Source organism: Antedon mediterranea, chromosome 9 (genome assembly GCF_964355755.1).
Source record: "Antedon mediterranea chromosome 9, ecAntMedi1.1, whole genome shotgun sequence".
NCBI classification, from domain to species: Eukaryota; Metazoa; Echinodermata; class Crinoidea; order Comatulida; family Antedonidae; genus Antedon; species Antedon mediterranea.
The window spans coordinates 6,206,701-6,470,690 of NC_092678.1; the positions used below are offsets into that span (position 1 = coordinate 6,206,701).

At 33.1% G+C, this 263,990-nt stretch overlaps 8 protein-coding genes, 2 long non-coding RNA genes and 1 pseudogene across 12 annotated transcripts; 7 read left to right on the forward strand and 4 right to left on the reverse strand.

Annotated features, from left to right (window-relative positions):
• Window positions 1-362: 362 nt before the first annotated feature.
• On the reverse strand, window positions 363-41,142 carry LOC140058868 (leucine-rich repeat serine/threonine-protein kinase 2-like). Of its 2 annotated transcripts, XM_072104635.1 has the most exons (50): window positions 40,782-41,142; window positions 40,479-40,598; window positions 40,084-40,183; window positions 39,718-39,816; window positions 38,623-38,862; window positions 37,714-37,812; window positions 36,897-37,049; window positions 36,395-36,595; window positions 34,907-35,002; window positions 34,117-34,334; window positions 33,515-33,625; window positions 32,534-32,670; window positions 31,461-31,612; window positions 30,684-30,804; window positions 30,393-30,504; window positions 30,016-30,090; window positions 29,786-29,896; window positions 29,339-29,577; window positions 28,926-29,046; window positions 26,854-26,983; window positions 26,034-26,193; window positions 25,473-25,527; window positions 24,910-25,044; window positions 24,371-24,529; window positions 23,867-23,955; window positions 23,240-23,340; window positions 22,726-22,806; window positions 21,429-21,529; window positions 20,430-20,489; window positions 19,314-19,385; window positions 18,781-18,863; window positions 18,392-18,516; window positions 17,961-18,061; window positions 17,013-17,086; window positions 16,584-16,647; window positions 15,521-15,586; window positions 15,023-15,193; window positions 12,127-12,225; window positions 11,523-11,651; window positions 11,081-11,188; window positions 10,886-10,990; window positions 10,349-10,450; window positions 9,822-9,935; window positions 6,639-6,823; window positions 6,127-6,205; window positions 5,090-5,259; window positions 4,423-4,587; window positions 3,580-3,755; window positions 3,356-3,427; window positions 363-2,461 (listed from the first exon to the last, which is right to left on the reverse strand). In XM_072104635.1, exons 1-50 carry the CDS (start codon window positions 40,911-40,913, stop codon window positions 2,292-2,294), a joined length of 6,138 nt encoding a protein of 2,045 aa, XP_071960736.1. In that variant the 5' UTR covers window positions 40,914-41,142; the 3' UTR covers window positions 363-2,291. The 2 variants fall into 2 exon arrangements, with proteins under 2 accessions (XP_071960736.1, XP_071960738.1); XM_072104637.1 differs by lacking the exon at window positions 22,726-22,806.
• An 892-nt stretch (window positions 41,143-42,034) lies between these two features.
• LOC140058110 (leucine-rich repeat serine/threonine-protein kinase 2-like) lies at window positions 42,035-57,325 on the reverse strand. Its single transcript, XM_072103665.1, has 19 exons — window positions 57,239-57,325; window positions 56,392-56,561; window positions 54,586-54,677; window positions 54,352-54,431; window positions 51,544-51,632; window positions 49,567-49,698; window positions 49,162-49,293; window positions 48,740-48,865; window positions 47,683-47,808; window positions 47,126-47,235; window positions 46,819-46,898; window positions 46,444-46,550; window positions 45,742-45,871; window positions 45,205-45,341; window positions 44,754-44,882; window positions 44,561-44,641; window positions 43,004-43,143; window positions 42,580-42,633; window positions 42,035-42,269 (listed from the first exon to the last, which is right to left on the reverse strand). The coding sequence occupies exons 2-19, from the start codon at window positions 56,516-56,518 to the stop codon at window positions 42,129-42,131; spliced, it is 2,013 nt and encodes a 670-aa protein (XP_071959766.1). The 5' UTR covers window positions 56,519-56,561; window positions 57,239-57,325; the 3' UTR covers window positions 42,035-42,128.
• A 2,560-nt stretch (window positions 57,326-59,885) lies between these two features.
• LOC140058564 (uncharacterized) lies at window positions 59,886-102,737 on the forward strand. 2 transcript variants are annotated; one of them, XM_072104233.1, is made up of 27 exons: window positions 59,886-60,058; window positions 60,716-60,941; window positions 72,370-72,526; window positions 73,640-73,706; window positions 75,886-75,982; window positions 78,046-78,213; window positions 78,700-78,840; window positions 79,682-79,988; window positions 80,503-80,634; window positions 81,943-82,083; window positions 85,302-85,394; window positions 85,599-85,658; window positions 86,651-86,776; window positions 87,170-87,208; window positions 87,963-88,052; window positions 88,539-88,595; window positions 89,055-89,117; window positions 89,586-89,708; window positions 90,124-90,249; window positions 90,779-90,841; window positions 91,346-91,408; window positions 92,366-92,521; window positions 94,474-94,515; window positions 96,795-96,864; window positions 97,537-97,696; window positions 98,558-98,659; window positions 99,873-102,737. In XM_072104233.1, exons 2-27 carry the CDS (start codon window positions 60,753-60,755, stop codon window positions 99,966-99,968), a joined length of 2,928 nt encoding a protein of 975 aa, XP_071960334.1. In that variant the 5' UTR covers window positions 59,886-60,058; window positions 60,716-60,752; the 3' UTR covers window positions 99,969-102,737. The 2 variants fall into 2 exon arrangements, with proteins under 2 accessions (XP_071960334.1, XP_071960335.1); XM_072104234.1 differs by lacking the exon at window positions 94,474-94,515.
• A 231-nt stretch (window positions 102,738-102,968) lies between these two features.
• Window positions 102,969-113,928, forward strand: LOC140058677 (LHFPL tetraspan subfamily member 3 protein-like). Its single transcript, XM_072104375.1, has 3 exons — window positions 102,969-103,515; window positions 110,103-110,339; window positions 110,707-113,928. Exons 1-3 carry the CDS (start codon window positions 103,098-103,100, stop codon window positions 110,964-110,966), a joined length of 915 nt encoding a protein of 304 aa, XP_071960476.1. The 5' UTR covers window positions 102,969-103,097; the 3' UTR covers window positions 110,967-113,928.
• On the forward strand, window positions 107,078-107,195 carry LOC140059651 (5S ribosomal RNA; annotated as a pseudogene).
• A 3,969-nt stretch (window positions 113,929-117,897) lies between the features above and the next one.
• LOC140058884 (uncharacterized) lies at window positions 117,898-129,688 on the reverse strand. Its single transcript, XM_072104658.1, has 5 exons — window positions 129,676-129,688; window positions 122,873-123,093; window positions 121,686-121,865; window positions 121,021-121,264; window positions 117,898-119,789 (listed from the first exon to the last, which is right to left on the reverse strand). Exons 1-5 carry the CDS (start codon window positions 129,686-129,688, stop codon window positions 119,290-119,292), a joined length of 1,158 nt encoding a protein of 385 aa, XP_071960759.1. The 3' UTR covers window positions 117,898-119,289.
• Window positions 118,231-134,969, forward strand: LOC140058885 (uncharacterized). Its single transcript, XR_011847071.1, has 3 exons — window positions 118,231-118,248; window positions 118,408-118,519; window positions 134,889-134,969. It is a non-coding gene; the product is annotated as an uncharacterized lncRNA (long non-coding RNA).
• Window positions 132,362-133,619, forward strand: LOC140059401 (uncharacterized). The gene is made up of 2 exons (XM_072105300.1): window positions 132,362-132,457; window positions 132,731-133,619. Exons 1-2 carry the CDS (start codon window positions 132,396-132,398, stop codon window positions 133,380-133,382), a joined length of 714 nt encoding a protein of 237 aa, XP_071961401.1. The 5' UTR covers window positions 132,362-132,395; the 3' UTR covers window positions 133,383-133,619.
• Window positions 134,970-151,147: 16,178 nt separating the features above from the next.
• Window positions 151,148-202,694, forward strand: LOC140059482 (uncharacterized). Its single transcript, XR_011847201.1, has 3 exons — window positions 151,148-151,282; window positions 175,860-175,942; window positions 202,624-202,694. It is a non-coding gene; the product is annotated as an uncharacterized lncRNA (long non-coding RNA).
• A 7,309-nt stretch (window positions 202,695-210,003) lies between these two features.
• LOC140058372 (neuronal cell adhesion molecule-like) lies at window positions 210,004-239,367 on the forward strand. Its single transcript, XM_072103943.1, has 22 exons — window positions 210,004-210,102; window positions 215,297-215,441; window positions 216,016-216,212; window positions 216,582-216,866; window positions 217,176-217,287; window positions 217,429-217,601; window positions 218,145-218,270; window positions 219,086-219,220; window positions 219,623-219,750; window positions 223,140-223,296; window positions 223,511-223,765; window positions 224,115-224,485; window positions 224,830-225,061; window positions 225,635-225,747; window positions 225,939-226,116; window positions 226,424-226,543; window positions 227,436-227,609; window positions 229,083-229,208; window positions 229,769-229,936; window positions 230,937-231,065; window positions 232,867-232,957; window positions 234,632-239,367. The coding sequence occupies exons 1-22, from the start codon at window positions 210,033-210,035 to the stop codon at window positions 234,831-234,833; spliced, it is 3,687 nt and encodes a 1,228-aa protein (XP_071960044.1). The 5' UTR covers window positions 210,004-210,032; the 3' UTR covers window positions 234,834-239,367.
• A 2,183-nt stretch (window positions 239,368-241,550) lies between these two features.
• LOC140059481 (contactin-3-like) lies at window positions 241,551-256,846 on the reverse strand. The gene is made up of 20 exons (XM_072105411.1): window positions 256,730-256,846; window positions 256,185-256,244; window positions 252,225-252,524; window positions 251,561-251,659; window positions 250,930-251,142; window positions 250,612-250,714; window positions 250,154-250,341; window positions 249,605-249,877; window positions 249,135-249,428; window positions 248,104-248,300; window positions 247,650-247,773; window positions 247,015-247,179; window positions 246,501-246,653; window positions 245,329-245,399; window positions 244,599-244,830; window positions 244,137-244,252; window positions 243,781-243,967; window positions 243,309-243,427; window positions 242,665-242,845; window positions 241,551-242,455 (listed from the first exon to the last, which is right to left on the reverse strand). The coding sequence occupies exons 2-20, from the start codon at window positions 256,231-256,233 to the stop codon at window positions 242,352-242,354; spliced, it is 3,168 nt and encodes a 1,055-aa protein (XP_071961512.1). The 5' UTR covers window positions 256,234-256,244; window positions 256,730-256,846; the 3' UTR covers window positions 241,551-242,351.
• Window positions 256,847-263,990: the final 7,144 nt, after the last annotated feature.

Here is a 263,990-nt window from a genome sequence, read left to right on the forward strand (position 1 = left end):
GCCAGTTGTACGCCGCCAGTCTTACCTAGTACGTGTGAACAAGTTACTACATATTTATACTATATATACATACTTAATACAGTAAAACAAAATATAACTTTTCTAAGGCCTACCTTGTTATGCGTTTCTGTTATTCCAAACTGAACAAGAATACCGTACAGCAGCGCCCAGGTGTAAATCACAGGTGTAAGGATTTTGTATTCAAAATACTTTACTTGTTTACAGTAACTGATATTCTGCTATGATTTTGTTATTATTTATGCGATTTCCTACCAAAGTAGGCTAGTAGCCTGATATTTTTCATCGAAATATTTTAAATAAACAATTAACGTAATAATACATTTAGACGAGACAAACTTAGCTATGTTTTATATAGTCATTTTATTGTATTGCTTTTTGTTAGCCTTTCTGGATAACTTGATAATACTGAGTATTCTATGATTTAAGTTTACTGTGTATACGACACGATATATTTGTTATAACTTAACTTCTAATAATTGTACACTTTTTCTTGGTTGAGGCATGAAATAATTTATTAGGTCTATGGTTGGTCTATATGGGTCCATAGGCCTATAAATAGTATTTTAACATTGTCTTTTGCAATATGATGTATTTTTCTTGTTGTTGTATTGTCTTAGAAAAACGAATTTACATTTTAAAGTGGACCAATAAAATGTCTTTAATCTATAGGTAGGCCTATTGTCCGCGTAAGACATGCGCAGTTCGATATTAGGGTCATTTTATAAATGTAACATGCATCTATTAAATGGAAATATATAAAATATGCATATGTCTATATAAATTAAAAATGGATAAATATAACTTAAGGATACATGAATATAATAATGTATATTTAAACATTGTTATTATTATTTTTAATTTATGAGACATTTCGTCTTTTATTGATCAAAGATAATTCCAGAGGGCAGTAAATACTAATTTCGAAAAAATAAAATCGCTTAAAATAATATGTTCTTGATAAACCAATTATCAAAGCAGGCCTACTATACTATTCATAGGCAAGAAATAATTATTTAAAAAAATCATTTTTATATCTGAATAAAAAATATACCGTAAAGCATGGAGTAATTATATGTCAAACACTAGTTAAAACTATAGTTAATTGCACGAAAAATAATAGGCCTACACATAATACTAAAATGGCTGTATTGCCCCTACTACTGCATGTCATTGGATAAAACATAATCTGGTTTGGTTATTGCATTGTTTCTGCATATTGTATCTCTCAATTATTACTATTATAATTATATTATTTATAATTATAAAAATACATTATATTACATATTATTTCATGATTAATTTATTAAATATCAAAATATAGATAATTTTTACAATCTTCAATAAAAAGTTAATGTTGGAGGTCTATTATACAGTACGCGATTTTACCTTATTTAATCAAAATATTTCTTCACAAACTTCTTCGAAAACTTCATGTTTTATATAAATATTGTACTGTGTCTTACAATAACTTTATAAAAACTATAATATCATGTAACTTTAAAACAGAAATTCTCAAAAAATTGACTAAAAACGAGATTTTACCGAATATTTGGTAAGCCAAAATATTAATGTGTGTAGTTTTGGAAAGTGGCATTGGTAACATACAATTCATAAGGAATCATGTTAGTGTGTTGCTGCTGTAATGAATAAATAGTATTGCAGTTTTACTATAGTCAAATTGTTTTGACATGATCTTTAGAAATTATGGGTCAACTTGTTAATTGTTTACTGTATCATGCTTTTGTGTATTTGTTGTTATTTCTTTCCACTTGGTCGAGTGCCACTGTTGTAAAAAACCTTGATTCCCACTTGAGCGACTCAATGATGTTAGCGCAATGCAAGTGATTTGAACAATCAAAAGCGACATTTTGGATTGTCCATCGCATGTAAAGTGTACAATAATGTAATCATGCAATGATTACATATTGCAGCCACATCCATATTTGACCTTTGAACTGTGAAAGGACATATTTATACACACAATAAACCAACTCCTTTCTGTTCCAGGCCTTTTTGGTATAAACATCTCACATAATCAGTATCAGTGCAGGGTCCAGGATTGTAATTAGCTGTTGCTATCTTCTGGTCTTCTTGTCACTGTCATTTTTTAAAATTGTCATTGTCATTTTTGTACAATAAAATTTGTCACCATTTTTTGTACAAAAAAATTTGTCACCATTTTTTGTACAATAAAATTGTCCCTGTCATTGTAATTGTCACTTTTGTACAATAAATGTCATTGTCATTTGTACTTGAATAAAGTTACTATTTCAAGATTTATCAGTTTTGTTACTATACACAAGTTTCGTCGCCTGGCGTATTATCGCCCAGTTGCGCTGACCACTAGCTATCAACTTCCTACGTTGTTCCGTAGCGGTTGTTAGACTCCTCACATGATTTTTAAATTCCGAATCCCACACAAGTGCAAAGCTCAAACCATCTTAAAATAAATTCAAAATACATTTACTTTTGTTTGGAGTAGTTTATATATAGAGAATCTTATTTTAAAGGCTTTAGGCGTTTTTAGCCTTTTTCGACATATTTCAATGCCTGTTTTTTCTTCTGTGCACTGCCCCATAAGCTCCAGGCCACTAAGTTTAGCCAGTGAGTGCTCATAGCTTTTATGCCACTGGACACTGTAAGAAACTTCTAGGTAAAGTAGTCTCAAATTCTGCCTCTTTTGTCATGTATTATCCGATTTTCAGCCCCTGTTTTCCCCAACCCTTGTTTTTGATATTTCGTACTATGTGCCGTACTACTTTTACATTACTGAATGTAAAAGTAATAAATAAATATATTGTGAAAATATAACTCTTCATCTTTCATCTCATGAATTATTTGTACCATTGAATTCATAAACATTCATTATTTGCATACTATTCAATGGTTATATTGCACATTCAGCTTTTTATAAACATTTTGAGAATTTCATGGCGACTGCTGAAATGTTCCAAAAACAAACTCTATATAACTCTTCTACTTGATGGACAAAATCTGAGCGCTGCCATTTAAAAGTTTATTGACTCGCCTTTGACAATGATTCCAGATGGAATCAGAGGATTAATTGAATACGCTGTCCTTATTTGATGAAGTGAATCGACCAATCAATCTTTCAACTCATGAAATATTCTCTCACATTCAAAACATAAACATTCATAATTTATAGGATTTTTTTTATCCTACAGGCGTCTTGCTTGGTTTAGTTGGCCTATACCTGTCCATAGTTTTTATGCAGTTTAAAATGTCATCCAATCAAATGACAGGAATTTATTTAGGTGTTATATAAAATGATCTAACTTGATTACTATGAATATAAATGTAGAGTATGACTTACCATTGTGAATGTTGCTGAACGGCGATTTGTAACCCATGGCAGCAGATATCACACGATCTGATTTCCCATAACCTAAAAATAGTAAAACAATTGATAGAATATTCTAAAACCTCAGAAACACACACAGATATTTGAACCATACTGTGAAGGCTCAAGCGGGCTAATGGTAGGATGTCTACACAATAAGCAGAAGATTCTGGGTTCGAATCTTCGAATAGGTATACCTTGATCTTCTGTGAGTATCAAGGCCGTAACCGGACCAATATGTCTCTTGACCACTTGAATTAACTTCAATGAGACCGTATCAAAAAGACACATGTGTCCGCCACTCGTTCCGACCCACGCCACTTGTGAACAAATCACCATCGACTTTACTATTACATATTTCTTCTCAGTCGTTCTGAAATGAGTAATTATTGGTATGTTAAAGTACAAAACAGTAAAACTCCTATTAAGCTTGGTTCCTACTTGGATGTAGGTGCAAAGCAAGTGAGTTGACCAATCACAAGCGACAGTTGGGCTGATCTATCGCGTTGCGATTAGTCAATTATTACTTGCAGTGCACTTACGTCCTTGGGAACCAAGCTTTTAGGCAACAACTTCAGTACCCATCAAATTGTACCCTTAATAGGCGTTGGCTGTAGTTTCCCACTTTATTTGATAAGATGGTGTCCCCGTAATAGAGGATTATGTTTCTCTTGAATAGGGTTAAGTTGTAAACAATTGCCCTTCATTCACTTCTTGAAAATATGAACCTTATTTTGTTTCACCTGAATAGGGGTACTATAGTGACATGTTGGCTCTTATGTGTTTGCCTGTTATACACATTTTTTCTATGCATCCATATACATTTGATATAAAAATGACTGCAATTGTTTTAGGTTGGAGGATTGGTGGGCGACCCTGGGGTAGGGTAATTACACCTGTAATTAAAAATTCTTTCTTAGTAGAAACAGGTCAAAAAGCAATCTTAATAGTTATGAGATAAGTTTACACTAAGGGGTGTGGAAATATTCAAGCATGGAATGAAATCTAATATATTGTATGTAATTGAATGCAATACATACAATAGCAACTCCAGGTTTATTATTTGTTTTGAGCCAGAGAAACCATCTTGAGGTGTCGATGAACGTCGTTTGATGTCATGAACCTCGATGATGGCGCTTTGGCGTCGCGCAAGCCACAGCTTTTGTTCGATACACATACAGGTTATGAGAGACAAATGGTCTGACCTGGAGAAAAAAAAGTTAAAAACTAATCACATGTCTCAGGACATTAATTCAGTGTTTAAAACAGGAACATTCTAACAATAGACAGTACAACAGGGGTGTGAAATTCTTACAGAGCTTTTGTTTTAGAAGGTAGACGAAGGAGATGGTAATTAATATAAAATAATTACTTCCTTTAGATTCTTTTAGGCTTTGATTTGGTGTCTTTTAGTTCTTCATTCTGAACTTTGCTATTGTAAGGCCAGCCTAGCTAATGCAGAACCTACTCAAACACGCACATCAAACTTGCATGTGCATGGTCTATGTGCCTACAGTATGTCTAGGAGGCTGGCGGTTGTCGGTTGTATCTCTAAATCAAAATGCATTTAAAACAGGATGGAATTAGAAAATTCTACGAGATCTACAAATATTACGGTCTGTTAAATTATTCCTTGTCTCCTTCGTCTACCATCATAAAAAAAAAATAGTATCGCACAAACAAGTTTCAAATTTCTGGAAAACTCACTTTAATTCTGTGTTCGGCAAGTCATCATATGCTTCATCTTCCAAAGGTTGAAGTTCATATGACACAGGTTGACCTCCACACCCTAGCCACAATTTACTGGACGTCATGGTCATGCATTTGATTGGCTCACAACCAACCTTAATGCTTTTAACCGGTTGACACTCAGGGGTCTGAAAAACACACACAAATTGTTTAGACAATACCATTTATGATTATTGTTTAAACTTTAAAATAAAATTAAATGAAAAAAAAAAAGAATGAATGTTGACATTTCGGAACCATTATGAAATAAAATTATTCCTTAACAATGTGCAAACAAATATTGTGTTATGTTGACTATGCTAAATGACACATACAGCAGAACCTCTATAAAGGGACACCTTTAGGACCAAACAAAGTGTCACTTGTATACAGGTAAATATATGTTTTCTGTATAGTGATTTTCACACTGCTGCTCTAGCCCGCTACGTCACACGAGATGACTCATTCATTAGATGAAATCAAGCAGCAGTATAGTACTACACTTTGACATTTTTGTTAAAATGGAAACTCAACTATAATTTATAGGTACCACCTGTTGAATCCAAAAAACGGCTGGGAAAAGAGTCTAAAGACAAATCCCAAAGCATTTCTGGTATTTATGAGTCCCATGATATTACTATAATTCACTGTCAGATAATCATTGAATTATTATCAAAACAGTCCATTGAAGTTTTTGTTTGTAATAGGATACTTGAAGTATCTAGGCGTGATGAAGTGACCCCCAGACTTGACCTTAGTAATAACAATAAGCGAGCAGCGTTTTTTGTAAGAAATATTCTTGTTATATTTGTGTTTATGTTCAATTATTATGTATGAATTTCCTATTTTTGGACCAATAAAATTATGTATTCTGTATTCTCTATGACGTTAACTTATAAGGTTACAATAATAGTGAGGGGGGAGGGGGTCACAATAAAGGGGTCTACTGTATTCATTTTTCATGTTTGCATTTATCACAGAGCAACGTTGCGAAACCAATGTTTAACAATAATTACCTTTAAAAGTTTCTCTGCATTGAATATTAGAAATTGCCCATTAGCCAATCCAGCATAAACATGTCCAATATCACCATGGCTGGAAAAGTACATTTTTTAGATGTAAATAATTTCTATTATTATTATCTAAATATTCAAATATAATTTGTACAAAAACAGTGGTATTTATTTCTCAAAAACAACAACAACAATTTCTAATGTGTCGGAATTATACAAAAGTGAAATGGGTGCAAGCCCCCACTATCATATTGTTTTGTACATGATAGCTTAAAGTATTTTGTCAAACACAGTCTGTTGCTATTGGCTGGTTCGGAAGAAATCGCTGTGTTATATATTTTTAATTACGTTCTTTTATACATCATTTATCTCATGCATATTATTTATGTTTCTTCGGCTCTTTGACCAGACTGTGGTTTTGTGTATTTTTGCATGAATGCCTTAGGCAAGCTTGTAATAAAAGAGTATGCATCCCCTCCAAATCGTTTGTAATGTAAACTTTTCCAAGCCCCTACCTTGGTTTCCATACAAGGCTTAATACAGAGTCTGTTAGGCAGGCACTGGTATGTTTCATTTGTGGTACCTCCTGCTTAGCATCATACACACAGATATAATGGGCATGCATGCCCACCAATACTGCATCCTCTCCTGCACTCGCCATGCACAAGGCCCGGCCTAGGCTCGCACTACAGGCTGTTCCCTATTTCAGATAGAAAGCAATGGTACAATTTAACATGATTGTTATTAGTATATTACAAATTTATTTAAAAGAGAGCCACATATAAATGTATATTACATAGCCTATGTAAATACGCGAACGTGATTGGTTGAAACTGCATCACATGACTACCGCTGCGAGGATCGTAAATCGTATATATCCTCGAGAACGATGATATTGACTGTGTAATTTTCGCGTAATAATCGTGTCCCCTGTCATTAATCATATAAATTCTCGAGTACGATGATATTGACTGTGTAATTTTCGTGTGCAACACTCGAGTTTGCCGATAAATAAACAAAAGTCATCTACTCGATCTTGAACTCGGGTGGAATTGTCACTCCATCGCAAGACAACGTTTCATCCGCTGGGCCACGGAATTTGCTTGAAGAAATTAATTTTCTAAACTATTTAAGCTATGCACACATAGCGCCCTCATTTGTTATAAGTCCACCCTAAATGTGATGAAACACCGTTTGTGATTGGTCAATACTCACGGTAGTAACCTAGTAACTAGTACGCGCTGAACATCCGGTGATTCGGCTCCTCGAAGATCGAGAGAAGACGAATTGTTTATTCGGCCTACCTGATTATAATATTATTATTAATAGGCTTATTGATGGAAATTCTTCTGTTAATTTAAACGACCTAGGCCTAAGTGAATATTTTATTGCCAAGGAATCATTAATTAGTAATTATCTGTATATTATTCTTCGCAAGGTAAGGTGTCTAGGCAGGCTTGTTAATACAATACAAATACTATAGGAGGCCTAGCCTAGCTTCACCCAACCCAGCAGACTTGTTCTTGGCTATATAATATAACAGATATTGCCTTTTATATCGGTTAAATATAAGATTTGACATCCCCTCGGGAATGATATTAAGTTCTCGGGGAATATATATTTCCCTCAGCTGGCGCTTCGGGAAATATATATTCCCTCGAACTTAATATCATTCCCTCGGGGATGTCAAATCTTATATTTAACCTCTAAGCAGTCAATATCTGTATAATATAACATGGTAGAACAATTGAGGGGACCTTCGGAACCCATACCAAAAATTTCCCTAGAGGTGTCTTCTTTATAGGATGTCCTCTGTATAGTTGTTGGTCATTGCATGGTCATTTTTTTCATGGGAAAGTATTGTATCCCCTTAATAGGTGTCCCCTGTTAAGCTCTGTCTGTACTATCAAACTTTATGTGACAACAAAAATGTGATGTGAATATCACTACCATATTTAAGCATACAGTATCACTACCATATTTTGGCACTTTTTTTTGTCAAACTAGTTTGATAGTGTAGACAGAGCTTAAAAGGCCCAAATGTGTTTTACTTTATTTAATTATATACAAACAAAATAATAAATAAAGATGACATAATGTTAAAACTTTACTAAATATTTTGCACCTGTTGATTATAAAAACTCTCTAATAAAATTAATTCAATTTAAGTTAAAACAAATCATTTAATTTCAGTTTTAATCAAATCATTTAAATTGATCTAACAACTATTTTGCTTATATTAATGTAATAACTAATACGCTACTTATAGAATCTATTTTTACATCCAAACATGAATGCCAAACCATTGACCTGGATTAGTCTAGCCTCGGTACTCTAATGTGTATTTTATTTCACTTCTAAATTTTAAGAAAACTTTTAAACATTATCCTAACTAAACTTTTGATAATTATTGATTGATCATTATCTTGTACTGAATAGTATTTAAAACAATGTTATTTATATGCTTTTAATATTAAACTTTTGTGTATATATCAAAATTGTTTATTTTTATATTATTTTAATTGCTAAAGCAATGTATTACTTACAAATTAAATTTCTTTATATATTTTAAATTTTATATTATGTATAATTGTTTTTATTAGTAAATGTATTTTTGTACGCTATATAGTTTTGCTGGATGGGGCACCCTCATGAAACATGGTTCAATAAATAATAAAAATAAATAATTAATTTTGTTTGAATTTTAAATGAAATTTGATAAAAAATAAAATTATTTTGTATGGAAATAAAGTATTTGAGGTTATTTGGATTTATGTCGACACTTTTTTAGTTTTGTTTTATTGATATACCTTTAAAATCTAGAATCTTTAAAAAATGTAAAAACTACAAACTTATAGATAATTAATAAATTAATGATATGGCAAAATTGTTTCTAAATATGTATTATTTACAAATTGTCTGTAAAGAAGATTTCCTCATTTTTTTCCAAAGAAGAAACATTCACAATTATAATCATAATTTGTATAAATGTCATTGTCGAATGCTATTATTATCTAAGCCCTTTATAAGCACTTCCTTTAGACTTGTGAATATAATTGTTATTTTAATGCACTTTTATTCTTTATTTCCTCTTCTAATTTACAAAAATCATTTTACACACTTGAAAGTAACAATCACCTGTTATTTAAATACCTACAATTATATCCACCTGTTGTTAATTTAAAAAAAAAACAGATATTCATGGAGAAAAAAAAAATTTTCTCTGGTTTTTGTATGCATGTACAATTGTTTGTTTTATAACCGAAAGAAACTTAATGGAAAATCATCTTTATTTCTTGCAGGTCATCCATTATCAATCTTTCTGCATTCAGTTAAAATAGTTTTAAAAAGCGCTTAAGTGAAAAACTAAGACTTTATCTATCAAACCAGTTCTTTTGTGGAATGCACCTTATCATCTACAAGTTTTTGTTTTTTTTTCAAATATAGAAATATTTGCTTAAGCTATTTTGAAAACTGACTTAAGATAAAATAAATAAAATAGAAAAAATAACTAACAATAGTTAAATTGTAATATCTTGTTGCTTTATTTGAATATATATATATAGAATTTGTGTATTTTAAACTTCATTATTATTATTATTATTATATACTATACTTAGGTTAGGTATTACTATTTATATTTTTTCAAAATTAAATAAAATTTACAAATTTTAATAAAAAAATAATTTGAAAGATACCTGTACGATGATTTCATCTCCCTGGTCTAGGTTTACTTTACATATGACGCTCATATTAGAATCTCCACCCACAAACCACACTTCTACTACCTCCTCTTGATTAATGCTACACACCTGTATTTATGCAAATTAAGTTGTATACCATTAGTATATATGATTTGCTCAGGCAAATATTAAAAATTCTCTCTTCACTGTTGATGCTACAAATTGTGAGTAATTTATGCTAATTAAATTGTATAACAATAGCATATATGATTTGCTCATACAAATATTATAACATCTCTTTTCATTGTTGATGCTACACACCTGTATTAAATAATTTATGCAAATTGTATAACATTAGCATACAGTATATTATTATATGTTGTTCAGAATACTGATTCATGCCAATACTATAATGTAAAATATTTTCTCTTTCAGTACCTGTTTATTGCTACTCAAATTAAATTGTGTAAATTATACAAAATTAATATGTTACCAAACATTTTTTCTGTACAACAAATAGAGAAAACTTGTCAAAGACTTACCCGGCTAATTCCACATTCAACCGTTTTGTCTTTAAATAATGTGAATGTGTTCTGCAGACACAGCAACTCTGGTGTATTTAACCATCTATGTGTTTCTTTTGACTGAAACCAAAGGAAATATATAAAATAAAAACATTAATTAACTATCGTGTCAGTTAAGACAGAGGCAATGAAAGCCACAGCCATAATATCAGCATAGGTTGAAGTCTCTCATTGACCATAGTTTTGGCGCAAGTTTTCTTGAATAAGGACGTCGATCTTATATAGCGCTTTTAAAATGCTAAATATTCAAGCACTTTACATTATTACATTACAATATTTCATAATGTTGCAGTTTGTGACGTTACAAGGTACCTATTTGTATGCGTGTGGAGTAAAGTGTCTTTGTCTAAGGACACAAGCAATGTGATGATCAATGGACTCGAACTCCCGTTTTTGCAATCAGAAGTGAAACGCCCAACACACTGTGCCACACGCTCTTGCAAGACATAAAACTTGAGGTCCAGTATACACATTTTGACGCTCTTTTGTACCTACCGTTGGTCTATTCTCTGGTACACGTTCAAGACATAGATCAATGAGGTCTTGAAGCTCAGGCCAAGGGTCAACACCACTCTCGGTCAATGGCGGAAGTTTACGTCCCTAAAAAAGAGAAAGACAATTATTTTATGAAGTTGTTAAATTGTATATGCAATTTAACAACACTGAATATCGTTTGAAAATTATTATAACCTTAACAACGGCATCATCCAGTTCATTACGGAAATCAAGATCTTCAAAAGGCTTCTTTCCGCAGGTAACAATCTCGTACAAAAGAATACCGAACGAATATACATCCACCTGGAATGTAAATCAATACAATTCATTTATTTGTCGTCCAAAAACGTTTATTTTTAATTAGATGAGGATTGTAACCATCCTTTTTACAATGCCTCGGAAAATGTGTCACAGGTCCTAACTTTGAACATGAAATATTGAGAGACGCTATAACTTCAAACACACATAGGGGGTGTTATTTTTTTAAACAGCATCTACAGAATTCCTGCTAAATCCAGATAGACAGCTATTACAATCTTAAGAAAAGTGTTTCATGGAAGTCCCCAGATCTTTAAGTTTCGTTAATGCAAATAATAAAGGTTAAACAATTTAATCAACAAAATATTTGACCTCTGACCTCAGTGTTGTATGTAGCAGTGCCTTTAATGACCTCTGGTGCTCTGTAGCCTGGCGTTCCTTCATTAGATTTCAAGCCATAATATGTGATAAACTTGGAAATACCATAATCTGCAATCTTTGCATTTATCTTTGTAATAAAACACACAAATATTTTATAAATATTTAATTTCATATACAGTACATATATTTCATACAATTCATCAGTCGAAAATTACTTCAATTTATTGTCATTTGCATATAAAATATACATAGAAATGATGATAACCGATTGCCTGAACATGACATATAGTGAACATTGCTTTTAAATGCGTTTGTTTGGGCTCATGCAAAAAATATTCTGCTGCAGTTACTGCAGAAACTATATGTTTTCTTGCTATAATTTAATTCAGTTTGTTTCCATGTTTCATTAGTCAAAAGCTTAAAGTTAAATAATTGCATAAGGTTATGAAGTAAACAAAATGTTGTACTGTAGTAGAGAAATTTCGATAGAAAATGTCAAATTTTTCCCTCCAATTTTCATTTAAATAACACACTAAACTAAATTGTAAAATTAAACTACAGAAAATAAACACACATGGAAAAAGTATATAAAGATTGCATACCATCATCCCAAGGTTAAGAGAGAAGATAAGAATGTTGTCAGGCTTCAAATCACGATAGACGATTTTATTATCGTGAAGGAACGTCAACCCTTCAGCCACCTAAAATATGAAAAAATATAATTTGTTAAGGTACAGAGTGGAGTACAATGGCTATGCGAATTAGTGGCCGAGCGGTTAAGACAGTAGCACCATTGCAAGGGTTCTGGTGGTAGAACGAGTCTTCTCGGACAAGGACTATAAACCATACAGTAGGTCCAGTGTACACATCTTTAGCTCATGTGCACTTTAAAGAACATACATCTAACGAATACAGGTCAACCCGTACCCATGCCAACTCGTACCCACCAACTCGTACCCAAATTTTGGCTTACTCGTACCCAAAATTTTGGCTGACCCGTACCCATCATTGGCTGACCCGTACCCATCATTGGCTGGCCCGTACCCAAGTTTAATGCTATTTAAAGTATATTTATATTACATTTAAACCCAGTTTTATTAAATTTTTAGATACCAATCATATGTTCGATATTATAATGGCAAAAACTATTGACCTAAAATGTATAATAATATGTACAGACTCGTACGAAAAAAGCACAGCTTTCATCGTATTTGCGTACGTCGTATTTGGTAAAGTTAATACTTGAGGGCGCTGTTTTATATGGCTCTGTGGAAGATGTCAGTGGTCGGCTGTGCTGCATTCTATTTTTTTTTCATTTATGAGTTATTAATCTATTATTTTCTACGAATAGTAGTACATGGAAATTGAAATACCCACTAGTCTGTGGTAAACATGAATATCTTTTATACATAATTTGTATTTTCATTTTATTTTACAGATAATGAAGTAATGTGCTTTTTGAAAATCGTTTTAAAACGAATGGTTTTTGTTGTTTTGTTTTGCAAGTTTTGGAAAATAAAACTGTTTTAACATTTCGAAAATATTTAATACATTTTTAAATAGTCACTCGTATTTTAAAATCACGAAACTATTTAAGTGGATACCAGCCTCATTGCTGCTATGAGCATTTAGTAGTAGATTAGATTATTGCCGTTTATCTAGTATACAATGACGATGTGAGAGTAATAATAAAAGGTAACTACTGTACTAACCTCCAATAATTTAACATTTAATTACAAACGACGACATTTGCTGTTATTACGTTTTCATTTTATAATGATTATTACTGTATTATTATGACTAAAAACCGAAATAAATACTACTAAAACTTAAAAAAATCATCTTATCGCTGACAGATACGTAAGTACTCAGACACGTGTAGGTAGGCCTTCAGAACGTTTATATTATTTTAGTAAATAAGACGACATCCGTTGCCATGGAAAAACGATCGTAGTTCATTTCATTTGTCTTATTTGACACATTATAGAATGCGTATTTTTTTTTTTTAAAGGGAATCCCTCGTCAGCAAAAACACGTAGCTGTAAGTTATTGAGGAAACATCTACCAAAAATGTTTAATTACCGTAAACAAACAGATAATTTTACTGAATTATTTAAGAAAAAAAATAAATAGAAAACGATCATACGCCACATTGCCTATTTTTGGACACACTACAAATGGACCCGTACAAATGCGTTTTTTTTTTTTAATAATAAAGAGGAATCCCCATTCAGCAAAAACACGTAGCTGTTATAGAAGAAAATCTGCCAAAATGTTTAATTGCCTTAGGCTACAGTACGACAGTACGTGTATATGATCATTTCACTGAATTATTAATAAATAAAATATATGGAAAATGATAATACGTCATTACTAAGTCGTCTCTTTGACGCCGGCCCTATAAATGTGTGTTTTTTATAATAAAAGGTTAATCCCGGTCAGAAAAAACACGTAACACGAAATCTACGAGTAATTCGACCCCATAGCCCGGCAGGCTTTTTGCTTAAAACAGGGTGTTGTTAATTCAACCAATTTTAAATATACCAAATACAATAGAAATAATTACTTGATCGAATGTAATCAGGGAAGATAATTAGAATAAAATAAAAGAATAAAAATTGATAAGTATAAAATTATACGTTGTTGGTACTTTACCTGGGCTTAATTGAATTGTAATACTAACTATACAACAGTTAAAATATTTTTTTTATTAATTAATGTTCTCTTACGTAAATAAAAAAGACACATCAAACATACGTTTATAAAACTATAATACTAGATTTAAATAAATGTTAACAAATATATGCCTAATTAAACGAAGTCTACAATCAAATCAATGGTCATTTTTATTAGCACACATTTCACCGAGACCTGTAAAATAAAAAAACAATTTAAATATAAAAATATTCATACGGCAAAAGCATACCACTAGTTTTGCGCCGATCAAATCATTACAAGTAATTATTCAAATTGGGTACGAGTAGGCCAAATAATGGGTACGAGTAAGCCAAAAATGAGTACGGGTAAGCCAAAAAATCGGTACGAGTAAGCCAAATACTTGGGTACGAGTAAGCCAAATATTTAGGTACGAGTTGGCATGGGTACGGGTTGGTTTGGGTACGGGTTAGCCAAAGTGGGTACGAGTTGACCAATTATTTGGGTACGGGTTAGCCAAGTTGGGTACGAGTTGGCATGGGTACGGGTTGGTTTGGGTACGGGTTGACCAGCACCCCTTTTGGTGTACTAGTACATCACAGTCACTGATTGTAACTAGGCCATCTGGGAGACCAGTCTTTGACTGAAGAGGCCAACCAGTATAAATGAAATATTTCAATTCAATTTACACATCGGACGATCGGTAACAGTAAGCAGAAAATCTGTATCTATACTGAGTGGGGTTTTCACTCAATTGCCTGTCTAAAGTTTGATAGTGTATACAGAGCATAAGCACCCAAGCCTCGATCTAAATCCTTATAAACTACTGTAGATCATATTTACCTGTAATGCAATTCTATGCTGTTGACTCCTGTTCAACCTCCTGTAAGCTGACTTCCAGATGGATGAGAGGGAACCAGAAGTAGCGAACTCCATCACCAGCATCTGTGGGTTGATCCCTACAGCTTCTAATGAGATCAAGCTGGGATGGTGTAGATGTCGTAACACTGATATCTAAAAAACGAGAAATATTTTATTCAATTAATCCACTGTTTTAATTAATTAATTCATTCATTTAAAACTTTGTTGGTTTAAAGCTCTTTCTACACCATCAAACTAGTTGGACAAAAAAAGTGTGATGTGCCAAAATATGGTAGTGATATGCCATCATCATATGGGCATATCTTTTCACATCATCACATTTTTTTTGTCACATAAAGTTTGATCCTGTAGACAAGGCTTTATAAAAAAAATCATATTTATCTGATAATCGTTGACCGGTATCGTCCTAGTATAAATGGACCTTTAAGTTAATTTAATCAAAGGAACTTGTCCACGCACCTCTTGTCGCAGCATTCGGTGAGGATGAATATCGCCTTGCTTGTTAAACACCTTAACAGCTACTTGCTGAAAAAAATAATAACAAAAATTAAATCACGAAAAACTCTTACAGCCAGTAGAACCCCTGCTTTGGGACATCTGTATTTTCTTTTAAACAAACAAGGAGAAATATATATTTAAACACTACGTTCAACCCCAATTCAGGGGACACCCCTATAAACAGCATTATGGGAGTATGTTTCTATACATGTTTGATTCAAAACATCACCGGAAACGAAAGTGGAAAATTGAAGTAAAATCTCTCTATGAAAAAGGCACGAAATTACGTTTCTCGGCGGGAAAATGGCGCTCAGCAACTGGAGTTGTCTTTACATTCAAGTAACTGGTCCCAATCATGAAAGAAAGATATACTTTAACACTTAACTTTACGTTTGATTATTACTCTTAACTTAATTACTTTATGGAACTTAATTAAACTCTTGTTGTTTTTCATGTGTCCTAAACCGGAACCAGAAATTTTTTGTCACGGCGATACTAAACTAATTTTATTATTGTGTTTTAGCATTCCATTGCCTCCTCTCCAGAACTCAATTGCATTGCAATGGATAATAGCATAATACTGTTAACACTACGGCCATACTGCGTTGAAACACCGGTTCTCGTCAGATCACCGAAGTTAAGCAACGTGGGCCCGGTTTCGTTCTGGATGGGAGACCGTCTAGAAATCGTGGCGGGTGCTGTATATACTGGAGAGTGATGGTGTAATGGTAATATCGGACTAGCATGTGATAGGCATGGGTTCGAGGTTATCTGTACCATACTAATTGCATCCTTAGGCAAGATGCTTTACTCTCATTGCCTAATCTGGTAGGCGCTGCACTGCTGGCTGCCGTGGGTCCGTGGAGGGCCTAATCCGAATTTCCTCACTGAGGACAAATATTAATACAAAATACAAAAAAAAATACAAAAATACTGTATATTCCTATTTCCTTTAACTAACTTGTGCAAAAATATGTTCCTACTTAATTTTCTGCAAATTATCATATTATTATTAAGATATTACCTTGTTTTTGTAGACTGCTTTGTACACGGATCCAAAACCACCGTCACCTAGCAAAAACTCAGAACTGAAAAAAAAAACCAAGACATGCAAATAATTATTTTACCGCAGTTACTGCAGTAACTGCATTTCTTTTCTGCTATAGCATACGATTTTAGTTTGTTTAATATAGAAGTTTATGATAAATAATAAACAGTGTGTATATGACTACCCAGAAAAACCTAGGTTTAAATAAGTAAACATAATACAGCTACTGCAGTAACTGCAGTAAAATAATTTTGGCATGGTTCCTTAAATGTATGAAATTTTAAATAAAAATTGTAAAAAATGTGTACAATTTTAAATTAATAGGAGCCCAAAAATAATCATTCGATATAATATAAACTATTAAATGTGATATAATATTATAATTATTAAATAATTTGTAGTTACCTTGCTTTGAAGTGAAATTGAGTTCTATCCAAATAGAACCTTTCTTCAATATCAGTTAGCGTCAAATCAGGAGCCTGAAAAATGTTATCAGAATATAATAAATTGAATTTTTGCTTGACCCGAGTAGGTTTACCATTTTTGTCACATATATACAGATGTTTGACAGTTGGTTCAATCTATAGTATGTTGAAATTATTTTAGGTTTAGTAAAAGTAAAATTAATAATTGTAAATTTTAAAAACAGAAACAAATATAGAACTACTGTGACTGGGTTAAGCGTAATGTTGAAAGAGTTTTTAGAAATTTCTGAAGTGGCATTTCATGCTTGGTGGTTCTTAAGCTTGCCTACACATTTTAGAACCTTGGTTCAAATCTGATATTGGCCTTACTACCATATATACTACAATATATATATAAACAAATCAGGCAAAGAACAGTAATTCTAAACCGCCCGGTGATATACTGAAATTTAATTTGAAACGATAAAGATGAGGAAATCTGTGCGAAAATGAGAAAAAGTTGCCCCAACCGAGACTCGAACTCGGACCATCTGCTTGATATGCAGTTGTCCTAACCATTAGACCACTGGGGAAATACAATATATATATATATATATATATATATATACTTGCACTGATGAAGGGCTAGTGTTGCCCGAAAGCTCTGCTTACTTTTCTGGCTGTTTACTTTATCGTTTTGATTTAGCTTTTCGCTTTTTATTTTTGTATCTCCATTGAGATCCAGCCACTGATACCCACAGCATTGTCATTTTTTTCAGTAATTTGCCTTTGGATTTATATATATATATATATTGATGTTCAACCTGTACTAACTACTACTTCATACAATGACAAAAATGGTTTTTTTTATAACTAATTGGCTATTTTGACAAGGATAAACCTAAGGTAAACTCAATTTAATAACTGTTTAGAAGACTTCAATACACACCAGATCAGCTATGTTAGGCCTTGTAGCACAGGTCCTACACAAAACCTGGTCTTTTAGGCTCGCAAGCTGCTCCAATAAGTCATCCACAACAAACTCATTGCCTGGGGAAACAGAAGAAGAAAAGTGCTTAGATAAAACTGGCCTAACATCTTCAAGGTCTTAAAGAGTGCATGGCATAATGGGATATCAGGCTATAATGATGAGAGGAATGTGTTTGAGATCTGTCTGTGCCATATTGCTCATATCCTTTTACAAGACACTCTCATCGGTTCATCATTCGAATGGACAACAATCTGTTGCTCTTGTGTACATACCTATATAGCAAAAAAGGAATTAGTCTGGTAATCAACAAGAGTAGGGATAATTTCCTGGTGTGTTCATGGTCCTGTATAGTTGGCAGGGAACAGTGTTACTGTAAATTCACAGCTTACCTGTGCAGGAACAAGGAACTTTCTTCTGAAGTAACGGCCGGCCTAGAACTGGATCCATCTCCATTAAACCTGGAAACCACTCCTCGACAAGGTCATCAATAAGGTCACAGGTCAAACCGAGCACCCTGTAAATATATATTTATTGTGAGAATCAAAGAACTAAAGGTCAACTCAGTCTTTAAGATTAAGGTCTAAAATGTTTGGTCCTATATAAGTTGAATAAAACATGATAGTAGTATAGGAACAACAACGTTTTTTGGCTTCCCACTTCAGAGATGTTCCATAATGTAGCCTGATGTTGAGGGCTCGCAAGTGGATTCTCAGTGCGTAGAAGATGATGATGACATTAAACCGGAATTATAAGTGCAAAAGCATTAGCATATACTCACTTATGCCCAAACTTTGTATCTGGAACTGTTACAGATAACACATCTGGTGCCTTTTCTTTTGGCTCAACCAGAATGAAGACATTCTGCAAAATAAATTCAACAACATCAATAAAAACTAAACTAGACTCATAACAAGCTGAGCTAAACTTATAATATTATACTGATGAAATACAAAAAATCCATTAATAAATTTGCTTAGAATTTCTGGAATTCCAAACACAACTACACCATATAAAGAATTGGAAACATAGAAAATTAACATTTTTTGGGAGAAGTTTGAAGTTCAACTCTCCTAAAAAAAGGTAGACTTTATTTATATACTGTATATAGGCCTATGCCAACTTTCTTTCAAAACAAACATTATTTTTGTCCCAAATAAAAGATTTGTATTTAATAGACTAAAATAAAATTTGATGACTTAATCATTGGTTTTCTAGCCTAAAATAATGGAGAGAAGTAAACATTCTGAATATCGTGTGGGATAACATATTTTATAAGATCTAGATATGAGTATATAACATAGTATAACTTACATTTGCCCAGCAGATGTAGATGCCTTCTCTCCAGTACTCTTTCCTAATTTCACAGTTCTTCATTAACTTTTTCTAAAATAATAACAACATTTTTTTCATAACAATTACAGTTTACATATTATTAAAACAGTTAAGCCTACTAGGCTACCAGTAATCTATTCATGCAAATTCAATGTTTTCAACAAGAAAAAAATTCTAGCATTTATTATTTTCCACTAGAAGTGAGAATAGATGTGTTTTCATTTCGATCACATGTCTGCTGAGCTGTTCAATTGCTCATAAACTTGTGAGAAAGTGCAATATTCAAACTACTAATTTTGCTAATGCAAAAAACTTAAGGAACTAGAATTCATCACAAAAAGGAATTTAGAAAATATGAATAAATATGAATACACATATGCATAACTTGACACTTTCAATTTGTGCAAATGCACCAAAAAAACAGGTTTTACAAAACATGAAGAGAAAAATGTGTAGAACAAGTTATATATAAAATATGAAACAAATGAGAAATATATGGTTAATTTGATTTAATTTGATATGACAAAACACAAAAATTACCAATTTAAACACAATTTGTGATGTGCTGGGTACAATAAGTTTCTGAAATATGATTTTAAATATGTGGGTAGTTTGAGTTATGAGACTGTTTTCAAATTGTGGATGTGCGATGTACATTATGATTTGATTTCAAATTATGTTAATATATATTTGCTGGCGGTCATGAGCACTATTAGGAAGTTCACATTAATTGACAGTTGAACCCCTATTAAGGGGTCACCAATAGGTACCTGAAAGATGTCGCCTATTAGGGTGGCTGTAGTGTTAACATATATTTACCCTCGTTCATTTTAAAAGAAAGTTTCCCTTAAGCTCTGTCTACTCCATAAAACTAGTTTGACAAAAAAGGTGTGATGTGCCCAAACATGGTAACGATATGCTCAAATATGGTAGTGATATGACATCATCATGTCCATATATGGGCACATCACATTTTGTTGTGATGTGCAGTTTGATAGTGTAGACAGACAGAGCTTAGAGATGTCCCAAAGAAGGAGTTCTACAACATAAAATTTGACAGATGAGATTATAATTGAAAAGTGTTCATTTTCTTACCACATTAATGCTGTCATCTGGGTTCATCGATTGTACGACTAAAGAGCAAATCTGGTCTTTCTGATAATGGGAAAGCCCATGGATGAAATGCGGAAAAGCAATAGTTATAATAATGGAAAAAGCAATCATTATCATATAATGGCAAAAGCAATCATTATCATATAATGGCAAAAGCAATCATATCATATAATGGCAAAAGCAATCATTATCATATAATGGCAAAAGCAATCATATCATATAATGGCAAAAGCAATCATATCATATAATGGCAAAAGCAATCATATCATATAATGGCAAAAGCAATCATATCATATAATGGCAAAAGCAATAATATAAAAAATAATTTCAAACTTAAAAACATAATGAAATATACAATATCTCACAATATCAGACTTTTAAAACTAGAAACTCTCCCAAAAGCAAACTTTGAGGTCCAAATTCCTGATTACAATAAAAACATTCAGAATTTTACCAGACTGTTTAGAAAACCAACACAGCCCAAATGTCTGGTATTGGTAGAGGTGACTGTACTATTGCAAATTATGAATAATAAATATTGAAAAAATGCAATATTACATCATTTTAAAATATGAAATCTATATAATTTAAGAATTTTTGACAAGTATTTTATGGATAGTAACAACTTTGTAAAATGTTTGATTACAGGCACTGTTCTGCTATTGAGAAATACATCATAATCAACCTCAGACATCCTGATATCCTTTTCTTGCACATTCATTTCAACACACCCATCAAATAAATAAACAAACCGGATATCTTGTATAAGTGTCTCTTTTCTTAAGAATTGTTGTGAGGTGTTTTCCCAATGATCGTAAATCAAACAGTACTGGGTATGGTCAACTAGCGTTCTTGTCACCAACTAGCCACCTATTGAGCAAGGGTTCACCTGATGAAAAGTACAGTACCCATGATACTATACTATTATCTTTTTTTACAATTAAACATTGTTGTTTACCAAAATATAACATGCTTTCCTACCTGTAAAACTTTGTCTTGAGTAAAGAGCAGAAGTCTCAGGATCAATCTAGACCAGAGGCCAATGGGGATGTAGGGCATGTCATAGTACCGCTTCAACAGGCCTGACAAGAAATGACCAGAAAACTAAATTATTAGGGCGATTAATATCATGTTAGTTTAAAAAAAATATACTTAAATCATATAAAACTCAAATAAAATTACATTTTCAAAGAGTATGGTGTTTCACTATATAAAAAAATATAAATAAATCGTATTAAAATGAAGGTAAAAAATATAGTACTCGAATAAGAGAACGACAAAAAATATTTATTTATTAAGGCTCTTGGTAACGTGCAAGAATATTCAATAAAAAAAATACAAAAGTACATTAGTGCTCAAATAAGAGCATAATGTTTTATTATATAAAAATAAATCAACTTAAAGGTTAAGTACAAAATGGTCAAATAAGATGTTACTACTAAATATAACAGAAAAAAAAATCATGCAACACACATAGCTAAAATGATGCAGAATATCAGAACTATCCTATAGAAAATAAAAGTAGGTACTGAAATACCATATGAAACAAAATAATAAAAATACACCAATGGATGCACTATGCATGAAAAACATACTTGAACAAAAATCCCCAACTTAATTCAATTTTACGATCTTATCGAAATCCTAAAATTTAAAAACAAATCATATAAGAATCATTGAAACAAAAACAAACATGATATAAAAAAAATATAGTTAGTGTGATTTAAAAAAAAATACTAAAAAGATCTATCTACAAGAAAATCAAACAAATGAAAATTATTAACTAAAAACTATATCAAATGAAAGTCTCTATAGGCCTGTATGCTGGGGTGGTTTGGTTTGTATGAAAGCCTACAACACAGTACACATTTTTAGCCCCTTTTCAGGGAAGAAGATTTTCAAGTCAGCATACGGGCCTGGTGTTTGAGACCATAAAAACAGGAAAACTATCTAAAACAACTGAACAAATTCAGTACTAATAATATTACCTTATAACAATTCATCTGGTGAACAGTGGTAGGAGAAAAAAACAAAAATGAATATAGAAATATATGGTGTGCAGAATATTATATATATAACTTTAGCTCTAGATTTGTTAACCAGTTTGTACTTAATCCTATTATGAAGGTTTAATTACCAATTATGGTAAAAACAGTGTATACCTCAGGTCTGCCCTTAGATATTAGATATTGAATCATAATTCATAATTGTGCTAATTTTAAAGATTAGTTGATTTACTATAGACATGCATATACATGTTCGGGGCATGCATGTATACCTGATTTCTCAATGACATATGGAGGGCATTTTACATGCGTTCCATCCTGTTGTGCCGACATTAGCCTAAAACACTTAGAGACTATTTATTATAAACAAATTATTATTATTTTAGAAATAATAATGAAATAGTATAGAGTGTTAAATTCATAGGTCACAATTAACAATTAAAGTAACATAAAAAAGAAGTAATAATTACAAACATAATAAACGTAATTTCTTTCTTTCTTCTAAATTTTGGGATAGTCAATGTTGGGATAGTTCAATTTTGGTATAGTCCAATTTTGGGATAGTCCAATTTTGGTATAGTCCAATTTTGGGATAGTCAATGTTGGGATAGTTCAATTTTGGGATAGTCCAATTTTGGGATAGTTCAATTTTGGTATAGTCCAATTTTGGGATAGTTCATTCAATTTTGGGATAGTCCACGTTTGAAATGTTGACAGTAAAGAATATACATCATTTGTGTTTTAACGATAAATTTACAATTTAAAAATTGATGTCATATTTCTCACCTTTTCTGGAACCAACTGGTAAAGTGATGTTAGGTCGCTTCACAGGCATCTTGCACGGTAACAGAAGATCACTGTCGTTTATAGGTAACATGATGTCAAACCTTAAATAAAATTAGTGTGTTTGCTTATTGTTTAATTATTCCATCAAAGTTGCATTAATTAATTACGATTTATTTATTTGTCTTCCTGGTGTGTCCGAGGTGTCTACAAGGAAAACTGAACAGCAGTACAGAACAGAAGAACAAATGGCATACCATGGATGCGAAAGGAACAGAAGCCGACACAAGAGATAAGATGATATTTATGAATTGAATGAGAGAAAGAAAAACATACAAAACAGTATAGGACGGCCATGGAGATTTTTTCCATGGAACCAATGAAGAAAAAACAAATTGTTGACAGTAGAACTCTTCCCTGGGACAATCCTATAAGAAGGGGAAACTTCTCTGTGAAACAATCGAGAGAAAATATATATAACACTTATTCAGGATATCCCTATTGCAGGTGATATTTGCTAGGTTCTGAAGATGTCCCCTTAAAGGAGTTCTACTCTACCCTACAGTATCACAAATCACAAATGATACATACCTGACATAAATTAGAAAGTTGTTTATTATTGAAACTTACTTCTCAAAAAGTCTTAGATACTGCTTCATTGTTACCCCTGGCAACTCGTAGCCTGACAACAGAATTCTTAGTTTCTCCTTTCTTAGTATCTGAAAAAAAGATTGGTCATGTCTAAAGTCCCATTCACACTGGACTTTATCTTTACTACCACATCAAAGTGACTTTCAGTGAGTTCGCATTTGACCTTTTGGATAGGTGAAGCTTTCTCGATAGGTACAGTAGAGTACCCATCTCTGGGAAACCTCCATTTAGGGGACAACCCTAATAATGAGACACTTTCCTATGAAACAAACCTAGAAAAACATATGTTTTACACTACAGAAAACCCCTACTAGGGACAACCTTATTAATAAGCATGCTTCAAGCACTTATGCTTATTTTGTATCCCATTTCATTATTATTTTATTGTATTTGTATATGTTTTTATTTTGATTTTGGAATAAAAAAGGTCGATGACTGATTGATGTTGCTTAAGGAAGATTCTCCAGGAATAACACTACCTACCCCTTGCTGGTTGATGAATGGATTGATTTCATAGACGGTCACCACTCTGGACATGACCTTACACAGCCACTCTGGTTCTATGAAGTGGAGGTCACTCAAATGGTGGGCAGGGTCATCATAGTGCAAGAGCACTCCTATCTCATGTAGGAAACGCACAGCCTGATAACAAATAAAATCATAGTATACTTTAAAAAAACACCTAGTAAGTATTCAACACCATTCCATTTCCTTATCTAGTTATCAATATGTAACTTGAGATTTATAACACCGCCATTTGATTGGTTGATTACGTAACATGTGGTTGCCATGCATTATTTCGTTATGATGGATGGTACTTTGCATTTTCAAGTTTTTGTAAAAATTGTGTGACCAACCCAAAGCTGAAGTGTCTGTATAAAAAAGGACGCCAAATTCAGAGCGACAGTTTTGTTATGACCATAGGGCCTAGCATTCAAAGCAGAAGATGTGTTATAAACCAATAAATATCTCTTTTGAAACTCAAATTAAAACAATCAATAACCATTAATACTATATATTACTTGAGGTAATTCGTTCTCATCCAGGAGTATATGTTTGTCTTTTATCATCTGGTTGAGTTGGTGGGCGAGTAGAACTGGAGGCTTATTCTCTTCTCTCAGTAGCTGAGCTTTACGAGTAACAAGTTGTTGGAGTTTCTAATGAATATTAAAACCGATTAAATTAATAAACACAATTTTTTATTCATATGGTAGTGATGACATACTGTAATCATGTCCATGTATGGGCACATCACATTTTTTTTCGATCAAGTTTTAGCATCCTTTAAAAAAAACCGTTGTTTGGTTACAGTCTGTGATGGAAATGAGAGCATACTATAGTAGATTTTACTTGGTTGTCGCCACTCATATCTCACTGTACATATCATGGTCTCTAAATACTTGTAAAGCTTGGGCTATCAAACAAACTTGACAAAAAAAGTGTGATGTTCCCAAATATGGTATTGATATTCCCAAATATGGTAGGCATATGACTTCATCATGTCCATATATGGGCACATCACATAAAGTTTTATAGTGTAGACAGAGCTTTATGAATAAGAATAGAAAAAAATAATGGAACTTACTAAGTAGCTGTCTGGAATCATTTGACCAAGGATTGGTTTCCCTCGAATCTTCAAGCTTACAAATAAATAAGATTAAAAAACTAAAAACAAGTTAAAATAGGAACGGGTTTAATGTACTCATTGACAAGGACTTAACACATATGGCTTGTGTACACATTAAGAGCCTAGGGTTACCCTGATGCATTGGTCCATTTCAGCCCCTGTTGTATCACTATGTTGGGCTAACAACCCCACCAGTTGAATCACTTTGTTACAGAAACCAGCAAAAGTGCCCCTATGTCTCAGTGGGATAAAAAGCAACTAACAACTTAAGCTATGTCTACACTATCAAACTAGTTTGAAAAAAAAAAGTGTATATGGTATATTATGGTATTGATATTCCCAAATATGGTAGTGATGACATCATCATGTCCATATATGGGCACATCAAATTATTTTTTCACATAAAGTTTGATAGTGTAAACAGAGCTTTAGAAAGATATACTGTGTTTGGAAATACTATAGTAGACTTATAGGATTATTAGGTAAAAAAATTAGATACACGTTCATTTTTAATCTTACCTTTCGATAACCTTCACAATACGTCTACGTAGGTGTTCTATGGATTCATTCTCAGCAGTGTTTGATACTTCAACGTATTCATGGATTTGTGGGTATCCTCGTGTGGAGCAGACTTCTCTGATGTGCTTGTTAATGTTCGCTAGGATTTGTTGATGTTGATCTATTGGATGGTACAAACTCATTTATAGTTGGAAATTTATCAACGTCAAAGACAGAAAATAATGGAAGCAACTGGAGAGGTGCAGGTAATTTTGAAAGAATTGAGGGACAGGAGGTCATTTTAAAAGAATGGAGGGACAGGTCATTTTGAAAGAAAGGAGGGACAGGAGGTCATTTTAAAAGAATGGAGGGACAGGAGGTCATTTTGAAAGAATGGAGGGACAGGTCATTTTGAATGAAAAGAGGGACAGGAGGTCATTTTAAAAGAATGGAGGGACAGGTCATTTTGAAAGAAAGGAGGGTCAGGAGGTCATTTTGAAAGAATGGAGGGACAGGAGGTCATTTTGAAAGAATGGAGGGACAGGTCATTTTGAAAGAAAGGAGGGACAGGAGGTCATTTTGAAAGAATGGAGGGACAGGAGGTCATTTTGAAAGAATGGAGGGACAGGTTGACCAGATGAATGACCAACCAAGAAACAGCACAAGAAAAAGACAAAAACGTAGTTGGAGAGGACAAGGGCAAGAGCAGCAGAGAACAGATGAGATGATGATGATGATTGATGATGATCATGATGATTGATGATAATGATAATGAAAACAAAATACCATCAAAAACATAGCAATAAATGTTTAATGTTAAATAACAAAATAACATATTTACCCTTTGGAACTTTATCCTTATGAGTGCCAACTAGTATGACGGGGCATGACGGTGCCAGCGCTTGTATGGTTAGCAGCCAGGGCCGAATCGTGTTAATCTCACTAACCCCTTTGCTCAAATCAAATACAACCTGAAAAACAAGGTAAATAAAAAGGATTTAATATAGCATAAAGCTATGTCTACACTATCAAACTAGTTTGACAAAAAAGTGTGATGTGCCCAAATATGGTAGTGATATGCCTAAATATTTCAACTTTCAACTTTACTTTATTCACATCATCATACATAAATAGTACAATACAATAAAATGTATGTGTGTGTGAAAAGGAGCCAAAAAATAGCTTTCGCTAATCAAGGTTTGACTCCTGTCACAAAAAATAAATTAGTCATAATGCATACATTTTCATCTATCAACAATAATTCAATAAGAAAGAAACAGCAACTATATGAAAGAAATAACGTAAACAAGGGCTAACATTAATATTTTTGTAAAAGTAAACATTTAACTTCATTTATAAATTTAAATCTAGAAGAGGTACATTTTATAACTAAGGGTAAATTATTCCAAAGTTGAGCTCCATTAAAAGAAATTCTAAATTTACCAGCATCTGTGCGAGCTTTCGGAATTGCAAAATTATATCTATTACTAAATCTGGTACTAGCATTATGTGTAATTAAATAAAAGTATTCCATTGTTTGATGTGGTGTTTTGCCGTTAATTTGGTCATGAACAAACTTAACTATACTTAATTCGAACAACTTAAAAACGTCTAAAATACCCAGATCTTTAAATAATGGAGAAGATGGAGCCATAAAATCAGAGAAAGTTATACATCTAAGACACATTTTTTGGACAAGTAAAATAGGATAAAGATGGGACTTATACGTGCTACCCCAGACTTCTAAACCATAAGTAATATTTGATTGAATAAATGATTTATAAAGCATAAGTAAAATATTACGGGGTACAATATGGCGTAAACTAAACAGAATTCCAGATTTCTTTTTTATCCTATTTTTAATAAAGTTTATATGGCTCTTCCATGTGATGTGTTTATCTAATTTAACACCTAAAAACTGAATTTCATTGACTTCTTTAATCATAACATGTTTGTAATAAATATTGTTTGATTTATTAATAGTTTTATATCGGTTACAAAAAATAATATAATTAGTTTTAACTAAATTAACAGTTAATTTATTAGCGTCACACCAGTTTGATATTTTTTTTAAATGATGATTTACCATAGACAAATCAATATTACTGCCTGCAAAATTGTGATATAAGGTAGTGTCGTCAGCAAATAAACGATATTCAAAAAAACTGGAAGAATTTGGTAAATCATTAATATAGATTAGAAAAAGGGTGGGTCCAAGAACCGAGCCTTGTGGAACACCGCATTGAATTGATAACTGATCGGAGCTTTGACCGTTCGAAAAAACAAATTGGGATCTATTTTTTAAATAATCAGTAAACAAAAGTAACGGTTGCCCTCTAATACCATAATAATATAATTTGGATAACAAAATTTGGTGATTAATTGTATCGAAGGCTTTAGAAAAATCAATAAATATACCTAGTGAAGACTTATTATTATCAACTTGATAAAGAAAATTATTAATTAGATTAATTAGGGATAATTTTGTACTATATTTTTCACGAAAACCGTACTGGTGTTTAAAGAACAAATTATATTTTTCAAAGAAGATAATAAGTCTGTTATTGATAATTCTTTCAAAAATTTTACTAAATAAAGGCAAAATGGAAATTGGACGATAATTACCGGGGTTATATTACCTTTCTTAAATAGAGGTATTACTTTTGCTACTTTCAAAGCAGTGGGGAAACGACTATGTGTAAATGATAAATTAATAATGTAGGATAGCGGCATTGCAATGCAATATGGTAGTGATATGACATCATCCTGTCCATCACAATTAAATTTGATAATGTAGACAGAGCTTTAAGTTTAAAAGACAACATTTTGAGGAGGAGTTTGATTATACTTTGCTGTCTCGCAGTTGTCTCTTTAGTAGTTTAATAGTACAGTATCTCTATGGTAGTTACTCACTAAATAAAGAGCTCTACCCGTCAAGAAACAGGGGTGTGTACTGTAGAAGTCCTCCTGACCGGCAAAATCCCAAGTACTCAACAAAAAGTCAACAGGCTTACGATCGTGTTTAACCGTTATCCTAGAAAACAAAATGATTACATTCAATACAATAATATATCATTTGTTTTTAATGTATTACCACAATATGCAGTCAACTCTCCCAATACTGGAGACCTTTGGGCTGACCTAATATGTCTGGTTTTCTGGAAAGTCTGGTATTCAGAATGTGTTTTTAATGTTAAAAATGTGTTTGGGACCTTTCGAGAAAAGTCTTTTGGGAGAGGTTTCGTCTGGTATTGGAAGAGTTGACTGTAAGATGATGATGCTTTATGTATTTCAAGTTCCCATAGATAACTTTAAAATTAACTTACGTCCATTCCCTTACGTTAACACCAACTGTTGCTATGTTGGAATTCCGTGAGATTTTTTCTCTTTGAAGACGTCGTATCAACGTTGTCTTTCCACGACCTCCGTAGCCAACCAGCATTAATTTCATCCGGTTGTAGGGTACAGCTCTTTTCAATCTCTGATGCAAGAAGGTCACTATATCTTTCGTTCTACCCCTCAGAATGGCTGGAGGCAAGTCTAATCTTAAGCCATCAAGAGGTAACTGTAAAAACCATTTTAAAATATCCATAAATTATCATATTGTACTCTGTTGACTACTCATAAAAATTCATAATTTAAAGTTGATTCTAGTATAGTTTATAGTGCCAAGGCCAACTCAAGATTTCCTAGGCTGCTCCCACTACCACTAACCATTAGGAAAGAAATCCCTAGCCTAAATGAAACTTTTCGTCAAATAGATCAGTTCTTACCTCCCATAATCTATTCAGTTTCCCAAGTTCATCAGGCAATGTTGTCAACTCTTTGTTTCGGCTCAGGTCAAGGGTCGTTAACGATGTCAGTTGTCCCAATTCTTTAGGTACCTTCCAAGTATATTTAAAAAAAATAGTAAATGCTTAAAAAGTTTTTGAAAAAGTGCTTGGACAGGGGTGAAACTAAATATTTTAGGTGGAGGTAGACAAATTTCCATGAAAAAACCCACCTGTCTCAGTTCATTATTTCTTAAGCTCAATCGCTCCAACATTTGCCAACTTCTGATACTATCCCCAAGATTCAACTAACAAGTAAAAATAAACACAATCAACGCATATTTACATACTATGAGGCATATATTATATACAAATAATGGATGTTATTATAACACACCTACTTTTATTAAATTTATCCAAATCATTGAAAAATGCTAGGCCAGGAAGCTAGGCCATTACAATAGGCAGTAGTTCAACTTCAGACGCAGAGTGGAACAGTTATAGAGATGGCGAGCACAACAAGTTGATGTCCGAATACGATCATTCAACAATGTAGCGTGGCAAAAATTCTCAAAATGTTAGTTAGACAGAGCTTTACCACTGTACATACCTTTCGTATAGAATTATCTGCAAATAGTAGTTCTCTTAGTGACTGACTTTTCCAGCACGATGGTTCAGGTAAAACAGATAGATGGTTGGCACTTAAATCTACGCTTCTCACCCTAGAGATATGAATAATCATTAGAGGGTGTTCATTCATCACTATGACCCAATGTGTCCAATTTGAACAGTCAAAGGTCAACTTACAGTAAGTTAGAATTATGTCAACCTTTGGTATCTGAATGGTTCGGTATTGTGAGATGAAGGTATGTACAAACAAAGATCTACAAAAACAAATTACCATGGCAATTTAAGCAGGAATCTTGGAATGTAAGGATGCACGTTTGTGGCGAGATTGTTCCTTGCGAGCTTCACGGTCGTTAGTTGGTTCATGAAACTGCCAAGATCATCAGGAAGTGTTGCTGTGGAAAACAAAGTATTGATAACCTATACTCTCTCACTTTATTTATTTTTAATTCACATCTAGTATCATTCATACATATACAGTATATAATTGATGGCAATATGCCACTGCGTTGCATTGCTAGTGGGAACCACGCTTTAGGGACCATGTCAAAATAATTCTACATTTTCTTTACTCTTAAAACTGTTTATGTAATTTCATAGCAAGCTTTTTTCTGGGTAATCATACACACTGCCTTGAAAACTTCTACAGCAACTGCAGTAGAATCATTTTTAAATGATCCCTAATATTTGGTTTCCACTACGACATAACGAAAGAACGTAAAGAGATGGATTATCCAAACTGTTGCTTTTCAATGGTCAAATCTCTTGTGTTACATCCCAGTGGGAACCAATCTTAAGGATCTTGCACTTAATTTTTAGATTCTGTTTTTGCAAGAACCTTTATAGCTCTGTCTACACTATCAAACTTTATGTGACAAAAAAATGTGATATGCCTATATATGGACATGATGATGATGTCATATCATTACCATATTTGGGCATATCACTACCATATTTGGTTACATCCTACTTTTTTTGTCAAACTAGTTTGATAGTGTAGAAAAAGCTTTACAAAAACCACAAAATATGTTTCATTTAAATATTTACTTACTAAGTTGGTTATCAGAAACATGCAGTGTTTCCAGCATTTTTGTGTGTAGCAGAAACTTATTTGGCAGTTCAGTCAAAGAATTTCTACACAGTTTCAGTAGCCTAAGATGTGGCAGGTACAACGGTTGGTCTGGAAGATGTGCCAAGTTATTGCTGCAAAATGTAAATACGTATATCTTAATATAGTAACTACTTACTTTACAGAATCGTCGCAGAGAGGTGCATGTACTTCTCTGCCTAGGCTACCTTGGAAATACACATCACAAGATTTCTTCATTCGTTTCTATTCAGTGCAATTGCTTTATTTTTGCTAGATTCGTTGCCATTATGAGTTTCAAGTTAGAGGGGTTTTTGAGGAATTTTAAATCGTTTAAATGTTTCTGGGAAGGTCGTTCGCGGTCTTCCTTTCCCATATTTTAGATTCTATTGGGAAAGTTTATCTTCAATATTTTGCAGAACTGTTTTCTGTGGAAAGTCGTCTTTTCATGTGAAACCGTGTTATACCGTATAACCCCAGTATACTCATTTACACACAACACTGAGTCATCGCCTAAACAAGGGGTGATAGGCCTTTAATTGTAGTCGGTAATAGATCATTGATTTTTACAAATTTGGATAAACTATGCAAATTGTTCCACATTACACCAATATTTTATTAGCTTAAAAGTTATCTATTAAAATTTAGTCATCTTTATAGCACATGGTTTTAGATAAAAGAGTTTAAAACAATACCCTGTTGGACACACTAATAGTAACCAGGAATCCACAAAACTGTGTCTACACTACCAGACATTTTGTGAATGTGATGTGCCCATATATGGACACGATGACGTCATATCACTACCATATTTGGCCACATCACACTTTTTTGTTAAACCAGTTTAGAAAGAGCTTTAGTTTTCTCTCAAGTAGCCTTTCTTGCAAAATTATAAATACACAGAATTATGCTGACATACACCATGTATGTATTTCTCGTTGGTGTGCTGAATATGCTTTTAAAAACAAGTATAGTTTTAGTTAAGATGTTAAAGAAATGTAATTTTTTTTAATTTTGGAAAAGATTTAAATTCTTACCAGGCTAGATTTAGGACATGTAGAGCAGGTACAAAGTTGCAGAGCCAGGCAGGGAACAAGTCTATGCTGTTATTAGAAAGATTCAGCTCTCGTAAAGAAAAGCATGAATAGTCAGGTTGACTTCGTACATCTTTAATCTGAAAAAATACCGAAACTAAGATATTACAAAAATATCTATGTTTAATAGAAGACTGATCATTTCGAAACTAGAGGTAGGTACTCTTTGATTTGGGCAAGCTCAGCGTCCTGTTGTTAGATTGCTTTGGTAGTAGTAGGTTAGGCCTAGCCATTAAAAACATAGACCAAGGCAATCAAAAGCTATATTTTGTCAATTGGATATCCAAAATATTATTTGACTTTTTTGTATTTAGTAGATTAATTACATCTCGTTAGTGGAATTTCAATAATTCTGTACTTCTGCGCTTAATTTCCCGGACTTGATTTCAATATTGGGAGAACCACTGTAAAAATTGTTGAAAAATACAATAATTTATAAAGCTCTGTCTACACTATCAAACTTTATATGAAAAAAAATATGGCCATGATCATATCACTACCATATTTAAGCATATCACACTTTTTCGTCAAACTAGTTTGATAGTGTAGACAGAGCTTAGCTACCATTGTGAGAAGTGGCCGAGCGGTTAAGACAGTGGAACCGTAATCACGTAGCCATAACATCGGCAGGGGTTCGAGGCTCACTCACTCCATGGTTCTGGTGGTAGAACGAGTCTTCTCGGATAAGGACTATAAACCGTAGGTCCAGTGTACACAACTTGCTCGTGTGCACTTTAAAGAACCTAGTACATCTTTCGAGACGAGTAGGGGGTTACCCCGGTGTATTAGTACATCACAGCCACTGATCACCAACTGGGTCCTCTGGGAGATCAGTCTTTGACTGAAGAGGTCACCCAGTATAAAGATAAAACAAACAAACAAACAAACAAAGAAGCAACATATGGAGTCAATTACAATATATACCTTATTATGAGAGACATCTAATGTTTCTAGCTTACTGCAAGAAAACATGTGAGTTGGTAATTCCTTCAGCCGATTATTCCGCAGATCAAGATGTTTCAAATTTTTCAAAACCTATAAATAACAAATAAAATTGTTATTGTGTAGCACTTAAGTAAAATAATTAATAATAAATTAAATAAACAAATTACACAGTGTTTATTTTATTTTATAATTAATTTCTCCTTTAGTTTGAATTCCTATTTCTTATTTTTACAATGATTTGTCGTCTTTCTTAAGATTTGTTATGTACATTTAAGAAAGAAAGACAATAAATATTATTATATATATATATATATTAAGCTCTGTCTACACTATCAAACTAGTTTGACAATAAAAGAGTGAAAATATGGTAGTGATATGCTCAAATATGGTAGTGATATGACATCATCATGTCTTACTCTTTGTTATTGTTCTTTGGTGACTGAAAAAATAGTATTACAGTATTATGATGATTGTATTTATTGTTTGATATTTATTTGTTCCTGTTTATCATCAAAATAAATCTAACCAAATCATGATTATAAACCTGGTCAAAAACGTCAGATTAATTTTGAAAGACCTACCGATGATAATTGTAGAGGAAATACAACCAATGAATTATTGCTCAAATCCAATTTGTGCAGGCACAAAAAACATCTCAAAAGTTTTTGTTCCGCACGGATTAACGGTGTCAAACTGGGAATTCCATTTGACGAGAGATCAAGAAAATGGATCTTGCAGTCTAACGCAGCACGTTTTTCAGTGGCGGTCATGCAGGCGAGAGATCGTGAGCGAGGGCGTTCTAAAAATGTTGAGTGGGAATGATAGTTAAAATGTATACAAAAAAGAAAGCCATCTAGACAACAGCAAAATAATGCAAACAAAGTAGGAATATGCTATGATATCTATTTAAAAATTATTATTAGTATATAAATAAAATTAATAATAATATAACCATATAAATATGTAATCATTAAAAATACAGTACAGTTTAAAAAAATGAATAAATTAATGTCAATATGTTTTGATATTATAACCATATAATAAATCATTAAAGTACAAGTACAGTTTTAAATAATAAATTAATACGAAGATCGTTTAGAATATGCCTGTGTTGATACGCTCAATATATTGCTCAATGTATGCAGATGTAGTAGTTTGTGATTGCATAGTGAGTTCGGACTCAAACAAGAGTTTCTGATTGGCCATGCTATACAGCCATGATCAATAGACCTTCTCTCTATGATGGCTTGTATTTTGACCTGTGATTGTGTACGAGTTCATTCTCTACTTGTATTGTAATAACTCTATGGATGGAATAAAAAGTTGCAATGTGTTTTTATTGTATTTATTATTAGAATATCATAAACAAACCTGATTGTAGAGGTGTGCTAGTTGTAGGGGTAACAAATTCAACAATAATATCTGGCATTACTTCACAAACATCATCTGTTGGAGGCATCACCATTTCTATACACAAAATACAAAACTGACACATTAGAACCTCTATTAAGGGGACACCTTCAGGGACCTAACAAAGTATAGTCGTTATCTCGGTACCGTTCTATGCTCACCACCAGTAGGCTCACTTCATCAAGGCTTCTATGAATGGATGACGAGTTGGGAGAAGGAACGCTAGTAGACCAAACCCAGTACAATATTGAATATCAAAATGTGGCAGGCTATAGGCGCTTGACCTTTTACAAGATTGCCTAAAATTTATAATTTAAATCTACGATACTTAGTATTGTATATTATTACTCTTTGCTTTTCTTCCTTATATCTTATTCTTATTAACTCAAAATTATTTTTACTAACAAACATTACTATTTATATGCCTAGTGTGTAAACATTATTGATATAATTTCATTAAACATCCACATACAGTACAACTCTTCTTAACAATTTTTTCAATCTTCTATCAACTAAAAGTCGTAGTTAGTCATGTCTCGGGTCACATTCTATGGTCACCGTACAGATAGGCTACTACATCAGTACTTCTATGAATGGATGACTAGTTGGTGACAAGAACGCTAGTTGGTCATACCCAGTACCGTTTTGATTTTACGATCATTCGGGAAACCACCTCACGAAGTACCGTTTTGATTACGATCATGCGGGAAATTACCTCATGACCTTATATAAGGAGGGGTTCTATACAATCTGAATCTGAATTTACAATATGACATGTATTGTTAGTTTTGTGGTACACCATGTCTGTTTCCAAAAGGTATTTTTGAAGATTTCTTAACCTTTCAGTTCTACTGTATTCTGGAGAACAAGTTCAAGAGGAGAAATTATTCTTTTGCTTAAGTCAAGAGAGTTTATAAGTGCTTAAGTGAAAACTGAAGATTCATTTATTAAGTCAAGTTCTTTTTATCTTATGGAATGGATGGTCATGTCAAGATTTAAGAAAAGTATTTGCTTTGGTTAAATTTTGAAAATTGACTTAAGCAAACTCATTGACTTTTTCCAGAAGAAAGTTTGATAAAAAATTGACACTTATATCCTAGGTGAGCATGGTCTGAAACTGAAGTATCTGATTGGCCATGTTATGCAGCCATGTTCAATTAACTTCTCTATGATGGCCTGCTTTTAAAGCTGTGATTGTGTTAAAAACGTTGTCTACACTATCAAACTTTATATGACAAAAAAATGATATGTTCCCATATATGGACATGATGATGTCACTACCATATCACAAACTAGTTTGATAGTGTAGACAGAGCTCTAGAGTTGACTCTGTAGTTGCAATATACTAAGTCAATGTCCCCAATATTTCTTTTATTGAAATAAAAAGTGTTTTAGTGAAAACTAAACAACGCTTATAATCATTACCTTAACAATAAAGTGTGACAGTACCTTGTATAGAACATTCCAGAAGAGGCTCTTGCGAGCTCTTGGCAAAGAGTGACCTCTTCTCTGTTAATGACATTGATCGTCCAGTACTTCTTGGTGATATCGATGTAGATGATATCGAATTACGTCTGTACGGTGTCCTCCTAATGGAGTCACTTGATTCGTCGAGAGATGAAGAAGTTTGGGAGCATAGAATATCAGGAGCTTTAAAGTGCAAAATGGATTACTGCTAGTTTAATAATTCAATAACTGTAATAATAGTGTGTATAATTGTGTCTTTTTATTGGTTACATTTTGTATCATGTAATATTAGTGTTCAATATTCTCTGTCTACACTATCAAACTTTGTGTGACAAAAAAATGTGATATGCCCAAATATGGTATTGATATGCCCAAATACGGGTAGTGATATGATCATCATCATGTCCATATATGGTCACATCACATTTGTCACATAAAGTTTGATAGTGTAGACAGCTTGGTAATGTGATGTTGTATCACTTACATGTTTTACTAAGATGTAACCTAGGATCATCTGGATTCACTGGTAAGAAAGGGTTACTGTACGAACGATGAATACTTTGGAACGAAAAGTTAGATGATTGCGGAACCATCAACGAGTCTACCGATGGCTTACGACCAAGACTTCTTGTTGAAGCTGGAAGAAAAATTAACAATATTAAAATGTTAATTATCAACAACATTTATTCAACATTTAACAGCTTTATGGGTTAGATACACAGAAGCCAAAGTGGCTTGTCTTTGTAGTCTAAGCATAAAACATAGATGGACGCATTACATAACGAAAAAATGACATTTTGAGACAGAAAAAGAAAAAAACAAAGTGAGATTAAGCAAAATATTTACAACTCCATTGTGCAGTAGCAATAGTAGCTAGCAATATGTTTCAAATATCATCTTTTTAATATTGTACTTTAATATAGGGAGTGGTGTCCATTTTAAACAACTTAAATGGAATTCATTTTATTTTATATGACATAATATAAACTTTAACATTACTTAAAACAAACCAGCAAAAAATGCTGAATTGTCGTTTCAAGCTCCTTTGAGCTTTGTTCGACACGCTCTAAGCTTCAAAATGCTGGAGAAAAGAGCGGTTAAAATGGTCTCGAGTAACCTTCGACTTGATGCTGCTTCGGTTACTTTTAAGATATTGTAAAACTATTTTTTCTTCAACAAACTATGTTGACTGGGTCGCAAGAGACACCAACCAATTTATTACCGACTCAGCAAATCAAACAATGAATAAAAAACTGATAACCATTATTATAATTTTACGATATCCAAAAACTAAAACTCACATGTATTAAATGAATACTCCGTAGCTGATGACGCTCTTCTCATGCGCTTTTCAACTGAATTATTAGATCCCGGAAACCATATTTCATCGTTAAAAGATTCTAAACAGAAAAATTAAATAGTGTAGCATGAGTAATTATTTTCCATTTGATTAGCCAACATATATTAGGAATATCAAGAGCGAAAGTCGCTGTCCTCTAGAGAATTTGAAATCGATTTCACATGATAAACAAATATAATACAAAGTTTGAAAAAAGTAAAAAATCCGGACATTAAACTTGATTTGAATCCAGCCTAGAACCCAAAAGTTTTTTTCATTTCATAAAGACAGTTATTAACTTTTGTATTTGGTGGAAATTTCTTTACGGCCTTGTTTAAAAACACAATTGCAGTGTAAGTGTAACCGTACTCATTCATACGATTCTGTCATGTATGTATGTACTAGTACATCACAGCCACTGATCACCAACTGGGCCCTCTGGGAGACCAGTCTTTGACTGAAGAGGTTACCCAGTATAAATATATATTTCAATCAATCAATCTTGATGGCAATGATGTACGTAAAGTAGGCAAATAAAGTAATATTATTATTATTCTACATTTATATAAAAAAATGAGTGGAGTTGTGGATTGTTGTTATGATGCTTGGCTACCAATCTAAGGATCCTGGATTCAAGTTCTGTCATATGTTTATATGATTTTTCTAATGACAAATTAAAATCCAATCCTTGTAATAAAACTTTGTTTATGTTGAGCATATGTTTGTCTTGTGAACACCTTTAAAAATGATAGTGAATGAATTCACTTATGGTTATCCTTGGCAATTTGCCTAAATATATAAAAAAAAAACAAACAAACATAAAAACATAATTTTCTCAGAATGTGAGTTAATGTTAGCGAATGTATTTTACCGTCTCCTGAACTCAAATATCCAAATGATGATGATCTTCTTGACCCTCCATCGGTGCTGTCCTCCACAAACTTTGCACCCCGTAACTGTGTGCCCCTCGGAATGACCTTAGAACGCAAGTTGCCATCAGTTCTAGCTAGAAGTGTTTTGCGGATCTGTCGCTGTTCACGGTTTTTCTTTGTCGTAATAATACGCTGCGCCATTGCTGATCCTCCATCAACTTCAGTTGTATCTGAAAGCCCTACAAAAAACAAAAATAGTAAACTTCAATATTTTTGATTAGTTTAATTGGTTTAAGACAAGGACACTGCAAGTGAGAAGCCAAGCAGTGAAACCGTAATACCTTTCCATATTAACACTCACTCGTAGAACGAGTCTTCTCAGATAAGGACTATAAACCATAGGTCCAGTGTACACATCTGGCTCATGTGCACTTTAAAGAACCTAGTACATCTTTCGAGATGAGTAGGGGGTTACCCCAGTGAACTAGTACACACACAGCCACTGTCACATAGACTCCTCAAGAGGGCCCCTTGATTGTCAGCATGTGCTGTTTAGGGTCACCCTCTATAAATAATGTAAAATTTAAAAAAAAACATCCATGAAATCGACACATAGCAAAGGATTGAAAATCAGAGGTCCAGTGCACACATCTCTCTCTTGTGCTCTTTAAAGAAAATACAGTAGTAAGTAGCACAGACAGAGTAGGTGGTTACCCCGGTGAACTGTATCAATTTTAGCCACTGTTATTGTATCAGTCTAACAACCGTACCAGCTGAATCACTCTATCAAGGAAACCAAATGGGCCAATGTAGAGGAGGATGCAGTAGGTGACAGCAGGACCATGCACCCCGCTTTTGACAGCTAAACCTTTTTGATAGACTATTGATATTAATTGTTAATAGTCATTTAAGAAATACTTGATCTGCCCCTGCAATGTCCCAACATACAAATATATACATGTGTTTGTAGGCTGGGTAACGTATCAATTTGTTTTTTAGGCTTAAATACATTTGTAATTTTAATGATTTTAATTCTCACACTCACATGTGAAACAGATTACCAAATAGATATAATATAACAGACTATAACATACCAGAATCTTCTGCTAATTCAATGGCTGAATAGAACGTATCATAAAACCACTGAGTATAAAGCTCACCTAACTGCAGTCCGCTCCATGTCACAATACCAGCTAAAAAAATAAAAAACACTCATAAATTCATTCAAATTTTAAAATAATAACATTTACTGTATGTGACTGAGGTAACCCCATAAATATTGCGCTCCCGAGGGTGTTCCTAAAAGGGGGTTGTATAATACTGTATAGTGTTTATTACCCATTCAAGTGAGAATTTAACGTTTTGCAGAGAAAAGGCACTACCCTTCCCAATACCCTTTTGTTTCTTCTAGTGGAAAATCGGCTTTAGTAAGGTACTTTAAACATTTGAGTATAAACTACCTTTGATATCTAAGCCAATATGCATGAGCAGTAATCCAGTGATTTCATGGTCCTCCTCAGACAAACTTCTCTTCAAACAGCCTTGTAAATCATTTACTTGCTATAACATAGTGCAAAACATTTCACAAGTTTTAAGGAAATATACAAAGATAGTAATAAGTACATGAAATATGACATAAAGCAGATGAGGACATCTGTGAGAATGAGACAAATCTGCCCCAACTGAGATTCATAACTTGGAACCTTCTGCTTGATATGTGGTAACCACTGGGGCTTTCATGGTATTTTTCAAATTCAGTTGGATAGCATTTGCACCATCGGAACTATTTTCCTTGCATGTTTTATCATTACTAGTTGTTCATGGTAGAAATTTAACCAAATTCAAAGCTACTAACCTGCCTCAAAAGAAACCTAACCAGTTCAACATTGTGATTCTGAATCGCGTTGTTTATTGGCAGATTATTTTCTTCTCCGTGGTTAACATTTGCACCGAGTTGAACAAGTATCTCAACAGCCTTGAAAATTAAACATTTATATATTAAGCTCTGTTTACACTATCAACCAGTTTGTTTAAAAAAAAAGTGTGATGTGCCCAAATATGGTAGGGATATGCCCAAATATGGTAGTGATATGACATCAAAAATGTTAAAAGTTAAAATTTGGACAAAAATTATAATAGGTTCAATATACTGTAGTACCTTCAGTTGGTTTTCACTGCAAGCAAAGTTGAGAATTTCATTTTTAAAACAGCTTAATATTCCCAAACATTCACAGGCCACCTCTACTATTTCTGAAACGAAACAATAAAAAAATATACAATACAAATTCATTCTTAAGTCTACACTATCAAACTAGTTTGACAAAAACGTGTGATGTGCCCAAATATGGTAGTGTAGACTTGCTCCAAGTCTGTATTTATTGTTTTTTTTATGTCATTCCACACGTCGTCGTTTTGATTTTTGTCTGAAAATACAGACTTGTGAAACACGTATAGAAATCGATTTGCAGACCGCAAACATCCAATAAGAATGACGTAGGTTATCATACCGTATTTGGCTATATGGGGCGGGCGGTATGTAAATATGGATTTCGAACCAGCCAATGATCATTTTGTTTAAAAATCGAGTACGTACAGTGCTAAATGTACGATCGAGACTGCTGAACTGTTGAAATATAAAATCGTGTTGCCAAGTTGTTTTGTTTATTAATTGTCTAGGCCTCAACTCGTACGTAGGCCTATGACCTGCCATAAAACGTCAATAAGGTACATACCACCACCGGCACACAACAGAGCTAGTACATCACCACACAGACAGGACAGGCTAGGAGGACAGGGTCTGGGTGGGAATTAAATAATCTCCGCATAATAAATCCATTTAATGTTTGATTTGCGGAGAAGCTAGCCTATCATTATCAAGAAGAGTTTTCATGTTCTTGGAGAAAATCCCTTCAAATGTTTACCAGACTACTAGGCATATAAAATCATTTCTAGCCTTCAGAAACTTTCATCAATGTACAAAAGTACACACATGTGTATGTCTCCACACATTGTCTAAACGTAACATAGCGCATGTGCATCATCTTAGTTGTTGAGTCTTTGAAATTCCACATATGAATACTAAAACAGCGTACGAGTGAGTAGCCAATCGCATGCGGCTGAAACTAGTCAACTGGATAATCTACGCACCAAGAATTCTTGGTGTCAAACCACATGACTTTTGTGCGTGTTTCCCCAGACGGAGTATCAAAACTCAAGTAATACACGTATGAAACGCCATATGTGCAAAAATATTTATATTTTTACTAATATTAAGGCAAAACTCCGTCTGTAGCCCAGACTAATGGTAGTGGTATGATGTCATCATGTCCATATATGGACACATCACATTTTTAATTTAATGATGTTTTGTGTACGAGACCAAGTTTCTGCATCTTTATATTTCTTTTCCATTTGTAGTCGCGTGCAACACGACTCTACAGCTCACTATGTCGGTCGGTTGGTCGGTCGGTAAACACTAACTTGAGTATGTGACTGCCGCCATGTTTTAGAAAATGTGAAGTTTAATACCTTCTTCATCATCATATTTATCGATGATGTGAAACAGTCTGTCATGGATTTTTAAGTTTACCAACATTCTGGCAACATCCTCGGATATTTCCGCCAAGAACTGCAATACTACACAACCCTACAGGCATAAAGGAATTCATTCATTTAGTTTTAACCAAATATTTATTTATTTATTTATTTTTTATTTACATTTATTTACCCAGGGTGGCCCAAACAGTTAAAAACTGGTTTCCATTGGGGCCCTGCATTTTACGTACAAAAGCAATAGCACACAGTTAATAATGTATAACAATAAAAATATGAAAAAAAAAAAAAAAAAAAAATCAATAAAAATACAACAATAAATTCGGATACAATCAAATATATAATTTACTGAATATAAGGAAGCAATTTATGTTTTGTTAACAGTAATAACATTATTGGCATACCTCTTCTTGAAGTTTTCTTATTACTGTCAGCTTCTCAATACCTTGTATAAATCCCTAAAAATATGTAATATAACTCAATAAAAATACAGTGAAAGTAACCAATGTGATGTACACATGTATCAGCAATTCAACCATTGCTAAACCATAGAGGGTACTAACATTTATAAAAATTTCTCTAAACAATTTCGGCCATCAGCATCTTTAGTAAACAAAACAAAACAATACGTATGCCTGGCAGGAAATTTTCAAGCATGATAAAATATTCATTGTGTGACAAAAAAGTGTGATGTGTCCAAATATGGCAGTGGTATGTTCAAAGATGGTAGTGATATGACATCATCATGTCCATATATGGGCACATCACACTTTTTTTGTCACATAAAGTTTGATAGTGTAGACAAGGCTTTAAAAAGTGTTGCTATACCTCTTCAGATGGGTCAATGTCTGAGAATTGTTCCATAGCCTGAATGATGACCGATGCAGCTTTTTCAACTTGGCTCAATTCTCTTTCCTCATCTTTTGACAGCAATGCTTGTAGAAGAATACATCCCTTGAGTACAATATCTAACAATAACAAAATTGATAACTTTAATTTACAATTTAAGAGATACTAATCTTTTGTAAAACTAAGCAATGGAAGCACTCCACTATTCCTACAATTAGGCAGAGTGTGTACAGTGGACCTACAAGAAGACTTGTTCCACCACCAGAATTAAGGCTTGGTTCGCACTACTACGCAGCGCAACAACGTAAGCACAACGTAACTGACCAATGACAAGCAACAGTTCGATTACTCCATCGCTTATGATTTGTCAATTCTTTTGTGTAGCATCGTTTGTTTGTTTGTTTGTTTTTATTTTTTGCTCATATAAAAATCGACAGTGGTACAGAAAATATATATACATCAAAAGTCGCAGACTTAACAAACAACAAAATCAGAACAATGACAACAACAAAAAACGAGTAGGAGCAAATGATAACCCTCTAAACCCGGAGCTTTGTATCCTGAGGGGTCCCGAAAGAAAAAACAAAGGAAAAAAGAACAATTAATCAGACGGCAGGAAGTGAGAGAATACTAAATTAGTAAATTCGCTCTTTGAGGATTTTCTTTATATGAAGCTTGAAGGTGGACTTTAAATTAATTTCTTTGATATTATGAGGTAAACTATTCCAGAGAATTATGCTATTATAAAAAAACTGTAGAAGCAATGTAACTGGATTTTTTATAAATGTTAATAAAATCGTGTATGCTGCGCCCCTTGTATTATGGTGATGTCTTTCTGAAACTTTCAAAAAGTTTTCACGCATATACACAGGGGAGAAATTGTGCATTAAATTAGAAATATGATTTAGTTGCAGTTGATTTACTCTATTTATAATATTTAGATAGCCAGCAAGTTTAAAGTCGGAGGCAGAAAGGTGATATCGTGGTCCCTTACCTAGGACAAATCTAATGACCTTATTTTGGACACGTTGGAGTTTGGAGACCTACAATTTTGAAATACCACAGTACCAAGAGCAACAGCAATAGTCTATAGAGCCAAAGCAGATGCCAATAATCTCTTTGTTTTAAGATCAAGGCGACTAGCAGATCTATACGTCCTTGCATTGCATCGTAGTGGGAACCAAGCGGAGTCGGCCTCAAACCCATGCCGATACTGTTGGTTCCTAGGTAGGCAAACACTGCTTGGCTGTTTTCCCCACTTAACATATCTCTTTTTATGGTAATTCATTGTATTTGTGTGTTTCTGTACAATAAAGACAATAGAACATTGCGATACTACTATTCAGGGAACACGAAATAAACGGGGAAAGTCAACACTGGGGACACTTGGTTGGGTCCCAAAGGTGCCCTCTTAATAAGGGTGCTACTGTAATTCAAATTGCACACTGTATACTCCATCCAGATTATACAGTAATGAACCAATTTTATCTATATAAGATATTCAATTATTTTAAACTATTAAGCAAGTAAAAATACCTATGTTGTTGTAATGGTAGTCCATAACTTGCACAGCAATATCGTACGCATCACTTTCATTTAACATATCAACCATACCCTCTGTAACATAATCAAGTTATGCAATAATATACAAATAATGAATGAGTTGAATGTGAGAATATTCAGTTGAATAATTGACAGGAACAATATTGGATATTATCTCTAGATTTACCCGCAGTAGAGAGTACAGCCAAAGCTTCCATCATAACGCTTTGCATGTTGGCATCTGTCTGACTGTGCACCATTCGCTCTAGGATCACCTCGTGCACTCCTTCAGTGAGACACTGATTTCTAAACACATCTATAAAAATATAACATATTTTAAACAATAAATTTCTCTATTGATGCTTATTCCAATGAGGACAAATTTAATGTTTTATTTACATTTTCTTACAGAATAGAAGAGCTCAGTGCAAGCAAATTCATGCACAGAGCCTTCAGTTCAGAATTCAAAGCATTGAAGTTAAAAATTAACTGACGCCAACCCATCAATTCGATTTGATGGTAACACTGAAATTGTTGCTGCGTCAAAATTATGGTTTTATTTAAAACTTAACGTGTGTAGATTTGCGTGTGATTTGTTCCGTATAACAACAATACAGTAACATTCGTGATAAACTCACCAACTTCGGCTAAGCATGTGATAAGTTGAATTGCAACCACCACAAGCAATGGGTCACCAGAATGTTGGCGTAGCGCTTTAAAAACGTAGTCCACAATGTCCGACTGATCTTCAATCAGATAATCCTTGTAATGTGTGCTGAAAATAAGCATTTTAAATATTCAAGACAATTATATTATTATTTGATGTCTCTAGGCATATGTGGCCAAGGATTACCAATAGGAAATTAATCACTGTCCTATCAGACCTATCAGACACAGGGGCTAATTTGTGAATTAGTTCAGAGGGTTAACCCCCTACCTGTTTCAAAATGGTGAACTGGGTTCTTTAGCACACAAGCAAACTACGATTTATTATCCGAGAAGACTAGTCGACCAGAACTAGTCTTGAACCCATGCCAATATTGATGGCTCTTTAGGTATGGTAAACAGCTCCCCTCCTCAGCCATTTGACTTACTTAATATGCTTGATGGTTGACCACCATAGGGTTAGGGTTATGGGTGTATATGCAGAGAGCCTCAGAATAGCCTATACTTACTTCTTATTACACACGCCTAACAGTGCTTGGCATGCACCTGCTAGAACCCTTGTATCCTCCACATGGAACTTCATACACTTTTTAATTCCAATAAATACACCCTTTTTCATAAGCGTACTTTGCATAAGATCTAAATAAATTGGGATATATAAAACCATTACACAAAATATGCTTAATTAAATAATTTGAAACTGTTGTTAAAGTGATTTTTATATTACAAACAAATGTACTGTACCATAGTGTTAATACACAAATAATGAATGTTTATGCGTGCAATGGTACAAATAATTTCATGAGGTGAAAGGTGAAAATAGAACAAATTTTCATCTGTCACCAAATGAAATTATTTGGTCTATTCCACGAATATAAACAATCATTATTTGTTTATAAATGAACAAACAAAACCAACAGCAGTGCTTGAAATTGCACTCAAAGAGTTTAATAGAATATCTATTGAATATCATGTGACCAATAATCCCCATATCAAATTACAGGAATGTTCTATTATTAATTGTTCGTTTGACTAGTAACTAGACATCGTTCATTCATCCATCCTAAAAATTCTACAATTTATCAATCAATTAATCGATCAAGCATTTAATAAATCAATCAATTAAACAGCCAATTAAATTAATCTATAAATTCGTCAATCAATCGATCAATCAATTACCTAATAAATTGATCAATGAAACCTAGGCTCACCTGAACACATCATAACATGGTAAAGAGCTGTACAGGCAGATGCAGCTAAGTTACCATCTTTTTCATGTATCAGTAAACAGGCCAGAATGGGACTGTCTAGGCTTAAACTGAAATATATTATTTTAGTAGATGTTAAATGGGGAAATTTACTATGAAACATATTTAGCTAAATCAAAGCATGGAGTGAACGGGCAGTTGCCCTCACGATAGATACAGATTCTATGTATGCAGCTTACTGTTAACACTCGTCTGTGTAAATTGGACATTATTGTTTGAGTGTATTAGTATATGTTTGTAAACTAATCTTCAACTCCAAGAAGTATTTTTGTATACATGATTTTGTAGGTTAATTTATATTGAAAAAAAGACACCTACTTTAAGTCGTCATCCTCTGCCTTTGCAATGCATTCTGGTCTATGCATAAGTAATGTTGATAAAGATTTACAAACAGCATCCTAAAATAAAGATCACAAAAATGAAGTTATAATTGGTTTGATTTGATTTGTGAGACATGTCCTGCAAGATATTACAAAAGGAAATAATGCTGATGGTTCCATTATCTGATAGGGGTGTCCTCCCTTTGGAGAAAGAGGGCTATTGTTGGTTTATCCAGGTAAATACAATTATAAAAAAAAATTTTAGAGAATCTAAAAATAAAATATTGTATTATCATATCGCATACCAAAACGTCCGGCTCATTTTGAAAGGTCGTCAATGCTTTGTGCGCTTCTTCGATCCAGTCGACCTCCGTAGTAGATCCAGTCACTTTCGAGTTATTGTCAATGGCAGTACCTGTACAATGACACATTGGAAAATGAATAAAGTTTAACCTAAAAATGTGCACTCAGAGAAACATTCAAAAGAAACACACAAAAGGCAGAGAGCGGAAAAGGCATAGTGTTGAGTTAGTTAATTATATTCCAGCATGAACTTGATTTTTGTTTTTATTAAAGCCAACCCTAATTCAGGGGACACCCTATTAAGGGGCACATTCTGTTGGGTCCTGAAGGTGTCCCTTTAACAGAGGTTCAAAAGTAGTTATAAAGACAGTTAAGGTTAATTATATTCCAGCATGAACTTGATTTTGTTTTTATTAAAGCCAACCCTAAGTCAGGGGACACAGTTATTCAGGAGACACTTTGTTCTGGTCCTGAAGGTGTATCCTTATGTTCTACTGTAGTTCAGGTTAATTTTATTCCAGCAGGAACTTGCCTTTTTGACATTAATTATTTAGCTTACCTAAACTGTCAAGAACAGTAAATGCTAAAGTTTGAAGGTTACCGCTACCCCTACTTGAATGGTTCCTGATGGCCGCTAAGGTCAATCTTGATGCACCATTTACTTCTAAGAAATTCTGACTTTCATCTGAAAGAAAATGAGGAAACCGTTATGGGTGAAAAATATCGAAATACGCGGGTTCAATTCTCGTTAAGAAAGACTCCCTGTCCACTCAGCTGTAAATGAGCATCTGGTTGCAAAAATACTTGGAATAAAGTTGAAAGGCTTAGTACAATGAGCTCCTAAAGCTGTCTACACTATCAAACTTTATGTGAAAAAAAAATGTGATGTGCCCATATATGGACATGATGATGTCATATCACAACCATATTTGGGCACATCACACTATTTTTGTCAAACTAGTTTGATAGTGTAGACAGCTCATTCCCATACGTTTAGAATAAAATGTAACTCGCCTAATGTTATTTTAGTATTAAGAGTAAGCAAGTTTAATTTAACTGCCGTTTGAACTTTTGAACTCTGCTTGAACTTTACTTTTAAATTTCAACCCAGATCTAGCTAATGAGAGATTAAAACTATTAGTAAGTCTGTAGCTTGGTGGTTAATATGCTAGCTTTCTAATTCTAAGGTCCAAGGTTCAATCCTGACCTAAAATCATCAGGGTTGTAATTCTCTACAGTTTTTACTCTACTTCTTAAGCTTGATTTCCACTAGCAACAAAACACAAGGACGTAACGCAACGCAAGTGAGTTGACCAATCACAAGCGATGGATTATTCACACTGTCGCTTGTCATTGGTCAACATGCTTGAGTTGCGTCTATGTCCTTGCGTTGCGTTCTAATGGGAACCAAGCCTTAAGGCACAAATGAGTCTATGTTTGTTTATCCTGTTACTTGTATAGATGTGTATGAGATAAAACTTTAAAAACACACAAAAACAAACTTTATATCGTCAATACATTTAAACATAAATATTATTCCAATGAAAGACATACAATAACAGGCCTGTTAAAACTGTTCACCAGCTCTTGTAGGCCTAGATATGATTCTAACTTACCAGTTCTAGCAAAGGTTTCAATGAGGGAACAGCACGCCATCTGAACGCCAACATCCATAGGAAACCTCGCCATTGCTCTGAACAAATGTTTGTGTGATTTTGCCAACAAAACATCATATGTCTCATCTTCAACGAAAAAAAAAAACCAGTTTAAAAGGTATTAAGCTAATGGTTTTAAATTATATCATACTATAATGCACTGTTCTTAGAAACTATATGCCCTAAAGGCTTTTACACAGAACAATTGGAAAGGTAATTTACACTTTAAGTTGGTGTATACACTTTTCTACATGGTTTTTACTTAAAATCTGTATTTTTACTTTATACCTATGCCTGGATGGATGTATAATATGATATATATGTATATAATTATGTAAAGTATCATTTCAATGATATGTATGGTTTCAGAGCCTTTGATATACCTGGATGTGCCATGGTGTTTAACGCCCAAAAAGCCTCTCTCATGACACATGGGTTTTCTGTATGGTTCTTCATTGCGGTTAGTACATACTCATACTTCTCTTTGGCAAAAAATTCTTTTTGTTCTTCAATATCTAAGATAGATAAAATAAATGAATAATGTTGAAAATGTAATGAGGATGACTTGGTATCTAAATCATAATAAATAATAAATCATGTTAAACATACCACAAATTTAATGGTCAAATGGTAGGGCATGTGTGTATCATATAAAGCAGAAAAGTTTAGGTTCGAATCTCATTCATTTTAGAAGACCGATCACTCCTAATTTTTTTATTTTTCATCATTAATATATATATAGTTTTGGCACACAACTAAAAGTGTTGGGTCCTTTTTAACAAGCTTACCATGAGAAAGAAGGTAGTGTAAGGCCATGCAACATGCTGATTGGACGTCTGTATCCATCGAGTAATTTGTCATGGCCTCTAACGTCGCACACAATATCCATTCTTCATTCATCAGATTATCACACACAATTTCTATCAAAGAAAACAATGTTAATGTTAACTACTATCCAGGTAAAGTTAACTACTATCCAGTTAATGTTAACTGCTAGATCCAGTAAATGTTAACTACTATCCAGTTAATGTTAACTGCTAGATCCAGTAAATGTTAACTACTAACATGTAAAAGTTAACTACTATCCAGTTAATGTTAACTGCTAGATCCAGTACATGTTAACTACTATCCAGTTAATGTTAACTACTATCCAGTTAATGTTAACTGCTAGATCCAGTACATGTTAACTACTAACATGTAAATGTTAACTACTATCCAGTTAATGTTAACTGCTAGATCCAGTACATGTTAACTACTAACATCAAAGAACTTATAACACAAGAATCTCCTGTTCTTCAATTTGCATTCAAAACACAGTATCGGAAGTACAGGGTTAAAAGGTCAAACTGGGCGACGCCATTTCACAGCATGGAGCAGCGCCCCCTCCAAACTAGGAAGTCAATTACTCTACCCCCTAGAGCATTAGCAGATCCCCTCTATGATTTTGACTTTCTAATTTGATGCGGGCGCCCTACTCCATGGCTCACAATGGCGCCACCCATAGCTTTATTCTATCCCACAATGCCTTTCGAAATTGTTACGCGCTTCGGACGAACAGGAGATTCTTGTGTTATAAGTTCTTTGCTAACATGTAAATGTTAACTACTATCCAGTTAATGTTAAGTACTATCCAGTTAATGTTAACTACTATCCAGTTAATGTTAACTACTATCCAGTTAATGTTGAGTACTATCCAGTTAATGTTAACTACTAACATGTAAATGTTAACTGCTATCCAGTTAATGTTAAGTACTATCCAGTTAATGTTAACTGCTATCCAGTTAATGTTAACTACTATCCAGTTAATGCTAACTACTATCTAGTTAATGTTAACTACTATCCAGTTAATGTTAACTACTACCCAGTTAATGTTAACTACTATCCAGTTAATGTTAACTACTATTCAAATATATATTTATTTATAGATTTATTAAAGCTGGGCTTAAGTAGCCATGTGACCAGATTTCAACACAAGTAGGTTGAATGGAGAGAGTTGAACGATTGTCTAAATAGATGTAGTGGAGCTATAGCTTGGTGGTTAACATGCTTGCCTTTGAATCCAGAATTCAGGGTTCAATCCTGACCTATTTCTAATGTGAAACTTCGGGAGACACCGACAAGAGGCCTGTTCTTTTCTTCCGAGATGTCCCGAGTTTGTACTGTGCATGTGTGCCCTAGAATTTAACTGACCAATCACGAGTACAGTAATACTTAAATAGCGCCCCAACTATGCAATGACAATACATTCTCCCGAAATTTCTCAGGGTTCGCGTATGCATGTATGAAAGCGTGTAATAAATCGGGAGATCAAACTTGGTTACATCTTGTAACAAGTTACAATTTACGCAGATGTGAAAAGGGTATAAGCTTGGTTCAAGGTAGAACTCAACGGAAGGATGCAAGTGATTTGACCATGATGGATGGATTATCTGTCGCTTATCATGGACAATACGTTTGCAATTGCATCTATGTCCTTGCGTTGCGTCCTAGTGGGAACCAAGCTTTAATTCATTTTCTCACTGTTGGATGTGTATAAAACAATAATACAAAATAATGACATTGAATGAATATAAATCATTCATTATTCGTTACAAAACGGTATACCTCTTAATAATACCATGGGGTTATAATTGAACAAGCTCTTGCGATTTACCTGTTGTACTCAGTTATGCAATTCAATTCAACTACTTTGTTGCTGTTCTCAATGTAGGACTAGAACAATAAAATTAGCCTCATAATAAGTCGTTGAGATAACCCATACTTACTAGAGCTAGCCAAAAGACCAATAGTTCTTAGCCCAACTGCCTGAATGTCAGAATACTCTGGGAAATTCTCTAGTGCTTGAATTATTTGTCTACAAAACACAAACAATGAAATTAACTTGTGTTAAGCCTTGTCTACACCATCACATTTTGTGTGACGTCGTGCCTAAATATAGTAGTGGGATGCCCAAAGATGGTAGTGATATGACATCACATTTTTCTGTCACATAAAGTTTGATAGTGTAGACAAGGCTTTAGATATTAATTAAAAATATATAAAGTACTAACAATTAAACTTTACTTATTTACATAAATTTGAATAATACCTCTTTCACATAGTAAAACTGGAGTTTTACAAACCACACAGTTGACACCCAGTAGTTTTGATAGTCAATGTGAAAGGGGTACAAAAGAGAAACTAAATGGCCAAATTAAATACCCTATAAATTCCTCCATCTGCTGTAAATAATAATAATACTACTTTTTTCCTTTCCGTTTATCTTACTGCAGCATGTATTATAGTTTCTTGTGAAACAACATTTGCTTCTAGTGAGGGTGCCCCAGTAATACAAATAAAGAATATTTATATTAGTGCAATGGTACAAATAATTTCATAAGATAAAAGATGTTCTATATTCACAAGGTGAGTAAAAATAGAACATTTCATCTTGCACTCTCAACAGGCATATAACGAAAATGCACTCTTGATGACATTAGGGTTCATTGGAGTAGTTTATTAAATCATGTGACCCATAATCCTCCAATCAAATTACAAGAATCTACTCAGGTGTATAACTATAATAGGCATACACCACAAAGGTAATGTCTACACAGTTTGTGTCATATAACCAAATTACACTGTCTTAATTAACAATTAACTTTACTCCACCTCAAGTTAATCTAATAACAAATGTAAAATCCTTGATAACTTGCTTAGCAAATATCATATAGAAATCACTATTTTTTCATTCATTCTTTTTCACCAATACAGAAAAATTGAAGCAGACTAAATAGCTATTGCTAATCAAAGGTTTTCCCCGTAATAAACAAATACAGTACATTAAATACGAACAATAACATTGACATAACCATAGCAACACATAACAATGAGATTAACATATTAAAGGATATAAACAAAACAACAACAAACCATAAGAAATAGGCCACCATAAATCAGTGTCTAGATATAAAAGTTCTGTTATATTTTTAACAACATAATTTTAGACTTAATATTCTTTATATCTAAAGGCAGGTCAATATTAATCACCAAAGAATCCATTTATAGTTTATACATCAGGTTAACTTGCTTCTTAATCTTAGCATGAGGACATTGGTTAGTTTATACATGATCAGGTTAACTTGCTTCTTAATCTTAGCATGAGGACATTGGTTAGTTTATACATCAGGTTAACTTGCTTCTTAATCTTAGCATGAGGACATTGGTTAGTTTATACATCAGGTTAACTTGCTTCTTAATCTTAGCATGAAGACATTGGTTAGTTTATACATCAGGTTAACTTGCTTCTTAATCTTAGCATGAGGACATTGGTTAGTTTATACATCAGGTTAACTTGCTTCTTAATCTTAGCATGAGGGCATTGGTTAGTTTATACATCAGGTTAACTTGCTTCTTAATCTTAGCATGAGGACATTGGTTCGAATTATGATCAAATAAAACATTTATTCCCAATAATTCAATTTCATGCCAAAAATACTTTGAACTTTGATTGAATGTTACTGGATTATGAAACTAGGTTAGGTTATGAAAATGTAATCACAGATAGATCCAACTTGGATGCACGGGGTCAAACACAAAAATTGATTGAATGAAATCCAAAATTAATTCAAGAAAATACAAAAACTTAAATATAACAATGATATATATTTATTATCAGCTAAGTAAACAATAATTTAGGAACCGACATATATTAAATACAACGATTATTTGAACAGCAGCCTCTCAAAAATAGGCGCGAAGTACCGAAAGATCAAAGGTGAAGTTGAAAGAACTTTTACACAATATTCAGCTATAAAAATAGCAATTGTATAACAAGCACAAATAAGCACCAATACAAATGTAGATTCATATCTAGAAATGCAACGTAAAGCAAACATCTCATATGACGTAATTGCTTTGTTGGTATTTTTAAACTTACTTACTTTCAATGGAATAACATGATTATTGAATATTATCACTTTAAATGAGCAGCCACGAGTTATACCAGGCACATGACAATAACAATGTGTGTAGGTGACAATTACAAAGAATTGGTGTATTTATCTACCCACAAGAAGATTATTACACAATGTGTACCTAAATCATTACAATACCACTATACTATCAATATATATATATTATTCCTTAAGCTCTGTCTACACTATCAAACTTTATGTGACAAACAAATGTGATGTGCCCATATATGGACATGATGATGTCATATCACTACCATATATAGGTATATCACTACCATATATAGGTATATCACCATCATATTTGTCAAACACCTTTGATAGTGTAGAGAGAGCTTTAGAAGGGACACTTTCCTGTGAAGCAAACTAAGGGGAATGTATGTTATTAACACTGAAGTTAACCCCTATTCTGGGGACATCCTATTAAAGCTTGGTTAGAACGCAACACAAGGACGCAAGTAATTTGACCAATCACAACGTGATGGATGATGATTCATTATGTAGTGATTGGTTAAATTACTTACGTTGGGTCCAGTGTTCCCTTAAAAGGGGCTCTATTGTGCTATACTAACAATTCCTAAAAAATCAATTCTTAAAGCATAGCCTGTTACTAGCACATACCCATAAGCGGAACTTTCTTGTATCTTCTCCCGCAAAAGAACATTAGAATCCATCCAACAATAAAGAACACCACAACATGTCTGGTGGAAAAGAATTGTGAATTGTAAATATAATAATCATTCCAGGCCTTTAATTGATAGAATATATATGTATTAGGCGGTAAAAAATGGTGACACAAGACACAATCATAATATAGATAATATAAAATAGATTATAAATAAATTGACTTCTGACCCGCTGTGTCTGTCTGTCCTTGGGTTGGTTAGCCATTGTGTCCAAAACAGTCTGGTCACCATCGTATTTCATTATAACATTCTGACAGCTTTCTGTATTGAGACAATTTTTGTAAAAATTGATAAAACAAATAAATAGAACTGTAAAATAAAATGTAATGACAACAAACAAGAGATTTTTCAGAAACAGTAAAACCATGACTGAATAATTTAAATAAATAAGAAGAAACACCAAAGGAAATATATAAATATAGAATTGAATTGAATTGAAATTTATCTTTATACTGGGTAACCTCTTCAGTCAAAGACTGGTCTCCCAGAGGGCCCAGTTGGTGATCAGTGGCTGTGATGTACTAATACACCGGGGTAACCCCCTACTTGTCTCAATTCAATTCAATTCATCGACATTTTTATTCCATAATCAAAATATCGAAAGGTGTACTAGGTTCTTTAAGGTGCACACGAGCTAGATGTGTACACTGGACCTACGGTTTATAGTCCTAATCCGAGAAGACTCGTTCTACCACCAGAACCATAGAGTGAGTGAGCCTCGAACCCCTGCCGATGTTATGGCTACATAATTACGGTTCCACTGTCTTAACCGCTCGGCCACTCACTCACATGAGTCACTCACAAAGACTGAAAAGTCAATCCTCTTTGATTAATTATAAACATTTTGGATTGAATCATTTTGTTTGTCAAGTGATAGTTTCAGTTCTTCGATAAAAAACAATTTTAAAAACTATTTCAAGTAGTGAACTGAAGTGGCTGGTTTGACATAGTGGGTGGTTAGAAAACTGAGTTCGATAATCGATCGTTGTTTCTTTGTCTTTTCTACTACAAATGTAAACAATGTATACAATATCAAACTAGTTTGACAAAAAAGGTGTGATGTGATTATGGTAGTGGTGTTCCCAAATATGGTAGTGATATGATATCATCATGCCCATATATAGAGTATAACGGTGTGACGTCACAACGATAGAGGCCACTGCATGGTTTCTAGCCAACCAAAAAATGCGAAGAATAAATAGATTATTAAAAACAAATATTTAGTGATCTTTTGAAATTTTAGTTTGTTTTTATTGAAAATTATGAAGTTTTAAAATGACCAAACCATTGGTGATCTGAGAATCACTCAGGCAGGTTGAACCAAAGTTGAACGCATTTTTTTTGGTTGGCTAGCAACCACGCAGCGCCACCTTCCGTCGTTATGTCAGCACCGTGATACTCTATGGGCACATTTTTTTTTCACATACAGTTTGATAGTGTAGGGATTTTACTATAATTATTGCCTAGAGGGATATCTAATAATTTCTTGCAATTTGTATATTTATTTTATTTTTATTTATTTTATTTTATTCAATCAAAACCAACAGCGATAAATACCGCCACTAACAGGTTTGAAACATAAAACAATACAACATCAAAAACGGTTAACAATAAAATACAGATAAAATATATTTATATAAAACATAGATCGCCATGCCATAAACAATTTCAATTAATCAAACAGGTTATGCAGGCTGTTCAAGAAGCGAACACATAATCGTCCTCTTAAAATAACCAAGTCTATCATTAAAAATATCGATATGATTGCTATTTAGATTATTAAATGTATAAGGTAGTCTATGAAAAAGTATGCTCATGAGACCCATCACAGTGCGGCTGAAACCTGTTTTTGTTAACTCTTAAAAGTGTTTTTAAAAACCTGAAAATATGATGTATTCTAGATAGCCGACAGTCTATATGAAAATGTATGAAACCTGTATGTAACACTAAGTCTTCTAAGCTTGTCACTACTTACCAAATTGAGCCAACTCAATAAGTTCTTCACATATCTTTGGTAATTTGTTTATTTCAAAATCATTTTTAAGAAGCAGAAGCAAATCAAAAGTTCGATTTTTCTTCTCTTCATCTTCTATGTTATCCATAATTCTGATTCTGATCTTATTCCTTCTTCTGATTCAATGCGTTCTGCAAATAAAACACAACAAATAAATCGTATGGTATTTTTTGTAGAGCATGGAACATACACTTTGATCCCTTGAGTTTACTATGCAACATTATATAGGCCTAGTGACAGTTACTGTACTTAAAAATAAATCTAAATTGTATAATTATAATTTTTATATTAAGACGAAGTAAAATTAACTGAAATCGTAATTATTAAATAATTAAATAACATGTAGAAACGGCGAAAATGTTTCTATTACAAATTAGCGCAAACAACCAAAATGAAACGTAACCGATATGATAAGCAGCGTATCTAGTGGCGCTACATACAAAATAGAGTTGATTTTATCCCGACCAAAGTTATAATACGCCTCAGTCAGGCCTAACTTTAGAGCCTACCCTGCTGGCTTCCTGCCACTCATACACTGATGGGTGGGTTAATCCTACCGTACCTGCTGGCAAGAAGTTTTTTAGGGCTCTGCCTAGACGGGCGGAAACCTAGGCCTAGAGACTAGCTAGGGCCTAATTAATTAGGATAGGGCAAGAAGGCCTACCTAGTAGTAGGCTGGCCTAGTAGTACTAGGCCTAGGCCCTACCTAGCAGGCCTAGGCCTAGTTACTAATTTAGTCCTAGCTATCCGGCCAGCTACATATAGTGCATAATTAAACACTTGAGAAAGTAATATTAATCATACTTACTGAATTACAACTACCCATTATTGCCTTATCTATTATAAAACACAGCTCTTGTTTTGTTTTTTTTGACAGGTTGTCCATGCATGTGATTTTGACTTTTTAAACAAACTCTAAAACAACTTCGTACAAGAGGGCGTACTTTGCAATATTTGTATGGTAAGCCTTAATTGAATTTTAAAAAGAACTTTTCGCGCATTATTTATAAATTATTTATAAATAATGAAAACACACTAGTGTTGCCCGAAAGCTCTGCTACTTTTTTTGGCTGTTTTACTTTATTATTTTGGTAGTACTTGCGCACAGTGATAATAAATAGGATTTCGTTTACCATTGTGCGCTACTATAATGATAGTGATAATACTTAAGAATTATAAAATTTCAAATGTCAATATTAATTCATCGGATGCCTACATGACGGATACACGAGTCTCTCTACATCTCTCCCCTATGACAACAATTAACCAAGAAATTGTCATTACGTCTTCACAATTTACATCACGTTATTAGGTTAAATACAGATTGTCATCGCCTGACTTACTACTACATAATACGTTGTATCATGGATACTTACACTCAGTACAATAATATTGTTAGAAACACGGCCATGATCAAACCAAGTGGATGTTAAGCCGTTGGTCACTCAAATAAAGAAATTCATTTTGTTGTTTTGATTCCTGGGCATAGAGAAACAAATATTGGACCCAACGGAGTGATGACTTCATACCTGTAGGCCTAATATGACCATTCTGGCTGCGAATGGGATAATGAATAGGATACTAATGCAATCAGCAAGAAGTTTAGCACTGTACGCTATTAATGACGCCAGATTACGTAATTCCTGGTGCCTAAAATGCAAATTTCAAAAGTTCGTGCAGAGAGTAGTTTTTTTTAATATCTCAGGATTGCTTTTGTGTTGTAACTGAAATTTGAAGACGGAACCGATTTCTTTTAATAGGCCAATGGAATTTGCTAATTGTGATTTTGTTTTGGTTTTTGTACGCATCCAACAGCAACAATACAGGACGAAAAAATAGAATTTATGTCGCTTTTGAAGGAGTCGTTTGAGTTACAACCCTAACAGGCAGGTGTCAGGCAGTTGCGTAACGCGGAGGCTTAAAGCCCCTAATTTAGGAACCCTCCAACCCTCGTGCCTCGGGCTTTTTAAGCATTTTCAACATATTTAATGCCTGTCAGGATTGAACTCTGGATCTTGGATGGAGCAAGCATGTTAACCACCAAAGCTCCACTCCATTTAAAAAGACCTTTTGGCGAAGATAAAGTTTGTGTTTTAATCTTGAAGAACTTGACGAAAGATCAAATTTGTAATCAACAGAAAGATTTTTCTCTTATGTTAAAAATAGATATGATTATTAGCAGACATCAGAAAATATAATATTGTCGTGATTCAATATTATTGCAAATCATTTTGTAAAGCTCTGTCTACACTATCAAACTTTGTGATGATGTTGTGCCCATATATGGAAACAATGATGTCTTATCACCAACATATCTGGGGTTATCACTGCCATATTTGAGCAGATTCACCTATTCTTGTCAAAACCGCCCAGGAGATGTAAATAAAACGGTAAAGATGATGAAATCCGAGTTTGAGAAAGGACTTAACTGAGAGTTGAATCCAGTTTTCTGCCTGATATGCAGACATCTTATTAACATTACACTTAAACCATATTAAACTTTGTTCACATTATAGATTATGTATAATTTCAATTCTTTTTTTTTTTCAGGATTGAGAACAACGGATTGTATTTATTTCGAACGCAACTACGTCTCTTTGCATACATCGTGTTTAATATCTAATTTTATGTGACAAACAAATGTGATGTGCTCAAATATGGACATGATGGATGATTTCATAACACTACCGTATTTGGGCATATCACTACCATATTTGGGCACATCATCATCACACGACGCTATAAAATAGTGGTGCACTACGTACGTCGTGATTAATCAAGTGCGTTGCGCTTACGTTGCGCACAAGAGGTAACATAGCTATAATTTAATTAATTCATTCAATTTGTATCTTTATAGAGTTGGACACAACAGTATCTCCTTCAACAGTTACCAACATCGGACTAACTTCCAATCAACAAGCATCCACATTTGCACTTATTGCATTAGCCGGTAGAGCAAAAGACGACGCCATTTTACAGAGTCATTGGCTAAAAAGTAAAATGCAGTGTGCGTTTGTTTGTCAACAAACATCTGAATGTCAGTCTTTCAATTTTGGCAGTGACGTAACCACTCGTGGACGATGTAATCTGTTTGATGACGTATTTAGACCAGAAGAACTTATCCCAGATAATAAATTCCTTTATTATATAAAATCAGCATAATTGTTATTAAATAATTGTTGTTGGAATAAAGTTATAATAATATTAATCTACCAATACAAATAAACTAATATGAAATAAAGTGTTTTGTTAGAGCATCCTTAAATATTGAAATTATTGGTGAATATTTATTATATGATCCATTAAGATTTTTTTGGTAAAGATAGCAATATCATTATTTCATTCAACAATTACCAGTTTGTAAGAATTTGTGATGATAAGGAAAAATGTAACATCGCCCTCTATTGATGTGATTACAAGTTTAGCGAACTATTTTTTCTTTAGTCTTCAAAATGGCGACCACAACATAAGAAAAATTTGTAGAAAGGGAGTTGCACTAACTTGTCAGGAAGTATAATTTTGGTTTGAAATGTCATTTTGAATAAAGTGTCATGTTAAGATCTAATTTGAGAGGTCATTAATTAATTGCAAGAAGACAGAACTTTTCGTCAAAAGATGTATGAATAAGGTATTTCCGGTTTTCTCTACTGACTGAACTTGATTTTCCTCTCCACCACCTACCGCGAGCCGAGTGAGGTGTCAACTTTAAGTTGACCTATCTCTAGCCTAGGCCTATTTCAGTAATAGGGGCCTAGGCCCAGCCTAGATCTATATAAATAAAGAAGTAGTAGGCGTAGAATATTACAGTAGCATAGGCGTAGGCCTATGCCTCCTTCTGAACGTATCAATCATACTAGGATTCAAAATGTAAAACTATTTTATTATACACGAGCAAGTTGATTTGTTGTGTTTTCTTTTTGGTTATTCAGTACTTCACACCCTAGCCACACATTAGCCTAGGCCTATACGAAGAAAAGTTCAATGGCGCATACAAAGTTTTAATCATGTCAGCAATCACTGTTTCTATTCTAGAATTTGTTGATTTACTAGGGCCTAGTTTTGAAAGTGTTTTTTGTTCATAACAGGGAAAAATTTAATTTTAAAATTGTGTTTAGCAATTATTGCTTTAAATCAAACTGATTTTTTAGTCGAGAAACATAGTTTTGTATTGTCTTTTTTGCTACACAATTTTAGAAATGTGTAGCAATAAGTTTGTTTTGTATAGCTTTTTGCTATGCTACACTGGCGAAATTAATCCATGCATAATCTATTTTTTTCTTAACAGTATTTGTCCTAGACAGAACAGAATTTAAATCTTCAAAATGAGCGCTATTGCCGTCCTTACGTGTCGGCAAAACTCGCATCCATTTGAAGAACGTCGCATGCCACTTAATGAACCAATGAAAATAGGACGTTCGGTTGCTAAAGTACGTCCCACACCGGAGAATGGAATCTTCGACTGCAAGGTGCTATCCAGGAACCATGCATTGATTTACTATGAAGGTGGTATTGTAAGTATCAGTTTATTTTAATATCAAGGCTTTAATTATACAATGACCCTTTACTTACAGCGATGTACATTAAAGAGTTTTAATGTCCAGTCAATCCATACAGTAATGCTTGATTCCCATGATTTTGTACGCAACGCAAGTAATTTTAATGAATCACTGTAAGCAGAAATTCATCGGGTTCATCGTATATGTTACGTTATGTCCTTGCATCACGTCCTAGTGGCAACGAAACTATATGTTGTTAGTGTTACATATACTTTAAAACTTATATTGTGTCAAAATGTTTACCTCACATGACCTTTAAGCATAATAATCAAAGCGTTTTTTAAAATGTACTTCTCTATGATGTTGATAATGCAAACTCTTAAGCTGTGTCTGCACTATCAAAAAATAAGTAGCAAACATGTGCCTATGGACATGATGATGTCATACCACTACCATATTTGGGTATATCACTACCATATTTGGGTATATCACTACCATATTTGGGCACATCACACTTTTTTTGTCAAACTAACTTTGATTCATCATCCATAGTATTATTAGATATTAATAAGTTTGCGTGATACTTGCATGAATTTTTTTTTATTATACATCCAATCAGTAGATTTAATCGACAAATACAAATACATGCAAATTAACTGTAATTATTACTTTCTCTTATATTTAAACTTATCTTGTTACTGATTCATGAAGACTTCAATATCAAGACATTTTGTATAATTTATATAATAATTATCAAACATGAAACCAACCAAAATAATTGAAAATTAATTAATAATTTTATCAAATTTAGTTACACTTTTACAGTAGAATCTCTCCTTTGAGGAGCACCCCCTTTATTAGGGGCACACTCTTGTTAAGGGGACAATTTTCCGTGAAACAAATGAATAGAAATTATGTTTTTATTTAACACTACCGCAAACCTCTTTGCTGGAGACACCCCTATTATTAAGGAGACACTTTATTGGGTCCCAAATGTGCCCCCCTAATAGGGGTTCTATTGTTATGCATCATTGATTGTCATTTCATCCAGTATTAAATAATGTTTGCAACTTACTAAACTCATAGCTCACCAAACTGTCAGTATTGACTAATTAAATGCTTTTTTTCTGCGTGTATTATTTCTAGGCCCAAAGTGTAATCTTATCTCTTTAAGCCAAGTCTACTCATGTTAATTAGCTACCGTGGAGTGATGAATCACACTCGGCTCCTCATAGCTTCTGAGGGGACCTTCTCAAAATGTACTCATAGGAAATTTGACAATCCATCTTTTTATTGTCTAATTAATTCTTAATCTGTACTGTAATTTGCAAGGATTGTTTTGGTCAAGTAAACAACAGACCCACTAGTTAAAAAAAAAATTTTTTTTAATAAGCATCCAACAGCGAGTAACTCGCTAAATACAGGATGGATAAACTATTTAATAATTTATCGTGCTTATAACTAAGTCTTATTTAAGACTTAAGAAGTGAAATTGAAAGAGTCGTGAGTTACAACCCTGGCATTAGGTCGGGATTGAACCCTGGACCCTGGGATTGGAAGGCAAGCACGTTAACCACCAAGCTACAGCTCCACTAATTGGAAATAAACAGATCCACTATAGTTTATTAGATACAGTAAATGTTGAAACTAACAGCAGCCAGAGAAATATACCTCTGAAGTCAACTATCTAAGTTGCTGTGTTAGTTTAAACTCTGCTTTCTCAGTAAACTAAAACCTCTACAGTATATAGGGGACAACTTTGTGACCCAAACACTAACAGTGTCCTCTTAATATTCCCATACAGACTCATTCTCTTAGTGTTGAAACATATTCCCATTCATTTTATGGACAGTCACTCTGTTTATGTCACATGCAGGCTGCAAATTTCTTACTGGCTCTCTGTAAAACTAAATATAATATTTACAATTTTCTTTAGTGTAGTGTGATTTTGCCTATTGTACTTGACCTATTTATGTTACAGTATTGAAAATTAATTATCAAACAAACTTATTTCAAATACCATATGCTCTAACTAATGCTAATAAAATGATCTTATTTCACTTTCTGTTTACAGTGTTTAACTGTTATCAACAATTTTTTGTCCGGTAAAAATTACTATAATCACTTAATTGCACTAGGACAGCCAGGTACTAAAAGTTATTGAAAATCTTAAACAACTATTGTGAATATTCTGAACACTGCACCAGTTGCAGTGTGAATGGCCTCTGTGACTATTCTGAACACTGCGCCAGTTGCAGTGTGAATAACCTTCTCTGTGACTATTCTGAACACTGCGCCAGTTGCAGTGTGAATGGCCTTCTCTGTGACTATTCTGAACACTGCACCAGTTGCACTGTGAATGACCTTCTCTGTGACTATTCTGAACACTGTGCCAGTTGCAGTGTGAATAGCCTTCTCTGTGACTATTCTGAACACTGCAGCAATGTGAATAGCCTTCTCTGTGACTATAGAATCTAAACACTTGCACTTTTACATTCATGGTTCAGTGAACACAAAGCTAATAATATGCCAAGTGCATAAAGGCAATGTCTTGTAAATCTGGAATTAAATATCGAATTAACATACAGAATGTTGTATTTGCCGCTTCAAATTGTGAATATGGTATGAGAATTTTAAGTTACCCCTATTAAGGGGATACCTTGTACTGTAGACCCACCAAAGAGTCCCCTTAATAGGGTGAATAGTGTTAAGAAATAACATCTCCCTTGTGTGTTTTGCTGGAAATTGTCCCCTTAACAAAAGTGTCCCCTCATTCGTTTCATGGGAAAGTATCCCCTTAATAGAGGTTTCCCAAAGGGGGGATTTTTCTTGTTATAATAATTTTAACAATATTAAAAAAAAAAAAATCGACAGATTACATTAATTCTATTTGTTAAGGAATCCATTACATATTTTATTATGATTATTAGGTAATAGGTTCTGCTCGAATAACTTAATTCACAAGAAGATTCCAATTTAAGGAAACTGAAATGTAAATGTGTGACTTTTAGGGTTTTGCCGCTATTTTTTTATCACAAACTCTGAAAGCAAAGAAATAATAAACAAATGTTATGAAATAAAATGAATGTAACATAAAAATGTTTTTTTGCTTTGTTTCGAGTAAAAATTTGGTAGAAAAATGCATTTATTTTTAAAATAGTACTCAAATATAATTACTCAAAACTTAAGCTCTGTCTACACTATCAAAAAAATTGTATGTGCCCATATATGGACATGATGATGTCATTTCACTACCATGTTTGGGCATATCACTCCCATATTTGGCACAACATTGACTAATTGATGGCATTAATTGACTTCCAGCATAGGTAGTAGTAATGTAATTGATATTTCCCTTAGTAAGTCACAGATGTTAGAAAATAATGATAATTTATGTGGGTAGATACTGTAAAATAACCATGCGTTAGTTTGTGAATAAGTTAAAGATTAAAATACCTGTTATTAGTATTTAAAATTGATATAGAATGTACCATGTTTTATGATTAAATCTCGGAGTTGATAAAATCCTGTGAAATGTTTGAATATAGTCCCAGTGGGCCTAAACTAAAGGATGGTATAATACTTGAACATGGAACTATATTTTTATTCATATTTATTTATTGTGTCTTTATACTAAATGGACACTTTCAGTGCTAAAGCATTGATTTCCAAAAATGGTTCAAATTATATTTAATTATTAATTTAATATTTGAATCAGGTTATTGTTTAATAATAAAGGTTAGAAAAATATTTTGTAGCATACAAACGATGTAAGGTAGCATTTTATGTTAATAATATAATTGTCTTAAAAGCAAGTTTATTGTGCACAATGATATTAAGGTCATAGTTCAGTAGCTAAGGGTTAAAGTTCATTATGTACCTGGATGCTTAGACGCTTCGCCTTTCCATAATTAAACAGTGAGTCATCCGATATAATGTCACTGTGCATCAAATTAAATAACAATATCTTTGATCATTACACATTCATCTATAGCTTTGTCCGAGATATTCCATTTGAAACGACCGAAGCCTTTTAGCGTCAAGAACATGATTCTGAATCCAAGATGCGGTATCTTATGAAAATTAATCCGAAAATTTTTATTATACTTAGATGAATAAATTACCATGATTTCTTATGGTCAGATACCGTATGTAATATACATTGTACACTTGTGAGTTAAAGTATCAGTAAATTCGTAATGTTTTGAACTTGAAAGGGGTGTGGGTATAACCCCCTATTAATCGGATCAAATATGTAGTTCAGGTCTTGAATACTGTACTTTAAAGTCCCTATTGTCTGTCTTTTAAATGTCAGTCGTCTTCATTTTGAAGTCTATATGCTTACATGAATTAACCAAGCTAGGCCTAGGCCTCTAATAAACATTCCTTTTGAAAACCCCTATCAGACAATGGTACATTCCATAAACCCCCATTCTAATTTTTTCTCGTTTCATTAAAACTTTAAAACATAAATTAACCAATGTAGGCCTATTTATTTCCACCTACAGTTAACCGTACATTCCTTTTGAACACCCCTATCAGATAATGGTGAATTCCATGAACCCCATCCTAATTTATAACAGTTTCTCTCATTTCATTAGAATTTTAAAACATGGATTAACCAACATAAGCCTATTTCTTTCCACCTACCATACACCTCAATACATTCCTTTTGAACACCCCTATCAGACAATGGTACATTCTATGAACCCCCATCCTAATTTATAAGAATCTCTCGTTTTATTAAAATTTAAAAACTAGTACGGATAAAATTACCTATGCTTAGGTGAATGCAAGACATTTGTGATATAAAAATAAAGAGTACTGTACGCCACATGAGATGGTAAGAATCACTCAGCTATTAACTGTCATGGTCTATTAAACATTCTGAAATGACTGTACATTTCAATATACTCAAATGATTGTATAACTTGTATACTTTTGCTACAAAGCAGATTAAATCACATCAAGGTATTAGAATCACCAATTGAAATACAAAATTATAAGCTCTTTGTACATGCTTTTTCTCTGTCTAATATAGTCTACCTGCGGTTTATTAACTTGGTCTATTTTGTGCCTAGCTTACCTGGATAAACCAATATTGGCCAATGTTTGTATGAGAAGAGCGCTGCAATGTTCATGTTGTCTATTTTATGCTTTGCTTACCTGGATAAACCGACATTGGCCAATTTTTCTATGCGATGAGAGCGCTACAACTTTTTTGCTCTATTTTATGCCTAGCTTACCCGGATAAACCAATATTGGCCAATGTTTGTTGAGAAGAGCGCTACAATGCTTTGTGTTTGTCTATTTGGTGCCTAGCTTACACGGGTCATTCCATCTCAGATCACCCAATGAGTTAAACCCTACCTCTTCCAATTTTGATGAAATTTGGTATATGGGTGATTCATAGCAATTAAAGCGAAAATTTCAAATTTTAACTTTATCGTACCAACGGTTTTCGAGATATAGCAATTTAAATTTTCGGTTTTTACGCAAAAAAGGGCGCGTCCGCCACGTTTCAAAGAGCTGTATCTCGGGAACTATAGGTTCGATTTTAAAAACAAAGGTATTTTTGTAAAGGGGAGACAATAAGGAATCTAAATATACTAATTGTGTGTGTTTTATGTTAATTTTAAGTTGAATAAAACTTTGACATATATTTTGACCTTGAAATTGACCCCGTGGAACACGCCCGATTTGTTGATGACCATCACGAAAAATGTAGCCCTACGTGTCAACTACAACATATAAAAAAATTGGAGGGGTTTTTTTCTTTGTTTCCATGAAATTACAATTTGAAGTTGACATACCTCTTCCTTTTAGTGTATTTTTGGTGTCTGTCCATGCATTACTTCAATGTCAATTTGATGTATTCCAAAAATAATTTTATTTACAAACTAAATATCATTATAATGTTACAATTGTCTATGTCTGGCCTTTACTCCTTGTCATCTGGCCAATTCAAACAGTATTTAGAAATGTTGTGGCGATCATTTTGGGAAATACTGTAATTCCTAGTCGAAGAGGATTTTATAAACGGAGAGGCTATAATACAATGTACATTTGATTCAGGAATCCAACAACAGTCTTCTTTGGACAGCCAATAAAAGGTTTTCGCTGGCCCATGAGGATGCATAAATTTAATTTGATAATCCCCAAACTCTTCTGAGACATCCACAACCAAACCAATCCATGGGACACCATCATAACTACAGCACACAAAATTCTGAAGTCTAATAATGGTGGGTTGTGTATCAGCAACAATTTAATTTTCATCACTGAAAGATTCTTGAATCACAACCACATCCGGAGGGTTTATCTGGGTACTAAGTTTGTAGACCTGCATCTGTGCCAGAGAAACAGGAGCAAAGCGATGATATTGTAATGTACCCTTGATGGTCTGGGTGAGGTTGAATCTTGGCTTTATTTCTTTTTCCACAGTAGATACCTCATCTATTCCCACATGAAAAAAGTTGATGCCTGGAATGTCCATATGAGCGAGTCATATGGCCGAGCGGTTAAGGCAGGGGTGCCGTTTACCGTACCTAAAGAGCCAAGAACAACATCGGCAAGGGTTCGAGGCCGACTCGCTCCTAGTTCTGGTGGTGGAACAAGTCTTCTCGGATAAGGACTATAAACCGTAGGTCCAGTGTACACAGTTATAACCTGTGTGTACTTTAAAGAACCCAGTTCATTATTCGAAAAAGAGTAGGGGTTACCCCAGTGAACTGGTTCACACAATAGCCCCTGTATCAGGGGGATTACCACCTATCTGATAGGACACTGATTAGTTCACTATTGGTAATCCTTGGCCACATTGCCTAAAGACATAAAATAAAAATTAAAAATTACACAGTAGTCGAACATACTGAGAGATGTGAGAATATGACATTCAGTCAAACGCTGTAAGCTTCTCTTAGTGACAAGCCTCTTAACTGTTCCACCTATGCCATCACATGCACTCTTGCCATGTGATGTAGCGAAAAAATTCCACTCGGCGTCTAAACCAAAATCTTCCTGGTGGTGGCAAAGGTTAATAAAGTTATATTTGTTTTTGCATTGGCTGCCACATCCATCTGTGAAATAATGAACTTTTTTCATGGTTGGTAGTTTTGTTTTTAAATAGGGGATGACAACCTTTAAAAAGGCCTATACAGTTAACTGTTGTATGTTCTCTGCAATCACTTATTATGCATATGTTAATGTGCATAATAACATAGTAAGGACACTAAACTATGTGTCAAAATTGATTTGAAAAGTATGTGAGTTACCCAGTATTTCTCATATCAAAATATATCTACTGTTTAAGTGGGCCTGATGAGAAAGCGTAACAATAAGACACCTTAACAGTTAGTGTTCACACTGTGTATAAAGTATAACAACACCAAAAATACACTAAAAGGAAGAGGTATGTCAACTTCAAATTGTAATTTCATGGAAACAAACAAAAAAACCCCTCCAATTTTTTTATATGTTGTAGTTGACACGTAGGGCTACATTTTTCGTGATAGTCACCAACAAATCGGGCGTGTTCCACGGGGTCAATTTCAAGGTCAAAATATATGTCAAAGTTTTATTCAACTTAAAATTAACATAAAACACACACAATTAGTATATTTAGGTTCCTTATGGTCTCCCCTTTACAAAAATACCTTTGTTTTTAAAATCGAACCTATAGTTCCCGAGATACAGCTCTTTGAAACGTGGCGGCCGCGCCTTTTTTTGCGTAAAAAACGAAAATTTAAATTGCGATATCTCAAAAACCGTTGGTCCGATAAAGTTAAAATTTGAAATTTTGGCTTTAATTGCTATGAATCACCCATATACCAAATTTCATCAAAATTGGAAGAGGTAGGGTTTAAAATTCCATTTTTTTTGGGTGAACTGAGATGGAATGACCCATCTGGATAAACTGACATTGGCCAATTTTTCTTTGAGAAGAGCACTTACATATACAGTGCATATAAATTGTGGTCTAATGTTACATCAAATACCTCTAAAACCTATCAGAGAGGTACATTAGAGTTATAGATCAAACAGAGAGATCAGAGAGCTAAATTGATCACTTGAAATAAACAGAACACAGAAATATTCTAAATACTCCTAATAAGGTGACACCTTTGGAAACTAAGATACTGCCCCCTTAATATGGGTGTTTCCTTAAGGTGGTAAGGTGTCCCCTGAATAGAGGTGCGCCACCGTCTTTTATAGTAAGTCACTCACCTTACAGTCAGTCATACAATGTAGATAAAGCTATAGTATAAGGTCCTAATGGGTTTGCACTATAAAATACCATAGCTATAGGCTATATTGCGTTTACTTTTCACAACTAGAGCTTATTGAACAACCAAACTCTTACATACCTCAATGACCTAGTTTCTACAAATAACTGTGTCGCTGTTAGTGTTAATATTTTATTTATGTAATTTTTTATACTACTGCTATTATATTAGTGTTTGTAGGTATTTTGAATTAAAGATATTTGCATTTAATAAGGTAAAGGTAAAGTCGAAACCTAAGCTAATGCTAACGGCCGTGGTGCCCATCTCCATTTCTTTAGCGTTTGGGCCAGACTCCACTAAGTGTGTATGTTTGTGGGGGGTACGCCACTCCTCCCGCACAAACGAGTCTGATTTACCTTCCCATACCTTTTTACATACCGGTACCTATTTCTGTCACCTGGGTGGGGAGGAACAATTTGGATAAAGAATCTTGCTCAAGGATTCAACACTACAGTGACCGTGCCGGGGCTTGAACAACCTCTTGATTGCAAGTCCAATGCTCTAACCACTGCGCCACAGTTCTCCTACTTATACTTATATCAATTTGATTATCATATTCTTAATAGTTATGTCAGGCCTGCTTGTAATGTAAATTGTAAAAACGTTTCCTAACTTTATTCTTGCTGCGTATCTCTTTCATGGTTATATGCATCGTGCGAATAATCTTAGCATCTTGGCATTGTCCCAATCGGTATACCTGTTCATCCACGCACCTTGCACTTATTTTTGCCTATAGTTTACTGTTTTTTAAACCTCTCAACCCTTATAATATTTTAGGCTTTTTATAAATGCCTAACATGGTATATTGGTAAAATAGAAGGTTTAAAATCTGAGTTTTTTTAGGCTAGATGAAGTCAATCAAATCAGCTAGGCATAGTTGATGTAGGCCTGTCTTTGAGTGTAGAAAACCACCTATCAGCATTTGATTTGTGTTTATATCCAGTGTTAAAACAGAAATAAAATACCTTTTAAATTTTTAAGAGCTTTATTCATAGGTAAATAATACATTAAGGAAATGCAGTGAGTTGGCTTATTAGTGTTAATCTATAAAATGCACACTTCAACTCCCTACTTGCTCTCTGACATATATACCAATTCTAATTGCTATAGCAACACATTGCTATTAAAGGCATTTCAAATGGTTTAAGTGTATATAGGAACATTCTATATGCGAAAATCCAATATTGTAAAACATCATAATGCTGGCACCTCAATAATTAGATTTACATATTAAATATTTTGCAATTGCACTTATATAATAATAATTTTTAAACGTAAACATTTTACTATTCATTGGTTCTTATGTACAGTAGTACTAGTAGGTTGGGAATGGGGAATTTTGTTGTCTGGTTGGGCAGAGGCTTTTTTGGATCGGCGTTTATTCTAATATTAAAGGTGCGGAAAAATGAAGGCTAACTGTGGGCTAGCATTGGCCCAAAAAGGCACATATTACCTGTACAGTAGTACTCATTTTATTTGGGACACCTATTAAGAGGACACACCTATTCAGCAGACGACCACCTATTCAGGGAACATTTTCCTGTGAATCGAATGAGAAAAATTTGCAAAGTAAGAGATGATCCCTGCATAATATTTACGATAAACTGCTACTATTTTAATGATCCCTTAAGTTATTTTATTGAATTTATAGTAAACAAAGGTGTATTTCCAGCTAAGCTATCAGTGTAAAATGGATATTTATCTTGTAAATAATCTTGAAACAAGAGAAGAGAGGAATAAAACTGTCAATTTCCTTAAATGATATTAAAATATGATGGTATAGTATTTATTTTCCTGGCCGGAAGTTTTCAAATTTCTATTTCATGCATAGCTTACCTGGATAAAATAACCTAACTTAAACAAAAACTTTTAACACCCCTTCAATTTCAAGACAGTGATAGCTTCCATGTGCAAACTCCCAAATTAAAAAAATGGGTTTTTTTTTCAAAGATATTTAATATTTATTCTTCTTATTTTCAGCTATAAATGTCTGGATTTTTTATTCATTATTATTATTTATTTTATTGTTTTTACTGTAGTTGTATTATTTTATTATAATAAATAAAAAAAAAAAAAAATTACAATCTTATTTACTGCATTAAACAACCGACATTTACTGCAGTAAATATAAATCAAAGTTTGGATCACCATAATTAATACTTTACAAAACAGTCTATGCATGAAGAAAATTATATTTACTAATCTAATTTACTGCAGTAAATAAGGAAATACTGTTTTATTATCATGCTGATTCAAAGTGCGTTGAACCATGAAATATTCTGTCAAAATATTACACTAGTACTTCTGTGTTTTCATCGCCATAATTGACAGATCTTTTTTTATTTATAATTCCTTCATGAACAAAGTTTTGTTGAAGAAATTCATCTGTGCATAAAATATTAAACAAGCACGTTAGTCATTGCATTTTACAGTATATAGATTGCTAATAGAAAATAAAATGGTCACATATTTGGCAGTTATGTAACAAGCATTGCTTGTCTTGAAAACTCACACTTTGTGTCTCTCCTTTATCTGTAAAACCATGGAGCAAAATCTGTTTCACTACTCTTGGTAAAACTCAATAAAATGAAAATTGTAATAATATTATTTATAAAACTTTCAATTTAAAAAATTAATTAGCAGAAAGATTAGTTTAAAAATTGCATTTTTTCTTTTAACTATGAATACTGGAATTAAATTCTTTTTTACTATCAATATTTGTTTAGATTTTAAGAAATAATGTATACTTTACACCGTGGAGTAAACTTTAGTTATAACGTCATGGTAACAATAAACATTCAGGTCTAAAACATACACAATAAATTATACTGTAAATCAACAAAAATAATTTAATACAATCATTATTTTGTAATGTCTTTTTTGTGCCTACAGTAGCTTACCTGGATAAACTGACATAGGCCAAGAGGAGAACATTTAACTACAAAAAAACTTTGAACACCCTCATAAAAGGTTCCTTTATTAATGATGACTAAACAAATAATACTATTTTATAACAAAATGTCGAATATTTAAACATTTATAAATAGAAATAGAATCAATTATTATTATTATCAATTAAATATGATTTTAAATGTCACTATATTTTCGTCTTAATTTTAAAAATTGTTTTAAATTTTATTTATTTTGTCTTTTTGCAGTTTTATATGCAAGACACCAAGAGCAGTAATGGAACATTTGTCAACAACCAACGCCTCAGTAAGGGGTCAGAAGAGAGTTTGCCTAAAGAGATCAATTCGGGGGATATCATACAGTTCGGAGTTGATGTGATGGAAAATAAGGGCGCAAGAGGAGTCAGTACGTAAAATTTATGATTTTAAATTATTATTTAATGTTTTGCGTTGCAAAGGAGATGCATCTAGTGCATTTCACCACCTCCCCCCCCCCCCCCATACTGCAGTAATTACTTTGTATTTCATGTACAAGGCCATATCCAGACAAGCGAAAGCTTTTTATTCATTCTCTTTGTCAAATAAGTCGAGCAATGTAATAAATTATTATTATTTTACTTTTTGACAATAAAATTAAAATTAGCAATTTAGCCTTGCTACACCAACTCCCCTCCCCCCCCCCCTTTTTTTTAAAATTAAAAAATCCCTGGGTCTTATCTCTTGTACAGTAAAACAGCATTCATGTCTGTTCATTGCAAATTGCAGTGTATTTCCTTATATAATGTATACAGCGAGTACAGTAGATTTGTAAGATACATCCAACAAAGGCTGTAAGCCTATTGTAGATGATTGATTAACCATGTAAATTGCCCTATGCTGTCATAGTGCATGACTGCATGTAATATAGAACATTTCAATTATAATAAGATTACTGTATTATCTTAAGTCTTAAGAACCAATTAATTAAGGTATTTGGTTTGTTTTTAATATTTAAACCAAAATTGCGTTAATTGTTGCATAAAATTTCTGATTAACATACAGTGTAATTGTATTGTGATGATGTCTTTATTATGCTCTATTTAATTTTTACATAATTTAAATAATAATAATAATATTAATTATAAAAGCATTTATAATGCGCCATATATCCAATCAATGATTGCCAATACTGTACATACTGGACATGTGTAGAACCATTATAAGATTTAAAGCTCTGTCTACACTATCAAACTTTATGGGACAAAACATGTAATGTGCCCATATATGGACATGATGATGTCATATTACTGCCATATTAGGACACATTAAACTGTTTTTGTCAAACTAGTTTGATAGTGTAGGCAGAGCTTTAGATAGAAAGCAAGTTAAAAATACCATACTATATTGTCTACGACAATTAAAACTAGTGAATTAGGGAGATGTTAAAATGTATATACTTTGGGCACAATTTTTTTGCGAACTGTGCATTAGTGTGATTAATTATTCATTATTTTATTGAAATGTTTGATTATTTTAACAGTTACTCATGGCTGTATAATAGCTACACTGACTTTGTATCTCCCAGACGGCAGAGAAGCTATACGAAGGTAAGAGGGGCTCTCATCTCACTCATTAAGTAGCTTTTGCTTTGCACAGATAACCAAAACCTAGGTCAGGTCAATCATTGTGTCGTCGGTCGTTGCCTGGACCTAGAAAACATCAAACAGTGTCAAGGTGGCGGGAAAGGACACATCCCAATATTCGCGCATGCGCAGAATGAATGTACAGTTTAGAGTGACATAGTTTGGTCGTCGGTTGTTGCAAATCGAAAGCTTTCTATTAAAATGATAATAAACACATTCCCAAAAGTCTTTAAAATCTGAATCTTAAGTTGTTTGCTGATGAATAGGAAATACAATGGAACCTCTATTAAGGGGACAGTTTTGGGGCCTAATTAAGTATCCCTTAATAATAAAGTGTCCCCTAAATAGAGGTGTCCTCTAATTATAAGTGTCTCCTTAATAGAGGTGTCCCCTGAATAAAGGTGTCCTCTGAATAGAGGTGTCACCTGAATTGAGGTGTCCTCTAAATAGAGGTGTCCCCATAATAGAGGTGCCTCTTTAATAATAGAGGTGTTTCCTTAAATAGAGGTGTCCTCTGTATAGATTTGTCCCCTGAATAGAGGTGTCTTCTGAATAAAGGTGTCCCTCTTATAGATGTGTCCCTTTAATAGAGGTGTCCCCATAATAAAGATGTCCCTTTAATAGAGGTGTCCCCTGAATAAAGTGTCCCCTGAATAAAAGTGTCACCTGAATAAAAGTGTCACCTGAATAGAGGTTTTCCCTAATTAGAAGTGTCTCCTTAATAGAGGTGTCCCCTAACAGAAGTTTCCTCTGAATAGAGGTGTCCCCTGAATAAAAGTGTCCCCTGAATAGAGGTGTCCCCTGAATAGAGGTGTCCCCTGAATACAGGTGTCCCCTGAATAAAGGTGTCCCCTGAATAAAGGTGTCTCCTGGATAGTAGGTGTCCCCTAAATAGAGATGTCCTCTGAATAGTGAGGGGAAGGGTGCTACTGTATAGGTAAACTAGTGTGTGTGTTTATAACTACTATTTGTTGAGTGTATTTAATAATAATTATATGTGCCAGTGATATAGGAAATCGTACATGATGAAAATGTAATAAAAATATGTTAACATATAATTGGTTTCAAATGACTTCTACAAAACGTTGTTAAACAAACAACGTTCCATGCAATACTCGCATTTAACGTTTTTGTTTACACAGTGGTAATTACTGCGTGCCATACAATAATACAATAATAATGACAATAATTTATATAGAATCACATTACAAAATGATTCAACTTATGATTTATAATGTTTGGATAGTGACCAAAATATATTACTCATGTTAATTATATTTTGGCAGCAATTGCCTTTCATACTAATTAATAAGCATTAATATTAATAATAAAGGATATTCTTTCTATTGTTAGACATTCAAAAAATGTATTTTTAGACTTTGCCATAAGCCAATTAATTATTTATTTAATTTCATTAAAGACTGCATAATTTTAATATTGAGCAAAGCATCCAATTCAAAATATATTATATAATGTTACAGTAATGAAATAATTAATATTTTTGTAACAGAAAAAACTGGAAAATCAATGTCTATGAAGGCGTGAGCAGGAAATATTGAGATGCCAGTTAAATCCAATGCTTACTGTTGCAAAGAGATTACTGTTTTTACTGCAGTAGAATGTTTACTGCAATATAACATATTATTTTAATTATATTTAAATGTAGAAATTTATATGGCAGTTACTGCAATAAACAATGTGTATGATTACCCAGAAAAGCTTGCTAAATAATTGTATAAATTGGTAGGCCTAAAAGAACAAACTCTTCATTTTTCCTTCCATGTGTGCCTTGTAACGTTTAATATGAAATAAATAAGATGAAGTTACTCTATTTACTATAATATTATTATTATCTATCTACTACACAGGCTCAGTGACAAAATTAGTATTTTTTGTTTATTTTTACACTATCATACTAGTTTGGCAAATAAATGTGATGTGCCCAAATATGGTAGTGATATGCCCAAATATGGTAGTGATATGCCCAAATATGGTAGTGATATGCCCAAATATGGTAGTGATACTGTATGACATTATCATGTCCATATATGGGCACATCACATTTTTTTGTCACATACAGTTTGTGTAGACAAAGCTTAAGAGTTGTAACCTATATAACATTATTTATTCCTCCATTCTCTAGTGCAAACGTGATACCAGTGAATCCGTACAGTGAACTGACGCTTGCCAATAGTAATATAAAATCTCAGGACCTCTTTCAAATCGCAGAGTATCTCAAGGTAAATTTAAAAAAATCACATTTTAACTGGTACAGAATACATTATAAAGTTGTATCCCCATTAAAGGCCACCTTCAGGATCAAACAACTTGTCCGAGTGGACAAAAGGGCTCAAACAGATTGTCCAAAGGGACACTAACAAACTAAAATTGTCCATGCTTAAGTATCTCATCTCATCATGCAGAGTATCTCAAGATAATTTCATCAAAATCACATTTTAACTGGTACAGTATACTGTACACTAAAATGTTATATCACCATTAAGGGGCCACCTTCAGCACCAAGAAACTTGTCTAAGTGGACAACTTCTGGATCCAACAAATTGTAAATTGCTGGTAAACAGAAGCAGTGATGTGGGTTCGATTGGTCTTGTTTATTTTATTTTGGTTTTTGTCAAATGTATCAATTGTATTTAGGTCTTAAGGTTAATATGTTTCATGGTTTTTCACAAGCGCCTTGAGCACTTTAGTGGATATGTGCGCTGTATAAATCTTCTTATTATTATTGTCACGGGACAACTTCTGGATCAAACAAATTAACCTAGGGGACACCTTCGGGCCTAACAAATTGTCCTAGGGACACTAACAGACTAAAATAGCCCACCGTTAAATTTGCCATTTGTCACACTCAAAAGCATCCCTGTCCCTTTAATATAGTATATTAAGTTATAACTTGTATTTTTACGCATATTACACAAAAAAGTGTCCCTAAATTTGGGAGTTCTACTGTAAAGTTGTCCAGAAAATGTGATTTTCAAAATAGAATAGAGTATGGCTTCTTAACTGGATATTAATATTAATATCTCCTTAATTTCAAAAGTATATAATTGGTGTGCTACATTAAATATTATGTATTACGGGAAAACTGAAGTGAAAGTAAATTTAAAATAGCAATTAAACACTCTTGTTTATTATTAAGTATTAGTATGAATTATTGTTATTTTGAACTAATACATTTTCTTAATTACTTTCACAATTACTCATTTCTGTAGAAAGCTACCATATGTTAATCTTTATTTTCATGTTCAGAAAAAAAAATTGTGATTTGGAAAAACTTTTGGGCACAAATTTCTTTGAGAAATGCACAATATAGTATGAACAATTGTTTTATTTTTTGAAAATCAACCTGCAGTTGTTGTAGTAAATTGTTCTACCTTGCGTCCAAGTTTTGAGAGCTTCTTTCTAGAATATTCTAGGCCTTGGCCTAGCCTAGTAGGAGTGTTGTAAAACAAATAATAAATGTATTATATTTGTTCAATGGTAAAAATAATTTCATTCGGTGAAGGATGAAATGTTCTATTTTGTCACCTCATGAATGTATTTGTTTCATTGCACCCATAAATGTTCAAATTCTAGTTTATTGTCCCCTGTCCCCCTATCCTACATAAAAAATTTAGGCCTTGGTCTAGCCTAGTAGGTGGCCTCTAAAATAAATAATGGATCGATCCCAAATAATAAATGTATTATATTTGTGCAATGGTACAAATAATTTCATTCGTTGAAAGATGAAACGTTCTATTTTATCACCTCATGAATATATTTGTTTCATTGCACTCATAAATTTTCAAATTCTAGTTTTTTATAATTGTCCCTGTCCCCCTACCCTACATAAAAAATGTAGGCCTTGGTCTAGCCTAGTAGGTGGGCTCTAAAACAAATAATGGATCGATCCCAAATAATAAATGTATTATATTTGTGCAATTGTACAAATAATTTCATTCGTTGAAAGATGAAACGTTATATTTTTTCACATCATGAGTATATTTGTTTCATTGCACCAAAATTGGAGAGCTGCCTTGTAGAATATTTTAGGCCTTGGCCTAGCCTAGTAGGTGTATTATAAAACAAATAGTAAATGTATTATATTTGTGCAATGGTACAAATAATTTCATTCGTTAAAAGATAAAACGTTCTATTTTTTCACATTATGAATATATTTGTTTCATTGCACTCATAAATATTCATTGTTTGTAATATACAATTTCCTATTTTGAACATGGAATATGATAAAGATTATATATTTTAATTATCCTAATGGAATATTGATAATTGCGTCTATTTGTAGGAAGCCTTGCACCGGGAACAGATGCTGGAGCAGAAGTTAGCGATGCTACAGAGAGTTGTACGAAACACTCAAGATTCATCAGAAACTAGTTGGCAAGCTCTTATCGATGAAGAACGATTATTATCACGATTAGAGTTACTTGAAAATCAGCTGTTTGCCTACTCTAAGGTATTAAGGATTTAAGTTAAACCCTCATTTGAAAAATGCAATCAATTTTGATGGTATTAGTCAGTTTTCAACTGAACTTCAGAAATATTTAGCAAATTATTGGCAATAAGTTATTTGAATTCTTGCAGGTAACAGAATTCTTTAAAAAAAAAATTGTTAATCTTTAAAAAAAAAATTGAATTGGCTAGGAAGGTTTTTATCTGTCATGAAATAATCATTTGCTAGTTTAGAAAGGTTGTAATTGTGTTCGGCGCGACTAAGGTGGGCCGTGAACACTTTAAAGTTTTCCTCCCAGCCTAAAGCTCTGTCTATACTATCAACCTAATATGGTAGTGATATGCTCAAATATGGTAGTGATATGACATCATTATGTCCATTTTTTTTGTCACATAAAGTTTGATAGTGTAGAGAGAGCTTGACACATATGTTCAACAATCCATAACATTGTTGTTATTCTGTTGTTATTTCTTTTGACAATTGTTGTAGGCGAATACTGAGGATAAGTTGAGGAAGGAAGTCGTCGCACTACAGCAGGATAAATTTAATTATGAAAGCACGGCCAAGGATACCCTCAAGAGGGCGCTAGAAGAAAAACTTGAGGCTGTACAGAAACTAGCTAATGCAGATGTATGTATTTGATTGATTTTGGGTTATTTCAGTTTGATTGATTAATTGATTTATTGATCTGTAAAAAATCAATCACGGTTGATTGATTTTGGGTTATTTCCCTTACTGATTGATTAATTGATTCATTTATCTATTTGTAAAAATCAATCATGCGATTTATTGATCTGTTTTAAAAAATCAATCATGGTTGAGTGAGTAGTTGATTGATTTTGGGTTATTTCCTTATTGATTGATTAATTGATTTATTGATCTGCGTGTAAAAATAAATCATGCGATTTATTGATCGGTAAAAATCAATCACGGTTGAGTGAGTAGTTGATTGATTGGTTTGTCTGCATTAAATCTGGGAATTGATTTTGGTTTATTTTGTGAATCACTTTGACTGAAAGATCGATTTGTTGACGATTGATTGATTGAGTTTAAATGATTGATTATAATTCGTTACTTGACAAATCAATCAATTGATGGGTTGAATCTTTTTTATATACTGTACTGTCTGTATTTACATGATATAGTATTTGCATACAACAGGAAGTTGTAGCAAATAACTTGATTTCATTCTTTCTACTTGACATCACAAAACAAGCAAATGAGTCTGCCCAACAGTAACCAACCAAAATAATACAGATTGGTTTTATATTAGAACCCCTTTGTTTGGGACACTTCTATTCCCGGGACACCTCTATTAAACACACGTCTATCAATATTTAAAGATTTATTAAGAAAATATATGTATTTGTTTTTTGAAAAGCAAATCTATATACCGTAGTATAGTATATTATTTGTTGAAAACTAATAAACAACAAACAAACATATCATCTCTTTCTTTTGGATTCAACAGAAATTCTTAAGTAATTCTGAAGATGAATTATCAAATGCGAAGGAGAATTATGAAAAGTTGAAAGAGGAATTAGATGGCGTGTACGACAAACATGCAAACGTGCTGAAAACATTGCAAGAACTTAATGAAAAGAATCAGGAAACGGATAACCTACATAAAGAGGATTTACAAAAAGTGAACAGCGAAAAAATTGAACTAGAGAAAAGGATAAGAGAACTTATAAAGGAAGGAAACATGTTAGAGGTTAAGATTGAGGAGTTAGAGGCAGAGAATGACTTCACTCGTGAACAACTTGCCGCCTTACAGTGTAAGTTTAAATACCAATACCCCTTTTTCTAAGAAAAAAACGGAATTATCTGGAAAAAGCGGAAAGGTCCAAAGTTCCCTGAATTTTGTGGGATTTTAGTGCAGATCACCGCCTCCCCAAAAATTTATTATTTCCCTGCGAAAATCTTGACAATTTAGGCCTAGGCTAGGATAAGGTAATTTTCTTCGTGAGACCTACAATCAGTTACAGTATGCCTCGTAGCCCAGAATGTCATAAAAGTCGCTTTTTTACCAATACTTGTCCAATCCTGTAAATTGAAACCGTCAAGAAAAGAAGGTATTTGCCATCTAATCTTTTAATTTGTACCATTGGTTTTTTACATATTGTCCAATCTTGCTTCAAACACTTGCACAGATAAGTGAAGAGAAATATATCCTCCTCAATATTTCATTTACATATATTATATGAACCGCCATACTAATTTTTTTGCATCAGGTCTAGAATTTATAAGAACATTTTATCTCTTATGGATATTTTAATTCTATTTTTGTAGTGCGAGCAGTTGAAACATCAACGGTTGACAACAAATCTGAAATGACAGATGTAGCTGAAATGAAAACAAATGGTAACACAATGGTTATAGCAACAGTTAATGGCAACCCAGAGATTGTCAACGATACGACAGGTACATTGTAATTGATTTTATAAAATATATAATTTATTCAATTTTGTTGGGACATCTGCATTATAATTCTTGTTTACGGATATGAATATTGTCATTCACTCAGGTAGTATTAATTCATTCTTTTTAAAAATGCAGCGCCTTCTATGTTTTGCCCATACTTTTATAAAATCGCCGGATAATTAAGTTATTATGTTATGACCTCTGCATAAGCTTTATTCCCACTAAGTTGAGCACGTAAGCGCAATGCAAGCAATCAAGCAACAGTTCGCGTAATCCATCGCTAACAGTTCGCGTAATTTATCGCTAACAGTTCGCGTAATCCATCGCTAACAGTTCGCGTAATCCATCGCTAACAGTTCGCGTAATCCATCTCTAACAGTTCGCGTAATCCATCGCTAACAGTTCGCGTAATCCATCGCTAACAGTTCGCGTAATCCATCGCTAACAGTTCGCGTAATCCATCGCTAACAGTTCGCGTAATCCATCGCTAACAGTTCGCGTAATCCATCGCTAACAGTTCGCGTAATCCATCGCTAACAGTTCGCGTAATCTATCGCTAACAGTTCGCGTAATCCATCGCTAACAGTTCGCGTAATCCATCGCTAACAGTTTGCGTAATCCATCGCTAACAGTTCGCGTAATCTATCGCTAACAGTTCGCGTAATCCATCGCTAACAGTTCGCGTAATCCATCGCTAACAGTTCGCGTAATCCATCGCTAACAGTTCGCGTAATCCATCGCTAACAGTTCGCGTAATCCATCGCTAACAGTTCGCGTAATCCATCGCTAACAGTTCGCGTAATCCATCGCTAACAGTTCGCGTAATCCATCGCTAACAGTTCGCGTAATCCATCGCTAACAGTTCGCGTAATCCATCGCTAACAGTTCGCGTAATCCATCTCTAACAGTTCGCGTAATCCATCGCTAACAGTTCGCGTAATCCATCGCTTGTGAATGGTCAACTCACTTGCTTTGTGTCTACATTCTTACATCCTTGTAAGCTTTTCAATATATTTATCATTTATTCATTAAAAAACAATACATAGATAAGATAACAGATAAATAGTAGTTTTTATATACTGGCATCTTTCAATTCACAGTATCTGATTGGTTAATTGCCGGTCTATAGTTATGCCATGCCCTCAACTAGACCAGCTAAACTAAGCATGTCATCCAATCTGATCCACACAAGTGACGCAACGATTGCGTTGCTAGCCCTACCTTAGCCTACTAATTTATAACTCTAGGGTGATTTAAGATCAGCATAAAGCCATTCATTAATTAAAATACTTTTGTCTTGTCAAACAGAAATAGATCAGATCTTAGATGACTTTGACCTTCATTTAGACAACGAGGAGAAGAGGATGAACGATGACGATACAGAGACACCTAAAGATTCACCAGAGGACATGGAGGATGAAGATCTCATCACCATTGTTGACGACAGATGTAAGTAATGATACAATAACATCATCCCATCCTATGTGACATTTTATCAATAGAAATTGTTGTAGGGTTGGGCATTATAAATGTTGTATACTAATCGTTATATGCTTTCATATTGAACTTGAGGGCAGTGTTGTAGCAGATAGATTCCAATCATCTTTTCCTAGTTTATAGGTGTCGCCATATAAACATTTAAAAGCATAACTCTAAATAGGCCCACGGTATTTGTTATCTATTTTTGTGGTTTAATAATTTGTAGCATTTCACGCCTTGCTTACCTGAATAAACTTACACATGCCCCCCTGTGCCTTTTACCCCCACTCTAAAAGTAGTACCCTTCCATAACAGTGGTATCTTCCAAAAGATTTTTGAATGCTGTTCGAGACCGCTCCATTGAGGGGATTGCTCGCAAACACTTTGCGAGTTCTCGTGTCAAAGGAAAGGCCTAAATTGAAATTGTTTATTCAAGTAGTGGCAGTCATAAATCAACCACCTCTTCTAGTTTTTGTAACTTTTTAATTAGTACTTTAGTTATTCTTGAAATTAACTTTAATATGGGTTTTGGCTAATTTTTTCAAGTTGTAATATATAAAGCAAAGAAAGTAAGGTTAAAAGGTAAGCAATCGAACCACCAAGTTGGCTTTGATAAAGCATGAGAGTTGGTTCATCCTTGTAGGCGAGGCTCACTGATCAAATTCACAGCAGACAATGCAATACTTTTGGATATTTCAAATAATTCTAAAGCTCTGTCTACACTATCAAACTCGTTTGACAAGAAAAGTGTTATATGCCCAAATATGGTAGATATGACATCATGTCCATGGGCACATTACATTTTTTTTTGTCACATTAAGTTTGATAGTTTAGACAGAGCTTAAGTTCTGACACCAAAGCTTAAGCTATCAAATGCATAATAGACTAGTCTATCTGGCATGTGTAATGCTGTTCTTATGTTTGGTTCTGCCACACATGGAACTTCTAAATTGGTCCTTTTCGAACAACTTCTGATACCTATTCGCAGCTAAACATTGGCATGGCTGACTATTCCTGTATGTGTAATGCTGAACTCTTGTTTGGAATCCCTCTATTGGTCCTCCCTCCCACACATAGAACTTCTAAATTAGTCCTTTGGTCCAATGCCTATTCACAGCCAAACAATATAGCATGGCTTACTATTGACTGTATGTGCAATAGAACCGCTTTATATTGGATCCTCCACGCATTGGTTCTTTTAACGACGTTCCTTCCTAAACAAAGACACTATTTTTGCATGTGGGAAAAAAGTTGTGCAAAGCCAGTCACAATTTCTTTACTGGATATTCAGCCATTGCTGATCTTTAGTAATGTTTGCTATTTACTGATAAACCTTTAAAAGAAATGCATGAGGGTGTCCTATATTCTGTTTTCTTGGAGAGGTGGAGATTCAATTGTTATGGAAAGGGCAAACATATCTATGTTTCTCTGTTGTGTTTTATCTGGAAAACCATTGCATGGCCAATAAATATATGCATTCAACCAATGGTCTTGCACTCAGCCGCAGTATCTTCTGGAAATTAAAATAGGTTACATTACGTTATATGTTGTTGCTTTACAGTAGCTTGGTGGTGAGGGTGCTTGCTTGTTATATTAATTAAGAATTTCCACAGAGGTCCTCCATTTGTGGTTAGATTTCATGCTAGCGATATTGAGTTGTCTGAATTGGAGACTTTTAGATCCATTCACATGTTACATATTATTTTCATGTGTATTAAATGTAAATCGAGGAATAACCTGTGACTTGCAGCTTACTGAGCTGAATTTCGCACAGGTGTGGACGACACATAGCAAAACTTTTTACTCCCCTAAGGGTCCCTTCGTGTCGAACGCTGCCACCAAACGTCGCTCGTTCGTCTGTCCACAATGACAGTCTATGGATAGAATATAAATTATTTACTTGCAACTGCTGTATGAAAATATAAAAAAATTGAGATTCGAGAACTAGTTAACTGTGTAAAATAATGGCATTCATTTTTGTGCTTTTCTGTAAAATGCCACTTAAATTATCTAGAACTGTTAATTCAGAAAATCTTTAAATAAACATAGAACTTCAATGGTAAATCAATGAATTGAATAATTAAGAGCTAACAGAAGTCTGTAATTCTTTCACAGCGATTATCATGTATTAAGGGAATTTGTATATTGATAATAGTCTTTTTGGTTGAGCTAGAAAAGAGCAGAAAGTCTGTCATGGGATTTGATTGTAAATGTCAATTTCTTGAATATTCAAAAATGTCTTTAATTGGTTTATTTATTGAAATAATTAATCTGATGGGATTAGTAATGTTGTTTTTGCTCAATGGTTTAGTTTTACACGTGTCCCCTTGATAAGAGGATATCTTTGAAAGTGTCCCCTTAATAGAGGTTTTCCCTGAACAGAGGTGTTCCTAGGGATATCCCAAGAGTTCTATGATAGTTACATTACTGACAGATAGTGACCACTAAACTTTACCAAACTTCTGGACGCCTTGGTTTTTTAAGCTCTATCTAGACTAGCAAAATAGTTAAACAAAAAAAGTGTGATGTGCTTAATATGGTAGTAATATGATATCATCAACGGCTTTACCACGTTGAAACACCGGTTCTTGTCAGATCACCGAAGTTAAGCAACGTTGGGCCTGGTAAGAGCTATCAGGTGCTGTATATGGAGCTGGGGTCCCGTTAGGCATTTGAAATCAGCACCGCTGACTCTCCTCCATGCTCTATGGCAGCCCCTGCATCTAGTATCTGCCTAAGACGTATTGGCTTATCTAATGTTAGGACCGATCAAGGTGCTTTTAACAGTCCTGGCTTTATTAGTATCAAACCTGTTAGTGGCGGTAATTATCGCTGTTGGTTTCGATTGAATAAAATATTAAAAAAATAACATAAAAATCATGTCCATTTCTGGCACATTACATTTTTTTGTCACATAAAGTTTGATAGTGTAGACAGAGCTTTACACGATTGAAAAGCGTACGTTTGTTGTTTAGCATACAGCTCTTGCTTATTGAACCATGACAAACCGTACTACTCAGATGTTGTTCGCCATGACAACGTTTATTTGAAGGTTTTTTTTGTGGAAGATATTATTGTTAATTTCCTGGTTGAAATTTTGTTCTCTTTGTTTCTTATGTTTTGGGATGTTTACTATTCGAAATAAAAAAATAAATACTAATAATTATTGCTTTATTGTTTATTTGTAGATCGACAAGAATTTTTAGCAAATCAAAAGAACACAACACTAAGATCTGTGGACCAATCATCATCACCGCATCAGAACTCATATAGAGACCAAAGTAAGGGACCATCTCAAAAGATGTTATTGATTTACTATAATAATGTATTATTTAATTTTGTTTCAATGGAAAAGTTTTTGAGGCCATCACTGCAATAAATATGTATGATTACATAGCAAAAGCTTTCTAAATTATTGTAAAAATAAAAAAAATAAAATAAAAAAAATAAATTATTGTATTTTTTTGTGTATTTATTAATTTTAGATAATGAAGATATGAATCACATATCAGACACATCGCAACAGGAGATTGCCAAATACAAAGGTAAGAATCACAAATTACAATTATCTCTCCGAATACCAAACCCTCTGAAATCGTGAACTCTCCCAAAACCAGACTTTTCTTGAGGTCCAAAAAGGTTCTTTTTACCAATATATTAAAAACAAAAATGAAATGGGAGAAATATTTTTAAAAACAGGGTTGCCAGGATTAAGAAGGATAACGAATGAATGGCTATCCTCAACAATCTACCTACAATGAAGCTCTATCTACACTATCAGTATCAAAGTTTATGTGACAAAAAAGAGATATGACCATATATGGACATGATGATGTCATATCACTACCATATTTGGGCATATCACTGCCATATTTGGGCACATGCACTTTTTTGTCAAACTAGTTCGATAGAGTAGACAGAGCTTTAATAGAAAATAATAAAACAAAAATGTGTATTTTAATGGATTAATTGTATTGTCAATAAAAGTAAATAAAAATGTAACAGACAGTATTTATTTCCTGTCTGAATGAACAAGAAAATAAAAAGTTATTATTTGGACATCGCAAGATTTTAATGATTTGAGTGGACAAATAATTAAGTTGATTTTTAGGAGATTGGAAATCATTTTTGTTAGTTTGATAACAAAGGGATTAAAAGGAACAATATTTATTTGAGTTGAAATACATCTGATAAACCGAAGTGGACATGTTCTTAATTGTTTAAACTGAAAATTTGTAGACAAATAGTTAAATTATAAAAGAATTAAGCTAGACAACAACTATTAATAGCTAGACAGTCGGAAACTGAAATAAAATTTATTAAAATGTTATCGGACATAAAACAGTTTCCTGTTTGTAGGTAAACGAGGCAGAATTTTGTATAATCAAATTAAATATAATACAAAATTAAAAATACTTTTTTATTGATTTTTATATTTCATTTCAGTATTTTGATTAAAAGCGAATAAAATTTAGTAAAGGTATGTCAAAAAATAAATTAACATTGTCGTTGATTGATCCTAAATTTCTTTTTGTAGCTGAAATATTAGCCTCTGAGTCCAGACTGAATGAGAAGCAAAATAAAATAGATGAACTAACTGCAGCGCTACAGAAAGTTAAGGTGGAGTCTATTCAAAGTATAACAGAATGTAATGTATTGAAAGGTATGATATGACGTGGTGCTTTATATTGATATTAGTAAACTTTTTTAAACAAAGCAGATATAGAGAGGGGATAGAGAGGTAGCTTCTTTCAAAATGTTTTATAAGAACGCAATACGCCCTCCCTTGTTCAACATCCTCAGTCCGCCCCCGATTAGTATCCAGATATCGGTGTTTATTTTTGTAATGTTAAAGGGCCAACTGAGACAAGTTAACTTCTAGGTTTTTCCTCATTTTGATGCTGTGTATTATTTGTATGGCATTTAATGAAATAAATGATTGTTAAATTTCAATTTAATTTAATCAACATTTTCTCCGGTTTATATGTAAGCACTATATCCTAACTATTGTACTTTTACATACATTTTTCTATCATTATTTTGTTGTTATCTACAGAAAATGTCAAAGTATTAGAGAAGAGACTAAGTCTAGAAGGTAAGACATTTGATTTCTAAATTTATAACATAATTTAAATTAATTTCAAACATTATTTCAGCTGTATTGATAAAAAAAAAATAGCCACCTCAGCAGAAAATTCTCAGAAATTTAAAAAAAAATTGTTATAACGGGTAATTCATAACGAGATCATGTGGCACAGTGTGTTGGACTTTGGACTACTGATCATGAGTTCAAATCCAACGCTCATCAAATAGCTTATTCCTTAGGCAAGATACTTGCGTTTGCCTCTCTCCGCCCAGGTGTGCAAATGGGTACCTGGTAAGGCCAAAAAAACAATTTGCGCTGATTACTATCTTCATTAATGGGAGTATGTTTCCATACGTGTTTGATCCAAAAAATGACCATGGTAATAATGCTTGTAAAGCGCCTTTGAGCACGATTACTCAAGAAAAAGGACGCTATATAAATGTGGTATTTAGTATTATTACAAATGGGCCAAAAAACAATTTGCGCTCATTACTAGCTGAATTTATGGATGTATGTTTCCATACGTGTTTGTTCGAAAAATTACCTGGGTAATTATATATAAACATTGCTTAGTTTCAAAACATTATAAATCTATAAAAAAATCTATATAAAAATATATTAATTTTGTATCATGTATGTGTTGAAATGAAATTTAAAAAAAAAAAAAAACATTATAAATCCAAGATATTTTTATTAGTGCGAGTGGTGAAGAACAAATTATTTTATGATATATTGTTGATCAATTTATTTCATGTTAATGTAGACGATTCGCCTGATCAACCGCCGGCGGTAGACGTAGTAGAAGATAATCTATTAATGGCTTTACAGAATCACCTTGGAGAGAGCCCAGACGGTAATCATTTACATTACATTTACAGGAATGAAATCATAATAATATAATCAAACTTTATATATTTTTATTTATTTATTTGTTGACCATGCACCTTTGAATCGGTGACACTCAAAATACTGTATGTCGTGCATATTGAGAAAAACGACATGAATAACTAAATTATTAGTTTTATAATAATAATAATAATTCCGGTATATTTATTGTCCAAAAGCAGATGACCAATTATACAAATAGCCAGAGGGCTGAAACCATAAAATTTAACATTAAAAAGGTCAAAATCCATAGGAAAATATATGCAAATATGAAAAAATGTATCAAATGTAAGACAATTAAATATAAAAACCGTAAAATATATTAAAGCTAAAACTATTTTTAAGCAACAATTATACTAAATCAATTTATTTATTTATTCAATTATTGACAATGTATGTTAATTTGATTAAATGATAATAATGATTGTAAATAAATATTTTTTTTTACTTTTAGCCAAAAATACAAGGAAACAATTGGAAATCAGCAATAACGAAGTGAAAATCTTAAAAGGTATTCAGACATTTTTCCACTATTAAAAATATCACACAAAACAAGCAAATAATAGTAATAATAAAAGCATAAGCAATTATTTTGTGAATTTTTAAATGCGTCCGTCATCTCCTATTGCTCATATTATTTGTTTGAAGAAGCCGTGTTGTCTGCTATTTTATTTAATGATTAAACTATGTCGTCTGCTATTCAATAATTAAATTGTTTTATAAAAGACGAAATAATGTCGTCTGAATATTTTACTATCAAATTTTGTCAAGTTTAAACAATGTCGTCTGCTTTTTATGTCTGTTTTATAAATATTTCTTCTTCTTTCAATATTGTCTTTTACAATTTATGCAGGCATCAAGTGTCCAATAATAAATGACAATAACACTTGTTTGTCCAGAATACAGACCAATATATGTTATATTATTTGTTATGTTTTATTGTATAATAAACAATTTGATTTATTTATAGACAAGTTAGAGACGGCCGAAACACAAGTTAAATGTCTTCATGAAGAAATATCAAAATTGAAAGGTTTATTGAATTTTTTTATTATTAATGATATTGTTATTCTATTTTTGACATATTGTCAAGAATTTTTAACCACTGTCCTAATACTACTATTAGTAATATGTAATAATCTATTCACATGACAAACACAGAAAAATTGTTTCATTTTGTTTATATATTTGACCAGCATAATATCTACACCATAACATACAGCATATAGCAACAGCAGCTTAAGCAAACTAAATTTCTATAAAGCTGTCTACACTATTCAATTTTATGTGACAAAAAATGTGATGTGCCCATATATGGACATGATGATGTCATATCACTACCATATTTTAGCATATCACTACCATATTTAGGCACATCACAATCTTTTTTGTCAAACTAGATAACATAATTCACTATTAAATCACAGGTAGTAAAAAATGATTAAGGTGTGAAAAAATTTATAAATATATAAAAATACTAATATCGTTTTCTCACTTTCAGATGAGTTACCAAAAGATTCAAGGGGAAAGACAGAAACGAGGGACGTACAGACACGCAGTAAACAGTTGACATCTGCCCAAAAGCAGATTCGAGAATCTGACCTATTAGTGTCCAAGTTGAAAGGTGATAATTTATTTACAACACTTACACACAAGATTTAAGAAGTGGTGTTGTTATTTTTGTGTTACACGCCAAGGCTAGCCCACCAAGTCTATAGACTTTTTTCTGGTGGGGTGGTGCTCCTCTACTCTTTTTCAAAGAGTGTACTGCGTTCTTTAACGTGCACATGAGCCATGTTACACACAGGACCAACGGCTTAATGTCTCATCCGAAAGACGATGCGCTATATCCATGTTTTCCAGTAAAATATTTTGTAATAGTCTGATCCAGAATTGTGTCACAACCTTGTGTGCACATTTGTATGTCACCTCACTCCCTCGTTTGTCTACAGTCAGATTTGGCCCCAACATAAATGTTTTACAACCTATTAATGACAACGCTAATTTTTGTACTTTATTTTTGATGATTTTGTTACTAGATCAAATAAGTAAGCTAGAGTCTGATAAGAAAATATCGAAAAACAGGATAAGTGAACTAACAGATCAGTTATCAAAGGAGCAGAAGGCATCCAAGACCCACCATGCCCAGGCTGGCCAAATGATTGGTTTGTACCATTCCATATTTAACTATGGTTTCCTTCTTTAACTAATTCTTTGTATGTATAGAATAAGGTAAAATGTACATCCGATTTACAGTGCTGTATCTCAACATACTATCTATTTCCGAGGTATTTGGTAATATTATTTATATCACATGTGGTGCCTGTATCATGTAAGGTTAGGTTAAGGGTTAGGTTACTCTAGATACATGTGAAACACATGTGATGTTGTATTACCAAATATTCCTATGATACTGGAGAAATAAATACAGTACCGAGAATCGGCTGAGAGCTTACGATGTGACTGTGAATAGAGAAGGTAAATAAATAAGTTACCTTCGACATTTTAAATATCAAATGTAATGCTGAACTTATTACTTATACATGCATACACTGCCGTACAGATCTAGATTTTATAGAAAAAAGGGCTGTGGTTTCCAGGGGTAAACAAAAAAGAAACGCATGAAAAAATTGTATTTTTGTATTAATAAATCTCTTTAAATTATAATATATTTCTCAAAATTAATTATTACAGATAACTTGAATTCGGAAGTACAGCTATCCAAGAAAAAGGATATGCAGTTGGAAGATCTTAAAAGTAAATATTTCTTATTCTGTAAACAAATTCTTTGTAGTGAACAATTTTACCTTTATTTTTGTTGGATACATAAGAAATACGTAAGAAATACTTCTTTGGCAGAACCTTTTAAGCTCTGTCTACAAAATCAAACTAGTTTAACAAAAAAAGTGTGATGTGCCCAAATATGGCAGTGATATGCTTAAATATGGTAATGATGTGACATCATCATGTCCATATATGGGCATATAAAATGTTTTTTCACATAAAGTTTGATAGTGTAGGCTATAGACCACAAAGCCCAAACAAAAAATGCTGAAACACTTCCAAAAGCAGAATTGTCCTAAGGTTCCAATATTTTTAAAAAGGCTATCTGAAAAGGCGTATTCGACTGGTCACTTCAATGATAGCACTGCTCATATAGAAATATGAGGATCGAGTTTGGGGACTAGGTCTGCAGATTATCAACTCATAACATCCTAATTGAACACGTCTAATAAATTGGTTTTCTTGTCTTCTATTTAGAACAACTGATTGAATCACAGCGATTATCAAAAAGCAGTGCAAATGAAGTTGAAGATTTAAAAAGTAAGAATTTAAACCATTTACTATTTTAAATTGTATGCAGTATTATAGCATATTTTTCCTTGATACTAGCTACTATAAGCCAATCAGCAGCTTGCTATTAAGTCCTATATTAGAAGCCAATCAACAGCTTAGTATTTAGTCCTAGATGCAGCCTGCTATTTGGTCCTAAATATTTTAAGCAAATCAACAGCTTGCTATTTGATCTTAGATATTGGAAGCCAATCAACAACTTCCTACTGGGTCTTAGCTACTATAAGCCAATCAGCTTTGGCTTGCTTTCTTTATGCAACAAGGTCAAGTTCAATATTGAATATCGAAACGTGGCAGGCTATAGGCGCTTGACCTTTGAGAATATCGCCTAAAATGTATAATTTAAAACTACGATACTTGGTATTGTATATTCAGGAATAGCCGTTCCATAGTCTCTTTGCTTTTCTTCCTTATATCTTATTAACTAAATTTTTAAATTTTTATACTTACAAACATTACTATTAATATGCCTGTTGACATAATTTCATTAAACTTCGACACAGTACAACTCTTAACAAAATGTTTTCAATCTTCTATCAACTAAAAGTCGTAGTTAGTCATGTCTCGGGTCACATTCTATGGTCACCGTACAGATAGGCTAATACATCAGTACTTCTATGAATGGATGACTAGTTGGTGACAAGAACGCTAGTTGGTCATACCCAGTACCGTTTTGATTTTACGATCATTTGGGAAACCACCTCACGAAGGAAAAAAATATATTATAATGTGAAGCTTTTAAATTGTAATTAGTAATAATGGTATAATTGACAATGAATGGTGTTGCTTTTTATGGCTACCAGAATCATGTGTTCAAATCATAGCCTTGTCTCAACAAATCAACAACAAAAGTATAAATCATTTACTACATTATATGTAAAAAAATAATATTTTTATTATTGATTTAATATAATTTTTTTTTTTCAGAGCAAATACGCAAATTGAGCAGTGAACTGGAAAAGACAAAGTTAGAAAATAATAAATCTTTCGCAGAATTATCTCCCACCGGACCTCTTAGTCCTACGCAGGACGACTTGATGAAACTTAAAAAGCCCGATAAGGAGAGAAGGAAAAGTGTTAAAGGTTTGTATATCTTAAAATCACTTCTTCCGAGACTATGCAATTAACTAATTATTAAATAATTCTAAATACACTGGGAACACTTTTATAAAATGGTATTATTATTATTATTATTATTATTATTATTATTATTTTTAGTTCTCTACAAATACAGTTATGTTCAGACTTAAAGCTGACTTAAAGCTCTGTCCACACTATCAAAGAGTTGTAAAAAAATTAGATTATTGACCTGTTACCTTTATTTCCTAAGCTCTGTCCACACTATCAAACTGTATGTGACAAAAAATGTGATGTGCCCATATATGGACATGAAGATGTCATACCACTAATACATTATATATATATCACTACCATATTTGGGCACATCACTAGTTTTATCAAACTAGTTTGATAGTGTAGACAGAGCTTTAGGAGAAAATCAAAATTATCTAAAAAACTATTCCATTGTAAAGTTGTTATAAAAAAGCTTTTGTAGGCCTAGGAACAAAAATCATGTGTTCTGGTCATGACAAAAGTGATTTATCAAGATTGTTATTGGCCAATGTAAGGCAACCAGAATGTGGCATGTTTTTTGTACCGTCTGAACACAGCCTTAGATAGCCAGGTGTTGTATGATTGACACATTCACAATATATAATTTACAGGAATTTTCTCTCTGGGTTTATTTTTTTTAAAGATCATTTCAAAATTAATCTACTGCAGTTACTGCAGTAACTAATTAATGCAATTACATGTGATTTTAATTTATTTAACTGTATGACGTTTATAATGCAGTCACTGCAATAAAGAGTAATTACTGCAGTAACTGCAGTGCAATAAGTTGTTGTGGTCCCTTATTTTTGCACCAAAATTGTGTACAAATCAGTCTCATCTTATTAAATTTATTTTTTACATTAATTTTTTTTTCTTTTTCAATTTCATGTTTATTTAACTACCCCCTGTAATATTCATATGAAATTATTGTGTAGGGAAAAGTACATAGTATTATATAAGCTGAATGTTGTTCGTGCCAATAACTTATATCAATATTGCATTATTAATTAATTTGACCAATCACAAGCGTTAGAGTATTCAAACTATTGCCTGTCATTGGTCAACATGTTTGAATTGTGTCCCTATTGGGAACCAAGCATTATTATTGACTTCTTTGTCAATATTATTTATTATTGGCCCTTACCATTTTTATATTCCATTTTTCAACACAGAATTAAAATTTGTCTAAACAAATTGTAAATACTTGATTTATATCATGTAACACCAGAAATAGAGAGAACTCCAAATAAAGAACTAATCTGTTGATTTTCTTTTTTATAAAATATTATCCACCCATTAGTCAATTTGAAAACATACCAGCCACCCATTGGTCAATTCAAAAACATATCAGCCTCCCATTGGTCAATTCAAAAACATATCAGCCACCCATTGGTCAATTCAAAAGCATCAGCCACCCATTGGGCAATTTAAACTTATATTATCTCTTTATTTGGAGTTAAAAAATTGTTTTATTTTAATTTATCTTGCAACAATTTTCTCATTTTACATTTACTTTTTTATATACATTTTTTTACTTTTGGTTCAACATTATTTCCAACACCTTGGCACTTCATTAATGCTAACATTAAAACATGAAATTAAATTGTCAATACATCTTTTGGAATTTGTTCTTTTTATGTTTTTCTTTTGTTAGTAAAATACTTGCAATTGAATGCTTAGATAAGTTTTCATGTTATAATACCAAATCATTTGCTTTTTTTAGTTTGCATGAATTTTATTTTTTTCTTCCTTCTTTATCTTTCTGGAATCTAAATTAAACAAAATAAAAACATTTAATTCCCCATTAAAATATAGAAAATAAATTTAAATTTAACTCATGAATATTAATGAGTTTGGCTGTTAATTACCATAAATTATGAATTTCTATTATATTTTTCTCAACCTAACCTCCTCGCTTACAGATGATGATGATACCTCGCAAGATGTTGACCCTCAGAATTCAGGTATTCTAAAAACCTTGACCCCTGACCTTTGTGTCAGGGTTGTCTCACCTTTGACATGACCTTTCATCTAGATATGTGTACAATCTTATACTAGTGACAATGTATTAATTCATTGGTTGGTTTTGTATCTAATGCGAGTTTGGCCGCTCTTTCTCTTTTATCACTTGCTTTCTTTTTCTGTTATCATTTGCTGGCCTCGTTTTTTTTTTTGCCTGCTAACTTTTTATTAAAGCATCTTTTCTTTTAAATCATTTTTAATGTTGTATATAAAGCATTTATATCACCTATATATTATTTTCATTATGAATAACAATATTAGTAGATTTCATTTTTTTTTAAATGTTATGTTTAATTTTGTTCTAGCTCAATTTAATTTTAAATAACAGTCTTTTTTTTGCTTGTAATAGTAAAACAATCGCAAGCAATAGAAAAATATTTAATATTATATTAATATTTCTGAACCGTTTTTCTTTATTTACTTTTTTATGCCACTGTGCAAGTGGACTTCTTGTTATAATTAATAAGTTAATACAGTAACATTATTATTTATATAATATGTTATATAATATTATGTAATAATTGTATTATATAATATAATTATTATTGAAACAGTATACAATCTATAGCTTTGGATAAATATAATCGTAGGCCTACTGTACCTAGACTACCAAGTTTGCGCTGATGGCTAGGGTTGGATTAAATACTAAAGAAATAGCAGCCTTAACCCTAGCTATCAACTCTAGCTTGGTGGTCTAGAGGTATTTATGTCTAGCTAGTGATCTGGAGGTTGTGGGTTCGAGTCCCACCCAAGGATTACTTACAGAATATACTACTTAGCACTTTAGTAGTACAATTAGATTTGGCATGTCAATCAGATAGTTACAATGTTACATTGCATACCATATCATATCTTTTCATCTATCTATTAAATTTAAAATTCTTCTTATAAGTCATATAAGGTTGAAGTATAACTGACCCCTGGTGGTAAATGTCCCCTTCTATTAAGAATACTTGGAACACTAATTATACAATAATCCCCTAGAAATATCATTATACTAATATTTTGATAGTTAAATTAAAATCGGTTCTTCAGATTTAGATGATAGTACGGTAGATAAAAAAGATTTAATTTAACAGAACATGACGAGAGGAGTGTGCATTCTGTTCATGTTTCACAACCGTCGCTATCTGTTAAATTACCGTATCCTTCGTCTATTGTCTATCGCTTATTAAGCAATCAGTTATTTTACAATTTTTTTATTTTTACGATGTTAATTTTTTTAACTTATAAATTTTTATGCAATATCTATTTTAAACTTGGTTCCCATTTGGGCACAACATGACGTAAGCTCTTAGTAAGTAATTTGACCTATTACAAAGCAGTAGGTTATCTGAACTGTGATGGTCAACTTACTGGTGTTGTGCCTAAGTGGTCAACTTACTGGTGTTGTGCCTAAGTGGTCAACTTACTGGTGTTGTGCCTAAGTGGTCAACTTACTGGTGTTGTACCTAAGTGGTCAACTTACTGGTGTTTTGCCTAATTGGTCAACTTACTGGTGTTGTGCCTAATTGGTCAACTTACTGGTGTTGTGCCTAAGTGGTCAACTTACTGGTGTTGTGCCTAATTGGTCAACTTACTGGTGTTGTGCCTAAGTGTTCAACTTACTGGTGTTGTGCCTAAGTGGTCAACTTACTGGTGTTGTGCCTAATTGGTCAACTTACTGGTGTTGTGCCTAAGTGTTCAACTTACTGGTGTTGTGCCTAAGTGGTCAACTTACTGGTGTTGTGCCTAAGTGGTCAACTTACTGGTGTTGTGCCTAAGTGGTCAACTTACTGGTGTTGTGCCTAAGTGGTCAACTTACTGGTGTTGTGCCTAAGTTGTTGCATTGTGTCCAAATGCGAACCAACCTTTACTCTAAGCAATGTACTGTATGTTTAATAGGAGTGGTGAAATGTTGCAAAAATACAGCTTTTTAGTTTGGGTTTCTTTGAACTTAAAGCTCTGTCTACACTATCAAACTGTATGTGACAAAAAATGTCTTGTGCCCATATATGGACATGATGATGTCATAGCACTATCATATTTGGGCACACCACATTTGTTTGTCACATAAAGTTTGTGTAGACAGAGCCTAACCAATTGTTTCCTACAGCTTGCTTGTGTGGGTTTTTCTTGGCATTCTTTGGATGCACTGCTAAATGTTATAAACAACTTTTTCATTTCTAATTGTTACTAGGAATAGTTTATTAAAAATGCTAATTTTGTATCTCCTTTTTAGGCGATCCAACACGAGAGGAGAATGCCGGGCTAAAGCGAAGGCTGCAAACAGTAGAAGCTGAACTCAGGAAGTACGGAAATTATATAAAATCCTCTCCTCTCCCCCCGTATAAAATAGAAAATTTATTAATGTTATACCGTGTCTGTGTGGTGGGTGACCATATAAAAATTATTATTATTTTTTTTCTTTCATAAACAAATATCATTTTTTACAATATACAGAAAAACAATGAAGGAGGCACTGTTTTTAAAAAAGCCTCTCTTAATAGAACTCGCTCTTGATCAATGTAAACAGCTGCTCATAAGCAGCTCATGAGTAAACTAAGAGACCTTGCTTTAAATAAACCATCCAGGAACAAGCGTAATGACTTGTTGGATCAAAGTACTATACATGCACTAAATTTGGCCTTGAGATATATTTAATATTGGTGAATGTTTTAGTGTTCCCATAAAATGGTTTAAATACAAAATTTGGCAAAATTCTGCTATAAAAACCAGGAAGACTTTTTTCAGTAGTTAGGAAGTTTGATCTAATGTAATAACATGTCTGGTGACTCCCTAGAAGGTGAAAAAAGATGGTGGATATATGGTTGATAATTTTTGCTATAGCATGAAAATAAAACTCTGAAGCTGAATAAAAATACTAGAAATGTAAAATTCAAGTTATATTACCTATATTTAGTCATCTGATAACATTTTTTACCACACTGTTTTTTTTAAACACTAAACTTGTTTATTTTTAGAACACGAAAAGACAATGCGATTTTAAACCAGGATGTACGAAGACTACAGACATCACTAAAAGATTTAGATCAGCAGAAAAAAGACATTTCAGATAAAGAAGTTGTTGTTAAGTCTAAGATGCAACATGCTAAAGAAGAAGTTACCACTGCAAAATCTGAGGTTTTAATTATTTCATTTTTAAATTGATTATTAAATATTGTACTTTAATATGTTTTTAATATTAAAAAATTCATACACATCCAACATCCAAGAGCATAGATTAACATGCAGACTAAATCATTTGATACTTACTTGATACTTGATATTGGGGAAAGTTTAGGCCTTAAACATTTGAGTGTTATAAGTAGTGGAGTATTTTTACAGTCATGAGTTATAACCCTGGTACTAGGTCAGGATTGAACTCTGGTACTAGGCCGGGATTGAACAGTGGCACTAGGTCAGGATTGAACCCTGGTACTAGGCCAAAATTGAACCCTGGCACTAGGTCTAGATTGAACCCTGGCACTAGGTCAGGATTGAACCCTGGCACTAGGTCAGGATTGAACCCTGGCACTAGGTCAGGATTGAACCCTGGCACTAGGTCAGGATTGAACCCTGGCACTAGGTCAGGATTGAACCCTGGCACTAGGTCAGGATTGAACCCTGAACCTTAAGAATGAAAAGCAGCATGTTCTTGGTTGCTTAATACTGTTCACACTTTGCTGTGCATAGGCAATCCACAGCTGAACGCCAGTTCCCTCTGCCCTGAGCAAGACTCCCTATGCTGTTCTATGTTAATAAGTTTTAATTCCGTGATCTACTTTTCTTCTCCATGTTAAATACAGCTCCACTACTATATATATTATATACTAAGACATTTGACTAAGCATCATAAAACAATGACTGATTGTTGAAAATTATTTAATGTTTCACCTGTTGTCAAGATCTCCAGTGTGTCTGACAGACCTGGTCATTGGAACTCCCTTTTTATCTTCTTCTATGTAACAAAATTAACTAAAATATATTTTATTTGAATTTCAGGTTTCAACTATCCAACAAGAAATGACAGTGCATCGAGAAGAAAACAAGAAACTAAGGGCAGAACTTTCAAAACTTAAAACATTATCTGGAAATGGTGCAACAGTAAGTGTTTTTAACAATAATATTTCTTTTTAAAGCAATCAATCATTTATGCAAAATAAATTGCCAACACAGGCTTACTTATACTTGGTTCAGTCAATCATCCAAGAAAATGCAGTTAATTGTGTAACCCAGACATTTATATTGCAAGAGTTTGATGATGTAGTGGAGCTGTAACTCGGTGGTTAATGTGCTTGCCTTGCAATCCCAAAGTTCAGGGTTCAATCCTGACTTCATGCCAGGGTTGTAACTCACGAATATTTCAACTCCACTCCCTAAGCCTCAAATGAGACTTAAGCATGATAGATTATAAAATAGTTTATCAGTCCTGTAATTGGCGAGTTTGTGCTTGCTGTTGGATGCGTAAAAAAAAAAATACAAATAAAGATATTCATGTTGTTAGAATCTTTGTGTACACTTTGTTTTAGAGGCTTCACTCCTTGTAAGCTTGGACCATCACCATAGTAACTGCTGTTTTTTAAACCATGTATGTTGTGAGCAGCATCTGCATGGACTGTGGCACTGTTTATGAATATGCATTAGATAAGCTAATAAAGAATGAATATGCATTAGATTTTTAATAAGAATGAATATGCATCAGATTTTAAATAAGAATGAGTATGCATTGAATACCAATCAAGAATAAATATGCATTAGATAATCTTAATAAGGAATGAATATGCATTAGATTTCTAATAAGAATAAATATGCATTAAATTTCTAATAAATATGAATATGCATAGATTTCGAATAAATATGAATATGCATAAGATTTCTAATAAAAAGAATATGCATAGCTTTCTAATTTGAATGAATATGCATTAGATTTCGAATAAGAATGAATATTCATCAAATTTCTAATAAGAATGAATATGCATTAGATTTCTAATAAAAATAAAGATTCATTAGATTTCTGATAAGAATGAATATGCATTAGATTTCTAATAATAAAAATAAATATTTATTATAATATATTTAATAAAAATGAATATGCATTAGATTTTAATAAGACTGAATATGCATTTGGTACCTAATAAGAATGAATGTCAATTTTTTTTTGCATTTTTTCACCGTGCATGGAAAACTGTTAAAAATAGATCCTCCAATTTCAGACCCAGCCAATCAAAGCCTCCAATTACAACTTACCCCGAGACCATCCATTAGATGGCATGGTGTAGCACTTTGTTTTTCTAACATTTTTTTATTTTATTTATAGGGACCATTCATGACATATTTACCAGTTTTTGTCATCATCATCGCTATAGCAGCCGCAGTCTTTCAGTTGTTTTATGCTTTCAGTGGACGAGTATGACAGAGATGATAGAATTATACAAACACTGTGACAAAATGTACAAATTGTGTACAGCTTATAAGAAAATAGTATTATTTGTATAACGCAGTAATAATGGGTGATGTGTACAACATCACTTAGAGGTGGTTAAAGAGTGGGGACGTAATACAAGTGTTGTGTAACCAGAGAGCAAGCCAGAGAGATTTATATGGTTAGAGTATGTCTCTGAACAGATATAAGGAGATAAACTGTTGAAGGAAATACAGAAAGCAGGCCAAGAAATGAAAGTTGTATGAGCACACCAGAGAAGGATCAATTGAACTCAATAAAACAAAGTAGCATAAAGCTCTATCTGTACACTATCAAATTCATTTGACAAAAAATGTTTGCCCAAATATGGTAGTGATATACCCAAATATGGTAGTGATATGATGTCATCGTGTCCATATATGGGCACATTACATAAAGTTTTATAGTGTAGACAGAGCTCAATAGAGCACCCAATTCTCTGTACTGTATCTCAACAAATGGCTCGCATAATTTGTCCAGTATCATAGCAAATTCTGTAATACAGTGTCACGTATGTACAATATGTATAACATAGCATTAGTTTTGGATTATGACCTATTATACAGGCATCACATGTGACAAACATGTGACACTGTATTGCAGATTTTACCTATGATACTAGATAATGTATACATACATTAGAATCGCCTAATAAGATTATATAAAATCTACCAGTATTCATGAACCAGTTTACTACTAGTTAACTCAACCTGCAAACATTTAAACATTGTATTGCTATTGGTAGCCCTGTAGTTTAAAGCTCTGTCTACACTATCAAACAAAACAAGTGTGATGTGCCTAAATATGGAAGTGCTATGCCCAAATACGGTAGTGATATGACATCATCGTGTCCGTTATGGGCACATCATTTTGTTGTCACATAAAGTTTGATAGTGTAGACAGAGCTTAATATTATAAAATATTCATCATCATCAGTTTGATCATCTATCTATTGAATTATAATTTATTAAAATATAATGCAAGAAAGAATGAAGTACTTGAACAGACACCACCTATTAGCTTAAAGTATAAAACTTTTCTCTGTTTTGTTGGGACAGCCAACTGTTAAGTTTTTACCATTTTTTAAATCTAAACATAAAGTGTGCCTTCCAAACCTTTTTTTCTATTAAAGTAGATGTTTGTATTTCATTTTTTTTTCTACTAAAATCGAGGCATAAGAATTTATTTTTCATTAAGATACTATAGTGGGATATTTACTATACTTATTTATATCAATTTTAATACAAAATGAATTAATGTAATCATACATCCCGACCTCCCACAAACCCCACTCCTCATAAGAATGTGGCCCCTTGATAGGAGTGTCCCCTGAATAGAGGTGGCCCCTTGATAGGAGTGTCCCCTGAATAGAGGTGTCCCTTTGATAGGAGTGTCCTCTGAATAGAGGTGTCCCCTTGATAGGAGTGTCCTCTGAATAGAGGTGTCCCCTTGATAGGAGTCTCCTCTGAATAGAGGTGGCCCCTTGATAGGAGTGTCCCCTGAATAGAGGTGTCCCCTTGATAGGAGTGTCCTCTGAATAGAGGTGTCCCCTTGATAAGAGTGTCCCCTGAATAGAGGTGTCCCCTTGGTAGGAGTGTCCTCTGAATAGAGGTTTCTCCTTGATAGAAGTGTCCTCTCAATAGAGGTGGCCCCTGAATAAAGGTGTCCCAAAGGAAAGGTTTTAATATAGAGGTCTTTTGCACTATTTATGACAATGTACCTATTCTTTGGATATAAGCCCACCTAAAGCTCTGTCTACACTATCAAACTTTATGTGACAAAGACAAATGTGATGTGCCCATATATGGACACAATGATGTCATATCACTACCATATTTAAGCATATCACTACCATATTTGGGCACATAACACTTTTTTGTCAAACTAGTTTGATAGTGTAGACAGGGCTTTACTCAATTATTTAGCCAAATTTTGTTTAATTTGAGTTAAGAGTGAGCTAAGCCCTAGTATGATATGTACAACATGATTTAACCCCTCTTAAAGATATGGTTACGTAAATAGTCAATACAGTAGAGCACCTATTAAGAAGACATTTTCAGATTCCAGCAAAGTGTCTTCTTTAATAGGGGTGTCCCCTATGAATAAGGATTGGCCAAGGTAATGTTGAAACATATACAGTTCACAGTATAGTATCCCTTTAATATGGCTGGCCCCTGAATAGAGGTGTCCCAGTAGCGTGGTCCCACTGTAATAGTACTCAGTTACTTAATGGACACCATGATTATATTTATAATGACGATGGTGTCATAATATATCTAGAGTTTCATCTACTGCGTATATACCTCTGACACAACACAGTGCGTTTAGACAAAGTTTGGGGAAAGGAGATCAAAGATAATCTACATTGTCGGAGAATATACCGAGGGTTTATTTAATTGAAATAGATTAATTATTACATTATAACGAATTATAATTAATATAAAGTATGTGTCCTTGGCTTTGGGTATTAGAAAGGATTCATTTATTACATTCAAATAAAATGTATATAGCTGTTGTGTTTACAGCAATACTGTATATGCCTGTTTTTCACTTTTCTTCTTGTCTTGAAAGTTTGTTAATATTTACATTCATTTAGTGTGATGATTGTTTATGGTGCTGCTGAATTGGTTTTAGTAAGATCATTTTCGAATCATCTGAATGCAGCTTAAATGGCAAACAAATGAAGTAACATGTGATGTGAAAATAAACCTATAACTTTAATTTATTTTATTTTAATTCATTATTGCGTTATTTATGACGATACACTTTTATGATATGACACTATACTGATATATTGTGAGCCGAAAATATCACCTATTTGAATTAAACTATCAATTATTTTTTTGGATTGGTGGGCAAAATGTGGGCGAGTTCGTCAAATTCATAAACAAAATGCAGTGTAGGCGTTCCATACACAAACGTCACGCTTGAATGGTTGGACTTGGAACCGAACGAAACGCAAAAGCAGGGGAGATAGCGAGCGAGCAGTTAGGCCTAGGCTTAGTGTTGAAATCGATAAGGAAACGGACGGGAAAAGACGATACATTTCAACATTTTTAGCTGTACGGGTTGTTTGAAACCATGAAGGAGGTTAAGGATAACTCGTATAGTTACTACTACCATACAAATTACGTTCGAAACAGTCGCGCTATAGCGATTGCTTGGGCCATTTTTACCATTTGTTTTGCCATAATTTTGATAGTCGTATTCGTTCAGCCGTACTGGATCGGTGATGGCCGTGAAGCTCAAGGGGTTGGCTACGCTGGCCTATATCATGTCTGTGTAAGCTTTGGCCTAAGAGGAGAACCGGACTGTACGAGAGATATATTTGATTTCGGTCAAATTGATGGGAATTCGGCTTTAGTAGCTGCCACAGTTTTTGTTGGATTGGGCGTTATTTTTGTTTTGTTATCCGTTTGCGGAATGTGTTGTTTCATGTGTCGAAAGCCAACAACAGCCACCGTCTTCAGAATTTGTGGTGTTTTACAGCTATTGACAGGTACGTATGTACAGTTAATTGTTCCGGTCCGGCAAATCACATCTCTGTCTATGTTCTTTTTCACAACGCTCCATGCGGCTATTTGCCAATCTTGATTGATATCACATACAGTTGCCACACATAGCTTATTGTTAAAACAAAAAGCAATGTTCTGTACAAACAAGCAATCTGACACAAACCTATACTCTGAAGCCGGACCGGAACAGATGGGAAAGACCCTTTATTTGGATTAAATCCATGTATTCAATCAATGTGACATTATGATATGGAAGGAGGCTATTCGTATACAATTCGTTTGGCAATTTAGGCTAGTTGATTCTATTAAATGCTTTTGTAGTCCAGATGACATCACAAAATATTTTAAAGGCCGCTGCAAAATGACTTTGACATAGTTTGAATTAAACTCCTCCTGGACTTGCCAGAAATCGAAGCTCCATCAAATTAATTAGTTACTTCACTTTTTTGTGACTGTTGTCTGAAAGAGTTAATACAGTAAAGGTTTAGGTCAAAGCTATGATTTGTATTTTATCAAATATTCAGGAATGTACAGTAGGCCATGCTTATCCAACGTCCATACAGTACTCACTCAAGGCATACTTATCCACTTATTAATACAGGCTTACTGTCTACATTGACATTGTTAATTGCCTACCAACCACTGGAATACTGTACCTGCCATAAACATAAATACTGTATTTACTTTAATGTGATTAATCTATTTCAATTACATTGTAGCACTTCACTTTCATTAATTAATGACTAATCTATTTAATATGATCCATTTAAATGTTGTATTAATGATTTACATAAGTTTTGTTTCGGTATATGGCTACTCTACTGTAGTTTGCTGCTGTGTTCAATTATGTTGGTGTACTCACAACAGAAAGAAATCAATTATTAGCTAGGTACCAAATCCTACAAGTGGAATACAGTGTACTGTGTCTAAATACAAAATGACGTCAAATATAATGTACTAGTAGTACAGTACTGTACCAGTATCAATAATCTTATCATGGAATATGACAAAATATCCTCAAAATATAGGCCTAGCCTCCAGTTGCTTTGATGCTTTTATTGGCTATTACAGTAGGCCTAGCTTACCACAGTTTGTGTTTTACACTTATCTGTTTTCTCATTGAAATTTCAGAAAAAGAGAAAAAGAATAAGTTAGATGGCATTGGTGTATGAAACCACCCGTTTCTAATTTAACACTATTTTGCCATCTGTACAATATTATCCTATGACTGACAAACTAAAGACAAAATGTGTCATGTCCGGATAAAAAACCTGCCATTAATAATTTATGTTGCATGTTGGTTTTTACACCCTACTACCAGATGACTCGCCACATATTTTTGAATACTCCCCGACTTCTCTAATACAGTTCAGATGTAGCTTGATGCAAGTCGTCCGTTTCCACTAGGAAACAACAGAGCCACCTGGTTGGTCAGTGGTCAACCATTTTTGATAGGACAAACTTTATATAAACAGAAAATTTAAATTCACTTAACCTTACCCCCTGCAATGCCACATGGCTACGTACAGCATGCACATTAAAGTATGATGTACTTTGATTACGATTTAATCTACAAAATGCTCAAAACCTTTTTAAGAATAAGTATTGTATTTGTACATTTTTCAATATTATAGAAATTTGTTTCATGATGGGAAAACTGTACTGTACATTGTCTTTTGACCCACCTAAATTATAATCACTTTTAATTTCCACTAAAAACTATAGATTACTATACAATACAAAATCAAAAGAATTCCATATAGTATCGTTTCTCTCTTAAGAATGTGGTTTATAATCGTTGGCACTCCTAAATTGTTTTCAAGTTTAAGAGTACCAGATTTGCTTCTTTTGTATCAGTGTTGAGGTTATAAACCTCAATTATTTGATTAATTGTTCTCAATGAAGGACATGGAGTGTTTGCTGTTTCTGTCATAATAGGGTACTACGCTCAGTGTATCCATTTATCCACCCACTGTACACTAAGTCTATTATACAGCTTTGTATAGGAATACTGTGAACAGCTAGCAATGGATCTACTGAAATCACATTCAGTATATTTAATTATATTATGTACAATTGTACAGTATTCACGTATACCATTTTACATCCTGATACATTTATAGAGTAGTAAAGCTACTGTATATTACCTGTATAGTTACTCTTTATTCCAAACACCTATTTTCAATAACGTTAAAATAAAAGAACACATATTTGTTATAGGGACAACTCCACAGTATTATCGTTTCAAATTAATTAATTAAAATTTCAGTATATCACCGGGCGGTTTAGAACTAATATTCTTTGCCTGTCGTGTTTATATATTATATTAATGAAATGTATTATTTGTAACTCGTACTTACTTTTTTTAATACCTTATTCATTTGTTTTATTATTGAATGAAAGAAAGAAAATAAATGTTTACGTTGAGTTGAGTTGAGTATACTACATACTGTATGACACCTTTATGCAGTCAAAGCAAAGTAATAATTATAGAATTAATGTAGATATGAATTCATATACAAATTAAGCCCATATCTGATGTTGTAACGTTATCATATGGCCAGTTAAAGCAAAAAAGTAGTTTTTAAATTTCTTTAGTCAAAGTTATACAAATTTCAAAGAGCGCGCACAGCGCTTCTACGTGCCAAATTTTCTTCCAATTGTTATATTTTATTCATTCATTATCTTTCGATAATGTCATCATACCAAAAAGTTAGATCATGATGTGTGTCCGTAATTTCACCAATGCTACACTGTATATAGATATACAGTATATACTGTACATAATGTATATGGCATATAATAGGCACAACTCAGCACTATATACGTATAATAGGATGGCGTACATCAACATTTTCTGATCGTATGTTAACATACGTGCATGTTTACAAAATATTAAAAATGATCACCTATAATTCGTCATAGAATAGAATTATTCTACTGCAGTTTATTTAATATGCAATAATGTTTAATTTTTTTTTAGACATTCAGTTCACACTGTACAGTATAATAATTGAAAACAGGCTAAAGGGTAAATGGAATGTACAATAATTTTGACAAATTACCTTTGATAAAGACAATGGCTATATGACTCAAGTCATTATGTTCAAACCAATGTACTGTAATTACTGTACTGTACTCCTCCCTGTCCAACATACATTAAGGATTGTTTCGTTTCAGCACTCTCCAAAAAGAAAACGGGCCCTACAGTAAAGTAATTTGACCATTATGAAAGACAAGATAGTAGAAATTACAAGAAACTTTTTAAATTTAAATTCATTTATTTGTAATTAATGGTAAAGTTGAATTTTTGAATCAGAACTCAAATACTGTACCATACAGAATTAATTGAAAGCCATACAGCTAGAATTATGTACTGTGTTTATACTGTGTTTATACTGTGTTTATACTGTGTTTATACTGTGTTTATACTGTGTTTACACATTGATAATGTAAAATTGTTTTATCTACTTTGATACATTGGTTCAAAGTATATAAAGATAAAGTTTGGTATGTGTGAAACAATATGGTTTTACCACGTTGAAACAATATGGTTTTACCACGTTGAAACACCGGTTCTCGTCAGATCACCGAAGTTAAGCAATGTTCGGCCTGGTTAGAGCTTGGATGGGAGACCATCTGGGAATATCGGGTGCTGTATATGGAGCTGGGGTCCCATAGGCACTTGAAATCAGGACTGCTGACACTTATGGCAGCCTCTGCTAGTATCTGCCTCAGACGTATTGGCCCATGTCTTTCCTCTAGTCAAGGTGGCCACTGGACGAGAGAAGCCCTTGATCAATGTTAGGACCAATCAAGGTGCTTTAAATAGCCCTGGCTTTGTTTGTATCAAACCTGTTAGTGGCGGTAATTATCGCTGTTGGTTTTCGATAGAATAAAAAAAATAAATAAAAAATAAAACATGATTTATTATAACCTAGTGAGTGAGTGAGTGAGTGAGTGGCCGAGCGGTTAAGACAGTGGAACCGTAATTAAGTAGCCATAACATCGGCAAGGGTTCGAGGCTCACTCGCTCCATGGTTCTGGTGGTAGAACGAGTCTTCTCGGATAAGGACTATAAACCGTAGGTCCAGTGTACACATAGCTCATGCGCACTTTAAAGAACCTAGTACATCTTTCGAGACGAGTAGGGGGTTACCCCGGTGTACTAGTCCACACAAACACAGCCACTGTCACACACAGCCACTGTGCAAATTGGGACTGGGCCGTTTTAGAGGTGTTTACCACCTGTTGGTCCAGATCCTTCACTAACTGAGTTAGTGAGAAGTCGAATAAATAAAATAAACCTACAGTACATGTACTACTGTAGTTTGGTTCAAGAGTAAGATTGGGTGTGGTTGGGGTGTGAACTACTGTACTGTTTTGCGGTGTAATGTAGATACATTCAACCAAATATTACATTGCTTTGTTTTAGCACTAATGGTAAACAATTATACAGTAGTCTAATGGGTTGTCCAACACATGTCATTTGTAATTTATATTTATTTAATTTCAAAACTCAATTAAATATATTACTGTCTGTTACGACTACTTAATAGACCTTGCCATGCTGTGAATTGTCAAGGTAATCAAAACAATATTCTTTTATTTGTCAAATTAATTATTGAATGCAATTATAGTAGTAGCGTTATAGATCTGTTTATTTGTCAATAACACAGAGAATGCAAATGAACTGTGTTTCAAAGAATGCGACCAAGAATTTTAAATAAAATTGATTTTTCGATTTAGTGTGGAATAAAACTGAATTACAGTATCTTATACTCAGAAAATAATTCATTCTGGCATATCGTTTTATTATACATATTATTTATTAATAAAAAATATTCTGTAAATATCTATTAATGTTCAGTCAATTATGTTTACTCCTCAAATATTAATTTACCAAACATATCTAAATTTTAATATTTTTATTTTAATCATGAATATGAATAAATTTCTTGTCCAAATGAAGAAAAGAAATGTACTGTATCAAAGCATATCTCATATACTGTAAGCACTGTTCGTTTTTCCTCTCTATATTATCAAACTAGTTTGACAAAAAAAGTGTGCTGTCCCCAAATATGGTAGTAATATGCTTAAATTATGGTAGTGTGATATGCTTAAATATTGTAGTGATGCTTAAATATTGTAGTAATATGACATTATAATGTCCATATACGGTACATGGGCACATCACATTTTTTTGTCACATAAAGTTGATAGTTAATAGACAGAGTTTAATGTTCATATTTACAGTTGCCCTATGGTACATTTCCTTACTTAGAAATATCACAGCAGTGCATATAATTTCTCATAAAAACATATCAAAATTGACAGTGCCCATGACATAGTAACAACAATGGCTAATAGTGCCCGTGATGAATGCACCTCTATTCGCCCAGTCATTTAGTCAAACGTGTAAAAAGATTTTACTGTTTTAACCAATACAAACGAAGTTGATTCTATAAACATAATTTAAGTAATAAACCCTCTTACACCCTTTACTAACATAACAAAGGGTTACTTAAATACTGTTTGATAGATAATACTAAAATATACCTGGTTAAGTTCTGTCTAAAAACCGTGGGAATTTAATAGAAATATATCATACAAAAAGAATTCCATTGTGATGTTATTATATTCAACAGCATTGATATGTAAATTCAGGGCATAGAGAAGATGCTTATTTTTCTAGTAACAATATCATTCTACTGGTGGTACAGAGTTATACCTGAATTGTCAGTGGTGTCAGTTTTTTTTGTCAAACTAGTCTGATAGTGTAGACAGAGCTTTAGGGATATTTTTGTTTACTGTACTGTTTTTGTATGCCTACTAACTATATACTGTATAGGGTTATGTTTGAACTTTGTTTGAAAGAAATCTTCTCACTTCAAACTGTAGATCCAGTGTACATTATTAGGGAGGTTTCGCAACCTTACGAATACGGATACGTCACACATTTGTGAAACTTTTGAGCTGATCCCCATTTCATATTCGTAAAGCGTATTCGTGTTGATGAATATCACCAGTCATATGCGTAACTACAAAACGAGTATAGTTTTTGATCTATTTTGCATTTGAATCAGGAATGATTCATGATTATAATATAATTATAGATTTATTGAAAGTAATTTACTAAAATGCCATGCAAATGCCATGTCATGCAAATGCAAATGTCAATTTTGATAAATAGCAGTTTTTAAAGTCCTCACTCGCTTTGATGTTACGCTAGGCCTAGGACGCCAAGCACCAAGCTACACGTACCTGCGCTTCGCTCAAATTTACCGCAGTCATATTTTGGACGCGCCTCAATATTTCGTTGCCATGCGAAACAGATTTTTTTATGGCTGACGAAAACGAATACGTGTGCATGACTTATCCGTTTTCGTTATCGTATTCGTAAGATTGCGAAACCTCTCTATTATTAGACCATGTGCACTTAAAAATCCTGCCTAAGTACTGTTTCCACATGGCATAATTATACATGTCCAGTGTCATACTGGTTCTGTAGGCAAATCTGTATTACTTAGCTTAGCTAAAATTCCCATGTTATTCATCTATCTTATTTTAGGAGTATTTGTACTCATTGGTATCATCGTCTATCCAGCTGGTTGGGATCACAGCGTCATTCAGTCTCTCTGTGGCAGCGATTCCTATGATCTTGGTGGATGTCAGCTACGCTGGGTGTTTGTGTTGGCAATCGTGGCAGTCTTTGATGCCATCATTTTGGGTATCTTAGCTCTTTTGCTTGCCAGCAAGCATGACAAACTCCACCCTGAACACTTTTCTGAGTACTATGCGCCTAAAGGTAAGCCTATGATTTGTTTGATTGCCCACTGGACTAGTCAGATTGTACTTGCCCAGTTAGATAGTATACATTTTGAATTTCATACACTCTTACAGTAACTTGCCAATATACAGTATCATGGACTACAGTAAGTCTTATTTATTAGTAGTATATGTATTTGAGGTGCCCTGGAAGGGGAGTAAAATAGTCACAACCCTAGATTGAACCCTTGACCACCAAGCTACAGCCCATTCAATTTTAGCCAAATCAGACTGTGTTTTGCTAACTAAAACTGAACTGACAATACAAAGCTAGGAAATGGTAATGCAGAATTTGTTGTGGGAAAAAAAGAAAATGTTTAGATTGTGTTTTCTCTTTTCGTAACCAGCCGGAAAATACTCTGAAAAAGGCTCCGTTTCCCGAGCGTCCATAGTATCAAGAAACTTCAATGTAAATCCACTTCCAGTAGGAGAAGGCAACGATGACGACCGAAGCAACGCAGCATCATCTAGCCATCATGCAGCATCCCCCGTTACCAACCCAACTTACGCAACGATTCAGAAGAGAAATAAAATTCACCCAGATGGTAGTGATTCTAGAATAGATTCGGACCCAGGACATGATGATAGACAGGATCTTGTGAGGTAGATTGTACTCACCAACAAGCCGGACCTTGTTACGTACAGCGCCCTAAAAGTGTAAATTATCCTATTAGGCTTTATTTTTTATAACCTTTTATACAGTGGTTCGATGTTGAGAATTCAATAATATTTTAATTAATTGTGTCTGTCACAGTGTCATAAATTTAATTATTCATTATTTTATTGCTTTTGTTCAGATGTATTTGTTTATTTATTTATTTATTGAGATGCATGTATTGCATTTTTTTTATTGCATTACTGAGCTTAATTTTACCAGTGGAGTCTTTGACAATCTTCCACTATATCTCTGCATCCTTAATTATCCCTTAGGTTTCCACACTACCCCTGGATACTCCACTAAACCATGGCTGTTGTTCTCCCCAGTACCCACTATCTCAACTAGCCACTGGATATCTCCACTTATCCCTAGATCCTCCAATTAACCATGGATCTCTCCAATAAACCATGGATCTCCTCTCCAATAGCCACTGGATATCTCCACTAGCCACTGGATATCTCCACTAAACCATGGCTCTCTCCACTAAACCATGGCTCTCTCCACTAAACCATGGATCTCTCCACTAAACCATGGATCTGTCTACTAAACCACTGGATCTCTCCACTAAACCATGGATCTCTCTACTAAACCATGGATCTCTCTACTAAACCATGGATATCTCCACTAGCCCCTTGATCTCTCCACTAAACCACACATGGCTATCTTCATGTATATCTTCATTAAACTGTAGATATTTTCCAAATAAACTATGGCTCTCCACTCTCCATTGAATCTCTCCACTCTCCATTAAATCTCTCCACTAACATCTGAATCCCCTCACTTATCTCTGCAACCATGACACTGCCCTGATATCCTCCACTACCCCTGATCCTCCATTGCCTCCTGATCCTCCATTGACCCTTGATCCTCCATTGACCCTTGATCCTCCATTGACCCTTGATCCTCCATTGACCCTTGATCCTCCATTGACCCCTGATCCTCCAGTAACCCCTACTGTAGAGTGAACCCCATACATTATGGCCTTATACTGTTTATAGTTGCCATGTTAATGGTGTATTGTTTTGAATACTGTAAAAATGTAATGTAAAATGTTTGACGGTGTGAAATATTTAGCTTTTAAAAAATTATGTTAAGTATGAGATGATCTGGCATAATGTCGTTTCTGTAAGCATTTTCTTATATCTGGACTCCTTCTGTTAAGGAGTGGCCTTGATTAACTAAAACCTTGCGTTCTTTCAGAAATTTTAGCCTTTTAATTATAAATTTAAAGACATTTTCTTATATTATAAATGATACCTTGATTTTTTTTTATTGGGTGGATGTACATACTTATACTAGTTAACTAAAGTTCTTTCATAAAAATAAGAAATATTTTGAAAAACTAAAGCATTTTATGTAAATTTGTTACTGTATTTTGTTAGTACAGTAAATTTTGTTATTATCATGTGATGATACAAAATTAATATTAATATTTATAATCATAGATTACGATTTATAGATTTCCAAAATAACTATATGTATTTTTACATTTGATATTCCATTAGTCCATAATATCCTTCCAACTAAATAAATGGATGAAAAGGAAATAGTATTGAAATAAATAATTATGAAAGGTTGTTGAATAGTATGTATAGGACAAATGTGTTACCGTAGTAATGATAAAGCATCAATTTGTGGATGCAACCAGGGCATCTAGTGCCAATGCATCGTTAGCAACCAAATCGTTGCTAAGAAACTGCTTGGTTACAGTAAACCACTTTCATTCCTTCAAAATCAAGCTGGAATTTTGAATTAATAAATTACCTTTTTTTTGTATATTTTTTACAATGCAGTCTATGCTGTAGTAGTAAATATATCAATTATTTACATTTATTTTTAATTCTTATTCAAGTTTAGTTTGAATTTTTAATTAATTTGTTTCTTTAAATAAATATACCACCTTGGTTGGTTTAAATTTAATTGAATATATTATAATAAATATATGTATATAATATTAGGTGATGATGAATTAATACCTTGTAAATTTAATTTTATTAATTATGAAATTATTAATTTTTATTATTCAAATATATGGTTTACTGTACGTGTGTCTTGCTTTGTAAATAGGTTTCATTGTATATGCTTGTTGCCTAGGTAACCAAATTCATGATGTTAGTAACGATTACTGTAACATTTTCTATTTCTGGAGATCGAAATATTTTAATGTATTCCATTACTCAGTGTACATGTAGAGTATGGTTTACCTGATATTGTGCACAACCTAATATGCTGGGTCTGGTTCAATTCCCTGGACGAATACTATACTCATATTCGCCAATCACACTTAAGCCAGATATTTAAATCAATCAATCAAAATTAACATTTATTTCCAAAATGGTGGCGTCACAAAAAAGCAAAAGCTTGTGTCAGGGACGCCAAAACAAAACATTCAAAAGCAAAAAAAACATTTGAATGCTAAGTATTTCTTTTCACTTAAGTAAATATTTTTAAAGATTTCCCTTAAGTGGTATTTATGTAAGTGTTATCAATTAGTGTGATTGTTGACAGCCATTAAAATCTATTTTCAAATCCAGTGAAATATGGTTTACAAAAAGTAATGAACACAGAATCAGTAAAGCTCTGTTTACACTATCAAACTAGTGATATGACATCATCATCCATATATGGGCACATCACGATTTTGGCACGTAAAGTTTGATAGTGTAGACAGAGCTTATCAGACATATTTGGTTGTACTGTATATTTTGTTATTAAACAGAACTAGAATCATCATAAAATCTAGAATGTGAAAGAGGAACTTTATACTAAAACTGCAATATAATTGCAATTAATTATTTTGTTTTGATCTGAGCAAAGCGCAATGTGAACACACCTTTATACAAATGTGACATTTTAACCTGTTATTAAAGAACACTGGTATTCTACTAAACATTGAATTGTTTTTTGTTCTTTAGTCCCTAAATTGACACACCCCCTATTCAGGGGAGTTCCCTCTTAGGAGATCCTTTCCATGAAATGACTGAGGGGATATGTTTTAACAACAACACGGCCTATTACTGGCACACTTTGTTGGGCCTTGAAGCTCTCCTGTACTTAAAGCAGTGGTGTAATGCAGATACCTAAGGCCCCTGGTTTAGGAACCCTTAGGCGTGTTAGCCTTTTAAGTATATTTTAATGCCTGTATTTTCCTCTGGGCACTGCTCAGCTCATAAGCTCCGGGGTTTGTGGGTTTAGCCAGTGAGCACTCGTAGCCTTGACAAAATGATATATTTCAAATTACAACACATTTAATTCATTTTAATGGGGAAATCCAGACATTGTTATCAACTACAGCATATAGACACAACCAGTAGATTCGTCCATCCACAGCCCTTTAAACAAATAATATTTTCTCACATATCTCAAGATAGCAACGTAAAGATTAGGAAATATTGCTCAAACTTTGGAACTAACATTTTTATATATTTGCATATTGAATATTATCTTTAGATTATGTTTAATCGTTATCTAAAATGTCGGTTAATAATATTATATTTTGCTTCCTTAAAAAAAAAAAAAGGTTTACATTCTTTCATTCATTTATTCGTTGAATGAATGAACAAGTTACATACAGTAGGCCTACTGCTACCTTCTTTTTCATATGTTTCTTTTATACACGATCATGGGTTACAATATGGCCTCTGAGTACTTCCTAGGATAGATCATGGATAAAATAGTTAGCTAACTTTTTTATCCATGATAGGATATAAATCTATATTTTTTCTAAATTCATAATAACCAAACAAGAGAGGGGGCTATAACAGATATAAATAGATTAACCTATAGAGGGCGATATTTAAAAATATTGGAATAGTGTGATAATATAAATATTCAATAAATAAAATATAATGATACACTCCATTTAAATATAAGTTAAGTTAGCCTTCAAATACAATACATTACAATCATTAATTGATAAGTTTACCCCTCTATATAGCATTATTATCTGGTAGACAACTCTCCAAAAAATGTTAAATTGTTTGATGTATTTTGTCGCCGTTGGCGCATCATACGAACTCTGTTATTTTATTTCAAATAATTATGCACACTCAAAAGCTCCCTTTTGAAATACAGGAATGACGTCATCTTTGCCATTACAATGCCTATTGTCTGTGTAAATCGCTGCCGATTCTATTGTATGCATTTACGAATCAGTTATTAACTGATTTATATATGCATTGTCATATTTTTTATAGTGTAAAACGATACCCGTAATAATAATATACTAAAGGATATATATTAATAAGAAAATAGCTTACAGTATATGGATAACAGCATGATCAGAATTATACTGTACTATGATGAAATGTCTTCCCCCCCACAACAATGCAATATCTCGAATTACTAATGTAATGATTTTAAGTATGACATATAATATTATACGTATAAACATGAAATTGTTTTTTATAGAATAAAGCTTGGTTCCAACTAGGACGCAACGCAATGATGTAAGCGCAATGCAAGTGATTTGACCAATAACGAAACACGATAAATAGCAAACTGTCATTTGTCATTGGTCAACTCGCTTGCGTCGCGCAAAATCACTGCCGTGACTTTAAATTTCGTGGACAAAGAATTTGTTATAATATGCCTAATATTATATTAATAATAATCAACAATTGGAAAATGTCAGTCAGTTTAAGAGGCAGTTGAAGATATTTTCTTCAAGTAAAACACTGCTGATTGTATTAATGTACAAATGTGCGCTACTATTTCGATAAACCCTTCAAAGACTTAATCAAATAATTCCGTCGATTTTCATAGTATCCAGATCTAATGATATAATTAGTCATTGTGCAATTTAAAATCACCTGTGTGACCATGCAACTATAGCTCCATGGTGTGACCTATTTGAAACTTAATTACAAGTATACATTTACGGTCGGATCGATCGAATTCCGAGAGCTGCTGTTTGTTGCTTTATAAATCGCTTTATATTCAACAGTTCCCAGGCATGTTCAACCCTAAATTTCGGAAATGCAAACGATAGGATTATAGGCCAAGTTTATTTTTATCCTCCTCCCTCTCTTTTTTTCAACCGGGATTCATCATGTTCCGCTATTTTGATTAGTAGATGTACTTTTTTAAATGCTAGTTATATTTACAAAAAATCGCAAAAAAAACCCATTTCACACCAAAACTACACAGTGATCTCCGGAGACACACCGGGTTTGTGGTCATTCAACGTCGAGAAACTCCGGAGAGACCACGATCACATCAACGACGCAACCCAGGAACGCAAGAGCGCGCCGCGAATAATCTGACCAATCACGACTCGATGGATAATCCCAATCGCTTGTGATTGGTCAACTTGTTGTTGTACTTGTCCTTGCGTCCATGGGAACCAATTTTAAAATACAGTAATTTTGTTTGGTTACGCATTTTTTTTGTCGTGATAGCTTACTAATCCGCTTCCTGATCGATGCTAGTTGAATAGAACGTTTGATACGTATCGTTCTAATAGGCCTAATGATAGACAGGTAACACATTTATGCATCCATAGAGTGTGAAAGCAGGCGCTGTGTGGACACCGATATCTGTGTTAATATTGTTTACAATGGTGGCTATCAATATGGGGCGTTCCATAGTACCAAACGTTGGACACCAAATTGTGGTTTATGAGAATGTTTTGCTTTATTCACATGTACAGTTTTGAGCAATGCGCTTATACTATAATGCGCCGTTTAAAAACATCGTGTGTTTTTTTTATTTTTTTATTTTTTTTTTATTTATTAGGTATAACACTCAAAATGCAACAAAAGTTGAAAACCTTATGAGTTTACAAAAGGTACAACAAAAAAACCGAGATAAAGATATAAAACAATAGGCCTATACTAAAATTGACATAAAAACAAAACCAATTAAAACATCATACAAAAAAATAATATGCACAACTTTAAAATTAATGATTATTATTAGATCTAATTAATAGAAATTCAGAAATATATACAAGTTTAAAATTATTCATTATTCATTATTTATAAAGTCCACTTAAAATTTAAATTCAAAAATGTCATTAATTCCAAGGATCAATACAATTACTGTATTATTATTTATTTAAAATTCTTATTGCACTAGGAAGAGTTGAATTCCCATAACGGTTAGTTCTACATCTAGGTACACAGTACTTGTTGAAGGAACGTAAAGTCCTCTCGGGCTTGATGTTCTCGGGTATCCACGAAGTGAAACGCCCAGATGTCACCAGACTGCTTCCAAATTTGGCAAGTACACCTAACCGTCTGTCTTGTAAAGATGTTATATTCAAGATTTCTAAAGTGTCTTGGTACCCCGTGTAGTTGTTATATCCGATGATGATCTTAAAGGCTCTTTTTTGAACAAATTCCAACTGGGTGCATTGCTGTTTAGTGATTGCTGAATGCCATAGAGGACTAGCATACTCCAGTAAGGGCCTGATGTACTAAAGGCTTTAAAACCTCGCGATTGGCCAGTAACGACGTCGTAGGCCTACGCCAGTATGTTTTTGTCATGTGGTTCTTATTCGTTTGGTTACATTCTAAATCTGAAAATCGCATGTTTTTACTCTTAGACATAATACAGCCTCTGAGAGGAGGACTAGAGGGTGCTATTACTGGGGTAATAATGTTCAGCGCATTGAGAGCTTGCTTATATGCGCTATATAAGAATGAACTATTATTATTATTATTATTATTAGTGTTATTATTATTATTATTATTATTATTATTATTATTATTATTATTATTATTATTATTATTATTATTATTATTATTATTATGTAATTGTTTAAATAATAAAGAAACAACAAGGATATTAGGTTCTATAGTTTATTGCACGTAAACGTTGGAATGTTCAACGAAAATAAATTGCATAACATTATGCAGTATAATAAATAGAGCAAAACATAAAAACATACTAAATAATTTATTATTGAAGAATTATTTACATAAACCGCTAGGTTATAAATATGTAGGTTACTAAAGCATTAACAATGTGCTATTTGAGTAGAGCCAAATCCAATTTTTTCCTGTATCAGTGCTAACTTAGTCTAAATATATTCTTTGGTTAGTGAGTTATATAGTTTTTGTAACGAATTTGACGTCATCATAAACCATAGTGCGCATGCGTCATCGCACGTTTCGGTAATGAACTACTGACCAATCAGAAATAATCACCCATCATGCACCACAAAACATCAGACGACACCGCACGGCGCATCGACGAATAAAATACATGAAAAGACCATTGGAAAATTGTAAGTTTTAAACACTAATTTTAAATATATTTTTAGTTAATTTAGCTTTCATAGCAGTAGGATTACCCAAACGTAGTAGGCCTATTCGGCCTAGAGGCCTAGTAGAGATTATTAAATATACATTTCTATCCATTCATCTGTTATTAATATTATCTCTAGCAAGCCTAGCCTAGGCCTAGGCCTCCAGAGCAGAGGCTAGGTAGACCTCTACCTAGGCTACCCCGACAAGGTTTCCGACACGGCGAAATGATGGAAAGAAAATTGAGAAATTGTAAGTTAAATTAATCATACATTTATTTAGAGTTTAAATTAGCACCAGGGATATTTTTACTCGTTTAGGCCCCTAGTTAGTAGCTAGCCTTAAGGGCCAGAATATGCCTAAATTATTTAAGTACGTCTACCTACGTTGTAGGCTAATAATTTTCATCGCATGAGAATGGAGGCCTAGCCTAGGTCTACTAAACTAGGCTTATTGCGGGGGATGATCGTGACACTAGACCCAGTCAATGTGTAGGCCTAAACAGATCGCTAGTAGCATAATATATAGCAAACTGTCCATGCTTCTGAAATTCTTACAATTTTTAATTAGTAATCAATTATTGTCTTAAAAGACAATAATTGAATAAAAATGTACATCCGCCCATGTTGAATTTAAATTACATTTAATACACATATGAATTACATTTATTTATATTACTATATATAGCTTGATATTTTGCAGTTATTTTAACTAAAATTAAGAGAAAAAGCGACGAAATAAATAAAACGTTAGCGTACGTGTAGTGGGGTTTGGAAAGTTCAAAAACATTCATAAAATAAAGTTTTGTGGCACTATTGTCTATATAATAAGTAAATTAATAAGTGAAGTCTTATAATCCCTTCCGCTTACAAAAACATACTGTATTTAGTACGCGCGCGTACTTATAAACAACGTTTGATATCAGCTACTTAGTCATGTGAGTAGCCTAGTCCAAGTTTTCGGCAAAAAGTGTTATCTCACTCAATGAATATTTTCAGTGTTAATAAATACGACGATAACAATTACGACTTTTGTGGTGATTTTACAATTGCATTATTGATTGTTGACGTTTCTAGTTCACTTCTTGAATTCGATATAATTTGTAAATTGGGTGGAGTTGAATGATGAATCTTCGGTATTGCTAAACCAAGTGGAAAATGAGTCAGCAGTCTAGAGGGCGCTGAGCACGATTGTAAGTTTATCAGGCCAGAAGGCGAGAGGCAGAATGTTGGACCAGATGGCAACGCACTGGTGGTTCGTGTTTGAGACATTTGCCGGAATAGCCCAGCAGCTTGGAATGGATGATTCATCCCGATCATAAGCGGGAACAGAGAAGCAGGTGGTGGTGTAGACTGTCGAGATGACGCTGCGAAGTGAGGCGACATGAAGTGACTGATGCTGTGCCTACGATTGTTAGTAATTTCTCTTGACTCTGATGAAGTCGGTGTTGTAGACGTTGTTGATGGTAAGGTAGGATGCAGTACAGCGATGTTTGGTATCGATAAAAACGACGGCACCACCGCTGAAATGAGATTAAAATACACTAAATAATAAAAATCAATAAAAAATCTATATCTACTCCGTTCGTGCCTATTTTACCTGGATAAACGGGCATTAGCCCTTCTCTCCACCGAACAACTAAGAAGAATTTGTAACTGAACCACCCTCTCTGCAAATAGGACAGTCTTAAAAAGACTAAAATAGGACAGGATTGTACACTCACAGACCTACTTGACGCCGTCTCTTTAAATCTACAAGTTATTAAAGCTTAGTTCACTCTACAAGGACGCCGTAAGCGCATGCAAAGCAATTGTGTTCGGATGGTCCATCGCGTCGTGATTGGTCAAATTACTTGCAAAGCGATTACATCCTTGCGTTTCGTTATGTTTTACTGTAGTTAATTTTAAAACAGGTGAAATAAACGTATTAACATAGATTCATATATTTCAGAGTATAAAATAAACCCCTTTGTTAAGATTCTCCATGGAACATTAACTCCAATACACACATATGCCGATACAATAACCTACGTTATAATAGGACTCGGGCTTACGGTACATTGAATTATACGTATTTTAAAGACAATTTATCCGGGCATCAAGCGTATCAACCCACGTGTAAGCCATCATTAGTTTTGGCCTAGCAATTTTAATCGAATAGTATTGTACGAGATGGTTAGAGTTTTAAGAGTAATGATGCGAACCGACTCGGTGAATGTACGTCGATTACACTATATTAAACTTAATCGATCTTTAATTTAATTATCGCAATCAAGCATACAGAAATTAATTATTAAGGATATCTGCCCAATAGGAGACGATATAGAGATGACGAGATGTTACCGCGCAATAGTTGACCCAATCACAAGGGAGCAAGCACTAGTACTATCTTTGGTGAGAACGAGGCTCATATTACCGTTTCAAAAGAAGACGTTTTATGTCGTTTTTTAAATATATATTGTCTCCAAAAACATGAAAAATAAAATTATTATTAATAAACCAAACTTGTTTAGTTTTAATAAAGTTATTAAAATAAAAGCAAGAATAACGATTTCGCTTATAAAACAGAAATAAACAGTTAATTTAACCAAAAACTCGATCATTAACTTCCAAATGTACTTCCAGTTGTCTATTTTTCTCTTTAAATTACGGTTTTATCAGGTAAATAATTTGGATTATTTGACATGAAGATGGCCTATTCATAGTCATCTGTAATGGTGAAAAAAGTTATAAAGCAACTGCAGATAACAATACCTCTGAATTTTGATTTCGGACCATTCGATAAACTTCTTTCATCGTCGTCATCATCATTGTCGCCATTCGTTTTTAGTTTTCTTTTCACTCCATTCTTTTGAAACATCGGCGAATGAAGCGTGAGCGATGACGGTACGGGAGGCATGATGCGTGGGAACGCGTTTAGCGTCGTCTCACGCGTTGGCTTCTGTGGAGTCGGTGCTGCTAAAGTTGACCCAAACGAGATGTGACGGTGCAGAAACGCCTGTACATAAAATAAAGAAGATTTTATAGAATCAGCATTTTATTACAATAGAACTTTCCTTTAAAATTAAATACATGCAGAAACACCAGAACAGGACACCTCATATTAAGAAACACGTTGTTCGGTCGCGAATGTGTCTCGTTTTACATGGGCAGTTCTACCCACATTTTGAATGAATACCCCCCCCCCCCTTGTGACGTATGCGGCGCTTTGATCTGCGTCACCGTTTTTAAGGCGTTGCAAACTAAATGGTCCTGTATAAAAAAATCTTTGTTATTAGAAGAGAATAGTTAAAAAGAATAGGCCTGCGCTTATAATAATCATGCGTACGGTAGAGAGTTGCTCGCACTGTTTAGGCCTCCATGGTTGAAGATAACGAACAATCTAGGCCTCAATTCGTACAAGTTCGTAGGCTACTTACCTTATCTGATATTACGATGGAGCTATTGCGAAGAATTCTGTTAATTGAACTGACGCTCGGAATGGTGGTCTCATCGCAGACACGTTCTTGCAATAATTTATCCCGAATTTCCCACGCAAAAATAGACGGGTTTTCGTGTTTGTAGCTCATGATCTTCTTTACAACCAGCGGCGTAGCTACCTGTAAATAAGTCGAACTATTAATACCAGTAGGCCTAGACAATCAGTTTGAAAACGCCGTTTTTTCTCTTGATCTGTGTGACGCTAGATCAAATAGAGAAGCAAATGTGTTTATGGAATTATAATTCTTTTCTGGTTATTCTGGGTTCGAATCTCTTTGAGTAAATATAATGTTTTTCGAACTTGCATGCTTTAATTAATATAAAATCTATATATGTGTGGCTTCACTTAGTTCTGAGTTTGAGAAGTTTGGTTACCACTTTGACGCAATGTAATGACGTAAGCGCAACATTTTGATCAATCGCCTCATGATTGGTCAATTACTTGCGGTGCGCTTAACGCAAGTAAGGACGTAAGCTTGGTTCCCACTAGAGGACGCAACGCAAGGACATAGACGCAACGCAAGCGAGTTGACCAATCACACGCGACTGTTCGAGTAATCTATCGCTCGTGATTAGTCAAATTAATTTGCCTTGCGTTGCGTCATAGTGGCAAACAAGCTTTATTAAGACCTCAATGACAACATTAATAGTGTCAGACCTAATTACAATTAATATTCGATTATATAATTCTCTATGTTTCTTGTCATTGTTGATGACGAGAATTTTTTTTGGGTCATGCAACGTCATAAGATAACCACGTGACCTATAAATGAATATAAAATATAATGCATATAATCAAAACTTTTGATTATTTTTTGTACAAAGCTCATCACTTTAAAAGATCTGTGATATCAATATCGTTATTATCCGGACAGCGTAGAGCGTGTATGCGTAAGAGACTGTTTAAAATCAATAGAATATTTATTTTTTAATTCTGATGTCATTGTTTTCCGAAATTTTCGAGATCAACTCATGCGATGTCCTCGTAACGCATCTAATGTAGCTTTTTCCTGTTCTTTGTAATGTTTCATGATTGATGTGATTTTTAAAAGTTTAAATGGGCCATCGGCGGACAGGTGAAAACATTTAAACGTGTGCATTTATAATCAATAATGACGTCACCAACCTTTGGTTTGCTGCCACCTATACTGCCCGGCTTGATAGATCCAGTTTCGTAATAACGCGTTAGTATCTTGCTGACGCAACCATGAGAAACGAGTAGTTGACGTGATATGTCACACGGACGCACGCCTAGATGTGCAAGTTCGACGATTCGTGCGCGAATAAAATCTGGCAGTGGTCTACCATTGACAAAGACCCCGCCCAGTTGATTAACACCGGCCTGACCTAGAAGATAAAAAAGTTATTTTTAGAGATAGGCCTACCTCTAATAAAGAAAACTTGTTTAGATTTGTTTTTTATAAATTTCTTATAGATTTTTGAAAGAGCTCTCTATACTATATCCTATTATTCATGTTTAATAGAGTTATAGATGTGATATAGAAGTGTTATATAGATATAGATGTAGGCTTATATAGATTTTAATTCGTAGAACAGATAACATATTTCTAAAAAGTTATGGTATAAATTTCTTATGCTAAAATATTTTTCTAAAGAAGTGCTATTATTGTGTACTGTAGAGTTCTCATAGACTTATCGATAGAGTTGTTATACTTATATATTTCGTTATAGAGGTTTTTATAAAAATTGTAGGCTTGTGTAGAAATATATATATATTATAGGCCTAATGTTAAATATATAACATTTTATATAAATCTATAAAACCTCTATATCGATGTTTCTAAGGATATCTCTATACAATTTCTATCTACACGATATCTATAACAAATCTATCGAAAAATGCCATAGAGTAAATAGTTAGAATTTATATAAACATTTTTCTAGATTTAAAAAAAAAATTCTATATAGGCCTAATATATTTTCCTACGGGGCAAATCCATGCTTCCATTGTAGTAGGCTGATACGGAGTTAACTAATGGCCTAAACAGGTTATAATGTTGACGAATATAACATCGTTTTAACATTCAGCAGATATCGACATATCAATCAGTAATTATTACCCTCAATTGGTATAGGCTATAATTTGTATTATATCTCTATAGGTATTTAAAAAAGGTAACATCGGTACATGACTATGCATGCCGAATGTTAACAGGCCGCCTAACAATACAATAACCTGAAATTTAAATTACTTATTCGATTTGAGAAGGGGGAATTACAAAGCTTTTCTTAACATTGCGGCAGTGAGTCTCACTGTATCACCTGCATCTGTCGCGAACCCACATTTTATGTAACAACATCCATTTAGTTTCATACAATTGGGACAGGGATGGTTCAATACATAATCATGTAATTTAATTAATTATTAATTTGTTGTCGATTTGCAGAACCCAGTTCCGTTTGTTGTTGATATAGATAAATAGGTCGAAACTCACTACTTAACAATAGGACATGCCGAATAGGACTTTCCCGTTTTAGAGTAATCATAAATAGATAATATCGTATTTATATAAACAACTGTCTTGCGTAAGTTAATGTTCTTAGCGATTTACTTACAGTAGTTATAATGATAATTATGATGAGTAGGCCTATGACAAAAAAAAAATCACGATTGCGTAGTATTTCACCGATGCCCTTATAAAGGCATTACTCTCGCTTCTAAATACTGTGATATCTAAATTTATAGCTACAATTTCTCAAAGCTTATTCATTATTAAAAATATTATTATGTCATATAATACAAAAATACAATAATTGGTGTCACTGATTAAATTATAAAGAATAAATAAATACAGCATAAACAAGAAGTCACATACATTTTTTATTTACCCAATTCTATTTCATAAGAAAGTGCCATATAAGGTTTGGTTAGGCTTATTATGGCCTATGATACAGACGTCATGTGATACAAATGTGACACTGTATTGCAGAATTTGACTGGATATATTACAGATACAGTACCGCGGATTTAAAAAAAAAAAATTCAATTTCGGGCGTTACCATTTAACGTCATCTATAACACAAATGTATCTTTAATTTTAATGCATAAAGTATGGGGCGCCATAATCAGCAAAAGTATACCTTGATTTGTAATATATGGCGCCTTGTTGAGCTACCGTCACTAATTCGATGCTAAACACAAAAGTATCTTTAGTTTAATTACAGCATAAAGTATGAGGCGCCATAATCAGAAAAAGTATACATTGATGTGTTAGATAGGCTAATATGGCGCCGCGTTGAGCTACCGTAACTAATTCTTAAGTCAGTCAATACAATTACTTAAGGTAATTCAAGATATCTTGCCATATTCATTCACAGCTTATGTTGCTTCCTCCTTTACTCTTTTTCATCATTGCCAAGGTGACCACAGTACCAGAATTGAATAACAGTAGTATAATATGCATGAAATGTTTTGTGCCTATACCTGGATAAACCAACTTTAGCCCCTACCCTCCGTAGTGAGAGAACAAAACGAATCCCTCTACTTAAAAATGGGACAGTCCGCAACTTTGCCCTCTAGTGGAAACATCCATGCATGCTTAAAACGAAAGTGAGATCGAAACAGTTTTTGGTTTACTGTCAGCCTTTTCGATAGATATTATTGTAACATTTTTTCCAGCCATAATACTATAAGCTATAGTATGTTATAACTGTTTCCTAATGCTTTTCCGTTCTCTTGAATATAACTGCCTAAAAGCGCGGCGCGAAAAACACCATAAGCATGAATACATTTTGCTATTATAAATTGACCGGATTGATTAAGTTGATAGTAAGAAAGAAAGTATAACGAATGTGTGTAAATGGTCATGATGAATAACGTAGATTCTATATTTTTATTACCGTTACCGCTAGTCTGTGTGTAAACTGGCCTTTAATGAAAAGAACCTGTTACTCGGTGTAATAGACGTATATAAATATCTCATCTGTGCGTTCAATATTGAAATAATAAACGCGTGTTAGACCGTTCGTCTGAAACTCTTAATGTGTCATATTGTTGACGACTAAATTACATTTTATAATCGTTCTTTAAGTACAAATATGTCATTTCACATTCACTTACTCACATAAAGCAGTTGTCGAACAATTGAAACGAATACATAAAAGTGGTACAAATCGCGTTAAAACGTCATGATGACGTTGATATGACGAAGTTCTTATTATTTATTTTTTTTAAACCAGGGTAGGTACAGTGCACAGTAAATTGCTTAAATAAATATGTTAATTGATTTTAAAAAAAATTGAAATTTTATAAGGGGATTGAAGTCAAATCCAAATTGATTTGCCCTGATTTTCCGGGTTTACCAAAGCTCTGTCTACACTATCAAACTTTATGTGACAAATTAATTAATTGATTGACAACACCACATTCCTAATACAGAATATTGTCTAACATACAATCTAACAATCTAACAATCTAACAATCTAACTATACATAATAGTTGACGCACACTTTTAAAGATATATTGTCCCCCTAAAAAAATATTTTTTTTAAATTTTGTTGTTGAATATGTTATTTTAATGTCGCATGCCTAATAGTTATTCACTCTCACAAAAAATTGGGTCTGAAAAAAATTTATTTACCTGAGAAAAATGTAATTTAAAGCAAAAAATTGTCAAATTGTCTGGAAGACAATGAGTTTTTGGGTAATTTAACTGTTTATTTGTCTTTATATAGGTAAAATAATTTTTTCCCCCGTTTTTTTTCTTATGGAAGTGAACAACTTCATTAAAACTGCAAAATGGCCTATTCAAAGTCCGATTTTAAAAATCTTAATTTTTCATGATTTTGGGGGACAATACATCTTTAATGAGTAGGCTATAATTTATCATTATCTGTCTACACTATCTAATTTTATGTGACAAAACAAATGTGATGTACCCTTATAATGGACATAATGATGTCATATAACTACCATATTTGGTCATATTACTACCATATTTGGGCACATCACACTTTTTGTGTCAAACTAGTTTACAATTATGTAGAACCTTCCTTTGAAACATCCCTATTCAGGGACACCCCTAAGGAGACACGTTTCTCAGAAACGAAAGATGGGAAAATATCACAGGGTCATAGGGTCAACCTCTATTTACAGGCAACATCCTTCGTGGTTTTCTATGTATTTGTTAATTAGAGTATACTGAAGGTGTGCGAACAGACAAAGTCTACCGAATGTTGGCAATGTTTTTTTTTAACGAAACAACCGCATTATTTTTTTCCTATAGGCCTAAATAGAATAGGGGAAAAAATGATGCCGCCCGGCCATTATACCATTTTGTTGGTGGTGACATAAACACGATATAGGTCCCGTTTCTATTTTGTAAACATTTAAGGTATTTGTGGTATGAATATGATGGTATGGTGATGAAATCATGGGGGAATATATAATTTGTTCCCATAGATTTCTGGAAAATGGAAAAAAGATAATGCCGCCCGGCCATTATACCATTTCTGTTGGTGGTGGCATAGACACGATATAGGTCCCATTTATATATTTCGAAACATCTTCTAAACAATGATAGTTTGGTGGTGAAATCATGGATAAATAAAATTACAAAGTTAGCATAATTCTGTAATCCACCATAAAGGCAAATTTACACAAATTTATACAAATACCATAAAAATGTTGATTCTTATGACCATGTACACAAAACGCGGGGAGTGGACGGGCGGTCTCTGCTTATTTCAAATACTAAAAGGGGTGATCCATTTAATGCCATGGAGGAAGCTGACCCCCGAGGGGCTCCATTATCATTATTACATAATATAAAACAAGGTGCCGCATGCATCTGTAACAATTAAGGTTACATAAAAAAGAAGTTATATAAAATAATTAATAATTTTTATCAGGCCTATCAAATTTTCATTCGTTAGTTCTTATTTTCTCATTTAATGTATTTAACATTTAAAATGTGCCTAAAGTTATTTTCACAGGAATGAATATTACCTGTTTTGAATGTATGTATGCGTCGCAACAATACAAAATAGGCCTAAATTTTATAATAGGCGTATCTTTCTTTAAAGATATATTTTTCCCCTGAAATCATAATGTCATAATATAGTTTTCACTTTTGATTTTTCACTTGAATCGAAAAAAGATATATATTTACCTGAATAAAATGTAATTTAAAGCAAAAAATAATTGTCTCAGACAATGAGTTTTTGGTTAAAATTAACCGTTTATTTTATCTTTTTTATAAGTGAAATAATAATTATTTTTGGGGGTTTTTTATTCTACAGAAGTGAATAACTTAATTAAATGTGAAAAATGAACTTAATGTTTTCATGTTTTTTTTAATTATTTTGATAAAATGTCTTTGAATGCGCCGCAATGTACTGAATACTTAAACGGACTTAAATGAAAAATAGGCCTAACGTATATGTTTTCACATGAATGATGACTATTTTATTTATTATTTATTTTTATAAAATGTATTTGAATACTGGATTGTTATTTTACCGTTTGTTGTTTTACCGTTTGTTGCGTACATTGCGATGATGGTGAGCAATTAATTGTCTGTTGATCTTTTAAATGTTTTTTTTTATGGTATTCAATGTTATATTTTTGTACGTGAATAATAAAGAAAGCTTACAAAAATCATGGTGGAAGAATTATTTAGATAAACATTATATTATTATACAGTACTGTATATAATTCCTATGCTCATATATTTATTTATTTATTTACATTTATTTACTCAGGGTGGCCCAAACAGTTAAAAACTGGTTTCCATTGGGGCCCTGCATTTTACGTACAAAAGCAATAGCACACAGTTAATAATGTATAACAATAAAAATATGGAAAAATGATCATCTTTATGTATCTCCCTGAATTACTATGTTTTTATTGTCTGTGTTTTAGACTGCTTATTATAGACATGTTTTGATTTATTTACAGATTGTATTAGGCCTCTGTACAAATTAGCAAATCTGTTTTAGTTCCGTTTTAGTGCGAAAATAAAGCAATTCTCCTGGAGTGCTGAATACGTTATTGAAATTTTGGCCTACTACTAATAATAATGATTTCAAACGAAACAGTTTTTTTATGTTGTTAATGTGGTAGGCCTATTTTCTGGTAATAATTTAATTTACTGTGGCCTATGACATAGTCTTAAACAAATTAACTCGACTATATCAATTTATATGATTTGTTTATCATTGTTATTACTATTACAAAATGTTTTAATAATGATTTTTTCAAATTCTACAAACAAAATATTCTTTTTCATTTTGTTTATTTCAGTTTTTAATTTTTAATTTTAGTTTAGTTTCCCTTGAACATGGGTTTAGTATTCAAGTTAGTTTAATCACGTCCAAGTTTAATCACTTCCAAAATTAATTAATATTGGCCTATATAAACATTTTACTGTACACAATTATTTACGGCTTTTATCGAAGAAGAAGAATTACAATTACATTCGATAACTCCAAAAATAAAATTGCGTATAACGTAAATGTCAGGATACAACAAATAATATTACGATAACGCGCGCAGAAGATAAAAAAAACGCCAGGATATACCCCTCTCAGGTCAAAACTGCATTAACATTAATTTTGTAGCAAAAACAATATTACGATAACGCGCGCAGAAGATACGTAATTGCGTATATAATTCGTTACTCGATGGACTTACAGACCGACCAGAACAAATGGTACGAATTCAATTTATTAAAGCTTTATAAAAAATTATTAAAAACTCGTCAATTTGATTTAATGTCATTAACAATTCGTTACCCGATGGACTTACAGACCGACCAGAAAAAATGGTACATAATGCATGCATGTCGGTCACTGCTGCAGCAGGATAGACCGTTACTCAATTATTTTGATTTTTATCGTGAACTCATCAATTTGAGTTATTTTCATTAACAAAATATATATAATTATTTTTCTTTTTGATGTCTTACCTGTATGCGGCATTATTTGTTTTTCTTTATACGCGTTGTCACCTTCCAATCAAACAGAAGTTGTTGAAACTGTAGCCAAAACCCACACGACAACTTTCCTATTCGCACGCAGAGTCGTGAAAAGCCGGAGATTCACTGGCTTGTGTCTTGACGTCAAATGACATGAAATCCAGATTGATCGTTTTAGTTTTGTCCCCGATTTGCCTATTAAAAGCGATAACGATTCGCTGAGGTGTTGGACGCCACTTACACTGCAAACAGATCGAACGTCTGATCAACCGAGCGTGTAGCGAGTAACAGGCGTATTACCCGAATTTGTCATTCCCAATCCAAAATTGATACCGCCATAGAAACAAAACACCTGCGTATTCTTGGTTACCATAGCGATCAAAGCATTCTCCCCTTAGCGCGGAAATTGCGAGGAAGTTTACCGTAGCAGGCGTAGCGTGAAGCAACCATCAGAACGTGCATCGGAAGGCCGACAAATAAATTGTTTTTCATTACTATACGTCTCTTGTCGCTAAACTGTGTTCGCAGCGCATAGTGTGACGGCCTGGGCAGGTGTTTCTCTAGTCTCATGTACCTAGGCCATTGTCCTTCGATACAGGCCTAACAGTTTTAGATAATAGCATGTTAAAAAATCTTAACTACTTTGAATTAATATGGACGACTAAGAACATGAACAATTCATGCATGGTCATAATTATAGCAAAGCTAATCCGTCTGTGTCAGTTTTTCTACATTGATCATTTCACATTGAAGCTGACTTTAACTCTTTCAATAATACGAGAAGAAAAAAGATTTAACGTATTAGGCCGTTTAAATGTTTAAATAAAACGTAAGGTAATGAATAACAAAGTATGCTGCTTATGCACAAAAATAATAACCGATTATTTTTGTTTTTAAAGCTCTATCTACACTATCAAACTGGTGTCCAAATAGCCCAAATATGATAGTGATGACATCATCATGTCCATATAAGGGCACATCATATAAAGTTAGATAGTGTAGACAGAGCTTAAGTGAATGATAAATTATACTCATTAAAAGTGTGCATCAACTATTGTATGTTATATAATATTTAATAATTTTGTATTATGAATCTGGTGTTGTTAATAAATTAATTCATTCATAATTAATAATTTATTAATTAGACTCGTAAAATATTTATAATACGTCGATCTAGCGCTTAATGTACAAGCCTCTAAGCGCTTCACATGGAGAGTAAAGTTATATCCGCGCCGAACGCAACGTGCGCCACGTATGTTAAAATACGTGCGCAAATTTTATATGTTGACCTGAAGTATAATTGTTAACATTAGGTAATAGAGCATATGTATATTACAAGGTCAAACATCGAACGTTTGTTTTTAATTGCATCTTGATGTATTTCCAAATGAAATTTTGCTTTGTTATAGGCCTATACTTTGAAATTGATTGATTGAAATTTATATTTATACTGGGTAACCTCTTCAGTCAAAGACTGGTCTCCCAGAGGACCCAGTTGGTGATCACTGGCTGTGATGTACTAATACACCGGGGTAATCCCCTACTCGTCTCGAAAGATGTACTAGGTTCTTTAAAGGGCACACGAGCTAGATGTGTACACTGGACCTACAGTTTATAGTCCTTTATCCGAGAAGACTCGTTCTACCACCAGAACCATGGAGTGAGTGAGCTTAGAAACCCCTGCCGATGTTATGACTACGTAATTACGGTTCCACTGTCTTAACCGCTCGGCCACTCACTCACTTAGATTTGCATTATTAAGTACAGTAATTATGTTTAACACCAGAAATAACAACATAAATAAACACATTTTAGGTTTTGCATAGAACGCCATTAAAATAAACAATAGACCTATTCGTAGTGTAGGCCTACTGACAATCACCTATTATCTCAATCAATGACGTAATGAGTCGAAGAACACAACATGTGCATTAAGTGAAAACTTTTCAAAACGTAGAGGTCGCTACAAATGAAAAGCAACAAGAGCGTAATTGAAGTCGCTGCGCTTGAGACTATTCCATTTTGTTGCAGGGGTAGTTTTGCTTACGAAATGAATACAATTAACTAACGATAAAAGAAAATACATGTGTGTCATGGCAGGCACTTTTGCAGAGCTGGCGTACGTATAGGTATAAACAAATAAAAATATATAATATACATATAATCAATAAGTAATAATAATTTTTAATAATAATACTAATGTGTAGGCATAATAATATGGCTTTCTCAACACAAGTTTCAATCAATTTTAATTTTAAGTTTATGATTTAAGATAAATAACACTTTTGGTTTGGCCCTTCCATCTCTTATAATTTAATTATGCATGCGTGGTGAGTACAGATGTACGATTATATTTAAACAATACTGTACTTGAGTGGATTTAAATGTCCTTTTGAGATCATAAATAATTTATGGCAGTTTTGTAGGTACAGGGTACGGTAAAGTACAGTCCATTCGTCGCGCGCCTCGATTTTTTTCGTTACCATGTTGAAAATCGTGTTTGGCAACGCACATCGTATCATAGAAACGCATCCGCGTGCGCATATCAACTCGCGTACGAAATAGTAGATTCTGATTGAATAGCCGGCGGTTTTGTGTCATGGAAACTGTGTTTTGGCTAAATGAACAACTGCGTTTGTGAAAGACTTTATACCATAAAAATACTTCGAATTGTCAACACGTTCTGAATTTAGTACACAACAATAAGAAGAATGTTTACCACTATGTTATTAATTAACCGTTTTATGTCTGGAAAGCAAGTGAACAGGCTTGTGTAAGTAATAATATAAGAATAATTATGGCTTATTTTCGATTTTTTTTTTCGATAAAAATGTAGGCAATTGTATGCGTTGTGCTCTGCGCACTGTGGCTCTTTAAGATGGTTTCGCTTCGTTTATTTATTTATTCGATACAATAAGCCTATATTTCTAAAAAGCAACAAAGAGATAAAAAATGCTTGGCAGGGACAGCTTAAGAAAAATATATCGCTGTAACTCATATGAGTTACGTATACCATTGTGATCTGATATGTGTTTTGTTGAAATAGATCAATCGAACCACCAAAGACCAAGCCGGCAGAACCGATGGCTCCTTACACATTATACGTATTAAAGAAAAACCTTAAAAAGTGCCCAGCTGTGGAGACCAACAACTCCTTCTGTGTGTTCGCCAAAGCTCAATGGCCTTGGATGTCAGCTCTTTGCTATCATCCGAACGTCAGTTCCGTAGAAGGCACTAATGACGGGCTTGCAGCTCATGTAGATCTACTCAAAGACCAAAAAGACTACCTCGCCTCTAAGCCTAAAGAATTAGCAAACATGGCAAAGGAACACGAAGAGCATCTGGCTAAAAGAGATGTTCTTCAAGGACAGAATGCTGCTTTAGAAGCTGTGTTGAATCTGATGGACCATGCTATGGAGAAAAAGAAATCCGCCATCGAATGTGAAGAAAAACGGATTGCTAATATTGCCAAAGAGCTCATGCTAACAGCTGGTAAAAGAGACACTGCTAAATATGTATTGGACAACTTCAAGAAGCAGTTGGAGTCCTTCGAGAAATACTTCGAAGAAAAGAAGGAAGAATACCAGAAAGCGATGGCAGCACTTGATGAAAAGGTGGATGGTCTATTCGAGGAAGATAAGACACAACTCCACCGCAGTTACTCCTCAAACTCTTCTGATCTTCCGAACCTTCAATAATTAATTTAAAACATTCTGAGAATATTTTGACATAATTATAATACTTTGATAGAACATTACCGATGCATCATTAACTTTTAACAGTCTTTCTTTTTAAATAATAATTCTCATACGAAAATAATTTTAATTGAAAATGTGCAATAAATATTTTTTAAGTGGATTTATTTGTATGGTTTAGTTATTCTCTTCTCTCTAATCGTCTTTTAATCTGATGGCTTGGAGCATTTATCCTACTTCTTGTAGTCTCCCCCATCTTTATTTCTTTATAAAATAATCCTGATAATTACAGAAAAGGTAAGTACGCCCTCTTGGGATATTGGCGGATTGCTTAAAAACAGTGTAGAGAGTATAGAGTGAAACACGACGGGCACACGGCCGGCAGACAATTAATTTCTATAGGCCTCTCCTACTTCACGAACGAAAAGTTTAACTTTTGATTGTAAGTAAGTTTGTATGGCATAAATAACTGCGTAATACTTATTATTGTGGATTATTTAAAAAAAAAAAAGATAACGTTAAATGTATGCTTTTAAGGTCACCTCAGGTTTCCACCAAGGCCTATTCTTGTAATTAATTTATACCATTATTCTTACCGCAATTCTCCTAATAATAATCCTCTCTAGGAGGCCTGTAGGCTGTAGAGTAGGAGTAGTAGGCCGTAGAGTAGTAGGCTGTGCGCCTGGGGGCTGAGCCCTACTCGCCTAACCCCCAGCCAGTAGGTATGAAGGGGAAATTAGCCTTCCCTATCCCACCAATACTGGCCTTTTAGTAGAGTTGTAGGCAGGATGCCCTAACCTGCTCAGACAAATGCGCCTAAAGGCCTAATAGCCTAGGCTAGTACCCAAAAAATTGTTGTTTTTTTTCTGCTGTGGTTGGTATGGGAACTCAACACACACAGCATTGTTTTTTTCGGGTGGATTTACAACTCCCTGGATTTTTAGGACAAAATGGCAAGGATTTTTATTTTACTTTTTAGGGATGGGAGTTCGGCAGTTGAAAAAGGAGAGGTACAATACAGTCAAAATATTATTCAGTATTTATTAATTCATGGTCAAACACAGTAAAATATGTACATGGTTTTAAATTTTCAAAATTATTTTTAGGCCTTCCATCTATCTGTGGCTTTTTCTCTCGCATCCACATAAATGTTAAATACAAAATATTCATAAAACCATCATTTTTAATTATCTAACCTATAATTTTGAAGAAACATTACTTAGGCCAACATTTTATTAATTGATTGGAGCATAAATTTACTATGTTTATAATGTGGGCTATTTTTTATATAGCCGGTGACGTCTATATATTTGGTGGAAAACTAAATATTGAGGCCGCTTTATTTTGTATTATTACATAAAAGGTGCGCGCTATATTAAGTTATTAATACAAAGAGGACGCTACATTTAGCTACAAGTTATCACACACATTGGTCACTGAAAAAGTTGGCATATACTGTATAATAACTTAGTTATTAAATATTGTTTATCATCTTTGTGTTACTGTTAGGCATCATTGGAGCTCAGAATATACTGTATGAGACATACTTGTTACAGTTATGCTCCCGTAAAGGATCACTTATTAAGCACTAATGACGTCCCACTAGACTGCAACATTTCTTAAGGTAGGCTTGAATTAAGTAGTTTAACATTAAACAATAATATCTTTAAAAAAAAATACATTAGGGATCATGTCTAAATTATTAAATTATTCTTAAGGCCTGGTTCACACTAGGATGCAATGCAAGTTTGACCCATCATATGATCATCTGAACTGTTGCTTGTGATTGGTCAACTTGTGTTGCCCCTACATTGTTGCGTTACGTTGAAATGCAATTTAATCATTTGTCGTATTCGATTTAGACTTTCACCATTGAGTGCAGTTTTTCCGTTGAGTACTTCTTTAACAGAGTATTTTGAGCGTTGAGATTGTTCTTAACGAAAAAGCTTTCGTTGTCAACGTTTTCTATTCAAATGACTTTCTGTTGAGCACAAATTTACAATTCGAATACAAAAAGTACTCAACGAATCTTTACGTTGACAACGAAAGTTCCCAATCGAATACGACAAATATCATCATTATACACAATGGAAAAATCTATTATTATAGTTATTTATAGTCACGGTAATAACCAGTGTGTATGATTACCTTGAAAAAGCTTGCTTAATAGATGCATAAATTACTGCAGTAACTGCAGTAGAATAAGTTTGACATGCTCCCTTACTATAGTAGTATACAAACAATCTTTATATTTTCTTCCCATGAATGTGCCTGATTATGAGAAAAAGTACATGAAAATTAATCACGCCAAATCTTATCTTATAAAGAGGTAATCGCCAGCGGAAGTTCATTCTCTTGTAATCTTTTATTTCCTTGGAGCGTTAAATGAAGCCGATATATACATACACGGTTATACAGTAAAAATGGCCTTGGGAATTCTTCAATAATTACTAAGATCTTACTGAGCTTAAGTAATAGAATTCTTTAATTCCCCCATTGAAAAATTAAGCAACATTTCCCCTGTTCAATTGTCAGACTATTCATTCGTAATTTTGCTGATGTTTGACAGCGTTTAAAGTTTAAGTATCCTGGTACACATAAAGTACGTTAAAAACGTAAATCATGTTCACCTTGTACTCAAATAACTTTTTAAATTAAAGCCATGTGAGTGCAGTCATCAAACACACTTGCCACTGAAAGGTGTAAGGTTTGAATGTTTGTTCTAATGATGTTACCGCATGCCTCGTAAGGTTCAATTACAGCTACTGTACATGTTATTGTTAGATAACTAACAGCATTCCTTTTTATATAGTAAAAACAGTTGGCCAACTGTGTGTTTGTGTGACAGTGTTTTAAGTTTAAACCATAGTTACATCTAACTGTAAATGTAACAAATTGGCTCATACAAAGAAACTTTTTAAACTGTTGGGAACACATAGGGCCTGTTAGTAGGGGTTGAAAATACCAGCTTATTCCCGATTTCCGTTCGCGTGACCCAATTAACTTTTGCCTCAGGCTACAAAAAATTTGAGGCAAAATGTTCACCAAATTTGCAGGTTATTTCAGCGATAATCCAATTATACTCGGCCTTCGAGGATAATAAATCTCCGATAGAGGCATTGTGTCAAATTTTGACAAACGTTCGCTGCCTAGGCCCGTCATTTCTCCTACGAAGCTCTTCCATACACGCTTCGAGAGCGATCGTCGGCTGGTGCTGTCCTTGTTGGTGTAGACCGCTTAGTAGGCCTAGCTGGTCGGTGGTGTTTCGTCTAACATTGGGCTCAAATTCTTCGTCAATGAGTAAAATAATGGTCGTCAGGAGAAGGCATATTTCGGCAGGATTATCGGCGTTAAGAGGCATAAGGTTTGTCGCAAGGATAAGCAGTGTAAAAGGTAGCAAGTAATTGTTATTGTAAAGAAAGATCGCGAGTAAAAAATATACAACAAGAAACTAGCGCGCGAAAATTGGGTCGTAGGTTGTAAAGACAAATGACCTTAAAACGTAATTTCCGGTTTGTGATTTGTCGATTAAGCATTCAAGCGGTTAAATATTTCAAGTACGAACGACGCTCAATTTATAACCCGACGCATGGGTGAAATTAAGCGCTTATTTTAACCACCGTACGAACACGACCATAGACTAACAGTATTATATGATGACACCATTAGCTGCAATGTATTATATAATGTATGTTTGGTGTTTGGAGTTTTGTTATCTGCTATATTAAATGAACTCATCAAATGTCATCTTGTTGACAAATACCAGGAAGCCACCTCATTGGGAGGTGTTGCTAATGGAAGCAAATCAAAAGGACTACAGAATCATGTCTCAAAAAAGATATATTAATCCCCAGACCACTATAGCAAAACTCTACCCTATTCCCTGGATGCCTAAATTGATCCATGCCACCAGTCTAGCCTATCCCAAGGTGTCCAGTTCTTCAATCAGCAAATTTATCAATGTCTGTCCATTACTGTCAGGTGAATCTCAAATTCTATCCAAGGACTTTCTTAATTGTTAAGATAATGTTTTGGTGGTAGCCAATGTAGCATATTGGCCTACTGTACTTATTCTTGGTGTTATTTTCTCGTTAATTTTTCATACTCATTGCAGAAAAGTGGACTGTTTGTTGAGATATGTTTAGGTGAGAGCCACTTTAGCATGTTTGTTGGGTTAATGTTTCTTCAAGCTATTTATATACTGTAATTAACTATCTTTATAGAGAATGATATTAAGGTGTCCTCTGCAAATTGGCCTACTGATAAATGATGATGGTAGCAAACTACAGCCTAATTTTTAATAATTACCCTTCACTTATTACTAAACTTCACAATAGCCATTTTGAGGTTGCTATGTACAGTTCATCAGCCACAGTCACGTTTTTCTGCCAAAGCGGTTGCACATTCGTCTGCCAGAATTGATTTTTTCTGCCAAAGCAATTGCACATTCATCAGCCAGAGTCAACTTTTCCTGCCAATACTGTACGCGTCACCATATTAATTATTAGAGGTTAAATATAGAAGAAATCATATCTACAGTATTGGTACACAGGATAGCATTATCAGCTAATTCTGTAGTGTGAACAGGGCTTTAATATCTATCCCTGGTGTTATTGAATTAATTGAATTAAAACCAGTAGGAATAGGATACAAATTGATGGTGACAGATTAACTGCCTATACTACTTAATGGAAATACTCTTATCATAACACAACTCAAATTCACAGTCATCAACACCAAATGCTATTACACTGAGATGTAAACAAACTGCTTTCTTTAATTGAAGAGTTATTAGGTTTTAGTAATTGAGGTTTTCAGTGTGAGAGATGCACTGAGATAGGTCAGCATACTGGTCAAATAGATGGGCGTCAATATGACCATTTTAAATGCATCTTATCTTTATTATTTTGAATATTTCTCAAAAGGGTCAATGTACAATAGTCCTTTGGAACCCAATAAGTGGTTGTTGGATGTTGGGTTACAATTATTTGTTTCACAGGAAATGTCTCCTTAATAATATGGATGTCTTCCTATTGATGTGAGTGTCTTTTAAATAGGAGCGCCCAAAGAATATTTTCTACTGTAGTAGTAATTTTATGTTTTACATCCTATCTCTTTTTCTGCGGTTGTGCCCAAGGATACAACCAATACAAATAAAAAAAATTACATTATAATATGGCCATTGGCAGCTACTATTTAATTCATGGCATACTTTTTGGCAACCGTAAAAATCTAAAAAAGCAACTAGATTTAATTCGTCACTATGACGAATTATAGGTTATATGCATTGATTTAAATAAAGATAATTGATTGATTTAAGATATATTGATTGATTGATTTTCTCAGAATCATTAGTTATTTATAATATATGACAGGATCTTGCTAACGCAAATACAATAGCCGGTATCATAATCCGATCAAAGATCTTTCTGCGTATATAATGTCATAAACCACATTTGTGTTTTTATTTAGATTTCATTATAAATCATGTGTATAATCTATACACTAAGAAATATAATTGAACAACCAATACGGATAATAAAAAAAATCTTATTTCGTTTGGTTTCCCAAGGTGAGACTCGAACTCGGTACTTGACTGCTATAGACACGAGCAAAGACCACCGAGCCATACACAACTGACTAAAAGTTATGGAAAAATTCCTCCGTGTATTTACTATGCAGTAACCACTTTGGTGCAGATAGATTATTACATACCGCAATGAATTATATTGTTTTACTATGATGACATCTTTAAAAATTTAAAAAAATGATGCACTGTCAAACTATATACTTTTAACTTTAATATGAACTTCTTAAGGAAGAAAGTTAATGTTAAGTTTGTTATTTTGGCCTAAGAAAATGTTATAATTTGTTTGATTGTCGAAATTAATTTTGTTAAATTTAATATGCCATTAATGATGACTTAATCAACTTTTGTTCTTCTAATTTCATAATAAATCATACATATTATACATACACTTCAAGAAAATTAAATAAAAAATAGGTGTTCCCGAGCATTCTAACGATATATATTAATTTTAAAATTTAGCATATTTTCACCATTTTGTTAACTTACACGTGCGTAGCCTGTCACTTTTGACGTGCTCGTATAACGCTGTTTCGCGTTGAAAAGGGAATAAAATATGATGATATTATTAAAGAAAGGTTATACAACAGTAATCGGACAAAAACAGTAAGCATTAACGTTTGACGCGCAGTGCGCGTGCAATAATCTGCGCACTCATGGCAATTTTTTAAACGGTTAAAATTGCCTGAAACGTACTCTAATTTCATCGAAAATAAATTCTGACAATTTTCAACATTTTAAGCGCGCGTACGCATGCGTTATATGCGCTACGCACGTAATTGTATTGCCATATGATGAAATATGACCTGAAATTTATGAGTACCAAATTTTGTTTAATTGTGATTCATGCTTGTGAAGATATGATTACAAACGTGATTTCGTTAAATCGCGCGTAGACCGCATAATTTTTGATTGCGCATCGTGAAAACATAACCACATCGATTCCTGGCCATAAGGAATATACTCTGAAAAATTTACTTAGTTAGATGAAACTGATATCAAGATAATTGACGGACCAATAGTGCTAAGGAAAGAATAAATAAATAAATAAAGAAATAAATAAAGATTCTGACAGAATCAAGAGGTTATATGCATGAATGCATGCATATAACCTAATAAATATTTAACTTTGTTTACCAATGAGTGTTCAGATATCTGGTATTTTGAGGGCCAATAAATCTAAAGCTCTGTATACACTATCAAACTTTTTGTGACAGAAAAATGTGATGTGTCCATATATGGGCATGATGATGTCATATCACTACCACCATATTTGAGCCTATCACTACCATCTCTTTTTTTGTGAAACTAGTTTGATAGTGTAGACAGCAATAATAAGTATCCCATAATGATGTAACAAAAATCATAAAGCACACTATTTCTACCGTAATTATATCATCACCCAATAGAAAAGAATATGAAGCATAAATATTTACCAATGGTATTAGAGTCCCACGCTATTGTAGGTTTCACGGGATCATGTTAAAAACACCAGTTTGATAGTGTAGACAGAGCTTAATAAAATACTCCATCAAATAATGATGTGATTAAAGTCATAAAGCACACTATTTCTACCGTAATTATATCATCACCCAATAGAAAAGAATATGAAGCATAAATATTTGCCAATGGTATTAAAATCCGATGCTATTGTAGGTTTCACAGGATCATGATAAAAACACGGGTTAGAATTCAGCTTAAAATCAATAATAATAATCGTACTAATTCACAAACTTGTTTTTCTTTCACACATCTTTGTGTGAGTTCGTGCTTTACATTCCCTTGAGATACTGAGGATTTAAGTATATTATTTGAATACAGATTAACACAGTTCGCAAGTACAGGTGAAATACTAAATAAAACCCTTTCATGTCTGTCTATGATTTTGTATACATTCAGAGTAACAACAGCCTCATAGCCAAGTGGTATAATAACCATTAAGAAAATACCAATTGCTACAAAGCCTTGTACAAGTTCTTAGAACTATCAAAAATATTTGTAATTGTTTCCCAAAATTCAATTTGAGGTTGTGTAGGTTCATATTTTTAAATTTACCATCTTTTCAAATTAATTAGACTTATTATATAAATCAATTTATTTTTTGTGTGAAATTAATTTCCTTGTTGACTTGTTAACTTGTCGGCTTATATATTCCTTGGTGAGTCATAACTTTATTTTTATACCAAATCCAAATTGACCACAATGTAATGTTTTTCTGTAACCAACTTTGAAAAATGAGTTTTGGAGTTGACGATTTAGATTATATCCATTTGTATAGCGCCATTCCAATGATCTTTGCTGATGCCCAGTGTTATACTTTTACTACTGACACTGACATGCTTGTGCGAGCTATAGTGCACCTTAGGTAACCTTGTGTGCCCATCTCAAATAATGTACTAGGTTCTTTAAAGTGAATTTACACTGGACCTACTCTACCTAGGCCTAGTCCTTACCTGAGAAGACTTGTTCTACCACGAGAACTATGAGTCTTGAACCGCCCATGCTGATATTGTATGGATGGATTGCAGTACTAACCGCTAGGCCAATCACTCAATTAGTCTCCTAATTTCTTTTCATTTAATGCATAAATAATCACAAGTTTATCTAATGAATATCTATGTAATACAACTTTTTAAAATATTAAATATTCATGTTATGTGTACTTTATTGCTACCACGTAATTATAATTGATACCTTAAAAAGGTATCTTGTCATGAAAGCATTTTTACACCCAATTATGAGCAGAATAATATAACATTTGATTCTTTACAAACAAAAATGAAATTCATTTAATCTCATCTTTAATGCATTAAACCAATTTTTCAAAAGTACACTTCACTTAAGTTGTAAAGGAGAGCTTTATTTTGATGGGTCTGATAAATCACAACTGACGGCATCGTTGTGTCTTGTCGCTACCTCAATCTTTTGCTCTTTGTTTTAACATGAATTACCGCAGCCCAAATAAACGCATTTGTTTCCCGCAGCTTGTGGATCCGGCTGTAATCTGAAGATTAAAGCGCGTTCAGCAGTTTGTTCTCCTCGTTAGCGTAATTTCTGCATTTGGATTATTTCTAGTAATCCAGACCATTAACTTCTTACTCTATTTATCATAAGTACTGTACTGTACACTACATTGTAAGAAAGGACTTTGGTTTAAATAATGTACTGTAACTTATGATGCACCAACTTTAATAAGGAAAAATGAACTCAAGAAATTGGGAAAAAATTGTTTTAGTAGCAAGAAACATCAATTTGTTAAACAATGGCAAAAAAATTAAAAATGACAGTATTGTGCCAAAAATCCCGCCACTGATATAATACAGTACTGAGCCTCCACAGCATTTTTCAGTAGAACTCTTATTAAGGGTCACCTTTGAGACCTACTAAGTTACTAACAATATGGCTGTCCCTTAATTTAAATAGGGGTTGGTTCGTTTCATCGAAAAGTATCCCTTAGGGGTGTTCTGAATAGAGGAATCGTTGTCCTTTAAATCAAGGTGTCTCCTTAATAGGTGTCCTGTTAATAGACTGAGGCGACTCCTTTTTATAGGGTTGTCCTCTGAATAGAGGCGTCTCCTTAATAGGGTTGTCCTCTAAATACTCCTCTAATGTGTCTCCTTAATAGGGGTGTCCTGAATAGAGGCGTCTCCTTATTTATCCCGCAAGAAGGACTATACTGTGAAAAGTGTGAACATTTTATTTTTTATTCATATTTTAAATCAAATCTGTTTTCTATTTATAGATGAATAATTATCCTATTCTATTCATTGCCAGCCATTCTGTTTGTCCTAATTAGTAATTTAGCAAATCCATAGGTTTTCATCCCATTCCTATCTGTTTTCTGGGATTAATATCCATATAAAGTGACCACATAAATAGGTCATTGCCCAGTCAGTAACACTAAAAGGTTAAATAGGACATTATAGGTCTATGTAAATGATGTTTGACAATATAATGATCATTTTCAACACGTTTTTACACCTATATTATCAAAATTTATTGTTGAATATTATTAAATAAAGGGAAAGTGTTAAAGGTTAAGCCTTAAGGGAACAAGTAAGTGGAGTAAATGTGGAATAAATAAGATTTTGTGAAAAGAGAAATTAATCATCAATATTCCAAAAGCGAGTTATTTATGTTAAAAACCATTGACCATGTCAAAGGAATTTTATGTTGAAAATAAATTATGATTTTCTTGCTGTTAATTATGACAAACATTCTTATAATGAGGTCAGCTCCAGAACAGAATGCTTAGCACGTTGTATATTATCAACAAAGGTTTATTAAAATTTATGAGCAGTTTCTAGGATCTGGGTGCTTTACATTTAGGGCCTGTTCGTAGGGGTTGAAAATACCAGCTTATTCCCGATTTCCGTTCGCGTGATCCAATTAACTTTTGCCTCAGGCTACAAAAAATTCGAGGCAAAATGTTCACCAAATTTGCAGGTTATTTCAGCGATAATCCAATTATACTCGGCCTTCGAGGATAATAAATCTCCGATAGAGGCAAAACGTTCGCTGCCTAGGCCCGTCATTTCTCCTACGAAGCACTTCCATACACGCTTCGAGAGCGATCGTCAGCTGGTGCTGTCCTTGTTGGTGTAGACCGCTTAGGAATACACCCCGCTTAGTAGGCCTAGCTGGTCGGTGGTGTTTCCGTCGTGTAACATTGGGCTCAAATTCTTGGTCAATGAGTAAAATAATGGTCGTCAGGAGAAGGCATATTTCGGCAGGATTATTGGCGTTAAGAAGCATAAGGTTTGTCGCAAGGATAAGCAGTGTAAAAGGTCTAGCAAGTAATTGTTATTGTAAAGAAAGATCGCGAGTAAAAAATATACAACACGAAACTAGCGTGCGAAAATGGGGTCGTAGGTTGTAAAGACAACTGACCTTAAAACGTAATTTCCGGTTTGTTATTCGTCGATTAAGCATTTAAGCGGTTAAATATTTCAAGTACGAACAACGCTCAATTTATAACCCGAGGCATGGGTGAAATTAAGCGCTTATTTTAACCACCGTACGAACACGACCACAGTAAGCTGATTGGTAGAAACTTAATTACAGTTATAAATATAACATTACATAGCCTACTGTTTCGATAGATTTTGTAAAGGTTTCACCAAAAGGGCTGGGCATGGAAAAAGTGAAGGGAAAGCAACAATGAAAATATGTTATTTGTATTTTAAAAATTCTTTATTTCGTTTGTTAATGTTATTTTTTATATTTTGTACATAATTTAGTTTAAAGTTTCCTTGTAAATAGGCCTATTGTTAAATCATTTTTTTCTACTAATTTTTATTTTACTTACTCTGGACGCACCTTCATTCAAGAAGTGTTTCAAAAGTGTAGCTTCCAAATAAATTATTATATTATTAAAAAGGTGATTGATCACAATTACACATGACTATGCACTGTGTGTTTCAACAAATATTGACTGCATTTATTGTTTGTGTTATAACATTTAAGACCCCCAGAGGGAATTAAATTTTTCTTGAGGGATTATATTGACTGCATCATACAGTCAATATCTGTATACTGTGCAATATAAAATTTCAAGTTATTGTCAGCAAACAACAACAAACAACATATCAGCAGAAATGTGGCATTCTAACTATATTAAATTTATCACCGGTATTGCCTAAGATTTAATGTTAATAAATTTAACACCAGTGAGTTTTAATTTAGCAGGCTAAATTATCTATTATACTTCTTTCTCTCCCAGCATTCATAATTTTATAATTAAATAATTATTTTCATATAAATTCTACCCATTAAACCTGAATATTCCCAGCTGTCTTCTTGTCAACTATGCACTAATTTCTTGAAAAGCTTAATTGCAATTTCATCACATTATTTTTGGACATTACATTTTCTTGATGTCAGAGTCTAGACATATGATGATAGATTAAATAAAACATGATAATACATTGTGTTGTTTTAATCTATATTTTCTTGTAGCAAATACAATTTGAAAAGACATATTATAGTATACAGTTTGTGTACATTACCTAATTTGTTATGGTTTACTAAATTGTGGGACAAATGCACCTTAATTTTGATTGTTACAGTAGTAGCCTAGGTGATATGTGCGATATGAAAATTGTGAACACTGTAGATATAGGGAGGGGTTTGGGATTAAGAAAGTGGTAGTAAATAGGCTGGCCTAACTCATGACAATTTACCCAATTTCTATCTAGCCAGCAGGAAAATTCAATTTACTGGCTAGGCCTAAAACAATCCTTTCTTTGGACTGTTACTATCATTTTTAGTGCTTACTTACACTCATGTATGTCCCTTTTTTGCCCTGTAACTATAATAATAATATCCTGGATTTATAAAGTAATGTTATGGAAGCTTTTTATATTATTATCCTGGTCATCTTTTTTGATTAAACATAATGCAGTATCAGCGCAAAGTTGTGTCTTTACATTACCAATACCAGTACCCATTTGTACACCTGGGTGGAGAGATGCAAAAGTAAGAAAGTGTCTTGCCTAAGGATGATACAAGCAATGCGACAAGTGTTGGATTCAAACCCACTGGACCACATGCCCTTACTTACAGTAAGGCCTTCTATAACAAAACATAGCACATCACATAGGTTTTACCGGGGTTTTACACAGACACATAATGCGCCACATGCACTTACTTAAAGGCTGGTTTCCTGTCGACGTAAGAAGTCGAATTTTGTAACGATTCTTGCGTTTCATACGTTTCTTACGTCTCTTACGTCTCTTACGAAAGTTGAGAAAAAATTGACGTCGTTGACGTTAGTCAAGATCGTGTCGGGCCGCAGAAAAACATCTGTAGTTATGCTGCTCCCGAAAGTTGAAATTTTAGCTGTGAAACACACGTCGTATGCTTACGTCGATTTTAGTGTTGTTACGAAAGTTGAAATTGTTTTCTTACGTCGGTCAGATTTATGACGTATTTGAAACAACATCTCTGATTGGTGTTTCTTTTTAGAGCGGGTTTTATCATTTTTCGCGCGAAATGTTGAATGATGTTATTGTACCTGTAGCTACTCAGCATCAGTGTCAGTGCAACTCAGCATCAGTGTCAGTGCAGCACACCAACATATTATTTTTAGTAGATAGGCTAGGCCCTAGTATTAGTAATAATACTTAATTAATACTGTACTAATAGGAATTGATTTGACCAAAATCTAATCAAACTAGCCTATAAGGAGCCTAGGCTAGTAGGCCTATGTATTATTGTATGAATCAAAATATGAATGAATTATCCTGGCCCTTTAGGCCTAGCCTTAAATAGTTTTCAAAATTAAAAAAAGGAAAATCATTTCGGGATTCCTATTATTATTAGACCTACCTAGGCCCTAGGCTAGGCCTTGGCCTATGGGCCCAGGCATACTCTAATCGAGCATGAGATAGTACTACCGCAGTAAGATACCCATTATTTACAGGCCTATAATAAGAATAAATTTAACAAAACAATATAAATTATACAAAATCAAGCAAACAATTTTTTTTTAAAGTTACATAATAATATTATATTGCTTACAAAGGGGCTTTCTATATCTTATCTTGTTGCAAATGTTCATTTTCGTGACGTTTCTACCGATGCTGATTGTTTATTGCACGTCCATAAATAAGAGTATTAGATTTTAATATGAGTTGTAAACTCCCTGATTAGAACATTATTAGGCCTATATTGACACTACTGTGCATTTGTAAAGTATGTACAACATCGTAAAGTGGGCTAAAATTATAGTAGTAAATACATACAAATGTTATTGTCCGGCTTTATTTCACTATAAGGACATACACATTACGTCATAACTCTTGTCGCTCATTGGTTGCTTGTTACGATTGCGCTTACGTCTCTTGCGAAAGTTGACTTCAAGTCAACTTTCGTAAGAGACGTAAGAAACGTGACGCAAGGGCGTTCATTCAAGCGTAAGATAAAAAATCCCGGTTTCCTGTAAAATCGGAAGAAAACGTCGTAACGCAACAATTGTTAGGTCATCGGTTTCCTGTAAAATCGTTTGTCGTTACCATTTTTCTTACGTTGCGTCGATCATTGTAAATTTTCGATCGTAATCGGTTTCCTGTAAAATCCGCATTTCTTACGACAAATCGACGTAGTCGCAACAAAAGTGATGTTCTTACGTCGACAGGAAACCAGCCTTAAGGCCTTATATGATAGCATAACAGCACGTAGGCCTACAGTACTGTTGATAACACATGATAGGTCTAAAAAAAAGTTATTTTATTGTCCATATGTACTATGATGATTCATTTCAAACACAAACACTTTTTAATGATGTGGATTACTTTCAAAGCTTGTGACCAAAAGCTATCAACATTAACAAAAATCCCTGACCGATATAATAGTATCATCTAAAGGCATTTAAAATATAGTAAAGCAGGATTTTATTATTAAAGGGGACAACAATTGTTCAAGCAACTGACAATAATACATTATGAATTCAAAGTCTATCTTTAATTGGCTCCAATTATTGGATCAAAAACTAACTACACCCCTGACCGATATAGCATCAATTAAAGGTATTCAAAAAGAAAATTGTATTAGCCTACATAATATATAAACATAGTACGTACTATTGAATGCCATGTGACCCCACAACCATCCAATCAAATTTACAGGAATTTATTTAGGTGTAATTGCAATAAATATTTACATCACAAAATATAAACAGTAGTTAGCTATTGAAGTCTTGTCTTGAGCTGTTATTATCACTCTTTTTGCTTACCGTAAGTCAAGATATGAACTGCTTAAGTGAAAAACTGGTTTATTAATATCAAACTCGTTCTATCTCAGGAAATAGACTTTGTCATCTAATTTGTTTTGGGTGTTTTGAAAACAGACTTAAGCAAAATGATTAACTTAGTTCCTGCATGGTGAAATAACCTAACTTGAATACAGTGAATTAATAATGATAATATTATTAATACTGTTAGTTACTGTTATGTTTAGATGATGTAGAATTTTCCTTGGTTCGATGATCTATAGTCTGTCGGCTTCAGATTGTGTTTACTGGACATTGTGGCACCACTTATTTTTGTATAATTGACTAATTGATGGTGTTTTCCTTCTTTGTGAACGCATTGTAAATATAACATAACATATTGAAAATGTCATTTGTTAAGGATTACCTATTGTATATCAAATAACCCAGTTTTCTGACAATTAATGATTTTTGATTATACAGTAGGCTATTTGTAATGTTGTATCTGATGTGATATTTCGCATTTCAATTAATTTTTTCTAATTTCATCTATCTGTTTATCATTACTGCAGTAGAATAATTTGTTACTGAAGTAACTGCATTAATTTTTTACTGTATTGCAGAAAGGATTTTATCTAATTTCAATGTAGAAGTTTATAAGGCAGGTAGGCCTATGTAAAGATGAATTGGGAAAAGCTTGCTAATTATTGCATAAAGAGTAAACAAAATGCAGAATACTGCAGTAGAATAATCTGTTACTGAAGTAACTACTATACATTTATTTTTACTGCAGTGCAGTAATTTAGGATTTTATTCAAATTTCAATGTAGAAGTTTATGAGGCAGGTATAGTAATAGTATATGTATAATCTGTTAACTATTAAAAGTACTGTAACTACATTTAATTTTACTGCAGTGCAGTAAAGTAGGATTTTAATTTATTCTCTTCAATGTTAATGTTTATAGTTTATAAGGCAGGCATAATATATATATATTATACAATTAAACTATATGCGTGATGAATGAATTAAACAAGTAAACAAAATGAAGTTACTGCAGTAACTGCAGTAGAATAATGTTATGATTCCTTATTCTATACTACTTTAAGTGTTTAGGTATATAGAATGGTAAATCCCTTTATCTTCTTTTCTAGATTGACGTTAATTTATGAAGTAAGCCCTCCCAGCATGGAGAACTACATTAAAAAGGCAACAACTTTTATCCATTAATATTCAATAAGCTCTTTTCAAAGGCTCCATGCTGGGGTGTGTATTGTGTATTATGTTATGTACATGTACAACCTGTGTGAATTGTCAGCTGTTAGTTAATTAAGTCTATAAATCAAGTCAACAAATGTGTCTATGAACATAAACATTAATATTTAATGTTTTACTGTCACTGTGTATTTAGATAATTTGTAACAGGTCAGGTGGTACAATCATAGAATTAATTGGAGCAAAGAATTTACCTTGCTTTTTGAAGTTACAGAACTTTTTAAAATGTGGTTTTCAACTTCTCTATTCATTCGAAACAAGTAATTGAGGAAAAAATTGAATTCACCACGTCATAATATGTAATTTGTTTTGGGGGTGGGGGAAAGATGTAATGTAGTCAGTTAAGGCAGGGACGCTGCAAACCATACTATTACTAATACAATCATGGAGTGAAATCAACAAAGGTTTCTGGTAAAGGACTTAAAAACTGGAGGTTCAATGTGTATATCTGACCTGTGTGCAGTTTAAATAACCAAGTGCATCTTTTGGAAAAGTAGAGTCACCCTTCGGTACTGGTCTGTCTCAGCCTATTGTTTGTGGTAGGCACCGCACTGCGACTACCACAAACTTATTTTGAGGATGCATATTTTACAAATTCTAAGGCAGAGTTGCAAAAGTTGCAGAGGCAAGTTTCAGAGGAAGGGGTGTGTGGTTATTACCCTGAGCTCACTTGTGGAAAAAAGGCCTTTTACTACTTTCTGGGTGACATCTTGGTTGTCACTGTGAACATACTGTACAGTAATCTAAAATAATGTCTGCTTAACTGCAGAATGTCAATACCATTTTACTATGGAACTTCAACACATACGTACAAAAATAAAGATGCGCTGTACAATAATTGATGTTGAAACTTCTGTTAACCATGTCAATGTCAAGGTCAAGGTCATTGTCAATTTCTGTCACTTTCATTGATTAGGTATTTTTAATTGATTGGTATGGATATTTAGGTCAAGAACACAATTGACTCAGCCATTATGTAATGCATTAAGCTTTGTCTACACTATCAAACTTTATGTGACAACAAAATGGAATGAGCCCATATTATATATGGACATGAATAATGTCATATCACTACTACTATATTTGGGAATATCACTACTATATTTGGACACATCAAACTTTTTTGTCAAACTAGTTTGATAGTGTTATAAATGCCCCACCACAAGCATACTTACTATATACATACAATATTGTATTAAAACATATTGCACGTTGTAGTAGAATTCATTGATTGACATGATCTACAATTTACCAATCATTTTGATATAATTTTTACTGTATTTTATCACTTCTTCTTCTTGTTTTTTTTCATGCAGTATCTAGTGGATATTTATTTGATTATGTTGCCATATTACACCCAAAAAAATAAATGCCTCCCCGAATGAATGCCTCCATTTTATTTATTCAAATAAATATGGTAAATTTACTATTATACAAAATACAATGGGCTTTATTCTATGATTTATGTAAATTTATTATGGCTTTTAATATGTCAATATTTACTTATTAGGATGGCTGATAAATCCTGTTTATTTTCTATTAGTATTAGTAATAGTATTTAAACTACTGTATTAATACTGTCAATATTGTGAGTACAATACAATGACTGAATAAAGTTTGTGGTAGGAAATTGTAAATAGGTTTGTTAAGTTTATTTCTTACCCATATGCCAGCCTGCACTACAAAGTTGTATATAAAATAGTGTCTAGTATTGTTAAAGATTGTCCCACTGAATAATTTTAGCTTTGTTGAGCCATTTCAATGTATTGTCACTTTTTATGGAATTGGAAGTTCTTGAACTTATTTAGTGCAGACGATCTTTTAAATCTAGGTCATTCATATTCCTACAGTAAGATTTCTATCCATCAGGATTAATTAAACAACATACAGAACTAATCAGGCAACCTAAACAACATGACTAATAAAATTACATGTAAAATTTAACAACATCCAGTTTTATAGAAGTTATACTAAAGCCTTGTCTACCCTATCAAACTTTATGTGACCAAAAAAATGTGCCCATATATGGATGTGATGATGTCATATCACCATATTTGGCCATATCACTACCATATTTAGACACATCAAACTAGTTTGATACTGTAGTTATTAAACCATGTGTCTGCTGCCCTCAATAGTGATATCAGATTGTTGAGTTAATGAGTAACCAAGCAAGGCTTGTCAAAGACACAGTTGGAGTTGGCCAGAACACAACACGTTGGAATTTACATCTCTTTGAACAATATACTGTGACAATACGACCGGTACTGTGTATTATATTATTAGGATCATTTCATTTTGGATACATTTTAAGGATATTTCTGTCTTGTCAGGTAAGTGTTATTTGAACGTGTTTTTTGAACATTGATAATTCAGTGGTGTTGGATGAATGGTTTTAATATATTCTATAGGATGGAGAATATTATTCATGTACACGTTGAAATGCTAATGAGAGGAAAATGAAGCAATAGTGCCAGTCAGTGCTGTGTTACTATTGAACATAGCAATGTACTATTGAACATAGCAATGTACTATTGAACATAGCAATGTACTATTGAACATAGATATGTACTATTGAACATAGCAATAAACCACTAGGAATGTTAATAGATGGAGTAGTGAGAAATAATGAAAAAGGGTTGTTGACCTGATGGTCAGAGTGTTACATTAGTATATAACAATGTACTGTTAAACATAGCATGTAGTAATATATTATTGAACATACTGTAGGTGATGTTCAATACTATTTAACACAAACATAGTGATGTTTTATTCAACATATAGTGATATTACTGAACATAGTCACAGTGATCTTGAACATAATGATGTATATTATTGAACATAGTAATGTATTTTAATTGATCATAGTGATGTATTGAACATAGTGATGTATTGAACATACAGTAGTGATGTAGTGAACATAGTGATGTATTGAACATAGTGATGTATTGAACATAGTGATGACCTCTCTGTTCAATATTTGTAATTTATAATTTAATTAGGCTGTTTTTAGTTATAGGTAAATTATATAGTGCTTCAGTACAATGACCCATCTACATTAATATTGCGGATACATTTCTATTCTTTACAATACAGTTGGCAGTCAGCAATTTTGAAGGCTATAGTGTTATATTAAAATAGTTTTATAGTTAATATTACCGTATACTGTTAATAATAATATGTTGGTTTTTATAAAGCCGGTATTAGACTTTACAATACAGTGGCAGTCAGGAATTTTGAAATAGGAGGCTAGTGTTATATTAAAATAGTTTTATAGTTAATATTATACTGTTAATAATAATATGTTGGTTTTTATAAAGCTAAAACTCGACAGCTTTTTTAGTTTTATCTTTTTTATAAACATCATATCAGGAGTTTTGTTACTATTCTTTTGATTCAAGGTCCAAACTTATATTGGATTGTGTTAATATTACACAGGCTTTTTTAATACACCCTTACAAATGTATACAACCTCTAGCAGATGACATTAATATATACTAATAATACTGTTAGCTCTGATATTAAAACAAAACCCTTCATATATTGAACCTTCTAATCTTGTAGCTTAAAACCCTATACAAAGTATGGTAATAATATTGTAAAATCCTTCGATTATTATCATAAACTTGTGTATATAATCAACAACAAGTTTGTCGTCATTACTATCTAATGGATGTTTTCATTACAAATATAAAAACTGTCCAATACCTCATTAAATATTCTCCAATTTTTTTTCTGTTTATAATGGAGAGGATGATGATTGAAGAAATAATTATGCTCTTGCGTTAATTTCTTTTCCATGGCAACTAATAACGTGCTGTCTTTCTATCGTATTTTCTGTCTCTGTATATTGATTAATAAACATGTTGTTTTAACAATATCGTATTGATGAATACGGTAATAATGTTGTAATATTCTAATACAAATACAATTATAATACACTTAAAAGTAGCCTTGTGAAATATATTCTTGTAAATTTGTTTTTTATTTTATACCACATTTCTGTGTAATTGTTTTTACCACTGTTTATGTCAAAACTGGATATTTCTCACAGGGGGTAGCCAAAAAAATGAAATTGTTTATAAAGTGAGCCACCGAAGGTCGTTCAACTTTTGTGTCATAAGCCCATGGGGCAGTATTATGTCTCTAGTGTGCATTATTATACTGTATACAATGATTTTAATGACATACAGTACAGTTTGTGGTATTTAGGTAATGAAAATCTATGTATAAGCAGTGAGAAATTATGTGGGAGTTTGTCCAAAATGCGCTCAAGCATAAAGTCCACTAATTGGTTATGAGGTATGAATATTTCACTATCATGGTAAGGAAAATATGCAAAAAGAGCACCTCATTATATACATCCTTATTCAAGGGACACCCCTAGGGCACACCCCTATTCAAGGGACACCCCTATGGCACACACCTGTTCAAGGGAAACCCCTAGGGCACACACCTGTTCAGGGGACACCCCTATGGCACACCCCTATTCAAGGGACACCGAATCGATCTATATCGATTTGTTATAATATAACTTAGGCCATCCACTATTCAGCGAACACCTATATTTTCATGAAGATCAAAAGGTGTCTAATAATATTATAATAATATTTATTCATGACATCATAACTCATAACTTTATTTATATTCATATCAATATAAATTTATTATTTCCAGTCTACATTTTCCAAACAGGCAATAATAATTTAATATTCAAACAGGGGTGTGTTTAGTACCTTTGTTGGATGTCCTGTACAAATGTTTACGACCAAAGTACACAATAGTTTGATTTACCTTTAAATATAAATAACAATGTGTTAGATTGTTAAGTAATCTGATTGTAATCAATTTTGTATTCTTTATACATTGATACCTGGCACTGGCAGTAAAGGTATACATACTTACATTTTAATTACTTAAAAGAGAAAACTTTATTTCTATAAAAAAGCACTGAATTTTTCTTCCTTTATTCGATAATATTGATAATAGAAATAATATTTGTTTGCCAAATTTGGAGTACAGTACAATTGAAACAAGTTAATTAAATGAATAAGACAATCATAACAAATGAACTATATTAATTTAAATTAACATAGTAAAACTGTATTCTTGCCATTTTACTATAAACTTAACCAATAAAAAAAAAACAATACTGCATTTAACATTGACATTTCCAATTATTTTGGGTCTGGGTTTGTTAAATTTTACTATTAATAATCGGATAATAACGCAATATATGATGACATATTCACGTCTACTGTAGTACTTAACTATATTTAAAAATGCGTCCTAGTCGCCAACTAAACATTGCATTTTAAACCTACTGTAGTACCAATTGTACTTAACCAATTAAATATATAAGATTTAGAATTTAATTTGTTAAGAAAAATATAATAGGTACTGTATGGGTATATTAATCATACAGCGACTGATTATTATTATTAATATCTTAAAAAATTTACCGGAGAAATTATTGCTATTTTTAATTTGTATACAATAATTAAATTAATATACATAAAATTTAAATATAACGCTAAAGCTCAGTTTACACTATCATTCAAACTAGTTTGACAAAAAAGTGTGATGAGCTCAAATATGGTAGTGATATACTCAAATATGGTAGTGTTATGACATCATCGTGTCCATATATGGGTACATTACAGCTAGTTTGATAGTGTAGACAGAGCTCTAGTAATATCTGAATATGTTGAGATTTGTCATTACCAATTTATTGGATCTAGCCTAATCCTCAATTATAACTTTAACCAGTAATGATATGCAATATTTTGTAGTATTAGTTGAGAAAACAAATTAACGTTTATAATTGGATTGGGCTGCACTTACTGATGTCTGGGTATCAATATAATTAAATAATATATACTAAATGTTAAGGTGTGTTAATATGGCTGTACATAATGGTAAAATGTATCTTGTTTCTTATTCCATTTCGACATGAAAACATGTTCATACAATTTATTCTAAGGTGTTAAATTAAAAAAAAGTTAAATAATTGATTAAAAAATATTCAAAATACATGAATCAAAAAAATATTGATATAAATAGCATTTATAGAAATTTAGTTATTTGTCATACTGTAGTAACAGCAATATAGGAAGCTATTTATTTAACTATCAATGGTTTCATCAGACAAATTTGCATAATAATTATATGCATGAGTGACTTCAATAGACCCATGAGTCATTTGGTCCTCAGTAGTCTAAATAGCCAGGTAAACACATTATCAATAAAATGTATACCTCTTTATTATTAATGCATCCGACACTACAGTCAAATAAAACAATAATACCACCTGCATGTCCTTGCTCACCTGTGAAGGAACCAGCCTACTGACACCTGAATATTCCAGGTGTCATATTATACTCCCATTATTATTGGTTCTGTTGATTAATTTCTATTAGCATAGCATACTGTTTGACCCAGTTCAGTTGTAATTGATTTTATTTAATTGATATGGATGAGACGTTCTATAGTATGTTAAATAGCACAGTAATTGTATACTGCAATACATGTCCTGCCGTTTTCGTCTTGTAATAGTGGTGTTCCAACCTTGTAAGAATTTCTGGTACTTACTATAATGATATGAACTAAAATGATCAGAATACAACTGATTCTCTGTGCTACTGTAATCTAAAGTCATCAGTATCATAGGCAAATACTGTGATACAGCATCTCATGTGTTGCACATGTATCATAGACCCTAACCTATAACACTTGCATGATATAGGCACCACATGTGATATACATGTGATGCTGTATTATGGCATTTGCTATGATACTGAGCAAATATGTATGTCTGATAAGTAAGCATGTTATTGTTACCAATTCTATAGTGCCAATAGTATTACAGTAAAATATTAAAATGTTCTTATTGGAAACTGTACCAGCTCCTCGATAATGTGTCTTCGAATTAAACTTATTGTATTATTTATTGACAACATTGTTTAAATATTAATTTTGTTGCTCATTCATTGCAAAATATAATCCTGTCTAAATGACGTCTGTACCTAGTCATGTTAATAATAGTGCTACAGTATGTACACACAGCACCCCCACCATCTTGTACTCTAGACTCTGTTTAACCCAGTATAATTGATTTTATTTAACAGTATTTATTTAGTGTCATCGATAAGAGACAGTGTTCTCGCTACGCAGCATGGCAAGCTAGCCCCCGGCTGTTTGGGCAATGGGTTTTAGGCTTAAGGGCTAGATGAATGAAATAGCCCTCACATCATGTTCAGATAATATAGGCATTTGTCATCGATTAGTGACGCAAGATTATTAGTGATGTATTACAAGTATATTTGAATGAAGTGTTCTTACAGTTTAGAATGTTGTTCTTGCTAAGGTTAGAATAATATGTGAAAAGATCAAAATGATATGGAGTACTTTAATGTTATTTCAGTCTAAGTAAGTCGTGTATGTTAAAAGATGTTGTATGGCATAATTTTAATGAATGTGTTTAATAATAATTCAGTAACAAGTATTGGAAGTTGTATAGCTTGCACAAGGAATTAGTTTTGTTTATAAAGCTCTGTCTACACTATTAAACTTTATGTGACAAAAAATGGGATGTGCCCATGTATGGACATATGTCATATCATTACCATAGTTGGGCATATCACTACCATATTTGGGCTCATCACACTTTTTTTGTCAAACTAGTTTGATAGTGTAGACAGAGATTAACACACCTAAGTGAAAAGTTATTCCATATATAGGATACATGTGTGATACATTTTTTTGGAAGTTTGCACTATAGGCCTATAAATGTTTTATTATGATTGTAAAATCTGTAAAAATAGTTTGTAAAACGTTTTAAATTTAATTCATAATTTATTCAATATAGGTAATAATTGTTATAATAAATAGAACCTACAATATTTATAAATAATGAAATTTAAACAGTAAATTTTTAAAATCCTAATTGCGGTTCTTGGCCTGGAATTTTTTAAAAGATAATTAATAACCGCAACAAAAATTCTGCTCAGTTGGTGTCCAGTGCTTTAAGTATGCACTCTACAAAACTGCTATCAATTATGTGGAGTTGAATCGCAAAGTTCATTTTTGTTAAAACATTAAAAACGAAGGAGAAAGCGAAAGTGCATTATATATTATCCACTTTTATCTTATAAGTTATAATGTTAAATTACCTTGCCAAGTGTAGTAATATATCTTCGGCAGAAATACCTGTTCACTTATTTCTCAAGTGTTAGCATTTGGTATTTTATTTCATCAAGTAAATGTAATGATCCTCTCGTGGAATTGTCAGATGCGACAGGTTTTGGAAAATTCGGATTGTAGTAAAGTTTATTATTACATGTCCGTAAGAAGACTTGATAAATTAAGACGTTTCAAATTATTTATTATTAGTAGAGAAATCATCGGTAAGCTTGGCGGCATGTGGTGGTTAATAAACTAGTTGATTATATATTTGCAGCTAATTCTGCTGTATCTCCACATTTTATGGTAATATTTATGCAGTATTATAGGAAAATTCCATGATACAGCATGGTATATCACATATGATGCCTGTATCATGTTAAGTAATGTACAGTATCTTCACATGATAATTATTATTCAGTATCATTCATAGGCAAATTCTATAATGCAGGCATCACGTGGAGCTATGTTACAGCTTTGACATGTTATCCAGTATTGTAGGCAAATTCCATGATACAGCATGTATTACATATGATACCTGTATCATGTTAAGTCATGTATCTTCACATTGATAATTATTAAGTATCTTCCATAATTTTCATAATACAGCGTCTCATGTGTTGCCTGTATTATATTGTTATTGAAGGCTAATACAGCAATCACATTAATTTGATCCGATTTATATCCGCATAGATAATTTTGAAAAGACATTTTTTGCATGCAGATTTCATCAGACTACAGTTCTGGTGGTAGAACAAGTATTGTTGTATTTGGACTGTAAACTGTAGGTCCAGAATACACTGTTTGCCTGTGTGCACTTTAAAGAACCTAGTTCATCATTCAAGACAGTAAGCTCAGAGGATGAGCATCTTTGTCATTTGACCCCTGATATCCTAGAGTCTCTGATGTTGTCTTGACTACGCAGCCACCGTTCAGAAGCTCTTTCAACTTAATATAATTGCATAACAAATACCACGTAGTGATGTTCTTAAAGTGACCAGGTTTCACCTGTTGAAAACAATTGCTCATCTGCACTTCCTGTACAGGTATAATAAAAATCATGTGTTATGTTTTCGTCACCGTTATGAATAAGCAAAGGAAATGTTTGTTTATGCGCTGTTGCCGTGTGATGCGGCATCCATAGAATGTGAAAGTTGAAGTTTGTTTTCTTGTTTGAGTGTAATACTCGAAATACATGACGTGTTTCATAACTAAAATTTATCAACAACATTTCCACTCTATTTATACAATACAAGAATGTTCCTTAGTATAATATTTATTTTCACCTATCGTCACCTTGTTGGAAATTCCTGTAAACCTGAAAAAACAGAATTTAAACAATAATAAACCAGGCTGATTCAGGAAGAAGCCATAGGGTTGTTGCGTACTGTGTACAAACTTGAAATTGTGGAGGGGGGGGGGGAGACGGGGCGAATGGCAAAAGGCTTCCTACATTTTTTCAGAGTTTCATCAGATAATCTGTATTGTTTTGACAATTCTTTTAACATGACCACTATGCTGATTTTGCCATTTGCCCCCTAACTGGTGACTACTTTATAAAATAATTAAATGTGCACCTTAAAAATAGTAAAATCACCCTTGAATTGAACCCCTTGGGGCCTCTGTTCCCTGGTCTAAGTCAACAATTATTAACACCTATGTTCAGAAATCATGGATCAAAACCAAATTGTTTAATTAACCATACAGTAATATGATAATAATAATAATACCTATTTGTGAATAAATTTGATTATTAAGATCCAAAACGGTTGGAACTAGCCAAAATGGATGAATTTGCATTTTTACAATTCAAATAAAAATATGTTCCAGCAGATTTTTCCAGAACTTTTTAAACTAGCCAATGCGGTAGTTACTTTGACTAAAAAAGTTTAGCATTGTGCTTTACTATTGATATAAATAGATGTGAAACAACATGGCATTTTTAACTGTAGTTGGTGACATTTGTTGTCAATGTTGTTGAATATATCAATTGCTCACAGTTGTATGCATACATTCACTGTCAAGACATTTCCAAATACTCACTATCAAAGCATGAATCTTTCAACACATATATTTATCAACAGATCTCAGCTGATAAACAACACAAACCTAAAGTCATCACAGTGCAGGCCTTCCAGCTGTCTGGATTAGATAGAGATTATCCATGTTCTCACCTCAACTGTTTTCCACACGGAATCTTATATCTTTCAACATAACCATAAATGGTCATAACAATATCCTAATGGAAACCATTTATCATATTTGTCAGTAGTTCAATATTGTAAAAATCCTATATTACATCGGATTATCCTATTATGGTCATATGCTTTCCATATTTGGTAATCAAGTTTGTCCATATTTGGTAATTAGGTTTTGATGAATCATTTTGATTGGTTTTTGATTACTTGAATGAAATAACTGCTGTGACAAATAGTGTGATTTGTAGCTACCATTATCAGTTGGCACTGTGTTCTGAATAGTTATGTTTTATCCTATGATTAAAGTTAAACAAATCATTCTTAATACGTTACAACTAATTTACTATTCAGAAACACACCATTTCTAAACATTTTCCAAATCTAGAAAACTATTTTAAAATTGTTTATATTGAAAATGACCTTGCAATATTAAAATACCTGTATCTTTTACACACAAAAAACTGTACTTTGATAGAGTTGTACAAATCATACCTATGTCTATTCCATGCTCAATTAATCGGTAATTGCCGCCACTTTGATACTCGCAGTATTGCACAAGTTACATGCTTCAATGGATTTTAGTCTAGGTTGCTTCACGCCATAAGTAGACTCTTTCTTTATGATAAATTTTTAATGACACAATAATATTAATAATAATAATGATCATTGTATTCATAATTTATCAAAATTAGATTAGATGATGCATAATAATTAGATGGTATATTTTTGTTTATTTGTAAACTGATTTAATAATGTGGTAGGCTTACGGTCATCTTGTACAGTAGTATACAACAGCCATGTCAATGTGCCACATCAGGTCATAAAGACTAGAGTGGGCCTTGCCATATGTGTATTATGTGTGCAACGTGACTCTACAGCTCACTTATGTCGGTTGGTTGGTAAACACTAACTTGAGCACACGACTGCAGTCATGTATGGCCTTGTTAAATGCTGTTTAACAATCATAATAGGAAGCAAATTCTGAAGACTGAAGAGACTTGACTGATGATATATGTACTTCTTCTTCCAGATTTGGCAGTCAACTGCAGGACATCCCTCCTCCAAAGCTCTCCATTTACTTCTCTCTTTTGCTATTATCAACTATTGTTTTTATATTTCCTCAGGTCATCTCTCCATCTCATTTTGGGTTTGCCTCTTTTCTTTTCCCTATATCCGGGTTGCCAAACCGTATTCCTGATTGTCCAGCTTTTGTCATGGAGTTTTGCAACTGTCCTCCCCACCTATGTACTACTTTCATTTAAATATTTACTATAAATAACATCTAATAATGTCTTATATTTAAAAAGTGTTATGTGGACATCATAGTCACTACTATATTTGGGCATGTCACCACCATATTTGGGCACATCACACTGTTTTGTCAAACTAGTTTGATAGTGTGGACAGAGCTTAATACAAATGTTTCTAAGCACTTAACATACTATATTTGGGCATGTCACCACCATATTTGGGCACATCACACTGTTTTGTCAAACTAGTTTGATAGTGTGGACAGAGCTTAATACAAATGTTTCTAAGGGCCTGTTTCTGCTGAGCAGAAATAATCGATTATTAACCGTTTATTTTTTTAATCGATTATTTTTGGGCAGCAGAAACGGCGCAAAATAAAATAACCGATTAAAAATAACCGATTAAAAACACTCAATCCATTGCGTGTTTTAATCGATTATTTCTTGTTTTAACCGATTATTGCGGAGCAGTTTTGAGCTGCAACACAAATAGCGATTATTGACCTCACTTTGACCTCTAGAGTATGACAAACTTCACTTCACAAAGCATGCTGTTTATTTGCGCGATATCGACGACGATCAGCAAAACCACGATCGGGATGTAGACCGAATAACAATCAAATGTTAAACATTTGATTTTTATTATTTTGTGGGGGAGAATTATACCGAGAGACCCGTTACATACCACCAGTCCAGGCTAACGATGTTTTACATGTCATTTTTTAGGCCTGTTGTCTGTTGACTTGTTTCGGTAGAAATATATAGCCTATAGGCCTTAGCAGGCCGAAGGTAGAACCAACGAACGGCGAAACGAACTTTTTTCGCCGACGTGTCCTTATTAATATAACATCATTATTCTGTTGTATGTGGTACGGTAGTAGGCCTAGATGTTTATTTTACAAATAATATAGCTTTAGGTAAGAGTAATTTTTAATCCTACATGTGAGAGCATAGAGATATTATATGGTGAGAGTTTTAGGCAGCGATAGGAAGGATGTAAACAAACCAACTCTCATCGGCCTTTCATAACTTGAACTGCGCTGTGGGTGGAATGATGACGTGATTTTAAAAACCGATTACCTGAATAACCGATTAAAGTCGTAGCAATTTTCAATTGCAACGCGATTATTTTTGTGGTTTGCGGTGACTGGAAAAAATCGATTATTTTGATTTTTTCAGCAGAAACAGACCCTAAGCACTTAACATACTATATTTGGGCATGTCACCACCATATTTGGGCACATCACACTGTTTTGTCAAACTAGTTTGATAGTGTGGACAGAGATTAATACAAATGTTTCTAAGCACTTAACATACAATAGGTAAGGGTCATGAAATACTCTAAAAATTACCACAACAAAATTTAAAAATAAAAAGCATTTTCATTACTTTGTAGTTTGTTTTTAAATACAATATTTAATACTTTAACAGCCAATTCCCTTAAATTATATTACTACTGTATTTACTTTCTCTGACATTTCAATGTTGTTTTTTATTTATGTACAGCAACTGGTGATGATAAAATGTAATGGCGAATTTACAGTCTGAATGTATTGCGTTAGCTGTCAACTCGTGTGCACTTTAAAGAACCTAGTACATCTTTCGAGACGAGTAGGGGGTTACCCCGGTGTATTAGTACATCACAGCCACTGATCACCAACTGGGCCCTCTGGGAGATCAGTCTTTGACTGAAGAGGTCACCCAGTATAAAGATAAAACAAACAAACAAACAAACAAACAAACTTCCGATACAATTTGATTCTTAAAACTAAAGATCCGTCTACACTATCAAACTTTATGACCAAAAAATGTGATATGCCCATGGACACAATGATGTCATATCACTACCATATTTGGGCACATCACAATTTTTTGGTCAAACTAGTTTTATTAATGTACCCCTAAAATGCTTCCAAATTATAGATGAAACAATACTGTACTGTAAAAACTGAAGTTGTTTTAGAATATAAAGATCAAAGTGTCATTCAACTCCATTGCTTTATCATTTTCTAGACTATTATTTCTATCATCAAACAATGTACATTAACCTCTAGGGGCAGTTGAGTTAAAGAAACCGAAAATCAAATGTAGGTTTTGTTATACAAAACAAATATTGAGTTTATTTTACTGTAGGTTTTTTTTTATTTAATAGTTTTCATTGCTTTGTGGTTCACAATAGATTTCCTGTGGGTAGGGTTATAATTGAATAACTTTACAATACTTTGCAACTTCTGGTCGACTGTTTCTGATCTTCTGACATTAATGTGTGAGAAGCCATTTAAGGTGAATAATCACCATGGTGATGTAAACTAAACATTGGTAAATAATGTTATAAATATAATGTGGATTTTTTCAGGTTGATAAAAGGTAAAAATGTGTTTTGTTTTTAATGTAATTTTGCAATGTGTTTTTTAATAGGGACCATTTCAAAATTATTCTGCTGCAGTTACTGCAGTAATATTTTGTTTACTCTTTAACCTGTTTAAATACAATTATTTAGCAAGCTTTTTTGAGCAGTGACTGTATCATAAACTTACTACGTAATTCACAATTGAAATCATGTTATTTCTGTTTAAAAAAATAAATACTTCAGTAACTGCAGTAGAATTATTTTGACATGATTGAGATTCCTTATATATTAAAAAAAAAAAATCATGCAGAAAAACAATGGTTGTATTTGGCAACTGCAAGTATTATGCTTCGCACATTTATCACCATAGGAATTAGGAAATTCATACTCATCATAGTAGTAATAAAAATAAATGACAATCTATAAAATAAAGTTGTCTAATAATATAAACAAACAACCAGCAGCATAATAGAAATACATACAATTTAATTCATACATATACTTTAATTATCATAAATGTTTTATTGCTAATATTAACAACAATTCAAAGTTCAATAAACTATAATAACATAGCATGTATGTTTAGTTTACTACTACTAGTTAGTAGTGAGTTGAAAGAAAGGTTATGCAATGTTCTTGATGATGTTGTAAATATCTCATCTCATAATGAATGTAATAGTACCAGTTGATATTATTAATCTCTTCATTCAATACATCAAAACATAGGAAAACCACCAGAATCAAAGTAAACTATGACAAAGGGATTATTCCAGGATAGGTGTTATTGTTCAATGTACTAATTGATAACTTCCCTTCATGTGGCTAGGTAGGTAGGTAGGTAGGTGTCAATCACACTATCAATTGTTCAATCAATTAATCTGACAAAATAATCTGCTGTACTGGTTGGTCTAATTGGTCAATCAATTATTCTACCAACAATCTACCAATTGTCAAAACCAAGCTACAGTGTTCTACCATGGAAATTTCCTCAAACAATGCTAGCCTTTGTTCTTCATGACATGCTGCTAGACTACGCAGCTGTCAAGTCGCAAAGTCATTCTGTGCACGCTCAAAAACATGTTGTGGGCATGTGCAGAATGCCTGTTAGACGCAATAGCTATGTAGTCTAATCACAGGTTGTTTAAAACGGGAAGAAACTGGAAACCTAAATAAGTATTAATTCATTAGTCCTATTTGAAATTGGGAAATTTTTTTTTCATACATAAGTTGGGTACTCCTTATTGCTGACCTACTTCCTAATATAACTTAACTAGCCCTCTAGTAATCTCACTATAAAGTACAAAGAAGATTCGAACCCTATACACAAGTCCATAGTCTAATACATTCAACAACGAATTAGCGAATTGTAGTCCGTTCAATTCTTACGTCACACCTTATAGATGTGACTATGTAATGAATTATTCATGTTTACTTTGTGATGTTTCATGAGTGGTCCCCAATTTAAGCACGAAAAGAAATATCGCATCTAGGAGTGACCGATTTTGGGAAAGTTGACTTGGTAATAGTAGAGGCCAAATGTTATATGGTGTTTTCCCTATATTTTGTGCAACTTCAGTAAAGACTGTTTCTAATCAATTGCCAATAAGAAAGTTCCTGAACTCAATTGTAGTATTCAATAAGCTTATAGGAGAGGATGTCCGCACTTCTTCACCTCTTGAAATTCAAAAACATGTTTTCTGGAGGAAATACTTTGAGGCATTTCTTTAATAAAGCAACAGATAATTATTTCCAAATGTTTCTATCAAATGATATAAAAAACAGTGCATTGTGAATTATGTAATCGCATAGAGATAGAGATAATGTGTTAAGCTCTGTCTACACTATCAAACCACTTTGAAAAAAAAAGTGTGATGTGCCCAAATATGGTAGTGATATGCTTTAAATGGTAGTGATATGACATTACCATGTCCATGTATGAGCTCATCACATTTTTTGTCATATAAAGTTTGATAGTGTAGACTACCTTAAACTAGAAGTAAGAGAGTAAAAAACAATCACAGCTTAAAAACCAAGCTACCATTCAAAGAATACATTGTGTATTATGTTATTCATAGAGGTATTAATCTACTGGAATAAGTGTCCCCTAAATAGGCGTTGGCCTTAGAGATGAAACAGCAAAATATAAAACAAACGACCAAAAACTGATTTCTGTTGCTAATGTTTATCAAAATCCCCGCCTATTAACAAATAGCTCTAAAAAAAATGGACAGGAATATCACTTAAAATTCTTGTCAGTCTTCAACATTCAATAACCTGGCCATAGCATACTATGTTTGAAATGTCCTGTATTTAATTTGATGTGCAGCTTATAAGCTCAGATGATTTATATTCACTTGGCTTGAGAGACAATCTCCTCCATCATGTTTTATTAATAACTTTTGGCCTAGCGTTTCAGCTACATGTACAGATTATCTCAAGTTCAGAAAGTGAAGTTCTACGTGAAAAACTTTTAATAAAAAAATATATTCATTGAATGATAGATATGTTGGAATGCGCTTTATTGACAAAGAATGCTTATTGAAAATACATCGCATTCAGTAGGATTATGGACGAATGTTTTTAAGGATAGACTAATACTAATAGTAATTTTTATCTATTAAAATCATTTAGTAATATTAACAAGTAAACGTTTCAATCCAATTCACATGTATAGGGTGCGGACACCTCCAGTGGTTACCAGATACTTCCTTCTAAAGCTCTGTCTACACTATCAAAATTTATGTGACAAAAAAATGTGATGTGCTTATATTGACATGATGATGTGATATCACTACCATATTTAAGCATATCACTACCATATTTGGGCACATCACACTTTTTTTGTCAAATTAGTTTGATATTGTAGACAGAGCTTTATATAGCGAAAAGAGTTAGTCTGGGCTCCAGACGGAGTTTTTTCTTAATATTAGTAAAAATATGAATATTTTTGCACATATGGCGTTTCATACGTGTATTACTTGAGTTTGGATACTCCGTCTGGGGAAACACGCAAAAGTCACGTGGTTTGACACCAAGAATTCTTGGTGCATAGATTATCCGGTTGAATAGTTTCAGCTGCATGCGATTGGCTACTCACTCGTACACCGTTTTAATATTCATATTTCAGAATTTCAAAGACTCAACAACTAAGATGGTACGCATGCGCTATGTAACGTTTAGACAATGTGTACTTGGGTACATTGATGAAAGTTTCTGAAGGCTAGAAAGGATTTGATATGGATCATTTAATCAGGGAGATGTAAATTACATCTCCCTGATTTAATATTACGCGGAGATAATTTGATTTAATTCCCACCCAGACCCTGTCCTGTTCAATTCTGTGTAGTGGTGTATAGCCCTGTCTGTTGTGTGTGAATCCTGTTGTGTGCCGGTGGTGGTATTATGTAGAATGTAGGCCTACCTTATTGGCGTTTTATTTGGCAGGTCATACGTGCGAGTTGAGTAGGACCTACGAAGGAGGCCTAGGCTAAGGACTAAACAATTAATAAACAAAACAACTTGGCAATACGATTTCATATTTTAACAGTCTCGATCGTACATTCAGCACTGTACGTAGGCCTACTCAATCTTTTTCATTTTTAAACAAAATGATCATTGGTTGATTCGAAATCCATATTTACATACCGCCCGCCCCATATAGCCAAATACGGTATGATAACCTACGTCATTCTTATCGGATGTTTGCGGTCTGCAAATCGATTTCTATACGTGTTTCACAAGTCTGTATTTTCAGACAAAAATCGCGGTCGAAATAAAAACAAATAAATAAAAAAAAAAAACAATACAGACTTGGGGCAAGTCTACGAAAAGAGTGTGTGAAGATAGCTTGAATTGGATGATTTGTTTTGTATAGAATAGGTACAGTCAACTGTACAAAATACTCAACAAGAATGATCCTTGGAAGTTTATACAACAAACATCATTAGGGAATTCACTCATTGTGGAAATCTTTCCTTATTATATGTGAAGGCCTCTTGGGCTTTGAATTGAATATTGAATTTGATCTCATTTGGCAGGTAGATGTTCCATTTAAGCTGGCAGCATCCTCTCTGGAGACACGGTACAACAGGCTAGGTCTGGTTGTATTGTCAAAATGAAATCTACTTTTTGTCAAATTTAAACTGAAGTTGACAATTTATTATTGTATCGTTTTAACGATCAATATTTCTATTTGTTATACAGAGTACAATTCTTTTCTTTTACAATTAATTGCAGATTCTTTAACTTCATCAGCATTCATCTATAGTCTTTAGAAAGAGTTATTATTTTGATCTAACAAAGATTGTTGTTACATGGTAACCATAGCAACATATAGTCTTATAATCTTTAAGAATTGAGACAGATTGTATGGGATGATAAAACATTATCTTAAAAAGTAGATTATGTAAACAGAACAGTGAGACATTCTCACAAAAGCTAACAATCTGTTATGCAATAAATGTATTAAAGGTATTCTAATTAGTCTATAGTAATTAGAACATTGCTAACAGAATTGTGCAAATTTTACTTTAGTACTTCGGTATGCAATATTTCTTCTTAATAATAAAGCAAGCAGATTATTACCTTTGCCAAGGAGGTTATATTTTCACACCTGTATGTTTTTTAAAATAAGATACATTGCCCAATGGATAGAAATCATATTTCATAGAATATGATTCATAAGAATATAGTTTTCAGGCAAACTTTCCTAGCCCCTACTACCTCCGCTGAAGCTCTGTCTACACTATTATATCAAATCTTTTTGACAAAAACAATGTGTGATGTGCCCAAATATGGTAGTGATTTGACAAAATATGGACATAACGACGTAATACCACTGCCATATTTGGACATATCACTGCCATTAGCAGATAGTGTAGATAGAGCTTTATTTACACTTGTCTTGTGTGTATGCTATTACCATTACTACATTTAGGTTAAAATGTGTAATTGGCAACTGAATGAAAGGTTTTTGGTTGATATTCTGAGATTGGTTAGTTTCAAGGAATTGGCTCTGACCAATATTCTTATCATTTTATAATGCTCCCATCCTACAGTTTTTTTCCTTTCCATGCAGTTAGTAATTCAATTTGTATGTAACAATATCCTGGTTTGATCTCCTGGAATTGAAAACAGACAAAAACAACTAAGAGGAGATTCTGTAAATAGACAGTTAATCTAGCATTTCATTAACGATTCGTACATTGAACCAGTTTTGAAGAGATTTACAATTACGGTTAATGACTAACGCACACACCCACCCACGGTAAAGATCTGCTAGATTTGTTTTCATATTAAGATTTGCGTATAAAGCATAGCAATTTTCCAGTACATGATTTCACTGACTTTCACCAGGAACTATTTTTTCAATAATGCCTTAATAGTTGTAGAACACCTATGAAACCCTTTAATGAGCATAACCATAATCGTAAAACATATTTATCAATGTTTGTTTGAATTTTCCATTAGGATCCAGGATTAGGTGCGCTAGCATTTAATATATTAAAAGTCTAAAAAATATAGTTCATAATTTTATTTTAGCTGACAAAAGGCTAGAGTGTGTTCACCAAGCATTACCCCCTGTATCCTCCCCTGTTAGCATAGCATTTTTATAAAAGTTAAATTTATCTGACTATATAATAACATTACCTATTGAACGATTATAACAGCAAAATTTAATAGTTTCCATCGATATATTTAATATAAGAAATGCAGTATTAAACATTCTGAATAACAACAGTATTTTGCCATGTGTAGATATGTATATATCGTTTGTTTACAATATTTTCATAGTCCATAGATTGAGCATTGCTTTCTGATTGGTCAGTAATATGAATATGTTATTGTCTAAAATAGATTTTTATAAATAGGTATCGTAACTAAAAAAATGTAATTTATTAGAGTAAAATCTGTAAAAAATGTTAGTGCATTTTAATTTACGGAACACTACTGTACATACATACGGTAATAAAAAAAAAATACTGAAGCCACTAAAGTATGGCCTGAAAGCTCTGTGGTGCAGAGTATGATTCCTACCTTGATCCCATAGTTTTTTTAGTCATTTGGTAAAAATGTGATTATAATTGATATTTTTTATCTATCTATCTATCATATTTGATTGAACTTCATGTTATATTTTAAAGAAAAAATAAATAACATTGAAAAAGTTTTTTTCCAAATTCATCTTTCACTTTGATGTGTAAGGATTCATAGAATCCAATAATTCGTGGGAGGATTTTCCATTAGGCTTGAACAAGCATACTTAATTTCTTTAGGTGCTTGCGATCAATACGTAACGCAAAATTAATGTCGTTTGAGAATCCATCAGCACTCGTATTCCTTCGTGAAGATTCCAAATTTGCTAATTGCCGAGTGGTTTTTGAGTAATGAGAAACTGTCTACAAATTTATCGTTGTCGGTGGTTGAGCGGATAAAATTTCAAAGCAGAGTTTGGCGAAAATATGAATTATAGTAAATGTTTGAAGAGGTATAAGAATGAGGAGGATAGACTAGAGAAGAAAAGTGTTAGTGGCATATACAAATTATAATATATACAAAAAAAAAAAAAAAAACCAAAGAAAATAAAAATCTAGGTCAACTAATCCAATACATACGCCCCCAAGCAATAAGATACAAGGCCATCGTGTCGGGTTGCTTACCGTATATTGTACAGAATACGTACGACAATGATATCAATGGAATTGTGTCAAAATAAATGCAGAAAAACTATGATTTAATTAACACCTATGTACGACTTTTTATTATTGTGTGCCCATGTTTATTTCAGTTGCTATAAGTATGGTTAACTCTGTTCTTTGTTGAAATATACATTATCTGCCTTCGTTTTTATACCTTTCTGGATCATTAAAATTAATGTTATATTAATATATATTAGCGCTTTGTACTGTACAGAAAATAATTAACATCAAATGTTAGAAATGAAGAAAAACGAAATGTTTTCATGTGTTGAAAAGATCTCAATTGTGTCGCAGTTTAAATTCACTATTGCTGTAAACATATTCTTGATATGGGCATGACAAAATACAAATATATGTTATTTAAAATTTAAACTGAACAGGAAAATGTTAATTGTCATGCCCCGAGAAATGTTGCCGTGTTGAACGTTTCACGTCAACCATTACAGTTTATGCGATCAAATCATGTTTTGAAAACCGATGTGTGATATACAGCATGTTCTTTGTATACTATACTAATACTTTATTGTTAGTGACAATCCTAACAGTGTTTGTAACGAGTAACACCATCATCAACATTCAAATAGTGTCTTTGATGTCAACCGTGCAATCATCGCAGCAGATGCTACGTGATTTTTCTCATGCTGTTTTTGACGACGATACAAAGTCACGGTACTGCTTGATGAGAGCGTTGATTAACACAATTAGTGAAGATGTGCCGGTAGATAAAATCAGCAAACAACTAGATTGTTATTTTTTTTCTCTAGTTTAAAGTTGACCGGTGAATGCATTAGTTTATGTAGGACGAAGATCCATATATGCTTTAAGTTAATTATTGTGAGTTAATTATTCATATTATGGATGATAGATTTGTTTTCCATTTCTAATCTTATGCATATTTTATAAAGCATGTTGCTAATTTGCTATGTTAATATGTTAATATAATGAACTGGCAGTAAGTGCTGGTGTATTCAGTCAAAGTTTAATTAACAGCTTCTCCACCTAGTACCAGTTGCACCTCTATTAAAGGGACACCCAACAAAGTATACCCTTGATAGAGGCTGGCCTTAAATATATATTCCCTTTAACTAACTCTTTGATCATATTCAAAACCAGTTGATTTTTAATCAACATTTTTAATCATATTCCCTTTAATAGGTGTGTCTTCTTGGAGTTGTCCCAAATTTTAATATTTTATTGCAGATTTGCTCATATAATTGTATAACTGTAGTTTAGTGTAACACACAGGTACTGTTATAGCATGGCGAGAAGTCCATGGTTATAGCATGGCGAGAAGTCCATGGTTATAAATAATTTGTTGGTATCTCTAGGTAAACATGTAATTACAATTTGAACAATACAAACATTATACTTACATACTACTACCCTGCAATTAATTATATTGGAAAAGTCTAACATTAACAATAATCTATTGATATCTACTGCATATGATAATATTCAAGGAAATTAAAAAATGGAGAAGTATAAACAATAGTCTATAAACCTAACAATATTCCCAAGGCATTTTGTTTGTAGAAAATAGTATTCATTTCTGTGTCAACATCAACATTATACAATGAGCCAATTAGTGTGTAATGAGCTTTGTCATTTGCGGTACAAGTCAGCCACCGAGGCCCCAAGGAAAGCCATGGTAATCGCTTTCAACGCCATGTTTCTCACCAGGCCTAGAATGAAATATTTCACACCACTGAACATCTGTTCAGACCATGCTTTCATCAGCTGGATTGACAGCAACTAATTTTAAGGTACAGATTGATGAATATTTTCATAATAAATAATATATTTCATTAGCCTATTCAAAATCTTTGATTGTTGTTAAGCCATGGTTCCGAAAACAATAAATATCTGATTGATTGAACTCTCTGACCTTTTTTGTTATTCTTTTCTGTAGGCTAGTTTAGTTTTAGAAACAGGTAGGACAAATTGTTAACCCAAGGGGGGCAAACACTTCCTGTAGATGAATAGCGGCCTTACGGTGGTAATCTTTAGAATAAGCTAATTGCTCAGTACAAACTGAAGTCAAAAGTTTTGGTATGAATTACATCTTTAAACTAAATGGTGTGTAAACACACCCTTATTATAATCATGGACCTATAAGTGATAGGTCCATATATTATAATCAAGCATAAGTTTTGTAGAGTTACCCAACAGTCCAGTGGTTTTGAAATTTCTGTCGAAATATTTATATCAAAACATTGCTAAATGTTTCAAGAAACATTCCAAAATGTCTGGTTTTCTGGGAACCTGTTTCTGCCAAAAATAATGTTGATATTAAAGTAGGGAGGAATGGGCAAAAAATTCTTAGGTGAACTTTTATTTCAAACCATGAACCTAAAATTAATTAAAATTATTTTAAATATTTATGTTTATTGCAATGCAAAGAGTAAAAAATATAACATGACTTATCTTTTTTTTTAAAGTGTATACACATTAGTTAATTCAGGGAGATGTAAAATAAATTATTTTACATTTCCCTGGTCAATCCAGACACGACCAAAAGGCCTTTTGGGTAATAATAATAATAAGTTTATGTATTTTTCTTAGTAGTTCAATATCAATATGAATTTCCATTTTAAGTAGCAAAAATAACATAATTATACATTTCTTGAACTTTTGGTAGAATCACAATATTTTCAATACCATTATTAAAATACGGTATTTTGAAGATATGAATATAAAACAGATTTTGGATCATAAGGATCATTTAGTCCAGTTTCAGGAGAACAAACTGTAATATTTAGGCTACTGTTCATTACACTTGATTGTGTGCAGAGCTATAACGATGCCATCAGTTTGATTTTAGGATAATATAGGGACCTTCAAACATTATTTACCAATTTCACTGTATTGAAATCTGATATAGCTAAGTACTGCTAAGTACATAGCCTTGCACAAATATTGATATCAATTGAAAGCTAGCTTTCAGAGATTTCAAAATGTCAGAGGAGATTGCCGAATATTGGATTGCGTACCATAGTTACGTTGCCATGGACACTGATTGAGGGAATTATAGTATTTCAATTGGATGACTTGAGTGTTGCTTGTTGTAGAATTTCTTCTTTGCTACATTTGACATTGAGAAACAATACATTCTTGAAGGACATTTGTAGTTTGTTTTGAAATGTAAAGATATTTATAGTAGTAATTTTCTTTTATGATGAGATTTGAGAAAATAAATAAATACAAAAACATAATACAGTACTTGCAAGAACTATGTTCACTTTAATTAGATCAGCAAAACAGTTACTTATTAATGATAATAGAGAGGTTTTACAACCTTACTAATACGATAACGACAACGGATACGTCACGCACATGTATTCGTTTTTCGTAAGCCAGTAAAAATCTTTTTCGCATGGCAACGAAATATTGAGAGTGCCGTCCAATATATGACTGCGGTAAATTTGAGCGAAGCGCAGGTACGTGTTGCTTGGTGCTTGGCTGCCTAGGCCTAGCGTAACATCAAAGCGAGTGAAGACTTTAAAAACTGCTTTTTATCAAAATTGACCTGGCATTTTAGTAAATTACTTTAGTAAATTACTTTCAATAAAGGTATAATTATATTATAGTCATGAATCATTCCTGATTCAAATGCAAAATGTGCAAAACTATACTCGTTTTGTAGTTACGAATAAGACTGGTGATATTCATCAACACGAATACGCTTTACGAATATGAAATGGGGATCAGCTCAAAAGTTTCACAAATGTGTGACGTATCCGTTTTCGTTATCGTATTCGTAAGGTTGCGAAAACTCCCTATTGAGTAACTGTTTTGTTGATCCAATTAAAGTGAACATAAAGCTCTGTCTACACTATCAAAATGTGACGTGCCCATACATCACTAACATATTTGGGTATATCATTACCATATTTAGTCACATCATACTTTTTTTTGTCAAATTAGACATAAATGTATTAATCAAATATCCAGCCGTTACAGGAATATTAATTGTATGATAAATTAATCACAATAAATATAATATTAAAAAATATAATGATAAAAATCTACAAACATTAAAAGGTTAGAAATACCTGTACATAAAAAACAACATTGAAAGATTAAGTCAATTTAAACTTAAATAATTTTGTTGATTTAAAATGTTTGTAAAAATTAAATTTAATTTGAAGTTGACATATAAGAAAAATATTCATAGTTGTAGGCCTAGTGCTATAAATTCTCAAAAATTGTTTTTAAATGAAAAATTAAGAAAATGTGATTTATTCATTTTTAACTTGTGCATGTCGAATAGAAATATCACACAGCCCTTAGGCACCGACGTTTACCCACGTGTGTACATTATCAAACTTATTCTTAATTGGACCAACTGTTAGCCGTAATAGGTTATTTTATCAGGTCTTCTTGCTTACATGGAAGACTCATGCACAACGACTATAAAAAAGAATTTTCCCTATGGCAGAATTTTTTTCTTTTGTAATCGTTGTCTCGTTAAAAAGTAGTTCAATACTTTGGTTGGTTTATCTTTCAAAATAATCTACATCCGAATTCTTTAGTTCTACTATTGAATAAAAAAAATTGGATTTGATCACAAATTATATAATTATTATTGACAAATTTTAATCCTGTTCACTAAGCATGTAATTGACTTTCATACAGTTTGCTACCAGATTTAAAGCCCTGTTTATACTATCAAACTTTATGTGACAAAAAAATGTGATGTGCCCATGTATGGACATGATGATGTCATATCACTACCATATTTGGGCATATCGCTACCATATATGGGCACACTCCACACTTTATCAAACTAGTTTTATAGTGTGGACAGAGCTTTAAGAACTATGAACAACCATAGAGATATGTTCACTATAATATCTCTATGGAACAACATACCTCTTCCTATACCTATGCAAGCTACACCAATTGAAGTTTAAAGTACTTTTGATTATCTTGTGATATTTCCTGTATTACTGATTGACATTTTAATCAGCTGCTATTCAAGTAATCTATTCTATTCCACTGTTATTATCTGTGTTTTTAATTAGTAATTCTATAATGTGTTGATTATATGCTGGTCGTGATTTAATGTTCTAGTAAAAGTTTATAAGTTTAATATGCAGTAGTTTACTAAGATAATGAGTAAGATTTGATGCAACTAAATTAAACTGTTGTACAGGTTTTAAGCGACGCTTTAAACTAAGATACATGACATATAAAGTTATATGCAGAAGTTTGGAGTATATCGTGGCATTTTAAACTAAGATAACGGCACATAAAAAAGCTAAAGCTATATGCAGAAGGTAGAAGTTTAAGATACGGTGGTTGGGAGGGTGTTGTGGACTTGGTAATAGGTAGTGGGGATCATAATTGGATGTGGGTCCAATATATGTATATATCCCTATTTAAATAAAACACTGAGCGACATAACGTTGTTAAGAGATGTGGCTTAAGACCGTAAGTGATGGTATGATGTCTATTATTACAGGATCCTTTTGACGTTCGTGTTGGAGAGACAATGTTTTTACAGAGATGAACTAACAGACTCTGTACCCATATAATATACTAATATGGATTTACATCGTTTGGGAAGTTAATATATTTCCCTATTTGTATTTGTGTACAGACAGGAAATAAAAATATACTGTTATTCCTTGTTGTATAATTTGTATTAATTATTTACAGTGTTTAGCTAATAGTAATGCACCTGACTGAATGATGCAGTCCTATTGTCCTTTTGTACCTGTCCTATGGCCCTATAAATAGACTGACTCTCTTTTCATTTAAACAAACATTTAAATGTTTACCAACTGATTATTTGAAAGCTTGGGGTTTCATGATTCATCAACAGTCTAACTGCCGGCTGGTTTGTACCTGAACGATTTAAATAGTAGAATTGACTTCACTGTCGGTAGTTTAAACCTGTCTGTCTGGCTGTTTAACCCACTGTACTGTAGCTCTTCTTGTGTTTGATGATATACTGTAAGTTCAAACAAATCTTAAAGGTGTTTTCACACTTTGTTTTTCGATTACTCTGGTCTACATCTGGTTTCTACCAAACCAAAGTAACACCAGACTATTGCTTCACTATCTAGCCTATCTACAAGCTGTGAAGTATCGGCTTGTATGCTTAGTTTACTCTAGGTGGAAGTTTTATCCGGGCCACCATTTTAAAGGTGAGAATAGGCCTTAACCTTGTTTTAATCATTGTTCACACTGTATAATGTTTTTAACCAAATTTCTTTTTTTCTCTTCAGATTTTCTAGATTAATCAGTGCTACCTATAGTGGATCTTATATTTCCATAGCTGGATAAAATCTCACTGAGTGGATTTACGAAGGTAAATTGATATTTTTGTTTTTGAAATCTAATGTTTTTTTGAGGATTAGTATAGTAACGCAGACTGGTAAAGATATTGTACTACTAGTACTATACGGTTATCAATGATACTATATTACTAAATCTGGTAGATTTTTTTTGTGTATACGGGAACGAGAATCATATTTATTCTCAACCAATAGCATTGCTCTGTCTGTAGACATGTTTGAATTTATATTATTCATGAGGATTATTAATAAGTGTATGGTATTCAAGATATTATATCCATGTATTATTATGTTGGATTGACTTAATCTCTGATCAGTCAACCGTAATCCCTGATCACTCAACCATTACGTAATCCATTTTGAATTTTTAATAAGGAGTTTAATACATCAATTTACAAAACATGTTGCATAATGATACAGGGATTTATTAAAAAAATCTCTCAATATAGTCTACTACTCCTAGTTTATAGCTTCTTATTTTACTGGGCCACAATTTGTTATTGATAGCCCGGATTAACATTACACAATCATTTATACAATACCCGATCTAGGTGCAGATTTGTTTGCGCCCATTTTAATGGTAGAGAACTTCCAATTTGCGACGACTTAGGACCTAGGAAGAATCTACGCCTATTGTTTCGTTGCTTCTTGTCTAGCCTTAGAATTGCCAAACTGAAAAACATTCCAATGTTCCCGCATTTAACCATGACGTACAGTAGTAACTACTTCCTGGGTCGTAGGTCAGTACAAATTGAAAGGTCCCTCCTACCTACTGTAGAGCCAAATCGAGGAATGCTCGTAAAGTCAGTTTAAACTGAAATGCCATGTGCCAAAGGCCATCGCTATATTTTTCCTAATAGCAGTACATACCTATGTGAGAATATGCCATGACAGATATCTTACAATCTTTGAATTAATCCAACTCATATACCATGGATAGAGGTATAAATCTTATGTTGAAGTGGACATGCTTATGTTTAAATTACTGTATGATTAAAGTTTAATCGTTTCCCACTACCCTGTGATTGGTTATTAGGGCCTAGTATGTATTCTTCGACAATGCCATAATATTTCTTTCATTATTTTGTTTTAGACAGTTATCATAAAGGGCAATATACTAATCCATTTTCCATAATATTATAAATAAATCCTAACCATCTTGTTTTGTTATGATTATATGGAACATCAGTAGGTTAATTATTCTTTATCTTCTTTTATTCTAAATATTAATTTTAATTTCAAACTGATTCTAAAATATCATCACCAGTAGTATTACAAATGTATAGTATTTACGGTATACATACAGTATTTAGTGTTTTTATGAAAACTATAAAAAAATATAAAAATTAATTTTAAATTAAGTCTTAAATTTAAGTAAATTCTATTGTATCCTAAATGCTAATTTAAAATACAACTGCATTCTGTAGTTAATTTCTCCATTTTTAATATTGCTGATGATTCACCCTCATTTGTATGCATACTCTATTATATAATCAATTTCTCCACCTTTTCTCATTCTAAGATAATTTAATTTGTATAATAATACAGTACAACTGGAATGATAATGACAGTAAATGTCATGCAAGAAGTAAACGGAATGAACAAAGCTCTAGGTCAGAAAATATGGAAATTATTATGATTGATTGAAAGTAGATGAACATTTTCCATGGAATCCGGGCGTTGATAGGTAGGAATTAAGATACGTGACAAATCGGATTACCGTTTCACTTGACATATTTTCACGAAGTGATAAAATATCTACTAATGCATTATTATAATAAGTGTAACATGATAATAGCTTATTAATACTAATACTACCTAAATTTATTCAACACCTAATTAATAATGAGGTCAGATATAGGTCATGTTTTTAATGAAAATATAATTCAACAGAATATTCAATTAACATGCAAATGCAAAAATAAAAAAAATAATTGATAAGCAAATTAAGAGAAGATACTGTAGGATAAGATAAAATATGCAAATTAAAATTATATGTATTATTACTATGGGAAAATTGAAAAATTCACATTGAGAAAATTTAGAGAAAATAGACAGATTAACATTATGCAAATTAGGAGAAAAAAATTAATGCAAATTAAGAGAAAATAGGCAAATTAAGAGAAAATAGGCAAATTAATAATTTTAAAAAAGCAAAAACTAAGAAAAAATAGACAACTTATGTAAATCAAGAGAAAACAGTAAAATTTACATAATTATGCAAATCATTAGAAAGTACGAAAATCAATAAAAAAAAATGTATATCACTGGATAACGACTAAAGGTTTATTCTGAGTCAGAATGGCATACCATTGAGATTTTATAAATAGGTTTGTAAAGCCATTATCCTGACTTTATGCAAAGCACTTAAGTCAAGAATATGCAATTTATGGTCATTGTTTCTAGGCTTGTTCTAATGAAAAAGAAATTTATTCAATATTAAACATTTCTTAAAATTAGTAAAGATTATGTAGAATAATTAGTACTGTATTTGAACCATCATTTTTTGTCTAATTACTTAATTTTTAATTATTAGTTTCAATTTGATTACAGTATTAAAATTTATTTATATTCAATTTTAAATTTGTGAGCAATAATATTGAATAACCTAATGCTATGTTAAGCACATTTTCTGTCTAATTACTTAATTTTTAATTATTAGTTTCAATTTGATTACAGTATTAAAATTTATTTATATTCAATTTTAAATTTGTGAGCAATAATATTGAATAACCTAATGCTATGTTAAGCACAGTATTATGAGTAATGCTAATAATAATATAGGAAATTAATTTTTGTTTTATAAGCAATCGTAAACTGTACGTTAACATAACATTAATTCTAAAGACATCCGCCGCTAGGATATAACAACAAAGTATTCTATTATGTTTTTAATGGTACTTATTTTATAAAATATAATTATTTATTGATTGTTTCGTATTTTATTGCCGTGTCAACTTTTGTTAAAATAATCTATTGTATTTAAAATCTATACCATTAAATTTAACCACCATTTCTTATGTTTCTGTCAATATTTGAACTGTGTGTGAATAGGACCTTATCAATACCACAACAATACTGTACATTATTCAATAAAAACAATGTACATTCATTTAAATCTGATGGCCCTAAATTTTCAAGATTTGAAAATGAAATAATTTAATCTAATTTGTGAATCATTTTATCATCTACTGTTCTAAGAAATAACAAGTATATTTTTAAGTGTCTTTATTTTTGAGTGGCGTTTTTTTTCATAATTGTTTTATTTCCACGAAAATTAAGTCAATACGAAAATAAAAAGCCAGTTTATTTTTACGTTTCTTGAATTTTTGAGTGAAATTTTTTTCATGATTGTTTTATTTCCACAAAAATTAAGTCTATATGAAAGTAAAAACCAGTTTATTTCTAGGTTTCTTTAATTTTTGATGACATTTTGTCATGATTGTTTTATTTCCACAAAAATTAAGTCTGTTCAAAAATAAAAAGCTCTGTTGTTTGGCTACCTTGCGAGATATTTGTCTGGTACGTATTTGCTGTAATGAGTTTTATTGTCATTTGTTATACGTCTTGTTGCCCATTTAGACAAGCAATCACATGCATAAAAGCACTTTGTCAATCCAGTAACAATGCATAATGTGATAAAGATATACCCATGTCTGTCACGGAGGAGATATTGCTTATGGCTGTTTTTGCGACAGACAACACAGAATGACGGACAGAGAATATAGCATTATCTGTATTTAAATATTTATTTATATTATGTTCCAATTTTCCAAAAAAAAAATTATGTCAAAAGTTTAATTACAATAGATTAATTAATGTAACTAACCATATTTGAAATATATCCGGATTGAACCAAACACTTTAAAATTAAGTACTGTACCGAGCATCAGTTCCACTACTTTCTGTATTATCTAATCCTCAAGTATAATCACACCTAGTTTAGACTGACTCTTACAATACAAAATTTAGTAAATTCATTGTTTAATGCAATCCAAGTATAATCGCACCCCTATTTTTTTACCAAATTTCCTATCAGTTTCCTTTATAAAGGATAGTTTTATCATCTACAACAAAATAACATCTTTGATACTGCTTTATCAAGCAGTAGGCCTGTACTTTAAAAAATATTTAAATCAAATCGACCATCTGTGAATTTCCATACTGCTAATCTGCATTACTTGCGTTCACAATTTACAGTATCATCAACAAAAAACGAATGAATGGAAAAAATTTTGTAATTATTAATATAAAAATATGATGGATAGTTAATAGTGTTTTTATTCATATACAACAACAAAGTGTCATATTTTTCTGACCTTTGACCTAAGGTGATCCAATAGATATCCCGCAGGTGTACATACAGTATCTTCATATGGACCATTACTGTCAAATCATATCACAATATGAATTTGATAACCGATATTAAAATGCCTTTCTAGTCGATTCATTACGTGACTATTGTGGAGAATCTTGTTTTTGTTGCTTTCAGGGGTCGGACATTGTAACTCGTTCATGTAAACACATCCTCTGTTTTTTCATGGTTGTCGAAATATTTAACAATGTTTATTCAGTCTTGCTTTTGGTGCTGAAACTCTAGTTTTTGATAAACGTCACCTTTGTCAGTCTGAATCGTGGCTTATCGGGTTTCCTTAAGTCTATTAAAATCGTTATTAAATTTGCAAACCAGCTGATTTTATGTGTTTTTTCATGCTTGTTTCAGAGTTTATCTAGCCGTGCTTTTATGGTGAAACTATTTAAGGTCTAATTTTGTTTATATGTTGAGAATCATATACAGTCATCTATAGTTACTATAATATCAATTTGTTATAATTTGGAATTTAGTCGATTCAACTGACCTATATAAATTTCTCAAACTTTAGTGTTAAGTTTCTAATAAGTAATTACTTTACAATACATTAACATTTATTATTGATCATACAGTGGTATTTATTTTGATGAACTACGTTTTTAACAGAAAATCTGATTGTGAAGATAACTACAGTAGTGAATACAATTGTGTTGAGGTACTGATGATGTTGACAATTCACAATCATTTCAACTGAAATTAAAACGACACCTAATGTTAAACTATAAGGATGACAATCGAATGTCGCAATTTGATTTAGCTGCTGTACTTTGATCTTCTGTGGTTTTTAGTTTTATTTCCTGACACTACAAACTGATTGATTTTTTATTTTTTTATTTTATTTTTATTTTATTTTTTTTCCCCTTGTCTGTGCGTTTTTGTTTTGTATTGCTTGTTTCTCTATATGTATTGCTCTTTTCTCTTATATACATCCATTTTATTTGCATAGGCATACCCAGCACAAGATACCCACATCTTCTCGGGATTATGCCTTCCTCCATAGCCTCTTTTCTTTTGTCCATCCAACAATCATCAATATCCATATTTTTTTTACCTTATCATTTCTGTATACTATTTTGTATTTTTTTGCTATGGTGGAAAATAAATGTCTTTTGAAATGAAAAATGAAATGAAAACTGGTACCCAAATTAAATTCATTTATTATGTGAATTTGAAACCTTCCTCACAAAACACTCATTAATTGTAAAAAATGGTAGGCATTATAGTGCAAGTATAAATTACATCTGCTACCAAACTTGTCATTTTAATAATTTATTCAGATGTACTTTCAATAGAAGTTTAAATTTATAATTAATTATACAGGAAATTATTAATCTTCTTCTAGTATGAAACCTTAAGTAAATTCAAATTAAACAATTGGTTTAAAAAAGCAATTTGTAATCAGAATGCTTTTGAATGGTTTTCAGAATTTAATCGGAAAAAAAATTGTCTGTTTGCTGGCCCACTATACCACAGTCACACTATCAAACTTTATGTGACAAAAAAATGTGATGTGCCCATAACTGTATGGACACCATGATGTCATATCAGTGGACATATCACTACCATATTTGGACATATCACTACCTACCATATTTGGACATATCACTACCTACCATATTTGGACATATCACTACCATATTTGGACATATCACTACCATATTTGGACATATCACTACCATATTTAGACATATCACTACCATATTTAGACATATCACTACCATATTTGGACATATCACTACCATATTTGGACATATCACTACCATATCACTACCATATTTGGACATATCACTACCATATTTGAATTTGTGGCAACTAACAAACTGATTCACTTGTGTGAATGTGTACAGTAGAAATCTAGGTGCCAAAACTAGAAAAAAATATCTATAAAATGCATTATTTGCCTTCAAGAATCTTGCACATGATGGTATTAAAGGTCAATTCACACACGAATATAAACGCACATCTTTTATATTTAGTATTCATCAATGTTTCTTTAGCCTTTGGCGTACTTTTTTATGAAGCTATTGAAACAGGTCTCATGAGTGTTCTGCTGCTGTTTATAGCTGTAGGCCTTGATAATGTAAACTTGGCATTATTCCTACTGGACCCATAAATGTGCGCTAAAAGTGGTGTTATATTCCATATTGAGTAACACCACATAATTAGATGTTGAAATAATGCTTTGTTTAAATGTAAACATTTGAACATTCAGTGTTACTATAGGACACTACTGCCTGTATTTGTATTGAGTGCTATTTGTGTATTGAGTGCTGCAACTCACTCTTAATGTACTTTTTGAATTGAGTAGTCTACTCTTTGTATTACAGTAAGTTCGTTATGCTTTATTTTTTAATGGGCTATATTATTAATACAGAATAAGTGTGTGAATTTGACTCCCTCTAAACAAGAATTTAGTTCTTGTAGCCAAGGCTGGCATGAGCACGATCAAACGTCCAGCCCTTTGATCGAACATATGGCTTAGTGTTGGCGTGGTACTTGTGGTGGTACAAATGTTTAAGTTTATTTAATTCATTTTCGTTGTATTGCATAGAGAATTCCACATCACATTGGATCTAGTATCAGGTTCTTGAATGTTATCATCATGTACTGTACAAACTACAATACTGTAGATAATGGGGTTAGTCACCCCAGTATATATTGAAAATACAGAAACCTGTTGCTTACTTTAATACAAGTCGCTCTTTCACACAGTTTTAGCATAGGTCTACATTCCAAAATGCTAGTAACATAGTGGGACTTCACCCTGTGACTCACATAGGTCAGCCCCCCTGCTACCTACTGCTTGGTTCTCTACATTCCTGTGGTTGATTTCATATCATCCGGATGTGCTACCATTATTAATAGTCATCCTTTCTGTCCCCTCCCCCTTTTATATTTTTAATTTTGGGTTAAATAAATATTTTACACATTAATAATATGTTCTGCCCTTGACACACATGCAGTTTTAAAACACAAAAAATAAAATAAAATAAAAAATATGATGAAGAAGTCATTATGCACAACAGACAAATTGAGTATGATTTATTAAGAAGCATAAGTCCTTCTCAAGTTTAAAAACTTGATATACTGTACTACTTAAAATACTAAATTCATTATTTATAAGGAGGACCACAAGTGGTTTAAAATGTTTTGGGAAATTTTGGAACCAAACCAATTACTATTGTATAAGTGGTCTTTTCAAGATGCTTTTAGAGGATTGTCTCATACCTTAAAATAAACATAAATACGGTAGTTGATTTGATCAGACTAGACTGCTTTAATTTGTGTTAAATCTATTCTTACTTATATCATTTTTAAATTAACATTTTACATTACAGTATAACCCTTTCTTCGGGACACTCCTATTGAGGGGACAATTTCCTGTTAAACAAATGAAGGGACACTACGACTACCCCTATTCATACATAGGACATCCCTATCAAGGAGACACTTACAGTAGTTGGTTCTGAAGGCGTCCCTACGACTACCCCTATTCATACATAGGACATCCCTATCAAGGAGACACTTACAGTAGTTGGTTCTGAAGGCGTCCTTATAATAGGGTTCTACTGTGAATAACTTTTATTTATGGGACATCCCTATTATGGGTACATTTGTTGGGTCCTGAAGGTGTCCCTTATAGTGTTTCTACTGTTCTATTGAATTTAAAGTATCCTATGTCTCTTTATTTTAAGCCACAATCGTTATAATTCCAGACAATCATGATATGATTAGATGATCTGTAAAAACTTCCACATCTTTTGCAGCATAAATAATGCATTGCATATGCTGCTAATTTGAATATGATTGTGTTGTAATTTTCTATTTATAGTGTTCACAATGTGTTGTGCGTTTGTTGTGTTTCTCAAGGTATGTGTAAACACTAATCAAATCAAAAGAAATTCCCAATTTTATCCCCGGATGGATAACAATACTTTTCTTCGTCTGAAATCTGTTCAGAGCATTGTTATTTCGAATTTATGGTTTGCGTTGCGTTTTTCAAACTGCTCATTTGTGGCGTCCGTCCGCATCACGACTAACGTGTAAATAATCACACTTTTTTGTATTAACTTTAGCGTGCAACTCTGAGATGAGGTTGATAAAATATTTACATAAACTTTAACACTACTAGTGGAAATTTAATATTGAATTACAATTTCAAGTATATTTGAAACCAGTTTTACATTTCCTGAAATTTTATTTATAATTTATTTATTTATGAGGATAAAAAATGTGCGCAAATGAATGGTTTTCGTTAATGATTTACTTTTAATTTTGACAAACGATAGGCCAAATCGCATGTGTATCAATTATAAAATTTGAAATATAAAACAGAGGAGACCTATGTCCAGTATTCATGGGACATCCCTACAGTATTCAAAGGAAACTTTGTTCCCGAAGGTGTCCCCTTAATAGAGTATAAATCTTTACCTATGCATTGAATGAAGATACAGATAAAAACCTCTTTTTATTCGGCCAAATATTTCGAATTTGATAATAAATTTCATAAAATATAATATTCTGTCTATGTGATACATAGTTTCACCGTTCTACTTCAGAAATTCTTAGATAAATTCTCTGACCTAGATAAAGATATGTCCATGAAGTTTAAGCCCCAATTATCACTCTGTCATATTCTTCCTACACACGATTATATAGATCCATCATTTTGTGTTTGATAATAAAATTTCTGCCATAAAATATACGACTGTTATTCTTACATTGTGTAATGCTATATAAATTCACCATTTGCTCGAATATAATATAATCCAATATTGGAAACGCTCAGCCTGCCTTTGCACGCAATAAGCCGCCGATCTACAGGTTGACAGGATTTCATTGATTTTGATATCCAATAACATGCATGCATAATTACCACGATCGCAAAAGCTTTTGCAATGAACATATACTGTAGTGACTAGCAGTACATTTGGCTAGATCTACTACAATGTATTTACCTTATTCGTAATGGCTTGCCTCTGTTGCTGTTTTAATGAGAGAATCATAATTTATCCTACCTAGCGGTTAGCAGTATATTTATTGACGACGTTTTCTCATTTCCATATTCATTCATGAATTCTTGTTTAATCGTTTACAATTACATTGACCATTTAAATAGAATTTGTCTATTAAACATGGAATAATTATTTTTGGATCAAATAATTGTTGATACATTAATTTTCAATGAGAATCTAAAGCCAAATTTATTATATAAAGGGACAACCTACAAAATACATTTTTATTATTTGTCAATGTATCATCTTGTAAAAATTTACATAATATATTACCATACTCAGATACTCCTTTCTTTTGGAAACTACTATTTAAGGAACATTCCTCTTTAAGGGACACTCCTATTCAAGGAACACACCCATTTAAGGGACACCCCTCTCCAGGGGACACTCCTATTCAAGGAACACACCCATTTAAGGGACACCCCTCTCCAGGGGACACTCCTATTTAAGGAACACCCCTCTCCAGGGGACACTCATATTCAAGGGACACACCCATTTAAGGGACACTCCTATTCAAGGGACACCCCCCATTTAAGGGACACCCCTCTCCAGGGGACACTCCTATTATAAAAGCAACATTTTCCATGAAACAAACAAGTGGTAATATTGTATATTACTACAGTATGTTTTAACACTATTTACAACCTTTAACAAAGGTTACATTATATTATATTCCTTAAAACCAGTACTGACATTTATACATGTTACTTTGACCATTAGGCTATAACGGTCAAGTGAAACATTATGGACAATTGTCTTAAAAATTGACAACCAAATACTGTAAACCTCATGTCATTTGTATTGAAAAAAATTGTAACATACACATTGATATTAGAAATATCAATTATTTCATAATGTCGCCATATTGCATTACTAGCGCATCTCTAATATTAATCAACATCTTTTATCTATACCTTTTGTGTACACTTCACGCTTGAATGACCTGTGTGACCTCGTTGTGAACTCTGCCGTGAACCTACTATCATTATCAATCCAAGCGTGTTGCAGCGAGTTGGCTCGACACTGAAACTGTTTGATAAGATATGTTTTCTTAACGATAACTTGTGATGATTTCAAATTTTTTCCATAGGCTTTCAAATAATATGTAAATTTATGGATCAAAATTATTCTACTGCAGTTACTGCAGTAACTACATAATATTGTTACTGCAATAGCGTATGCTTTTAGTTAATTGTTTCATTGTAGAATAAGGCAGTCTTTTCAATTAACATTGTGTATGATTACCAAAAAAAGGTAGTTAAATAATTGTAATATGCAAAAATAGTCATGGTCCCTCTGTAGAATGAAGGTGATTAAAATCCTGTAATTATACAGTATTTTGATCATCCATTAGTGAAAATGTACAGGAATATAGCAGTATTATTAACAATTATTTATAATAATGAACCTTCTTCTATTATATTAAGATTTGCTCATTTTACTAATGGTAATACAAATTTTTTCTTACTTAATTAGAGGAAAATTCTAGAAACTAGCAAGATGTAGCCTACTGTAGTACCCTAAAAGGGTATGGAAAAAAGTGGAAATTTATTGAATCCTAAATTTGTGGTTATTTCTTATTGAAATGATTGAAATCATTCATTAAATATCAGATTCTTTACAAAATTAAATTTATTCATAAATTGATTAGCTATTAATAATTCTTAATCTGTCATCAACCTAAACTCAATATGATTAAATTCATATTTTAATGATTAATAATAAATACATGAGCAAGTTATTCATTGGTTATCCGTTGGTTATCCGCAACTTGTAAAGTTGCGGATAACCCTTGTGATTGTAAATAACTTTTTTTTTTATCTTCATCATCTTTTTTATTCTTCTTTCTTTCCCGGAATTTTGTTCGCAGCATATCTCTTACTCTGGTCAACATAAGATTGTATAACTTTGTCATAAGATTGACCTGTAGCTGTAGATGTGCAAGAAAATTCGTTATATGACGTTAGAGTCGCGCAGCATGAGTTACGCGCGATTTTATGAATTTAAATGGTTGATCATAGATTATAAACCAAAAGTCATTTTTTATTGATACTTGGTGAAAATTTAAGTCATATCAAGGGCGAACTTTCTATGGATTAAAAATGGCATGTTTCACAAGAAGTTACGCGCGCACGCGCATTTAAAATTTCAAACGCTGATCATGACATTTTGAGCATGTCAAAAATTCCCACGCGCGAATCGCAAGGTGCGCACGGAGCATGAAAATCATGTGTTCTTCTCTTGAATTATGATTTTACAGCCTTAATTCCTAGTCATTTTAAAAAAGATTGACATCATTTCAAATTAAAATGAGGTATTCAATTATAATTTGATTATGATAACACATAATATAATATAGAGTAATTGTGATAATGATTGTGTTTTCATTGACAGTTTCTCTTGTAAAATGTTTACATATTAATGTTGATAATTATAAATTAACAGTCGCTTATCGTCAACATGGTCGTCATCCTGTCTCCTGTAATGTATTGTGCAATGCCTCAGTGTCTGCGAGTTTCTTTTAGGAGATGAATAAAATGCTTTAAGAAATAGCATTCCAAACTATATAACAGCATTATCATAGTGCATCCGTATTACATGATTTTCTGTAGACTAAACTTCTGTGGTCATATACACCGTAAGGAAATAAGTTTATAATTTATTTAAATTTATGTGAAATACTAAAGGGAGATGTCTCACTTATGTGAGATTGTTGAATACTGTACTACCATTTGGGAACTGTATTTTTCTATTGTGCCATGTCGTCGTATTTACCATACACACTTTTTAGGCTAAGAAAATGTACTTATACCCGCAGGCCTCGAATTTGGGGATTTTAGGGGCAAGGCCATTTGGCCTCCGGTTTTCATTGATTTTAGGGGCACCGAGGCCAAATTGGAGGGCACCAAGGCCATTTGTTTTAAATCAAAGGGGCACCAAGGCCAACATTAAAAAATATTTTAATAACTAGGCCAAAATTTAAAAATAGCTTGTTTCCGGTTGAGGGTGGAATTTTTTCCAAAAAAAAAAAAAATTCTACCCGCAAAATGTTTTGGGGATTTCCCCCTATTCAACAGATCGCGGAGTAGTAGTAGGACTGTCTACAATACATCTTTTTGTATTTCATATAAATATTACGTGTATTTACGATCCATATAAATAATAAATAGGTACGATGTTCAGCGTTTATAGTTTTCCTGTGTTGAATGTTTCGTTTAGTTTCAAATAATGCGATAAAAACGCATGTGAAGCCAACCAAGTAAGGCCCGGAACAGGTATAAAAACCCTTACAACAGCAAGCTACTCAGCCTTACTTAGCTAGCAGCCGACGGAGAAAACATGATTCAAAAACAATTTGTTTGTAGGCCTTTACCTACAACTATGCATACACAGAGTGTTAACCACGGTAAAAATCAAGCCAATGACATTATGTAGTAGAATATAAATTATAGTTATTTTCCGAGTTTCGATTTCTGAAGCTTTTTTGTTAGTATAACCCATATTTAAAAGAATTCAAAACACGGACGGACACCGACCCCTTTCTCTCTCTGTTTAGACTTCGGCACGTGTATTCTGGACTATACCATTTCCTTGAATTCGGTAAAAACGCGTTTGGTAATTTAGTGTACGACGTTGTTAAACAAGATTTTTCGATGACCTGTCTGCTGGATTATTGAGGTGGGTGCGATAAAATACAAATATGATATACTTCCAACGATCTTCGGGTTGAGGTGCAGGTTTAACTTTGGTTCTAAAGGTAAACACCCCTAATTTTACACATATAATGGACTACACCATGCAGGAACGCACATGGTATTTTCTTCTCAGAGGGTGCGTGTACGTCAAAAGGAATTGTTTTTCCAACGATCTGATCCTTCGCGCGTACTCGACTCTCACACGACGTTTTGTGTGTGAAATTTCTTATCAGAGGGTGCGTGTGCGTCAAATAGAATTGTTTTCCCAATGCATTGAATTTGCGTGTGTTCGATCGACCGGATCGGCGGCGGGAGGATAGGCTAGCTAGGAGTGCGTGTAAATTTTTTTCACCGAAGGCGGCTAGCTCGATTATTGTGCGACTTTAATACTTTCAGTAACCTCCGATCGAGGAACGTTTTTAGCTTGATTATTAAAAGTTTACACCCCTGTATTTTAATGTACTATCTATACCATGATTTACCACGCACGGCGGCCGGGATGATATTAGTTTGGTTACCCTATGGCAATGTTCGATGTTTTGTTTACTGTTTGTGTATTAATAAATGCGTTTAGGGAAATCCCCTTGCAACGAAGACAGCTCAGGCGATAGTTTTGCGTCTGGTCCGAGTCGTGTAAACAAATCTTCTTGACATTATTTTCTATCTAATTCAGTGGTTTTTATAGTGGTAAAACTCGGGAAGGGCACTCGCGGCCAACGCAAAAAAAAGGGCAGGCCAGTAGTGGCCGTGGGTGCTATTCATTTTCGAGGGCATTGAGGCCAACTGGGAGGGCACCGACGGCACTGGCCGCGGTGGCCGCGGTAAAATTCGAGGCCTGTACCCGTAACATAAAAAATCTCATATCTAAATGAATACCATTTAAAGGAAATCCTTACATGTTTATAGACTTAAGTGAAATACTTATTTATAGGAAATTTTTCACTTAAAGTGTAATCGGTTAAAACTGCCATTGGGCTCTAATATTGCCATTGGGCTCTTATATTTTTCCATTTCTTGGCACCTGATGTACAGATGGTCAAGAAACAAACTCAGAAATTAGGCTCGGTTCTTACTTAGATGTACTGTAACACGTTGACGTACAGTACATGCAACCCGAGTGAAGTGACCAATCACAAGCGACAGGTTCGATGATCCCTCACGTCATGATAAGTCAAATTATTTATGATGTTCTTATATAGTATGTCCCTGCGTTGTTGCATCCTAATAAGAACTCTTTAATATTTTATTTAATTATTCTATCATGCTGTGAGTTACAGAAAACAATTCGTTTATGGACACACAGTTTAAATATATAAAGATGGGAGACATGTAATGTATGACAGTAGCCAGTTCTTATTAACAGATAGCAGCTGACAAACCATTTAAACAACTTGAACTTTGTTCTCAATTATAAAAAAAAACCATTTAATTATAAAGGAAGCTATCATTTATCTAATTGTACATAGTCGGCAGTAGAATAAATAATAATTGTACACATACAAAGAAATAGATATTTTACAGCGTTGCTATTATGCAAATATCTCAATTATTTCTATTATTATATAATCAATTATTTCTATTATTCATCCTTTTAATTGAAATTCTATCCATGCAGACAATACAAGCATTGTGCTTGCTCTTTATGTTGCGGTAATGATAAAAGGTCTTTTGGTTTTCGTTGCTTACTGCATAATGAACTAATACTAATTAATTGCACCAATTCTATCATGCTGTGTTATAAAGAGAGTAGCAGAAAACAATTCGTTTATGGACACACAGTTTAAATATAATGTATGACACTTGTGGATCTACAAGTGTGTTGATAAGCTAGAAAATGTATACAGATGCTTGATTTCACAACTTTTAAGCTCTGTCCACACTATCAAAAAAATGTGCTGTGCCCATGGACATGATGATGTCATATCACTACAATATTTAAGCATATCACTACTACCATATTTAGGCACATCACACTTTTTTGTCAAACTAGTTAATTAGTTTGATAGTGTAGACAGAGCTTTAGTACTGCTTTGATATTTCTTGTATGTTACACTTACAGTTACACACATATAAACAATCTTTTCTTGAGTTCTGTCATAGAGAATATTAAGAAATTAATTCATTTTAATCGGTATAGTACTGTTGCACCAATATAAAAGGTAAAGGTGAGTCCTATATTCATTCTGAACATAGTGCAATGACATGCATGTTAGGATCTCATAGTATAGCCTTATTATGTGGTAGTTCCTTTCCACGCCTTTTTCTTTCTAGCATCAGGAGATGAACCCGGATGATAGTCGAGCGTCATAAACCACTCCTGCTTAACCATACACCCATCTGCCTTGAATTAACAAACTTGGTCACTCACCTCTCAATACAATGTTACAAATATTTATTGAATTAATGTTTTGTCTGCTTAAATTTCCTCATCTGTGATCTCATGATAATTTGGTGAATGCTTAAATATGTTGTTGATGTCTCTAACTAACAATAAATAAACCTGCATTTTATGTGTTGGTTTTTCCCCTTGATCAAACTTCCCCTTTTTCAACTTTGATGATTATTCGTTGATTATGTTAATATCTGAATAGATTATGCTTATTATGGAAGGAGTCATGTCATTAAATTGCATATGTGTTCCAATAATTTAAAATAGTTGGGTCTTAGATTGCTAGAATGATATAAGCTTGATTCCCACTAGGATGTAACACAATGACATACACAATCTGGGTGACAAGTGACTGTTTTGAATAATCTGTCGCTTGTGATTGGTCAAATTACTTGCAATGCGCTTACCAGATAGGTACGGTACTGTTGTTTTAGAAGGGCAAACCAAACATTTATTTTTCTAGTTATTACATCCATATCTTAAAAATGTGCACATAAAGGAATATATAAAAACAAATAGTAAATGAAAAATTATAGTAAATTATCTTTAAATGAGGATTAAGGATCAAATCTGTTGTATAAAACTTCTCCCTAAACAGTCGCTCTTCTATTGGACCTAAGCCTTTTTCTAACCTCTTTCCTGACATGATAATGATATAGGCTTATAAGTAAATTGTACTACAGTATATAATCTTGATTGAAAGTGTTTATCTGGTTTGAAGTATATTATCTTGTTGCAATACTTATATCATAAATTATTTAATCTGTACAGTATATGGGTTTCTTTAAATGCACCACCTCTCCAAGGTCGCCCAGCGCAAACTACAAAGCAACTAGTGGAGTAAGAAATCCATTCTTCCTATGTCTTCTATTGTTTTCAAGAGTAAGAAAAATCAATACAATTTGCGGCATAAAAGTATGTAGTGTTTTTCCCACCAGTCACGCAACAATCAGCTGCAAGTGCAGACAATGTAACCATTTTGCAGCCACCTTTGAAGGTAAAAAAATTGCAAATTTAGAGTAATTAAAAATATCTAGGCTGACAGATGTTGACTGCAGGTGATTTCAGCCTTAAATCTGTCAAATAGAAAGTGGAAAGTATTATGAATAACTTATTTCTTTGTAGCTATATAATTAATTTTACAGTAGTTGTAATTTGTATGTAGAATTTTAATCAAAGTAAACATGTACTGGAGTTAATAAGTATTGTCATCCCAAATTAAATTTTCTATCTAAATATAAATTTCCCATGAGAAGCATATCCCATTTGTTGTGTGTTGGATATTTTATGTTAAAGTCTGGAGTCAGTTGCCATAATCACCAATATTGTCCTTTAAGTCTTTTATATTTATTTGTTAGATTTTATAACTGCATATCTGAATGCGTTATTTATTTTTAGCTGTTTAAGTTAGATTCTATGAAAAAACATGTCAAAGTAATCTGAATAAATAAGAAAAAGGTAATGATAAATCAATAAATAAATTTGGTTTCATTAAATTGACGAGAATACAAAATGCGTCAAATTGAATTCTCCCAAGGCCGAATTATTCTGGCTACATTATGTTGTTGCATCATTAGTCTAATTGAATCAGGGATAGCTTGTAAATTAATTCAGCTCCTATGTGTACATACAATTGACAAATGTATGCATGATTTTAAGTTTACAGTGTCTTTCACCCAGTTTCATTTTAAGGCATTTTGCCAAGCTTAATGTGTATTATACCTAGCATCCATCTTAATATGCTCTTTTATTATTGTTTAAAGGTTTGCATGGCGAAATAAATTTGTTGATATAAAGTGGTCTGTACACCACCACGTATATTTAGTTCTTAAAAGAACTGTTGTCAACCTAATATATTTGATCATTCTCACTCCTGAGGACGATCAAAGTATATTGATGAAACGTCTAGAAACTTGTTATTTGAGGTGTTATCAATGCTCTTTGTAACCTTTTAAAATCTTGATGTCAAACCTTTACTCTTTGACACCCTATGAGTATGAAGCTTGTATACATCTCCAATAGCAACGGATGTCAGATGGATTCTCTTGGGCTGGCTCAAATATCCATTAGGAAGGCTGGAAATTCTTGGGTTTTAATATTTTACTGATACTATAGCTAACGGAAATATTACAGAAGTAAGAAAAAATATAAATAAGAAAACAAGCAAGAAGGATTCTGACATATTTAACTCTCAGATTCAATCCATCACACATTTTGAAAGCCTTTAAGGCGCACTGATTTTATACCTGAGCATTATAATATGGAATAAAAATGCTATATTTGATAGTTAATAATGTCGAATTTATTATGTATATGATTCAAACAACGACCAGAGACATATAGTTGGTGTTTTAACATTGATTATTACTATAGTGTAGTGGTAGACCTGTGTTACCTATGTATGCAGCCTGAATACACTTGACACCTAAGTGGTTATAAACCTTACAATTATTTCACCTGTTCTGCACCTATTGAGGCTACTGCTGGGATGACACAAGGTTTAATTGTCTATTTTCATTGTACATTTGTTTGTGTCTGGTGTGATCAGAATGTTTGTACTGTGGGATGCATTACCTTTCATCTTTATGTTATACTCATGAATTATATTTTTGTCTGAATTGAAAAATCTTACATAAGGAGTCCGCAATCAAATTTATTTTTGTAATTTTATTTTAAAATAAGTTCATATTGATGCAAAACATCACAAAGTTCTTATTTTAGAAACAGTAGAACTTCTATTAAGGGAAACCTTCAGGACACAACAAAGTGTACGTCCCCTTTATACCACAACAAAGTGTCCCCTTAAATAGCCTGGTGGTCCCCTGAATATGAGTTCAAGTCATTCATTTCAGGAGAACATGTTAGATAGCCCTCATCTATTTCGGGGGAAACTGGCATTTATAGAGATGTTCCCCTAATAATGGGGATGTTCCCTATATAGTGATTTTTCAAAGGAGGGATCTACTATAGTACGTACGGTAATACAGTGATACTGTAGATGTATTCACTAAGACATTACAAATGGCGTATACAATATTGTGTGTGGGTCAATACGACACACCGACTGACTAATTTCAAACACAATTTCTAACACTAGCAATTACCACACATTATTGGAGATCTAGTCTCACGAGGGCAGACTGATGGAAGAAATCGTGTGATTAATCATGATGCACCGTGCACGTGATGAGTTTAACTATTGGTGCTGTGCGTAAGTGATCTTTATGTGACGTTTCTTTAGTCATATTTATTGATTCGCGTTACCACCAAGCAAAACATTTTAATTAATGTTGCGACTGAATATGTTTATTATAGTCATTCCATCTTAATCTGCATACCTGTATTCACTGTCTATTCCTTCAAAATAGTTAGGGACCATGTCAAGATTGTTCTACTGCAGTTACTGCAGTAACTATTTTTTGCGTACTCTTTAACCTGTTTTACAAGGATTTTTGGAGACTCATTTCGTCACTGATTATGCCAGTGACTACCTCATTCTACTACTTGAAACTAATTGGCATTTGGCTTAAAGATACCCATTTCCTTCAAATTTTAGATCATTCAATTTAAAACCCATTTCTAATTGAGGACCACTTTTGCTGTGAAGCAGTTCAACACAAAATGTATCTGATAGTGATTAGTGATTCTAATGAAAGACCAATGTGGTTAAAAACTGTTATAATAAATGTGTCCTCTTTTATTTAAATAATCTAGCAATCAATTAAAATGTGATTATCTCGTAGGGAAACTAAGTTGGCCTCTGTACATCCATAAGATATAAAGCTCTGTCTACACTATCAAACTTTACTGTAGTGTATGTGACAAAAAATGTGATATGCCCATATATGGACATGATAATGACAAATCACTACCATATTTGGACATATCACTACTACAGTACCATATTTTGACACATCACACTTTTTTTGTCACACTAGATTGATAGTGTAGACAGAGTTCTAGAAATATAAACTTTACAAGGAATTGGATTGTTTTTTTACAAATATCCTATATTTACGAGAATATATTTGATTCTAATAATATCAATTCTCATTTGTTTTAGATTATTCCATTTCTCTAAGATTATTCCATTTCTCTATAATGCCTCAAACGTATTAGGTATCATCAATATAGCTTAATCGAATTGTTGCCTATAGGATAAGGAATAACTTAAACTATAGAACGCAAGGTACAGTAGTCAACCACATAATCCTTAAATATCATTGTATCACTGATCAGAATATTCATTTTTAACCTTTAATTTTAATTTTAGTTTTAATGGTTAGATTAAGCTTCTCTGTAAAAGAGATAGTAGATAGTTTGTTCACTATTTCACGCTGTAGTGTTTTTCGTGCTATTTTAACCAATTACGCTCCTTAGCGCTGTCAAAATGGCTACCATCAGATCAATTATTTATACAGTTATTTACAATTATATTTAATTTAATTATTTAGTTTAGTGACCTTTATGTTTTATTGATAAATAATTAATGAATAATAATAAATACACATATTTTAAAATGGCATGTAGACTTTGACATTGTGCTACGATACATATTATATATTTACTTTTTCATATAACATGATAAAAGAGTAGATCTGGATGAAGTGTAATGTTAAAGTATACACAACATAGTGACTGCTATGTCGTATTATCAGTTTCATTTTTATTTAATTTGAATAGGCTAAAGGAAAATTTAACATAACATTTTAAAAAGTGCATTTTCTATGTTATGTACTCAACATGCATCAGTATCAATCATATAAAGATATAATATATGATTTATACATTTTTTCTAAATTTAAATATTTCTTACAGTATTGATATTCAACCTTTAAAATGAAGAGACTACAATAACATTGAACAAGGCAAATATACATGATCTATTTGCATATGATCCTGATTGGATAATTGTCAAGTATGCTAGGCTAGTCGATAAATTAATGTGAAGGCTGTCTACATTGACATTATTCAGTAATATGATACCGTATAACGAGTAATGTCATAAGCTTTATGTAGCCTGAGTTTGTGTACACTACAGAAGAGGTTGCCATTACTTCTATTGAGGCTCTACTATTCTGTCATTCTGTAGGTAATCCACAGGGGTCTGACAATTCATTCTGTTCTCTGGCCAAGCTTAGGCCGTGTTTCCAAAGCAAAAAAAGTTCCTGTGGAAACGAGGTTTAACCAATTCCGGTCAAAAAAAATAACCGATAATTATCACAATCAAATCGGATAAATGCGATCATTTTTAAACTTTGACCTGAAGGACAAATTGTTGCGTTGTGATTGGGCAATTGGTTTTTCATCAGGAATTACTGAATGCGCACTTTATTTTTTTATAATAATTATCTGATTGGTCAAAAAATTTACTGATTTTTGTTTTGCTGTGGAAACATGGCCTTAGAAACATGTGCATGCTAAAAGGATATTGTCTGTTTTTCAAAAATGAAATGAATTACCGGTACACATAGCAAGTTGAGAATTCTGTTATATTGAAATATAGGACTTTCTCTATTCATTGCATCTAAGAATGTACTGAGCAATTTATTTGAGTTGAGTCACCACTATGTGGTGTATGAACTAATAACCATAAACAAAGTAATTATTGTAGTAATTTTACCACACAATTTTCACACACACTTAACATATTTATCTTGTGTAATGTGTTTATAAATTGCTGCTGCGGTAGTCTGTGAGTCACTAAGGTTTGAACAGTGATAAGACCAAACTATACTCAAGAAAATACTGGTTAGTTGTACTGATTGTGTTTATTGTACATGTACACTAAATAAACAAGTCGTGCAGTATTCCTATTAATGTCCGATTGCAAAATTTCAATTCCTTAAAATTAAGGTTGTATATTATAAAAAAGTTCAGTATAAAATCATAATTCAATTTGGGAAAATTTCTTCATATGATTAGTTCTTTTTTATCGTCCTAAAATATATATACCAACAAATCGTGCCTTAACTTTTAAGAAAATCATAAATATAATGATGACATCACAAAAGCTTTTTAAAATCTTATTAGTTATTATTTAATAGTTCTTTGTATTTTCTCTAAGCAGAAATATTAAATAGTATACCTTTTGCCACTCTCTACATTTCTCTAATTTGATCTAACTGTTTTTTTCTCTTGCTTCTTGTGATATTGTAGTCTTTCAAAACGTTTTCATAATTTTCCATTTTTATTGTTTATATTTGTAATTTGTAAGTGTTAACTGGACTTCAAGGAAGAACAATGTACAAATATTGAATGAATATCCAGAATAAAGAAAGATTTCTATCTATCTATCTATCTATCTATTAACTTAATTTTTTTCTCCATTGATTTCTCAACTAATGAAATACAGTATTACTTGTTTTAAATATTGCTGTGAGTATTTTATAACTAGACCTATTAATTTTACCTTGCTTGGTGTTCTATAAAGGATTTTTACAACTTAAATCGCGATTCCCAGTGGAGATTTGTCTTAATGGTGGAGCCTAGCAGCTGTCTGTGAACTTCAAAGATCAATGGAAACTACTTTCAATATCAATGCTAGATAGTTAGAAATCATTGAATTAAGTAATGTACTAATAGTAGTAAAATTCCCTGTAATTATCTGGAAAAAAGGGAACCAATAAAGATAGAACATCTATAGAGTATCACGGTGCTGACGTCACGACAGTAGGTGGCGCTTCGTGGTTGCTAGCGCACCCAAAAATTCGTTCAACCTGCCTGAGTGACTCAAAGGTCACCAATGGTTTGGAATAGGCTTATTGAAGTATAGTAGTCATTTTAAAACTTAATAATTTTCAATAAAAACAAACTAAAATTTCAAAAGATCACTAAATATTTGTTTTTATAATCTATTTATTCTTCAACTACAGTTTAAGTTAAAAAAAAATCAAGGTAAAGATACATAATAGATAGAAATACAGATCTTTACAGTTTATCAACATAGTAGCGCTGAACGCATTTTTTGGTTGGCTAGCAACCATGCAGCGCTCTCTATATATGACGTCACACTGTGATACTCTATAAGATTGACAATTGTCACACAGTCAAGCAACCATGCAGCGCTCTCTATTGTTGTGACGTCACACCGTGATACTCTATAAGATTGACAATTGTCACACAGTCAAGCTGTTGTCTTCTTCTCATTCTATGTTTTTGTTGTCTATAGTAGAAATGTTGTGAATATGACAAATTACTGTATACATTTCCTGTGTACTGTCTGTAGGACACATCTTGTAGGTACCTCTGGTGTAGGCCTAATAGCACAGCTTAGAGTTTAAGTACCAACTTTAAAACTAAACCATGGCCACATTTTGTATAATAAACTGTTTTGCTTACTTGATGTGATATGTATTTTTAGATTTAATAAATTGAAAATGTGTACTTTACTATCTTTTACGCCCCAGTGCCTTATAACATGCAAGAATAGCAGCCAAGATGCAAGTCTATTCCCTTGTTGGTTAGCACTATAAATTGTGACTTGCTAGGTCAATTCATCTATTCCATAATATTGAGTTAAAAAACCTTATTAGCATTAATAATTCATAATTTATACATTAGAATATAAATATGTAATGGTTTACTTTAATTTAATCTTTAAATATACTAATGATATTGATAATAATTAATATACTTATTTTTATAAATATTTAACTCATTTGTTAATAAAGTATGTGTTCAGTTAATATTCACCAACATAAAGTCGGTCAACTTGATAATGCATTGCGGACATGAAACGTGCCACCCATTATTAAGTCCAGTTGCTTAGATTCAATTTATCTTAATACTTCAGTATACAGTATAGTTCTAACTAAGGTATACCTACAGTGTAATTATATATGTTTTGGTGTATTATGTTTCATATTGGGTATAATAATATTAATAATTGATATCAATTATAAAATATGAGTCTATTGTATCAGAGTAACAAAATGCACTGATATGATTCTGGGAATGCAAAATTTGTTTCCCTTGGTTGGTTCTGTGGCAACCAGCAATGAACATAGAGCAACTCAAAATTAAAGGGTTGTTCCTCATAAGCAACCAAATAAAATCCAGTTTTTAAATATAACCGCAACAGTACAGCCCAATTAACAGACGTTTGATCATTTTGATCGCCATGTATTTTTCGGCCACCAAGAAATTTAGGGGGCAATCACTACCCTTTATTAGCGCAACAACAAAAATCTGTGAGGCCTGACATTGATATTACAACCATTAAAATAACAGTGTTTTATAAAAGAGTTATGTATACAGATATAGAAAAATACTTTTCTAAAATTACGTAGGCCTAATAATTTTTTAAAACATAAAAAATAAGTGATATGAATTGAATAGCATCAGCAATGTATTGTAAATGTTCAAACTGTAAGATCTGACCCACTTGTAAGCTATAGAATCCACATATAGAATAACTTTATTTCTATTTCTTGTAAGTGAGTCTCAAAACGAATGCCTGTCCTTAATCATTTGTGAACAGTTCTGCTTTCTGCTCTCTTAATTCTTATTTTACGTATCTGACAAGATAATGTGTATTTACATTTTCTTGTCATTCTGATAATTTTATTTAAAGCTGTATTGCTACACTATCAAAGTAGTTTGACAAAAAAGTGTGATGTGCCTAAATATGGTAGTGATATGCCCAAATATGGTAGTGATATGACATAATCATGTCCATATGGGCACATTACATTTTTTGTCACAAAGTTGTAGAGAGCTTAAGATATCTTTATTAACTTAATGCATCATTGTCTAAACAACATGTTATCAATATCATTGCACCAGTATTTCCTTTGTGCAGTCCTCACCATTCTTGCTGTAAAATATAGAATATAAAATAAATAATATGAATGTAATATGTAATATGAAATTTGTCATGCTCCATCGATTTTATAAAGGTAATATTTACCGAAGCAGAATTCATTTGAATTATGAATGTCACTGTTAAAATTACGCCAGCCATTTCTCATTAGTATGTTTCTACAATTGTAGTATTAAACTTTATCATAAAATATTGTCTTTTACAAAATGAAAGTTAACAGGCTTGTTTATCACATTCAAGTTGCTATTGTACACATTAATAAACAAAAAAAATTAACCAACTATGACGCAGTTAAATCATCCAGCTCGTGATATATTGCTGTGACATTTTGTGACCTTTGACACAAAGCCGTGAGGGATAGTTGTTATGAAACATGTATATTAACTATAATGTGGATTAATCGATGAGTTTAGGAAATTAATGTTTATATTACTGTATGTCGTTTAATTGATGCGTTTAGGAAATTATTGTCCAAATTAACATGAAATGATCGTACAATATGATAAGGTTACTTGGGGAAAAGTTTACCACAACATTGTTTTCTTTCTAAAAAAGTTTTTAAGTGTTATGTGGCAACAAGAGGCAGTCTGACTAGTCTGTATCTGAGAGGTGCAAGCAAGATGCTTTCTTTCCTTCTCTCGAACTTGTAGGATAAGTTGTTGATCCATACGTACCGTGAAAACCTTGGCATGCTAAACTTCACTGGCTGCCATTCTTCTTGGAAAACATCTTCATCTTTCAGTTATTAAACTGAGGACATTATATTATATTTTTTTCATTTCATTGTACAGTATGGTAGCCTGGTATGTCTGCAGTCAAATTTAGCTTTTGGATAAGTTATTTGGTTGGTTCGCTTAAGTTCTGGTTCAATTAGAGAGTCGGTAAGATAAAAGAGACATCAATAATTAAAATTATCTGTGTCCAGCAGAAGATTTGTCTTCAGTTCAAGTTTTGGTTGAGTTAGAAAGTCGGTAGAGTGAAAGCGACGGCAATAATCAAATAAAATTATAAGTGTCCAGCAAAAGATAAGTCTAAAAGTTCTGGTTCAATTAGAGAGTCCGTAAGATGAAAGAGGCGCCAATAATCAAAATTATATGTGTCCAGCAGAAGATTTGTCTGTAGTTCTGGTTCAGTTAGATAGTCGGTTGGATGAAAGAGACACCAATAATCAAAATGATCGTGTGCCCACTGCTTCAATCTCTTGTGTATCATGGTTCTCAGAATTAAAGGTGCAGTAACTTGCTACCATAAAATAATATGTTTTGTGCATAGTTTTTATCTGATGAGATGTGAAGATAAAATAAGTACAAATCCCTAGTCATCTTAAAAGTTAAGTTTGTTTGTCAGCAGTAATTTTTAAGAAAACACTGGGGTATAATCACAATTTAATAGGGCTATACCACCTTGTATGCCTCATAAATTTTGAAGCCTATAGCTTTTCTGAACTATTAAACGTTGAAAGACATAACCTTTGTTGTTGGTAAAATGAGAATTTCTATGACTTTGTTTTGTTATGGTTTCATCTTCAGCATAGGTATCTGCATCTGTTGTGTATTAGAATGTGAAGATAGTTTTATGGATGGAATAATGAGAGAGATACAAATTTATGACAGTGGCTGACATAAGTTCATCACTGTTTACTATGTTGCCATGGAAACGTGGGTGTTAGAAGTATTTGAACTTTATTTGTTTCCCAGTAAACAGTGCTTGAGGGAGATTGTCTGATACACTCTCAGGTTTTTCACAGTAAAGTCTGTTATATACAAATATTAAAATTGTGTACATTCAAATTTTATCTCTTTTAGTTTACAATAGAATACCTTCTTTGGACACACCTATTTAGTCGACACCCCTATTAAGGGGACACTTTAAAGGGTCAATATAAACACAATGACCAACACACAGGGCAGGGGGAAAAAGGAGACACTATTTGGGTTCCACAATTGTCCCTTTACTGTAGAGTTATATGCGTTTTGTTGCTTGATATCTTTTTTATATGCATTTTTAAGTACAGTGATTACTGTCAATTAAAGTCATCAGTGGAAGTCATCTTCTAAATGCCAACTACTTTGTTTAAATTGATTGTTTTGTTTTGTTAAAGAAGGAATAATTAACTATTCTAAATGAATATACCTGTATTAAAATTTACCTACAGTATAGATAGCAACCATATCAATGCTACAGTAGATGCAATTCTTTGTGACACTCCTATTCAGGGGTCACTTTCCTGTGAATAGATATTGTAGCGCTAATTAATTAATTAACTAACTAATTGATTGTACCTTTATTTAATTTAAATGATTCAGATAAACAAGTACTATATCATTATCAATCATTTTATAAAAAATTTTTTAAATGATGAATAAATTAATAAATTTCCATTAAATTTGTATCTTTCAGTTAAACAGATAGAAAGAAGAATAGAATTTACAGGTATTGCAATTTTCTTTCATTTTTATCTTGATGGTGGCACTGATATTATTTCTATTTGTTAAGTATTTAAAAAAAGAAAATATGAAATATACCGTATATTTCGGTGTATAAGACGCACCCCTAACTGAGAGTAAAATATCGGTATTTTTTATATCGTCGATGTATAAGACGCACCTTATTTTTCATCAAAACAATGTTTTTTTAAATTGTAATCAATATTATTGTAATAATATATTTCGTTATATCTACAACGGCATCCTTTATTTAGGTTTTTTCATACCTAGGCTCGGCCGCGCCCAGCCTCAACAAGTTCTTTCTAACTTGTTATTCATGAGTTTCGCCGCAACATCGAGTGCATGACCGTGTGTGTAACACGTACTACGTGTGTGGGCTAGCCTCGCTCGATCATTTCGAGAGGGCGCACGTTTTCACGGACAATCGTATTCGAATAGTATCTATGTATCCGAGAAGTGTATACGCTAAGGCCATGCTATAATCAACTGGAGAATATACTAGTCGAATACTGTACACCATGTAGCCGCCAAGAAGGGCTTGCGCTAGGCTAGGGGTACGGCGGTCGTGCGTATAACTATAAATACACCATGTGGCCGCCAAGAAAGGGCTTGCGCTGGGCTGGGGGTACGGCGATCGTGCGTATAAATACTGTATAAATAAATACTATTCCAATCGTACGTAAACGTTTACAAATGAAATTTTATCAGAGCGCCATAATGAACAAATCTTTTCATCATATTTAGTATAACATCATGCTAAAATGCCTTGAAAAATAGGCCGAAGCAGGTTGCCGTTACGTTACTAGTTTACTGTAGCTAGGCCTAGCCTAGCAGTTAGCAAACGAGGTGACGATAGCCTAGCCTGCCTAGCTAGTAGTAGGCCTATCTATGTACAATCTGTGTGGTGAGGCATTTATGTTCGGTGTATAAGACGCACCCTTAATTTAGAGGTCAAATTTGCGTGTCAAAAGTGCGACTTATACACCGAAATATACGGTAATAGGATGTTTAATAAATAGTTTCAAATATAAGATGGTCAGATCCCATTTATTTAAAATGACAGTATTTTATTTACATACAAATTGCAATCTATCACAATTTTTACTTCTTTTTGAATGAAACTATAGTATAAAATACTTTTTAGTTTCCACTGGGAATTTCCCTAAGGGACACACAAGCTCCTATTTGGGAGAATTTGAGAAGCAAAGTTGAGAATTCAATTTTAACTTTGACAACTTTCACACTTTAAAATGTTATTAATAATAAATTATAAGATAAAAATAGATTCTGAAATAGAACATTTAACATCTGTTTCTGTTTAGAAGTTTCACAAAATAAAATGTCATAATGCGTCATCTGGATGTACTGTTCCATTAACTTTGTTTAAAGATAGTCTTATGATTTGGTTTTAGTTAATAGATATTATACGCAAACTTAGAATCTATGTAGTATAAACATTGAGATCCAATCATTTAATGTATATATTTATTCTGATCGTCAAGCTTAACTGGAAGCTGAGGAAATTCGGATTAGGCCCTCCACGGACCCACAGCAGTGCAGCGCCTACCAGACCAGCACACCGGGAGAAGATCCCCTATTCTTTTTGAATAGTGTACTAAGTTCTTTAATAATAATATGCACTATACTGTAGTACTGAATATAACAACATTTGTGAAACTCCAAATTCCATATTTATTAAACATTATCATTATTAAACACCTTTGGAACCGAACTAAGTATCTCAATAATAATAATAATAATAATAATAAACAGTATTTATATAGCGCCTAATGGATCACTGACCCCTCTAGGTGCTTTACATAGGACCTTAACTAATGGTAATAAACTATCCCCCACCGGACACCATTCCGGTATTTCTTAGTCGAGGTTTTGGGGATGGAGACAATCAATAATGTGAAAAAAAAAAAAATGTAACAAAGCTTAACTATGCTTAACTAAGGTAAAACTATCCCCCGCCGGACACCATCCCGGTATTTCTGAGTCAAGGTTTCGGGGCCAGAATTAAGAATAGAGAGTAAATGAAGCATGCACAACTTAAGCTAGGGTTAAACTATGTTAATAACAGTGTCCGCCTATAAATAATGCAGGTTTGTCATAATGTTGAACATTATTGCATGTGAGAGTCTCCCATATATGAATGTCTACTGTATCTATAATGTGAGAATAATGTAGAATGCTAGTGTAAAGATTAAGTATACTGTAAATTGGAACCAAATGAAAGTACATACACAATTTTTGGCTAAAATAAAATACTGAATTGCCATATACACCCAAATATTATCTTTCTTGTCAATAGAAAAGATCTAATCGTATGGTAAATATTATTGTTTGGGAGATTTATACAGATTACAATATATCATTGACAAATAAAAATCACAAACTACTGTAATCCACAAGATGCGATCAAAACCTAAGAATTACTGTTGCGTGAAAATCAAGCCACTCAACTGGAAATCAAAACCTCCATCTATTATGCACCACTTTTGATCGGAGGTAATTCCAGCAAATTCATCTATTATAGATTTCAAATAACTTTGCGAAACCTGTTATTATAAACCACTCAGAAATTTGTTTTTAAACTGAGCATGAGTGGTCGTCAATGGCCATGCTTCTAGACTGTTGTTCGTTAGAAACTCGATAACACCTAATCTTAACACTTGACGGTAAATACCTGGCCCACTTTCAACCCACCTGTTTTTGCTAGGCCTCAGTTTTCTTCCCATACCCTTTTATCTGTTTGTCTGTCAGGGCATTGATTGAGTATCGTAGGGTTTTGTTTATCCAGTAAAGTTCAAGAAGCTTGGGTTTTGGAAATTTCTAATTTCTGGATTATTTATAGCGGTATAAACAGTGTTTTTTCTGAGGGTTTTTCTCATACTTGATGGATTTATGGAGAGGTTAGTAGGCTAGTTAAAACAAGGCTCTAGTTACAGAATCTTATAGGCAATTTATGTAATGGAATATAAACATATGACTCAATAATTGGTGGAGTCTTTGGTCCTATTTCTGCTTCCAAAAACAAAAATTACAGTGTTAATAAATTACCCAAATATGGTACTGGTAGCAGAACAGGAACATTTTTCAATTTAATGGCAGAAGTGAAAATAATGTTTAAAAACATCCAATCGATTTTTGGGTGTTACTTCGCCATTTAACTGGTTATTGCTGTGCAACTTTTATCAGTACATGAATGATTTAAAAATGAAAAGAAATGAAGAATTAATTTCCTGCCTATTTCAATTGAATGTAAACAAAATGATAACCGTTGTTTGGTGGCTAATTCATAAAATGTTTCACAAACAGACCCCAGTTCAGATAGTTTTCACATGTTCATATTTACATATTATTTAATTTTGCTGGAAAGTTGAGTTTTTGTTCTATCTAATTCATTACATATTAAAGTTATTCCAGTTTTCGCCATTTTTGAGTGGCAAATAGAGAAGTTACTATCGTTGCTCACTGAAAATTGAAAGCGAACAGGTAGGACGAAAGAATGTACTTGTATATCCTACCATTTTTGTTTGTTTGACTTAAAGACTGTATGACACTTATAAATCCATTAATACTGGTGATGTCAAAAAACCGTTTAATTGAAGCATGTCAAAGGTCTTAAAAATAAGATTCAAGATACCATAGTAAGCGGTTTATTTGTTTGCCTACAAGAAAGATGCTAAAAATTCCTCACAATATTCATTAATAAAGTTAAAGTATGTCCTATTTATTTTTTGTAGACTTCAGTAAGGAATTGATCCATCAGCTCTTTAAACTTCAATTACAACTTTGAAATACTAAAGTTTGTTAAAAACCGGAAAAATAAACCTTAATACAGTGATTGAGGTTAGATAAGTATGGAACGGCAAAATGTTGATGACCCAAGAATACCACCCATTATGTTGGAACTTTTAACTTTAAAAAAACTACTCATAAACACAATATGGGCCCATAAAGCTAAAAACAATGTCATGTTCACAGATACCCAATATTCATAGTAAATAGAGTAACAAACAGGTTGATAACTGCAAGTCGGTTAAACAGAACAACTGTGCATCAGAAATAGGGAGATTTTGATTTGCGATGAACTAGGAACTTTTTTGGCAAATTATTCATTTCGTCTATTTTGTCCATCCAAGTCCAAATTGAGGATATTTTTTTTAGCCAATGTACACTAAAATAATTCAAAGTCTTTGCATTGACCTAGAACCGAACAAATTGGGTCAGACGACTTGACGTATGCGAATAGTACCTTAACATGACGTCATACCATCTTCCTCTTCATAAACTTACTAATGTTTAATCAACTTGGTACACTGTAAAGAATATTTTTTAAAGACTTCTGAAGAAAAGGTCATCGTCAGTGCCATAACTTCTTTATGTCCTCACAATGATCACTTTAATTAGGGATTATTTATTAGCCAATAATACCTTTAGTAAACAGCTTAGAAGTAATTACACAACAGGGGGTAGTCTTGAGCAGGTTATAATGAACCTTCTGCCATCAGGTAAAGAAGTATGCCTTTTGTTGATTTATTAACTTGTTCTCCTAGGATTTTTTCTGTAATCTTTTATTAAAGCTCTGTCTACACTATCAAACTTTATGGGACAAAAAAATGTGATGTGCCCATATATGGACATGATGATGTCATTTCACTACCATATTTAAGCATATACCTACCATGTTTGGGTACAGTACATCACACACAAAACTAGTTTGATAGTGTAGATAGAGCTTAAAGAAAGGATTTTATTTTCAAATACAACTACCTTCTTGGAATTAATGTCGGATTAAAGTTAGAAGCTTTATACTCCTCTCGTCTTGACAGGAATTTTTTTTAAATTTCAAATGAAAAGTCTGGTTAAGATACACCTTGAACTTTCAAATATAGGTGGCGCTATGATACTTTTTCTCAAACAAATGTGTCAATCCCTCATGTTGTTCCCTTATTAAATAGAGTGTCACTTTTGAGAAACCTCCATGTGAAACGATCATGGGAATACAGTAGAACCTCTATTAATTTATAGTGGTGTCCCTTGAATATACGTATCGTTTATGTGTTAAAACATATAATTTTCCCTTGTTTGTTTTACAAAAAAGTGTCCCAAAATAGGAATTCTACTGTATATCCCATAATTGTTGGTTTTATGGGAAAGTGTCCCCTTAGGGGTGACCAAAATAAGGTGCTCTAATGTCGGTTTTAACCCTACAGTCTCCCTCCTATTCAATGTAAAGAGTTCCTTTTGAAATGTTTACACACTTTGGACACAACATGAGGTTTTTGGATTTTTTTTATAGTGTTATAATATACACTGTATGTTGCAGTTTATAAAGGGTCAAAGTGCATATGTACACTTGTATGTATGTTGCAGTTTATAAAGGGTCAAAGTGCATGTGATATCTGCCTAGTGTACATCAGTAATGTTTACATTATATACTTACAAAAGTATGGCAAAGTTGCTTTATTTAATTAATGTATCAGGCAGTATGTTGTGGAGAAACAAACTGTAATTAAAGTTAACACATATTTATTACTTGTATATATTGGATGGCCCACGCATTATTCAAAGCTAATCGTTTACCGTTCTTTCTCCGCCGATCGTAAATCGTCTGCCGATTGTCTTTTTCATTTATTACTGTTTAAAAATAATTGCATTCTCATTGTAAATTGATTAAATGCAATAGTAATTCATGTTCTATGAATAAATTATTGCTCATATTGAATATTATCATTGATTTTAGATTGTGAAATGATATGTTTTTATACCTGGAAATAAAATATTAGTACAGTACAGTAATTTCAATTCAATTCAATTCAACTTTTATTTCAGACAATTGTCCATATGGTATAATACATTACGCAAAAAAAAAGATCAAGGAGAGAGGACCAAAACTTTTATCTATTGGTATATAATGCCTCTCTCCATTTGTAGTACATAAATATTTATATTTACAAATTAACATTCTGTTCGCTTTTCATTATAATGAAAATAATGTATATTATTTTCTGAATTTAATACGGTGCATGGTTATAGCGAGTGTCCATATATAGCCATAATGATATCATATTACTACCATATTTGGTAATACCACCACCATATTTGGTAATACCACCACCATATTTGGTAATACCACTACCATATTTGGTAATACCACCACCATATTTGGTAATACCACCACCATATTTGGTAATACCACCACCATATTTGGTAATACCACCACCATATTTGGTAATACCACCACCATATTTGGTAATACCACCACCATATTTGGTAATACCACCACCATATTTGAACACATCACAGTTTTTTGTCAAACTAGTTTAATAGTGTAGACAGATCTTTAATCTACATTCATCACAGCCAAGCACCTGAAGATTGAGGTACTTCCCATGAAACAGCCTGCAATGCATTATCTTTGAATATGACTATGTAGCGTAGATTTTTTTTTAATATATAATCTACATGTATATATAGTATATATGTATTTGTTATATTTGCAATAATGTACACTAATTTGTTACTGAACTATGGAGAATTTTTTTTTTCCGAAATAAAAGATGAATGAATGAATGAATATTTCTACTTTTTTCTTAACCAGACGTATTTTATATTAAAGTTGTTTTCTTTGACTTGAAAGTTTCTTGTTGAAATGCTTCTTTTATTTTTTGTATTACTTTCTGAAAACATGCCCTGTTGATTATAACTTTGCTAAGAAATGCACTCAAAACACATTTGGCATTATGCCTAACTATAATACAAAGATACATCCGGTTTATAATAAGACGTTTAGTATATTTTTTTCAGAAATATGTACAGTAATCACCTTTTGATAATTAGCAATTCTCTTGTGGTATTTGGACTATACTTTCGGTGTCGCCATTCATACTGTACAGAGATGGATTAAAGATACTCCAGGGATTCTGACCAATAAGATTGCAATTTGTCTGATGGCTAATTTCAGATGCAATATCAGTTTTTTTGTATTGTTTCAGTAATTCCAGTCTTCTAATTAAAGTTAATTCATAAATTCATCTTTTTAGAATATGTTTTATTATTTATTGTTAAAAAATTAATTAATATCAGTAGTAATTAATACCAGGTGGTTTATAATTTCTTCTGTATGGAAATGTTATGTATTAATTTATATGAAAAACTATATTTAAGTTTTTGTATCAATATGCAGTCACATTTTCATCTGCCTGGGTTACCCGGATAAACCTATAATAGCCTGTTTTTTTTTTATTGAGGAGTGAGAATATTCATTGAACACCCCTCTACATAATAGTTTAATCACAAATCTAATAACTTTTTGTTTACAGATTTGATGCTGACAAAGTTGGTAATTTTATGATGAGTTTTCAGCAAGCAATTGTCGCTTTGATCCTGTCCACCACACTTGCGGGAATAACACATGGTCGTAAGTACACCTCAATTATTCATTTCATCTGTATTTAAAACAAAAATTCTTAAATATCAATAGCTATGATATAACTGAGCAAGGGCAACTAACTCCATCTAAAGCCTTGTTCGCACTGGGCTTGAACAATTGTAAATTTAACCAAGGTAACTTTATGGCCAAAGGTCATTGGCGAATTTTACCAGTGTGATCGTTGCTTTAGTAGTTAGTGATATAAAGTAGGCTTAATTATACATTTTGCCACAAACAACAATATTTTACAGAGGTAACCAATCGCTTTAAAAAAGTCCATCATCTATTTTGTCTTGCAAACATTTAAATTTAAAATAATCACATGTAGACTACAGTGTTTTATCATAAATTGAAAGTACACTATAATGCGTTGTTTAACATTTGTTAAATTTATTGAAAATGTTGTACCATCACGTACTGAATAATGGAATGCATTTTACATTCGACAAAATGCTTTTAATATTTATGGAACGTTTCCTGTAATCTCAACGTTTTTTTTCAAACTTTTATTTTTTTTGTGCAGAAAGTAGTATTAACTACAATAACAAGTCGGCCAATGTTAAATCCATTTAGTTATTTTAAAAGCCTCCTTTTTCAGACAGTACCTTAACTCTGGATCATTACATCGTTAAATACAACATTAGTTACATTACTTAGTGGGTGCCATTTGTCTAAAAGCCCTATGGGAGGAAGTGCTATGTCATGCGTTACGTTAATTATCCATCGATCGTTTCATATCATAATATTTTCATATTGCATATTTATTGCGAGAAAGTATAAACTAGTGATCTGTATTCCTTTCTGCATTTCTACTATAGAAAAATATATTTCCTTCAAGTTTCTTCAACATACCAAAATTGTATAAAAAAATTACATACAAAAAATTAAGTCTTTATTATTTGCACATTGTCCCCTTCAAATGCATGCGATAGTTACGCACAGGCGCCCTTGCAAACCTTATTAAATGAACGTTTAACCATGACCAGACGACATCAAATTTGGAAAATAATAATAGGGATTGCACTATTCGGCCTCTAGACTTTGAAATCAATAGAGCGTAAAAGTCAACTGGGCATGCTCAAAAACCTCATTAAGTAAATTAGTATTTTTTCTTTTTTCTCTATTTGTAAGATCTCACTATACTACCATAATAATATGCAAATTAAAAATACAGCTCATTTGCATGTTCCATTTGACTTACCTGTAAAATCACCAATAAACATAGATTTATTCTCACTTTGGCATGCTTATTAATAATGTTATATGGTTTAATTCAATGAGAAATATTTGATAATATTATTAATTATATTCATTTTGTTTCTTTAAAATTGTGTTACTTTAATTGATTTTTTATTTTGCTCTTTTAAATCTCGAGATTTATTTTCTTTTAAAATTAATTTCATTTCTTTAATTAATTTTCTTTTCCACTTTTCTTTGAACATTCTTTTCTATAGTCACATTGGAAAGACCAGGTAAAATGCTACCGTAGATTTCCTAGACTAATATTTAAATTTTAATCATTTAAATTAGCAGGCGGTTACGCTACAGAATTGTGTTATTTGTTGACCTAAGCTTCATGTGGTTTTTAATTTTAAAAAGCATGTTAGATTTTAGAAAAGGAATAGAAATGTTGTTAAGTATAAAACTGCTTTATCAACGGTTTCCTATAATAATGTTATGAAGAGAAAGAGAACTATAAAATGTTTGTGTGGAAACAAGGGGCGTTGAAATGAGGGCGTGGAACACCTATTTAGTGTATGATTTTCAATCATAAATTCTAAAGACAAAAGACATTTTTATTTGATATTATTAGATGATATTATGAATCTGAAATTGTTTAGTCATTTATGTATGTTTACATTTTACTTTTGTTATTATTTCTGTTATGAAAAAAAAACTTGACGATGTCCTTTTTTTGGTAAGTAAAAATATTAAGGTTTATTATTTATAAGATTATGATAATGATATTATAATAATGTTGAAAGTTTAACTATATTAGAGGAATGAGGATACTGATAATAACATACTTACTTGTGATGGGATGCTCTCTAGCTAGCTACATTGTTGTTGCATTATGTACTTTTAGGATATATGTTTTGTGTTTAAATCCTTGATTCTCCCACTTTAGCTATAGACTTAACTTTAATTTGAAATTTGCATTTAAAGAATTCATTATAGTTTTTTTTCGCGCTGCTCCTTTCGGCAGTTATATTCAAGAGTACGGAAGCATTAGGAAACAGTTACCATGCGGTAGCTATAATTTCCTACGGCTGAAAAAAATGGGTATTTGGAAAGTGGGACACCCCAAAGAGAGTCTATGAAAACATTAGCTGATAAATATTGAGATGCATGTAGATGAGCAGCGTTTTTTGTAAGAAATATTTCTTGTTGATATATATTTTTTCAAACCTGCTTCGGGAGAACAATGCATTCATTTTATGATAATAATAAGATAGAGTTCGTGTCTTGCTTTGTGTTTAGTTTTCTAGATAGTTTTCCCCTGTCCCTAGTAGATTTCAAATTGTAAAATAAAATGTTTTAAAATATTTGTTTAGAGATTGAATGTGGTAGTATACTGCTTCATGTTTGAGTTTGTTTATGTTTGTTTAAGTTAAAGTTTAATGTCTTCTAATTTTTAATCTGCTTGGTAATTTTGGAACGATGCTATTGGTTAGATTAGATAATGATAATGTCCGGTTTGCTTTTAAAATATCTGTAAACGACCAGTTAATTAAATGTCACAATAAAGGCCATTCTAACTGCTATTTAAACTACTTATTTTAAGTTTTAAAACTTTACTGGGATATTGTTATTGTCCCCTGAATAGAGGTATGAGGAAATTATGTTTTATATTCATATGTTTAAAAAATAAGAGATTTTGCCTTCAAAGAGTGTCCCCAAATAGAGGTGTATGTCCCAAAGTAGAGATACAGTAACTACTGTACTATTATTATTAATTAATATCTTGTAAAATCAGTTTGTCTCTGGAACATGAGTCATAAAATGTGATACATTAATTGTAGCCTCTAAAATGTTATCTAATAATATATAGAAATATTTCAAAAATATAATATGTATTGTTTATGCAACAGGCACACATCTAAAATTTAAATGCAGTTAAAAAAGAAAAACAATATTTGTGGAAAGATGTAATATAAATTCAATTTATTTTAGATTTTACATGAATAAAAAAAAAATGGTTATCATCAACACTTGACGTCTCTAGAGAGATAATACATGAACTCAATCATCAATGACATACATAGATATATTAAATTGAAGAAAACAAAATGTTGATATAATCAACTGGCTGTTTTTATGTATTGTTGGTCTTTAAATGTCAGAGCTATGTCGGCCCAAAGGATTTCATCTAAATTGGTTTTGATGGTAGATTATTTATTTATTTTATGTTATTTTACAGTCGCCCCAATCAGTCAAGCACGACTGGAAATTTTACATTTTTAAAGTTCAATTGTAAGAAATCTATTTGCCTTCTTTTTCCCGGACGTTGAGAAATATTACTGAACAGGGTTATGCGGGATTTTGTCTGTCCATATTATTGTCTGTTGTGTAATGTTTCTGTTATTTTCTTTAATTCAATTTACTTAAATGATATTTCCTCTGGTATGCTTGTGGTACACTACAAAATAGGTGATAAGTTCTAATTAAAAATTGTATGCCCTTATGCTACAGACTCTTAAATGATGATAATTTGTCGTGTCCCTAATTAAATGTTAACTTTTGTTACAGAAGTCGAGAACCTAAGGTGCTGTGACCTACTGTCTTTAACCCAGCTTATAGGTTTTGATGTTTCTGAACCCCAAATTGTCACTTGCCAAGGTTCATGCTTAGGCCCCCTTTGAACTACTGTATACTTGGTCAAACAATAATTTTATTCTTGAGCCGATTAAATGGCAGTCAATGATATACAGTAGTACAATACAACACATTAAAGATTTAAAAGCATAGAAAAAAATAGACTCAATTTGAAGGGGAATTTAGTAGTTATAAAGTAACCATAGTTGTAGATTATGTAACTTTAATGTCTCGTTCCTACAGTATTGTCCCAATAATGCGTGTTTAATGTGTTTTTTTTAGTCCTAATCTGATACTAAAATCTAGAATTTGATTGATGTCTGAAACGATTTTGGATGCGAATGGTTTTAATTGCATTTTGAATGCACTAGTATAGTTAGTACAATATAGCCTGAATTTCAACTTGTATGCTATACTTAATAGTTATTAACAATATTTTTATAACAATTATTGAATGCATTTGATTTTAATGAAGGAATGAATAAATTCACAAAATCATTATTTTTATTTATCTTTACTAAAAATATATTAAGTTTGATGATTGATTGGACTTATTGATTACTTTATTATTAGCATTTAATGTTTATTATTGTATTTAAAATAAAAAACTACTACAGTGGTTTTATAATATAGTTGAGTTGAGTGGGCAGGGGCACTACAAGGCATGGTAACCCCAAAGCTTTTAGATGCCTTCTCAATATTTCTGGTAGAATGTGAAAATGGGGTAAGATGCGTTGATGCGATTCTACTCTGAAAACATAGCCACGTGTTCAAGGCTCTTCTCTGCCATAAGATCGGCAAGAGTTTGAGGCTCACTCGCTCCATGGTCTTCTCGGACAAGGACTAACAACTGGAGGTTTAGTGTACACATGTGGCTTGTGTGCACCTTAAACAATCATCTTTTGCAAAATTAGAGGTTACCACGGTGTACTGATCAGTGCTGTTTAATAGCATGTATGACATGTTGAATATTGTGTAAATTGTCCACAATGTGTGCAATTCAGTCCAAAGACACTGGTTATTCCCACACATTTATTTTTTAAAATATGGATTAATTATGCATTCTGTAGATTAAAAACTACCATACTTTAGCAAATGTACTATAAACTATGCGACATAATTTAAATACAGTATTGGTTGATACAATAGTGACATACTCCGGTTCCAGGCAGCTATCCCATTGATTCTCTCAAAAAACTGCCAAGAAAAGTAATAGCTTGCTGCACAATCATAAATGTGTGTTCTTCCAAATTTTTTTTATCTATAAAGCATTAGCATATCATTGATGCCTTTTCAAGCTAATTTGCATATTTACAGGTGTAGTACAATTTACATTCTAATTGTTACCTTTCTTGTTAACATCCAGGTGATCCACCAGACATCACAGGCTTAAAAATAGCAAAGGAAGGCTTTGATTTTGACCTTGACGATTCAAGGTCATACGTGTTAGATAGCCGCAACCAACAAGGTGTAATATCAAAGATCTGGTGTGTGGTAAAAGGACAAGTAAGGTAGGAAACGTGACGGAATATCAAATTTCAAAGAAGGACGGAGCGGGGAGCTATGTGACTATCTGACACAAAAGCACAGCTCTGATAATACTCCTATTCCATTTCCGAAAAACTTGTGCAGGCAAAATGACTGCAACAGTCAGAATACTGTATTCCCCGCAACACGATACCTACAAAACAACACGATAAATTTGGGAACAAAACTTTGATAATTCATTGCTAATGCAATCCTGGTATAATTCCACCCCTATATTTGGCCACATTTTACCCCATCTCCTGAAACTCATAATGCACAGAAAAAGGCATCTTTATTATTGATTCTCTGTTTACTTGAAACCACCGCCCCCCCCCCCCATTTTTTTTTTTGCACACCCCTATTCAGGGGACACCCATAATAAGACGACACTTTCCAATAAAATGGATAATGGGTAATATATGTTAAATATGTATAAAACACTATGGCCAACTACTATTCAAGGTACACCCTATGGAAACGCAGTCCTGAAGGTGTCTCCTTAATAGGAGTTCTATTGTTTTTAATGGAACAATAACTGAACTATTTTTGTCTACACAGTGAAGTAAGTTGGTACTTCAATGAGGATACTGAGTATATACGAGATGGTCGAAAGTACAAAACTGGGAAAGATGATGGTATTGGTTACTATTTACAAATATTGGTTGTAGATGAGAGTGTGACAGGAAACTATCATTGTGAGGCAGAGAACAGACTGGGCAGAGCAATGTCTCAGTATGTCAACGTAACACAAGCATGTAAGATTATAATAATATCAAAGAGTTTATAAACTTGATTGGCTAGAGGGTGGACTCCAATGTCATCACAATTAAAAAACAAAGAGTTTTAACACGGGCAACCCCTATTCAAAAAGACACCTTTATTATTAAGGGGACACTTCCTTTGAAACAAACATATGAGGAAGTATGTTTAACACTATGGCTAAACTCCTATTCAAGACACACATATTAAGGGGACACTTCCCTATAAAATGACCATGAGAAAGTATATGTTTTAACACTATGGCCAACTCTTTGCAGGGGACACACAGTTATAATGGGGACGTCTCCTTAATAGATGTTTTACAGTACCTAACTAAATACCTGAGTGAAACTATTATCTTACAGATATTGGCACATACGGTAAGGTTGCTAATCGAAAGGAAGATAAACAGTTAAATGAATATTTAATGTTGAACTGCCAACCTCTTCAGTCCAACCCAGATTTAATCATATCATGGAAAGTTGGTGAAGAAACTGTACAGTACAATGACCGGCGTCAGATGGATCAGACCGGCAATCTGTATATCTCTAACCTTGTGAACGAAGATGCTGGAACGTATAAGTGCTTTGTAAAGAATCCGGTTCTTGGACAGACGTTCTATAGCGAGGAAATTTCTATTGGATTTGCCGGTAAGAGCATTATAGCATCTATTCTGCTGAATGTTGATGCCAGAGAGTATATAAAATAACACCCTCTATCTAAATATATGGTTTGAGCACGCTAATATAAAGTCTTCCAATATCTAATTTTTGTTGTATAATGTTCCCTGTTTACACTATCAAACTAGTTTGACCAAAAAAGTGTGATGTGCCTATTAAATATGGTAGTGATATGCCCAAATATGGTAGTGATATGACATCATCATGTCCATATATGGATTTAAGATAATGTAACCTATTTATAACTTCTAACATTGGTTTCTACATCAATATTTACAGAAAATCCAACAGGAGTAGCCGAGCGTAGACCAGTTATTGTCTACCAACCACAGGCAACAACAATTGGAATGAGGAAAACAAAGCTTAAAATTCAGTGCATTGCGCAAGGATAGTAAGTTTATATTTATAGGCCATTGTCAATATGTTTTGGGTTGCGTTCATTTTTTTGGGGGTGGGGAATAGGGGAGGAAATACATCTTTAAAAGTAACCAATCTTTCATCATAATAATTTTATTTGTATTTCGTCTTATAGTCCAACACCCACAATTAAATGGGAAAAGCTCGGAGGCACCATAAAGCCAAGTGAAACCAATAAACCTATTCTAGAGATATCTGATGTGGATTTTAGTGACGCTGGGACGTATCGATGCACTGCAGAAAACAGTCAGGGCAGTGCACGTGCCCAGACAGAAGTCGTTGTGCAAGGTAGGTATGCTTTTATAGGCTTAAACAAAGCCTTCTACCACCGTACGTCCATAGCGGGTCTACACTGAATTTCCTCAACTGGGGAGAAATAATAATAAATTACATTCTAACACACCAGCTTTTATTCTTGCAATTTAATTTGTTAATTATGCATTACATGTAATTTAGAATTAGCCCTACCTAATGCTGATAATTAAAATGCTCTTATGCACGTTCAGCTTTTTATAAACATTTTTGCCAGGCGACGTTGTTTGCCGATAGCGTTTGAAAATCAGCATATTGTCTACTTTTTTTTTCCACGTCCAGCCAAGTTGAATGGCCTAGGTTTCTGGCCTAGTTAGTCAATGATGAATAAATTGAATAAAAGTAAGTGTGTTATAAAACAAATAATATATGTTTTGTATTTGTTGAATGGAGAGAATATTTCATTCAATGAAAAATCGACTGCTCTATTTTCAACTCAGCTCCACTTCTTCCTCTCTTTTTTAACTCATGAAATACTCTAGTGGCTATGCTTGTTATAAAATTATTTTTTTTTTATAGCGGCACCATATGTAGGTGTTCCAATGGCTGACACTGAATCATACCCACGTGAGACCGCAGTGTTTACTTGTGACCCGCAGGGCGTACCAGAACCGACCTTTCAATGGATGGTTGATGGAGTCAAACGTAAGTACAGATTTTTTATTTTTAGGCTCATGGATGAACGCATACTAAAACATGTTTTAATTTGAAGTTTGCGGCAGACTAAGAACTGTTGAGTTTATGACGTTTTCATTATGTGCTTTGGTCATCCTCTAGTTTAACAAAAACATTTTTCTAAACTTTCTATTATTTAAAAGTCGAAGATAGCCAGGTCTCGGGTCCATTCTATTGTCGCCACAGATTGATATCTTCATCAGTACTTCTATGAATGGATGATTCGGTGGGAACACGAACGCTAGTTGATCATACCCAGTACCGTTTTGATCGTACGATTAATCGGGAAACCACATCACGACTGATAATACAGGAAGTCCAGGAAACTAAGGAATTAAAGTTGAGATTGTATGGGACAAAGTGTGAAAGTGAAAATAATATCAATTTTTTGCCATGCAAACCTTCAAACAATATATAATTTAATTCAGAATGTATCTCTTCAGTTAAAGACTGGTCTCCCAGAGGGCCCAGTTATGATCAGTGGCTGTGTGTGTACAAGTACACCGGGGGTAACCTCCTACTCACCTCGAAAGATGTACTAGGTTCTTTAAAGTGCACATGAGCTATGTGTACACTAGACCTATGGTATATAGTCCTTATCCGAGAAGACTCATTCTACCACCAGAACCATGGAGCGAGTGAGCCTCAAACTCTTGCCGATGTTATGGCTACGTATTACGGTCCCACTGTCTTAAACGGTTCAGCCACTCACGCAATAGTTAATAATTACTTTCTACTTTTGATTAAAACATTATTTTATTATTTATTTCATATGGATGTTGCAGCAAGAGACTTTCATTCTGTCAATGGGAAAACATTATCAGTGATAAACATTACTAAAGATGATTCAGCCGTATTTCAGTGCATGATAATGAATGATTACGGAATATACATCGACCAAGCTACGTTCAAGGTTGTCTGTGAGTATCCATAATCCAGTTTTTTACTAGCGAATTTATTTGTGAAAAAGCGCTATTGTAGTGCATGCATATTGCGACAAATTCTAGTTTGTATTTATTCAATCAATATCAACAGGAATGCAGAACAGTTTTGATTTTACGAGCATCCTGTAAATTATCCGCTATTATAAATGCCAATCCTTTTTATAAGCACCCTCTATGGTTTGGTATATTTTTCAAAATAGTATAGCACCCTTTATTGTTTGGACATGCTTTCATAAAACTGCTCAATATTTTTCCAAGTTGGGAAGTCTGTGTTACTGTACAACAATTCAAAGTGTATATACATGTTCTCTATACACAAAAGTTAAATATAAACAAAAATAGCTTTTGCTAATGGATGGTTGTCTTTTTGTTTCAAAGTTGTTCGAGCTGAAATTGTAGAAGGTCCAGCAAGTGTGCGTATGGTAGAGGGAAAGGATGCCAACTTCACCTGCCAGTTCATTGGTAAACCACCTCCAACGGTGACATGGAAGTACAAAAACACTAAAGTAAGCTAATTGCACAAATTCTTTACAGTACAACTTACCCCCCCCCCTCCCCTACCCCCATTGGGACATCACTATTTAAAACATATTTGATACAAGGTTTGTGTTATATTGATAGCCAGTAAAATTGAATTTGGGCCAATAGAGCAGTTAAAAACAACCTTAAGGATGACCCCTATATGTCAAGGCTTAAGTGAGATATTCTAATATTTCAGGGAGTATCAATATTCAATCTAACAGCAGACCAGGTAAGGTTCATTCATGTGACATTAATGTGTGACATGTGCTGCACTTGCCATGTGTTACATACACGCAGACATACCCAAACACATCATGTGCATGAACTATGACATTGATAATCATGTCTACTATATGCTAGACAATTGTCTATCAAATCTGTTTATGCATGGAGAAAATAAATGCAGTATAAATTACTACAGGGAGAAAGGGTAACTAGCTTGGAAAGTACAATTAAAACATGATTGTTATTTTGCAACAAGACGCATGCATGCTATGCTATACAGTAGAGCCTCTTTTGGGACACTGCTATTCAGGGGATGTTATCATGTGAAATGAACAAGAGACAATATATGCTTTGACACTACAGCCAACCCCTATTGAGGGGACACCCTTATTAAGGAAACACTTTGGTGGGTCCTGAAGGTGTCCCTTAATAGGGGTTCTATTGTGTTAGTAAGTCATCTACTTGTAAGGTATAAAGGGTGAGCTTACACAAAAGCACATTATAAAAATCGATAAGTTATGTTACTTGTTAGTCTCCCGATTGCATGAAAATGTTGAGGTGATGCAAGGATGAGAAGAACGGTACATGGGCGCCATTTGTGTAGGTCATGAATATTCTTATACTACTACTTAAAATTAGTGTGTCCCAATTGGGACACCTCTATTCATAAGACACCTCTATTATGGAGATACTTTCTTGTGAAATAAGGGAAAAATATGTTTTGATACTAGCATAGTAGTATTTTCATGAATATTCTTGGGCTAAATAACCTTGGAAGGGAGGAGTTGGCATGTTTAAAAAATGTGTCTTATATTTTGCGTAACTGGTATAGGTTGTATTAAAAATAAAAAATAAAAAATTGCTTAAATCACATATTTTATAGTACAATTGAAACCCATGTTAAGGAGACACCTTTGGAACCCAACAAAGTGTTGTAGGATTGTTGGCCATAGTGTGAAAGCATACATTTTTGCCTTTTAGATAATAGGGATGTCCCCTGAATAGGCGTGTCTTAAGGGAGGGCTAAGCAGTAACTGTAGTAGGATGTTTCTTTACCCATGTTGGTCACGATAGCTCCCTATGATCGCTTCTACCCCTAATGATCGCCTCTACCCCTCTATGATCGCCTCAACCCCCTATGATCGCCTCAACCCCTCTATGATCGCCTCAACCCCCCTTTGATTGCCTCAACCCCCCTTTGATCGCCTCTACTCCCCTATGATCGCCTCTACTCCCCTATGATCGCCTCTACACCTCTATCATCCCCTCTACTCCTCTATCATCCCCTCTACTCCCCTATGATCGCCCCTACACCTCTAGCATCCCCTCTACTCCTCTATCATCCCCTATGATTGCCTCAACCCCCTATGATCACCTCAACCCCTCTATGATCGCCTCAACCCCCCTATGATCGCCTCAACCCCCCTTTGATCGCCTCTACTCCCCTATGATCGCCTCTACTCCCCTATGATCGCCTCTACACCTCTATCATCCCCTCTACTCCTCTATCATCCCCTCTACTCCCCTATGATTGCCTATGATCGCCTCTACACCTCTATCATCCCCTCTACTCCTCTATCATCCCCTCTACTCCCCTATGATCGCCCCTACACCTCTATCATCCCCTCTACTCCTCTATCATCCCCTATGATCGCCTCAACCCCCCTATGATTGCCTTAACCCCCCTATTCCCCTATGATCACCGATTACCCTTGGCTAAATTTGCCATCATGGAGATATTTAACACAGTAGCATATGAATATCTGTGTTATCCCATAGAGGTTTGTCAACCTAATAAGCAATTAACCAAGTCTACATCATACTAGGTATTCGTCCATATGGCTTCTGCTTACAGTATTTTCCATTGGGACATTGTTTCATGATTGGCTAATAACAGTGTTTTATTTATATATAATACCCCAACATGATATATACACTGTCATATACTGAAGGAATGTATTCATTTCAGTCTAACAATATACATAAACTAAAATGTATTTATTAATAATTTCCTGCCCTTTCATGATATTGAGAGTAATTAAAATATTTAAAAATAATGTTCATGTTTGAATGGAACTTATTTAATAATACAGTAGTAAATAATCGTATTGTAAATATAAAGGAATCCCTTTAGTTTAAAAACTGTTTATTAAAATGGTTTCAAAGTGGTTACATTTTCTCAAAGTAAATCCCTGGATTTTGGTCCAAAAGTACGCCTATAGACTTAACTGAATGTAAGGGAATATGTTACACTATACTAGCAAAGGTACCCTCTCCAGACTGGTTAACTCACTCTGGGACGGTTTTAAAATCTAGTTTTAAAAACAGTACAATTCTCTTCATTTTTATACCTACCCACTCCCTTGGGTGGTTCAATTGTATTTTTTAAAACTTTCCCAATTCAATTTTGATAATTTTGACACCCCATACCACCAACCTCACCCCGTGGGTGGACATGGTTCAATTGTAATTTTCAAAACTTTCCCAATTCAATTTTGATAATTTTGACACCCCATACCACAAACCTCACCCCGTGGGTGGACATGGTTCAATTGTAATTTTTAAAACTTTCCCAATTCAATTTTGATAATTTTGACACCCCATACCACCAACCTCACCCCATGGGTGGACATGGTTCAATTGTAATTTTTAAAACTTTCCCAATTCAATTTTGATAATTTTGAGACCCCATACCACCAACCTCACCCCGTGGGTGGACATGGTTCAATTATAATTTTTAAAACTTTCCCAATTCAATTTTGATAATTTTGACACCCCATACCACCAACCTCACCCAGTGGGTGGACATGGTTCAATTGTATTTTTTAAAACTTTCCCAATTCAATTTTGATAATTTTGAGACCCCATACCACCAACCTCACCCCGTGGGTGGACATGGTTCAATTGTATTTTTTAAAACTTTCCCAATTCAATTTTGATAATTTTGACACCCCATACCACCAACCTCACCCCGTGGGTGGACATGGTTCAATTGTATTTTTTAAAACTTTCCCAATTCAATTTTGATAATTTTGACACCCCATACCACCAACCTCACCCAGTGGGTGGACATGGTTCAATTGTAATTTTAACTACAATAAGTACAATTCCAGTCATTTTGTACCCTTTTATTTCTTTGTAAATTCAGATTGTACCTGATACTAAATATTCTATTATAACTGGTGATGAAAACAGTATGCTGACTGTTCGTACGGTGTCAATAAAGGACGACGCCGGAGAATACTCATGTTACGTTGAAAACGATTTCGGAAACGATGATGTAATGGGTTCCCTGACTGTTCTCCGTAAGTTTCTTTCACTTTGTTAATCAATGTAAAGCTCTGTCTACACTATCCAACTAATTTGATATAGTGATATGCCCATATATAGTGGTGATATGACATCATCATGTCCATATATGGGCATATAAAATTTTTTGATATAAAGTTTGATAGTGTAGACAGAGCTTTAGACAATAAATGTAATGCACTTGGCTTTAAATCATTTTTTTTTCAACAGAGAACACCGTTATTATACAACCCCCATCACCTAGTAATGTAGAAGAAGGTAATTCTGTAACGTTGAACTGTCGAGCTAACGCATACAGTGATGCACCATTAGTGTACACGTGGGAAGACGACGAAGGTGTAGAGGTAGCTCAGGGTAATAGTTTCATCCTGACAAATGCGGCAATAGCCAACACCGGAGCGTATACTTGCATTGCATCTACTGATCTGGATGAGGATAAAGCAACAGCACGCATCACCGTTCTAGGTTTGTGTTTAAATTAAGATAAATTAGGACCTCTATTAAGGGGACACATTTGGGACTTAGGTAAAGTATACCCTTAATATGGATGTCCCCTGATTAGGAGTTGGTCATAGTGATAAACATCTACTCCTTGTTTGTTTCATGGAAAAGTCTCACTTAATGGGAGTTTCCCCTTAATAAGAGTGTCCCTTTAATAGAGGTGCCTCCTAATATAGGTGTCGCTTTAAAAGAGTTGTCTTTTTAATAGAGGTTCGAGTATTTGAGGTTCAAGTATTCATTTCAATAATAGTAGGAAGTCCTCTAAATAGGGGTGTTCCAAAGTTAATTCATATTTATTTGTAATTGTCAACAGCAAGACCTGGTCCCTTGACAAGCGTAGATGCCGTTTTGGACACAAGAAACGAAAATAAGGCGAACCTTGAATGGGAGGCCGGTCCTTACCACAACTCACCAATCACTGGATTCATCATTCAAGCTAGGACAGCATTCGATAGCGAGTGGACGGAGGTCAAGAGACCAGAGAGTAACTACCTAACTGCAAAGGTGGATGTCAATCCTGGAAATACATACAGCTTTCGCATGGCTGCTGTAAACGACATTGGCACGTCAGATTTTGTCGATGCTAGCAGTACGGTTGATACTCCGTCTGGTCCACCACGAACAAACCCTCAGAACGTTGCTGGGAGTGGACAGTCAACAGATACCATGACAATAACATGGGATGTAAGTGTACACCAACCTACTAGTATACTCATTTACAACAAGGGGTCACGTTTTGAACCCAACAAGTGTCCATTTAATAAGATATATATTAAAATTCCTCTTGTTCTTTTAACGGAAATTTCCTTTTACTGGCCGTGTACCCTAAATAGTGGTGTCCCAAGGGAGAGATTCTGAAACTCGTATGATAAATTATAAAATAAGTTATCCATCCTGTAATTTGCTGTTGGATGCGTTTGAAATATAAAAATATAAATTTCTAAAAAATAATAATCTAATAGCATAATTTTCATGTAAATTTATTAATAGTACTTTGTAGTATAATATTATGTTCCATTCTTCATTAGCAAATGGACCAATCGCAGCATGGTGCTAGTGGATTCAAGTACATTGTGATGTGGCGTCGAACAGGACAAGATGATTGGATGAATGTCACCATCGACGACTATACAACAACAGAATACAGTGTAGATGGCGCTACAACTTACGAGTCATTTGACATCAAGGTCATAGCAGTGAATGATCAAGGGAAAGGACCGGAAGATGAGCAACCAGTGATTGGGCATTCAGGAGAAGCTAGTAAGTGTTGTCGTGCCTAGAAGGAGGAGGGAAGAGATCCTCTTTTTAGCATCTACTCTATGGATAACATACATGCCAGCACTCGTGGGAGACTCCCGTATTTTAAACTTGTCTGCCGGCCTAACATCGTGCTCCCGGTTTTTCACATTTCCTCCCGGACTACAAAGATAACTGAATTTTTATATATATGTTATATATTATACAGATATTGACTGCTTAGAGGTTAAATATAAGATTTGACATCCCCGAGGGAATGATATTAATTTTTATATATATGTTATATATATATTTTTATTTATATTTATTATTATATATTACTTTTATACTTATTTAGCACATCCCAAATTTGACAAAGAAGCAGTTGGTGTGCTCTCAAAAGCATTGTTTATCAAACCACATAATTGATTATAATGACACTTAACACACGTAATTACACAGATCCTTTCAGGCAGAATTTTATTTGAATAAATACAATGCGGTTTACATGTTTATATTTATAGACCTTATTTTCAAATTATAATTTAGTTGCTGAGGTTTAGTGTGATGGTTGTTTTAACGTTCTTTTTTTTCCAGAACCCGGAGCAGCCCCCACTGATGTAACTGTTGACCCCAACCCAACCAGTATTCGTGTTAATTGGACTGCTATTCCAAAGGATCAAGAAAATGGAAAACTTTTGAGAACTAAGGTAAACATAAATTTGGATTTACAGATGTGATTTACTTATATACCACCATCAATGTGGTAATAGATTACTAATCACATGCGTGGGTATACAACAGATTCATTTCAATTGAAAAAACACCACAGAACACAATTTTGTTTATAAAACACAGCAAACTTCATGAATGGAATTCACCCCTTTTTTTTCTTCTCTAGATCTTTGTGAAACAAGGCTTAATACAAGTAGCATCAACTACCTGTCCCAATGAGCCAACATCATGTGTGGTTGGAGACCTAAAGCCAAATACAGATTATGAAGTGACTGTCGGAGTGGAGAATAGCAAGGGCCTAAGTCCTTCTAGTACATCTGTTTCCACAACTACAACTGAAGGAGGTAGACAACATGGATTTATTTGAGTAGAGCCACAACTGAGGAGACATCTTGGGACCCAAAAAGCGTCTCCTCAGTAGAAGTTGGCTGTAGTGTAACACATATTTCCCCTCTTTTATATCACAGGATAGTGTTCCCTTAATAGGAGTGTCTCCTGATTTAGGGGCATCCCAAAGTAGACCCACTAAACCACAGAAGCTCTTTATAAACCCTTACAATATGTATTGTGTATATTTAATATGTGTTATAATGCATACATTTGTGATTTGTTAATTAATACATAATAATATTTCTCATTTGCATATATTAGCACCTGGTCAAGTTCAAAATTTTATGGCGACTGTGTTATCGGATAGAATGAAACTTACCTGGGGAGATCCACTAAAACCAAATGGTGTGATTCAAGGTTTCAACATCGTATATAACAAAAGTAAGAATGTTTTATTTTTTATTTGGTAACATTTGTCAATTTTATTGCCATAATATATAGTTATAAAATTATTTTATAATTATATATCTTATATAGAATACAATGATAACAACCACCAAACATTGTTTATTCATTTGTCCATAAAGATGAAAACTGAGATGTTACCCCAAGCCCTATTTTGAGAAGACTTGTTCTACAATGGTTTGATGGCTATGGTTTGCACTGCCCCTGCCTTAACAGCTTGACAACATTACTTGTGTAGCAAATAAAAAAACACAGTCTGATACCACGTCTATTATTTTATACTCGCATTTAAGCACATCCGTTTTTGTTGTTTGTCTATTCTATATGTTATCCTACAACGTTCTAATTGTTATGATTAAAATCAACAACCTGTAAATTTTATTCAAATTATCTTAATTATCTTAATTATCTTAATTATCCGCTCCAAGTTACCTGAGAGATATTCTTACTGTGTGGAATGTTTCTCGCAGTACTCGTTCAAGCACCAGCAATTATAACCTGACAATCCCACGAACTAAATGAAAGACATTTGCTGACCGTTCGCTCGCCGTAGCAGGACCCAAAATTTGGAACAGATTACCAATTCACATTGAACACTTAGACGACTATAATCAGTTTAAAAAACATTTAAAAGCACTATATTTCAAACAATGTTACGATACTAATTGATGTGAAGCGCCGCTGATTATAATTAAATGTTGTATAAATGTGCGCTATACAAGTAATAATAATAATAATAATAATAACACACCATTCAAATGCAAGTATTTTCAACCAGTAACTTTCGTAAACACTACATCATCCAGTCAACTTTCTTTCTCTCTATCTTTTTATGGTTTTTTTTTTTTTTTTTTCGGTTATATTATAGTCAATGCACAGGTGGCTGGAGAAGATATTAAAGTTGTTGTATCACCTGATACCTACAAATTCGTCGCAAAGGACCTAGAACCAGGTGAAACATATGCAATCTCTATAAAGGCCTTTACAAACGCAGCTCCGGGTGAGGTGACGAAACGCGAGCTTACGATGAGGCCAAAGGGAAGTAAGTATGATTGTAATTATCGTTTATTATTATTGCATCTTACTTGAGGTTCAAAATGGGGAAATGAGTTAAAATTGTCACTGCCATTTGTCACTTGTTTACTACCAAAGTCTGTTTCAATGTTATTTTCAAATCGTTTATTAGATCATACCTATAACATAAGAAATCCACATAAATTGTATGTTCCATTTGTTAAACTTAGAAAAAGCCAGTTTTTTATTACTTATTTAGGACCAACGTATTGGAATAATCTAGATTCAACTGCCATCAATCATTTATATACTGTAAATTCATTTAGAAAGCATATAAAAATCCTTTATTTATCTTGTTACCAAACCTACTAAATATGTTGCGCACTGTATAATTTATTTAATTGTATGCGTTGTATTTGTATATTTATACGGTACCGTTCTTATTTTTGTTTGAATTATTATTATTATTTTAGGGGTCAATGTGAGACAAGTTCTACTTCTAATTTTGATCCCTAAGATGGTCTTATATTAATTGTTTATGATTGTTTATTGTAATATTGTTTGTTATATATTGTGACCATCTTAAATAAATGTATTATTGAATTGAATTGAATTGAATTGAAATCACAAATTTGATTGTGTTGTCTTGTTTGAATCTTAAAGCTTTGTCTATGCTTTCAAACTCTATGTGATAAAAAAATTTGATGTGCCCATATATGGACATGATGATGTGATATCACTACGACATTTGGGCACATCACACTTTTTTTGACAAACTAAATTGATAGTGTAGACAAAACTCAAGTAAGATACTGTACAGGCATTACATCGTCCTTCAGATGGAGTGTTTAGTTGGTCATATTCAGAAATATGTGCCTATGCTCAACTTGTTAGACTACACAGTTTTGTTAAGCAATAGTTCTGCAAACATCATAGGTTTGATTTCACACAGGCGGGGCCAAACGCAATGATTGGAAGGGCATTTTCTTACGTTGAGTAGATTGCGTTACGTTGCATTGCTAGTGGGAACCAAGTATTAATAATTATGGTTATATTACATTGTACATTATAGGATAACTTTAAATTCAATACAACATTATCCTACGGTCAATTGGAGTACCTTTACACGTTATGATACAGTCGAATCCGCCTAAGTCGAAAAAAAAAAAATCGTGAAAGTCAAATTTTTATGAATTAAAGTCCAAATTGAGTCTCATTAGATTCGACTTAGGTGGAGTCAACTGTACCTTATTTACATGTAGATAATAGTGAGCTTTCATTTTGTGACAGTAGACGAACAAAGAGATGTCCATGTACTTCTCCCTGAACTGCCCTTCATATACACTTTACAAGTTCTCTCTATTTTTTTTGGTTTTGCTCAATTGCTTATATTTTTCCTAAATCTGTTGCCGTTTTTAGGGTTTTTTGATGAATTTCCTTATATCCAAAGATTGATAGCATTATTTAAAAATCGAGTGTTTTGTTTCTTTTTGCTTCTTAGGACCAACTGTTATCACTGGCACAATAGATATCACTACAACTGACAATGAGGCTACTGTAGTTTGGGAAGCCAATACAGAGGGTCCAGCAGCATCAACATTTCTAATAAGCTACAAAAGGGCAGATGGTGAGTGTAGTACTGTAATAGGTTTTAATGTCAGAGTTCAATTTTTGTAAACTTGCTTGATACTATCAAGTGCGAAAAGTGGTTAAATTTACCTGGTTTATAGTCTAGTGCGAACAGGGATTTAAACTATTTATTATTATCCCTCAGGGTGTAAATCACCTTTGAGGATTTAGAGGGCTAACCCCGGTACCATAAAAAATTATTGCGTTTTTTATTTGTTTTTATCTGTTTTTTATTGTTCTTTTCATGTATGGTATCGAAATAAATAAAATCTGAATACATTTTCAAGAGAAGCTTCTCTAGATACATTAAAGATGTAGTGTCTCCTGAAAACCATTTTGCAGTTTTAATAAAGTTATTCACCTATGTAAAAAAAAACACCAAAAATCATTATTTCACTTATAAAAAGACAAAAGAAATGTTTAATTTTAAATGAAAACCGTTGTCTAACAGACAATTTATGTATTTTTTGCTATACTTTTTTTCGGGTAAATAATTTTTATTTTTCGATCAAGTTTTTTTAGGGGAAACGTAAATATCTTTTTTTTTTTTATTTCAAGATGATGATGGTGATTATTCTATACCAATTGAAGTATCAGCCTTTCAAAATCCATTAAGTGTTGAATTGGTTGGCTTGGATCCTGGCACCAAATATAAAGGAATAATAAAATCTGTCAATGATGAGGGTTACATAATTAAAGAAATAGAAATGGTCACTGGTGGAGTTGGTAAGTATGGAGAGCCAATTGTGCATTATGGAAAGGCAATTCGAAAGTGATTAGCACTCATGGCAATCCCCAGGGTATTGCACCGTTGTCATAAATGAATGTTTTTAACTGTTTGATGTTCAGAGATTTAATGTTTTTAACTCTTTGATGTTCAGAGATTTAATGTTTTTAACTGTTTGATGTTCAGAGATTTTAATGTTTTTAACTGTTTTTTTTTTTATTATTGTACAATTTGTATATGTAATTTACTCTCAATTCAATGTTATATATTACAACGAGTAGAATGAATACAACCAGAAATAAAATATGTAAAATATTTTTGATAAATAATTTGTGTCGGAAGAATTCAGTTGGATTAAAAAAGTTCACTCTGACATAAAAATAAATGCATATATTTTGCACTTTCCACCATCTAATACTATACTGTAAAAATTATTAACCAATAGATGCACTGATTATGTTTATTTTTTATTAATTTTTTTTTTATTCCGGTAGTATATAAAAACATTACAAAAAGCAGAACAAGTCTGAAATTATTGTAGTACATATAATAAAAAGTTACATTACAGAAAAAAAATACAAAAAAATTTACAATATGCATGAAAAAATAAATATACTGTACATTAATCATTAAAATTTATCCAATAGAGCAAAAATGCAATGTCATAAAAAAAATAGATCATTTCTTCATTCATTTTATCAGTACAAAGTATCATTACTTAGATTCACTAGTATTTTAAATATATTTATCAACAATATTGCAATGTCATAAAAAAAATAGATCATTTTTCATTCATTTTATCAGTACAAAGTATAATTTAGGTTCACTAGTATTTGAAATATATTTATATATTTATCAAGGTTTTAATTTATTTTAAGCAATAACACAGTACTGTATAAAACTGACTCCAAATTAACATTTTAACATTATTTTATCTATATACAATATAATAATCATCAACAAAATGATAATAAACATGTAGATGTTTTCTTTTTTTAGCCAAGAGTACGGACACTGGGTCTACAATTCAACCGTGGTTAATAGCTATGATTTGTATTGTGTTGCTCCTTGTGTTAGTATTACTACTACTATGCTTCATTAGGAGTCAAAAGGGAGGCAAATACAATGGTAAGTAGAAGTATGTCGGCTTATGAAGTGCCTATTATATGGGAAAATAACTATTATTGGAGACTTGACCATATACATTAAACAGATCTAAACTTGCAATGTATTATTATAATTAACTGTTTTATTTTTGGGCACCTTACATTTCCAATTGAAATGGTATGTACACACTAATAATGCACTCTATTTTACACCTCTCTTTTTTATGCACCCTGAAAAAGAACTCATCCCTGGGATCATCCCTAAGGAATAGGGAATAGGTATCGACTCCATAGGAATAGGTATCGACTCCATAGGAATAGTTATCGACTCCATAGGAATAGTTATCGACTCCATCAGAATAGGTATCGACTCAATCAGAATAGGTATCGACTCAATCAGAATAGGTATCGACTCCATCAGAATAGGTATCGACTCCATCAGAATAGGTATCGACTCCATGAGAATAGGTATCGACTCCATGAGAATAGGTATCGACTCCATGAGAATAGGTATCAACTCCATGAGAATAGGTATCGACTCCATGAGAATAGGTATCGACTCAATGGAAATAGGTATCGACTCAATGGAAATAGGTATCGACTCAATGGGAATAGGTATCGACTCCATGGAATAGGTATCGACTCAATGGAAATAGGTATCGACTCCATGGGAATAGGTATCGACTCAATGGGAATAGGTATCGACTCAATGGGAATAGGTATCGACTCAATGGAAATAGGTATCGACTCAATGGGAATAGGTATCGACTCAATGGGAATAGGTATCGACTCAATGGGAATAGGTATCGACTCCATGGAATAGGTATCGACTCAATGGAAATAGGTATCGACTCAATGGGAATAGGTATCGACTCAATGGGAATAGGTATCGACTCCATGAAATAGGTATCGACTCCATGGAATAGGTATCGACTCCATGGGAATAGGTATCGACTCAATTGGAATAGGTATCGACTCAATAGGAATAGGTATCGACTCAATAAGAATAGGTGTTAACTCCATGGGAATAGGTGTTGACTCCATGGGAATAGGTATTGACTCCATGGGAATAGGTATTGACTCCATGGGAATAGGTATTGACTCCATGGGAATAGGTATTGACTCCATGGGAATAGGTATTGACTCCATGGGAATAGGTATTGACTCAATGGGAATAGGTATCAACTCAATGGGAATAGGTGTTGACTCCATGAGAATAGGTGTTGACTCCATAGGAATAGGTATTGATTCCATGAGAATAGGTGTTGACTCAATGGGAATAGGTATCGACTCAATGGGAATAGGTATCGACTCCATGGGAATAGGTATCGACTACATGGGAATAGGTATCGACTCAATGGGAATAGGTATCGACTCAATGGGAATAGGTATCGACTCAATGGGAATAGGTATCGACTTCATGGGAATAGGTATCGACTCCTAGGGAATAGGTATCGACTCCTAGGGAATAGGTATCGACTTCTAGGGAATAGGTATCCACTCCATGGGAAGGTATCCACTCCAAGGAAGGGAATAGGTATTGACTCCAAGGGGAAATTAGAAATAGGTGTGTCGACTTGTGGATAGATACCTTGAGTTAAGTTACTTACTTTAATATGGTAATGGTTAGCCTTGATCAATGTTGTCAAAGCATGGACTATAAAATGCATACTCATTATCAAAATTAAATATTAACATGCTATCATATTCTGTTAAAAATATATTTATCCATTGCTTCGCACCTTAGTTTACAATATGCTTGCAAATTAAATTTTTCTTTTTGCTCGTTTTATTTTTTCCCCAATTTTGGTGATTAATTTCAGTATCTGATAAGGAAGATGCATTAAGACAATTGGACTTAGAAGCAACGCCTTTAAAAGACCAGAATGGATTCACTGAGTATTCTCCAACAGAGTAAGTTCAAGGAAGCACCATAACGAATAATTAAGCATAACAAATGTTGGGTTTTTTTTCATTTCATTTATTTGGCATCATCGTAGGATAAAATAATATATCAATATAAAATAAATTTTACAAAAGGTAAAGATACACACTGTTCAGTTGTAATTTAAGTTAAGAAAGAAAAACATAATACAGTATATACACGTAACTCCTTTGTGCTCAATTTTAAAACCTTTTGGGCATAAATGTTGGGCACAGTGCATTATAAGCATAATACTGGGAATAGTACTGCGAAGGATTGTGTTTGTCTTCATTAAACAATATAAAAACAGTTTCCAAATTGTTAGAAAAAAAATAATACAAAATAAAATATATATTAATAAATAAAATATATACAAAAAATATAAAAAGTATTTAAAAAATAAATAAAAAAGATGTAAATACTAAATAATTAATTCCTGAGCTGGTGCAATTTTGATCCTACCCTGAAGTAGATATAGACATTTAAATTTAGGTTTTTTTTAATCCAATTTGAAAAAAATACAATAAGTACAGGTATAGTTACATTTATGTAATAATGAATTGATAGGTAATAATAGTCTTTTAATTCTCTTAACTTAGATCAGAATTTTATGTGTAAGGTATGAATTTTAAAATATCAAAACATTTTTTTTATTAACATTTTTATTTTGGTTCTATGTTGTGTATTTGCTGTTTTTGTTTTTAATGTTTTTTTTTTTGTTTATGCCTGACATCACAATATTTTCTGCATCCAAAAAAAAAAAAATTGTTAAGCTCTGTCTACAATATCAAACTTTATGTGAGAAAAAAATGTTGTGTGCCCATATATGGACATGATGATGTCATAAAAAATGAAATGAAAAAATGAAAAATATCACTACCATATTTGGCCACATCACATTTTTTTTTAGTGAAACTAGTTTGATAGTGTAGACAGAGCTTAAGGGTTACATTTTCTGCAGTACAGTCAACTATCCCAAAATCTGTCCACCATTGCACTTGCCCCAAAATTCAGGTTTCACAATGCATTTAACATGAAAAGAATTTCAAAGTTTCAAGACATCGTGACACATTTGAGGTCGGGGAGTTCGGTTTTAGGAAGTTCGACTGTATTGTGTAATTAGAATCACTTATGACTGCTATGTTTTATGTTCATCTGGGTCACAAAACGAGGTGTTTGAGGGAGGTCTGCATGAAAAAAGCTGTCATTACCAAACTGATTTTTAATAATGTATTGACATAAACTGTATGAGAATTACAGTTGTGTTTTGATGTGATGCAACAAGAAACTATCTAAATATTATTATAAAGATTATATGAAAGAATAATTATTATTAAAGTTTTGGGAGTGATTTCTTATTACTATTAAAAAATTCATATAGCAAATAATGAAAAAATATGCAAATAATTTGTTGGCCATGTCCAGTAAATAAACCTCGTAACAACTTGTCTGGATTTTATGCATACTTGTTTTCTTAAACTTTGGAAAATTGTACCATTTTTTTTTTTTGTGGCATAATTTTGATGCTGATTTGGATATGTTTAACAGCCTTAAATTATAACCATTTAAATATTCGGTGATAGTTTATTTTTAACAGGTTGAAGTGGAGAAACATATTGTCAAACTCTATCTAAATCATCAATAATAACGTTTTTTTTTTTCAGTGATTCATGCGAAGAAAAGGATCCTTTAAAAAACCTAGAGAGTGCGGGAAATGACGAGAGTGAAGACGATAGCCTTGCAGACTACGCTGAAGGTGGCGGAGATCAATTCAACGAAGATGGATCCTTTATTAACGAATATGGTGACAATCGGCGATCTAACGATAAGGAATCGTCCAACGCAGCATACAACACATTTGTGTAGTTAATTGTGAAACAAATTTTAAAACGATAAAGATATTTTGCACATTTGCGTTGTAAATGCGTTGACATTCCCGTCTTTCACCGAAGAAAACTAGGAAAAAATTATAATAATGTTTTTATCTTTATTTTCTCTGTGTGTTTAAAAAACATTGAGTGTTTTGTCAAAAGTTTTTATTTCCAAAGATAAGTTAAGTGATGGTTATTTTGGCTTAGATATCATTGGCGTTTCTTATACATAGTTAATGATACTTGAGGCGGAGAATATGAGTTTGTGATACCGTCTAGGTAAGATTAAATTGGAACGGAATGCGAAAGAAAAAAGTATGGTACGGAGTTCCACGTCGTGCTTAGATATAGTGCAATTGAAACATATGTACCTTGATTTCAGCATAATATAATGACCGTAGGCCAAGATTGTTAGAAGATAAACAGCTTTGGATAGGCTAAGCAAGGAGACGTGATAGCGCAAAACTAACGGCTGAAGAAAAATAACGGCCTAAGAATTTGCAGCTCATGAAGACACTAGAAGGCGATTTATGTGAAATTTCTTATGGAGTAAAAAAAATATTTTAACTTTTATAAGGCAATTTTACAGGTTTTCCCCATTTAATGGATTTAGAATAGAACGTAGTTTGTATTTTTTAACTATGTGTAATACCACACATTTGATTGTTGTCATTATCAACAACAGAGTATGTATTCAAAATGTATTATACAGTAGGTAATGTAGTGTATAGTTAACATTAAATGTTTTATCCATTTTAACCGTATCAACGATCATTTTAAAGTATTTTATAATGTTAATAGAAATCGAGAAGTTTTAGTGAGATCATAAGTGACAAAATCATTTACATTGTAATAAAGATTTTAGAAAATGTGAGGTTTTAAATTGTAAATTCTAGTGAAAGGGTTGTTGTACCTATGAGGGGAATATTATAACAATAGCTTAATTAAAATGTATTATTTGTCATAAAATTTTGTGGATGTAAAAGTTTCCAAAATATTCACATTTAATTTATTTACAATTAAATTAAATATAATTATGTATTCCCCAATGCACCCAGCAAGGCAAACTTTTTTATACTAAATTTCTAGGGATTGTGATAATGATATTACCTCAATTATTTAAATTTAAATTTAATTTCTCGTAATCTAATTTCATTGAGGTGAGAGAGAGAGTTTTTGACCAATAGTGATATATTAAAAACTTAAATATGTTTTAAGTGTATTTTAAATAGAATTAAATTTAACTATGATCTAAATTTCAACAAATTGAATTCACTTGGCCATAACTGAAATTAGTGTAGATATGTTTTAAGTGTGTTTTTGCGTGTTTAAATAATTAAACAGTTTTGTAAGATTGTTGTACAAAAGTAAACTTGTAAAAATAAACATTTATTTTTCATTACATCTGAAAACTGTTTATCATAAAAAATATCCAAAAATTTATGTTTTTCTTTCAGTTTTTTTAATTCAATTTTTGTTGATTGGAACAAATTTAAATGAGTATTCAGAACAATTTTAATGTTTGATTTGAATGATCATTTTTAATGAACCACTTTTTCAATTTTATATTTTACATTTGTTTGTTTTTTAAAAACAACAACAGTACATCTTAAAAGACTTAGTTTATTGTGCCGTGTATAAATTATATTTTTGCCACATGTAGTAGTGTGTAGTTTAACCATAGAAGGGTGACTCGCTCACTCATTCACTCACTCATACTGGTTCAACCAGGGAAGAGCGACTTGCTCTTCCCTGGAGCACAAAGCAAAGAAAAGCTCCTCCAACTATTACAATTTGGGGTTGTTGCAGAAGCTATCACAACAATTGCTTCTTAGTCTTTGTTGTAGGGGCAGATCCAGCGGAGCATTAACATGATATTGATGGTCTGTCAAAGATGGATACAAAAGGTAGTTCATGTCAAAATGTGGGAGAGTACAACCCTAGCCCTACCTCTGGATCCCTCCCTTTGTTATGTAATGTAAGCAACATGTTCTTTGGACCAATGAGTATCAATGGGTAAATTGATGTGTTCATCTACTATATGTCAATGCTTTGTGTAAGATATGTTGTATTTAGTAGGCCTATGTTAGCTTATCAGCAATTGTTTCCAATATTGAGCGCTTTAGATGCAAGCATGATCCAAGATTTTAGTTTTTAGCTGCAGAAAACGTTATTTGTTCTTGTCTTTTACTTGGTACTCATTGGTCCACAGATTAAAGAATAGAAGCTTTGTTATACTTCGTTAATCACAAACATATAGTAGAGGGCAGTATAATTCTGAAGTCAAGAATAAAGTTTTATAGTTGTGGTTTGAGATACGACATGTAGTTGAACCTTCTGGATGAAGTAATAGTGGTGTCCTATTAATGAAGAGGATCTAATGCTAGTACACAGACATTAAATACAAGATTGTGTTATTCTCGCATTTCACTTTTTTAAGCTACCAAACTTTATATGACAAAATAAATGTGATGTGCCCATATATTGACCCGATGACATCACTACCATATTTGGGCACATCACATTTTTTGATTGTGTAAACAGAGCTTTAGTCTGTGTAGAGTATCTTAGAACTGAACCGGTGGTGTTTTGGTCTGCCATCTGACTCAAACAGCTGTATTAAAATCAAATGGGTTAAAACTAGTGGCTGTTAAGTGATTGACTGTATATGTGTATATATATGCCATACTGTAAAACCTCGAAAAGAAGCCCATGGGCTTAAACCTCGAAAAGAAGCCCATCTCGAAAAGAAGCCCCCCTCTACAGTTTGCAAAAGTACTCTCGAAAAGAAGCCCATCTCGAAATGAAGCCCCCTGGGCTTCTTTTCAAGATATTATGGGCTTCATTTCGAGACAGACTACTCATACTGTATTGAGATGATGACGAAATTATTGTATTTGACGGTGAATCATAGGACTGTTTTTTTGCTTTTTATATTGTTTTTTAATTGGTATATTAAACATAATGGTTGAAAAAATGTCTCAAAAGTCACATTATTTACAGTTTGCAAAAGTACTCTCGAAAAGAAGCCCATCTCGAAAAGAAGCCCATCCAAGAGCACTAAAAAAAAAGAAGCAGCCCATGGGCTTCTTTTCGAGGTTTTACGGTATGTCATATAAAAAAGTTGATTAGCTTTTAAGTTGATTGTGCTTATATGTTTCTCTATTATATCCATGTCTATTAAATCTTATGTTAAATCATTTCGGTTTATTTTATGTAAATTATTAGTCACAAGTAAACAATTAAGTATTTTTATATCTATTGAATTATAATCTTTTTTTAAATTCATTTTATATTGAATTGTTTTATGTAATTTGCTTTAGATATTTTTTTTGTAGTATTATTTTGCGTGTGTGGATTTTATACGTTATTTGCATATTAATTTACATAATTAATTAAACGTTTTGAAGATTACCAAGATAGAAACAGCTAAGTTTTCTGCAGCTATTTACATTTAAAAACTTCTTTATTTTGGATCAAAGAATGCATAATACGATTAAATATTGGATTTTTAAGAACTGGTAAGCTATTTTATCAAATAAACCATTGTGGTAATCTTCAAAACGTTTTAATTTATTATATTCTGTTAAATTAATATTGTAAATCTATTATTATATTATAAAGAATGATTGTACTGTTTTGCTAAGAGTAACAAACACCAAGTCAATTTTGTTTGACTGTGTGATTTCAACTAATAATCAGTGACCACCTGTTAATTCACCCACTTGCCAGGTGTCACCTACTACAGTAATTTGCATATATTTATCTCCAGGTGGCATTTCTGTTTTTATGACTATAATTTTGACACATGTTTCTATGAGGAAAAATAAATCATTTAATTTATTCAAATAATAATACTAAATGTAGTAATGATTTCCATGTACAGTATATATTAACAGGTGGTTATTCCACATTTACATATTTATGATATTCAAATTAGATATATTGTAATGAGTTGTCAAGTAATTATACTTTGTACAGAAATGTTAAAAATGTTCTTAGAATTTGTTTGTTTAACAGATTTTTTACCTGATTTGTTGTTAGACAGGAGGTCATTACTATGGCAACAGACACCTGTAAATGTATGTAGATAATTCTCTAATTGATGAAAAAGAAACTTGTGTATTTAAAATAGTATTCCCTTTTAAGTGTGATATTATATAATTATCGTTCTATGTACATGTTTTTTCCATGGATTATTATTGGTTTATCTATCAAAGCAAGATCTGTAAGGATTATTAATATCAAAAGATTATTTATATCTAAGGATTATTTATATCTAGGGATTAAAATGCAAGAATAATTCTAATCCCCTGTTGTAGGATGCCAAAGATGAGTTTAATTTAAGCCATAATATATGATCACCATCATTTTCACTGAACTGCTTTCTTTTATGTGATCATGTCGGACCGTTAATTTTTCAAGTTTTACATGTAAACAGCACTTAGTAACTTATTTTTATTCTGTTAATGTTGTTTAAAGCTATGACGCTGCTTGATCTTATGAAATTAAATCTGGTAGATAATATAATAAAGCTGTTGTTATGTTTCAAAATGTAATGTCATACTGCTGTAGTATGCTTTAGATTGAATGGCAATGTTATATTCGGATGGCCTTCCCTGAAGAAATTATGTGTGCGTTACTTCTGATGTAAAGGAAGTGTCAACCAAATCCCTAATACAGATGCATTACACCATTTTAGCAACCCCCGGAGTTGCCATTTAAAAAATGTTGCTGTTTTGACGTCATTTTAAAATGAATGAGCAACCCCTGGATTCACGCTTTAAAACATGTTACTGTGTTGATGTCATTGTAACGTGAATGTGCAAACCCGGAGTCACCCTTTATTTTTTTTTTACTTTGTTGACGTCATTGTAATGAACGCGCATGCGTCATACGTCACACGTGTGGAGGAAAGAAAAATCAAATTGAACTACTGACCAATGAGATACCGCCGTACGCCACAGAAAATCAGACGACACGGCGAAAGAAAATAAAATGGTAAGCATGAACTAAGTTTTTAATTTAAATTTATTTTGATTTTAATGATACAAACTACCTAAAAACTAATGTATTTATGATCTACCCATTATCTAGACTCTGTGCCTAGGCTGAATAGCTTTAGTTTGTAGGCCTAAGCTAGCACTAGGCACCTTTTTAGCCAAGGCCCAACAAGGTAAGCTAGCTTAGCCTAGCTGGCCTGTAGTAATTGGGTCAAGGCTTGTAGGCTATAGTCGGTGTGTATTTTATGTGCGTGGGAAAGCGGCGAGGCCTACCAAGATCTAATCTAGATTTATATGGGAGATGACTGATCCTGCTTAAATAAGCTAGCAATAATTATAAGAACATTGTCATTGCAGTTATTTCTTTATTTTAATATGACGTAGCCTATATGCTTAGGCTGGGTAGTATTAGGCTTAGGCCTACCAACTTCGCTAGGCCATGGTATACTACAAACTCATTAGGTAATGTAGGCTTATGGATTTTATGTAGTAGGAGATATTATCTTGAGGGTAGGCTAGTAATATTAAAATGTGATGGTGGTTTATGAGTTGATTGATGATCCATAAACAGGGGTGCGACACATAGGCCCATGGTTTAAGCTCTAGGCTTTACCCTTTTTTGACATATTTTAATGTCTGTTTTTTTTTCTCCCAAAGTTGCTCATAGTCATTACACCACTGTCTGTGAATGTTCAACCAATTTAAAAAAATGAAAATATATATCGGTAGATAAAATATTCAAATAGTTTTATTAAAACAAGGCTTTCAATGATATTTTACAAGGAAAAAACATTCAACTATTTTTACAGTCCATGTTTTTAAAAAACGTTTATATTTCAATGTACTATTCATTTTACAACAATATCTAACAACCCATATGTACACATTACTAATTCTGAAAATGTATAAAAAATGATTTTTGATCTTTGTTAAAGCTTCTTTTTGTAAAAAATAGTACGTCAAATTGTCTATACTTTACACTAGGATTAAGCTGTCTACTTCATGTGACGACAACATGTGATGTGCCTATATATGGACATGATGATGTCATATCACTGCCATATTTGGACACATCATGCTTTTTTTGTCAAACTAGTTTAATAGTGTAGACAAAGCTTTACAATCTATAATCAATATATAAATATAATTACTACAAAAAAATATTCCTTTGCCACTAAACCCACATACAAATTTATCTTATCTCAAAATAAATTGTAATAAATAACTAAATCTACAAAATACTGTATAAAGATTGATATGAAAAGCGAAATTAAATAATTTACCAAATTATTTTCAGCATATATTTTTCAATACAAAACAAGGCATTTAACAAACTCCTGATGACAAATAAATACCTACACACTAACTTCAATTTAAAATAGATCCTCTTTAGATAAACTCTCCTTTTAATACAAAAAATCTTCACACTTTCTTATTATTATTATCATCAAAAATTAAAATAACAAGGTTCAACACTTTTTCAGTTACTAAATTATAATTCTATATAAATACAATATTGTTTTTAAAAAACAGCTGCAGTAACTTAAAATTTGCCTTTCATTATTTTTATAAATTTCATATTTCAATAATTCTTAATTTGTTGAGTGTACCCTGCTATATAGGTCATCCTTTAAAAATGCAAAAGCCTCATATGTATTGCATAAGAATATTAAAATATTGCAAATATCTTATTTAAAATAGTTATTAAATTGTTTTTATAATTTATAAACGATAATCATATTTGATATGGAATTTATTCTGAAATAAATATTGTTCAATAACTGATATGGCTTTTTACAATCATGAAATATTTAATTTTATAATATAATAATCCATATTATAAAGGAACACTATACAGTATTGAAATCTTCAATATAAAATTACCTGTACAATAAAGTGTCCATATCTAGAGGATCTTTAAATTGTAGTGATTTTAATGGAATTATAATCATAATATTAAATAATGCAAAATAAATTGTAATGTTATTAAATATTATATGTTCTGTTCTAGAGAAAAGATTTTTGGAACAAAATATATTTAATTTCGATATTTAATGTAATTAGGATTGTTTTGTTTTATTACAGCCAAATGATATGCAAAAATATTAAAAACTAAAAACAGTTTTGTTCTCTCTGATGATGTATGAGATTCTATATTGTGATTGGCTGTTACTACTAGCTTCCCATGTGTAGATATGCAAATTAGTTTAGACATCTTAGTTTCATGGTGGTCTGAAGAATTTGGCCTTGCTGTGTTGAATGGATTGTATTATGTAAGCAGAATAAACCACTGGTCTCCATCTTATGGATTATATACAGGCTACTTAGCCCTACTTAAGCCAGAATAACAAGGTATGTGATTTTAAAAATATTTTTATTAGGCTAGAATTTAATAGTAAATGCCAGGCCTTGTGGTTCTCTTTTACCAGTGTCTAGAGAAGGTAAATGCCCACTGAGGCATGGTGTTTCTTAGGCCTAGGCTCTAAGAGCTTAGCCCAAACAAACCATCATTATAATAAGAGCAGGTAGGCAAGCTGTAACACACATGCTACCAGGAATGATGAATAGAACATGGTGGTTGCTGAATTCGTTGATTGTCTAGCAGCCTGCGAATCTATAAAAATATACAATCACATAACATTAAAATTATTATTCATTTTAATACTAATTTTATACAAATGAAACATACATTGTCTTGAAACATCAGTCAATTCATTTATAATTTTAAATTTACTGGCAAAACATTCCACATTCCTTACATATTCTTCGAAGAACAATTAAAACAATTTTCCACCAAATATTGTATCATTAAATTTAACTTACTGTTTTCAACTCTGATTGGCTCATCCTGTCCAACACCAATCCCACCTTTGCTGTAACCCTTGACCTTTATAAGGTACACATGGTCTGGATAAAGTCGGTCAAGCATGACCTCTGTGGTTGGTACTTCTACATCTTCATAATAGGCATCATCCTCAAACGTACCTAATGGCCAGTAGCAAACCTGAAGGATTAATAACAATATATTATAAGTTGGCATTAATTCTATTTTACATTTACAACCAGGCGTTTGATTTACATCATGATCCAGTTGTCATTTTTGTCCTAAGTTTTGGAGTTTGAACCCAAGCATGGTGTTTATTCATTGATAACTGATATGATAATGTCCATTTGTATAGCGCCATTGCTCATGGCGCTGTGGATGCTACATCTTTTACCTTCTTCTTCTTCTCTCCTCAATGCTAACAATTCAGGCACTCTCAAATCTGTCTATGACATTGCCTGTGTATGAATATTTTGTGTACATCAGATCTACAATACATTTGTCATAATCAAAAAGATTCATTTTAACACCAGAACCATGTAGCGAGTGAGCCTCGAACCTTTAAAACTCAGCCTTGTGCTATTGAAGAACATCATTATAAAAGCCTCCTTATCTAGAGTATTTTCAGTTTAAACATATTTACCCTATATCCTTGAAGTTGTTCCTCATTTGATGATGTTGTTATCTTGTCCCAATTGATGTTCAGTTGGTTGTACTGTTTTCCAAACGTTACTCTTACATTATCAGGCGCTGTTTGTGGAGCTATACATTTATAGGAAATAGAATAATAGTTTTATAAGACAAAATTAGATATATAAAAAAAACTTTTCTTTGCCCAATACATCTATTTTCTTTTTTATTAAGAAAACACCCATAAATCTGGATTTTATAATAGAAATATCTATGTAAAGAATGTCACTTCTACTGATATTGTCATATCGCTATCATATATGGGCACATACACTTTTATAGTTTAGACAGAGTTTTAGTATCCTTTTAGCTTTTCATTATTCTGTTAAAAATAGCCGACCAATTTTCATTTCTACCAGTATGGTAGGGAAATTTCATGAGTACCATAATAAACTTCTTCCCAGCTACTAATCTATGCTACTTACCAGACCTATATGTCCTAGCTGTTGCAATTGTGCTGCCAGGCCCTTTACCACCAGCGGTGTATGCATACACTCTAAATTGGTACTGTGTATAAGCCTCCAATTTATCAATAATGCTAACGGTTCCTGATCCAGATGTAGTGTATATACTAGCGCTTGATTCTGGTATGTCATCTGTCCAGTATGCTATCTAATAATACAAAACAAAGTTCAGACATTTAATTCAATTCAAATTCTTAAACTGGGAAATTTGTTTGGTCGAGACAAGTATCAATCAGCTACTCTTTGTTTAATAACATTGAGTTGGTTATGATAGTTACAATTCATACTCATAGTAGCAATAGCATTAAATAACATACTTTGTAACCTTTGAACTGTCCCTGGACTGCCTGTGTGTTAATAGCATTCCATGACACCCTGATAGTCATTGCTGATTGGACGCTCAGTCGCACTCTACCAGGAGCAGTAGACGGTGCTGGAATATAAATGTTAGAATCAAAAGAAGATAATTATTGTGTCTTTCGGCTTAAAGTTTAATTATACACAATATCATTATATTATCATCACTACCATATTTAAGGACATAGCACTTTTTTTATCAAACTAGTTTGATAGTATGGACATACAGTAGCTTTAATCAGTATTCATTTACTGCGAATATACCACCCTATATTGTAAATATACCACCCTCTCTATTAAATATACCACACTCCCTTGTAAATATACCACCCTCTCTTGTAAATATACCGTCCTATATTGTAAATATACCGCCCTATATTGTATATAGCATCCCCTCTTGTTATCCCTACAAACCATCTTACCTTCTTCATATGAGAATATATTAACCGGAGTGCTCATTGGTCCTGGGCCAGGATCATTAACAGCCTGTATCTGTACAGTGTATTCTATGAACGTTTCAACACCCTCTACTTCAAATACGCCCACTGTACCATTGTTGACATCAGCAGTTTGCTGTAGGCCTTCAGATCCAACCCGAGCCCAGTACACTTTATAATAGATACTTGGGGCATTCCAGTCTTCCATACCGAGGGGCTGATGACATAAGAATAATAATTTATATTTTTCATGAAGTAATGGAAGTAAAATTTTATTACTGAAAACTGATTTTTGCGGGAGGAATACCATAAGAAAAACTTGGGTTTGAACAATTTTAGTAGTCAGTCTTTCATACTTTAGGCGTCTTTCACACCTGCTCTGGGCGACGCCAGGGTTCACGCAAGATTGCATGTACAGCATTAGCGACTTCTCATTTTCACGATGCGCTACATGGCTATGCACATATCAAGTAAATTGCATGGCGCATAGCCGTGGTGGGCGTCGTGAAAACAAAACATTGAAATGTTATTTTATTTGCCGGAAACCGGTGAAGCAGAAATGAAAGACGTTTTAGACCAGCATGTAGTGATTGCTTTTCTGGTTACTGGTCAATATGTTGGATGACACAGTTAGTTTTTAGTCATACTAACTATGTATACTTAACATTTTCAAGTGTTGAAATGTTATTGTATAGAATAAATACTACTGCTTTACCTGCCATGTAATACGAAGCTGACCTTCTCTCCCGCCTCCGCCACCAAGGTTACTAGGAGCTTTTGTGGGCACTGTAACAAAATTAGTTTAATGTTTAATGAATATTCTACAAAATCTACAAATTTTTCAAATTGGACTACTGTGTAATTATCAAATCCACATTTTATTAATATATTTGTAATCTTTTTTCAAATAATTTCCAACAATTCAATTTTTGCTCATTTTGTATGTGTTCAGATGGAATATTATACCACTAACATTTCTGAGTTTATGATGAGAGGATGTTGCATATTTATTAGGTTAATTTAGAGAACTCTGATTTTAGAGTGATTACTATGGTGTCATAATCTGTGCAACGCTTGGCAATTATTTCTGTTCCCAAATGTAATATGTTGTGTTTGATTGTACTTTAGGATGCACATGTTCATCATTTAATAGATACAGCATAGTACAACTACCATATTAAAAACACTTATTTAATGTTAAAGCCCCATTCCCTACGTTTTTTAGATCTAATTTAAGATCACAAACTATATTTAATGTAAAAATAATACTATATGGTCCTATTCCGATAACTTTTTTCGTCTTTAAACGGTTAAAAATGTGAAAAATAAGTCGATTTTAATAATTATAGCGGCCCGCTATAAATCCCAAAATGCATTGCGCGCGGATTGATATTTTTGTTTTTCACCTGTAATTGGCCCACTTTTCGATCGATCGTGAGGCCAAAACAAATGGAAGACTCCTAACTTTTCAGCGAAAATACCGGGTTTTCCCCAATTTGTATCAACGGAGTCTGGCAAAAATAGAAAGACAATTAATGCAGCAACTATACAACGTCAGGCTAGGTATATAGCTAGCGTACGATGTTCGCACGTTACCGATGTTTACCAGCTAGGCCTACAAAACTAAGCCTAGCCAGGCTAGGCCTAAGACCGTCCACGAGAGGTCGATCGCCGCGAGCTACTTAGGTAGTGCATTGTTTCTCACTTTTTATCATAATTTACCATAAAACGTACATTTAAGACAAGGAATGACATGGTTTAATGTTTTTAAAGTGATATATATGTATTATTTTCCAAAAAACGTCCAAAATTGCAGGGAAGGGGTCTTTAACACCAATTCAAAGATAACATATCGGTTGTGAAACACGGTTTTTAGAGAATTCTCACCTGCCGGCTGAGTTGTAAATTCTGGTGACGAGTCACTCGGCTCACCAGCACCAAACCTATTGACAGCTAGTACACGGAACATGTAAACACTCCAAGGTGAAAGGTTAATCAAGGTCACGGAGTCTTTATTGACATCAGCAGTAGGTGCTATATCTATAAATAGATATGATTTAATCATGATTTATGTAAACAATCTTTCATGGACCGACATTCCATCATTATTTCTTAAGGAAACGCAATAAAAGGAGTATGGGGTAGATACACTTTCTTGTTATACAGTGGAACCCCCACAAAGTGTCCCTTAATAGAGGTATCACTAAATATGGGATGTAGTGATAAACATATATTTTCCCTTGTTTGACAGGAAGCTGTCCCCATAATAAGGATGTCCCTATAGTAGTTATATATTGCCCTTTGTTTGTTTTTAAAGGGAAAGTTTGCTTTTATAAAAAAATTAAAAAAAGTTTTGTAAAATAATAAAATAGAAAAAAAAAGAAAACAAACCCTAGTTTACCTCTTTGAATCTCCATCCATTCTTGTATGTGATTGGTCATAGCTTCGACTCTGTATGATGTAATGGGACTACCACCCTCTCTACCGCTAGACCAAATTAGTGCGACACTTGTTGCTGTAGCACTGCCATCTTGAATACGCACACCATATGGTGCCCCCGGGGGTCCTATAATGAAAGTTAGATAGACAATATTCAGGGTGCAAATTGAATTACTAGTATCATAGAGATATTATAGTAATAATATCTCTATGCTAGTATTTAAAACATTCATATTTTATAGGACTAGATTATTACACATTATAAAAGCCCACCTGAAACTTGGAGTAATTATACTGCAGGGTAAGCCCACCCAACCACCATCAATAATAAATACAGTAAAACCTTCCATTGGGACATTTCTATTAAGGGTACACAGAGGAGTAATACATTTTTTACATTTTGACCAACCTCTATTTATGGGAAAACCCCTGTTGAGAGGACAGTTTCCCATGAAACAAATGTGGGGAAGTATATTTCAAACACAATGTCAAATCCTATTTAGGGTAAAACCCAATTAAGTGGAAATCTATCTACTGTAAACAGGATACAAAAACTACAGCTATTCATCAAAGATATTGGCACTGATTGTTACTCACCTTGGACTGTGATGATGGCAGAGGCAGACACCTGGTTGATGGGTGATGTCACCACACAGGTATATTCACCTTGCTGGTACATTGTGGTATCCTTAATTACCAGGTTACCGTGCACATCAATCATCTATAAAACAAAGACATCACATCAACTATTTGTCCTGGTTTGCCAATATAGAAATGAGGCTCAAGGAATGACAACCAAGAACTGGTAAAAGGACCGGAAGACAAAAAGATGGAGAGATTGAATCTGGAAGAGAATGGCATATGACAGAAGAAAATCAAAATTACTGGAGGAGGGATTTACCCAACTATGGATGAAAACAGCCAGATGATGATAATAGGTTGATGGAGAGATAAAATTAACAAATACATGGCAACCTGGATCAGAATGGCATGACAGAAGAAAATGGAAATTGCTGGAGATTACTAACAGCACTATCAATTTGTCTGTTACCTCTACATCCATGTCATAATGTTTCAGATCCAGTTCATCATGGTCCTCTTCCCCATCCAGATGCAATTGATTACCATTAAACAGCCAAGTATATGCCAGTTCTAACAGGTCATCAACTCTAGCTTCACACTTGATGGTGTTGTCTCTGCCAGCACGTATCGTCTGGTCTGTCGGTTTCATGAAAAACTTGACCCCCTCTAGAAAAGCAGGTTTATAATTCCATCAACAAACATTAACTAATGTACATTAATTTAAGAGATTGTTTATTAAAGAGATATTAGTTTATTGAATATAAAACACAATAGAACCCCTATTAAGAGGACACCGTCAGCAGAAACAAACAAGTGTTTCCTTAATATGGTTAGTCGTAGTTTTCAGTAGAACCTGATTTTACATTCCCTCGATTTTACGTACGCTAAAAATAACCGATGACGTCATCATTTTCTTACATTGAGGGCGCAATTTAACAACAACAAAGCACACAAAGCCACAAGCATGGCTGTGTGAGGAATTCTGCTGTGTGTGGGACAAGCTACGCACGTGCATTCCCCATAAAGCAGCGACTGTTTTTTTTTTATAGAAAACAATTATATTTTACACTTTATTTAAACATCGCACAGCCTGTATATACTGTACTTTTCTAGTTAGGCCTCACATCTTGCTAGGCCAGCTACGATCTCTACGTATTTGGGGTCAATTTAAGGTCAACCTTGATTTTACGAATCCTTTGTTTTACGTACGCCTTTCGGTCCCGTACCGTACGTAAAATGGAGGTTCTACTGTAGTCTGTTTGTTTCACAGGAAAGTGTCCTCTTAATAGGATTGGTGTCCTATAAAGGAGAGAGTTGCGCTACCGTATCCGCATTAACAGTTTGATGCAATAAATAGAAATCTTTTCTCTGATAAATAGAGATATTTATTACCATGATTGTAAAAGTTTGTTGGCTTATTTACTTCCTAAATTACATACTGTATATTTATTTTGCAAAAGTTACTTTATAGAAGTTGAGAACCAAGCATGGTGATGTTACCTTTGACCTCAATGGAGCCGGTACTGGTGTTGGTTCCAAGGTCATTGGAAGCTACACAACGATACCTGCCACCATCACCAGAATGCACATCCATAATCATCAGGTCACCAGAGTTATCATCCACAAAGAATTTGTTATTTGTCCTAATATCGTCCCACTGATTTGTGGCGCCCTCTCGTTGCCAAACAATCCTTGCCTTTGGTGCAGCCTCGGGCCGGCAGCTCAAAGTGGCGTTCTGTCCGAGAGCAGCTGGTTGTGCAACATTTACAGAAATGTAGAAAATCGGCGCAAAAGCTGTAATTAAATGAATAAAAAAGAATTTTCAATTCTCACTCTACTGGCCCACTGCGCTATTATATCTGTATATTTTTCTAGCCCACATGCGTGTGTTATAATACCATCATCTATGCAATGAAGAATGTGATTTTAAATAACTATAGAAAGAACAAATATATAAAATAAGTACTCACCCCTAACATTTAGTTGGGCAGTTGAAATAATCATTCCAAACTCATTGCTAGCCTCGCATTGAAACATGGCATCATCGTCTTCCTGAAGGTCACTGATGGTCAATGTCCTCTGACCATTACTGACCAGGTACTTTGCACTACTTTGAACTTCCACACCATTCCGATACCAACTGTATACGATGGGTTCTGTCGATTCTGCTACACACGTCCAAATCACCTCTCCACCAATATCGCCATTCTTGTCTTCAATTTCGTCAACCCACTGTGGCTTAGCTATATGGCAAAATAATATTTAGCATTAGATTTTATGATGAGGAATAGAATTTGTTGGTGACACAAATAATCCTTTAAGAGAAGATGTAGATGGGAAAACAAGTCATTAATGTCAGGTCTTTTAAGGCGTTGGAAGCGTGATCACTCATATAACACTCCTAAAATGGCCTTGAGGTGTGCGATTTAAATCACACTTAAATTTGGTGGGTAACTTCTTTTAGACGGTCTTTCTGATAAAGCCAGCTTTAGCTTCAGAACACCAGTAAAGAAACTTACATCTGACAATAACTGTGCCTTCATTACTGATGCCACTCTGCACTGAGTTAGAGGCACTACATCGATATGTTCCTGCATCTTCTATAGCAATATTTGGGATAACAAGCTCCTGGCTGTAATCTGTCTGGAAGGATCCACTAGGCAGACTCTCTCCATCAGTCCTTGTCCATGACAGTGATGGAGTGGGCCTAAAAACAAACATGTTTGAGGGGGTTAGTGCTAAAATATATATTTTCCCTCTGTCTTATGGGAAAATGTCCCCTGAATGGGGGTTGGTTTTAGTGTTAAAACATATATTTCCCTCTGTTTCACAGTCAAATATCCCCTTCTAGGGGTTGGTTGTGGTATTAAAACAACAAATGTCCCCTTTTTTAAGAATGTCACCTAAATAAGGTTAGGGGAGGGGATCTACTGTGTACAGTATATGCAGTTCTTTTTGTTTTTGAAGTTGTACTAACCTGCCACTGAAGAAACACTGTAAGGTCACAGTATCCCCTTCCAATACATTCTGGGTACCAATAATTTGTTCCACTTGTGGGGCGTAATTTTGGTCCCTAGATGCTGATGGTAAAAAAAAGAAAAAAATAATTAGTTTGTAATTATTTACTACAATAGGAAAAATACAAGGGCTCTCTACTGGCCATTATGGTGTATCAGCATATTGATGCTACTCCCATCCCACTCTCTCTCAACATTGTCAAAGTACAGTATTATATCATTACTGCTAATTTGCTGTAGAATTAATACTTTATTGTGTATTTATTCTAGGCCCTTACCTGAAACTTGAAGTGGCCTTTTAGGCCCACCATACTTGTTTGATGCCCCACTAGGATTATTGTATGAATTGCGAATCTCGCAAACGTAATCTCCTGTATCACCATTAGCCCCTGTGAATGTGTTGGCAAAGTAAAGATATCCATCTTTACCCACACGGATGCGACGATCTCCTGATATATACTGGCCATTTTTCATCCAGCTATATTCAAGACCTGTACACAAAATTTCATTCACAATTATAGATAGAGTTGTGAAGTTGGACTTATGGACAGACTATTATCACTGAGGAGGAATGCTCTTCCTTGGATGCCAGTCTAATAAAACTTTTGTCTAAAAAAGGCAATTTAAATATCAGTGGTTAGAATATTTATTTTACACTAAGGATAACCCAGGAAGTCCTTAGATTTGTTCTTTAAAATGAACATAAGCCACGTTGTACACAGGACCAACAGCTTAACGTCTCATCCGAATGATGGTGCGCTATCTACATTTATTCTAACCTGCTAGTTAGAACACACAGAAATCTATGGTCTTTCATGGTTCAACGCACACTAGTTTAGCCACTGCATTTAAATGCCACGCTTCTTCTTCATTTAACATTACAAAAACATCATAAATGATTATCTTTACCAGGATAATTATCGGGAGCATCACAATTTAATGATGTGCTTAAAAATTCATTTACTGTTACTGTTGGTTGGTCATTCAGACTTGGAAAAAGGTCCACAACTATTTGATAGAAAAGAACAGAAAGCATTTATATTTAATCATCGTTATTACTGTAGTATATTTATATACTGATATGATATACGTTTCAGAACACTGTATACAGATTACAGCTAATGCTGCACGTAATTGCGTCCAGTCTAGTGTGAAAAGCTCATCGACAAGTAATTGATATCGCAATTTTCACTTATTACGATTGTGTAATAGAATTAAATGTCTCTATATCACTCCTACTATGGAGGAAATATATAGGTGATGCTATATAATTCTCCATGCTCCTACCACGGACCTATAGGTCCATGCTCCTACGGAATTATATCGCAACATTTCACAGTCACTGATTGGTTTATTTAGTTTAAATGAACCAATTAGTATACTTGTTTATAAGGTCGTCATTTTGTCAACAAACAGAAAACATTTTGGTCATATACTTTACAGTAGGAAGACAGAACATTTTATTTAGTAGGCTAGTCTATTTTTTGCTGAATAGTCTAATTCTATAAAAAAAATGCCCCTTTGAAGGCCTATAAGTTCATAAACATATGCAATGATTTGTAAGCCTACTTACATGTAAACGTTAGTTCCGCAGGCCTACTGAACACTGTGCCAACCTCATTAGACACCCAACACTGGTACATCCCTGCATCTCTCGTTCTCTCCGCATTGGTAATGCGCAGTTGGCCACCACTTATGGAGATATCTGAGTTACTGTCTGTAATAACGTCACCGTTGAAACGCCACTCGTATACTAATTCTCCATCCCCTTCAGCGGTACATCCAAAGTTGGCCGTGTTCATACCAATGTCCGCATCAACAATTTGATCTCTGGGCTCAATTATAATCTTTGGTCCTTTCATCTCATCCATTTCTTAAAAAGACAACAAATTATTTATCAATTTTATTTTTGGTTGCAAGGATATAGAATTTGTTAATTTAATCCACTGAATTTAAAATAACTTACATTCATACAGTATACAACTGTAGTTTTTACTTACTAGTTTTTAGGGATAGATATGTGGTTACGGAAGATGCCATTCCATTTTGGAGGCAATCTGGACCACTTTTTATTTTAATAATTTTAGGCCATATGTCAAAACTTGCTCTTGTTATTACCATTATTTTCATTTTATTTTTGGTTAGGACAACATACTGTACAGATTATTATCCCTTATGACAATAAAATACACTGTAATATCATTCTTGTTTAGTGCTTAAATTCCATTAAAATATTGCTGCTAAATTACACCTGTTAAGTGTTATAATAGCTGTATAGTATTAACATTGCCGTTTGAATATTTAAAAGTGAATTTCATTTGATAAAACTGCTAGAACTTTTCACAATAGCTTGTCCGTTAGGTCATCAGCTAGTGTTCTATTGTATTCAGAGCTGAGACACTATAAATGTGCAATTTTCATTGTTCAGTTTTTATGCATCAATAATTCCCTATACCTAGTCACCTTTGTGAGCAGTACAATGGAAAGCCTACTGTAGGCTTGTTGTACACTATTGACAAGATCACACCATACAGTTTTGTCTGCCCTAGTTGATTTATTTAAACATGTATAAACTGATGAAATGTGGCCTACTAATTTTTTTTAGAATCAAAACAACATTTAAATGATATTTTCCAAAATGTATGATTGTATATGATGGTAAAACAATGTTGTTATTATACCGCCATGGTATCAGCAGATTATACAACCAGTACCAGCGTAAAATAATATATATATAATTTATTTATATTATTAAGATGAAAATTTATGGGGAAAATAATTGAAACAACAGCTAAATAAATGTTAGAGTAGGCTGAAGTGAATGGCTGACCAATGTTTGGCCAACTAAAATGGTCAATGGAAAACAGGGACATCATCACCTTTCCTATAGTATAAGCCCACCTGGGGGTTAAAACTGCCGTCAAATTTGTAGGTAATAGTCGTTTTCATGCAGCAGTTTCATCTTCCAAAGTAAGCTCATTTTTAAGTTATTCAGTAACAAATAAAAAAAATATATTAATTTGGTAACTTTACTGTAACTGTAGTTATTAAAAATCTAGTAAAAATACATCCAATTAAAAAGATTAAAACCTTCTAAACAAAATCACTGTACTACAGACATTCAAAATTACATTCTGTACTTATGAATAATCGATAGACGCCGTGAAATCAATGATATAGCACACTATCACAACATCAAGCAGCGTATCACGCTTGGGAAATGAAATCACACACGATGGAATCGACAACACATATTGCATTATCATGCAAAAACCAATTTCCAATGTAACATCTTAATCTCAATAATTCGGATTACGGTATGTTGTGCCTAGCATACCCGGATAAACCGGCAATAGCCTGAGCTCTGCCAAGGGAGAGCCACGAACAAAAACATACGTTACTTGAACATCCCTCTGGAATCAATCAATGTGCTTATAATATTTCCATTTTTCAAAAAAAAAAAATATTAATACCTTTTACTTTCAAAACATGATTAGATATCAAATAATTATGATAAAAGTTAATATTCACATAATAAATTACATTTCTCAAATAAATAATATACAGTAGTGGTATACAAATGAATTATTTCAATGTGGGACAGTGGGAAAAGGCACTCATCATAGACTACCATTTTTAAAGAACAATTTGCGATATAATTTTATTAAATTATCTACCAGCCAGTACCATAAAACATTTTACTGTTGTTTCTGTTGTATAGTTTTAAGAGATAATCAATAAAATGAATTGCAAAAATGTAATCTTAATTTTAAAATGTAATAAATCTTCATCAAACCAATAATAAATAAATAAATAAATAATAATAAATTTATTGTTTGTATCTTCTTCTGCTCAAAATTTATTATCAAACCGTTTTTTTATCTAAAACTGTATATTATGCGACTACTGTATACTTAACATTTTAAAAGTCATTCAAATCCTAAATGTTATTAAATCATATCATATTTTTATATATCGCAGAAATATAAATAAATTCATATTCTTTTAAATTCTAAAATAATATTTCCTAAGTAAAAATTTGATGAGGATTTGCATATTTTTATCAACCATTATCAATACATTAATATTTAAATTTTATAGTAACAGATACAATATTTGTGTGTGAGCTGTATGAATTAAAATCAAATTATTATTTAAATATTTGTTTAATTTATTACTTTCTTTATCTTTATTCACAAATTTTTTGAATTAAATAACTCATTCTATTTTCCATTTTTAATTTCAATACAGTATTTGGAAAAAAATTAATTGAATCTTTCTAAAATTTGATTACAGCATGGAGTAATTAATAATAAATACTCCACTATTGACTATAGTATTACTCCATAATACAGGTGTTTTTTTATGCAAATTAGCTAGGAAAGTATGTTTAATTAATATGTAGCCTGGATAGCAAAGTCAAAGTACTCCAAGGAATGCTATGGGAAAGGCTATTATTCAGGCTATGATGTAATCCACTTGTATTATTATGCTAATGAGTTAAGCTACAACTACATGTTAGTTCACCTACACAGAGCACAAGGGAGGTTGGAGGCATGCATGAGGCCATTGACTGTGACAAGCTAATTAGGCCCATGTGTAATATACTACAAACACTGTGGAACTATACAACAGCTAATAATAACCATATTTATTCAAGGAAACCAATCTAATGTAAAGTAAAGCTTAATACTATAGTAGATTCATATTAACAAAATCAGGCAAACTGCTGAAAGGTAATAGTTTATTGAATGAATTCACATTTTGTTGTACTGCAGGCTGTCTTAGGCAATACATTGTATAGGAAAAGTGGCTTGTTTTCTGTACTGCACACTAATTTGGACTATGGTATAACTAAATTATAGTCCCAATTAATACAAACAAGTTTATTCTCCAATTAAAGACATTTTTTGCCCAGTGTTTTTCTACCTAAACTTCTAGTTTGAGACTATAAATTATAGGCCTAATACCTCCAATTAAAGACCATTTTGGCCCAGTGTTTTTCTACCTCTTGGACTATACATTGTTTAGGGGAAAATAGATTTTTGTACTAAACTTCTAACTTGAGACTATAAATTATAGGCCTAATACCTCCAATTAAAGACCATTGTTACTAAGCTGATTTATTATAGACTTCTTCTACAGTACCTATCCATTTTAGACAGGCATGTTTTGATTTACCATTACCTTTAATTAAAGACCAACTAGTGTTATTCAGCACTGACCACAGTCAGTAATTAAGAAATTTAATTAGATACCCTTGTCTCACAGAACATGAGGACCTAACATTTTTGCAAAAAATGTTTTTATAGTTAGGAAAAAAGTTTAATCATTTTGCTGTGGGGCTTAATATTTAGTTTCCTATGACCAATCCTGGCTACAGCCCTGGATATTGTATCCACAAAATGTGAATGTTATATATTAGTGTATATGCTTGGAGAATACATTTATTTGATTGTAAATTGTTTGTAACAGTGTAAAACCAATATATTATTAATTATTCAAATGTTGCAACAATAAATACAGTACTTACGAGCTGAAGCCACAGCAAACAAAAACAAAGAGATTATTGTTGTCTTCATTCTGACAGTATCTGGAAAAAATTAATTTATTAATTGTATAAATTACAGACCATGGCCCATGCAAAATAAGATGGCATTTATTTAAGTTTAGGCCACTAAATCTAGGCCTAGCTAGGCTAACTAAGAAGTAGGTCTAGCCTAGTAGAGCTATGATATCTAGCCTAGGCCCTGCCTTTAGGCTATGCTATGTAGTAGGCTAAGACTATACTTAACTAGGCCTAGCTCGGCAGGCCTATGCCTGGCCCTAGCCCCTAGGCAGGCATAATTAATAATAATATCTAAAAACACAATGGGCCAGCCAGGGCCTTAGCTAGGCCTAGCCTAAGGCTAGTAGTTTTTAAGTAAGTACCTACATAATCCTACAGTACTCGTTGTAGGATAGATTATAGGGAGATAGGGAAACCATTTCTCTAGCCTAGCTAACTCGTCTAATAATTACACACACAAGGCGAAAAAAACCCCATAATAGCGACTATTAATAACAAAGCTTACATACCTAAATACACACTAATACACCTATGAATGTTTAAAAAACCGACAGGAAAATATATAAATATAAATTTTATTCGGAAAAAGTGCAACAAAACAGACGCATCTTGTTACTTCCTCTTTTGTCTCGCATGATTGCGTTCTCTGTTTGGTACCAAAATTTAAATGAATATAGAGGGCGAACTACAATTTATTCCTATGTCATATCATAATTATTATTTTCATTAATAAAATATTTACGAGTCTAGGCTATTATTTATTAATACAGACAGTATTTGAATCAAACAGAGAATAATTTCCCCTTGAAAAATATCACCCAAATGTTGATAATTGTATAAAAATCATATTATTAAGGATATAAAAAACAAACTCCTAAAAATGCTAGCAAAGTCGTATCTTTATATTTCAAAACTTTATTTGTTTGTTCAAATATGCATATCAAACTTATTAAATATTAGTGGACTCTCTGATCTCTCAATAAGGTTAATGATATTTCTTGGTACGTTCTAACAGGATCTTCTAAGAGCAATGAATTAGTCGACTGTTGCAACTTGTAGTTAAAAACATATTAAAAAATGTGTATTTTTACAAGCGTCTTGTGTCATGTAAGAGGTAACACTAAATTATTTTCAACATCTTCATAAAGTATCATGACTATTTACTTGTAGAGTAAAATTAATTTATTAATTTATTTACTTTCATAATTATTGGAAAAAGATAATCCCACACCCATCAAGAATGATTACCTAGAGAGGATTTTCGGATAATTTTTCGACATTCTAATTTTCGTTTTCTGGTATTGAGTTTTCAATTTCTAGTTTGTTCATCGATATTATTTTTATTTTACCTCCACTTTTGACGGCCACCACGATGTTTCTCGTGTATTTTGTGATCACTTTTACTGCAGTGTACAGTAATATAATAAATGTCAACAAAAGTATAGAGACACTTAACAGTAGTATATTCCTACCAGTCATACGACTTTATTTATGCATTTCAATTACTAAAATATTAAAATTATCTTACCAAAAAGTTTTATCCTGGTTTCTAATTATAGATTAAAACCCCGCCCACTCGAAATGCTATTAATAATAAATTTATATAAAAGATCTTATTTCTACTGTACATATTATGATCATAGAGATATTATTATTATGATATGATTTATAATTTTAAGTGCGCCGCGGCGCCGATACGATGGATATAAAACAAATCTGCTGCCGCCCCCTATGTCATACCAATACCATTTGTGTTTGTCAGCAGTGTAGAATTCTATTCATTATTATATTAGACGAGAACTATTATTATTTATTAGTTGAACACTTTCATACTTTCATTTTAAATATTTGCTGTATTTTAAAATTTAAATTTTTTAAAAATGTTTGTGACGTAAATAATTTCACTTCAAAAATGGAATAATCCCAAGCGTAAAATCGCAAGAGGGCGTACAATAAAAGTATTTCTTCTCTATGGCATATTGGTATAAACTTCCACAAAATGTCACCACAACACATTCACATTATACATAAGATATAAATGTAAAACCATTGTAACATAAGTAGAAAACATAATCACATACGGTAATGTATATAGACGAGGAAAGCATGCGGTACTGTATGATTTTTCTAGTAAACCCAACATAGGTAAATTTAAAAATACAGTAAAATAGCACATGACACATACGCCTAATCTAGCCCTATGGTTAATAGAATACGTTTTATTTATGACAATTCGGAGACAAGTCTCCCGGAGAAGCCACATAGCCACATAGCCGTTAAGGCTAGTGGCTAATTAAGCGGCCTCCCTCTTAAACTACGGTATCTTTAAAATTATAGAGAAAAACAGTTAAATAAATAAAGATTCACTAAGTGTGCTTAAACAATTCGAAAATTGATTTTAAAAGATAAAAATTGGTTTACGTATAATGCGCTAGATGTGATATATGTGTAGGCCTACTCTATTCCTAATTTGCTATGATGAAAAAATGATCATAATTATGTTGAGATATATGAGTAAGCTATATTGGGTTCTATGGTAGCCAAATTAATACAAATATCTACGTTTAAACGCTTGGACACAAATTATTAGTAGTTAGTGTTTCTTTGTGATGTCACACTAATATTCAAACAACTTCAAATGGTGTAATTTGGTACATTATAATCCCATATGACAAGATAATCGCATTTTGTTTATTTTACCGTCTTCTTATTAAATCCCGAATTCATCCTTCTCCCGAGATAACATGCGAATGTTTATTCGTGTCAATTCAGTTTATTTTGCTTTCACGGCTAGCTGTGTTATTAATACTGCGGGGTGATCCACGGTGTCTTTGACAAAGCATGCCGAACAATGTGCAATCCAATAGGCATTTAATTTGCGTGCGCTATGCGTATAGGAGTTATATAATAAGAATAGGGAAAGTAAAACACTATTTGGCAAATTCTAATCCACCGTACTATAAATTTGGCAGAAACCAACCAATAATTAAAAAAAACGGATGATCTTTGGTCTATTAAAGGCTTTAAACTTTTTCTAATTCTTTTTAGTAAATATTTCCAAATTTCAATGCAGGAAAAATGAAACAAGTTCTTAAGCTCTTAGTTAGCCAGTTACATTCGCACGCTAAATTACAAGTGGTATGGAATGGTGTCCTAAAAATTTCCTCGAAAATAACTAAATACTCATGTAAGTAAATAATAAGGGAGGACGGTGGCCTACATGAAATTCCATTCCCCCTGGAATCGCGGTTAAATCTCCAAATGAAGTCTATCATCCATTGCCGCGCCTTGGTAAATTCCTGGCGCCAATTCTAATTTTTATTTAATAATTACATAATCAAATATTTACCATACAACCCCGTTTATTCAAAGTTACCGACCGATGATATTTGACGACACCATCTTTGTCGGTGAAAAGAAATGTCAAAACGTCATGATGTAGCTGGCGAGAATTATCAAAGGTATTGCAGTTAATGAAGCGGCATAACCCTTTGATGTGCGACTGACTAATATAATTACTCATCTTCATTAGTAATTCGCTCTATTAGTCTCTATTGTGCCCCTGATATCAAGAAACACCGCAGTGGACTTCAAGATGTGAGATTGATAAACAAACCAGCCTTACTGTCACCGCTACCAATTTCTTCGAATCTCGGTACTATGTCATCTTATTAAAATTAACCATGTGTTAAGAGTAATTTGTTATGTGTTTAAGACAGTTATTGAAAAAAACCAATGACATGTTAAACAGTAGATATTGATGATATAATACAATAATATGTAAAAATATGTCTATATATAGGCCTATATATATACCCAAAGTAATTATTTTTATAGTGTTCTTAAATTTATTCAAAGATGTCCCTGAAATAAAGTAGTTCAAATAAAACCGTCAAGAAATCCACAAAGAAAAAGGACAATATTAAGCGGCAATTTGTCGAAGATGTTCCCTAAATAAGGGTTCTATTTTATCTGATTGTTAAAGATGTATTGCCCCCTCCCCCCCCCCCCCACTAACAAAAAAAAACACTTTTTTAATATGCCATTCTAATGTCACATAGTATAGTTATTCTTGTAGACCAAAAATTGGATCGAAAATAAAAATTATTTACCTGAAAAACTGTAATTTAAAGAAAAAAATAATCAAATTGGCTGGTTTGGTTTGGTTGATTGGCATTGGTTTTTAATTGAATTTAACCGTTTATTTTTTGTCTTATAACTGAAAACATTATTTGGTGGGGTGTGGGGGGGGGGGGGGTGGTTATACGGAAGTGATTAACTTTATTAAAACCCATTCATAGTCTAATTTTATTAGTTCATGTTCTTGGGTGACAATACATCTTTAAGTTTGCTCAGTTTGCAGTGTAAAACGGTTGCTTTTCTTAAGATCAATACCGCCCTCAAGGAGGAGATAATACTTTACAACATCATGTTCTACCTTTTCGTACACAATCGTATACTATACCATTCGTTAATGTCTTGTTTATTGTCATGCTACATGTTCAGTTAATCTGTTTATTATTCTCAATCTACATGTTTATTTGTGTTTGTAAATGTATCCCTGTTGCCATCATACTGTTTAAAACCCGATGCCGTTATTTATATTGCATTGCATCTATAGGGCCTAATGGGAAATATCGTTTTCATTTAGTGAACATGTTACCATATTTATCTGCATTTGAAATGCGTGTTGATAGAATTTAAAGTGACTTCATGTCGGTCATTGACCTGGGAATGACACAAGCATTTAAAAGACTATCAGGATATTGGGATGGGAAAGATAAATTGGGTCTAATGAGCCCCAGGGCCAGCCATTGTTTCCGTTTTTTTACTTTCGACAAATGTCAGGAGAGTGGAAGTGCCGTCTGCTTATACCGCCTATACATATACACAAGTGCAATGGATTTGTTAATGTATTGGTATAGTTCATTAGAACTCGGTTGAGAACGCATTCAGGGCCCCAAATAGTGTCCCCTTGTATGGGTGTCTCTTCGATCAATAGGGGTTGAGGTCGTACTGTATTCCCCCTCAAAATTATTTCACGGAAAAAGGTCTCCGGGTTAATAGTAGAACTGATATGGTGTGCCAAAAATGGGGCTACGGTGCTGTAGTATGTATGTATCCGCCTCACACTACACACGAAATAATAGGCATATCTAAATAAGTTTGGATTTATTTGTTTTACCATCGGGTTTACCTTTCAAACACACTCAGCATTTACTTTTCAGACCCGCAAAAATAAATATTTTTCACCGCATCTGAAGTAAGAAATTCGAAAACAAGTTTATGTGTGAACAGACCCTTAATGAGGGCCAATCTACAGGGTATATTATTTCACAATGTGTGAGCTTTTAGTCCTTATTACAAAGGTGTGTGTCAATGATTTGCTTTGATGTTGCCGCCGTCATGATCGGTAATTCTAGACCGCCGTAGAAAGTATGTTTATTGACCAGTTCGTTTTGTTGAATTCGTTTAGGAATCACACGCACAATGCCTGATAATCACACCTTAATCGGGAAAGTAAATTTGATAACACTGTTGTCTAATAAACAGTCATCCATTATTATTTCGAACTCGTGCATAACTCGTATAAGAAAGTTAAGTTCGTGACTTGCGCGCAGTGGCCAGCAATGGAAATAAAATTATGCTAGGTGGCACTGCAGAACAAATATGCTAGATTATGCTAGGCACGATTAAAGTAAAAATTGCACAAGAACAATGTATATCAGAGGGCGGTGTATGTAATGTTTTATGTAACACAAAAGTGATAAGCCACTATGCTTATGCGAGCTGGCTCGATAGATGTTCCAAACATCGGTATAATACTATCGGTTTCCCGCCATATAGGCCTAATTTATACCACACGTCATGATGAACATTAATGCGTTGATACAGTGCCCACAATCGGTTGGACGACGATAGAATAAATGAAATGGTTGTACTTATAGCATGAAGTCTGCAATGAATTGTCGCATTACTGGTCAAATAGCCAGATTTTTCTCGTTTTTAGTATTCTCATCCCAAAGATAGACTATGAAATGACAGTTCATGTACCATACTGTACTAATACATAGTAGACCGTAATACCAGACGGGAATATAGAACACCGCAGTCTATGTAAGATTGTGATGACTACACCCGATTCTGCATCTGTCACTAGATAGGGTCTAACTGACTGTCGACAGTCAGAATCTTGTGGAATGCGCTTATACACAATTCAAATACTGATACAATAACACTTATCGGATTCTACATGTGCGTATCTCAGAACCGTGACCTTAAACCAATTTCTAACTGACCCCATAACCTATACTGCCTAGGGCTATATGAAGTTTTTGAGTAAAACCAACTTAAATGGAATCTGCCGAACGAACGAAAAAGTATTCTAATTATTTAATGCAAAAAAAATAACAAAAAGTAGAACCCTTCCTTTTACTTGAGATTATAACTGTAGGAAACGAATCCTGTAAAAAATTACAATGGCCAATCTACAGCACCGTATTTGTTACGACCGTAACACCAATTAGGCATATAAGTAGGCCTATAAGGGCACTTTTTTGATGGAGGGCGGGGGGGGGGGGTGTCTAAACACAAACCAGGGATGCAATAGTTAGGCCTACATTCTAACAACTTCTACTAATTCCTCGCTGTCTGTGAGGTCTCCTGGAAACATTCATCGGTAGATTGAAGATTACCGGTAGGCCTACAACCGTTTGTATAGTTATATTAGCGACCCGGGTGATAATCTATATTGTTTGTTTAAGTCTGCAGAAATCTCCTCTCTTTTTTGGCAGTTTTTACTATAAGGCCTGCAGTGTGTTAGTATGTTTATTATTATCGCGTTCCTAAAGACTTGTATAAAGTTGTAAATGTTGGATTATTGGAGAGGGATCAGTTCCGGACGATTAGCTAGTAGACTGCAAACGTGGCATGTTGTCTGGGGTAAAGTTTACGCTAAAAGGTAACAACACAAACGTCATCAAAATCGGAATATCCACTGAGAATTGACTTATGTAATTCTCACTGTTTTAAATATACAAATTAGCCTATTGTCAAATAGGCCATATGAGTTTTAGACATTAAAAAAAATGTTTTTCTTCGAATTCATACAAATTCACATTCCACTTACAAATGCACACTTTCGTTTGTGCTTGCATTCTGGCAAACATTCATTTCGTAAAATTAATAAATGTACATTTATGTAAATGTGTGTCTGAGAGTTGTTTCACCATTCTTACTAAAAATGAACATTTGTATTGATAGGTAGGATTTTTTTTCCTCTTTTGTGGTGTAATCTACCGTACGGTACCATTTCTATTCGTTCACGATATTACAAATACATAGGTATCATATAGATATTTTGTTAATTTAACATAACTAAACGTAAAAATGCATATAATTACTAGAATCAAGTTTAAAATAAATAGAGATGTTCGTTCGTCCGTGCATTATGATCTCTACACACACCGGTTCAACGTTTATTCTCTATAAAAAAAACACCGAACTATTAATAATTGTTTTGTTCTTAATTTATCGGTGATTTTAGCGCCTGGCTCATCTTATCGATCGAGTATAGCTATATCAGCACGTTGTGCACTTTCAACATTAGAAACGTTAGAGTTATAGCATTTATCGTGGAAATTGCTCGATGATGGATAAAACACGAAGGAAGTGGCTTTAAAAGGACACAATCCATTACCGTTCATGTTCTCAATATGTCTACATTGCTAAATCATTTCCGATATTGTGTCTGAAAATGTGGATGTTTGT

Bases quoted from the DNA above. Each gene is read 5' to 3' on its own strand.
- LOC140058868 (XM_072104635.1), bottom strand. From the start codon at position 40,913: ATGAATTTGTATTGTATATTTTTTTATTGTTTCGTTTCAGAAATAGTA. The intron at 40,599-40,781 runs GTACTACAGTAT...TTAATTTTCAAG, and splicing joins GCAGTGAAAACCAACTGAAG to GCTGTTGAGATACTTGTTCA. The intron at 26,984-28,925 runs GTGAGTAACTAC...CTTGTTTTTCAG, and splicing joins CGGGTAGAGCTCTTTATTTA to GTTGTATTTGATTTGAGCAA.
- LOC140058110 (XM_072103665.1), bottom strand. From the start codon at position 56,518: ATGGATAACATAGAAGATGAAGAGAAGAAAAATCGAACTTTTGATTTG. The intron at 47,809-48,739 runs GTAAGTTAGAAT...ATTTTCTTTCAG, and splicing joins TGAAACCTTTGCTAGAACTG to ATGAAAGTCAGAATTTCTTA. The intron at 43,144-44,560 runs GTATTTTTACTT...TGTTATTGTTAG, and splicing joins CTACCATTACAACAACATAG to ATATTGTACTCAAGGGATGT.
- LOC140058564 (XM_072104233.1), top strand. From the start codon at position 60,753: ATGAGCGCTATTGCCGTCCTTACGTGTCGGCAAAACTCGCATCCATTT. The intron at 72,527-73,639 runs GTACGTAAAATT...TTATTTTAACAG, and splicing joins TAAGGGCGCAAGAGGAGTCA to TTACTCATGGCTGTATAATA. The intron at 78,214-78,699 runs GTATTAAGGATT...CAATTGTTGTAG, and splicing joins AGCTGTTTGCCTACTCTAAG to GCGAATACTGAGGATAAGTT.
- LOC140058677 (XM_072104375.1), top strand. From the start codon at position 103,098: ATGAAGGAGGTTAAGGATAACTCGTATAGTTACTACTACCATACAAAT. The intron at 103,516-110,102 runs GTACGTATGTAC...ATCTTATTTTAG, and splicing joins TGTTTTACAGCTATTGACAG to GAGTATTTGTACTCATTGGT. The intron at 110,340-110,706 runs GTAAGCCTATGA...TTTCGTAACCAG, and splicing joins TGAGTACTATGCGCCTAAAG to CCGGAAAATACTCTGAAAAA.
- LOC140058884 (XM_072104658.1), bottom strand. The intron at 121,265-121,685 runs GTAAGTAGCCTA...TTTTATGTACAG, and splicing joins CCATCGTAATATCAGATAAG to GCGTTTCTGCACCGTCACAT. The intron at 119,790-121,020 runs GTATTGTTATCT...ATCTCATTTCAG, and splicing joins TCCGAAATCAAAATTCAGAG to CGGTGGTGCCGTCGTTTTTA.
- LOC140059401 (XM_072105300.1), top strand. From the start codon at position 132,396: ATGTTTACCACTATGTTATTAATTAACCGTTTTATGTCTGGAAAGCAA. The intron at 132,458-132,730 runs GTAAGTAATAAT...TTGTTGAAATAG, and splicing joins AAGCAAGTGAACAGGCTTGT to ATCAATCGAACCACCAAAGA.
- LOC140058372 (XM_072103943.1), top strand. From the start codon at position 210,033: ATGATGAGTTTTCAGCAAGCAATTGTCGCTTTGATCCTGTCCACCACA. The intron at 219,751-223,139 runs GTAAGCTAATTG...TTGTAAATTCAG, and splicing joins GGAAGTACAAAAACACTAAA to ATTGTACCTGATACTAAATA. The intron at 229,937-230,936 runs GTAAGTATGGAG...TTCTTTTTTTAG, and splicing joins AATGGTCACTGGTGGAGTTG to CCAAGAGTACGGACACTGGG.
- LOC140059481 (XM_072105411.1), bottom strand. From the start codon at position 256,233: ATGAAGACAACAATAATCTCTTTGTTTTTGTTTGCTGTGGCTTCAGCT. The intron at 248,301-249,134 runs GTAACATCACCA...CTGCTTTTCTAG, and splicing joins CGGCTCCATTGAGGTCAAAG to AGGGGGTCAAGTTTTTCATG. The intron at 244,253-244,598 runs GTAAGATGGTTT...TTTATATTCCAG, and splicing joins TATATTCTCATATGAAGAAG to CACCGTCTACTGCTCCTGGT.